Consider the following 284670-nt stretch of genomic DNA (forward strand, 5'->3'; position numbering starts at 1 on the left):
AACGAAAACATTGTTTATTATGTCTTACAGACTATAGGCCTACTGTCTGCATACATAGACTCTCTTGTCCCATACGCGCTTTGGTGTATGCGCATGCCCAGACGAGTTTAAAAATTCCCATCTTTTCAGCCTTACTTTCGCGTGATACAGTTTTTATAAGGCGCGGCGCGAAAAAATGACTTTGTTATAGTTATGATCAATGAAATATTAATAGAGTTAATTGTAGGCCTATATTAATACTGTTTTCGTTTGCTTTACAATTTATTATATTATGGTCTTCTTGATGTTTATTTTTAGCTTGTAACTGAAATAATAGCTTTTATTTTTTTGTATTTTAAATTAATTAATTGTATTCGTGAATACTATTGTTTTAAATAACCTATACAATCGAAACGAAAGTTTCAACTCTCGTTAAACTTTACAAGGTCTTTGCTTTGATTGGATTGTGACCCATCTTCGATAGGCCTATGTAGCGCTGTGTAATTATTTTTATGCGTGAAAACAGTAATCATAATGATTATTGTTACGTAATTAAATTAATTAATTTTTAAATTATTTTTTTCTGGTGGAACTAGCCTTAAAGCCCTTTGGGCTTATTTATGTTTCTTGTGTGTATCTTATGAAATTAAAATTGAATTGAATTGAATTGGGCAATGTAACAGTAAAAAATACGGTGTAGACCGGTTCCATTTTTTCATTGCTGATACGAGTAGATAAATTTATCAACTCCGTGTTGTTGTTTTGTGCTCGCGAACGGCATGTGCTACACAACAAATATTAATATAACTATAATGTATGTGTAAACGTTCATATGTATGCATCAAGCAACTATTTGCATATCGTTTACGTTTATTGTTGTTTTAAATTATCCTCAGTCAAATGAAACCATGTTGGGTTCTTGAACTAGGCCACAATATTATTATAACTTTGGAAATTATTTCAAACTTTAACTGTCGATTAACATGTCTATTATGATGTTTCTTACTTCTAACCTATATTAGCTTGATGAGGTTGTCCTTTGTTTTGTTGTATGATTAGATCACATATTATTTCGTATTGAACGATAGGCTAAGGCTGAGTCATGTTCAATCATGTTCTATGCAATAAACATTTGTAAAATGTTCGTTTATGACATTAACGTAATAGTTTTAATCGTAAGATCAAGTCAATTTCGTTGACCAATTACTTACTTCGTGAATGAGTTATGTCTACTGGGCTTTTGTTGTTTAAAGAAGCTTTAAAAAAATTGTCTCTATTCATTCATTCAAAACAAAATTCAAAATATGATAACAAAATATGAAGCAAATAGTTTATGCGTTGTATCTGGAGAAATCAAATAAGCTCAGAGAGCTTTAAAACAGGTTCCACCAGGAAAACAAGGTTACAAAATTCGGATCAATGTTCATAGACAGAGTCAAACAGGGTTACAGACGGTACATAGCCTACACTACGCAAGAGACAAAGTATGGACGAAGACAAGACAAACATACAAATAAATAAGGGTAAAAGATAACTTTGAAATTGGTCAAGTTAGGGTGAAATATTAAGTTGGTTTGTATTTTGATATTAGGTATTTGTTGTATTTAACCGAATTTCTAATTTGACACTTGTATTTCCAAAGCTTGTTCTGTTAGTTGCTGTTAGTTGCTTATTACTTACTTTTTACTGGTTCATAATTTATTTTTCTTAGTTTTGATTGGTCAATTATTTTTCCATCGCAAGACTCTATAAATCCGGAGAAAATTCCTCCATGCTATAAATATGTAAATATTTAAATCCTGATATTGTCGAAATATTGAATGACAATGGCCCGTTTGGGCCGTTTGACTTTTCAGAGTTTTTATATTAACATGTAGGCCTAAAACTCTTTATATCATAACATCGCATAAAGCTTTAAATCGTATTGTTTCAGTATAATTATATTGGGGTTTCCTTAAATGTAAAAAGTAAAGTAATAAATTAAGGGGGAGTAACAATATGTAAAGCCTTTTTCCGTTAGCGAATATATTCGCGTGACTTGAACATTCCTGAGTTTATGACTTGCGCATTTTCCACGTCACAAAAAGTAGATTAAAATATTAATACGCATGCGTAGTAGTGAACACTTTCGATTCGCGGATATGGATTTAAAAAAAAATTAATAATACAATAATAAATACTTTTCATTGATATAAAGTGTGTTACAATGATATATAATCATAATTAAGATTATTATTGCTATAGGTAATGTGTGTAAATAAATGTGAGTGAATTATCTCACAGACACAAAATACAACTTTAAGAATTTTCAACTAAAAATACGATTGATTGATTAAACATTATATAATGTGTATTATATTGAATCTGTAAAGTGTAAATATACAGTATCTAAAGTAACATAATTTAGAGTTTTAGTTGTAGGTACAGTACTGTATGTACCACCACTGATTCACACTAGCATACGTGTCTGCGCAAACGCACGTGATTTGACTTATCACAGTAGAAAAATTGTCTACTTGTGATAGGTAAAATTCCTTCCGTTATTACAACCGGTGCCTTTACACTTTGTTGGCGGTTTGACCTGAACCACATTTGACGCAATTCAATATTCAAAACATACATTGTTAAAATTCGATTAACATAAGAATATATATTAATATCATATTGTTCCCGGCAAGTCTTTTATTATTTTCTATTGTGTTTTAATATGTGGATAACAATAGCGGTCACATTAGCAATCCAATTTGATAAATAGGCTTACGGACATACAGCCATTTTGATAATCTGACTGGCGCCATTTGCTACCGCTTTGGAGTAATACCATAGAGATATATCTTGATTAATTAATTCAAAAACATGTTTCATGTTGATTATAATGCATTGATATTACCAACCCAAGCTGCAGTAGCAATACAAGTATACAATCTCCTCAAGAAAGTCCAAAACACAGCGCCGCCTAGTATAATAACTTTCCACTTTTCCATCGGTTGAACTTTCGTCTTAATTTATAGTCTGGAAGATTATGATTTTAAAAATGGAAATTAAAAGGTTTTTAAAATTAATGTGTTTTAATGATAAGCCTATGTAAAACACAGAAAAATATGTATATGATGCACTGTATATTTACGTCAAAATTAATTACTTCTTTAGGCCTACCTCATTTAGATTTCTAAATGTACTTTTTCAATTTTGCTTACTCTTTTCAGACGATCTTTTTAGACACATTTTCTTAACTCTTTTATTAAAGATGTATTGTCTCCCAAAAACATTAAAAATGAAGATTAATAAAATCTTAAAGACTTTAAATAGGCCATTTTGCATTTATAAAGTTATTCACTTCTGTAAAAAAAACCTCAACAAATAATTATAACCCTTATAAAAAGAAACAGTAAATATTAACCAAAAACCATTCTCTGAAATTTAAGTATTTTTTGCTTTAAATTACATTTTTTTTCAGTTAAATATTTATTTTTCGATCCAGTTTTTGGTCAAAGTGAATAACTATTATGTGAAATTAAAATGGCATATTCATCAACAAAACTGAAAAAATATATCTTTAACATACCCTTTTTAAAGATCTATAGCACACATTTTCTTATGTCTTTTTAAGATCTATTACGTTCCTTTTTGCCTACTCAGTTTTTTTTTAAATCACCCTTTTTAATAGTGTTTTTATACGTTCTTTTAGACACACTATTTTACACTTTTCTTAAGGCCAATATCTCTTTTTATACCGTACTTTAGTTTAGTTAGCATTATATCAAACAATGATAGCCTATTGACTATTCTTTTATACAGTTCGATTCATTTTTGTAAATGTAAATTAGTTTTTACGGAATAAAATAATTGAGCAAACAATAAATAATAGGCTGATGAGACTATACGTGTACCCAAGATCAAAGACCAATAGGATGAGAGAAATTTTCTCCCTACAGCAACGAGGCAATGAAAGTTGGAAACGTTGATAATTTTATGCTATACCCTCTTCACACACCAATCTTGCTTATATTTTGTATTTTAAACGATGTATTTTATCTGTATTTTAAATGATGTGTTTTATTTGTATTTTACAACATTTTAACCTTTTCAACTCATTTTGATATTTTTATGTGAATTTTTAAGTTTGAATAAACAAAATTAATTTCAAACCATTTTTACTGTGTTTGGCCATGAATAAAATGAATACTGAATACACAGAGTGTGGACACTCGTCTGTGTACCGTACCGCCAATTCCATGATTACAATAAGGAAGATTGAACTCACCGACATAAAAATCTATTTGAAAAACGTGTTTCCGTTTGTATACACAAACTGTTGTTCTTTTAACTCATTCCTAGAAATTAACTATTGTATCACCATTAAGCCCTTGAACCCTTGTACAATGAATATGAACAGAATCAATTTTGTTGCCAACTTTCAGTGTCAATTTCTGTTGTCCAATTTGGATACTATTGCAATAAAATGTAAAATTAAATTCGCTTTAGAAATGTTGTTGTACATTGAACCAAATATTATTTATCAAGTTCATGCCTATAGCTGAGTTATACACATTTATAATCTGAATCTGTTTCTGTTGTCCAATTTGGTTATTGCACAAACATTTAAAATGGAATTCGCTGTAGAAAAATGTATCATATAAAGTTATTTTTAATAACAAAAGTGTATCATTGTTTGATGTTTATTTTTGTCCCGCCTGTGCTTGTACATTTAACAAAATATTATAGGCCCCTATATTGTAGATAATTTATTTTTCTATTTTGTTGATAATTTTGACTTTTGACTTGATATTGATGTTAATAACTTTAGGATAGAATTGTTTGTTATTTTTTTCCGTTAATGTTTTTAACTCATTACAACTTAAGTATTTTAAAATGCTTTACATAGTTTTTGCTAAGCACTAGTATTTAGACGAAATAAAGTTATCTTATCTTATCAAGTTCTTGCCTGTAGCTGAGATATACATTTATCATTTATTTTATTCTTCATGTTTTGGCAATTTTAGCGTGAATGTAAAAATGTAACCTTGGCAAAGCTTTCTAAAGTATCTTATTGATTGTAAGTAAATATGGATTGAGACATTATGCTGAAGAGGTTTTTTTTTTGTGATTGTGACCTTTATCGATATTTGTTTTCTTATGTTATTATTGACTGTCCTTGAGTGTTTTGTACATTAATGTTGATTAATGAAAATTAAGTATTGTTACTACCGTACTTTTCATAGCTTTAACATTATAGATACAATGACTAACCAACAGTTTAATAAAACATGTATATTGCTTTAGGGGCAAGACACCTCTACACTTCTAGTGTTTAAAAACTAAACATAGACCTACTCAACATTACTAAGCAGAGCATACAGAATACAATGAAAATTGATTTGACTTTTTGATTTGACTAGACCTTTAATGCATTATACAAATAATGTATATGTGTTGAATAGGGAGAATAACGAAGCGAAGTTGAATTTAAATATTTTCCCCATTCAACATACAAAATAATTATTACTTGTTTTATAACACACCTAGGCCTACTGTTAAAAAGTAATCTTTTATTCATTTAACCCGATGCTTCAACCTTGAATGAATGTCGATGGCTGAAAAAAGGCAGCGAAAAATGTTTATATATGAGAAATCGAAATGCAATGAGTATCTGCTGGTTCTCCAACCAGTCCATTTGAAAAACAAGGCCATAGTCGCGTGCTCAAGGTAGTGTTTACTGACCGACCAACCGACCGACATAGTGAACTGTAGAAATAATTAAAGCGCAGATGAGATAACTATAATTATGTACTTGAGGCTGATAGTTGAGAAAAATACAAGGGGAAGACGGTGGAAAGATCTTTGAAATGAAATAGCGAGTGGAGTGGACAACGGCTGAAGAGAACACAAGATGCTCCACTATACATCAGTCCACTGTTCACATAAAGCTTATATTAGTTATTATATTAGTGTTCCCGCTAATAACGCCAGCAAGTACTCAAACTCGGTTCCCACTAGGACGTAACGCAAGGACGTAGACGCAACAAAGCGAATTGACCAATCAAAAGCGACAGTTTTACTAAACCATCGCTTGCGATTGGTCATTCGGTTGCGTTGCGGCTTGCGTCTTATTGGGAACCAAGCTCTAGTAAGTTTTCCCCCACCACAAGCCTTTTTTCATCATAGGTAGGCCTACGGTAGTGACTTGCAGAAAACACAATGTGTATGTTTTTATTACGCCTGATATACCTACTACTGAGCTCTACAATGGCAATACCATTCAAGAAATACATAAATAGTATGGGTGCAACAATTACACAACAATTACTTCCTATAGTTCACTAAGGTGGACCACAGTAACCCAGTTTATGGCCTTAGTTCATAAACATCCGACCTTCATAATAATAATAACAACTTCAACATCTGGAATACACAAAAAAATAAATATACAGAAGTTAAAGAAATATGATGTGTCTGTCCTATAATATGATACCATTGGGTTTTAATGCGAATAATGAAATATCATTTACCGGTGTTTGATGTAGGAAATGATGTAGTTAAACAGAGCAGGCTAATGACATTATTTACATTAGGCACTATTAGAAGACAGAAATTCATTGTCGAGCTACGGTATGGGGAGCTTCTGACAGAAATGGTAGAAGGGGGAGGGTGGAGGAGGTTTCTTAAGAAAAATTCTGATGAAATGATTACACAAATTAATGATTTTGAAGAGACGAAGGTAGGGCATATTACTTGTCCCAAGTCTGTCTGTATTGTATCTTTTATGTTAGTCCACCAGTCGACGTTTCGATTTTTATCTGCATTGTAATTATTATATAACTTCTAGTGTATACTAAAACATGCATTTACCGTATTTTCTATGTAGGTCTGTAAGTTGGCACTTGCAGATATCATTATCAAGATCTGAGTACAGTTATGTCCAAGATGTTGGAGTGGAATTAAGGTTAGATTGCAATATGGCCTTTAATACCAGTAAAGCATGGTCTAAAAACACAGCTTTGCTTTATTTTACTTCTAGTTCGAATCCCGCTCAACGGTAATATGGACTAAAACAGTTACATTCTTTTATCCTTACACTATATTTGATCAATCTATTTTAAAAATTAATATTCTATTTTTTTCTTTACTTTGTCAGTCACGGTTCGTAAGTCCCAAATTCACACTATCTATAAGATTAACGTTGTCATGGTTTAGTCGCAACATTGACAATGACATCATCATTGGTATTCAGTCCTTGTCGTTTCCCCCGGAGCTTGGAATCATACTAGGATTGTCAGCAAAGGTTTACTAAAACGAAGACAGAGCTTTTCTGATCCGATTGCAACTTATTTCAATGAAATTGAATATTCGCTTATGTTTAGGCCATCAGATGAGACCTACAATTATAGACCGAGTTGTTCCCACTTCACAATGGGTGTCGTATTAGCTGACAGCACATCTAACTCAAAACGCTTAGGCCCGCAGTAATAGTCTCCAAAGAAACTACTAAATATCGGCGTCTGCTGTCAAAATATATTTATGTTTTGGAGACGATAACATTTTAGTATTAATGCCTTGTGCGGTTAGGCTGTATGTATGCATGCAGTGTCGCGAACTAGACTGGTTAAGGTCTATTTTTTCGGTCTGTTGTTTTTGTCAGTATTGTCAGTCACATATAAATTAACGTACAGAGACAAATACACGTACAGTACTACCCCTTGCAAACGTAAGGACGTAACGTAAGCCGCAACGCAAGTTTTGACCAATCACAAGCGATGTCTTTCCATGGGCATTCTCTTGTTCATTTATGATTTTAATGGTCCGAATAAAATAGCCCCACACTTCTGTGACCAATAATAGGATAGAAAGAAGAACATGATTTTGTGTGTCGTCATAACACCATTAAGATGACGTCACTATATAATAAGGATAGAAAGAAGAACATGATGTTGTATGTCGTCATAACACCAATAAAATGACGTCATAGTAGAGAGTAATACTGATGTTAAGAATAAAACAACAACACGTGATACTGGTTGGTTCGTTAATTTTCGAACGTACATTCAATGTAAATTGTCTGCAATCTGAAGCGTGGGATGATATCTGGTCTATAAATAGATATTGTAATTATTCGTGAACTACTTTACGGTTCAGTTCTGCTTTCAACCGATAGAGGGCATCTTGTGGTTCCCAAACGTTTTATAATAAAAAATATGATATATATACAAAATTAATTAACACTGAACTGTATACATTAAATCGAGCTGCATTAAATCATGACAATGTGAGGACGTTAAATGTAAATAGGTTGGCCTCGAGGATGATATAGACCTACAATGACGATAACACCCAGACGACCTTGATATAAGCATCGGCGCCAATAACGTTGGGGACGACGTCGCCAACGCCAATAACGCCATCGACAACACCACTAACACCACCACTAACACCATCGGCAACGCCAACAACACCATCGGCAACGCCAACAACACCATCGACAATTAACCGACCGAACCGAACCGACCATGGAGGAAAAAATAAATTTTTTCCTCCATGAACCGACCAAATGATGATAATGATGCCTACAACGATAACGCCAACCGATCGACACTGATAGCGCATCACGACGTGTCGATACGACGATAACGCCATGGTGATGTCAACACTGACGTTAAGACGATGTAAACGTGAATGATGTAAGTTGACAAACGCACAACAAGGCCTTGAAAATTATAATAATGTTTCTGATAATATTTTTCTAGGTAAAAATACGGGGAAACGTGCCTACTGCACCTACTAACAATAATGGTAATATATAAATAAAGTAATTTAAAGTAATTTATTGCAACAATATTGAATACAATTAAAAATCATCGTCAATTTATGAAATAAAAATTGTAACAAAAAGAGCTACTTAAAATTATGTGACTACGTTCATATTATGTCATTATGTTACACACCCCTGGGTTAAGGTGTCACTTATGCCGTAGAATGTAATGATATTAGTGTATTACAACCTAGCCTTAGGCCTAACTTATACAGTAGTAACAAAGGACACAATTTGAATAATAGAAAATAAAATATACAAGAGGAACGTACGTCTATTGATTTTAAATTCTACTCGGGGCTTGGCATGTGTCCTACACTACTAATGTATTTAAAATAAAATCAGGGTGATGTGCTTATAAAGGGTCCTTCGTTTTTTTAGGAATGTTGCAGTGCTATGTTTTTTCCGGTGAATAATAAATTAACCTATGAGCAGAGCCTAACTCTCTATAATGAACGGGTTTTTAAAAGTCTGTATTTAATTGAATTTGTCTTTTCAAACAGTCGTTGTTTCAATGTTTGTCTGGGTGGAAAATACATACATTATACGTATGAAACGCCATATATGCCAAAATATTAACTAATTAACATGATTTTGTTTTGTATTATTATCATTTATTATTAAATCTTATTACAGAAAACGAATAAATTTGTTTTTGATAGGTCACAGAAAATTCTACAAAACATTTATAAATTAATCAAATTAATACAATATATTGTGTTTTCTGCTGAAGATCTAAAATGATGATGATAATAATGATGATAAAATAATGATAATAATGATGATAATAATGATGATAATAATGATGATGACACTGATAGGAATCTGATACGATAATAATAATAATGTTAATAATAAATGACAATGATAACGATGTAATACAATGGTGATAAAGATCATGTGATGACAATATTAATGATACGGATCTAAATGATGACGATGATATGATATGTGAAGATGTGATAATGAAAACGTCTCTAATAAGCTCTGTCTACACTATCAAACTTTATGCGACAAAAAAATGTGATGTGCCCATATATTATGGACATGTTGATGTCATATCACTACCATAATTGGACATATCACTACCATATTTGGGTACATCACACTAGTTTGATAGTTGTAGACAGGGATTTACAAAGGTACATACTGTAGACAGTTTTATAAGATGTATAAGAAAGGTGATCATGCGACATGAATAAGTTAGATAACAATAAATAGATAAGAAGATTACTATCGTCCGCTTTCTAGTTGACATCGTCTTCGTTTTTCTCTTGCCTCTACAACACAAGACAATGTTCTTCCGTTTTTTCTTGACTACATAGCCAGACAAATTTCCTTTTCGTTTTATACTAGACACCTGCAGCCAGAATCAACCTATGTCATGTATTCCAGATCAATTCTACACTCGTTCGTATCCGGCAGGCTTTTTTTTGGCTAATTTTTGTATCTCAATAGTTAGTTTTATATTTAAACAATTTATCATCGTCAGGTTGACGTGTGGTTATTACCGATACAATGAAAAACGCCGCGTAGGTATATCACGGCTAGAGACGACGACGGAATATACTTGGCTTTTGGGGCAGATGATAACCTATTTTGTCAACATTATATTAGCTTACTCTTAGCAGCATATTTGCTTTGTAAAACGCATAATACGTGTGTATCTGAAACTCTTAATGTTAACACCACCTAGAACCAACCTAAAATCCATGCCAAAAGGCTTCTTTGCTCAGGCACCATAGATCTGGAACCAACTTCCTCGTTCTATCCCCTTTTAAATTCAAATCTCTCCTGAAATCTCTTCTCTTTCAATAGCTATCCTTTTCATGTTGCGCTGTGAGACTCTGGTAAAGAGCGCTTTATAAATGTTCGATATTATTTTGCTATAGTCTTTATATATATATTTATAGTCTTTAATATTATAATAATATTATTATTTTAAACTTTGACGAACAGAAGAAATGTGGGTGGTTAGGCCTACATCTTATAACGTGGCCTACACTATGCGACTCAAAAACGTACACCTTACCGCCTAAAAATACCTATTATTTACTTATCTCACAATACATTGTTAAATGGTTTGCATGACTACCTCACCTTTATCATTGTTAAGCCTATAGTATGTTTGTGTGGTACGAGGGTTCTCATAATAACGCTCCCTGTAACGCGCCCTGACTTTGAGTACCGCTCCAATCACTGGCCGCAGCTCCCACCACCTGGATTAACGCGAATACCTGAGGTACACCTGGAGTACATTCAACATACCTTGAATAAGGTCATAGAAGCTCGCCATACCAATCATCATCATCACTCATAGGAATTTTCTGATAAAACACGTGAGTTGAATTGTGCTGTAAGTTTGTTTAAAACACATATTATTAGCTAACAGTATAAAAAAGTTTATAACCTGAAGAGGGCGCTAAACACATATTTCCTTTCATCAGACAAGTTTGTTTAAATTTAAACATAGTACAGTACAGTAAAACATATAACAAGCATGATGAGTACATTGTAAAATGTACATATACATTTTGTTTTTACACGACACTGATAACGCGTTCAAATGGTGCTACAATAAAGGTACGTCTTTTGTACGTGCGCGTTTAAATGATGATAAAAATGGTACGGCTTTTGTACGCGCGCAATCAAACGATGATAATAAAAATTAACGCGCGCGTTCAAACAATGATAAATAAAGGTACGTCTTTAATAAGCGCGTGTTCAAACAATGATAAATAAATTACGTATTTTAAACGCGCGCGTTCGAACACTGATAAAGGTACGTCTGTTATACGCACGCGTTCAAACAATGATGCAAAAGTTTTGTCGTGTTACCTCACTATGACTATTACAGGAAATGGCTTATTCAACAACAAAGTAGGCCTATAACAATAGGATTTATTATGCCAATTTGACCAATAGTATATACTCATACATCAGCAAAACACTTAATTACAACTTGCAGCAATGACGTCACAACAAAATATTTACAACTGATATGCTCTAATTGTGATAATTAAATGAATTATTAAATTATTTATATTTCTTTGTTATCTTAATAATTGCATAAAATGGTGTAATAAAATAGAAAATATTGAATACAAATTATAATTTAGAGAAATGCATATCATAAACTTATAAAGTATCGTAAAAAAAGCTGTTAAAATAACGGAGATTCACAATATAATATGCAGATGTCCCGTAATTAGATCACTAAGCTTTCATATGATAGTTGATATACTCATTTCACTCTCAACGCGTTACGGTGGGAAACTATAGTCACGCATTCCGTTAAAAAAAATAACTAGGGATATCGATATCGAATACGGTACGCATTTTATCACACATTTTAATGTACAATTCGGGAAATATCAATGATATTCGATGCTTTTAAAATTGTAATATTGTGTATACCAAGTCCGGGCGCGATTTTTTTTGTACATAAGTTGGGGACCCCGTATGTGAAAGAAAACTGATGTAGGAAAAGAAGTATCGCAGTCCGGACCCGGTTCCGTGAACGGACAAAATCGGACGACTGTGGTAGGCCTACATTGCGTACGGAATACTACTTACGGAAACAGACCGACTGGATCTTATCTAAGATCGGGATGACGTAGTCCTACTTAAAGATTAATTATTATCTGCTAAGTATTTCAACATTTAATTCTAGGAGATACGTAATTTGATCTAAACAAACCCAGCTATATAACATCAAAGCGCATGAAAGCCTGAAGCACAGCTTTGTTTTTTACGAAGACAAATAAATTTCCTTGTATCTTTTACATATACCGTGGTAAGACATCAAATTTTAAGCACCATTGAAATATTAAGCACCAATAATTGACACTGTGCTAATACTATTAGATCGTACTAAACAATCCTTATAAATGAGAAGAAATGTTATTCACAGTTTAACAGATATCGGTAATAAAATGAACAATACATGCGCCTTATGTCAAATTGTTCTCCCCCCAATCGTCATTCCATAAAATATTTTTCTCAAATTTCAAATCCAAAAATGTAAGACCTACATTTACAATACGTATTGCGTAAAATGAATACCCTGACAAACTCGTAACTAATTCTTAAACGGAAATACAAAAAATCAGGAAAGGATTCTTTATCCTCTAGGCCTATAATCCCGAAAATACTGTTTATTCTTTATAATTTTAATCAACAAAACAAGGCAATTTCAATCCATTCGCTATTATTTATACTTCATATTGTGATGATATTGACAATTATAAATCCAGTGTTTAATATAATCTGTGAAGAAATTTTGTAAAATTGTTCCAAGTCGCATGATTCGTAAAAATTCAAAGTTTAATCGGTGACGTCAATGATCAACGGACAGACGAACTCCGAATGCCTGATGCCGAGCGAGTAACTCGGATATTTTCGTCTAGTTCCGCTAACATTCTCCGGACTATGAGCACCTGGTCCTGGTTTTTGTGTGCCGTCTCCGACCGAGTCGTGCCGACCAAGCATGGAATAGCTAGGTTTCTTTACGTGTACGCTATTCGGGTTTATCGCGTTGTATCGTCCAGGGCCTGGAGTTTTGGCAAGATCTTCGAGGTATCCACCGACTTTAGATCGTCCTGTCATTGAATAACTTGAACTCGACTGCTTGTTAGGTACCTTGCTGCCGTGTAATGGCGGCAAGCTGTAGTTATTTGCGGCAGGGCATTGGTCACGTTTTCGGTATCTGGTACGAGCTGCCATTGAGAAGACTGGTGCATGTTTCTCTCCTTGTGGATGGCACTTTTGAGGACTATATGCGTATGGTGATGGCGTAATAAACGTATCTGTAGAAATAATTATAATATTTTTTAACAAATTGTGTCTTTTGTGAGAATATCTTCCGTTTTTAAATGTCAAACATAAAACTGTGTAGATTTGTAATTGCAAAAATCATAAAATAATACACATAGGCCTACTCATAAATTAATATTTTGTAATTTATACAAATACTATATTATAAAGGAAGATATATTCCAATGTTTATTTATCTGTACATATAATTTGAACGATTTATTCAAAGACAGAAATATATAGGCCTATATATTTTTCAAAATTCTTGCATGTATTTTGTATCATTTTCGTATTATTTAAACCCCTCTTTTCCTACATATAAAATTACTTATATACAGTAGAAAAACGATAAGATAAAAACTTACTTGGGTCTCGCTGTCTTCCCAATATCGAGTAAGAAGGAGTACCATCTTTACCGTGCCTGGTAACTGATGGGTTTATGGAATAACCTGGGCCTGGACTACTATCTTCCTTAAACACTGTTAATGCAATTATAGAATAGTTCATGTTATTTATGTACTAAACTAATACATGAGTAGTCCACATAGAAAAATATATAGGCATGTAATTGTCGAGTTAAAAAAAAGATAATTAAGAAAAGATAAAGAGTACGGCTGTCCAATGGTGCGTTATTTTTTAATACAATATAAAACAGTAAGAAACAGTAGTGTAACATACTTGCATTATTTAGTCGTTTACCAAAAGAATAGGAGGGTTTCATATGCTTTGTACAGTCATGTTTGGTATATCCACACGTACTCGGCAGTGCGTACCTGCCAGGTCCTGGACCTACAAAATAAAAAACAAAAGTTGTTTTACCGACCATTTTATACTTTAACTTAATAATAATTAAATATATGCCTATATATATATAATATATTGATAAGATAAAATAATATAGGCATATATATATTACAGTCAAGTGTCAACTCAAAAGTATACTAACTAGGCCTAGGCCTGGCTTAATTTAGGGCCTTTTAATATTAGGCCTAATTATTATTTAAATTAGAATACATTATTCTCATATAGGCCTGGGCCTATTCTTTTATTGTAGGCCTTTAATTATAATAATAATAGTATGGTAAACATAAACTACTCTATAGATAGGCCTAGCTAGCTAGTAGCTAGGCCTGACCTTATAGACACTACTACTAGCCTACTAGGTTAGGCTTGGTTTGCATAGATTGGCATGGATAGCAGCCCTGACTGACTGGCTGGCAATAAATGCAGCCTGCATTTGAAATAATTAAAATCAATTTTAACTCACCTCTTTCCCTGGCAGCGATAACCGGACTTTGCTTTTCTTTTTCTTCACTCATGACGTAAAATTATAGATTAATAATAAAATAAACTGGTAAAAATCCTAAATCCTAAATTATTTCTACTTCAACGATTAATTAATGAGACACTGACCTAACGTGTTAATTCACCTTATAAAGGATCAGCGTTGTTATGTAACAACTTACCAAACACTTGCTGCTGCTATGGACGCGCTACCATGTGCTACCTTAGCAACTACAATAACTATAGAAAAGTTGACAGTTTTATTTGAATAAATTATATAATATATTTATTTTTATTACATAGTATAATAAAAAATAATATAAACAACGTAATTTAAATTTATTTAAAGTTAATAATACGTTTGTAAATAAGATAATAGATGTAAATTAAGTTAAAATGAACATATTGTGTATTGCAAAATGTCAACAAAACATCCTGTAACGCGCACGTCTGGACTACGAAGACTATTAATAAAGTAGATGTTATTGAGGGCGTTTTGTAAGCAAAATGTCGGACATGGATGATGATTTCATGTGCGAAGAAGTTGATTATGATTTGGTATGACATCATATATATCTATTATTTTAATTTAGGATAAATCCTTCATTTAAAGCAGTTCTTTAAGTTAGACCATCTTAATTTCTAAATTTGTTAACAGATAAATATATACCGGGCATATTCTGTCTCCAGTCTAGGCCAGTCGCTATAACCGGACACCACGGGCGTATACCGGCGAATGTTGGTCCTAATCGGCGATAATGGGAGAGGCCAGTGTGATAGTGAGGCCTAACTAAAGTGCACTCCCTTATATGATAATTTGTAATCAAAATATTACCGTTTTATTCGATTGTAGCATAACGTAACTACTAACTATACATTATTACTCAGTTTTAAAGAACTTTTTTATCATTACATTTCCTTTAAAATTTAACCAATTTTCTTCACGCCAAACTGACATAAAACTTTGCACTCATTCTAAAATATGTAGTTTAATATGTATGCTGTATTCACAGCGTTATTTCTCCAAAGGTTACTATTATTGTGTATATTCATTTCTTATATTGAGTATGTTCATTTCTTATATTGTGTATGTTCATTTCTTATATTGAGTATGTTCATTTCTTATATTGTGTATGTTCATTTCTTATATTGAGTGTGTTCATTTCTTATATTGAGTATGTTCATTTCTTATATTGAGTATTTTCATTTCTTATATTGAGTATGTTCACGTCTTTCTTCAGGAATATTCAGAGGAAAGTAATTCAGAACCAGATGTTGACCTAGAAAATCAATATTACAATTCAAAAGCTCTAAAAGAAGATGATCCAAGGGTGGCATTGGACAGTTTTCAAAAGGTACATTTTGGCAATTTAAAGTAAATGTTAAACCGTAACAGATATTACGGTACCTGTACAAAATAGAAATAGTGTCAGATTTAACTAACAAACTATATTATATAATTTACTGAGAAAGTTTAGATATTTTTTGTTAATATTAAATTATACTGGGCAACCTCTTCAGTCAAGGACTGACCTCCCAGTTATGATCAGTGGCTGTGTGTGTACTAGTACACCGGGGTAACCCTCTACTCGTCTCAAAAGATGCACTAGGCTCTTTAAAGTGCACATGAACTAGATGTGTACAATGGACCTATTGTTTATAGTCTTTATCCGAAAAGACTCGTTCTACCACCAGAACCATTGAATTGAAATATTTTATTTATACTGGCCGACCTCTTCAGTCAAAGACTGGTCTCCCAGAGGGCCCAGTTATGATGAGTGGCTGTGATGTACTAATACACCGGGGAGCGAGTTAGTCTCAAACCCTTGCTGATGTTATGGCTATGTAATTACGGTTCCACTGTTTTAACCACTTGGCCAATCACTCACTGTTTAAGGATACACTTGCAACTGCCTATTGTAGCTTACCTAAACCTGTATTTTGTTTGTGTTACAGGTTCTAGATCTTGAAGAAGAAAAAGGAGACTGGGGTTTCAAAGCACTAAAACAGATGATAAAAATCAACTTTAAACTGGTATGCATTTTTATCATAACGGCTATTAAATAACATACAATTCTAAAATGATATTTAATTACCAAATATGGTTGCAAGGCCCATCATGTGACCTCAGCTGTTTCTACTCAAATGATGATACATGATAAAGATTATCAATCCTGTAATTGTTGATTTGGAAATGAAATTTAAAAAGAAATCTGTTTGTTTATCTTTTTAAAGGGAAATTATGAAGAAATGATGGGCAGATATAAACAACTGTTGAAATATATTAAGGTAAATATTTGTATTCTAATATTATTATTAGTTTTTCATTTTTAAAATAAAAATCATTTTTTCCTTTCTGAAAGGTAATGAGTAGTTACAATTGATTTTGTTTCACAGCTAAGGTATTATGATATTACAATTTCTGTCCACACTATCAAACTTTATGTGACAAAAAATGTGATGTGCTCATATATAGACATGATGTCATATCACTACCATATTTGAGCATATCACTACCATATTTGGGCACATCACTTTTTCTGTCAAACTAGTTTGATAGTGTAGACAGAGCTTTACAAAGGGTTGTACTGTATTGGGCATATCGCTACCATAGTTTGATAGTGTAGACAGAGCTTTATTATTTAAATAGATGGTTCAATTCAGATATATGCTAATTAGTTGTGTTTTTAATATAGAGTGCAGTTACAAGGAATTATTCAGAAAAATCTATTAATAGTATTCTCGACTATATCTCAACGTCAAAAAACATGGAATTGTTACAAGAATTTTATGAAACTACACTAGGGGCACTACGAGACGCAAAAAACGATAGGTTATGGTTCAAAACAAACACAAAGGTATGGCTTATGTATAACAAAATATTGCTTTTTTTTTAGGAAAGTCTATCCTACTAAACTTATTAAAATATTCTCGCCAATCAACTCATAAATCATTTTATTTCTAAAATATTGTTTTGCATTATCTACTCCAGCTTGGTAAATTGTATTATGATAGAGAGGAATTCACCAAATTATCAAAGATTCTCAAACAATTACATCAGTCATGTAAGGTAAGTATTTTGTGCCCAGCTTACCTGGATAAACCAACGTTAGCCTCTTTCTCCGAAGAGAGGAATACATTACTAAAAGAAGAACATTAATATTTATGCACCTTGAGCACTCGTGAGTGGTATGTGTGCTATATAAATCTATATTATTATTATTATTAATATTTATTAAAATATCACACCCCCATTGGATAATGGTATAGTCCGTTACCAGAGTGCCTCAAGTGAGACTTAACATCATTTCTTTTCGTAACACCATTGGATGTTGTCTTTTTGAAATGAAAACGAATGAATTAAGAAATTGAGAAAAGATGCATAAATAAATGAACCTACATTTTGTGGTTAACATGTGGAATAGAAAGTTAAGCGTAGAAAACAATTTAGGTTTTGAATATGTGCTTATAAATATTATATTTTGCCTACAGACAGATGATGGTTCAGACGACTTAAAGAAAGGTACGCAATTGTTAGAAATCTATGCTCTAGAGATCCAAATGTATACAGCACAGAAGAATAACAAGAAACTAAAAGCATTGTATGAACAGTCATTGCAGATAAAGTCCGCTATTCCACATCCCCTCATCATGGGGGTTATAAGAGGTAAGATGTTTTGTATTTTATATTATCCCAGTATCTAAACATCTGATGTACCATGATGGGAAGGGCTTGTTTACATTACATTCAGTGTACATAAGAGTTATATCAAAGTTAACAGCAAGTAGCTACAACCAACTTACGTGAATAGAATAAAGTTAAGAGAGACATTCAGCGAGTCAAATGGCCGAGCTGTTAAGGCAGCGGCGCCGTTCACCATACTTAAAAGAGCCAACGACATCGGCAAGGGTTCGAGGCTGACTCGCTCCTAGTTCTGGTGGTGGAACAAGTCTTCTCGGATAATGACTATAAACCATTGGTCCAGTGTACACAGTTATAACCTGTGTGAACTGGTTCACAACATAGTCCTGTATCAGGGGGATTACCACCTATCTGATAGGACAGTGATTCATTTACCATTAGTGATCCCTGGGGACATGTGCATAAAGACATGAAAAATTTGCTGCTTTTCGTGCCTAAATAAATCAACCATTTTGTATTCCTCTTGTTTACTTTTCAGAATGTGGTGGTAAAATGCACTTACGAGAATGTGAATACGAGAGGGCACACACAGATTTCTTTGAAGCTTTTAAAAATTATGACGAATCTGGAAGTCCTCGACGAACCACGTGTCTAAAGTATCTTGTACTAGCAAATATGTTGATGAAGTCGGATATAAATCCATTTGAATCTCAGGAAGTAGGTTTATAACTTTTTTCTATAATAAATCCAAAGGCAAATTACTGAAAATAAATGGCAATGCTGTGGGTATCAGTGGCTGGATCTCAATGGAGATGCAAAATAAAATAAGCAAAAGGCTAAATCAAAATGATAAAGTAAAACAGCCAGAAAAACTAACAGAGCTTTCGGGAAAAACCCTTTCTATAATAAATAAATATTATAAGAACAATAGAAATGTACCTATCTGCTGGTGGTTCACACTGAGCTTGTATTCTGGTCGAGTGGCACTAACTCATTCCACATGTTATACACATCATACATGTGTGAATAGAGTGCCAAAAACCAGGTTAGTCCATCCACCAGACTGAATCCATGTGTCTGCCATACATACAGTAGATTTGCACTCCATACAATACATTAAATTATGATAATTTAAGTGCCTCCTTTATTAGATGAATTGTACTGCTGTATTTATATTTGCTTTATGAAGCTGAATTAATCCTTTATTCTGTTATCCAATAGGCCAAACCTTACAAAAACGACCCAGAAATACTTGCAATGACGAACCTAGTCAGTTCGTACCAAAATAACGACATCAGTGAATTTGAGAAAATACTAAAAACAAATCGACAAACTATAATGGATGACCCATTCATCAGAGAACATATTGAAGGTAAGGCTGTTTTTATTCACCTTTGACCTTGTTGGTATCATATAGATAGAACCCATCCTTTGAGACAGCTCTATTCAGAGGACACTCCTATTAAGGGGACGCTTTCATGTGAAACGAACCAGAGGAAAAATATGTTTTTAAAACTTTTGCCAACCGCTATTCTAAAGGCACCTCTATTAAGGGAACACGTTGTTGCGTTCCAAAGGTAGTCCCTTTGTTTCTTTGTTAATGGGTAAATGATGTAAATGGGGGAATAACCTGTGACTTTCTTACCACAACTTTCTACTCCCCTAAGGGTCCATTCATGTCGAGTGCTGCTACCAAACGGCACACGTTTGTCTGAGAGTAGTAGTAGTAGTATTAATATTATATTTTTATTCTACATTTTATTTCAGATTTACTTCGAAATATTCGAACACAAGTATTAATGCAGTTGATAAAACCATACACACGCATACATATTCCTTTTATTTCAAGGGTGAGTAACTTTCTATGTAATATTTTATTGTTTAATATATTGGTTTAATTTTTATGTCAATACTATGTGTTACCATGTTATACGGCCTCGTGGCAGAACACCTTTCTGGTGAACAAGTTTTTTTTTGTAAGGATATTATTATTATTAGATAGCAATCAAGCTCAGTGTGATATGATGATTTATATTATAAATGTATTTATTTTATTGTTTAAAAAACCAGTTGTTCTCTTGTTGCAGGAGCTAAATGTAGATGTTGCAGAGGTTGAAAGTTTACTAGTCCAGTGTATTTTAGACAAGTAAGTATGTTTTCCATTTGTATGCCCAAATATGGTAGTGATATGCCCAAATATGGTAGTGATATGCCCACATACTGTATGGTAGTGATAGATGTAGAGTTCTGCCTCAGCAGGAGTATGCTCCCAGTGAACTCAGGATGGACAGTGGCATTATATCTTTGTATTTTGTTTCTGTATTTTAATTGTACTGGGCCCTCTGGAAGAACAGTATAATAACAACATTACACACAGAAAAAATTAGTTGTAAATAAATATTCTACTTTCAAATATAATTAATTTGTATCATTTTTTTTTTTAGCACAATTGAAGGAAGGATAGACCAAGTGAACCAATTGTTAGAGCTAGATCGCAATGCCCAAGACATGGCTAGATTCCAAGCCATCGACCGTTTGGCCACACAACTCAACTCTTTACAGCTAGCAGTAGGGAACAAAATGGCTTAAGACACTGATTATTTCATACACTACTATTTTGCCAATAAGTAAATAAATCGCAATTCAAAATTGTGAGCTTTACCCCCGTTTTAAACCATTGATTGGTTTTGCTGATTCACAAGCCATGCGGATGACGAGAATGGAACGTCGGGCTACCAGTGGCAGAGGTAGATTCACGGCGTTGATATCACTAAAATCTGTTAATTGTTGCAGTGATGTTTTTCCTAGGTGTTAGATCGTACAAGCCTAGAAGCTACAACTAGTCTAGAGATTTCTCTTTGTTTTAGTCTGTATGTTGATGATATGTAAAGCTCTGTCCACACTATCAAAAAAAGTGATGTGCCCAAATATGGTAGTGATATTGCCAAATATGGTAGTGATATTGCCAAATATGGTAGTGATATGACATCATCATGTCTAGATATGGGCACATTTTTTTGTCGCATAAAGTTTGATAGTGTAGACAGAGCTTATGACAAATTTAGCATTAATCAGTGGTACCACGTTCTATATTCAAGAAAATTCAAGATTCTGTCACCATTTCAAATGTCGGGTGAAACCCCAAAATTTATTTTCAAGATTAAAAACATATTTTTACTTCAAACTTTTATATACTTAAAACATTTTACAAATACTAACTTATTTACTGCTTTTTTGAAAAATAAATGTTTGCAGTATAAATATCTGTCTGCTGCCCCCTATATATTAACTTAAATCAAGATAATTTATTTAGTTTTGTTAATTTTTTAATACTTTACAATAAAAAAGCAAATTTGATATTAAAACATGGACTAACAAGCAATATATACTGTAAGGGGTTTTGGTCTTATTCAAATAAATTAAGCTTTAAAAAGCTTCAAATTTTGTTGAGCTATTAATAAAACTAAATACAAAAAATAATAATATTTTGTTTAGTATTTTATATAGCATTTGACTGAACGAAATCATATGGTTGAGAGTTATATTCAAACCTTATAAATAGGACGGATTTAGATGTCATACTTGATTGGACAATCAAGGCCTTTCTTAAGTTATGTGCACTTAGAAACAAGAATGGTGCATTTAAGGGTGGGTTTCCATTAGTCTAGGTGACACTGGGCTTGGAACTCTCCTTCAATACTCGTCATGGTATTGTGCATTAAGATCAGTGTAAGTTTGAGTCGAGGTGGTAGAATAAAAGAAATGAACAAATATTGAATGTTTTCTGGTGCAGGAGCTGATTCAAAGGGGAGTCGGTCCGGGCCCCCTCTAAATGTCACAAATTGTAATGCAAAAGATAGGACATCAAATTAAGCTCAGCGCTTCATTTCACTACTTTTAGGCCCTAAGCCACCACTATTTCAAAATCCTGGATCCGCCACTGGTGTAAAGTACTGCATATGTTTTTATAGTACCACCTATCTGGTGGAAAAGACCTATCTTCGCTGAGATGTAGGGATCTCAGCAAGAAAATGCCCTTTAAATTAGCTGGTCAATATCACTTACTGACTCGGGACGCCCTTAGCAAAATATGGAAATGCGACCCTGTACGACCAACCTAAAATGTGCATTATTTATAGTATGTCCATTATCTTCCTTTAAGTTCCATCATTCCGAGTGGACATTCATTAAATTTAAAATGTACTTGGTCAATAATCAATATCCACTAATGGGCCAAAAATGGAGCAATTATCTACAAACTGGTCAGTGCGTGATAGACACTACCAATAACGAAGAGAAAATACATGCAGCAGACTGCTATCAAACATACAGCTCATTCAGGCTAAAGCTCTGTCTACACTATCAAACTTGAAGTGACAAAAAAATGTGATGTGCCCATATATGGAAATGTCATGTCCACTACCATATTTAGGCATATCACCACCATATTTGAGCATATCACACTTTTTTTGTCAAACTAGTTTGATAGTGTAGAGAGAGCTTTATCTGTGGCGAACGACTGGTCCTGTCATTGATCAAGGGTCAGTGCCAACCTTGCCCAGAGGAAAGGCAGAGCAGATACTAGATGCAGGGGATGACAAGAATCAGCAGTACTGGTCCTTGTAACCGTGATACTAGATCACACATGGTGGCCATTGACTGTATACAGTTAACGTTAACGGACACTGCATGCTCAAAACAACATCACTCCTGCATCCCACTAGACCACTATCATATACTCCTGCTGATTTCAAATGCCCGATGGGACTCCAGCCCCATATACAGCATCAGATATTGCAAGCTCTAACTGGGCCCAATGTTGCCCTGAGCGTTCTCATCATTGGCCAATCAAATTATCCCATCAAAAAAGCATGCACTTTTCAAGTATAATACTATACAGAAGACAAATGACAAATACTATTATGTACAAATCGTGTGTAATTTTATCATAAAGAAGCAGTTTATTTTTTCTACCCTAATATACAAAATAATAACTACATAATATGACTGCTGTTAATATACAAACAATACTGTAAAATACATTGCACCTATACACCTTAATTGCAAAATATGTAAATTAACCAGCCATGCATTGATAAACAACAAATGCTTTATTCCAGAATTTGGGTTACATCAACTTTCCTAAAACGCAACCCCATAAAAATAAAAATACCAAGGATGGTTAATTCACCGATGATTTTACAAATTAAATTGGAATCAAAGTTTAATCATTTGTATAATAGAAGTTTCTTCTTCAATGTAAATTGCAAAAGTAGCATTTAAAAGGAATGAATTTAAGTATTAGTTATATAAGCAATCGTATAAGTATATATTTTGGCTTCATTTTTCTAAATTTCTTTATGTAGCTATTTTGACCCAATAAACTACTGATTATAATTATTATTATCATTGTGTTTTACCACCTATATTGCTAATTATCAATATACTGTATAAATACAAGTGCTATCAAACTTAAACAAATGATTTAATAGGAAAAATATGTAACATTTGTATCTTAAAAATACAATTTACAATAATTGTACACTATAAAATGCAATGAAACCAATATTAATTATGTACTGAAATTCAGAGTTGCAAATTTATGAATGTGGTCATTGCGCAAGCTATCACAACACCAATTGGCTCATAGGCATGTGCAGTTGCTATTATTTGAAGCCACTTTCTGCAAAGATAAAGTACATAATAACATAGTAGATTGGTAAAAACAACAACCAATAAAAATGGACAAAACAAAAAAATTCCAAATACCAAAATAATTAATCTTTTATGTATTTTACAGTACGTGTATATAAAAATGATGAAATAAATAATAACCTACCCATACAAAAATGACAAAATTAATCATTTTAAAATCTAAAATTTGCACCAACATTTTAAACCTTTAGGCCAATCTCATTGCACTGTCATTCAGGAAGATTTAGCAGTTCACTTTCAACATTTAACCTAAACAAACCTACAACCTATAATACAAGAATCTTATATATCATTTTGATATGTATCTTTATTATACAACCTAAAGCTTTGCCTACACTATCAAACGTTATGTGAAAAATGTGATGTGCCCATATATGGACATGATGATGTCATATCACTACCATATTTGGGCACATCACACTTTTTTTTTCAAACTAGTTTGTAAGTGTAGATAGAGCTTAAATTAGTAGCGAGTTCCGAACAAAATCTTTATTCAGTAGGCCCTACATTTGACCCTGATTTTACATTCCCTGGATTTTACGTACGTATAAAATGACTGATAATGTCATCATTAAAAAAAATCAATACATAATATTATCATTTTCGGTGTATTTTTAATTCATTAAAAGTTTGTCTATTTCTAGGCTCAGCAGTAACGCAACCTTACATTACTGCAGCCTTTCGGATCCAATGGTTTTGGTCCTATACCGTACCTTCTGTAGGTCATGCTGTACTATTCTTTTATCTAAATTAACCCTAATTATTATTTTCTGTTTATTTTAATCTTTAACAACTGAAGTATGGTTACAAACTGCTTCTAATAATCATGTAATTATTTATTATTGAAATAGTACACTAGGCTTAAGCATTAACATTTAATTTTGATTAAAACTGAAATTAATTTAAAGCCATCAAGTTGAAATTAAACTGTGATTGCTTATTTAAAAGTCAAAGTTCAGAAAGAGCATAAAGCTACTTTAAATGGAAAGATGACTGTACTTTTTAAAATGTTATGCAATTGCTTTAAAACTAATTATACCGCAGTTTATGATCAACTTGGTTAAATTTTCTGGGTGAATGGTTTTGAATATTATATTGCTTTTCCAATAATATGATAAATATAATGTTTTAGTATGGCAGTTAAAATAAACACATCATAAACATAGGTGATATAAATTAAAGTAAAGTTAGTAAGCATGTCTAAAATGATAGTAGTAGTGTATTAAGATAAGGTGTACCTTATAAAATTCACTATTTGATTTACTGTACAATCAATTGTGTTTTGAACTCTCTGAAAACCGAAAGCTATCCAAAAAAATACTAGAATTTTCTTATGGTCCCAAATTTTGACTTGACACTACAGTATATGTAATTTTGAAAACCTGCATTTTGAGAATAACAAACTTTTTTTCAGTTCATTGTCAATATTGATAATATCCTTGGTATTAAAATAATGCATTAATTATTATCATATTAAACAAGTGGAACAACTATAAAAAATAATTGACTTACAATTAATTTTTTATCTCCAATTTCAATCACTGCTTAAAGTAATATGATAACATTATTTTAAAAATATTATAATACAAAATATTTCAAATAAATTTATAATATGCTGATCAATAAATGTAATCATGAGATAATTTGGCATGCATAATTATAACAAATTTATCTGGGATTTCATAGTGACTCATTATCATATAGCTAAAACATAGTAACCTGGTCACAATGTGAAAGATCATGGATCACAAGCATATAAAATGTAATAATATTGATTAAAATTTATATATAACAAATATTACATTATTAATAATACAAACTAATAATAATATATTATACACTGTATGTATTATACTGTATGCATGTGTTTACCAATGAAAATATGGATATAAAAAATATATACAGTACAACCCTTTGTAAAGCTCTGTCTACACTATCAAACTAGTTTGACAGAAAAAGTGAAACAGATGAAGGGTATACATGTTTTAACACTATGATAAACACCTCAGGGGACATCCCTATTAGGGCACACTTGCCGGGTCTTGAAGATGTCCTCATATTTGGGTTTTACTGTTCGCGGTTATCTCAAACTCATTCAATAAGCTCACAGCTTCGTTTTTTAATCAATAACTAATTTAGTTAATAATTATTGTACAATGATTTATAGTAAGCTTGCTATATAAATACTATTGAACCTCCCTCTGATGTTACAGTAAATGTTAATCTTAAAACTGTATTTATTTTTTTAATTTACGTTTTCAAAATTCCATTAACTCTTTGTAATAAATCACTTTACAATTTCATTATTATTGGAATGGTATAAAATGGAAATAAATTTAATGGTCAATAAATTCTAACTTTTATGTCATAAAAATACGCATTTAAAACTCAAAATCTAGGTTATAAGTCATTGGACGTAGCTGTCCGGATATAGCGGCCATAAATAACAATAGCTGCTTCTACTGGTATTGTGATATTTTCATCCCTGTCTATTTTTATCATGCAAAGTAGTATATAACCATTATCCATTAACGAGTGGATAGGGAGAATCTGCCGCAATGATTGTAATCTCAGTATTTTTAAAACCGACAACCTAACTACGTCATGTTAATTCATGCGCATACAAAACTATTAGGACCGTGTTCTCGCTTCTCACCTCGACACAAGTTTAATGGTGTCTAGGTCCCGGTTACGACCGACGACACATCGACTGGTCGTTGCAAATTGAAAAACTGGTGAAAATTTCTACTATGGTATATCTCGCTCTTTGAGGAGAAAGGGCTATTGTCGGTTTATCCAGGTAAGCTAGGCATGAAATAGACTAACAATTACCTAGTATCAGCAAGTTTCACAAATTCATTGCATGTACTCTGAAAGTAATTCATGCATGTACAATGTTCTATTAGGATCCATTAATAATGCGGATTATTTAGTTCGCAGGTATTTTAAATAATTATTAAGGTTAGCAACATTCAGAAATTTGTTCAACCTCTCCCATCAATCAAACTTTGTTATACATTCTTAGTGCTGTTTCAGTCAAGTCGTATTTTATAATTAATTTTCTGGCGTTAATAATTAATCATGTCTACGTGGGCATGAAGTAATGTAGATTCAAGGCGTGAAATAACTAGACAGCTACTGTAATGAAGTAGAACTTATCATGAGACACTTTCAGGCCAAATCCATTATTGACAAATAATTAATCTTGCCCCCTTAAATAATAATAAAGACAGACCTTATAACATCTTCTACCCTTGCACAAAAAAAGGAATGTTAGTTTCTTAAGTAAGTTAAAAAAGGACTACATGCACCATCATTTTTTGGATATAAAAACTACCTAAAAACAACACACAACATTTTGGTATACTACTATACTATAATCATAATATGAAACCAGTTTTCCCCAGTACATTTCACTCTCCCAAAACCAGACTTTTCTTGAGGTACAAAAGGACCCAGGTTCTTTTTTACCATCAACAAAAGACATTCAGAATACGAGACTTTCCAGAAACCCAGACATATTAGATCTGCCCAAGGGTGTATGGGAGAGTTGACTGTACCCTGTTTTTGTCAACATTTACTGATGTGAAATTCTTACTATCTGATTGGTTACACAGAACAGTCAATCCTTCAACTCATGAATATGCTACACATTCTCCCAGCATTCATTATTTGTATGCACATTCCAAACAAACTTTGTGAATATTATTGATAACTTGATTGATGACACATGAAAATGACAAACTGAGATTCCTAGAATTATTACAAAGATATGCATGGGCCTCCCTTGGGAAAACAGTAAACAGTCAAAAAAGGGTCTTGTTGTAGGCATAGAAATACAAGCACACATTTAAGCTCAGGGGGTATACATACACTAATACATTTACTGCAAAAAAGATTGCATCTCTACAGTCTACACATAACATATCTTTTATAAGATTTATGTATTTCAATTTTCTCAGCATAAACATGAAAACAGAAATATATCAGTATAATATAAATATAATTAAAATTGAATATTTTACAGCTTGTTGTATCTGTGCATAAATAGGAAGTGACACAACATATATTCTTTATACATTTGTACAGTTATAGTTATTATCTAAAAAGAAAACTCATAATAAATTCTTAATAAAACAAAAGAAGACTTTAGAGGAATTTGCCAAATACATACTGCTTTAAGCTCCGTCTACACTATCAAACTAGTGTGCCCAAATATGGTAGTGGTATGACATCATCGTGCCCATATATGGTCATCGTGTCATATAAAGTTTTATATATTAGACAGAGATTAAGAGTAAGACACACATAAAACTGGAAATGTGCCCAAAACCCAGTTACAATTTGTTTCCAAGATGCATTTTAAACACCATTTGTGGGCTAGTTGTAGGGTGTGCAATTTTCAGAGATTACATTGTATTTGACGGTAGAGAAAGCTTGGAATAAACCTTAACTTTACCAGCTAGAATATAGCTTTTTAAAATTTGAATAATTTTTTGGAATCTAATATTCAGCAAATTACAAATATCATTAATAATAATATTCATGGGCTCAGAGATCGCTGTATTTAATACATCAATAACATAAAATGTAACAATCCAAAAAACCAGCTGTTCTTGCTTACTGCTCTTGTCTTGCTGTCCATCTTACAATCTATATATCACCTTGACTGTGGTTTATGAAGATGAGAATGGTTTCAGAATCTAACGAGTAGTTAATTATGTATCATTTCATCAAAATCAAGCTGTTTCTCATCAGGTTTTCGCAAATATCAGCGTAAGTGTGGCTATTAAGATGATTGTGACTTCAGAGGATTATTTCATCAAAATTCAGGCCTGCTGTCCACTAATCCTATACCGCTTTTTAGAATGGTTTTACTGACTTTCAGAAAATGAAAAAGTAAACTTTAGGTCTGTTGTTCACTACAAATATCGCTTACCATAATTGCCGACTTTCAGAAGTTGAAAAAGTTGATGTATTATTTCATTAACATTTAGGCATGTTCTCCATGGTTTTTTGCAAATATGTTAGTGTGGTTACCGACTTTCATAAGATGAAATAGTAACTTTTTTTTGCAAATATTTCTTTATAGTCCAGCCACTATTATAAAATAGTTTATGTATTATTTCATCACAATCTTGGCCTGTCCACTTCTTTTTTTTTCAAATATCATGACTATCAATGTGGTTACTGACTTCAGTAGATGAAATAGTTGTTAAGTCTGCGAGTTAGTTGATCATATCAGACCCAAATATGCCAATAATATACTTTGTTGACATATATATTCCACAGTCAAATGGTGATACTCATCCAAGCAATAAAATTTAGATTCAAGTTGTCAACTCATTTGAAACATGACACGATAATGTTGCGCTAGTTATAAGTGTTGAAAACTGAATCGTCACCTCTATCAACTTTGCATACAACATAGTGTAGCAGGAATTATGTGCTTATTAAACATAATAATTGGAACGTCTCCACATTTTTTACAAAAACATAAATATCATGAGGAAAAAATTGCCAAAATATCATTCAATATAACTTAAGATGTTATAAAGTCTCCTTGAAGGCTCTATTTTCTATTAGAGCCCTGGGAAAGATACACTATTTGCTTCATTTATAAATGTAATACTTTTGTCACACTTAAGTGCCTTTTAAAACTACTATGTTAAATAATTTACATGGAATAATAGGGTATATATATATATAATATATTTTGCCTTTCGTATCATTGTATGACGCAGGCATAGCTACCATTCGTATCATAACCTTGACAACAAACACATCTATCGTGAACAGGTTTGGGCGGAATTAGATCCAAATCTGCATCGTCTGGCACTTCGTCCAATCGGTAGCCATCTTTGAGAAGTTGTTGTGTTAAATCTCTATTAATCTATGGAAAACAAACAAGGAATACATTAGTGGGTATTTTTCTTGAGGCGATTCTTTCACTAACAGATTAATTCATTGTTCTTGTAACTTTGTGTTATTATTGATATACAGAAAAAAAATATCAACATTTATCGGTTTATTCAGGTAATTTAAGCACTATAATGTCTACAATTGTCATTATCAATATCTTGTAAATGCTGGCTAAGATGCAAAGACTTTATTTACTATTAGTTTATGGTCATCTTTGACCATTGATTAGCAATGACGAATTTGACCCTAACATTAAGCTCTGTCTATACTATAAAACTTTGAGACAAAAAATGTGATGTGCCCATATATGGACATGATGATGTCAAATCACTACCATATTTGGGCATATCACTAACATACTTGGGCACATCACAAACTAGTTTGATAGTGTAGACAGAGCTTTAGAGATACAGTAATCTGCTTCAGCATCCCTCTCATGATTACAAGACATTACAATCTCATATCATTCCACAACATGCAAAAATCTACACTATAATAGTAAACACTTACAGTATATTATTAAAATATTATATAAGGATTAAATTAAAAAATACAATGCTTTCTTGGAGAATTCCTACAGTATACTACACAATTGAAGTAATTTCATCAACATTAAGCTCTGTCTACACTATCAAACTTTATGTGACAAAAAAATGTGATGTGCCCATATACTGTATGGACATGAGGATGGCATATCACTACCATATTTGGGCACATCACACACTTTTTTTTGTCAAACTGTTTCTGTGTGGTGGATGTTCGACTACTGATCGTTAGACCGAGGTTCGAATCCAACTCTCGCATTGCTTGTATCCTTAGGCAAGATACTTTACTTATATATGGGAGTACAGACAGAGCTTTACACATGCCAGGTTCGCGGTTTGTGCCTCTTTATCAAACTGTTGACATGACATTGACAACCCTTTTTTGTAGTTACTAAAAAAAATCATACAGTATTCACTCTATCTAACCAATGGTACACTTTCTCAGGAAAATATAGTCCTTCAAAACAGAAAAATCCCCCTCAGGGATTTCAAATGTTATATTTCCCCTCCGAGCAGGCAATATTTGTATAATATATTGGTTTTCATGCAATTTTTCAGTTTATTAAACAATGGTTTATTTATCTTTGGTGTTAAATCTAAATTGTAATACATTTTTACACTTTACAGTATATTATAAATGAAACCACACTACAGTACTACTAGGCTACTAACAGAACAAGCATTTGGGCCTGTTAAATTTACCATTTATATACAGTATTTATTTCAAGTTCTTTGCTATGTTTTTAACCATTTCTAGAGATAGGGTAGATACTGTAATGTTGTTACAGGAATATTAAAATGAATGCATAATTGAGGTAGTTAGTTTAAAGAAGAAAATAACAAATTTTAATAAATATTGTAAATAAATACTAACATTAATAATAAACAAATTAGTCGAACAAATTAGTACAAATTAATAAGAAATATAATATTTATATAGAGCATAATATAATAAGTAATAAAATAATGAATAAATAATAATATTACATATTGTAATTACAACAGAGGTTTAGTACATGTTGGGTTAGTATTAGTATTACATTGTATCTACTTTGATATATTTTGTATTATTTATTACAGTACAAGCTCAATAACTCAATTATACCATATTATTGGAAAACAAAATTCCATCTTAAGATTAGATTAAGGGCTGACTCAATAATAGTCCCATGGTCAAACCAGTGAGTTCTAAAACTGGACTCTCCGAAAACCAAAATTGATCTCAAAATCAGAATTGCATCCAAAACGTTTTAATTTACTAAAAATTCATTATAGAAAATGCAATGTGCTCAAGTGGTCATTCAGACGGTCAACAATGGTCAATCAAATAATGATTGTTTTTACATAGCAGCTGGAATTTTCAGCTTTAACACTCAAATGAATGAATGGTTTTTAATCTTTATTTATAAATGACTTTAATTTAAGATTCTTGCTGCCAAGAAACAGTGGATATAATTTATTCACACTGTAGTGTTATTTAATAATCGGTTACCTTTTTTTTTTGGAGAACAGGTCCTATGTAAAGCTCTGTCTACACTATCAAACTGTATGCGACAAAAATGTGCAAAAACAAATGATGTGCCTATATTATATGGACATGATGATGTCATACCACTACCATATTTAAGCATTATGTGGGCTCTAACAACTTTGATGGTGTAGACAGAGCTTAAGATTCAGTATAATCCCACCTGCTAAGTTTCCTCAAATTGGTCGCAATATAAGGTACAGTAATGCATGAGCTTATACTGATAAATATTTTGGTTAATACTAAATACACATCATTCAAAATCTGTTGCATATTATCATTCAAACAGTCACTAAGAAGGTATCACCTTAGAGGATGGATTCTGTGATACATTAAGTCCGTTGGGAGATGATAGTCGATGCTAAACGTGAGGAGAAAAACACAATATGACTGCTGTAATTATAACGACGATGCTCTATTACACACAGTACGTGAGTTTGACGCTAAAAAGAGCGGTCACAGGTGACCAAGTTGAAGCGAAAGGATTAGGACTAAATATTAGGATGATTAACAATCTTATACTTCTCTACTGTGAATATATCATTATGTAAACAATAAAGAGATGCATTACTAAAAATGGTGGTGTAAAGCTCTGTCTATACTATCAAACTTTATGTGCCAAAAAAATGTGATGTGTTATATGGATAGGATGATGATACCATAATTGGGCATATCACTACCATATTTGGGCACATCACACTTTTTGATAGTGTAGACAGAGTTTTAGAGATGCATTACTAAAATGATGGTGTAACATGAAGACTTTTTTTTTTCACTGAATTTTATACTTTTCGTGTTCAAATTTTTGCCTTGTTCAATTAAGTATATTTTAAGTTAAGATGAGCCCCTGTTTAAATGAGTACATAACCAATTTCAATTCCAATTTCATTCAAAAGAGCACCCTTGTAATAAGGATTCCAAAATTGTATAGTTCGATAAGTATTTCCCACTGTAGCACATGAATGTGGTAGGTAGTGTAGAACTGACTTTTTATTTTGTGACCTAAATAAAATCTGGTTCCCGGAACCAAGATGCGGTCCAATAACCAAGCTGGACCAACGAAATGAAGATTCCGCCACAGCTTCACCATGGTTGTGGCCGAGGTAAGAACATTTTATAAATATGGACCTCTAGGTCCCCAGAAATTGCATTGTATTGGAGGGCAAAAATTGCGCTGATTCACCAGCTAAATTCAGCACAGTCTAAGTTTTTCCCTTTAAAACTCTAGCCCCGCATCAGTGAATGATACAGTATTACCTGTATACAATACAATACAATTTAAAATTTAATTTCAATTTTAAATCAATTTGTTTTACATTACAACACAAAACCACAATGCTTTGTCTTCATCACTATAGGTTCTTTTAATCAAATTTTTATTCAAGCTTTTGTAAGTCAAGTTGTAAATTTTACAATAAAAGCGAAATAAAGCACATATATTGAGTTACAGAACAGTAGCTCGTTAAAAACTCATTAGTATACCTTGTAAATAATAATAACTGACATTTAAACATAATTCATAATGGCAATTGATATTTAAAATTTGCATAATTTATGTTTATTGATTTTGTATTAAATAACTGAATTTTATTGGAAAAGCAATTATCAACATTATTTTGTTTATTATGAATTATTATCAAATCCATAAATAGAATTTTAGTTCTAGTGAGAACCACGCTTAACAAAGTGAATGAACTGATAGGACCATTAGCCTTAAGCTATGTCTACACTATCAAACTTTATGTGATGTGCCCATATATGGACATGATGATGTCATATCACTACAATATTTAACCATATCACTACCATATTTGGGTACATCACACTTTTTTGATAGTGTACAGTAAAGTAAAAAGGTAGATGGACGTTTCAATAATTATAATATTTTCCTGTTATTGTACTTATAGCTTACAGTAGGATAACAATAGCAAAATAGACTTTAATTTGACTGAAGTAAAACAATTTAATAGGAATAATGTGAAATAGCAAAGTACAGTACATGTAGGCCTAAGATACACAGAATGTTTGCAATAGAAAAATACGTTTAAAGCTGTCTACACTATCAAACTAGTTTGACAAAAAAAGGTGTGATGTGCCCAAATATGGTAGTGATATGCCCAAATACAGTAGTGATATGACATCATCATGTCTATATATGGGCACATAACATTTTTTTGTCACATAACGTTTGATAGTGTAGACAGAGCTTAATATGTACTGTAGGCCATACATGATAAACATAGCAAGGATATGATCTGCTACATAAGCTACATAATCATGGACAACTGTCCACAAGTGTGTTTCATTCGTTTCTTATTACTGAAATGCGAGTATTAACTTAAACGGTATAAAGAGATAATGAACTTACCTGCGAAGGTGTTGAAGTTAGCGTAACTACATCGAACTCATCTTCGCTGCAAGATAAATAACGCAGGTGTCAAGAATAACCAGACATAAATATTAATTTAATAATATTGATTCTAATCTGTTCCAATTTATATTATCAGAAAAGGGAATCGAATCGCAATAACCTGCGAGGCAGATGTATAAAATTGCTGAAACTCTACTCTGAACAAGCAATTCATAAAGTGACTTTGTTTTGTAGTAAACGCTTACAAAATCACTTTAACACTTAACAGATACACTACAATAATACATTTTAATTGATATTGATATTTTGTAAAGTATACCCAGTAAAAGGTACTGATAAAATGTTGAATAATCTACCTTGAAAGAACTATTATTTTTAGTAATTCCATGAGCAAGTGTAATCTCAAACCTAATTTAGGCTAAATTCATGAGACATAAGAATTTATGATAATCCATTTTCAAAAATATATAATTTCTACCCCTAATATTTGCCAAATTTCATAACTAGGTCCCCTTTGATATAATCTCATTATACATGGTAATATATTTTTTGTTTTACAAGACAAGAAAACTCATAGCACTGTAGAAATAGAAGTTAGTATTGCAATATTTTCATACATAAATGAGGAAAAATCATTGGATAAGATTACGAGTGGGGTTTGAACGTGAGTGGGGTCTGAAAGTGGGTGTGGTCTGAAAGTGGGTATGGTCTGAAAGTGGGTGGGGTCTGAAAGTGGGTGTGGTCTGAAAGTGGGTATGGTCTGAAAGTGGGTGGGGTCTGAAAGTGGGTGTGGTCTGAAAGTGGGTATGGTCTGAAAGTGGGTGGGGTCTGAAAGTGGGTGTGGTCTGAAAGTGGGTATGGTCTGAAAGTGGATGTGGTCTGAAAGTGGGTGTGGTCTGAAAGTGGGTGGGGTTGAAAAGTGGTTGGGACTATGGGTGTAAACAAGTATAAGACTAAAGCTCTACTTTGTAACAAATATATTAGTATTTCTAAACAGATAGAAATGACTTATCGACAGTCGTATCTGGACTGAATGATGGTTTGAATTGAAAATGTGGAATTACATGTTATAAATTTTCATTTACTGCAGTGGACAGTCTGGTACAAAAGAGTACATTATCAATTAAGCAATTTCCTTTTAAAATCCGAACATAAAGTGATAATGTATCGTAGCTTTTTAAAATGGATTTACATAATAAATTATTTTTCAAAAAGGACAGAAGATCCATATAATTGTTAAAGCAAAATAAATATTACAAACATTCTATGATGTAGATGGACTAAACTGTACAGAAAAAGTCAGTTTAGTAAACACATTCAAATGGATACATTTGTTGGTCAATTGTAGAAGATTTCACTTCCCATATTTTGGCACACATGGTGTTTCATAACTGTATTTATGCTGTATTGTTACTTTTCAATGTGTATGCATACGGCACACATCAACTAATCAACTTTTCTTCTCCACAAAATATCTTGAAAATTCAGAATGGAGTCTCCTATACATTTTGGCAACTACAGTACACTAAGATTTTTGTAGCTAAAGTACATTCATCGTTAAATTTGAAATTCAGCCTTCAGTTTGATGCAAAATAAACAATCTTTTTAGAACATAATTTAATGAAACTGATTAAAGTCTAAGCTATCAAATCAACTGAAAGTAGAATAACATGGCATGTCATATTGATTGGATTGCGCAAGTAAATTCTTTTACAGTAAATGAAGTAAAGATACAATTTTTCATTAGAAAGTATGGTAAAGGTAGTAATTATTATCCTCAAGCTTAACTGGAAGCTGAGGAATTTCAGTTTAGGCCATCTTTGGACCCACGGAAGCCAGCATTGCAGCGCCTATGAGATCAGCACACCGGGAGACGATCCCCTCTTTTCTATTAGTGTACTAAGTTGTTTTACGTGCACTGTATGTACACAGTAACAACAGCTTTAGGTCTCATGCTTTACGTCTTATTCGAAGGAGGAGGCAATAAGAGTAAAACATCTTTCCTAAGGATACAATCAATATGACACAGACAGGCTCTCACCCATGCTAATCACATTCCCATTACACCATTACTCTCCGGTCTAACCGTACCCAACACAATATTCCCAGACTGTCTCCCCTTCAAGAATGCACCTGTACAGGTTTCTAGTTAAAAGTAATATATCTCTGTATTTTTATATCCATTAAAATTTAGTATTTAATACAAAATAGGTTAATTAAAGCATTATATTGATTAGAATGTATTATATTATGTTAACCTAAAAGGACAACATTGAAATGCGGATTCGATCAATATACTCTTTAAAATTTGCAGATTTGACGTATTACCAAGTCTTTTCAAAAGAAGCTGCCTCATAAAATATTCCCCAAAAGTAGGTAATCTAGAAAATTATCTAGGAATGAGAGGAAATTTCAAGGGTTTTTTTTTTCAAGGTTTTCTAGGAATTAATGTGAACAATTTCATTTATTTTCAAGATTAAAACGAGACAGAGCTATTCAGAAACCCATGAAATACAGTATTAATGTATCCAATTGGACTAACACGCAGACTGATTGACTAAAAAGTTATTAAGTAATTACACTTTAAAAAAAATTGATCAGCAGAGAATTTGATGTGATGATAATGCTAGCTTGATTACACTATAAGCCGTAATGGTTCTGAGCTGCTGAAAGCCCTGGATTATTGTATTCAAATGATGTATGATGACTTTACAGGAAGAACATCACATGATGAACTGAGTAAAATCAAAATTATTGATGTTATTGTTATCATTGAATACAGTGGCATTACAGTAGTAAGAAAAAGAAATAATAAACTATTTTAAAGCGCAGTAAAGTTACTTTAAAAATGTATTTAAACTTACAGGTACTAGTAGTTTACCTGGATAAAGCAGGGAAGAGTGAACTCCCTGGATAAACAAACAATATAATAACTTTCTTTCTCTGTCTCAGGTGTTTTCAAACTTTCTTATTTTTGTATTAAGCTCAGTCTACACTATCAAACTTTATGTGACAAAAAAATGTGTACATATGGACATGATGATTTCATATCACTACCATATTTGGGCATATCACTACCATATTTGGGCACATTACACTTTTTTTTGTCAAACTAGTTTGATAGTGTAGACAGAGCTTTATCCTCATTATAAAGCCCTATTGTCGGTTTATTCAGGAAAGTGGTACTCATCATCACTGTTTGTAGGACGTAAAATATTAATTCGATTATTTGACTGGTGTTTTTGAGCAGATCAAAATGCAGTCAATTTACCAATTTAAAGATGGCATTTTGTATCTTTTTATTGTATATAAATAAGGATTATCTGACAAAAATGTCTCAATTATTGGTGTAAACTGTAATTGGACAAAACATATAAGAAGTGAAAATTTCGGAATTGGTTAAGCAACTACTGTATCTATTTAATAACTATATGAAAGGTTGTGCCATTACAGACAGTGCTTCGTAGAATTCATGAAGTAAATCTATATTATACTTGAACATAAGTAATTACTTTAATAGCAAGCATAAGATAGTTTATCAAATGCTGCAGTATAGGTTTAATTATGTTGCAATGAAAATCACTCAGACATACCATAGATTAAATTCAACTACTACTGTATATTACAACTAAAGTTCTAAAGCTCTGTCTACACTATCAAAAAAAATGTGATATATCTCACTCTTCGAGGAGAAGGGGCTATTGTTGGTTTATCCAGGTAAGCTAGGCACGAAATAGACTGGACATGATGATATCACTACCATACTTTATGCATACCACTATCATATTTGTGCACATCACACTTTTGAGGTCAAACTAGTTGATAGTGTAGACAGGGCTTTATACACTCTACTAAGATCAGAAAAAGATGAAAATGATGGCAACCACTATTATTTTGGCTCACGAAAGCCTACCAAAATTTCAATTCAAACTTTGACCACTGCTATGGGGTACTGTAGTATAGTATTTATTTATTTATTTACAAACTATGAATAAATATACTGTCAGAATTTAACATATGAACAAAATGTAGTGATCACTTATCAATATAATTATCATTAATCTATTGGTTCATACAGTGTTGAAACTAAAGACAGTCTAAACCTCATCATAATTTAGTTGTTAAGCTCTGTCTACACTATCAAACTTTATGTGACAAAATGTGATGTGCACATATAAACATGATGATGTCATATCACTACCATATTTGGGCATATTACCACCATATTTAGGCACATCACACTAGTTTGATAGTGTAGACAGGGCTTTACACAGTACAGTATCATGAATGGTTGATATATGGATATTCATAAAACTTCTGATTATGAATTTTCTTTGACAGCCTTTAAGAGATTAGCTATCCTTGACAAGCACTCTCCTAATAGCCACTTAAATATTGATTGCTACGTTTCGTTTACTGAAGTAAGTCCATTAATGCTATGATCGTATTGAAATATATTGTTCATTTTTAATTTGTTATTCGGTGTGAGAATTAAGTTTGTATACTCTAAAGTCTAATAAAATGAATAATAAAATCTTAAACTAGATTATCATGACGATTGCTGGTGATATAAAAATCAACTGAATGGATTAAGTGGCTTAGTATGGCTTTTTTTAAAATGATTGTGTCCAAACATAGTAGTAGTATGCTATAAATCTCAATTTACATCTATTTCATAAACTAATTATATAGTTTTTCCAAATGAAATCAAAATTCCTATTGCACAATTAGCCATTTGAAGTACCGGAGTAGCTATTAATAGCCACTTGAATCGAAATTATAGCATCTGGCCAGTTCTAGCCGACTCTGGTCTAGACAGCAAAATTAAACCATTTACTTAAAAAAATATATAAAACATTGTTAATGTTAGTTTTGCTTTCTCAGAACATACTGTAAGTTACCATGAAGAAATTATTTAGATTCCTCAACGGTATTACACAAACAGTTGAAAAGAGTAGGTCAGAGGATACAGTAAGTAAGGCCAATTTCTTTTTTCCAGGTAAGCTAGGTACTACAAAAATATACTGCACATTGTTTGTTTTTAAACACAGGCAAACACTGTCTCCTTTGACTATCCATGCGGAAATATTGCAAAAGCAAACTATCACATGACCTATTGAATGAAGGTGAGAAAAGTCCATTGTATGCATTACTCAAATTACACGCATGATTGCACAACGTAGGTAACACTAACAGAGTCATTTAAAAACACAATTTGAAGTTTAACCATGAGGACATTTAGGCAATCGTTTTTATTATCTTCTCTTATGCAACTAATTTTGGAAGGGACTAGGAAGTTACTGTAGTCTGTCTTGCCTCATTTGCATATCAAGCCACAATTATCCAATGGCGTGCTCAAGATTTGGGAAAGAGTGGTTTATAACATACTTACATATCCAGGACGCAAAAATATTATTTTTAGATACAGTACTGTAGGAAAACATGTGGAGTACACAAACACCATAAATATCACTCAATAATATTAATAATACTATTTTAAGAAATCAACAACTCTTGTATATTAGTAAACTAATTTTTAGTCTTATGTAATTAATTTTATTTTTTGGTTTTTGTTTTTCTTTAACTTTTCTGTTTTTGTTGTATTTTGTATATTGTATCTGTTCTGAGGGTCCCAAATGATCAGCAAATGCTGGATGGATCACCCTCATTAAATATGGTTAAAAAAAAAAAAAAACACTATGTAAAGGAACAATTTAAATTGATAATCCGACCTAAATTAAAAAATAAAACGATGTTGTATTAATTATAGAAGAACATATGGAAAAGGACGGTAACTGTTGACACCGAATAATTCATTCATTTAGGTCATCATTGCATGAATCGCACATACGGCTTTACCACGTTGAAACACCGGTTCTCGTCAGATCACCAAAGTTAAGCAACGTTGGGCCTGGTTAGAGCTTGGATGGTAGACCATCTGGGAATAGCGGATGCTGTATACGGAGCTGGGCATTTGAAATCAGCACTGCTGACTCTTATGGCAGCCCCTACATCTAGTATCTGCCCCAGACCTCTGGTCAAGGTGGGCACTGGTCGAGAGAAGCCCTTGATCAATGTTAGGACAAATCAAGGTGCTTTAGACAGTCCTGACTTTGTTTGTATCAAACCTGTTAGTGGCGGTAATTATCGCTGTTGGTTTCGATTGAATAAAATAAAATAAAAATACCTTTCACTATCTATGGTTACTAATGGCTGGCTACTTCCCTCGTGCACTGAATTCTTCCACGGAACCGCAAGCCGTTCCCTTGACACTAACTGAGGCGTTTTCCTCGGTTGTTGGTCGATTAATGCATATTCATGATTATTTCTTTGGGATTTTCTATCAGCCTCTCTTTGTTTTTCTGAAATGTATAAAAGAGTTTGAATTTATTGTTAAGTAAACACACTGTACAACAAAAAAGACTGCAACAACAAAAAACAAACAAAAATGTGCTGTGTAATAAGGTTTTTTTTACCATTAAATGGGAAATGCTTACGTCAAATAAAAAAAAGGTTAATGTCATTGCTTATAAACATTTATGAATTGCGTCAAATCCAGGTGCAAATTACAATAAAAGTCTTAAGGTCTCCATTTAGAAACACGGAGATGTAATGATTTACATTTGGCAGGTTGAATGTTATTTTACATACATAAGATATGTCTTTATATCAAAAATGAAAAATAATATATTATTACATTTGATAACTACCCTGTACAGGTAGCTCAGCAACTCAGGTAAATTAAACTACACAAATCTGGATAACCTGTGACATTTTTGCTGGCAGTTTTGAAAGTTTTGTAAAAAAATTGCTTGAAACCAGTGTAATAATATGAAAACGTCCTATGATTTGTTGTCATAAACAAATACATGTACATCATAACAAACCTGTAAGAACTGGTACACAATTGAAATAAAATGATTACAAATTATTCTAACTAAACTATTTCAGATGTTATTTACTTGATTAACTTGTTCGAAGAAGCCTTACCTTTCGCAATACAAAATATTTCTATCTCCCCAGATTCAATTTCATTAACATTTTGTGACACAAGAAACATTTCTCAAAGAATATACAGTAAAGACCACACATAAAGACAGAACAATTTCCACAATGCACCTTTGCAGTAATAAACACACTGAGCTGAGTTCTTACTCTACACAGTACAATGCTGTATTATAACTAGAACTGTAACATAATTAATTTCTCTAGAAGTATTCATCGACAGCTCGTGCGCATCAATGACTTTGCAATCTAAACCTGACGTTACATATGCAAAATCAAGGCAATTGGTTCAACAACGTCATCGACTGTGTCCGCACTGCGAGCCACTGTACTATTTACAGCACCTGCCTACTTTGCCTTAATATTTATTGGATGCCTAGATCAATAAGGTCATAATAAATGAAGATAAAGTTTTCCACAGATTAATTAAGTCATCACACACATTGTATCCTTTTTAGTAACTCAAAGGTAGTCATTTAAACTATCAATTTCATCATTATTTTTAAATTAGGAAAGTTCAATCACCTAAAAAGAATATTAAAAGAATATATTTTTGGAATTTAATATAAACACAGTACAAATTTAGATTTACATTTATCCAAAATTTTAAACTAACAAATAAAATTGGGATTAAAAACGGAGTGATAACTGTTAAAGATGTATTGTCCACAAAAACATGAAAAATGAAGATTAATAAAATCAGACTTTGAATAGGCCATTATGCAGAAATGGTTAATTTTAACCAAAAAAACATTTTTTACTTTAAATTACATTTTTTTTAGGTAACATTTTTTTTTTGTGACATTAAAATGGCATATTAAAAAAAAATTGTTTTTTAAATATTTTTTAGGGGAACAATATATCTTTAATAGGCTTAAAAGGAAGATTGCTTGCCAATTTAAATTTGTTGCAATAAAATAAATTGTTCAATGAAAATTTCTACTTTCCGAGGTATATCTCGTTCTTCGAGGAGAAAGGGCTATTGTCGGTTTATCCAGGTAAGCTAAGCACGAAATAGACTGTGATTTCTTCTAAACTCATGTTATTAGATGTGTTTAATAATTATGGTTTTGAGAAAATTAATGCAAACGATAATGAGGACTATCAAAGTATATTTGAAACGTCGAGGAAGTTGAACTTTTTAGAACTAAACATATGTGTACCGCAAACTTTAATCAGAACACAAAACAATAAACAAGTCTTTACAAAATATTAAAATAAATCTGTTATTGATTTTCTCTATCCAATCTCTGATTTCAATTTGTGTCAAAAAAAAGAAATACTAAAAGTTAATTTTTGTATTATTGTAAATCTTTTTTAGAAATAAAAAAACACTTCAAATACAGAAGTTTAAATCTTAATGCTACAGTAATATAATGATCATAAAGACAATAACAATACAATATGAAATGTAAAATGAAGGAAATTATGAATAATAAAAGATAACAAATATGTTATGATTGAAGAGATATTATATACAATAGATAATATATAATATTTAAATTTTTTCAATTCAATTCAATTCAATGAACATTTATTAATGTCCAAAAGACAAAAAGTAACAAAAAAAAACAACAATGGCAAGAGATAACAAAGAAAATGGATGAAGGCAGATCCCAGAAAGATGTGAATCTTGTGACGGGGTTGCCTTTACAAATTACTTGAAAATAGAAAATTATGAAAAAAACAAATACAAATAAAGTTAATAAATTCTTTTACAATAGTGAAATGTGTCTATACATGGGCGTCGGAAAATAATAACTATGAAAATCAGCCATCTTCCAGCTCACTAAGTGTAAAAAACTTATTGAATAAAATGCAACATAGGGGGAAGTTTATGTATTGTGACACATTGGCGTTGAGCTTAATTCCGAATTCTCATCTTTTTCCATTCATTCTTAATAAGTCAGTAAAAATGTTTGTGAATTTTTTTATTTTTTGGGGGTGATACTGAGAGAGATAATGAAATTAATAATATTTACCTAATTTAATTTGTAAAGATGTTGGTCGACGAACTCCTTTCAAAGAATCAGTTGCTATGTCACTTGGTGTTGTTCCATTGGAATTCTCCATCTATAAAACAAAATAATATTCAATGCATAACAATAATTATACTGCCTATCTTGTGAGGCACTTATTAGAGTACAAAAACTTAACTGTTTTTGTCACATTACTGCAGTTACTGAAGTATAGCTATATTTTAAAAATCCAATTATGATTGTGTATGATTATCAAAAAGAAGTTGCTACATAATAAAAAAAACAATACACATCAATTCAAAAAACCGTAGTGTATGGTAATAACACAAGTACAAATATAAGGATTTTTTTATTTTTTTGACATTTTCAATAATTGTGTGTCCATTTTAAATTATGACTTTTATATTTTTATATCGACATGTATAATTGCTAAACTTCAATTTGTCAAATCAAGTTGCAATAAAGAAAATGTAATAATGTATTATTTTAGTATAAACTATAAGAATAAATACATTTAAGGTACAGTCGATGAAATGAAAAGGTACCTCCAACAAGAAAAACTAACCTAAATGTAAGGGGCATATAATAGATAGGAGGCCCACTAATAAATATAAACTAGCATTAAGATACAAATAAATGACATATACAGTACTTCTAGTTAGTTAGGCCTACACTACAGTAAGTTAAGTAGATCCAGCTTTTTGTTTTGACTTTGTTCATTTAGAAATTAGATTTTTAGTATTAATTTAAATTAGGTGTAGGCCCCCTACAGTAGGTCCTAATTAAATAAAATTAAAATAATATAATATACATTTGAAATGTTATCTAGTTTTATGATAATGTTTAGAGCTTTAGTACATGATCACGCTAGTTAGTTAGGCGTTAGGCTAGGCCCGTCGCAATAACGAGTGACACTCCCCCGTCACCCGACCTCAGCGGTACTCGTCGAGGTTTCTCGCTCGGTGGTGTATCGCAAGCAAGAAAAAAAAGGTAGGCTAGGGCTAACTGAAATTTTAATTGATATATTTTTACCTTCAAAGGTTCATTTATTGAAGTATTATAACCACTATCTGTTTCATCATCATCCATTTTAAAAAGAAAGAACACAGAAGAATGTGTGTATTATGTGACTTTCTAACTTTTGACCAGCTGTTTTCACTTGCTCATCTTGAATTCTCTGTGTTTTTTTTCCCAAAAGATTTATGACCTTTGACCTTTAAAGATGATGTTACTTCCTGACACAATGCACTGTGGGAAGCAGTATATAATTCTTTTATATAGACAGAGTTAATTACTTATTTTAACAGTTTTAATTTTATTATAGTTAACAAATTAAATACAAATTTTAATTTTAATAATAATTTTGTTTTTTACACTTGATAATTTTACAAATATTAAATATTCATTTTCACTTTAAAGTATTTTTATTTTCCTTAACAACAGACTGCTAGTTCACCACCATCGCTTCGCAACCAGTCTTACAAAGAGGTCTTTTTCTTCATTAAATCATTATTTTAGAGTAGGAGTTGCATTTAAACGCAAACAGCATGCCACCTAAAGGTACTGCAAAAAAGCAGGTACATTACTACTATTATTACTACTAATAATGTTATGTTTGTGTGTGTATTTGGTAATGATTTTTAAAAAAAGAGCCGAAAGAATATAAACAGTGGCTGGGAATTTTATCTGTGTGTTAATTATATTATTAATTGTGGTGGCTGGCTGGCTGGGGTGAATATGTTCCATTTCCAACATTAATTAAAGATTTTGCAGAGGAAAAAAAAAAGACAAACTCGACATAGCCTAGCCTACTGCTGTGTTTTGTGCGCACAACTGTGTGTCGTCTATCAATATCATTAGATTATTAGTATCATCAGAATAATGCGTGATCAGACAGCATGATTAAAAGTTTCACAATTTCAAATCCCGCTGCGCAATTCAGTTGAACGATTTAAAATTGTACGATTTTCTTGCATAATTTGAAATAGTGACAATGAAATCATTGTACGATTTCAAATCTCGCTGCGCAATAATTCAGTACAACACTGATGGAAGCCCATTTTCTTCTATAATTTAGGTGATATAATTTAGAGTCAGATTTTCAAACTCCTAAATATTGCTAAGATTGAGCACCCAAAACAATTGTTTTACTAATTAATTTAATAATTATTGTTATCATTTTGAAAGGCTGGACAAACTGGTGCTGGTAAAACAAAGCAGGCTGGACGGCCTCAACGTGTCAGCATTGCACCAGGGAAACTCATCAAGGTATAATGAACTTTGACATATCTACCATTGAGCACCATTGCAGTACATTACAAATATTGATTACTTATAATTTTTGAACCCATATTAAGGGGACACTTACAGCAACTTATACATTTTCATGGAATGAACCATTATCTGACAGGGGTGTTTAAAAATGGTTAATAATTTGAGTTGTTTGTAGCTCTCTTCTCTGAGAGAATGGGCCAATGTCGGTTTATCCAGGTAAGCTAGCACTCGTAGACTAACAATACCACTTTTGGTTTGTGTATTTTCATTTAGGATGATGATGACATGACTGAAGTAGGTGATCAGGTACATGGGGAAGAATGGATGCAGGTAATTGTAATGTTATTAAACCCTTGGTTCCTCCCAATCAAAATGCTTTTCATAAATAAATATAAAAAAATGTGTAAATGAAACATTTTATTATTATTTATATATTATTAATACCTTTTATTATATACTTTTATTTTTCACTCTTTCAGACAAAGACGCTTATAAAACCAGATGATCAGTTGGAGTTGAGTGAAGCAGTGAGTCTATAGATTGATCTGTAACATACCCACTAAAATGTGATGTGCCCATGGACACGATGATGTCATATCACTACCATATTTTTGGGCATATCACTACCATATTTGAGAACATCACACTTTTTTTGTCAAACTAGTTTGATAGTGTAGACAGAACTTTATAAAGTATATCATAATTATGTCTACTTCCTAGAGTAAGATAAATTTATAGTAAAATTGGTATCCAAATAATTGTTATTATTTTATTTACTTTTATCAACAATTGTTTGTCTTTTCTTATATTTTTAAAGGAAATGAAAGAGGAATTTACCAGGATTTTAACAGCTAACAATCCCCATGCTCCAAAAAATATTGTTCGGTATAATTTTAAGGTGAGTGCACTAAACAAAGTTACATTTTAAGACATATCATTTGTTTGATCTCTCTTTCATTCATTGTTATTTATTTAATGCTGTTTTCTTGCAGGAGAAATGTTTTAAGCAAACATCTCATGTTGATCAACTTGCCATCCATTTTTCTCTGGATGGTAACATGATTCATAAAGATTCTGATGAGGCAAGGAGGCAGCAGAGTAAACAAGGAGCAAGTGGAGGTATAAATGACTTATTTATTTAAAACTCACAGCTCTTCTTATACAGTAGAATCTTTTGGGACATCTTTTTTAAGAGGTCACTTTCCCATTAACAAGGGGAAAAATATATGTTTAACAATGTCCAACTCATATTCAGAGGACACACCTATTGAAGGGGACACTTTGTTGATCTTGAAGGTGTACCCTTAAGCTTGGTTCCCACTAGGATGCAACACAAGGACTTAAACGCAAGCGTGTTGACCAATGACAGTCAACAGTTTGAATAATCGATTGTGATTGGTTAACTCATTTACGTTGCGTTACGTCCTTACGTTACGTCTCTAGTGGGAATCGATCATGAATAATCTGTTAAGGGGTGTAGAACTGATCGTGTCGCAGCCACAGATAAACCATTTGATCTCCGGAGCTTAGCATCCTGTTGTTAGATTTCCTTGGTCTAATCTATACTTAAATTGTGTAACTACTATACATTTAAATCATTACACCTATGAAAACTGTAACCCGTTTTTTTATTACTTTATATTTTTATTTATTTTACTTTTATTAACTTTATAGATCGTCATTCTGTTAGTAAGCACAGTGGTATGTGATGCAAATTTATATTTTTTGCATGATAATCAGCAGCATTTTGCTTTAAGATCATAACAAATACATCAGTAATTGCATAATAACAATTCATTAAACTTCGGATGCAATATGAATACAGTATATATACTGTAAATTTACTGTTATACCCCATACAGTACAGTACATTATTTGCTTTTTATTGTGCAGTTTTTAAGTGTTTGCCTTGCTTTATTTTATCATTTATTTTCAAATCTCCATGTTGCATGGCTTAGCTTCAAAGCAAAATAGGGTACACACTGTGTAGTTAACATTTTTGTCAACAGCCATACTCTAACGACATAATGTACAAGGAACCAGAAGTTCATGTGACTGCAAAATGTTGCATTCTGGGATGTTTTAGTGTCAAATGATGTGAATTGTTTGTTGTTGGTTTGTTTTGATTATACTGCATGTTTTTACATAGCATAGCCTTTCATCAAAGTTTTACTGCTTTTTTTTAATTTCATGAGCATGTCAAGCAAACTTCATTGCATCTAAATTTACATAGAATAAGCTATTGTCTGATTAACAATATCTGGAATGGAATGAGAACATTTTTTGAAAAAGTCTAATTGATTATTTAAACAGGGTATATACTTTAGATCGTTTCAAACTTCATTAGAGATCTTTATATTGCAGTGATGTAGCCACAAGAAATAAAGTGGTACGGTTGTCACAAGAAAGGAACAATCTTTGTTCAAGCTGGGTTATCAAAGGCCTAATACCAACCGTATTGAGTTTGTTTGAATTATACTTTTTCACCTGTCGAATTATGTAATAATGAAGAACCAAACTTGAAACAGACTTTACCTACATAGTTATCAACAGACATTTTTGTAATAATAAATTAAATTTCTTTCAAAATAGCAATAAGTGAGCAAGCTATCAGTGAAGTTGATGAAGAAAAGAAAGAAGATGGGGAAGAAGGCGAAGGAGAAAAGCCGGAAGGAGAGGTACATTTTACAATTGTTAAATTAGAATCAATACTCATAAAAAAAAAATTGAAAACAATTATAAAAAAAATAAATAAATACAAAAATAAAAATAATAAAAAAAAAAAAAAAATACTAATTCCAAAAGTATAATTTCCAGCCTAATTGCAACACAGCTTGAATGCACCCCAAAAACCTGGATATAGATATCTGAAAGTATTGTTTTTTCTTTTTTTTGTACTTTTTTCCCACCTATTCTAATGTTTTACACCCCCCGTCCTTAGACTTCTCCAGCTATTATTACATGGTTATTACATTTTTTTCTTTAAGACCGAAAAGAAAGTTGAGAAAGTAAGTGATGAGTGTGAAAGTTCTATGATCAAATAAACGATATTTTAAATCAACTAAACAATGGTTTGATGTGTACTCTATTTAGATCTAAACAATTTTAAATATAAGATCTGTACTAACCATACCTTAAATAATTCTTTCTATCACTGATTAGATGACAATGACATTTCAATCATTGAAAATAGTTTGAAACAAAGATGTACTGATTTAAGTTAGGATTCTGACTAACAAAGTTGTTTTTTATATGATGCATTGGTAGGTTTTCTTAATGTGGTCACAATTGCAGTGAAGAATGAAATGACCTAGAAATTCATATCACTTGCATGTGTACCAACCAATGGTACCATATGACTTCATATAATTAAAAATCTCTAGTTCTTGTTTTTCTTTCTTCAGTAGCTATGCCATATTTTCTGAGATAAAATCAAGTGATGTTAACAAATTGCATACTTTACACAATCTTTTTTCCTAATAATCATAAATGTGTGCTGTGATGTCTGAATTCATTTTTTTGTTCTAATCAAGAGCGATGTGCCCATATATGGACATGATGATGTCAAATCACTACCATATTAGGGCATATCACTACCATATTTAGGCACATCATACTTTTTTGTCAAACTAGTTTGATAGTGTAGACAGAACTATATGGATTACAACCTTCAGTGTACTACTACTCCATGTCTCTCTCTGGTGTTAAGCCTTCATCATAAGTCTGTCTGATTTGTTGTATTATTTGTTTGTGTTTTAGGCTGAGGAGGCAGGAGAAAAACAAGAAGAGGAAGGCACTACTCCAGCGCCAGGTAAAGTCTCTGAGACAGGAAAGCTAACAAATCAATTCAACTTTTCGGAAAGAGCATCACAAACCTATAACAATCCATACCGAGTAAGCAACAGATCATATTTCTTATTATTAATCATGTTAATATCAATCTGTGATTGCTAGCTTACCTGGATAAACAATAGTCTATTGTATTGAGCTAAGCCCAACTGATACATTGTGTTTGATTTTGTAAGAAGCTATTGCTAGAGAATAAAGCGAAGCTGTGTTAGTTTATCCAGGTAAGCTAGACACGTAAAAGACTCTATTATGTCTGAGTTGTCTCACCTGTGGGATAGGCTGTTGCCTTCATTTGCCTTTGTTATGATAATGATTCAATATACATCAATAATGTCTGCCAGTACTGAGAGGTCCTTTTTATTGACCAATTCGGTCTCACAAGACGCCTCTGGCCTGGCATAACATGGCTGGTTTTCCAAAAAGTAGGGTAGTGCAAAAGTCTGGTTTTTGGAGAGTTTCTAGTTTTCATAGATTACGGTATTACTGTACAGTATTATATGATTGTATTTGATTGTGTGTTTGACATTTTGTAAACAGGAGAGAGGAACAGCGACAGAACCTCCGCCAAGAGCCAACTTCTCGGCCACTGCCAATCAATGGGAAATATATGATGCCTACATTGAGGATCTGGAACGACAGGTCAGTACAGGTCATATTGCAATCTAAATTTAGACTAAATAATCACGATTGGTTCATGGGATATATTTTGCTAATGGTTTGAAATGAAACATCCATTTCATGTTGCTAAAACTGCAAAGAGAGAGAGATTAATATTGCTGTTATTGTTTTCATATCTGCAACAATAACATTTTACATGTTTTACAGATAATTGTGAGAGTATTTAATATTTATATAACTATTATTGATTTATAAAAATATAGCATGCGTTAAAAAGTAAATTATATCATATATTTTTTTTTTATTGTTTGTTTCTTATATTTTGCTATTAATGGTGGTGTGTTGGGATCATGGCAGGCTGAGGTATATTTTTTTTTTTGCAAAACTTATTTGCAGTGAAAAGCACTTTCCTTTTTAAACTTATTTGTTTCTTTATCTTCTTTTTTTAGTGCAATACCTTTTTATCTTTTGCAATCTTTCTTTTGACATTTTTATAACTTTTTATGCCATTTTTTATTAGTATCCTCAATAAGTTAGTATTTTTTGTTTTCTAAATTGTGATTTTTTGTGCTTATATGTTTATTTTATATTGTATAGTATAGTGAAGACCCTTTTGTTGTTAGCACTTGCTGTTTTGAGTCAGCCTCAAAACTTGCACCGACTAAAACACTTTTTAAATAAAATTGTGATTGTACCTTTTTTAAATAATTATACTAACATAGAATGTTTTAATTCATTATTAATATTCTAATTATTTATTTAATTCAGTTCTTTTACATAACATAATAACAATCTGACTAAAACCATACTTTAATAGTTTATGCAAAATTTGTTTCAATTCAAGTTTTAGGATATTTTCAGATATTAATTTGGTGTTGAATACAACAAATTTTAGAATATTTCTTATGTTTATTTCTGTTAAATTTTTGCTTTAAAGATGTATTGTCCCTTGAAACGCAAAAAAATGAAAGTCAAAATATTCTAAATTTAAATTGGCCATATCAAAGTAATATTAAAGTTATTCACTTTAAGTCGAAAATTCAAGCAAAAAGCAACAAGTTTACGTAATTAACAGGTAAATTAGTTTGATTACATTTCATCTGGAAAATCGTCGCGAGCAAAAGTAAACAAAGATTTCAAACCACGAGTACGCATTATGCATATGCTAATTAGGATTGTTTACAACTCGTCAAGGTTAAGAAGGTATTTTCACACAGATCGTGAGGAAGTTATATGATTATGCATACAGAGTAGCCAAACAAGCGCGTTTCATTATGGGATATGTTTTGATCGAAAACTTTGATTGGACGTCAAAGTTATTTTTTTAACAAAAAAACGTCTGTATTTCAGTTAAATGATTTTTTTTTCGACAAATTTTTGGTGATAGTTAATAACTATTATGATACTTCAAAATAACCCACCTTTTTTCGAAATCTGTTATTTTTTATTTTTTTGGAATTAGTCAAAGGGACAATACATCTTTAAATATTTCCTAATTTTATATTTATCCTAAGCTTATGTTGTAATCCTATCATGGTCAAACCACAATTCCAGAGCTTCTAAATAATACCAAAATGTTCACTTTTCTGTCACTAAATTTCCTTCCATGAGTGTTTTGTGTTTAAGCCCTGTCTACACTATTAAACTAGTTTAACAAAAAAAGTATGATGTGCCCAAATATGGTAGTGATATTCCTAAATATGGTAGTGCTATAACATTATTATGTTCATATATGGTCACATCACATATTTGTCACATAAAGTTTGATAGTGTAGAAAGAGCTTTAGAATGATTTTATGAGATTTTTTTCACCATATAAAATTTCTAATATCACCCGATTTGGTTTAAATATAAAATACAAAATAAATGTCAGTAAAACAAACAATGAACTTTATTATCTCAAATTATTTAGGAAAAAGCAAAAGAAAAGAAACAGTCGTCATTATCAAAGAAGGATGATGACAAAAACAAAAAGAAAGTCACCGCATTGGAGACGCAATCAGACGATATTTCACGAATATCAAAAGCGTCTAAGATTGTTGAGCGAATGGTCAACCAAAATACGTATGATGATATAGCACAAGGTAAGGGCAGCTTTTAATAGGGATGTTCCCTATCAATCATCAGGAATCGAAAGCGTTGGTTTATGCATATTGCGTTTGTTCACTCGGTTCCTTTTTTAACACCCTTTTCTGACAAATTCTAGTTCCTTGAGTTTTTTAGTGAAACTTATAGTTCAAACAGTTACTATTCTTTTTAATACGAAAATGACACAACCATACAGGGATCAAGTGTTCATAAACAAATGAATAACATAAAGCTCTGTCTACACTATCAAACTACTTAGACAAAAAAGTGTGATGTGCCCAAATATGGTAGTGATATGCCCATATATAGTAGTGATATGACATCATCATGTCCATATATGGGCACATCACATAAAGTTTGATAGACAGAGCTTAATTAGGAAACCTGGCACTGAAAAGCATGCATATTTCTGTGTACCAAATCAATACCATATGAATGTTAAATTTCAGTATTGTTAAATTGTAGATTTCAAGTACTGGGAAGATGTTTCAGATGAGTACAGGGACCAAGACGGTACACTGCTGCCGTTGTGGAAATTTTCATATGACAAAGCTAAGAGGCTAGCTGTCACGTCACTCTGCTGGAACCCCAAGTATAAGGACTTGTTTGCTGTAGGACATGGATCATGTAAGTAGTCAGTCTAAACAAAATATTTAGGTTGTCCCATTGATTGAAAGATACATTGACATTATGTTTCAATAATTGAAATGTTGGGTACACAAATAAGCCTTACTCTGGAGTAGTACAGTAGGCTAGTTCCCTATGTTTCAAGGCATATTTCCCATTGACATGGCCATGATTGGGATTTAATATTGTTTAGTTTATCTTCAGGAATGAATAGTTTGTGTGATGAATCAATCAGGTTTATTCTGACTGTTGATATTTATTTCCCTGTATGTACACAGGTGCCTTGAAAACGTTGTAATTTTTGTCACGTATCATCACACACAAATATACATTGAACATGTGTTGCATGGCTTTAGAAGCAAAACATTGACAATTTGTAAATTTTGTCTTTTCTCTTAATCTTTCAGATGACTTTGTTAAGCAATCTCCTGGTAAACTACTTCTCTACACTCTTAAGAATCCATCATTCCCAGAATGCATCTATGACACAGAGAGTGGCGTCATGTGCTTAGATATACATCCAGAACACCCGTACCTAGTAGCTGTAGGCTTTTACGATGGATCAGTGGCAGTGTTTAACCTGACGAATGACAGTACAAAGCCAATGTACCAAAGCACAGCCAAGTCAGGAAAACATACAGATCCAGTCTGGCAGGTTAGAACATCTCAAATTAGTGCTTTATTCTCCTCAACCTATGGAAACAAATATCTTTGGCAGTGTATAAATTAGTTATCCCATGTTAATTTGTTGTCAATAAGTTGAGAAATTGAAATTTGCTCCCTCACTCGATTCTTTGGCACATCTTAGGTAGTGCTGAAGTAACTGCAGTAGAATCATTTTGACATGATCTGTAAACAACACAATATGTATAGTTCGCAAATTGAAAGCGTTTTGGGACAATCTTTTGATTGTATAAGCACTATATAAATCGAACAACATTACATTACATTACAAAGCTTCCTAACTAAATGATAACTCTTCTGTTTTTAGATTTGTTGGCAAAAGGATGATCTGGATAACAACCTCAACTTCTTTTCAATATCATCTGATGGCAGGGTAGTTCAATGGACTCTTGTAAAGGTATGTCAATAATTCTTTCAGGTTTGAAGCCTTGTCTACACTATCAAACTTTATGTGACAACCAAATGTGATGTGCCCATATATGGACATGATGATGTCATATCACTACCATATTTAAACATATCACTACCATATTTAGGAACATCATACTTTTTAAAAGTAGTTTGATAGTGTAGACAGAGCTTAAGAACACACGTTTATCGGTTAGCTTTATACTTGTGTTAAGACAATACAATATTTGGCTTTTATTTGTTATTGCAGCACTTTCAATGTAATGGGATGTAATCAATATTTCATATCATTAGGACATCAGTGCATTTTAGAATTATTTAGTGCAGCTTACTTACCTGGATAAACCAACTTATGCCATTGCGCATTTATATACAGATAAAGCAGAAATATATTAACAGATTTATGTATTATTTTCAGAATGAGTTAACATATACTGATGTCATTGAGTTAAAACTAGAGGATTCCACACAAGAAGGTCCAGAAGGCACACAGATCACAACACTAAGTAAGTTAGTTCTAATGCAAATCGCTATTCATGGACACCCCTATTGAGGGGACACTATGTGTGATCCTGCAGGTTTAAACCATAAACAGTAGGATAAATTCTCTGAACCATATTTTTCTCTTATTCATAGGTTGTGGCACGTGCTTTGACTTCCATAAGAAAACAGACTACCAATTCTTAGTGGGAACAGAAGAAGGCAAAATACATAAATGTTCTAAGGCGTATTCCAGCCAATTCCTGGATAGCTTTGATGCCCACCACATGGCAGTATACCGAGTGCAATGGAACTATTTCCATCCTAACGTCTTTCTATCCTGCAGTGCTGACTGGAGTGTCAAGATCTGGGACCATACCTATCCCAAGTAATTCATTTATTTATATCATTACATAATTACATTATCACATATGACAGTCTGTGCCACAAACAGCACTTTCTTTTTGTAGGAGTGGAAATGGGCGTAATCCATCCTCCATTCTTTGTTGTGTCTATTTACATTTACAGTGTAAACTATATTACTCTTCTAGGAATAGCAGTCTTTTTCTCATATGCATTGATCACTTTCAAAAGGAACATAGTACTAAAATAGATGGATCATTTAAAATGTATCTATGAACAAGCTAATAATTATCTTTCCAGGAAAGAGCCAATGTTCACCTTTGACCTTGGTAATTCAGTTGGTGATGTTGCCTGGGCACCATACTCTTCTACAACATTTGCAGCTGTTACTGCAGATGGCAAGGTAAAGTATATTTACATTATTTGTTAACGTGAAAAAGGTGGATTGACAGAGGTTGAAATGCTTTTCGTGCAAAATATCCATTTTTAATTAATGTATTTAATTAATATTTCCTTACAATGCGCATACATACTGTACAGGCATCAGAATACCACTTCCACATATTTACGGTGTCCTTTTAAATCTTAAGCTCTGTCTACACTATCAAACTACTTTGACAAAAAAAGTGTGATGTGCCCGACTATGGTAGTGATATACCCAAATATGGTAGTGATACCATCACCATGTCCATACAGTATTAGGGCACATCACATTTTTTTGTCACATAAAGTTTGATAGTGTAGACAGAGCTTTAAATTGTGTTGATATATATTTGATATACATTTTGTTTTTAACTTTGTCACAAATAGGTACATGTCTATGATCTGAGTGTGAACAAATATGAACCAATTTGTGAGCAAGCTGTTGTACAGAAGAAGAAAACTAAATTGACGCACATTGTCTTCAATCCTGATCATCCTATTATTTTAGTAGGAGACGACAGGTTAGAAATATAATAAATTTGTGCTATAATAAATAAACTTCGCTCCTCTAATGATCCCACCCGACTTTTCGTTCTATGATCTAATCAGAAAGCTGGTGACAATGCTTTTTCTGTCACCGCTCAGCGGATCTGGAATGTGCTACCTGTCGATTTAAGAGGAGCGAATTCGGCACCTCTATTTAAAACTTTTCTTTTTAATTAATTACCAAGTATTGTTAGGCGCTCTGTTCTTTGTAGGGCGCCATATAAAAACTGTTATAGAATAAAATAGAAATGAAATAGTTATTGAATAACATAATACACTATTAACTTTTGTATATTACAAACTTTATATTTCATCTTATTACTGTTTTTTTTTCCCTTTTTTAGAGCACCACTAGTTGTAAAAGCTTCCTTTTTTGGTTGTCCCTGTTTTATTTCTTTAGTTTTACAATTTTACAATTTTACTTTATTGTGTCGTGCTTGAAATGAAATAAAATAAATATTATATCAATCATATCAAAAAAGAATTTTAATAATTCTAAATGTGGAGATTATTTAATTATGCAAGGCAATAACAAATATTTTAATATTAATTTTCAGAGGTTATGTTACAAGTATGAAATTGTCTCCAAATTTGAGGAAGAAAAATCCAAAGGTAAGGTTGTCATCAACTGCAAGTGGTTGGATATAACACTTGTCATCCATACAAGTGTAAACATCCAAGTACTAGCTAATTATAGATGCTGCAGCCCTTAAATAATTTTATGAGTTATCAGTTTTGAACCTGAAAATATGTACGGTCAATTACTTGCCCTTTGTAGTATGAATAAAACGATTCCTTAAATCAAGGTTGTGAGATGTTGTACTTGTCATCTAGCGTAATCTCATGCATCTATAAATACCCCTAGTTCACTCAGCATTGCTTCCTGTGTATTAGTGGCTAATTAATAGCTTTGAAAGAGCAAAGAATGAAATAGATTCTAGACTGATAAAATAACACAGATTTTCCAGTGTCTCTAGAACAAAACTATTAATATTTGTTCTAACAATCATAGTCTGGTAAAAACCCTAACTGTCCCCCCCGCCCCAAGGTCCTCTTAATATAGGGTTCTACTGTGTTTGACATGACATGACCCACCCTTTCAGGTCATTGTATTTCAATCTGTTTTCTCACCCATTTTTATTTCAAGCTCTCTGATTGTTATTATTTATTTTTTTTTTTTTAAAGCGACAACATTAACATTTACTAAATCTTTTATTTTCTATCTCGTAGAAAAAGGAAGGTCTTGAGGAGCAAATTGCAAAGATGAATAAATTACTTGACCTGGTCAGGGAACCAATCGACAGCAACAAGAAATGACAAGTGACGCCATTATAATTATGCTGCAGCAAAGTACTCTCAGAATTCCATATGTCTGAATATCCACCTTGAATCTCCGTCCAATCGTACACAGTCTAATGTACATTTGACTTGAATGTTTGAATGAATTTTTTTTCCATATTTTATATGATAGAAAATACAATGTTTGGATCACAATTAACTAGGAACTTTATATCAAATAGATTCAATATACCTGAATTTATTTATGAATAAATAAATATTAAATATTTTATTTACATATTATAGTGATCAAATTTCATAATATAATAATAATATTATAACAATCTGAATTGAATCCATTTTTATTATTTGTAAATATTAGTTTATAGACATTATTTCAAGATTGAGTGTTGGTATGTTTACCAAGAAATAAACAATTTCTGACTGTATTATTTGTGTAATTATTATTGTGTTGTGAAAGCTATGAAGCTCTGTCTACAGACTATAAAAATGTATGTGACAAAAACATGTGATGTGGCCATATATGGACATGATGATGTCATATCGCTACCATATTTGGGCAGATCATTACCATATTTAGGCACCACACACTTTTTTGTCAAACTAGTCTGACAGTGTAGACAGAGCTTTAGGAAGCTCCAAAAATGAATTATCTATTTCATAAATATGGAAGCCCCTTATATTCAGAGGACAATCCTTGCTTGTGTCATGAAGCTATAAATAACCTTGTATTTCATTCTCAATATTTTGTCTTCCTGTTTAAAGAATTTACCAGAAAATGAGTTATTTTTATTTATAATCGAAATCTGATGAAAATGTTCACATCTACTGTGATTTTTTTTTTATTAAGCTTGATTTAAAAATTACAAAATCACATCTCTATAAAGCTCTGTCTACACTATCAAACTAGTTCGACAAAAGAAGTGTATTGTGCCCATATATGGTAATGATGTGTCCAAATATGGTAGTGATATGACATCATCATGCCCATAAATGGGCACATCACATTTTATTGTCACATAAAATTTTATAGTGTAGACAAGACTTTAGATGACATTTGCTTTTAAATTATATTGTTAATATGTGTTACTTATACTTGTTAGTAAGATGCTAAAACATGTAAGAACTGAGCTAGAGGACTGTTGATGAGTAATCATATTTATCCTGTAATACAGCAACTTGTTTCCTTTTCTTAAACAGATGTATGTGGGCTAACAAGGGGCCAAAGCCAACTAAATTACCAGTGTACTAAACAGTCAAGGCCATAATGTATTCTAAAGTTCCTAAAAGTGAATGTCAAGCATATATATGTATAGTTGAGTAATGTGATATTGAGGATAAAAGTGATTCGGCAGGATCAAGTTCCTGGAAATCAATAGTTGTCTACTAAATATAAATATAGGCCTACCCTCCACCAAACCTCTCTTAAAAAAAAAAAAAAACATCACAGAAATTGTGCATATATATTCTCAAATAGAAAAAATAAATTATCAAAACCATTTTTTTTGCCAGATCTAAAAAAAAACATGTTTTTCAGTATTTTGAACTATAAAATTTATATCTAATTTAAATAAAATATATTTAGGAAAATTGCCAAAAATATACCATATCAAATTCATTCACTATCCTTAAAAATTGGAATTTTGTTCACATGACAAACATATAAGATGGTCTACAAAAATAAAACAATCCTGAGAAAAAATCCTGACATATTTGACAGTAATTTGAACCCCGATCGGTAAGCCACTTAAGGAACCACCTGACGTTTATAATCTAATAAAGTTTTTTACTCAGCTTGCTTACATATCTTTTGTTCGTCACTACGTACCGAGGAAGTAGAAATTACATTAAACAAAATATTAAGCCAATTTATCATGGCAATAAGATCTTTGCAAATGAACTGTGAATGATAATAAGCTTTGTCTACACTATCAAACTTTATGTGACAAAAAAATGTGATGTGCCCATATATGGACATGATGATGTCATATTACTACTATATTTAAGCATATCACTATCATATTTGGGCACATCACATTTTTTTCCAAACTAGTTTGATAGTGTTGACAGAGATTAAGGAAGTACTGTCTACTTAGCCCCAAGCTCAAGGCTAATTTAATGTTTCTGAATTGGCCCATTAAACATGCGTTTTCCCGATGAAAATGACAACATTTCTAAACTAGTAAAAGAAAAAATAAACTGTGAATCATCAATAGACATATCTTTGTTAAGCTCTGTCTATACTATCAAACTAGTTTGACAAAAAAAAGTGTGATGTGCCTAAATATTGTAGTGGTATGCTTAAGTATGGTAGTAATATGACATCATCATGTCCATCATGGGCAAATCACATTTTTTTGTCAAACTAGTTTGATAGTGTAGACAGAACTTAAGGCAGTAACTACTTTATTTTAAAGGCATTCCAATTTTAGTTTTCTTCTTCAACCTTGGCCATTTGAATCCTGTTTGGTTGAGGATATTGTGCATTTTCAATTACTCCATTACCAAATTTCAATTCTAAAAATTGTCTATGATTGTTGGGTGCTTTTACTTGCATTCCTTCAAACTCTAGAGTCACAAGCGGCAAGAGGAAGTGTTCTGGGAATTCCTTATCCTGTTTATGATCCTCTAACCAGAAGTCTTTAGTCATGATGCCATCTCTAGAATAAAATGGCCATATATCAACATGAAGATGATTGGTTGAACTATATTGAACACGGAAATAGTCCCCCTCGTGAGGCCATGCTTTCTCCCATACATAGTCCTGGTCGTCTGTGACGCCACCTCCGTTTTTAACCGCTTGAAGATATGAAATTTTATCGACGTCTTCAAGGTAAATTCCTATATCAACATCATAATCCCACGGGATAATTCCTTTATGTCGTGCGGCGCCAAGCAAGCTTCCGCCCTCTAACCAATACCGAATATCCAAGTCATCGAGAATTTGAAAAACGTGTTTAGCGGTTTCTTTTAACGCTTTCATACAACAAGGCGGTGTCCAATGATTCTCGTATAAGTATTCTGGCATGTTGTTGTAAACCGTATCAAAACAACGATCGCTCGTTTTACTACAACCATACCAATTGTGAACATTGTCACTGTGAATGACGAGTTTGACACCAAATTGTTTGTAAATGTTGCGCAAACGCATTACCTCATTTTGTTGTTTTCTGTACTCTATTTGGTCATCACGACTATGGCAATCATCGATGTAAAATTTTATATCTTTAAAAAAGTGTACCTTCCATTTATGAAGATTAGCTTGTATATATAAACTATTTAAAATAGGGCGTGCATAGGGGGTGCTTAGCAGGTGAAAATTGCTCGTCCTCATCATGACAATGTGATTCCCACGTATAGAATCACACGTCTCTTTGTACGAGTAACTATAATGAAGCGTCCAATTTTGATAATCAAATCTAAGATTTTCACAAGATGCTTCTCTTTCACGTTCTGATAGTTGTTCCAATCCAGCTGCTCCAATTTTAACATCTTCTTTCGTATTTTCTAACTCCTTAAATGCATTTACAAAACTTTTTAACTTAGAATCAGAAAAAAATTTGATACCATCAGGTAAGATAACTACATATTTTGTTAATATATAATTTTCAGGTCTTGATTCAGCAATATTACGGTGTGGTTCATTTAGTAACGTCACTATTTTTGTCCTTTTATTTAAGTTAAATAACGGTGGGTACGGTTTACGGTCCGTCACAATTAAAATATTAGAATTTGGAAAATGCTCAGCAATGTTGTTATCACTCTTACTAATACAATTATCTTCAAATTCAAATTCTCTAAACATGAAAGTTGTATCATCTGATTCATCATCATCGTCATCATTAAGTTTCCTAGGCTCAGGCTCATCACGATATAGCTGAACCTGGTTATCTTGTTCGGCTGACAAACGCCTTTCATCCGCGCGATGGTTGTCCAAAAATGCAGGGTCACATTGTTTCCTCGATAATAGATAGATCATAAATAGAAAATTTAAGACTGTAAATAATACGAGAACCTTCTGCCATCTATGCGATAAACGCATATCTAATTATCAAATTATCAATTGCGTTTCGCGTAAAATTATGATGACTTTTGTTCACTCTCTGGAATCTCTTCTGATGATGTTGATGATGATTCGCATGAATGAATCGATAGAGGGGGATTCCCTAACGAATTTGTGTCACTAGAGGGCGTCGTGGATTCAATAAAAAATCAAAAATGGCTGCGAGCATGTGCAAAATTCATCGTCAGGTAATTTCTTTGTATTAATTGATATAGTGATTATTTGGTTTTTAGACAGTAGCGCTTACATTGGTTACATTTAGCTATATTTGGATATGTTAATTTGATTTAAATTACCACAATACCGTCGTATTTTAGGCCTAGGCCTGCCAACGTTGATTTGTAGCCTCCGGAAAGAAGACACATGTTCCCCGTCTTGTTGGATTTTCCAGGCATGAGTAATAACTTTCCTTCTTGCATCATGCGAAGTCGTTTTGTCCCGAGTCATTTCGCCCAATTTGTATTAGTTTCGTCAGATTCACAGCTCAATATATGATTAGTTTCATAAGTAAATTTATGAATAAAATACTTTAGTTTTCTTTATTTTTTTTTAATGAAAAATAAATAACATTTTTTTTAAAATCTAGGCTACGCCTTGTATTGTGTTGAATTTGAATATTGTCTATTATTGTCTAGCTAGGCCTAGGGCCTAGCATTTTATTTTATAATATGTAATTAATAATAATATTTTGTTAATAAATAGGCCTAGTATTTGTAAGTTAAAGACAAAACCAGTATACAGTAGAAACAAGTTTATATTTAATTTAAAAAGTTAAATATTATGCCTAATAATATTAATATAATTCATTTTTTGCATATTTCTTTTCAGGTCATACGCCAGACGTGTTTACAAGTACGCAATGTTGTCCCAGCAACAAATAGTGGTAAAGGTTGCTTATTACTTCATCACAAAGGCAACCACCATCAAACAGAGACACATTTGCATCAAGTAGGTATTGTGGGTAACAATAAACAATTTAGACTTTTGCTCAAACCTGGGCACAAGTCAAAAAGTCTCAAAAAGCTAAATTTCCTACTGAAAAAATAATTAAATTGTATGATTTGATAAATTGTAATAAATAATTGTTTTTTAATTTAATTTTCAGATAAGAACATATTCAAACCAATCAGGACCCAGAAGTTTTATAGGACAATTTATTGACAATCTGAAATCAGAGATGAGCAAGAATAAGGAAATGAAGGTATATTACTGTTAAGTGATTCCAAAATAAAATCTTATTTAAAGCACTTTACACCCAGAATAATTTCTCCCAGAACCACCCTTGATTGAAGATCTTTCCATAGCTGTTTTAAGTGGTTTATATTTGGCTTCAATTATTATTATTTGTTAATGAAAATTAAAAATTAAGTTGATGTTTTTATACTTGAATAGGAAAACATTAAAAAATTCAGGGAGGAAGCAGAGAAATTGGAACAGTCTGATGCTTTAAAGGCAGCTAGAGAAAAATATGTAAGTAAAATTGAATGTATAATAATTTCATAATTTATATAAATAAATATATATAAATATATATAAATATAATACATTTTAATTTAATAAATATTTAATATACATAATTGTTTGAAAATGTTTTTGAATAATGGTCCTTATTTAGATTAATAAATCTCAATTTTTTTATTTTCTGGAATGCTAAGTATCTATTATATGTATAAGTATTTAAAAATTTCATTTTATCAATGTCATTATTTATTCTAAAACTTTGTTATAATTTTCTTTTCAGGAAGAATTAGGAACAGAAACGACTAAAAGTAGTGAGATATTCAAGAAAACGTTTACTGAAATTAAGGGGAAAGTAGAACAGGTATATTAGCCATTTTTTTGTGACTGACATATACAATTTATTAGCAGAGAGAAAGAAATTCAAACTGATGCTAAATTTTCAAGGAAAATGTTCCCAGCAGCTACCCCAAAAAGACACCTGATTTTATTGGTTAAATTTGTATCACATGCCATGCATTATTTTCTTCCATTTTAATGATTGAAGGTACTATTACTAGATATTATTAGGTACACTGATAATGTTGTGTTATGCTCTGACAAAATTTATGTGACAAAAAAATGTGATGTGCCCATATATGGACATGATGATTTAATATCACTACCATACTTGGACATATCTCTACCATACTTGGACATATCTCTACCATATTTGTTTAACAGAGTGTTGAGGAAATGCAAAAACAAGAATGGGTTAAGAAAGGTATGGATACGGCTGAAGGCATCTCAAAGACAGCTAAAGGAGCTGCACAAAGGGTATCCAAATCAGGTGAAGACATCTCAAAATCAAAGGCCTTCCAGTCTATATCAGAGGTAAGAAAGTTGTGTTACTTTAAACACATCAATAGCTAACAGTAGAACGCATTTTTAAGACAACCCTACTAAGAGAACATTTTGTTGTTAAAATATTAAAATAGTGTTGTTTTTTTTAATTACAGGGAGTGAAAGCTGTAAAACATGAGATTGATGAGAGCACGACTGGCAAGGCTAGGGCATATAAGGCACCAGGTAAAGATCACATGTTCTCTTTATCTGGCCATGGTTATTCATAGAACTTATGTACAATAATAAAGCAACAAATGACTTGTTTACCAAAATATTACATTAAAGCTCTGTCTACACTATCTAACTAGTTTGACAACAAAAGTGTGATGTGCCCAAATATGGTAGTGATATGACAGAGCTTAAGTCTGTAAAAAAAGAGAATTCTTGATTTGTATTGAAAGCAAGATTATTAAAAATAATAAATTCTTATTGCCATTTTTTTTAGTGAAATTGAGGAAAAGAACAGAGCATTTGGCAAACATGCAATCTGACAGACCAATAGAAATCAATGAGTAAGAACTATTTATATTGATAGATTTGTAAATATAAATTATCCAATTAGAACCTCTACAGGCCTATTGGCATCCAGCAACTGAGGCAGAGCCAATGGGTAGCACTAGCAGCAATTTTCACTACCCACCCCAATTCCCCAGCAGAGATCGTCATATTTAATATTAATAATGATATTTAAAGCATCTTTGCCTTGTCTGTTTTTAACCTCTCGCTACGGCCTTGAATTTTAGTTATGATTTTATATTTATTCTTATCATTATTTCTTCGCCTCACAGGGATGATACAGGAATGGTTTTACATAAAGATTCTAAATTTTATGAACAATGGAAAAACTTTACAGACAATAATCAAGTGTTTACTAGTAAGTTATTTTAAATATTGAAAAAATCATTATGTAGTATATTTTTTATTTATTTTATTTTATTTATTCATTTAGCATTCATTCAACAATACATTTAAAATACATAACAAAGAAAAAAAAATACTAATTAATGAGATGTCAATTTTTGTGTACAGAAATTTTAGATTGGAAAGTAAAATATGATGAAAGTGAGAATATGATGGTTAGAGCAACTAAAGCAGTTACAGATCGAGTTAGTAATTTACTAGGTAAGAGTTAGTGTTTTACTCTACACACTTTGCTTTAAGTAAACAAATATAAAATATGTATTGAATTCTGCTCAAACCATAGAACTAGTTTTCAACCTTGAACAGAGAATATTGAATATGACAGCACCATATGGCCAATTAGATACGCAGCCTATATTCCAGCATGTTGAGTGTATCAATGCGAGAAGTAAATACAATTCTATACTTTTGAAAAAAAGAAAGGGACCTTGTAAAATATGAAGGGTGGATGGAAGAGGTATCCAGACTAGACTAGAAAGATCCACATATGATTAAAAACCTGATTTTATCAATACTCTATTACTACTTTCTTATTCAATTTCAGGTGGCATGTTTAGCCCGACTGAAACGTCAGAAGTATTAACAGAAATTGTCAAAATTGATCCGTCATTTAGTAAAGAGAAATTTTTAAATATGTGTGAGGTAGAAATTATTCCAAATGTATTAGAGGTAAGAAGCACATGTTACATTTATATGTAAATAATTGTGGAATATGCATGTGTAGTACAAATATGTAAAGCATTTGATATATTAAAAGAAATGGTAATAACATTAACCATCATTTTGGAGTTAGAAGCAGACTCATATGCTGGGTTTTAAAAACAATACAGATAATTAGAAAAGAAAGTGATATTTTCATTTTAGGCTATGATACGTGGAGATCTAGAAATTCTTAAAGATTGGTGCTATGAGGCTGTAAGTATATACAACTATATTTTTTTTATTCAGTTTTAAAAGATTCTTCGGTTATTGATATTCCCAATGACATATCTAGTATGCTGGATTTTGATTGGCTGGAAGTGGAAAAATGGCATTTTGACCAAAATGTCAGAGATGAAGGTTGAGTCATGGCATGATTTCTCCAAGAAATACATGTGAAATGCTGCAGTGTATTAACAATAACATGGGTTCAAGGATGTAGCCAATCAGATGCGCTGAAATGAGTCATGTGTGCGCTCTTTATTTTTTCACCATCATCACTAGAGCGCAAACACACCACTTGTATATCTTGTATTTCTTGTACACAACTGTTTTGCTAGGCCTAGGCTAGATGGTGATTTGGTTGAGAAAATATGAAGTAATAAACTAGAATTTAATTCGTCACTTTGACGAATTATAGGTGATCATTTTTATCATTTTACTGAAATTAACTTTTTTTTAAACATGCACGTACGTTAACATACGATCGGAAAATGTTGATGTATGCCATCCTATTATATGCTTATAGTGCTGAGTTGTGCCTATATGCCATATAAAATATATACAGTATATACTGTATATCTATATACAGTGTAGCATAGGTAAAATTATGGGACCCACATCATGTTCAAATTTGTTGGTATGATGGAATTATCAAAATAAACTCGAAGATGACAATTTCGAAAGATAATGAATTGAGCAAATAAATATAAGGATTGGAAGAGAATTTGATACGTAGAAGCGCAATGCGCGCTCATTGAAATTTGTATAACTTCGACTAAAGAAATCTAAAAACTACGTTTTAACTTCAACTGGCCATATGATAACATCACAACATCCGATAGGCTTAATTTTTATATGAATTAATATCTACATTTCATCAGCTTTCATAATAAATTATAATCATCAAGGTAACCTTCAATTCTGAAGAGCTGTAAGATATTCAAATTTACTGTGAAGGTGAAATTACACGGCCTACGTTATTCAAGTTTTTACGCGTGATGACGTCATTAAAATGAAGATAGTGTCAACTCATGATAAAGATAATTAATTAAGCAAGCACATACTGAAAGTTGTGCGAAATTCGAGCACACATAACCAAGATGCGCTCTGTTGAATGTGATAATCTACACAAAAAGATAACAAATCCTAATTTTTAAATTCAAGTGGCCATTTGATGACGTCAAAACATTTTGTACGTAAAATGTGTACATGAATTCATATCTACAACTCAATGGCTTCCAGAATAAGTTAAAAAAATCGGGGGTCATCTTGCATTCTGAAGAATTATTTTCATTTTAAAAAAGACCTATTTTTCACCATTTTCAGAACTTTTGTAAAATAAATGTGCGCATTTTGTCATTTTTAACGTGCTCGTATAGCGTTATTTTAAGTCGGAACTGACTCAAATTTGGTGAATGTACTAAGGATGGTGAGTAGAATGAGATTTGTAAAAAAAATTCATATTTTTTACGCTTTTTAAGTATCGCGCGCGCAAAAACGCATTTTTGCGCAGTAATTTTTTGAAACACGCAAATGGCCTAATTCATGCTCTAAATTGATCAAAACTTAATTTTGAGCGTTTTAAATTTTTAACGCGCGATATCACGCGCATGAACCTACGTGCGCGTGCGTTTTTATTTGCTAATATTTTTACCCTTGATCTGAAGTTTACGTGTAGTGAATTTCATTAATATGTGATAATGAATTATGGAGATATGATTGATAATGTGATTTCGCAAAATGGCGTATAAATGTCATCACGGATGAGTGATCACGCTGGAAAGCTTATTAGGATTAAGTTGTATTATTTGAAAGATATTCTGAAATTTTTGTAATCATTGACATTAAACTTTTTGAGATAATTGTTACACAAAATAGTGTACAGAAACAATAAAAAGAAAAAAAATAATAAAAAAAAAAATAATAATAAAGATTTTATACAATAACAATAGGTGATCATTTTATTCTAAATGATCACCTAATGACGGCATTATTTTTCTCCTTTGTAGCCTTACAGCCAGTTAGCAACACCCATCCAGCAAGCAAAGGCTATGGGATACAAATTTGACTCAAGAGTGCTTGATATAGACAGTCTAGATGTAAGTTGATTTTTTATATTTTTTACAGAAGTTTTTATATGAATATTGTTAAAAGCATAACGGTTTTAGGGATATAGTGTTTTTTTTTAAATTTAGAAGTATTGTAATTTTGATAAAATTGTGTGTAGTGATTAAAATACTCTCTTTGTAAGTCAGTGATTGCAACGGCAAATTGGGTACATTCCTTTTATAAGTAATTACTTAAGTTATAATTTAAATTATATGTTTTCTTTTGAAATTTAGATTGCAATGGGCAAGATGATGGATCAAGGCCCAGTTCTGGTCATCACATTCCAGGCACAACAAATTATGGTAGTAAAGAATATGAAAGAAGAAATTGTAGAAGGAGACCCTGTAAGTATTGATTGTTAAAAAAATAAAATGCCAAGTCTCATTTTAAGAAAAAGTAACCTGTAATTGGCACTTGAGAGTTGGATTGTAAGTTAAATAAAACAAATTATTTGTCATTTCAGGAGAAAGTGATGCGAGTTACATATGTATGGGTATTGTGTCGTGACCAGGAAATACTAGACCCAAGGGCAGCATGGAAGGTTCTAGATCTATCGGCAAACTCTGCTAAACAATGGGTTTGATAACATTCAATCAATCGCATTCAAGTGATGTATGTTTTACAAGATTGTTGTTCAAAAGCCTTGGTTGTCTCATTGATGGAAAGATACATCAAACATTGTTGGAGTGTTATGCATTTGTCAGATCTACAAGTGTGAACTGATGCTTAATTGTGGACGCAACATTTGCACACCAACAGTCTTTTCATCAATGTGGACATACGTTTAACACCTCAATTCTCGAAATGATGGAGTTGGATCAATATAAATCTCTTTGATTTCCCTTACTAGCCTGATAGAACATTCTATCCTATTTGTTTTTAATTAACTTATACGGAATTTTACTTCCTATGGATCAGAGATTCCAAAATAAAAGATTGAATATTAAAACTGGTGCTTCCTAGCAGTTTGATAGTTAGAATACATGTTTACATTAAGCATTTGATTATTGAATTGATTATCAATTATTGTTCTAGTACAATAAAAAATTTGTTGCTGTACTACGTCTGGGAAATGACAAGTACATATATTCACTAAAATATTTCTGTATGGAATAGTGTACCATAAACAAACTTGCATATTTTGCCATAATTTTCTTAACCTCTGTCTTCACTATCAAACTTTATGTTACAAAAAAATGTGCTCATATATCACTACCATATTTGGGCAGATCACACTTTTTTTGTCAGAACAAGTTTGATAGTGTAGACAGAGCTTTAAATAACAATAACAAATAATATTCCATGAATTGTTTTAAAAACCAAAAGTTCTGTGGTCGTGTCCGTATTTATTCACTTCATTTCCAGTGTTCACCTGTGATGGGGACAACATCTGTTATATTATTGTATTAATTACAATTAAAAATGGTATAGTTCTTCTATAATTAAAAATGCTGAATAAATTTTATGATATATAAAAAAGATGTGTAGTACTTTCATTCAAGTCTAAACTTTGAATAATAAACAAAATGCAGACGACACTGCGATAATCATGAAAGTGGGAGCTCTGCTGTGGACTATCGTATCAGGCATAAAAAAATGACTGTTTTAAGCTCTGTCTACACTTGCCCATATATGGACATGATAATGTCATAGCACTACCATATTTGTGCATATCACTTCCATATTTGGGCACATCACACTTTTTTGTCACAACGTTTGATAGTGTAGACAGAGCTTTATGACCATAATAGAGTGATTTAATTGGGGTGCACATTTTGCTTTATAAACATTTTTAATCAGAAGCTGAGCTCTAGCAAAATAAATAATATTGTTCCTAATACTTGTTTGCAAGTCTCAAAATTGTTTATTTGTTGTCATATATGGCTACTAAAATTCCCTGAATATTAAAATTCCCTGAATATTAAAATTTATTGTTTTAATCTTTTTTCTCTTCTAAATTATTTTCACTCTCCCCTAATTCATCTATATCCCTCTCAGGTTCCTTTAAATCATCAATATCATTATCAGTTGTGTATTCATTTGTATCGTTTTCATTATACAATTCTGTATCATTACCAGATGCACCCTCTTGAGTTTCGTCTTTGTCCTTTAAATCATACAGCTCTTGGTTTCTTAAAAATGCCCGTCGTTTCCTCTCTGGTAACATTTTTAATTCTTGTTGGTGTTGACTGTCCATTGAGGCCTGTTCTGCTGAACTCAATCCATGGCTGTATTATAAAGAAATAAGTTATATATTAAAGATATACTCCAATTAAAATTACTAAACAATCATAAAATTAACATATAAATAAATTCTAAAATATTATATCAATAGATGTGTAATACAGTACTAGGCCTATATCTAATAATACAAAAAAAACATAGAAATAATTTGCTGTCAGTCCTTCTATAAATAATAATGGTAAACACTTGAAAAATTAAAAATGGTATAATAATATTATATTTTGTCTTTTGTATGTATACCTTTTTATTTCTTTTCCACTTTCTCCACATTTTCCACAAACTTTAGCTTCAGTTGAACATTTTATACAAATTATATGATATGCATGTTTCACAGTCCTTTGTTGACATTTTGTGCTGTAATATATTGAAAAAGCAACAGTTAACAAAACACATTACTCATTTGCAAATATTTTATACTATTTTTCATCTACAAATTTGAGAATAAATATTTAAAGTATTCTTCCTCGTGTACCTTTGAAATCCAAGATTACAAAAGAAAATACTGCAATTTAGAATAAAAAAGAAAACACTCACCATTTTTTAGGCTGTGTCAGTGGTTTGTACTTTTTGTACTTTATCTTCCATGCTATCATATCTGCACAACGTGGACATAATCCCGTGATTTCCATAGTGTTTAACTGTTTAGTTTGATGACTTGTGTCATGTAAATCATTCTTGAAAGCAGACTTATTTTTGTACTTTTGACTACCAGCCTTTTTAGTGTTACCTTTCTGAGTACTCATTTTATAAACAAGGTACAAAGTGCAACTTGAAACATGAAAATGTTATTAAACAATTTGTTTTGTTGTGTAACACATGCAAAAGGAAAACCTTTAAACGGGGAAACCCCTAATATGATTGGTTGTTCGTGTTTTAACTACTCTTCTTATTTGAGAATCAACCATTATAAACTGGGGTAATTACTAATATAAAAGAAAATAATTAGTGTCAATAATGCTTACTTTGCATATACTGTATTATCAAATTATTTAAAAAATAAATACTACCATATATCATTTAATTTAACAGCAAATTATTATTACTTACAGCTATTAAAAGTATTTATTTTTAAGTATTATTATTAAGTGGGTCCATTTAAAAATGAATTCTTCCAATGACAATTGCGGAAGTATCAAAGCAACAAAATGGAAAACAACGAGCGGAATGTGAATCAGGCCAACCTAACAAATGGCCAAAATCACACTGTAAATGGTCACTCACCATCGCCAGCAGTAAGTGAGTCTATATCTTTAGAGAATGGAGATCAACAGGAGGAACGAAAAATTACCCAAACTGATCATATCAACAAAAGATTGCTAAATTCATTTTTGGATAGGCTGAACGATCCATCAACTGCACCGCAGTTTCCGACTGTCCAGGCAATTGACACCTCAGAGCCAGATGAATTCAACGATGCATAGCTCGCAAGGCTTAAACTTCTAGATTGCATAGAACAACTTTCATAATTATCATTCGATAAGCAGAACTATAATAGAGAGAAAATTACTATATTTCTGTGCATGTAAAGTATGGTATGATGAGCAGTCACAGAAAACTGGATAATCAAAAATTTCAAGCTGCAATGCCCTTCTCGTGAAGATGTACAAACAAGGGAAAATATGATATACAATTGCGAGCTCAGCTAGAGAACAGACGTGCAGTGTGTTTAATATGACATTTATGTAGGACACAAAACAACAATTTCAACCCATCATGGTAGCACAGAAACTCTTGTAACAGGGTTCAACAGAAAGTCATCATTTTCGTTAACGTTCTATACATCAGGAAGTTTTATATTCTATCTAAATGCTGTACAAACTATTTGTAATGCTTTAACAGTAACTAGATACACTGATTGAAAAATAAAATAATAATAACTTTTGAATCAATGTTCATGTTTCATTTCGATGTTTTATTTAAAATTGTTTTATTTTAAATATGGTAGTAATTAGCTCAAATATGGCAGTGATATGAATCTGTCATCATCATGTCCATATATGGGCACATCACATTTGTTGACACATAAAGTTTGATAGTGTAAACAAGGTTTTTAATTCATAATGTCTTGGTAAATGCTCATCATTCAGCTCAATTAAGAGCTGAGGGAAATAATTTATAGGCCAATGCCACAACACATCTATATATCTACTCTAAAAAGTAAGGCATCACTTTATCTTCTACCAGTGAGTTTATACATTTTAGCTGACCTCATAGGGCAAGGGGATTGATTAAGTACATTACAGTACAAATAAGTAATTGTAAAAATTATTTTCTATTCAAACATATAAATATCTATTGATATAGAATCCACCATTATTGACTTATAGCAGTATCAGTATTTACAAAGTACAAAGCATAATTTTGATAAAGACTTGTAAATAATCATAATTAGAATGAAGTTGTGGCACTCCAAGGGTCCTGGGTTCAAGTCCTGTCACATGTCAGGATTTTTTCTAAGGACAAACTCCACTCCACAAACTTCTAACTCCACTCCCAAAGACTTGTAATAAGACTTTGTTTATGTAGAGCATCTTGTGTATATGTTTGTCTTGTGAACCTCTGAGGGTCCCTAATGATCAGCAATAGCTGGATGGATCACCCTCATTAAAATATGGTGTAAAAAAAAAAATAATAATTCAAAGGTTGAGCATCTTATAAACTTTATTTATCTTGGGTTTCAGCTAATGCAAAATAAAACAAATATAATGTAAGCAAGATGTTGCAAATTGATACTAAAACTTAACAGAACATTATTGCTATTGTTAATATCTTTAAACCATGTTCAAAAGAAGTATAAAATTACACATACTAAAAGATGTATAGTTATTGTGAAATAGTATGATGGATATAACACATGTTTAAGACATTGTAAATTAATACTAAAACTTAATAGAACATTATTGCTATTAGTAATTTTGAAGAAGTATAAAATTATACCTACTGAACAGGTTATTGTGCAATGCCAACTACACAGAAAGAAGTGCCACAGACAAACAGATGCCGAAATGGCTTATGCGTCAGGAGAGGAGATCGTTTCGCTAGCTAGGTTTTTTTTAGGTGGGGGTGGGGAAGAAAGAGGTGAATCAAAATATTTTATACCCGACAAAATACATAGATTTGATAATACAGATGATTAGTGATATAACACTGTTTATAGCTACAGCATTCAAATTAAAAAACAGTTTTGCGCTATAACATACATTGCATTGTTGTACTGTACATACTTTGACTTTGAATGATATTTATATAACAATTATTACTATATAATATTATGGATAATATTATTATTATTAGGACTATTGTCCTATAGAAACTAGTAATAAATGATTCAAATTGACCAAATAGTAGAATCGTATATAAATTCTATTGTTAACAGTTTGACATTCATTCAACAGAGATAAAGATAAAAATTTACAGTAGAATAGCCATTTTCCGCACTGACTTACATAAGTTTAACTTGCATAGTACTGTCAATATTAAAAACAAGGCAGTAAAAAAGCTAGGCAAATCATGATAAAATAATATTATGCACGACGTATACAAATAAATCTGATCAGATACACTAAAATAACATAGGATTTTTCTATTTAATATAAATGCAGTAAAATGTGTGGAGACATTATTTATAATGAATGAAAAGTCTTAAAAATAAGCAGGTTAATTTTAACAATTAATTTACTATAGATGGAAAAAAGAGATATCCAGACTTCCTTCGACCGTCTGCATAATGAACTTGTAAACTAAGTGTTAAACATTATAGAACTTTAAAAACAAATGAAATGAAAAAATAAAAGGCAACCATGTTTATTTCTATTGACAACCGTGGGTCAAAATCATTGAACAATGAACCACTGTTGGTCGGTCAACCGTGCCTAGTTCAAACTGTAATAAACATTTTAGTAAGAAAAGTGCAAAAATATAAAAATACAAATATACATTTGTTTGTGCTTAAAATAAAAATAAGTCTTACTTTTCAAAGATGTTTTTGCATTTATATATACATACAATTTCTTTGAAATCTCAAAAAGCATGAGAGGCAGCAGGATAGTAATATTACATGAATTATTTTGTGTTTTTTACATATAAAATATGTATTTGTTTTTTGTGATTGTACAATAATTATATTTACAATTTTATAAACAATAAATGAATGTTAATTTTACACTGGGATAAAAAATCCGGAAATGATATTGGTTCGTTCTTAGCTTTGCAGGGATATTGGTACTTGAAGAGGGAGTAATAGTAATAATAGTAAATACACTATCAAACTAGTTTGAATAAAAAAGTGTGATGTGCCCAAATATGGTCATAATGTCCATATATGGGCACATCACATTTTTTCACATAAAGTTTGATAGTGTACACAGAGCTTTAGTAGTGTTTTTATAACAACCCATCATAAGCAGCCATAATTTCTTCACGATTGATCTCAAAGTTAAGGAATGCCTTTGCAAAAAACCTGATTGGTGTCGTATCCTTAGTAGGTGTGCTATCTCCATCTTGTTTGGATTTTTTATCTCTAGTCTAAAAAATAAAAACATTATAACACAGTTTTATTCTTGAATGAATTTGGTATAAAAGGTGGTTTGTTTTGGATTGGAATTTTGAAATAAATTGGGAGTCAATAAATAGTGTGTGAATTGATAAATGATGGTGAACATGTAATGCCCATATATGGACATGATGTCATATCACTACCATATTTGGGCACATCATACTTTTTTGGTCAAACTAGTTTGATAGTGTAGACAGAGCTTTAGTTTATATACATCCTGCTAGTTACTTGGAGTTGAATGTATTGTAAATACAATATAACAACTAAATAATCGAATAAAAAAAATAATTATATATTTGCAATTACAATAATAAAACACTTACCAGAATCTGATATTGCTTTTGCTGAGCCCCTCTTCCTCTTGACCCCCTTTGGTTCTGAACTCCCTGCTTCTTTCCTGGTGTTCCATTGCTATTACCATCAGTGGAGTCACGGAACTTGAGGTATTGCGAGAACTCACTTTGGTTCTTGAGAGCGAAGGCTTTCTGTTGCCGTTGTCTCTGTTTATCAGTTAGCTGCTTAGCCTCTTGTGGGCCATTCTTTACAGGTTTCACAGGGGAATTTTGCTGTTCCACCTTTTGAACCTGTTGTTTACTTTGAGCGTTTAGTAAGAGGCTATCTAGCGGTGTTTCTGCCACTTTTGTCTGTGATCGTTTCTTGTTTACATATTTTTTCAATTGTCTATTCAAAAAAGTTATGTCAAAACATATCAGATGTGCTCTATGTCTACACTATCAAACTAGTTTGACAAACAAAGTGTGATTAATATGATAGTGATGTGACCAAACAATGGCAGTGATATGACATCATCATGTCCATATATTGTCACATAAACTTTGATATTGTAGACCGAGCTTTACAGGATTTGAATCATTATAAAGTGACCTCAAAATGGATATTGTACAAGCACCTAAGGCCTGAGGTTCTTGAGAAAACATCAAAAAAGCCTATTAATGTATTAACCCGATAATTTAATAATTATTCATTTAATTAATTCATTTTGACATTTTTTGTGGAAAATAAATATGGAATGAAATATTATAACTTACTTTATGAAAGGCATAACCATAAAGAAATTATTTTGGTTCAGGCCCAGGTTGACTCTCGGTGCATTGTCTTTCTTGTGTGATGGCAAATCATCTAAATTAAACCACTTGATTTCCTGAAAAAATGTTACTTCGTTAGTGAGAAAAGGTCGTTAAGTAAAAAATGTGTAATGGATTTCTCTTTAAAATGGACATGAAATGGATTTTTTTTGGCATGACTGGGTGAATTTCTTAAAAATCTGTTTTCCCAGTTCAATTTTTTTCAGTGGTATTTCATTTTAACTGTGTTTCACTTAGCCTAGCTTGAATCATTGGCGGATCCAGGATTATAGGGGGGGGGGGGGGGGGGGAGGTTCATGGCCTAAAATTTTAGGTGCAATACTGAAATTAATGTCCTATCTTTTGCATTAAAATTGTCAACATTTGGTGGGAGGAGGCCAGGTGGGCCCCTTTGAATCGCCTTTGTCAGAGTCCAGTTTGAAATAAATTGTATACCTTTATTTCTCCTCTAGTTTTTGGTTGAAAAGATGTTTCATATGGAACTCCTGTTATTATATACAATCTTGCGACTTGGTCATGTATAGTTAATTGTATATATTGATCTTCATCTATTAAATCATTTATATCAAATCCCGTCTCTTCCATTACCTAGAAGCACAGAACAAAAACCAGTAAATAAAGTATAGCATATATGATACTAATTCTCGGTTCTAACAAAAATTCAATTCAATTTCTGCCATTACAAAGAAAAAGACAAAACGAAATATAAAAGGCATGGAAAGACAAAACAGGTGCTAAACACCTAGCTAGCCAGAACAGTGCACAGAAATAAACAAATTAATTTAATTCTACAATTAAAGCATCTACAAGAAAGAAAACATTTTCAAAATTATTTTAAAAATAAGTATTTAGATAATAAATAATACATTAATAGCTTTTAAACTGCAGGGGTAATATTTGTTAACACTACGACCAACCCCAATGTTGAGTCCCGCAAGTGTCGTCCATTTATAGGAGTTCGACTATATCCTACATACTAAATTTGTCTTATATTATCAGAAATATTTTCTATTTAAAAAACTATGATTTAGATACACACCATGACCTACTATACAAATTATTCTTATTCGCAATTATTTCATCAGAAGTGAGAAACAAATAGTGTTATACTTACTTCACGTATTGCACACACATGTGGGGCTTCCTCCTCATTCACCTTTCCCTTGGGAAATCCCCAACTTGATTTAGACCAAAACCCTTGAACTAATAAAACCTAAAGAAACCAACAAAAGTTATTATAATTATGAATTACGTAATAAGTACTGGGAGATTAAAATGGTGTAATGGTAAGGGAATCGGAGATAATGTGCCATATTCTAAGCTCTGTCTACACTATCAAATTAGTTTGACAAAAAAAGTGTGATGTGCTCAAATATGGTAGTGATATGCTTAAATATGGTAGTGATATGACATCATCATGTCCATATATGGGCACATCATATTTTTTTCTCACATTAAGTTTAGTGTAGACAGAGCTTTAGGCAAGATTCTGTACTCTCTAATTAATTAACTTGTCCTTCAGATGGGATGTAAAGCCATGTACAGTACATGTCCATGAACTTGATACAAACCAACTATTTGAAAATGGTATGAATTAAATATCTATCTTATATACTGTATGGGCACTGGCTTCCCACTTTAAGACAACATAAACATATTTTTCTTCAATTTGTAAGAAATGGAAATAATAATTACATGTTTTAAATCCTTATCCATAATGATGGCGCCATAGGTAGGCACACTCATTTTGTACTGTTTCCAATCGGCCAAAATCTCCTCAGTTCGCTCTGCGTGTTCAATGAGATATGGACAAGTTTGGAAAAGTGTGCAAAGTTAAGGTTAACAAAATATGGAACAATTTGTATTTCACCGTTACGCATGTGTCAACTCTTTGGCGCTTGTGTTGTAAAATAACCGTTGAACCTATGTTAATTACTGTACACTTTGTTTACCGTCTTGATGTGAAAGCTCCCTATTTTTACAGTAGGCTACTGATATAAAGTTGAAACGTAATTTTAATTCACTCACACAAGCAGAAATAATTGTCATTGAAATAAAATTAATAAATAAATACCTTGTCAGTAAACAAAGTATAAAACAAGATTTAAAATCATTTTTCACTGGTTCATGCTAAACATGAGTTAATAGGGAGGTTTCACAACCTTACAAATATAAATACAAATTTTCCCCAGTCATATTTTGGACAGGGGCCCTCAATATTTCGTTACCATGCGATAACAGATTTTTACTGGCTACGAAAACGAATATGTTTGTGTGACGTATCCATCTTCGTTATCGTAGTGTTGAGAATTCTCCCTAATGGTAAACAGATTCGTTTATTCATAGAGTAAAAAAAAACAGTAAAGGATATTTGCTTTGGCAAAATCTACAATCCTGCACCCAGGAAGACGGCTTGGCTGTTCTTGTCGATAAAAGTCGAGGTAAAACCAATGAGCAAGTTCAACTTGAAAGCAAACACGAATCAGATTATTGCGTTCTACAGATGGCACATTTAACAGAAAACGGCTGAAAGAAAAATAATAGTAATACAATTATTGCATTTATATATTAAAGTTCATAATATACATACTTAGTAATTACATTTGTTTGATACAATGCGATAGTTAGCATGGGAATGGCCATCGGCACGGTTGACCGAGTGTCTAATGTCAAGTTTTTTTTTATCGACACACGGTCAAACAATGAATTTCATGCGTAGGTTGATCATACATATGTATAGCAACACCTCAATTTGATTTTTTATTATTTATGTGATATACCATTTTTATATAATTTGTAATTCATGGATTATTATTATTATTATTACTATTAATCTAAATAATACTGTATGTTTACAATAGTGGTGGTGGTATAAAAGCGCCTCTATAAAAACCTAATTTCTTCTGAAATTAAACTGGCCGCTGGTGGCTGCAGATAAAGTCGAGAGAGGAAAGACAAGCTGAGCTAGCCTCAGCTCTCCACCTCTCCTCATCAAGGAAGTTATAGAGAACCAAAAATGCTGTTTCTCTTACGAAATTAGGTCGATCAGAATATCTTCTGGTATGTCTGGTACGTTATCCATTATTAACTAATTAACTATAATTTACAAATTAAAAATGTGAAGAAATAATCATATTTTGATCGAAATTAAAAAAATGGTAATCCCGTCAACTGTTTCTCATTGTTTGTTGTTTTGGCTCTTATTTCCTAACCTTTTGATCATTTGTTTTCTTAAAATAGACAAAATACAATTTTAAATTTTAAATATTATACGTAAGTGTAATAAAAAATAATATAAAATTAATTGATTGTTTTTTTAACGTTGGAAAATGTGATAAATAATATATATCTTTATAAATATTATTTCATAAATTAATATCTTTAAAAGCCTAAACAAACTTTTCAAGATGTCAGCCCCCATGTTAGAACCTGTTTTTTGTTGACCGTCACAAAGAACGCCTTAATAATTGTTTATTGTGACATTTTATCGTTATATTAGTATTAATATTCAATCTCATAATTAAAATGTTGTCAATGAAACTTCTTCGATCTCGTTTGTTATATTTTGTCCAACTTAGGCCTACCGACTCTGCCATTTCCAAAATCCACGCGGCGAAAATCAATCTCTCCCGCTTTATTACATTAACACATTCTAGGCCTAACATCGAACCTTTTGTCGTCAGCAGTCATCCGTATTCACAAATTACTGCCTCTGTAACGTGTAACAGCAGCACATGGTTTAATTGCATTTGCTTAAATAACAATTCTAGATTGTCAAATTTATTAATTTTGAGAAGATATCACGTATCGCCAACACTTTGTTCTAAAAGAGGTTCCGGAAGAAGAGGCGGTGAATATGATTCCACTAAATTAGACGGTAAAATGGAAACGGAAATAAACAAAAGACTTTCACCTCTAGATTATGATGAAGAAAATGATCCAGAAGTTTTAGAAAAGATTCTAAAGTATGCCTACTGTACCACCATTTCTGCAATAACTTTTTTTTAAAGAATTTTGTCCGAATCCCAATAATTTCTTTGAAGCTGTACAGTAGTATGTAGTAATATTTCCCAAATGTTATTTTATTTTTTTTTTTAAATAGTTACCTTCCAGAAATAATTTTTTTTCATTTATACAGTATATTTTAATTTATATTTTGGGGAACAGTAGATACTTTACATTGATGACCGAATAAATATTATTTTTATTATTATTATTATACTTTACATTGATGACCGAATAAATATTATTATTATTATTATTATTATACTGAAACTTTCCACTTTTAGTGAACCATTCAAAAGCAAAGGTGATACAGAATTGTTTACATGTGGAATGCTAACATAATAGTATTAATAGTGGTCAAAATATAGTTTTAATGTCATTTTAGCTGCCAAGGCGAGAGGTTGTGCGACCCAAACACAAGCCTCTGGATCAACCCTAGTTTCATCCAAGTTAAATAAATTGAAAACTTGATAGTTTCAATATTAATTTTGCTTCTTATCTTTTGTGTGTGCAGAGATCAGGATAGAAGACAAAAGGCAATGAGATATAACAGAATACGAAGACAATTTCCACAGCCTAAGGAACCAAGACTATTGACAACCAACATGATTCAACAAATACGCTTTCTCTATCAAGAACATCCAGAAGAATGGAACATCAAGAGATTGGCAGATGGTTTTACCGTTTCTCATGATGCCATTAGGAAAGTCCTCCACAGCAAGTTTGTGCCACAGGAGAGAAACATTGAAAAGATGGATAAAATAGCTCTTAAAAACCGTAGTCTTTTATTAGGCAATGCGCAGACAGTTTATGTGGAGAAAAATAATGTTTTACCTGAAGGATTTAAAAATGAACCAAAACTAGATTTGGTTGAGAGTGGGAAAAGACAGTCTGCTGTTAAATATCTTGGGGAAGGAGATAGGAAGTCAAAGAATTACAAAAAGAGGAGCTTGTTTAGAAGGAAAGAATCATAAATAATGTATGGTAGTAGTGCTATGACATCATCATCATGTCCATATATGGGCACATCACATTTTTGTTGTCACATCAAATTTGATAGTGTAGACAGAGCTTAAGGTTTACAATCATTTATCATGTTAAAGAACATAGTACAGTATATATTAAAATGTAACATTGAGCCATTGCGAAAGTTTATTTAAGTATTGGACAAGATAAAAAACATTTTATTTTATATATAAAATGAATAATTGTATTTCATTGCTTTTCATGTTTCTGTAGTATTTCAAAATACTGTATGTAATCTCGTACTTCTCAGATCATTAATAGTTTAAAGCAATGTCTACACTATCAAACTTTATGTGAAAAAAAATATATATTTATGGACATGATGATGTCATATCACTACCATATTTGGGAATATCACTACCATATTTGGGAATATCACTACCATATTTGGGCACATCACACTTTTTTTGTCAAACTAGTTTGATAGTGTAGACAGACCTTAAGATTTTGTATAATTCTTTATGCAAAATAAAATCTACCTTATGTTATAAACATAAGGAACAATACAAATTAAAAATAGTACTGTGTATTTTAACATCATCTATTATACATCACATACAATACATATAGCAATATCATTTTTTTGTATACAAGAAAACTTATACTATGTATAAGTAGTGATCATACAAAATATGTAAATAACATGATAATAATCATTTATTTTAAAAAAAACCTATTAAACAAAATTTAAAATATAAATCTATAAATATAGTTTGACACATAATATCCATGTTTGAAATGAAAACCAGACTTTTTAGAAGACCAGACATTTTAGGCCAAGTGTTGTTTCGTTTAGAGATACTGATCTTTGAAACAGACCAATCGTAATCGGTCCCTTATTAGTATGCCTTCATGGCGTATTTTATTTTGGTTTGTAAGTGGATGCTCAAATATATAGCTAAAAATGTTGTTTTTAATAAATTATAATAAATCTTTGGTCAATAATAACATATAACATACATTTTTAATTTAGAACTTATGATTTATGATGGCATAGGAACTGATTTTTTGCAGATTTTAGATTCAACCACACAATAAGCGTAGGTCTTGTTGTTCCCTATTAATGTTATTTCTACAGTATGTAAAAGATATGGCCACGATGATACCACTTGATGAGGTAGAGAACTGTATTTTATTGTGTGTTTTTGTTTTCATTGATAAAAAGTAATAATAATCTAGCTTCTATATGGATAACAGTGTAGACGAAATGTATTTAACTATACACTTTATCACCTAGGATCTTTTAAAAATTGTATTATTTGAAAAAGTCTTGCCAACCACTTGGCGAGTTGGTTGTCTGTTCTCAGAACAAGGAGGTATGCCAAAAGTACAAACGTTAAAGTGACGAAAAATCCTATACCGTCAAATATGTAACGTGGTGCAAATATCTTCCATATCATGAGGTGGCGCCGATGGACGGCTGCTGAAAACATGCAGCCCAAAAGCTGAAAAATAAAACAAATTGAGGATAAATGTTGTTTAAATATAACTATTTCAGAAAATATTTTTATATATAACAAATTTTTGATTTTGTAATAACATACACATAGTATAATTTTATCATGCTATTAACCCTTGTCTACACTATCAAACTTTGTGACAAAAATGTGATGTGCCCATATATAGACATGATGATGGCATATCACTACCATATTTGGGCATATCACTACCATATTTGGACACATCACACTTTTTTTTGTCAAACTAGTTTGATAGTGTAGACATCAGGCTTTTAATATTTAATATTACCTTGAATCCATGGAATAAGATGTAAAGAACGACCAATCGAAACAAGCCAATACGTAGTTCAGTTGCATGATCACGCAAGACAACTTCTCCCTCTTTGTCAGAGATCTTTTCCTCCAATCTTCCTCTCGTAAACGGCCATAATAGGACCAATGGTAACGAAAGAGCAAACAAGATTTTTGCAGCAAATGTGTTTGCACCAATCAAAATCGCTGGGATCCAGTAGAGGTAGACGGGGAAGTCACCATGGAAACCAACAAATCCGGCTTCAAAGTGAATGGATGGGAACGTAGCGTGGTGACCAGTTACAAAGAAGAATTGGGAAGCCATTAATCCCCAGCTAAAGATAATATACCAAGGAACATGCAGTAGAGCTGAAATAATAAAAACAATTATGAATAATTTTCATAAAAAAATCAAATATTTTTGCACTAAATTAGTTGATTGTTTACACACATAGGAACATGCATTTATATAAATTTACAATTAATTTTAAAGGTATTATAATCAGTCTGATAATATAGTAGAACCCTTTTAGGGGACATCTTTGGGGTCCAAAAATGTCTCTTTAATAGTGGTGTTCCCTGAATAGAAGTAGCCCATAGTGTTGAAACAGAAAAATTTCCCCTTAAAATAGTATATGTGTTACAAAATGAATCATTAATACCAAGTTTTTGAAGCTCTGGCACAGCACTGAATACTTTAAGCTGCGCCCGTCGAATGCAGGCTACGAGTTCAAGAAACAGCAACACCTGTATGCAAAGTAACCCTAAAGAAGGAGCAAATCCATCACCAAGCAATATAGAAAGGAGAAGCATGATAGTGACAATCACCTGTAGAAGACAAGCGGAGTATATTGTGGCTAAACCAAACACAGCTGGCGTTTCAAAATTCTTTTCATCTTCTTGCTTTTCTTTAATATTCGATTTAATGTGGTCAAAAAGACGTGGTACAATGTGGTCCTTTAAGTCACCTTCAAAACCGTGTGATTTGCGCTTACTTTCTGTTCTACGCTCAAGAATATGAATCAACAATGGCTGCCAGATAATTGAAACTATAGAAATGGTTGTCAGGCCATATACACATTTTGCAAGAAATGTCTGTTGCCATGCAGGCAACTTATCAAGAATTTTCTCTGGCAAAGATTGCATGCCCCAGTGCAGGAATATAAAAAATGAGTTTAATGGCAGCGCATACTTAATGCATATACTAGCTATAGATGTACCGTTTAAGTTTCCTTGTTTTTTCAACCAAAGTCTTAAAAGGAATGAGATGCTACAAATGCTAACAACTGCTTTTATGTACCGTATATTGTTATACGAGGTGTTCTCAGGATCAAAAACAAGTAGAGGTTGCAAGAGATCTGATTGAGTACAAGGAACCTGTTCTTCACGACATGTCCGAAAACTTGAAGATATACGTACACATATTTGGAAAGCAAGTAATAAGTATGTGACAATGGCAACAGGATGGGTCAGTATCCGGCCAATATCACGAGATTTAATCTTTTTCAAACGTGTTAAGCTTTTTATTCCGGATACAAGATATAATAGTAGAACACTTGTTTGAAGTAAGAAAACAGTTGTTCTATCTTCGTACACAACAAAGCTGTTTGAAGTGAGTGACACTACATAGAGAACTAGCAGTGCAGAAGCACAGAAGGATTCCTTTGGTGTGCGCTTTATGTAGAATGATACATCAGGAAGTGACGGGACACCTTGAGTCTGAAGAACACACAGCAGGCTTCCAAGAATGGAACCTAGCGCCGGGAAGAACAACAAGATCGTCGTCTTCACAGTCATTAGATCTTCCACCTGACTCGTGATGAGGACACTCATTGGAAAGATGGTGATCATCCCTGTTAGCATGTTTCCAAGCAGCGAATTCAAATTCTCTTCAACTTTGTCTCTATCTTTAATTCCTTCAACAAAATTAAGAACCACCCATGTAGCTAAGCTTGTACTAACAATAAGAACTACACCACATGCCATTGATAAGAGGTCAAACTTGGCCCAGTTCCTTCGACACATTTCTTTGACGCCTGATAAGTATTCCATATACATAGCTGTGGCACCGTCTATAGCGATCTTCACTTCCTCACTACTGAGATCTTTTTGTAAATTATGGAACAGTGTCTCTGCATTGGTGAACTTCTGTTCTAGCACTGCAGCAATATGGTAAGGGAACTCATCTGCCCTTCTGGAGTAGGTATCCAAGTACCGCTTAACCTGAAGAGCGTTTATTCTCAGTGCTTCCATCTTCAAGTAAGCTGGATGATATTTCTCTGACAGTACTGATAGTTGGTTTTGTAGTTCTGGAGACTTGTCATCAGCACCAATCATAAAGAGTTCAGGGATGAGCATTCCCAGGCTGGAAAATGGAATGGGAATTCCCAACAGGAGAGACAAACTTGGAACAAGGTCAATCTGTGATATAGATCGGACAGTATTCTGCAAAACAACAAATTGTTACAGGATAAAATTAATATGTACACACAAAATGTAAATAATTGTTTTAAAAAATAGCTATAAAATTTGTAAAGAATGGTCAAATACCACTAGATTATGAAAAGTGTGTTTCTGCATTAGTTTTACATATACAGGTTGTGTAAAACAATAAAAATACTGTTTAACATTAGGTTACTATTTCAAAATACTTGAGCAAAAACTGTCTTTTCTTTCATAATTTTAAATTATTTTTATAGTAATAGGTTGTTGGTTCTTGGTCGTCGCAAATCAAAAGCTTCCCAATAAAGCCTAAATAAAAACACAAACCATTTCTGTTTTTGTAGACATCTTGAGGTCCTTTTTACTGTACACAAATAAGCCAGCTTTTAGCTCATCATCACTGTCACCACCATGGTCTCCAGTACCAGTCATTCCATGGTCACCAAAGATCAACAAAAGGGTATCGTTGTCCAAGTTGTCTGCCACCAAACTAGAAATTGAAAAATGGTTAATTCTGTCATTTCATCCATTATTATAAAATTTAACAAATTGGTATGGTATTGTTGCCGAAACTGAGACTTATTTAAGAAATTGATTAATTTAAAACTAGAAATTACAATGATTGTTGTAGATTTTAACAATTTAACATTAACATTTATTTTTAAAATTACACCAAGTAAATATTATACCTAATCATTTCATTCATTTGTGACAGCTTTTCACCCATTGCAGAGTGGTATGGTCCATATCTGTGACCACAGTGATCAACACCCAGGAAGTGAGCTATTAGGATGTTCCAATCAGACCGATTCATTTCTGGCAGGAGGTGTCTCATAATTCCGTTGTCAACTGAATGTAAATCTTTCACATTAAATGACGGGAATGGAAACGACTTTGCAAATTTATCAGTGAAAAGCGATTCCCAAGTATCATCACCCATAAACGTTACATTTTTACGAGCATTTACTAATTGATGAATTATATTATCTTCTTCCACGTTTGCACTCGCAAAATTGTTTCCCACATCAACAAAAGTTGGTAGGCTTCCTGTCGTAAGGCCTTTCAAGCGTTGCATAGTTGTAGTAGGCGGGTCAGCTATGAATTGATACAGAAGAGATTGCGATGGATTCCTGTCCAACAATGTTTTGATGATCGGTAATTTGTTTTGGAAAGGCAAAATGTTTGTTTTATCACAAGATTCATCATATAAAAGAAAGTCGTAACGAAGTGCATCAATGAGAATTAAAACAGCCTTATTAAAACGTTTCTGTGCAGTACATATATTATCAATGTAATATCGTGATCCTAGGCTCTCATCTGAAGGGTCGGTGTCGCCTGGACCAACACTTTCTTCCGGCGTCATCATTGAAAAAACCGACTGCTCCTCGAGCCTAACTGAACAATCACTTTTGTTTGGAATTTCTAGTCGTTTTAATAGAAATCCTTTAGTAAAAATAAATATGCTTACACCATAAAGACATGAAATCCACAATAATATACAAAATAACTTAGTTCCTAATGCCATTTTTATAAAAATTCTAGTAAAATCAACTTCTGTGAACTTAATCGACCGGTCGCGCTTCCTCGGGATGTGAGTGATTGATAAACAAAGTTTTCTATCTAGCTAAATGAGACAACTAGTTTGAGATATTCACACGACCATCGTTTATGTAATAAAATGTTTTATCCGACGAAAAAATATAAATAAAGAGCTAATACATCACAATTACATGTTTTCTTTTAAGTAATACGCCCAATTATGTTGTATTTGATATTATTACGATATAATTTTGTTTAAAAAAATAGAAAAATTGCTATACTAAAGTTTGAATAGATAAGCAGGTCCATTTGAGTCATAAACACACACGTGTTTTTTTCGTTACTGAAACGTAAAGCGTTTTAGTTGTAAACGCAACCTATTACCTGAATATAACATTTCCAGAATTCAAACAATTTAAAACCCACTTAAAGAGCAAAAAAATATATTATAGTAATTATACCAATTGTAAAATGTGGCTATTTGTAAAGTTGAAACGGTTGTTATAGCTTGTTGACGCAGTGTTGAAGAAGTAGAAACGAACATGTCAGTACGTTACGCACGGAAAAAAACAATGAAATGTCGTCTGCTTTTCAATTGTTATGGAACGCTGTTCATGTCATAATTATTGTACGTTGTATGTTATCACAGTTTAAGTTGTTTTAATATTTGAGTTATTCCCGTACCTTTCTCACTATTTCCAATCAAATATATATTGGTTTTTAAGAGGCGCTAATGTAATTTCGTAACCATCCCTTAAAATTACTACTTCTCTACGGAGCGCCATTTATGCCTTTATTAATTTTAATAATAGAAATAGTATAGTACTACGGTAACTACTCAAGTGGACCCAATTTAGCACAAGGGTAGGACAGTGATATAAAATAGAAATAAGTCACTACTTTTAAGTAAGTTTCAATATCTTTTCGTATGTTAATACACTGTGCTCAAGTGGATCCAATTTGACGCCAGTGGTGGAGCACAGCGAAATAGTCACATACAAAAACATCGAGAAAAAATACTTCTGGAATTCAATAATATTTCAAACTTGGTATATATGTTCAATATCGGTTACTCCATCCGTAATGCAAAAGAAAAATTAGTTTCAAGCCATATCAATGATTTTAATAACTTGCGTTTGTCTAAGATAAATATACTTATTTAGTGTCCCCGGGGAAAGTGCACCTATTGATTCATTGAAATATGAACAAAATCAAAATTTAACAGTGTGGCGTGTTGACCGCGAATGACTAACAATAGCATCTTTCCCACTACACCTGCACAACCATTGCATAACAACGCACGACATACCAAACCGTTTCGTACACCTGCGACGAAAATAATAAATTCAATTTCTTTTCAAATTGAGGGCGGCAAACATAAAATTTACGAGATCGAATACAGGTTGAAAAAAAAATTAAATAAAAAAAGATGTTAAATGTGCTCTCCCTGCCTCAGCACTAAGGCCCTGCCACAGCCTTTTGGGGTCGTTTCCAGCACATCACCAGATGCATTGATGTTGTCGCCTCATGATGTGTGGTGGAAAGGGGGACGTATAATCTGTGAACCCCAAACACAGTGGTCGCATACCTTTAACTCTATTCCACCGACCAGCGTGGGAATCGAACCCACGACATACGTGTTGTCAACACGACGCTCAGGCGACTGAGCTATACTGATCATTTTGGTTTTAACAAGGTTAATAGGATATTTATGACGTAATGATGAATTACGTAATACACGTATAAATAGACTATTATCAGCTGTTCAGTCATGTACTGCTTTGTGGCGTAACGGGTAATGCTCAGGTTTGGGTACTCTCAGCTCTAGTAGATTGGGTTCGAACCTCTACGGATAATTTTTTTTTTTTTTTTTTTTTTGAATTGAAAATAAATATTGCTTTTCTTTGATTTTGAAAGAGAGATATTTTGAGGGTTGTAAATGTCAGGCCTAAACAAGTGGACCTTTTTTAAAATCAGAAACAAAGTTGCATGGCATTATTTTCCATTAAATAGACTGCCATAAAACCTCGAAAAGAAGCCCATTTGCTCCTTTATTTTTAGTACTCTTGGGTGGGCTTCTTTTCCACATGAGTTCTTTTCGAGATTACTTTTACAAACTAAAAGAGAAGAGCTGCTAGGTTCCCGCCCGGAAAATGTTTTATTTACATGGTTTGAACAATCTTCTAATGTAAAGATTAACAACATCAAAATTTAACAGTGTGGCGTGTTGACCGCGAATGACTAACATATACCATCTTCCCCATAATACACCTGCACAAACTCATTTGCATAACAACGCACGGCATACCAAACTGTTTAAAATGAGATAGTAAGATACTGTATAACATTTTAGTGATTTTATTTCTATTATTTATATCCTGTGCTCCGCTCGTGCCAAATTGGGGCCATTGAGCTCAGTGTATTAGGCGAATGAGATACTGTATTCAAATTTAGTGACTTTATTTCTATTTTATATCACTGTGCTCCCCTTGTGCCAAATTGGGTCCACTTAAGCACAGTGTATTAACTTACGAAAATATATTTAAATTAGTGACTTATTTCTATTATCACTTTGATACACCGGTGCCAAATTTGATCCACTGGACCAGTTACCGTAGTACTATTTCTATTTCTAAGTAAATAAAGGCATAAAGCTTTTCATAATTTACTCCCAGCGATTGTTCAAAATAATTTCATTTTATGCTCAGTTGTCCACGATAAATATACTCGACAAAAACACCAATTCTACCCACAATTTAAAAGAACCACTAAAAAATCATTAAGTTTAGTAAGTAAAGGGGTTTAAATTTGGCGTGAAATATCTGAGACTCTTAAGTTACATAAGAATCCTAAGCTATAACTTTCAAAATAAAATACAAAAATAAATTACTTTTGCAATACTCTGATTAAAACAGGTATTTTTTACAATTACATTTTACTCTCTGAGAAAACTATCTTTTGCATTCTTAAAAGTTACATTTTGTTTGTCCTTGTGCCCTTTTTTCATATTTTCTAGTTATATACTGTTTTAACAGAGGATTTCTACTTATAGCTGTTATGTGCTTCAGAGATTTCCATTCTTTTGTTTTGTAATGATTATTTATGTATGTTTATGTTTTTGTGAATGGAAATAAAGAAACAAAAAAACATAAATGGCGGTACAGAAGGCTCCATCGTCATGACGTTGTGAATATACCTCTCAACTTCAAACTTTCCGCTTGTTGTCGCCATACCAATGAAAAGGTCAATGATCCTTAATTAAAAATCCAGACGCAATCACAAAAATCAAAATGCCTATTACGTATTAAAAATATTGTAATTATGTTCTGTTTGCTGATAAACAAGAATTACTTTATATATTATTAAAATCTATAAATATTTAAATTAAACTTGGTACATTTACTTTATTTAAAAAAAAATAAAAGACAGTTTTAAAAGTTTGTTTTTCTAAATAAAGTAGCTGGATAGAGACTACTAAAAATTAAAGGTCAACCACATGTCATGCATAGTCAAAACAAACTTTTTTTTGGCGAAAAGTGTAATGAGTCTTTTATCGATATAAAAAGTGTATTTTAGAACAAAATTATTTACACTGTCGATTGAAAAAAGTAAGAAAGTATTAGAGTATTATACTAAATGATTGAAATATGGCTACTACTCATACGGTAACGATGTATGATTATATGAGCCTAGGCTAGGCTATCTATCCCGGCTAGCTAGCCTTCTAGTAGTAGCCGCGTGGCTATATAGCCTGTATGGGTCCTCTTGGACTATAAAGGTCCCTCCTCATCTACAGTAGTGGCTAGGCTAAGAAAATTGTTTGTCAATTTGTGCGTTGCCTATTGAAATCCGTCAGGCAACTTAGTGTCTTCAAATCTCTCCTCAAAACCCACCTTTTTAATTTTCTAAATTTTTCTGTCTTTGTAAAGCGCATTGTTTTGAGGCTTTCAGCATAATGCGCTATATCAAGTACCAGTTATTATTGTTATTCATAAGCTGACCTCTGTTGAAGGGTTCTGGTTGTTCTTTTCATTCTTTGCTTGATTTTTTTCATAATTGATCATTTTGTTTTCATTATTTGTTCACAACTTCCAAGGTTAAACTAATTTGCAATGCCAAAGCAAAATCTATCTCGCTTTAAGTGTAATACAAAGAAGAAAACGCAGGTTACCATCTCAAAATTCTTTAGTCCATCTCAAAGTGATGAGGACACTGAGGAATGCGATAATGATAACACATCACCAAATACAAGCAAAAGAAAATCGGTAGGTATCGATCTATTTGCTATTTAGATTATTGTGCAAGAAATTATATTGTATTTAGAGTAGTTGTGTCATCAGTGAGATAATATACAATAGATATAATATTACAGAAACTATAGAAATATTATATTGAATAAACATTATATTAATTAGCCTAATATTATATTGAACATCTTTAAGACAAGTCTAGACAACTATTTTCGGCTAGAAATGGAATCTAATAGGCACTAGCCTAAACTATTTCCATCAAACATTAAGTTAAGTTAAATTAAAACAAATTCTTCAAATGGAACAATTTTAATATTTACTCCAAAATGCAATTTTTGTTCTCTTCAGGTAGAGGTTCAATCTCCGTTTTCAAAAAGGCTGAAACTTGGAACAAGTCAAAGTAAAGGTATAATTTTACACTGATTTAATATTGTTTACAGTATTTGTTTTGTCAATAAAAAAATGTTTATTGTAAAATATCTATAGAGAGCAGGAGCAGGCTATTATTTAGGTGTGGTGTGTTTAAAACAGTCAAACTCTTCTAATACCATAATGCCAGACATCCTTGGGCTAGCCTAATATTTCTGGTTTTCTGAAAGTGTGTTATTCCAAATGTTTTTTTAGTGGAAAAGACCAAATTTTGGACTTTTTGGAAGAACTTGCGGTTTTCAGAGATTCCAGTATTGGTGATTAATACTTTGTATTGGAGTCGACTGTATTAATATTAATCTTTTGGGTTGTACTTCCTTTCTTCCATCTAGTGCTTATTAAATAATTCAGTAAATGTGTTGTTATTATTATTAAATTAACAGAATCAGAAGATACAGAAAGTAACCATGTACAGCTTTCTAAATCAACCAAGAAGAAATTAAATTCCTTTTCCTTGAATAGCAAAGACAAACCAACTAGGGTTAGAACTACAGCAAAGCATCGAAAATCATTGGTTCGATCAGATAAGTTTACTAATATAAAAGACAGAGACTCTCAAGAAAAAGAGAAGAGGGGTAAGGATAAAAGTAGTAAGAGCCAGTACACCCCTCTGGAACAGCAATTTATTAAACTGAAAGCTGAACATAAAGATGCTTTACTTCTTGTTGAGTGTGGATACAAATATAAATTCTTTGGTGAAGATGCAGAGGTATAGTAACTCATAACATTTGTTTAATTTATCTGTGTACAATTCATTAATGTTAAATTTCATAATAATTTTAATGACAATTCAGAAATGAGTTTCTTGCACTGTAAATACAATTTCTTACAGATTGCAGCAAAGGAGCTCAACATTTTCTGCCACCTTGATCACAACTTTATGGTCGCAAGTATTCCAGTCCATCGACTGTTTGTCCATGCACGACGCTTGGTAGCCAAGGGTTATAAGGTTGGTGTGGTAAAACAGACAGAGACCGCGGCCTTGAAGGCAGCAAGCAGCAACCGCAATGCACCATTCACACGTGAACTGTCAGCAATGTATACAAAGTCTACTCTTGTTGGCGAAGATATCCTTTTGGCAGTTTAAATAATGAGAACTTGTAGATTATTTACATAGCTTATCTTGGTATTTTTATTCATTCAAAAACAGTAAAATACGATTTTCAGTCAATGAATGAATTGATGTATTTTGTATATTATAGTTGTAGAAAAATACATATTATATATCACAGAAACCTCACAGTGTAGAATACAAATAAATATATTCAATTAAAATGAATTATTTTAAAGCCTAAATAGGAGTGTCCAAAAAAAAAGAACTTCTACTATATTATAATAGTTGAACAATATTTGAAAAAAAATAGCATGTCTTTCTTGACTTCACCATTACATCTTGAACCAGGAAGTGGCTCTGCGGACTGCACTGCATCACCGCCCTCAACGTTTCTTATGTGTATATATGAAGTAGAAGAATCGAGTAAAGCACGAAAGACGAATAAGACAGCATTTGGAATTGTGGTAAGAACAACTGTTTCATTTTAGAATACTTGGGGGAAAATTAAGCAAGTAATTCTCAGCTTGGACTCAAACCCATGACCTCCAGATCACTAGCCTGGCATTCATACCTCTAGACCACTAAGATTAATTGATTTTTAACATGCAGTAATTATAATATATGTATTACTGCTGGTCTCACCCATACAAAATTGTTTACTTATAATACATAATAATAATAAAAATGTATGATATATATATGATAATAACAACTTTATTTAAAAGCGGATGCAACACTTGAATCACCAGATTGGCCGTTACTTATTATAAAACTATTTACACAAGTTATCATTTACAGTACATGATTAAAAAATATAAAAAAAAACAAAAAGAGACACAACTTCATAGCATACAAACCTACTGTATGCTCTATAATAAATGGCAATTTCTTCTGCAGGCTGTGCAACCGTCAACTGGTGAGCTTATTTATGATAACTTTGAAGATGATGTATCTAGGAGTGAATTGGACACAAGGCTACAGCACATCCAACCTGTTGAACTGATCCTGCCAGTAGAGCTGACAACTGCCACAGAGATGCAGTTAAATAGCATTGTACTAAATAGGTATGATTGATTATTGAACAAGTAGTCGAGTATTTGACAGTTGAACCGTAATCCATAGCCATGATATCAGCAAGGGTTTGCAGCTCACTCGACTCGAGGTGTATGTCCTCTCTGTGACATAAAGATGGTGGAGAATTTCAGATCCTATTTTGACACATTCAGTTGTAGCAAAGAAGTTCCCCTTTTGTTGGGACGAACAACTATGGGGGAAATTAAAAGGTCGCCCCAGTGCTAACAGTGTAATTTTGTACCCCTTGGTTTAGGAATAGATAGAGACAAAAAGTACAAATGGTTATTGCTATAATGTAGATATTTTGTTTAATTTTCAGTACAAAAGGAGATGATCGTATACGTGTAGAGCGTATTCCGAACGATAATTATGCATACGCAAGTGCATTGGAGGTGATCAAAGATTTTTACAAACATATAGACAAAAAAAACAATCAAAAAGGGAACAAAGGTTGGAATAGTTGTATTGCTTCTATGATTCTTTAATATATATATAATAGCCTAATTCTGGTTGTATGTTTTTGCATTAATTGTGACCGTAACATTTGTATAGCATGTATTTCTATAATATAATCATAATCAATGGTGTTTTACATTACAATGATTAAATTGTATATTTTGTTTGTTATTGACATAAAGTTTGCGGTACACCACATATATAAGTTCTGAAAAGAAACTGTTGAGTTTCTCGACTTTTCGATCAATATACTTTGATCGTCCTCAGTTCGTTATTGTTTATTCAGAAAGAAGTTCACTACATGATATGTTGAAGCTTCCAGATTCAGTAATCTCGTGCCTAGCGGTTGTCTTAACTTACCTCAAAGAGTTCAAGTTAGATCGTGTTTTGTCACTTACACAGTAAGACTGCCTTACAATTCAATACGTTTCCTAAAGCCCTGTCTACACTATCAAACTTACTGTGACAAAAAAATGTGATGTGCCCATATATAGACATGATGATGTCATATCATTACCATATTTGATCATATCACTACCATATTTGGCACATCACACTTCTTTTGTCAAACTAGTTTGATAGTGTAGACAGAGCTTAATTCAGAAAACATTTATTACTTTGGTGCCATTGCTTGTGGTATGTTTGAACCAACCGTGTCTATTGATTTTCAGAAATCAATACATTGATGACATCACAAATGCTTATTAAAATCTTGTCTGTATCTTCAATATAGGTCAAATATTAAATAGCGCTGCTTTTTACCAAGTATTACACTACTATCTTCCTAAATACTGATATTTCTTTAACAAATAATTACACAATTAAAATAATATGTAGTCATTTAGAGTAAAGCGCTAATAAAAACATTTTGTATATCACATCAAAGTTCATTTTGTTTGTAATCTTCTTGTTTTTATTGACAGCCAAATGAAGCCATTCAAGAGCAGTGTGGGTAATATGAAGCTAAATGCTTGTACTCTTCGCAACCTAGAAATTTTCCAAACTGAGGTATTTTCTTAAAAATGTAATGCTTTGTAAAGCTCTGTCTACACTATCAATCTAGTATGACAAAAAAGTGTGATATGCCCAAATTATGGTATTGATATGACATCATCATGTCCATATATGGGCACATCACTTTTTTTTCACATAAATTTGATAGTGTAGGCAAGGCTTAAAATAAATTACATTTATGTTTCATGACTTACATGTAGTTTAGCTTGGTGGTTAAGCTTGGTTAACATTACCAGGTTTTTTTTCTCATGATAAAAAACAACTCCACCCCAAAGAGCATTTAGCTTGTAAACATGATTGCCACCTTTGTGAATGATAGTGAAAGAACATGCCTAAATTGAGAATAATAATACTGCACTACTGTATTTTTTTAATCTGGTTTCTCTTTTTTATAATTCCTGCAGAAAGATAACAGCAGAAAAGGCAGCTTAATTTGGGTGTTGGATCATACATCAACCCTCTTTGGAGCTCGTCTACTAAAGAAGTGGGTATCAAATCCACTTACAAACATACAGTAAGGATTTTTCATTTTACTGCCTTTTATTGCGATATTAAACCTCTAACATGACCCAATTTAATGCTAGTAAAAGTTTCCGGTTTTGAATGGGGCATCTTTTTCAATTCCACAGATTTCCTCATTTTCAACATTTCTAAATTAATATCTAGTATATCACTGGGCAGTTTAGTGTTTAGAGTATATATATAATATAAATTCAGTCCACTTTGCAAATTGTATATGTATCGTTTTGTACAGATCTATAAGAGATAGACAGGATGCAATCTCAGAACTGATTGACTTTGACTCTCCAGTAGCAACAGCAGTAACCGGTATCCTCACTAAAACACCTGATCTTGAAAAGGGCCTTTGTTCTGTTTACCACAAAAAGGTAAAGTCACGTTTTGCATCTACTCATGTCAAAATTCCAGAATGATCGAAATCAAAACGGTGCTGGGTTTTGTCTACTAGCGTTCCTACTCCCAAAAGTCACCCATTCATAGAAGCACTAATGAAGAAAGTCTATCCGTGGTGACTATTAGAATGGTCCCGGGTATATTTTTTAATGGAAAACTCTACCAAAGAGACACTTTCCCATGACACAAACAAGAGGCAATATACAGTATGTTTTAACAATGTAGCCAACCTCTATTTAGTGGACATATAAAAGGGAAACTGTGTTAGGGTCAAAAGTTAATATGGATTTTACCATATACTAGTTGTATGTTCTATATGTTGATATAAAGTTTGCAGTACACCACGTATAAATTTTATATAATATAATAATAATATTTTATAAACAATTTTTTTAGTGTTCTACATCAGAATTCTACAATATTGTGAAATCCTTAAGTGGTATAGGTCAAAGTTTACATACCTTGACGAATACAAATAAGCATGAAACCTTGTCTATAAAGTCTGATCTACTGAGAAGGATCGTTACAGAGTTACCAAAACTACTAGAAAATATTGATGAGTTTTTAAATGCACTTCACGAGAAATCTGCCAAGTAAGATTTTTTTAACTTTGTATAGTTGTATCATTCAATTTGAATACCTAGCGTTCATACCTTTAGACTAATAAGCTCGTTCTGACAGCTAGGGTTAGATTCAAGCCATAGGAAGCACCAACCAGTCAGAGAGATCAGGTAATTGGAACTAAAGGAGGTTTCGGAAGTTGTTCTCAATGTACTGAGTAAACAGTATTGTGTCAGAATTGCTCTAAAACTAAACTACTTCACATTACAGTATCACAAAAAGTTCTTTTACTTATTTTTATAACAGAGAAGGTAATAAGACTACTTTATTTGTGGACACATCCAAATTTGAAGAGGTGAAGCAATGTGAAAATGACATGGATCAGGTTTACAAAGATTTGAAAAAACATCGCAGAGAAATCCGTGAAGAACTTGACAATCCTTCAGCAGACTATATAACTGTGTCTGGAAATGAAGTAAGGTTAAAGGTTAAATTTAATATATTTATGTATTGTGATTTATCTCCTTGATAAATATAATATAATGAAACTTATATAGTGCTATTTCGTAAAGATCAGAGTGCTGTCAGTGTGATAACCTATTAATAACAAAAAGGCCTATTTTTATATATATATATATATATTTTTCTTTACATTTGTTCTATTTTTTCAAAGGTAACAATATAGTTGTTTGCATATTATTACTACTAGATAATTTTATCGAATGAAATGTTATATTTATCTTTTAGTTTCTGATTGAGATTCGAAATAATAAACTAATGACAGTTCCAAGAGATTGGGAGAAAATAAGCAGGTGAACCGAAATTATTTACATATTTAAATATGAATCCATTTAAATGTTTACATAACCTTTTCTTTAGATTTTTGCTAAACTGTCTTCTGTTTGTTTTTGTCTGAGCACTTTTTCTAAACTTTACATATTGCATTATCTTTTTAATATTTTTTTTAAAAATTAATTGATTTTCTATTCTATTTTGTCAGCACAAAAGCAGTTTCAAGATTTCGTACTCCATTTGTTGTTGAAAAACATAAGTTACTATGCCAACTAAGAGAAACATTAGAAGCAGAATGCGCCAATGCTTGGATTGAGTTTCTTGAGTAAGTTTTCAATGAGTGAGTTTGGAACAAAATAAATATTGATGTTAGCCTTGCCTTCCAATCCTAATGTCCTAGCACTGACCTAGTGACTTCATGACTGTGTCTACTCCATCTACTGTATCCCAACAATTTGTTTGTTGTCTTTTGTCCACCAACAATTTCTAAATCATTTTCAAACATGATTTTTGTTTTCTTTTTTCAGTGAATTTTGTGAGAATTATTTTTCATATCAAAAAGCAGTACAACACCTAGCAACCTTAGATTGTTTGTTATCATTGGCAAGAATTTCAAGAAATGATGAATATTGCAGGTTGGACATTTGAAGTGGCTTTCAAAATTATATATATATCCACATTACAGTGATATTTTTCAGTTATTTCTGAATGAAAACCAAGATTGGAATAGAGCACTAACTTAAGCTCTGTCTGCACTATCAAACTTTATGTGATGTGCCCATATATGGACATGATGATGTCATATCACTACCATATTTGGCCATATCACTACCATATTTGGGCACATGACACTTTTTTTGTCAAACTAGATTTATTGTGTAGACAGAACTTTAGATGGTTGCCTTTAATTGAAATGGCTTTTTATTTTTAGGCCTGAAATAATTGACGGTCCTGCATACATTGAAATCAAGGAAGGACGTCACCCAGTGGTCAGTACTTTGCTGGACCAAGAAGAACAGTATGTGCCTAATGACACGTTGTTGGAGGTAAAGTTCACAATCAGGCAGGTTATGCATGGCGATAATGTTACATCTTTTTCTATTCACATTTAGTGAAATTGTTTGGTTTGTAAACTGTCAAAAAAAGGAATGTAAAGCTCTATCAAACTTAATGTGACAAAAACATGTGATGTGCCCATATATGGACATGATGATGTCATATCACCACCATATTTGAGCACATCACACTTTATTTGCCAAACTAGTTTGATAGTGTAGACAGAGCTTTAGTGTCTACAGGCTACAAAATGTTGGGTATCTTTCTCATTTACATAGGCTAAGAAATATAACTATACCGACTTACAAACAAGATATATTCACTTTTTAGGCTGATGCTAAACGCTGTATGCTAATAACAGGGCCTAACATGGGCGGTAAAAGTTCATACATACGCCAAGTAGCACTGATTGCTATCATGGCTCAGATTGGCTGTTATGTTCCAGCAGAGAAAGTCAAAATGTCCACAATTGATGCCATCCATACCAGGTAGGCTAGACGTTTGTGTTGCAAACTAATTTTTGGTACAAAAATAATATTTTGTTAACAATTTTTTTTATGGAAAAATGAAGTAAGTACAATAAAATGATTACAAATAGAAATATCTTGTATCTTATCTTGTATAAAGCTCTGTCTACACTATCAAACTTTTCTGACAAAAAAATGTGGTGTGCCTGAATATGGACATGATTATGTCATATCACTACCATATTTAAGCATATCACTACCATATTTGGGCAAATCACACTTTTTTTGTCAAACTAGTTTGATAGTGTAGACAGAGCTTAAGTAACCTGGAATTATAAGGCATAAAGTACGGAGCTTCTAAACTTCTAAAGTCAGAAGTTCCAGCATACAATATAATTGCACTATTATTGATAATTTAATTTACAGGATGGGTGCATCGGATGACATTTGCAGTCGGAGGTCAACCTTTATGGTCGAGTTACAGGAAGCGTCCAACATCCTTGCTCATGCTACCCCACGATCCCTTGTAATCATGGATGAGCTTGGGCGTGGTACAAGCACCAACGACGGTGTCGCTATTGCATTTGCTACAGCGCAGCATTTAATATCCGAGGTAAATACGATAAAACAAGCTAAAATAGGATGGTGAATAGTGATGATGTCACTAAGAATTTGTGTCTAATCATGGAAATTATTGCCCCATTGGTTTAATATGATTGTATACCCATAACAATCATAGACATGTTGACTTGCCATTTCCCTTAAGCGATCAGTGCAAGCGAGTTGACCAATGACAAGCCACTGTTCGAATAATCCATCGCTTGTGATTGGTCAAATCACTTACGTCCTTGCGTTGCGTCGTTAGTTGGAACCAAGCTTTATTGTAAACAATTCTGATTTATATTTTAAAGATATTTTTTCCTTTAAATTTTTTAATTTAATTGTAATTTAAATTAATCACATAGTAATTATATTTATTGAACAACATTTTTGTTTGCAATGTAGGTGAAATGTTTGACGTTGTTTGTGACACATTACGCGTCAATAGCTGAGTTGGAGGCGCTTCATTCAGGAGTAGCCGCAAATTATCACATGTCATTCCTTATTAGTAATGAACAAGGTACATTTGTATGTACAATTTACATTCATAGTGTAGGTGCACAGTGGCGGATCCAGGGCCTAAAAATGGAAAATTTTAGGTGACTTGGATCCTCCTGTTGGTTTTTAACTGTGAAATTTCAACCATTTAGAAGTCGATCATAGCTTTTGCACACATCAAAATTACCCTGCAGTGCTTGCATGAAACTGCCTCTAGGAGGCAAGAAAAGTTTAGGGGGTTATTAGGTTACCTTTAGCATTTCATTTTACAATTTTTAGACCCACTGTTTGGAGTAAACTTCATAAATATTGTTCAGTTTGTACGAAATTAGAAATTCTGTAAATTACTGCAAAGCTGCAAATTACCGATGTTTTTATAAAGCAAGTCTAACTGAAATAAACTGAGCTATGGCGGACACTGAGTCATTTTGCAAAACTTGGTCAACATATGTTTTTAAATTGTAATGTTAGTATTCTGATAACATTTTAATAATTCTATTATTATATTTAACAGATGATCAATCATCCAGCAATGAAACAGTCACATTTTTGTATCAATTAACCAAAGGGTCAGCAGGTAATAGCTATGGTTTGAACGTTGCCAGGTTAGCTGACATTCCGCATAAGTTAATAAAGAAAGCATTGGTTAAATCAAATGAAATGAAAAAAGCAATGGATAAGAAAAGGTTAGTATTTCATTTGTACAATGGTCACCCATCTTAACTAAATATAACAGAACTGTGATGTGTTAATAAAGTTTAAAGCTCTGTTTACTCTATCAAACTTTATGTGAAAAAAATGTGATGTACCCATATATGGACATGATGATGTCATATCACTACCATATTTGGGCACATCACACTAGTTTGATAGTGTAGACAGAGCTTAAGATGTGTTCTTACTTTATAATATCTACTTTAATTTTCTTCTTCAGCTCACTACTCAAGGAATTCCAGACAGTATGGTCAAGACCAGTAAAGTAAATTAACCTGTTCTACACTCTCAACATTTTAATATCCTTAAGTTTCTATTAAATTAGCTTGCCATTATGTTACATCTACTACCATATTTATTCGGAAAAATATGGTAATACAATATTTTCCAATTTAAATTTTATTTGTGAAGTCTATTGAAGGTGCCTCTTTAATGGTGATTTAGGCAGAATTATAAACCTTCTGTTTTAAGAGGGAATTGCTATTATTTTCACTGAACTATGCATGGTCTTCAACAGATTGTTTAACAAAAAAGTGTGATGTGCCCACAGTTTGGTACAGTAGTCTATAACTGTAGAGGCTTAATATTATGCCATTACGTATAACAATCTTTATAATTGGTACTGTACTTTAAACTGAGCTTTTATATTTGTAACCTTATTGGTTTTATTTAAAATGGTAAAAATGGTTTTTTTTAAATGGTTTTATTAAAAATGGTTTCAAGGAAGTATGTTTATGAATACATTTTAAAAGGGCTGTTTTTTTTAAAAATAAATAGATAAAAGAAACAAACTTGTTTGTTTGAAGAAAACATTTATTTGACATAAATAAAGTTGAATACAAATCTACATTAAAGTTGTGTGCACTATTTTGTACTGTATGTTATGATTTTCCTCTCTTTTGCATCTGAACACAAAAGCGAGTTTTATATTCAGTTAAAAGTGAACAATTTGTTATATAATAATAATCATCCATCCTGTTTAAATTGACTGACATTTGCTAGTGTAAAATTCACTATACTAGTAAAAAATTTATAGGAATAAACTTATGACTGCATTGGTTAGAAGTTTGAGTATTGATTAATATTTTGATAGACACATAGACAATATTTAATCTATAATTTATAAACATACATTATTAATAGAAATAATATATATATTAATAAAAGTAAATATAATTAAAATACTATACTACATAAGTATTTCTGAATATTGTAAAAGATCGCACACAAATAAATAAATTCTGATTATGAATACTTTTCAATCCGCAAATATTAGCACCAAGATCTAGATACCACGACTCATCTAATTCTTGTCCTCTGTGGGCCAATTGTACAGTGACATATTAGCAACATATTATCCCCAGTTACCAGGTTTATTGTTTGACTATAGTACTACCTTGGGCACAGACGGCTCTCCTAATACTGGACTCTCTGAAAATCTTATGGTTTAAAGGGTCCACAATTATACCAGAATTTCTAGAAAACCAGACATATTGGTATATTTATCTTTTAATTGGATTGCTGAAAACCAACATTTCTTTGTTTTTTATGAAGACAAAAACTGTATCTTGTATAACCGAAGTATATCCGTATTGGGAGAGTTGATTGTATAAGTTTTGTATTGCTCTTTGAAAACGCTATGAGAGGTACATGACGTCTTGAATAGTCAGGCTGGCAAGATTAAACAGAATATTCTTGAGAAAGTGCCTCAAGTTAGGGGCAGATTAAAGTCGTCTTCATATAGACCCTGTCTGACACCTTCAACTACAGAATCATGTAGTTCAGCTTCCATCACTAAGCTTAGGAACGGGTCCGTCTCAAACACCATAGTAGGCTGATGAGTAGATCTACAAATATAGGAATATCTTATTCATGAATATGTTTTAGTATTTGGGGAACTCTTAGCCAATAAAAAAAAAATATATTACTAATAATATTACAAAACATACATAGTAACGTATGTTAGTACATTGATTATTCTATTTAAAATAGGTTTAAAATATAATATTGAAAAATAAGAATTACATTTCTTATCATATAAAATATTTTTGGTCAGTTTTTTTCCCACATTAAAAAGTTATCAACAAAATTGCCTACAAATCCTTTTGTATAATAAATACTCACATTGGTTCTTGGTCGATGTCATCTAGAGAACTGACAAATAAAAGACAATAAAGAAATATTAATCAGGTTTTATTGCTTCACCAGAATAGTATTTTTAAACAAATTTACCTTTAACAGAATTCCTATACATTAACAAAAGAACTTCCAGAATATGTGGTGGGTATTTTGACATCTAAAGATCAAAATGGTTCTTTGATTTTGGGTCAACTCGCTTACCCATGTTCTTAAGTTCAAATCCTGTGTCTGCAGCCAACACTATAATTTTTTATAATGGGATAAAAGTGCCATTAACTAAGAATGGGGACTATAATTATTACAAATTATATGTTGAGTTTTAATTCTTTTATTCAACACTGCTGTGAATTTTTAATGGATGAAGAAAGCATTTGAAACATTTCAGTGACATGCAGATTTTTTTTGGTAATAATATAATATAAATTTGCTTTTCTATATTCTTTTTGCTATATTTTTTATTTAATTTTTATTGAAGTTTTGCTAATTTTTAGAAGATATTCAACTATAACAATACAAAACATTAAAAAATATAAATTTTACAGTAAACATCTGAAAACATGGAAAGAACATGCAGTTATATAAATGACTTATAATTACATAGTATAGTAATAATAATATATAGGTTTTGTATATATTATATTTTCTCATTCTCACAGATTTCCTCATCTTTATCGTTTCAAATTAATTAATTAAATTTCAGTATATCACCGGGCGGTTAGAATTATTGTTCTTTGCCTAATGTGTTTAATTCTCACAGATTTCCTCATCTTTATCGTTTCAAATTAATTAATTAAATTTCAGTATATCACCGGGCGGTTTAGAATTAATGTTCTTTGCCTACTGTGTTTATATATATATATATATATATATATATAGGTTTTGTATTTAAGAATGAATGTAATTCAGTAAGTAACCAAAACAAAACCTTTTTATAAACTTTTCTATAAAAAGTAAAAAACAAATGTTTTTTCTAAGTATAAGTTTAAAAACAAAATTATATATAATCAATATTATAAATTGTATCCCAATGATTAGTGCCATATCTACAGGTAATGGTTAAATTCTACGTCTCTATTTGCACTTTCAATCCAAAATTAAACAGACCAAGTGAGCATGCACTTTACCTAAAATTAAATGTATTTAAATAACATTTATACCCACTTCAATCAGTGATTATTTTCTATGTGCAACTATATTGTACACTCTCTCTTAAGCTCTGTCTACACTATCAAACTAGTTTGACAAAAAAATGTGATGTGCCCAAATATGGTAGTGATATGACATGTCTATATATGGGCACATCAAATGTTTTTGTCACATAAAGTTTGATAGTGTAGACAGAGCTTTACATGCAGTGCCATTCAAGGATTCTTTGACAAGATAATTCATATACTGTACTAATAAAATGTGTGAACAGGCATCAGGGTCGTGGACTAAATATAGATGTTGTGTAACAGGGCTATATATATAATTATAAGCTATGCCTAAACGATCTTTTCTCTAACAGAGTAAATAAGCCAATCTTTAGTTTAGCAAAACCCATTCGAGTTAAAGTTACATCGGATGTACCTTAAGTACTCTTAACCCTTGTGTGTGTGAACATGACTAAATCTATTTGTGAGCATCCATCTAAAGTGCTGGTACTAAGGTGTGTGAATATAGTTTAAGTTAAAACATAAAAAAAACCTTAAAATGAATTACAATCAGACTCAAGAAAATTTAAATTGTTTTTTTTGGGGGGTTATTTTTTATGGCTTTTTCAATCAAATTTCTAACCCTTTGAGCTCAACAGAAAATATTTTTTTTATTTGAACAGTAAATTGTGGTGTCCCTGTGTTCAGATAATCTTTTAAGTACTTTTTTAATTTGATTAGTAAATGGTAACTAACGTTAACTAACGCAAGCTGATTATAAACTCAATGACATTCTAAATCCTCAACGGAAAATGCATACACAACGGTAAAGTAGTCCCAATTGATCGCGTGGCATGCCAACTGTGACAATTTTTTTCATCATGAGTCTGACTTTAAATCATACTAGCAACAAAAATTAAGCCCCAATATAAGTTGTTGTTTGAAAGCACAAAAATTATAACTAAACACAAACAGAACGCAAATCTAAACATTGAATTACTACACAGGTCCTTACCAAACCATCCTAGGGGCAGCGCTGCAAAAAAGTAAGCATATTTTAAATAATATTACAATATTTTTCATGAAAAAAATGTTGAAAAATTACTAGTATAGTAAGTAATACAGAGAAATATCAGGAGACATTATGAAAGCATGGCCAAACAATTATATGCAGGGAGCTAGGAAAATATTTTTGCATAGAGGGTCCTATTAGGTTTAGGCATCACATATTTATAGTGAACAAGCATTTTTTTGCTTTTAGACAAACAAAACATTGTTAGGATTTTTTTGTATTTCATATAAAAAAAAATTGGAAGAATTCACACCTTTTTTAACAATGATTACAGAACTATCACTAGAGGCTAATTTAATCATTCAAATGTAAAACTAAAAGAACAATAAATACATTTTAAATTTAGAATAAATGAACTTACTCATAACTCGCTGTTTTAAAATTCTTGACTCGTAAAAATGTGAGTAAAGACCTAGGGACTAAATCTCTATCCAAAATACCCTGAAATAAAATGAATAACGACCTTAATACATTAAAAAAAATAAAAATTGTCAGCATAATAAATAAGGTTAAATTATATTTTGTTGAACAAAAGCATGGTTAAATGTGTAAAGCTTGGTTCCCACTAGGACGTAAGCACAATGCAAGAGAGTTGACCAATGACAAGCGACTGTTTGAATTATCCATTGCTTGTGATTGGTCAAACACTTACATCCTTGCATTGCATCTGGTTATTTAAATTTCATTCTAATTTATAAATATCAGTTAATAAATTATGAGTATAAGAAGATTTCAGAAAGTCTGGGCCAGCATATTATCTATTGAATTACCTGTATATAACCTTCTAACAATGTTCTTCTTTGTTCAAGACCCTTGTTTGATAATTGTCGCACTTTCTTTGGTGGAAATTCTGGTGTTTCAATTGTTTTCTTTAGCTAAATAATAAAAAACACAAATTATTATTGTTTTTAAAAGAGGCAATAAATGATGAAGATGTGATAAAATGTGATACTATTTAATGATAAATAATTATAAAACAATTTAAAATATTAAATAAAAAACTGAATTATGTTTACACTATAATCTTCATTTTTTTCAATTGAAAAAATAAACTTTTAAATTTATATATTTGATCTTTACCTGCTTATGAAGTGCATGGAACTCTCGATATCGTTTCTCAATAAAGTGTGTTCGCCCACCCACTAGTACATTAATTTGATATACCTACAGAACAGGGAGGAAATATTTTGTTCACGTATTGTATGGCTATATTAATTATTATTATATTTAAATCTACTACTATTACTAATTTAATATAATTAAATATAATTATTAATTAATTATAATAATTAATATACGTTTAAAATTATTATAAAAAGACAAACGAAAGCAACAAACTATATGAAAAAAACGGATATGATTCATCAAATCGTGACACATTTAGTTAGACTAGCTAGGCCCACTTTATTATCTGTTTCAAGCATGTTCGTCAATCACAGTTACACTGAACCAATCGCAGTCCCCTACCAGCCAGTCAGCTAGAGACTAGGCCTAGCTAGTCTAACCATTATACTTACTGTATACGGCTTTTCATCCTCTTCAGAAATTTGTTTGAAGCTTGGGACAGTAACATGAATCATTTTGAATAATTTATTTATTATTCATTCTTATTAATCTCTATTAATTCCTTAATTTTAAACAGTTATTTCCAACTAACTCCAATCCTCCAACAATCCGGCCGCCGAGAGTTGTCAAAAAAAATCCAATAATCTAGTATGGCGCGTCAATAAGGCATAAACAAAATCAAATGTTATTTTAAATGTCTTTTTTAAATCACTAAAAAAAAAAGTCACAGAAAAACAAGACAGGGATGATAGACTTTAGAGAACCAATCAATCGAAAAACAAATCGACAAATTTCTGGTCAAAAATTGTAGCAACTGTAGGCCTACTAACACACATTTAGCTGATTATTTTTGCTCTTGTAACGCGCCATAACAACGTTCAATGTTTACAAAACAAAAATGGCGGACAGTTCAAATTCCGACTGTGCAAGTTCTTCAAAACAAGCGAATAAAAGCACTACAGATGGCATTCATATGATTCATTTGAGAGAAGCACTTGGTAAAACAGTAAACAAATGTTTGGAATCGGCAAGGTATGAAAAAACATTATGGTTTTTAGGTAGGCGTAAAAGGCTAGGTCTAGCCTAGGACCTAGGCTAGACCTAGGCTAGGTCGAATAATTGATTGTACCTGAGTGAGCTTGGCAACGTGCCTGGCTGGCCCGCTGGTGTTGTGTCGGTTATGTTGGCCTAGACTTACATAGCGGCGCCGCTAATTTGCATTTTTTGTTTGTTGTAGGTACAAAACATTTGCAAAGCATTATAAATTTGCAAATGAGAAGGCGTTGAGGAGTATTGTTTCACAATTTGTAGAAAATCTCAAATCAACTATACAGGTAATTTATAATATTTTAATAATAAATGTCTGTCTTCAATCTTTCCCAAACATTATTATAATTATTATTATTAATATTATTGTTATGATTTATAATTAATTATACATTTGTCTTAAATATTGTACTGTAATTTTATCTAGGATGTGAAAGTGTAATGTATAATAATTAATAATAATATGCACTTTTGTTTTTTTATTTAGAGTGAATTGGAATTAATGATAGAAGAAGAGAATTTGTTACCATTATTTAATGAACTTGATGATTTAATCAATGATATACCAACAGATCGTCAACAACCAGCATGGTAAGTAAGGGTGAAAAAGAAGGAATTTTTTTATTGAAAATAAATAAAGTAGATTATATCCTTTGGGAGACCCCTATTCAGGGAAAACTCTAGTGTAAATGGAACACTTCCTGTAAAACGATTAAAGTCAATATAGGATTTAACATTACGACCAACCCCTACTCAGAGGACACTTTGTTGTGTCTTAATAATAAATAAATTATGCATAAATACTGTTTTAATAAGTGCTGTAATGGAATAAAAATTTGATGGGATTCCAAAATAGTATTGGCACATGCCTTTCCTCTGGTCAAGGTGGGCACTGGACGAGAAAAGCCCTTGATCAACGTTAGGACCAATTAAGGTGCTTTAAACAGTCCTGGCTTAGTTTCATCCATCATTCAGATGAATAATGTAAGACTAACTGACATTGTCGTTCACAACAGACGTCGGCGGCCATAAACTCATTAGTACCCAACAATGGTATAGTGTATCTAATTATGCTGCTAACTACTAACTTTTGATCGAATTACACTTTGACAGGAGACCAAGTGGAAATCCGGATACTGATGTAAGGAATCACAGAATGCAACCAAAATTAAAAGAGAAGGAAAGGCTGGTGAAGTTACTTCAACAGCATGAAGAGGAAAATAAAAGATTAAAAGAAGCATTAAAACCTAGGAAAAGACAGCTTGTCGATACACAACAGAAACTAAACAAGAAATTCAAATCATTTGAAACTGTGAGATTCTTTTCATTTTATTACCTTCAGTTATTTTAGTACAGTACAATTATGTATGGAAACAAAAACTGTATGTAAAACATAATGATATAATAAATCAGATTGATGTTAAGTTAATGGCTATGGCTACTTCTAAGTATTCAAATATATTAAAATTACTTTATTGCAGCATTTAAAACATTATAAAGTTCTTTACTGGTTGGTTTTCCACATGGAATACTTTATTTATTTATTTTTTTTATGTCTTTTGTGAGATTCACTCACATTTATTTCATTCCTTACAATTGATGAAGTACTATTTAAAACTTCTTTTTACAATTATTTTTTAGGCTGCAAAAGCGTGCAACAAAATTCCAATGAAAGATGTTCAAAAAACAGTCAACCATCTGTCACAGTCATAAGCTATTCAATTGAAAGTGACTCATCGAATGAGAATGTTAATAACCCATCCAGCCAAGTAGATTTACTATGCACTACCAAGTTAAGATACTTCACAGAAAAAGATGAACAAATGCTTGTTGAAATGTACAGTTTTACAATATTGTTACAATGTTGTTTACAAATTGTTTTATTGTGCAGGGTACAGAATTTTGTGTTTTAATACTATTTACGATAAACCTAAACTAGATAACACTAGTTTAACAATAGGAGGAAATAAACAAAAGGAGTTTAACAATAGGAGGAAATTGTTTTATTGCGCAAGAGTACAGAATTTTCTGTTTTAATACTATTTACGATAAACTAAAACTAGATAACACTAGTTTAACAATAGGAGGAAATAAACAAAAGGAGTTTAACAATAGGAGGACATTGTTTTATTGCGCAAGAGTACAGAATTTTCTGTTTTAATAGTACTGTATTTACTATAAATAATGTATACATCACATATTTCTTTTGTTTGTTTTATAAAAAGAAATAAAATATTAACAAACTATAAATTGTAAATTATTTGTTTTACTGTTTTAAATAAATGATATTCTCATTACCAGAGCAGATGAAGCCCACCCCTATATTAAACATTAAAACACCTTTAGGACACTCATGTTCACGGGATACCACCCCCTATTAAGTGGACTATTTTTGTAACGAACCAGGGAAAATATTATTTGATACTACAGCCAACTCCAATTAGGGAGACTCACTTTGGACACCCCTAAAGGGACAATGTGTTGGGTTTTAAATGTGTCACAATTACATGGTTCTACTGTTCTATTTTATGTTTTTAAATAAAAATTGGAATGGAATTTTAATTTAACTAGAATAAAAAATCTGCAATAAAACGCCGACATGTATCTTGATTTTGACGAGGTACAGACGCATAGCGTCTTTTAAAATAAATAGCGCCCTCAATATAAACATCCCTGTAGAGATTCAGAGGGTATAAGGTCTACCTTCACGCTATAGCAACAGTACAACAAAGTAAATAGGGGTGTACTTGTTGGTATAGTACTGCATAGTATACATCCATACATTGTTTCTTGTGTTCGTCTAAAATATTCCTTATTTATATGATAGTATAAATATTTATTTAATGTATTGAATACATTGAAGTTTCCAAATTTAGAATATTTTATAAGCTTTACAACGTCAGTGGTGAGTACACTCGTTTGTTAAGAAGTCGGAACGTAATTGCCATAACTTGGTTATTGTAGATAACTATTTTTAAAACTTGCAAGAACTGTACAGTGTTAAGGTATTTACGATGTGTGATCATTCTAAGTTTCCATGGCGCTTTGTGTGGTATGTTAAATAACCAAGTCAATAATAATAGGCCTAACATTCTACTTAAAATGTTATATCATTTCATTTGTAAGATAATGGTTAGTTATGTCCCGTCCGTAACAAAAAAAAGACTATAGAATTCCCCTATGTCGTTTGTTAGTGCCTTTGTTCAAGGATAACAACTCTTAAATGCACAAGATAAGCCTATTGATCGTTAAAGGGTGTTGTTAAAAATATCAATTGAGTAAATTGTTACAGTTAGTGTGAATGTTCTTGTAAAAAGCGATAAGAAATTGAAAAGAATCGAACCACATTGGACTGACAAACGTGTATTTACACTTTATCGTTTTTGTAATTTCAAATAAAATTCGTGCAGGGAGGTATCTTATTTTTATACCTCCCTGATTCGTGCATCCCTGTGCATATCCAATCCAATTGCAGTGAATTATAAGTTTTAACTAAAATATTCTAGTTTTAAATAGAAATGAGTTGAAGATTTGAAAAAAAAAATATAAAGCGTGTTAAAAGATTTGCACGGTTCTGTTAATAAATAATATCAAAACAAATAATTGTTTAAATTAATATTTGTAATAAGATATAAAACAATAAATCATCGTGGCACTCGCTAAGTAAACTTCATCTCGCTTTATGTTTGACAAAACAAATTAAAACATATGCTGTATGCGTATACCTTTCATGATCTAGGCCTAGACTTGCCCCAAGTCTGTATGTATTGTCTTTTTTATTTATTTCTTTTATTTCGATTTTTGTCTGAAAATACAAGCTCAAGTAGTATACGTATGAAACGCCATATATGCAAAAATATATATCTTTTTATATTTAGTCAAAACTCCGTCTGGAACCCAGACTAGCCTAGACCATACTTAATTAAGAAATTTAGAATTACCCTGCATTAGTAACACACTATTGCATGTATATGTATTAAATTATATAATATATTTTTTAGACGTAATCATGTCGAAACGACCATGGGGTACGGTAAGCAAACCGAAGAACATGAGCCTAGGATACCAGAAAATATCGAATTACGACGTGGAGAAAGTTGTGAATCGGTTATACTATGTGCCGAAACGTCGAGAACTTGGCCCACCGAAGCGCTCGACAAAACCGATGAACGCCGATCAAATTGACAGGATGGTGGAACGATTAACGAAGATTGACAGAGTTCCTGATTCAAGACGTGTACCAGAAGGAAAACTGAAGGAAATTGGAATTTTAAATTCTTTTGCATGGAAGGGATATAATTGAACATGAATAACTAAAGGAGTAAACGTTACGTCCTCTACACAGAACAGCTATCGACCAATCATGAAGAAGCATTGCTCATTGAACATGCCTCCTCTTCTACGCGCAAAAACTATTGACCAATCATTAAAAGAGTAACCTTTACATCCTCCTCTACACACAACAGCTATCGACCAATCATGAAGAAGCAATGCTCATCAAACACACCTCCTCTTCTACGCGCAAAAACTATTGACCAATCATAAAAAGAGTAACCTTTACATCCTCCTAGCCTCTACACACAACAGCTATCGACCAATCATGAAGAAGCAATGCTCATCAAACACACCTCCTCTTCTACGCGCAAAAACTATTGACCAATCATTAAAAGAGTAACCTTTACATCCTCTACACACAACAACTATCGACCAATCATGAAGAAGCATTTTTCATTATACATGCCTCCTCTTCTACGCGCAAAAACTATTGACCAATCATTAAAAGAGTAACCTTTACATCCTCTACACACAACAGCTATCGACCAATCATGAAGAAGCATTTCTCATTAAACATGCCTCCTCTTCTACGCGCAAAAACTATTGACCAATCATTAAAAGAGTAACCTTTACATCCTCTACACACAACAGCTATCGACCAATCATGAAGAAGCAATGCTCATCAAACACGCCTCCTCTTCCACACGCAAAAAACTATTGAACAATTGTGAAGAAGCAAGCTGTATTGTGTTTTGTGAAAACAATTATTAAAGCACTGTTTTCCCCAAGCGGTACTGGCATAACATACATTCTTTACAATTATTTTATCTTATTAATTGTACATTTCTTATACACGGTAGATGTGCTCATATTACTAAAAGAAACATTAATGTTATTTTATTTATTTTTTTATACATGGTAGATATGCACATACCGGTATTAAGCTCTGTCTACACTATCAAAGTAGTTTGTAAAAAAAGTGTGATGTGACGATCAAATATGGTAGTGATATGCCCAAATACGGTAGTGATATGACATCATTATGTCCATATATGGGCACATCACATTTTTGTTTCACATAAAGTTTAATAGTGTAGACAAAGCTTTAGTTACAGTACTTGCATACATAGCTAATGACATAGTAACGTCTAGCGGCAATTAAAACAAGTAATGCAAATATTATTTTATGTGTGCTCACTTTTGAACAGACTTTTGTTTGTCAATAAACTTATAAAAAATGTGTAATTTTCTGTTATTTTGAAGTTGTAATTTCAATATCAGACATAAGAGTATGTATCAATAGATGTTATTATTGGGTCTGTTTGCCCGGTTTGCCGTCAGCAGACTACAGCACGCTGTAAATTAATAGAGGTATAAAATATACTTATAATTTTACACTTCCATGGTAAATTGAAGTCGAGAACGTCGATTGCAGAGGCAAAATGATATTCAATTGAGCTGGTTTTCACAATAAGAGATCGTGACTTTGTGGCTACACATTGTGGTAAAACAATGACGATACAATAAGTTGAAATGGTGATGGTATTTTTATTATCCTGATCCATTGACCGGAACAACGTGTATTCACGTTGTCTGAATTTAAAATTTTTTTATTATTTTCTTCATTTTTTCACCCCACTACTAATGATAGGCCTAAATTCCTCAAATTATAATGCAAAAGGCATTAGAATGATTTAAGTTCTGTATACACTATCAAACTTTATGTGACAAAAAAATGTGATGTGCTCATATATGGACATGACGATGTCATATCACTACCATATTTAAGCATATCATTACCATATTTGGGCACATCACACTTTTTTGTCAAACCAGTTTGATAGTGTAGACAGAGCTTAAAATTAAGAACTTAGCTTCACCATTTGTTGGCCTTCGGCCAACTGATGTGGAAGCTATCATTACCTGTATTAAAAAAGATAAACACTTATATGCAAAGCCTGGTATTAGCATTAATCTAGACAATACTGGTCGGACTACAGCTATGCTACGCCACCATTAACTAGTTTATTGTGAGTCTGTTGTCGACATCTGATCATTTGTCAGTGTTTAATAACAGTCAAATTCAGACCCCATTATTCTTCACCATGTCGCATGAAAACTGCTACCATGGAGCTCCATGCTGCTACCAAGAATCTTTTATTCCGTTAATAACATCTGATGATGTTCCAGGTCTCGTATCGAACCTGTACGGACTCGCAATCGAGGGTGTGCAGGAGTTGACGGGCTATAGTGACAAGAATTTCTACGTGAAAGTCAGTCACCCAAGTGTTGAAAACGAATGTAGCGAGTTCGTACTAAAGATTACCAACTTAAAAGATTCACGTAATGTAGGATGGCTTGATGGACAAACTGCAATGATGAGACATATGAGCGCGCAAGGTGTCTCGTGCAGCCGACCAATAGCTAATTCAAACGGGAACTATATGCATTTAGAAGTATGGAAAAAAGCAGCAAAGGTACGGTAACTTATGACTTATTAGGTTTATTATTAATAATTCCTACTGTACTACCGTCAGTAGTGCAACTGCGAGGCCGGTCCTATAATTCCGTATCAGATTTTGTGCGCACGGCGTTTCAATTCACGATATTGCACACCTCAAGCTCTGTCACTCTACACTATCAAACTTTATGTGAACAAAATGTGATGTGCCCATGTATGGACATGATGACATATCACTACCATATGTGGGCATATCACTATCATATTTGAGTACATAACACTTTTTTCTGTCGTCAAACTAGTTTGATAGTGTATAGAGAGCTTCTAACTGTTTATTTTCAATCATAAATCAGTCAAATTTTCTTCAGGTGTTACAAAACATGGTACGTATATTGTCAGACTGCTAAGCTACATGAAGGGGAAAATTATGGCGGCATTGGAAATTGATTCGAAGTTACTTCACGGTCTTGGTGTTTTTCTTGCCGAAATAAAACGACATTTTGAGGTATTGCGAACATTTATTTTATGCATCGATCTTGTTTTCTGTTAACATTGTTTATTTTTAAAATAGTGATGCTATTTTTTTGTTTTCAAGGATTTTAGTCATGAATATTTTAAACAAATGGACGAATATGAATGGAATTTAACCAAAGTTGTGGAAATTGCGCCATCAAAACTAGCTGTTCTGACTGATCAAAAACGGCAACTATCTGAATCCGTTATCGACGAGTTCCGAACAAATGTGCTTCCGAAATGTAGCCAATTGACAGAAGGTACGTATCCGAGTAAAAAAGTTATTTAAATGCGTTTACTCCACAGAGGTTTTTCACATTTTCGCTTGGCTTTGACATAACACAGAGTGCATTGACCAATCACAAGCAAAAATTAGAATGATCGATTTCGTCGTGATTGGTCAAATTACTTTGTTACGTTTCATTTACGTCTTTGCGTTTACGACCTAAATGGAATTGTAATTGCAAATCGTCTTATTGTCTCATCGGAAGTGCCCATCGGTCGTGGACGACCCATTTAATTATTTATCATAATGTATACATATTATTTTATTGAATGTGTTTATGACTTGTTCTGAATATTGTCATGATGTCTGTGTGTAAATAACGATGGTAACCAAATTGACAAGCACCCACTTCTTTTGGTGCCTATCATACATTTTAAATATTTCCAATTGTGTCAATAAATTAATAATACTTTTTTTGTTGGTAGGTGTTATTCACGGTGACTTCAGACCCGCAAATATTGTAGTAGACTATACAGGTAACAATTCATCACTTTCCGTCATCGACTTCGGAGACTCTATCCGCTCATACGTACTATTCGACATTGTCATAACATTAGCACACACCATGCTATACGATATCGACAACTACCTCAGCATTGCTAGACAAGTCATTGCTGGATATACGTCCGTTATACAGTTACCAACATGGCAAATACGTCTTCTACGGACATGCATCGAAGCAAGACTAGTCCAAGTATTAGTGTTGTGTTATAATAGATATATTGAGCTGCCGTTTAATGAGGACTATATGTTGGGCTGTGAACGACAAGGCGGATGGAAACTCGTTGAAATATTGCATAATCTATCAGATACCGAATGGTTGCGAACTGTTACAAACTGTTAACTTGACTGAAAATAATGAGATGAAATCTATTTTCTATAGCCTTTTTTTTATAGTTATTTCCTTAAAAATTAGGGTAAACAACTATTTAAATAAAACAATTAATAATACTGTAATAAAAATAATTGATTTTCAATGTGAACATTTTTACAGGACAGTAGGACTACATCTTACAAATATTCGACTTTAAATCTGTACATGATAACAAGCAAATGCTGCAGAATAGAACAGTATTATTTATATTATATTACACTGTATACATTCAGTCTTATGACTTTTATAAATGGTTAATTAAAAGGAGACACCTTCAGTCAGGAGAAAACAAAATGTCCCCTTAAGAGTTTTGCGTAATAGGGGTTGGCCAGTGTTAAAACATGGACGCTCATTCATTTAGAAGTGTCCCCTTAATAGAGGTATCCCAAAGAAGGGGTTCAACTTTACTGAAATAGAAATTTCTTGGTGTAAAATTCTTGAAAAGATTAAAATTGGATTACTTTAAATTAGCGCCCTATATGGATTGATGTATTGTATACTATAATTATAGTACGCTCTAATGTTTGGCTATGCTTTTATAAAGTCTTCTAATATTTTAGTTTTCAAGTTGGGTTCTCTGCAATACTGTGTATATTTTAAAACAGGAAAAGTTTCTCTTTTTAATCATCCAAATGAAATTAAACAAATTATCGTAGTATATCCATGCGTCATTTGTGGTACCTTTTTCCACTTTGACTTAGGCAGATTAGTACAGCCAATTTCACCGTTACCAAACACGCCAAAAAGTGGTGTTCTTGGAAAAATCTTACGAAATGCCTTACTTTCTACGTCCCATTCTTGAAAGAATTCGCTTCCACGACCGATGCAGGCAAACATGAAGCCTATACTGTTCGTCTCCGATAGCCCAGCATTTTTTAATTGTGTAAGTTCTCTGATTACGTCTTCTTCAGTGTCCACATTTTCATCTAGAAGTATAGACGCCGCATTTACACGATCTCCCGCAAAGACGATACATTCTGTAGAATCTGAAGTATCACTGTAAACAAAAAAAAATGCAACACTGTCTTTAAGAAAAAAAAAATTCATGGAGTAGTATATAGTTAATTAAAATGCTATGTTATGCAATGCTGGTGGCTTTTGTGCATTTGAAAAACCACCCTATAGTCGGCGTCATGTATAATACTAGCTACTGTATATTGTGAGGCCCAATTGATCTTCTTGATGGGCCTAGACATTCACAGTAGGTGTGTTTAAAACAAATTTGAATGTTTTGTGTGGAATGGATATAATATTTCCATTCATTGAAAGATGGACGGTTCAATTTAACGAGGCGGACATTTTTATTGTGATTTTTAATCCCTAGTCCGTTTTTGTTTTTGTTTTTTTTTGTATAGGCAAATTGCCAAGGACAATAAGCGAATTCATTCACTATCCTTCTGAAAGGTGGCAATCCTGTTCACAAGACAAACATATACACAAGATGCTCTACATAAAAAAAGTCTTATTACAAGTCTTTGGGAGTGGAGTTGGCATATGACAGGACTTGAACACAGGACCCTTGGATTGATAGCCAAGCATCATAACCACCAAGCCACAACTCCACTCTTCTGTCCGTGTTATTAATTACCTTAAACTGTAGTCAATAACAGCGCCAGCTATTACTGGTGTTTGTCCATCTCTGAAGAAGGTGTTCTGAAGTCGTTCACCAGCGGGACTTGTGCTCATACTTGTGTTTGAAGTCATTGTAAGGATGCATTTCACATTTTGATGTCTTTCTACCCCTGATTGTTCCCAGATACCACGATGATTCTGAATGGACACCTTGTAGATTTGAACCCCTTCCATCTTTGGAAACAGGATGGCCACTGCTCCACCTTCACCTTCGGATTCAGCACAGTTTGCTAAATCCCTGGTTGTACCTATTTAAAAAGTTACCATATGAAAAAATCAGAAATACCGTATATCCTCGGGTATAATCCCACTTTGGGTTTAATCCCACCCCCTACTTTATGTCTGACAAACAGGCATATCCCTGGGTATAGACCAAGTATTGACTTTTGGTGTGGATGTAGGCCTCTCTCTAGCCAGTTCAGAGCAGTTTTTATAAGAAATGCTTTTGATTTTTTTTCCTGAACCTGGGTTTCCTCAGGTATAGTCCCACTTAGTTCGGCCAATTTTTCATTCTAGGTGGGTGGGATTATACCCAAGGATACACAGTAATGATAATAAAAGTATTCTGTAAAAGTTGTCTTTTTTTGCATTTATATAAATAATAAAAAAATATTTTGTAAACTTTCTGTATTCAAGATGGACTTATGGATTATTTGCATAAAAGTTGACCTTTGACCATATCTGTGTTAGAAGACAAATAGTGAAATGTATTATATCCTTTGTATGGAAAATATGTTTTTCTTTGTTGAAACCTGTCTACTAGCTATTCAACTCCACTCCATTGAATAGAAAAGTCAAGCTATCAATTCATGAAAATATTCTTTCCATCTGCATGCATGTGTACTATTGCACTTACTAATAGTTCCAGGAACTGTAACAGACAGAATATCACATGATGCCGGCATAGCTGCTTCAATATGCTTCTGAATGGTAACTGAAGATTTTTTTTTATCTGTAATCAGTGAACCATGAAATTTATCTGCTGTTTGAAATTCACTAAAAAATAAACAGGAAGCTGGAACACTCCAAGTTTCCTAAAACAATATAATTAATTATTATTAACATAATAGTGGGGTTCACATGGAACTTTGTCTAGAAGAAGTGGATTTAACAATTTTCTACTAACTGGACTAACCTTGACAAATCCCGTTCTTTGGTACAATTATGTCTAGTTAATTCAATTTCATAAAAACCTGGTATTGGAGATTTTAAATACCATTTTATGTATAAAATCATCTCTTTCTTTTATTTAGTTTTAAAGGCCCGGTGCGGGCAAAAAATTTCTATTGATCATACATTCCAATAATTATCGATCTATAGTTTCCCCTATGTTTCATAATTTTTCAGATTTTATTTTTGTTACACGAGCTTGTTAAAAATAAGCACTTTCTTATCAGTGGGGGATAGTTCAAATTACACAGTAAAATCTCTATTCTTTTGTACACAAATTTTGTAAATAGAGAGGCATTTTAAAAAGCTATGAAAAATAAATGGTGTGGTAAAAAATATTATCAGATGAATAAATATAGGTAATATAACTTGAATATTACATTTCTGATATTTTTTTTTTTTTAGACTGTTTTAAATGTATAAAACACAAAATTAAATATTTGTTTGATGTTGTGGTATAATGATGTCAAGTTCAATTATTAATAATAACACTGTCAATGCATTCGTTGTTAAAAATACATTAATTTGCGTTATTGGGCAGAGAACCCGCCATGATTTATTTACCTTTAAGCAATTATACAAGTCAAGGCCAAAGTAGCCCAAAGAGTGGGGAACAAAAGCTGGGCTTGGGCTCGATCCTGAAGCAATATGATAATTATACTGTGCCCATGTGATACAGTTTTCTCTTGATTTAAGTATCAATGCTGCAACACTGTTCCATCTCTTACACACCCTAATTTTCAGTGGGAAAAAAATTAAAATATGTAAGTAAAATCATAAAAACAATATTTTTTAAATATATAAAAAGGAAATCAATTTTTAAAAGTAGAACCAATGTAAATGTTCTAAATAATAATGAAAATGATTAATAAAAGTCATTAATGAATTTACAAATATTGGTTTTTTTTAATTATTAAATAGCCTACTGTACTGTAGCTTGGCTATAATAATATACTAGCTAGGCCTATATATGGATCGCCATTTTACCCTACTACTAGGTCTAAACCGAGTTAATTTTCAAGAAAAAAAGCACACCTAGAACAATTTAACAATGATTGTGCTGGTAATTTTTTGAAAAGTCGTTTCAGGAACTCATGGAGTTCTGTCATCACATATCTGATATTACTTTCTTCTTGATCTTGCTGATGAAGAAGTTCTTCTTCTTGTTCCCGAACAATGATTTCATTTTCTTCACCTAAAACTTCCATAATAAATGCAATTTTTATTCAAAATATTAACAAAATTATCCCCCAAGCTATAATTTATTGAATTTCAGTGATTAATTGTAATAATACACAGAAAACACCCGAAAATTGAGACAAAAAACTCCATTCGACAAACGAAACTCAACTTTGTTTTGATTATGAATGTGTCAAAGGTTATCATATAAAAAGGTCATAGTGATGACCTTCCAACGTCTGAGAGTATTTATATTTAAATACCTTAAATTGTAATAAGTAATTAGTTTTTTTAGTCTGGTCTCTTAATAAATATTACTAAGTTATTGAAACCTATATTATCTTGTATTTTAAATAAAACATAAATTATATCTTGTTGTATACAATACTTACTCTATTTTAAGCGAACGAGCTTAAAATTATAATATTGTTGTTGCATCTGTATTGAACCAATCAAATGGCTGTATTTCACCAGCTGGCCAATCGTGGGTCAGCCGCGTGTATTCAAAAGGAACAAGCCCGATGGATCAGCTCTTTAAACATCGGACCTTGCTGTAGTGTAGTTGAACCAAGTGCATCTGTTGTGGTAGTTGTTTGTATTTGAGTTTAAAATTCGCTATATCGAGACTTTATATCTAAGAAATGGCTCTTCGTACCAGATCTCAAATGGTTAGATTTTCGTTACTTCAGTATATTATGTGCCTTAATCGACCTTAAATCGACCTTAATTTTACCGAAACCGTCGGTTGTTTGTGGATCGGATTGCTTTCTTCCTGAATCGCTGGCTTGTTTTTGGCTTGCCTTCTTCGGCGTGGCTAAAGTATTGGCTACTACAGTACTACTAGGATAGGCCTACCTATGCCTACAGGCTATAATATTAGGCCTACTAAAAGCTTACAATCGTATTTAATAAATTGTTTTTTTTTCTTCCAGAATACTTTCAGTAACGATGATGAAAACAAGTCCAATGCAAGGCTTGCATTGCTGGCTGCCAAGACTGGAGTTTCAATACGTGATGTCAAATCAAGAGCAGCTCTCGGAAACATTAGCAATGTTACTAGACAGTCAAATAGACTTGCAGAAAAGGTACTAATAATATACAGTACATTGTAGTTTGCTATATAATGAGATCCTACTTTTTTGTTAGTGTGAATGTTAAATTTTGATATTTTTTTTTGCAGGTGGTGAAGAAGCCAGCTCGAATGACTAAATCAAAAGCCACATCATCATTGCTTTCGGTTGCAACAATGAAGCCTGGAATTGTAAGCACTGGTTTTATCTAAAAAGAAAGCTTACAGTATCAAATTGTTCAAGTTTTTCGATTTTTTTTTTTCATGCTTTATTTTTATTTCTAGGCACCAAAATCCCCAGAGGCTATGGATACAACTGAAATGGGTCAAATTGCAAAGGCGTTTTCTCAGAAAATGATGATCAACATAGAGGACATTGATAAACATGATGGCGATAACCCACAACTGTGCTGTGAATACGTTAATGACATTTATGATTACATGAGGCACTTGGAACGTGTTCTTAAAGTAACAAAAGATTATATGGAGGGTCAGAGCATCAACAGTAAAATGAGAACCATCCTGGTGGATTGGTTAGTTCAAGTGCATCTTCGCTTTCACCTTCTGCAAGAGACTCTCTTTCTCACTGTTCAGCTTATTGACCGTTATTTGGAGGTAAATAATTTTAAATAACAAGTAAACATCAAGCTATACTACATTTCTCGACATGAGTTAACCTCTTATTTGATTTTTTTCAGTTGAAACCAGTATCGAAAGACAAATTACAACTTGTTGGTGTGACTGCAATGTTCATTGCCTGCAAGTACGAAGAGATGTACCCACCGGAGATTGGCGACTTTGTCTACATCACCGATAATGCTTACACCAAAAGCCAAATCAGGAGCATGGAAATCCAAATGTTGTCTGGCCTCAACTTCGGATTGGGAAAACCCTTGTGCATTCATTTTCTTCGCAGAAATTCCAAAGCTGGAGAGGTACTACATCACGTCTTCCACCTTCCATGTAGTTCACTAGCATGATTAGTTTTTTGGAGCGCACATATTGAAGCCCTACTCTGTCCCAAAATTAACAATCTTCATCTTTTTTATAGGTTACTCCAAAGAAGCATACCTTAGCCAAATACTTGATGGAGCTGACCCTTCCTGAATATGAGATGGTGCAATATAACCCTTCAGAAATAGCTGCTGCAGCACTTTACCTCTCTATGAAACTGCTGGATACTGATGCCGAATGGAACCCTACACTTGTACACTACAGCACCTACACTGAATTTTATTTAATGCCAATTATAAAGAAGATGGCTTCAATAGTATACAAATCGCCCACTTCAAAATACCAGGTACGGTATTTCATTGGTATCGCATTAATAGCCCTGCTCGCTGTGGCTTCACGCAGAGCCCTGACGCCCTTGGTTTAGGAACCCAAGTGGCCCTCCAACCTTGGGGATTTTTAGCCTTTTCTTTTCGGGGTCCCTGGGTTCATAGTCGGTACACCACTGCCTACTCCGAAATGAAATGGCTTGCATTGCGCCAATGACTAATTCCCTTGGAAATCAATTGTTAATCTTTATGTAATTATTTTATTCTTGCAGGCTGTCCGTTCAAAATATGCAAGCAGTAAATTTCTCAAGATCAGTACGCTGTCTGAACTTTCTTCGCCGACAATCAAGCAGCTAGCAGAGGAATAAGATGGCTTATGTAAATATATTTCGCGCAGGTTTCTACCTGTTTTATCATGTTATATAAATTCACCATTATACGTGCCAAGATGCATTCTGACGATGACTTGAAAATAGTCCAGCCATATAGTTAGGCATATTTTTCGAATTATGTATTTTCATCACTTTAAATTATGAATAGCCTGTATCAAATGTAATTTTATATTCAATTATCAAATCTTGTTTTAGTTGTAAATGTATAGTATTGTAATTTGATATTAAAGTTCTTATAAAAATATTTTCTTTGCATTTGGATTTTCTTTGAACTTGTCATGCCTACTTTACCACCCATTTTCTGCTCTTGGCAAAAAACGAAATGTGTTGTGCCCATATGGATATACTGACTGAGCTTAACAAACAAACATATATATGATAACTTAGTTTTATGGCATATGCTCATTACAAGTTTGCTTTATTTATAGTTTTGGCTCGTATCGAATAATATTACAAATTCAGCAGCCAATACTGATCTGCTGCAATTAATCCTTTTTTTACTACTATGTGAGCTTACCCAAAATAATAATAATATACTAATTTTTCCTGGTTCCCACTTGACCCCAAAGCAAGTTAGTTGACCAATCACAAGCAACACTAGAGTCGATCCATCGGATCGTGATTGGTCAAATTGTTTTCGTCAAAAGTAGTGGGAACCAAGATACCCTGTCTAAATTATTGTTTTACAAATCAATACAATAGAGTATTAAAATTTAACTACACTTTGTATACATCTTTTCTATATCATACAGGTGTCCATATTATTGCGCATAATTAATTACATATGTGTTTCATCTTCCGAGTCTGAATCAAAAGAATCTGAATCAAAATCGTCATAAATATTGTTCGATGCCTTCATAATAACCGGTTCATTCGAATAAATTAATTCATCTGGCTCTATTTGTACAATGCCTTGAGGTTTTACATTTTGAAAAGCCGCAATAACCGCGGGAGAAAGAGAATCGTTGCATACGTCTGGGAGGGGCTCGAATGAAGACAGCCGTTTTGTTTCTGGTTTAGGTACTACGGTAGGTTTTGTTGGAAGTGTCGCAATGCTAAACCGTAAGCTGGTCGGAGACTCTGGGCTATATCCATAATTTGGAAAGCCTACTGGTTGAACAGGTTCTACGTCGTGAGTATAGTTCATATATTCACTGGATATGCTATTTATACGTTGATTTTCACTAGAGTTTTCATAGATTGATTCACGTGACGTGTTTCCGGTCTTTTTATTTATTTTTGCTTGTTTCTTTTCATTTCTAATTTTCAGAGGAGATGCGTAAATAGCATCATTAGCAGCGGAACCGTAGGCATCGATATGGTAAACATCTACCGATGGATGTCTTTGACCGTACCGTCCACCACTGATCGATCGATGGTTGAAACTGATTTTACGAGCAAGTGATAATTTCCGCCGTCTTCCATGACAGAGTAGCACATAACACAATAGTATCAGGACTATGCCAACAATTGCTCCTAGCAGACTGAGCACAACCACTGCGACAACAGTTAACTCGTAATCATCTGTGCTAGCCATACTGGTGAAACCTCTGTCAGTGACTAATAATAGAACGCCTTCTGACGTTGTGCTATGACCAGACGGTATGTATACTGTACAAGTAATATTATAGAAAGTATCAACCTCTCCATTAAAAATTGGCACCAGTTCTAATACCCCTATGTCAATATCATCATATTCAAACGTTTCATTCAATGCATTGAGCTCCCGACCGCTAATCAACCATTCATATCTGGATACGTATGGTTCGGCTTCAGCCTGACACGTAAAATTAACTGGCATTCCTCCCTTTGCCTCTGTATTATCCTCAATTATTTTAACAACAGGTGTGATGGCAAGTGGTGTAAGGCTACATGTTCTGGAAAAGCTGTCAGCGCCTGCATTTGTAACTGAACACGTGAAGCTTCTGAAGTTGTCAGTCGGTTGTAAGACTAGCGAATAAGTGACGCTGTTCGTAGCCGCGATGGTCAGTTCGATGCCGAGGTCGTCATACCACGTGATCAATGTTTGCTCATTGTCATCATCAACCAGACATTGCATTGCGACCAATGCACCCGATGGTAAAGCATGGTTTGGAGTCTGTTGGCATACCAATGCTGCAAGTAAAGTCAATGTAGCGTAAGTGGAAGAGATCGATGTCGAACCAGGGGTAGAGTGTGAACAAAAGAAGGTACCACTGTCCGTGTCTTTAACATTCACGATTTGTAAATCGTACCTTCCTCTATTGTAAGCGTCACTACCTCCAAGTATAGAGTATCGATTCTGAACATCCTCAGATGCAGAAATGCTAACTTGAAGACCGACCATTATGTAACGACCGTCTTCGACTTTAAACCATTTCATTTCACCACTTCCAAGATAATTCACTGTACATGTCAATACTATTGTTGATCCGGCGGTTGTATCGATGTCTGATGGCATCTGTGCGAATGTAACCGGAACCAGAAGTGTCGTAGGCCTAATTGTTGGTGGTAAAGAAACGTAAGTAGGCACATTATTTGTTGTTGTTGTTGGATTGATGACAGACGGTGAAAGAATGTCAATGTCAGCATAATCAGACGAGAATGAGCTTCTTCCTCCGGGATACACATATGTACAAAAGTAACGTCCACTATCGATTTCTTTAGCATTTGTAATTTGCAGTGAGTACTGTCCATTATTATAGGCGTCTACACCACCTATAATCGAGTACCGATTTTTGATATCGTCTGATGGTGATGTTACGTCAAGACCCACAAGGAAATACACGCTTTCCTGCACATTAAACCACTGCATCACGCCACCATTAAGGTAGTTGACAGCACAATCTAGCACAATCACAGAGCCTGGAGTCGCCACAACGCTAGAAGGTAATTTTATAAAAGACACCAGAATCTCTTCTGTCGTTGGAGACCGTATAGTTGTTGGAGGACTTGTAGTTGGGACCATCACAAATGGTTCAACGATAACCGTGCTCGTCAAACTTTCGGCGGTGTATCCCTTCGGATCGTCAACACGACAGTATATCATATATGCAAGTGCATTCACGCCTCCGTCTGTGATAACCGTTACACTAAACGATCTTCTATCTGTGCTCAAATCAAACTCAAACACACTATTGTAATCTAAAATCGATCGTGCATTAATAAGCCAGTCAATACTTGCTATGTGAGGGTAAGCAACCGGTGAGCATTCAAACTTCATAGTCTGGCCTTTTGTGATTGAATAAGTGCCAGAAGGAATAACAGTAGCTGTCGGGTCAATAGACAATGGCACAAGAGAACAAGAACGGATAACATTAGGATGTTCTGTTACCACAATCTCGCATACAAATTCCTCGTGGTTATTTTCTCCAGAAAGAGTTCTTCGAGTGCTGGTTGTTATTGGATTATTAGAAACAATGTCAGATTTGTATTTCCACTGAACTTGCGTTACAACATCACTGTTCACGTCTCTGGTATCCAGCGCACAAACTAAGTTCACTTGTTGACCAATTTGAGGTGAAGCTATACTCTGTGAACACGTTGGCTGGTGAAGTACGGTCAAAGTGGCTGATGTTGTACCAACAAGAACATCTGAAGTACCTACTTTATCATACGTACATCTGTAATGATCAGTATCGTTAGCTTGTAAATCCGTAATAACTATATTATATTGTCCGGCGACGTAAGCTGTACTCCCTCCTTCAATATACGCACGTTGGCCAAAATTCGATAAAATGGTTAACCCTTCCGATATGTATTCAATACTACCATCCTTGTACCACTGTAACAGATCTCCTGGCATGAAATTACCGACTGAACATTGTAAAGTAGCATTGCCGCCCAAGAGAGAAACAACGTCAAATGGAGAACTTGTGAAGTCCGATTGCGCATGGAGGCAGTGAAGTGTCGATAGAAGTGTCATCAACTTAATCAGCACCATTGTTTCGGAATATCGACAGTACTTCTATTCCAACTTCAGATAATTTGTCGAATCTACAAGATAAAAGTGAACAATAATGTAATAGAAAGCAGCTCATCCATCTGTGTTTGAACGCACATATGTCCAGTATTTGAACGCGCGCGTGCAACGCAGTACCTACCAACATTGTTTGAACGCGCGCGTGCAATACAGTACCTACCAACAGTGTTTGGACGCGCGCGTACAATATAGTACTTACCAACAGTGTTTGAACGCGCGCGTGCAATACAGTACCTACCAACAGTGTTTGAACGCGCGTTGAAAGTGTTAGTACGTGTCTTCGTGAAAAGGTTTATAAAATAACAGTATATACTATGTGTGGGCCTAATCTACGATACCGATATCTACATTGCAGAATATAATATATTATTGATAGGATTTTTTTTGTACTTTCTCAAATATTTTACCAGTATTCAATATATAATACCAATTGTTCAAAGGCCAAGTACAATCAGTTACAACACAATTAATATTAATGCGTCGGTGGCGATCTATTACAACACAATATCTGTTCGCATCAAGCTATTTGTATTAGAGGAAATAGAGATGATAAAAAATGACTTTTCTTGGCTGGTGGGTAATTGACCCCGGCAGAAAATACAGTAGATATTGTGTTCATTTACAAATGTAGGTATTTAAAGACTTTATTATCTTATATCAAAATATAATCATTATCAACTTTTATATTGACCATGAAAGTTCCCGACTATTTCCATTATTAGTTTTGAACAATAGTTTTTTTTGTTTTTAACAAGGAATTGTTTGTAAAAAAAATCAAGTACATGTAACCTTCCCATACCCTGAATTCCGCCTTTGTTGTCGTATTGATGGATATACATTTTACCAAAGTCACCCTGTGTACACAATGATCCTATTCAACAAGAATATGTTTTACAATATTGTATCTATACATTTTGTAAATAACTAGAAGATCTGAATAATTTAAAAAAAAATAAAACATGGGTACCGTAATCCATTATAAAGAGACGAAACACGTATTGCAAATTTGACATTTCGACGTTTATTACAATGTACGGTAATCATTTTAAACATGATTTGCATTCTGTATAATTTCACTAACTTTAATTTGATATCGTAAAATGATGTGTACATTCCGGTTCTACATTCCAATTCAAACCAATTTTCGCTATGGTAACTTATCATTTTAAAGGATACAGTAATAAGTTAAACCAAGAAAATCACACTAAATAGATTTAAATAAAAGTAAAGTACGCATAAATTAGTTGGTGTCAGCTTATTATACAAAAACACCGGATTTTAAGTATAAGTATAATGGATCAAGGAGATGTTGATACAATAGATGCCCGTTATAGTTTAGGCCTAAGTTGTCAATGACTAAACAATCGTACATACTGAAGTACTTTATACGAACTTTCAACATCGAAACATGGTTCGTTCTTATATCCAAACATTTACTATAATTTCAAATAAAAAGTGTAGGCCTAACTCCAAATAATGTTCTTTATCTTTATTTAGAGTTACCCTTATTAAATTAGTCTTTGTCAACATTCTGACTATGCTAGGCCTACACTGAATTGTAGGCCTATACTATATAGATACACACGACCTATTGTGACTAAGTAGTGCTTGTGTACAGTTGATGTTTTTCTATTTATAACGAGTGACGCCTACTACTTAGAGCTTCTTATTAATAATGCTAGAATTATCTAACTCGTAGATTAAGTGTTTGTGAAAAAGAAATTATAAAAAATATCATGACATAAGTTTGTGTCTTATCTTGCATTTAGCCACTACTTCAAGCCTTTTGTTATACAAAACAGTCAAAGGGGGACACACCAATAGATACAAAACAAACATAAACCTAATGTCTTTTCTATTAGTCATCAATTTGATTACTATTGTTAGGCTTAATTCACGACAGGTTTCTTTTTATTACACCGAATTCATAATAAGGCCTTACAATCAGTTTACACATCAAGTGTAAAACATATGCTATACGTAACTGTGTATATAACACAATATAAAATATATTATATCAGTCTACAGTAATCTCTAAATAAATAATACGGCCAATAGTACAGTTTTTATATCTTAATGCACTGTATAATATACAATAACAAAGATACGAGTGTATACTGCGTAACTATCATTTTTACTAATCAAAATTAAAGTTCAGGAAATAAAAAAGGAATAATAAATGGTAGATAAATGTTTAAAATGGCTATATTTTGATCCTAACTTTCATTAAATATGTAGTCCTATCCTTAAAAACACATTTTTTATCAAACATAATTGTTTAAAATTAGTTATAATTATACAGCATAAGACGAATGTATCGAAAGTTGCTATAGATAGTCGACATTAAAACTATCACTATACTTATGTTATTTAATATTTCGCTATAATACCATACACACCCCGTTGATTAACAATACGTGTGAATAGCCAGACTTTAATTGTACTTACCAACAAGTGAAATATTGTTCATTAGCCGGTTACATTTTGTTTTCCTTGTACGTTTATGTTGTCGAAAAGTCACATAAAAACATACGGTTAAACAACGGTTAGGTTTTCTCGATTATGACTGATGATCCAATTTAGTAGGCCTACTCGACATCATATAATTGTCACTATACGTTAAAGATACATCTCCGATCTAGTTAAGCCAACTTTAGCATGAATAAAGAGAGGCCGGGCGAAACTTCTATTGAGTGAGAGCGATGACGTATTTTTAAAGCTTATTCGCTCGAGTACTCTTCAATAGTCTGAGGTTACGTGTTGAATAGCTTGAAAGAATTGCTATTGTTTACCTTGTGATATCCAGTAAATATGGAGACATACCTAACTTGTAACAGAATGATCAGTGCCATGTAGAGCTAGGCAGATTTGACTTCCGTATAACAACAATACAAATCTGTACATTCATAACAAATGTTTTGTTCTGGTGAAATTAAATTTGGAACTGAATTGATATAGGCCCTGGTAGTCTAGTTTTATTTGGAGCAATTTTGTTCCCTTCTATATATATTATACATTATTTTAGGCCTACATTACTTGGAAAAAATACCATACTAACAGCAAACATTGCCACTTAAAGGATGGCATAATAAAATACAGTGGGTTAATGGTAGGGTGCATATCAAACATTCAGAAGAATCTGGGTTCGATTCTATTTCTCATTCTCACATATTTCCTTATCATATATTAACCATTTAAAATAATTTTGTAGGGATCATCACAGTTACAAAATATCAAAAAGCGTGTCAGTAACAACATTAATTACACGCAAACCAGTTGATGGTACGGCGCTCGAACACGCGCGCGCGCGTTCCATCTACGATGGCGTTCCGGCCCCGATGGAAAATGTAATGCGATTAATCATCAACACTATTAATGTTTATTAATTGTATGTGTAATGTATACAAAGGCTATTGCCTTGTTTATACTATTCCTAAAGTAACAAAACCACAAACAATAGGTCTAGTAGTGTGTTTCCATGGAATACTAAAAAACAAGACTCCATCTAAACAGGCCATTAAACTACGGTTGAGAACGACAAATTGTTCATTTTAACACCTATTTGACCGTGGGAGATTAAAAAAAAATCCCATAATATAGGCCTAACCTATTTTGTTGAATATATTGTTGTGTAGGCTTATTTAGGTATTCAACCAAATAAATGAAATAGTGTCACATGTTACTATCGCACATCACAGAGGGTGCGATAAAACAAATTATGAACATTATTTAAAACTAATTCCTTAGGCTCTACAATGGTCATTTATAGTTCACCCGACATTAACTTACCTAATATATTATCTAGATCAGGATGATTAAATGTTAAAGATGTCTTGTCCCCAAAAACATAGATTACTAAAATCAGATGAATAGGCTTGCGATTTGCAGTTTTAATAGTTAATTATTTCTTCCATTACAAAAATGAGTCAGATATCACAATGCGAGTAAATATATAAGCTTGTTTACACACAATAAAACTGGAATTATTATTTTGTAATTAATTTACAGTCGTTTATATTATAATAATCGATTTTTCTTGCTATACATTCTCTTTATAGGCCTACGCCCACTATTGTTTTCTGTAAAATCCTGGCGCTGGTCATTTCTCCTTGGTAATAAATAGGTACCGTATTATTCTCATGTTTTAAACGAATTTTATAACTGGAAAACAAAACATCAGCGATTAAACACTAATGACTTTCTGTTGTTCGATCTATATTGCTATTTTACCCACAATGCGTCACTTTATACCAATCCCTACTCAGGGGACACCCCTATTAATACAAGAAAGGGACACTTTTGAATGTGTCAAATTATAAGATAAGATAAGATAAAACTTTATTGTCATGACCACAACAAGGCGAACATGAAATTTGTTAAATGGTTTTAACACTCACATAATTCATTACAGTAGGCCTATATATTAATATTAGTGTTATTATTTATTATATATTACGTTTTTATACCTACATACCTAAATTATAGATGCGCACCTGTAATTGTTATTCCGCTGTCGGCTGAATGACGAGGAGTATACCATTCAGTTTTTTATCGGTTAAATCGTGTATGAAAAATAGTACAAATATATATTTTCCGCCTATGACAACTGTTATAAAACCGACAATAGGCCTACTGTATATTTAACGATTGTACATTTATTCTGTCTTATTTGAACAATGATGTGTCAATGTTTATACAAAAAAATGCAATTTTTAATTAATATATCTCAAAATTGCATATATTAATTGCAATGATGTCACACTTTCTGCTATAAAGCATTCTCCGTTTACTCATTTCATTCGTTCACTCGTCGAGCCAAACGAAGTCATATAATATAATACAAGCAAACAAGACTGAATAATAATTGAATATTTAAAATTAGGTTGTTGCGTCGTAGAACGTAATTGTATAAAATTAAAATAACACAAATCAAGCTGTGCTAAATTTAGAAAATGATATAATTTTTCGATTTTTGACAAGAGGCTAAAATACGTGACATGGAGAAAACGAAAACAAAGATTATTTCTTCAACCATAAAGACATCCTAGGACCATCACACCTAGTATTTAATTATGGTTAAATGAAATGCATATTTATAAAATATTCGTAATTTAATATAGTACTGTTAAAATGGCACAATAAGAATACATTACAACCTCTATTAAGGGGACACCTTCTTGACCCAATGTCGCTGCACTTGAATATTAAGGGTTGGCCGTAGGCCTACTGTTAAAGAGCTTTCGCTATCTCGATCGGGAACGAGCCGCCGAGAGAAAGTAAGGGTTTTTTTGTGTATGACGTCATTAGTTTAAGCGTAATTTTGATTAATTCGATGTCGTAGCGCGTGAAACAGCCTCTGGTTCTCGTCTGCAAATTTTTCTTCGTTCGTCGTTTCGTTCAAAATTAAAGATACTGTACATTTACACTTGTTCCGTTTCACGGAACGGAAAACGGCACGTTCAATTCTTTATACAATTTTCTATTGTTTAACATTCAAGACGGTGCCGTCGTCCGTTCCGTTTTATAGTGGTACCCTAAATAGGGGTGTTCCAAAATAGGAGTTCTACTTTTCCATTTCTTTGACTGTCATTAAAAGTAGTGTGCCTGGTGCAAAGAAATTATGAGGTAGGGCATGACATAGGTTTCTGATTCCTATGAAATTGTCTTTCTAAAATTCATTTCATTTTCCGTTCCGTTTTACCTTTATAGGGGTCCCAAAAAAGGGGTTCTACTTTTGCATTTCTTTGACTCTCATGAAAAGTGGTGTGCCAGATACAAAGAAATTTATAATTATTATTTTTCATTATTATAATTAATTATGAGGTAGGACATAACATAGGTTTCTGATTCCTATGAAATTGTCTTTTTAAAATGCATTTCATCAGCGTCATTAAACGTATGAATAAAATATGTTTAAAAAAAGATCTTACTTTACTTAATTAAGTATCAAGCCTCAGATTTATCCTTATTACAAAAAAAAGTGTGATGTACCCAAATATGGTAGTGATATGACATCATCATGTCCATATATGGGCATATTTTCTCACAAAGTTTGATAGTGTAGACAGAGCGTTATGTTCTATTTTTTGCATTGGATCTTTAAAACTTGTGCCTCTCCTTGATTTCCCCCCAAACCCTTACAATTAACGTTTGACTTGGCCTTGTCAAGTGGGTCTTTCCTCGACTGTCTATGCAGTGTTTTTTTAGGTTGTGTCATGTCAGATGAATAGCTCAAGGCTTTTGAATTTCCTGATACTGTACTCTAATATAAGGGTGAGGGTTGAAGAATTTATACAACAAATCTAGTGTCTACATAATATAACACACAATATACAATTATAGAAACTGATTGAGCCTATTAAAATATTTACATTTTGCAGCCACTTTACTAACAGAAAATGCTCCAAAAAAGATCCAAATTAAAAATCAATTTAAATTTAATTCAATTATTATGTTTTTTCTTTTAAAATTCTTTGCTAAATTTATAAAACACACATTTCAGCTTAAAATTGGAAAAAAAATCTGTATTTTTGGTCTTTTTTTCTCAGAAAAAATATTTACCTTTAACAATTCAATAGTTTACAGTTTACTTGATAGCTGTAATTGGGAAGTGTAGTTTCTTGAATTAAGTGGTACATAGGTCTTTGACGATGGGTCAATCATGTACAAAGGGTCAAGCACTAAGCTGGGGTCAAACCCATCCTTGACCAGGCTACCCTTTTGATGTTTAAATGTGCCAGTAATATGCATGGTGGTCATAATTCGTAGAAACTTTGGACATGCGTAAGACGGCAGTTTGGTGGTAACAAATGCGTATAGCTTTTTGAAGTCTAACTCATCGACATTGTCTTGTAGGGTAATGGCGGCCATTCCAGCTCGTCCATCACGTCCTGTAATAAAAAAAAAAACAGAAAAAAAAATTGTCACAGTCAGGCTTTAGGAGGAAAACTTTATTCTAACTGCCTCGTCCATTGGGAGGGATGTTAAGTTGTTTACCAAATCTACAAAATATTGATGTCTATACACTCTGTTTGGTAAGCATTGTACTGTGCACTGTCCTAAACCATCTTTAAAGAGGGTAACCCTTCCAGTTTAGCTCAGTGGCTTAACTGATATTCAGGGTTAACAAAGTTAAGGCTAGTCAAAGTTTCGTTGAGACATTAAAAAAAAAAGATTTACAACCTTGATGAACAAAATATTAGCCAATTTAAAATGAAATTAAACACATTACCTGGTACTTTCACTCCATACACATTTGCTTCCAAAATGCCTGGGAAATCATTAAGGGTTTCTGCTACTTCTGTTGTAGCAACATTCTCTCCTTTCCATCTAAATGATTAAACATTCGGTTATATAATTTTGGATGAAGAAAATTTAAATTGTGGGCGATGACAACACATTTTGGTGTGTACAAGGCAGTCCACAAGGATTGGAGTTAAAAGAGTCGTGAGTTACAACCCTAGCACTAGGTCAGGATTGAACCCTGGACCATTGGATTGGATGGCAAGCATGTTAACCACCAAGCTACAGCTCCACTACAGAAGAAAATAAACAAATGCAATCGTACCTGAATGTATCTCCTAACCTGTCCATGAAGTACACATAACCTTCTTTGTCTATTTTAATCAAGTCACCAGAGTTGAAGTACATATCACCCTCTTTAAACACACTGTGCAGTATCTTCTTCTGCGTTGCTGCCTTACCAACATAACCCTCATATGCATTTAGTGGTGGGTTGATTTTAATCACCATCAGACCCATCTCACCTTTAAGAGAAGATTACTATTCAGTAGTGGCATGACACAGAGGCCCCTGGTTTACGAACCCTAAGTGACCCTCAAAGGTAGTGATATGCCCAAATATGGTAGTGATATGACATCATCATGTCCATTTATGGGCACATCACACATAAAGTTTGTTAGTGTAGACAGAGCTTTAGTAAGTTTTCTACTGTATTTTCATTGCTTAATATATATTGTGTTTTAAATGACATAAACACAGTCACACAAAGCAGGGATTTAACAATGGTCATAATACTACACTGTAAATAATACCTGGAAGTACAGGGATACATCTTCCGTTTTTGTCTCTGATTGGATCAGCCCCATCTACGTCATATTTGAGTATGTGAATTCCTCTACTAAGAAACTACAAATAATAAAAAAGTTATGAATTTCTGTAACTATTTATTTCTCAATACCTGTATTGCTAACTTTACAATATATAGTAAGGATACCCCTATTAAGAGGACACTTTCCAGTGAAATAAAAAAGAGCAAATATATTCTTCAACACTACGGCCAACCCCTAATAGGGTAATACTTTGTCCCTTAATAGGGTCCTATTATATTTCAGAATGTAATTTACCTTAAGTAATGGTGTGTATCTTCCTACAGCGCCAACTTTACCATCAATATTAAAAAACATTGTGTTGCCCTCAGTGGCGCCCCATATTTCTCCAATTTGTTTGATGTTGAATCGACTTTGGAACTCTTCCCAAATATCTGGTCTCAGGCCATTGCCTATCGCTAGACGCAGTTTATGGGCATACTTTCCATCATCGTGCCTCTGTGATAATAACCAAAAAAATAAGTTAAAGATGTTGTCACCCAAAAAAATGAAAAACAAAGATTAATAAAATCAGACTTTAAATAGGCCATTTTGCAGTTTTAATAAAGTTATTGACTTCTGTAAAAAAAAACCCCAAAAACTTGACTTACTCGTGGTTGGGCTAACAAATATCGGCATGTCTCTCCAATATATTGAATAACAGTACAGCGATACCGTCTTACATCGTCCCAAAAATGCGAGTTTGAAAACTTACGACTAAGGGCGAGCGTACCGCCTGTGGAGTTAAATGAATATACAATGTAATTCTTATCTGGGCTATACTCCTCAATTATATAAGTCACTAGCCGACTGCATATCCCATCACTGTACTCTTTATTATCTTTATATACCCATGTGTTGCATACAGGGAAAAAGACAAGACAAAGCATTGTGAGGTGGTTTCTTGAATGATCGCATGATCAAAATAATGGTACTGGGTATGATCAACTAGCGTTCATGTTCAAAACTAATCATCCATTCATAAAAGTACTGATGAAGAAGTCAATCTGTGGCAACAATAGAATGGACCCGAGACCTGACTATCTTCGACTTTTAAATAATAGAAAGTTTTGAAATATCTGTTAGGATAGAAGTGCACGTTGTATGATGATGAGGAAACTGTTATTTGATCGTTAGTTGTGTACATTAAGTAAAAATATAAATAAAATTTGTAAGATGGGACAGAATTAAGCAATAATCTAAGAAAGATCTGGTGTCAAAACATTGAACGTAAAGACAACCAAAAGAATATAATTATTTAATGAACAGAAAGAACAATGATATGAAGATATGTGTACAATTCCCTAATAGTAATAAGTGGCACTATTATAAACGTGTTCAAAATGCTTTATATCTAAACTATATTTACTTTATATAAAGCCAATTGAGGTTGTAAACATATAAAAATAGTGAGTACTGTACTAACCAACTCTCATTATATTCAAGAATCCGAGGACAAATCCTGAGCTGTGGTAGAGTGGCAAAGGGGCGTAAACGATATCATCCGAACTCATACCATAAACATCAAGAATAAAGGCAGTAGACAGTTGTCTTCCATGGCTCACTTTACAGGCTTTTGGGAGACCTTAACAAATCAAGAACAAAATTAAATAGATTATCTTTTTTTTGCATAAATAGAAGACAATATAAGATTTGATGTGCCCAAATATGGGAGTGATATGCCCAAATATGGTAGTGATATGACATCATTGTGTCCACATATATATAATATGGCCACATCAGATTTGTCTGATAGTGTAGACAGAGCTTAAGATGTAAATTAGACATATTAAAATGAGTGGAATTGGGGGTGGGTGGGTCGAACTTAGTCTTTCTGACTTATCTGACTCTCCTCCCACTGACTGGACTTTTTTTCATTGTATTAGGTTTATCTATTAATAACTAGTTTATCACTTTGTTATTGTGTATTATAATTTTTATGTTGGTATATTGTGGAAATAATTGGAAATTGAATTGAATTACAATCGAACCTGTAGTTCCAGATGTGTAGATGTAGATAGCATTATCTTCATGTGTAATTGTGTTTCGACACTCGTATGGTATGGGGGCATCAGATTCCCTTTGGATGTGATCTGCTATTCCAGTTATCCCTGCTGGCGTTTCTTTTCCTCTTCTTAGCACCCACACAACGATTCCAATCTGTTGAAGCTCTGGTAATATTTCTACTAATGCTTCAACAAGTTCGCCAGCTGACAAAAAATTAATGTGGTTAAGATTTCTATATGTACAATACATAGTATATGATGGTTGTATAAAAGCTAAACACTGCAGAAAGTGTTGTACATCCAGTCATTTCATTGTTCATATTGAAAAATTTAATATGCATTCTAAATACTATAAAACAAGGTATTTAGATTAATATTATAATAACTTTATTCACAATCTCAGATCAATTAAAAGTATACATAAATATATTTTTGAATATTAAAAACAATTATTATATTACTATTAATAATAGAATTTAGTTTTATTTGCTTGAAAATGCTTTTATTTGTATAAATAATTGGTATTTGGTATAAATAAATACCAGTAGGTATATAAATATAGATAAATTATGTAGAAGTTCAGTTATATATCTTTTATATTATTATTCAGTTATCGTTTTTTTATTATTTATACAATACTTACCACCGCTGCAAAGGATTGATTTTGCTCCACTAATTTTGATGCAATGTAACAGAGCCCTTCCACGAAGATTATAATTAATCAATGCACAATTGATACCAATCTTTGCCAAACCAAAGAAACTAAAGATAAAAGCCGGTTCATTAGGCATTATTAGAGCTACAGTGTCCTTTTGTTGAAGCACTTTTGTACTGCGTAAATAATTGCCAATTTTATTCGATTCCTTCTCCGCATCTGCATACGTATATACAGAGTCTTCAAATAAAATCATGTGTTTATTAGGATCATTTGCAACATGGTACAAGAAAATATCTACAACTGTCTTTTTTTCGCTCTGCATGCCTGATCTAAATTTGTAGGCACGATAGCCGAAGTGTATTAACTTCATGTCGTTGGCCATCGCATCGCGATACTTTCGGTGAAGGTAGAGCCCAGCGGCTGCAGCTCCACCGAGGCCTGCATACAAACCAGTTCTTTTGAAGTTTGCCATTATGTAAAGTGAATAATAAATTGTCTATGAGAAAGTAGGATTGAATGTACAAAACAAAAAACAAAATATCGTATGTAATATAATAAAGTTTCTAGGCCAACAGAGTACTGAAAACACACCCAACAAACTCAGTTTACGAAGCAGACATATGTTTGACCTTTAAACTTAGTGGGCGTGTCTAATCTCTGCACACACGTCACGCCGCCTGTTTCTTCTTTGAATTGCCGACGCCGCGCGCCGCATGATGCATCATCCAGGGTAGCTAAAAACAAACTTTCACACGCGTTTCCTATACGCATAGCACGCACACGCATATCCGGTTGCGCGTCACACGCACTTCCGTTTGTTTTATTTACAATTACAATCATGTAAAAATATACAAAAGAATATTTATAACACTTCGTAATCTATAGGCCCTAATGTGTAGGCCTATATAGGTCTATACAAAATGTTTATGAGTGCAATGGTAGGCCTACAAATAATTTCCAATCAAATGACAAGAATCTATATATTCGATTAAATTCATTTACAACGCTTACTAGGCCTACCTACTTTTCATATATTTTATAATAACATATAATTGTTTTTTCGTCTTGATTTCGATTACAAATATTTGATTTATGTACAATCAACCAGATATTATATTTAAAATTCATGCCTGTACCTGAGCTTTAAAATTGAGGGAACTAAACATAAAATTTACGATATCGAATACAGGTGGCGTAAGCACAAAAGAAAATGTGCTCTCCCTGCCACAGCCTTGGGGTCGTTCCCACCACATAATTACTAGATGCATTGCTAGTGCCTTCTCAAGAGGTGTGGTAGAAAGGGGGACGTATAATTATGTGAACCCAAACACAGTTGATCGCATACCTTTAACTCTATTCCACCGACCAGCGTGGGAATCGAACCCACGACATACGTGTTGTCAACACGACGCTCAGGCGACTGAGCTAACTGGTCATTTTGGTGTTAACAAGGTTAATAAGATATTTATGACGTAATGATGAATTACGTAATACACGTATAAATAGACTATTATCAGCTGTTCAGTCATGTACTACTTTGTGTTGAACGGGTAATGCTCAGGTTTGAGCGCTCTTAGGTTTGAGTGCTCTCAGCATTGGGTTCGAACCTCTACCTTATTTTTTTGGAATTGAAAATATATATTGTTTTTCTTTGATTTTGAAAGTGAGAAATTTTGAGGGTTGTAAATGTCAGGCCTAAACAAGTGGACCTTTTTTAAAATCAGAAACAAAGTTGCATGGCATTATTTTTCATTAAATAACTGCCATAAAACCTCGAAAAGAAGCCCATGTGCGCGCTCCTTCATTTTAGTACTCTTGGGTGGGCTTCTTTTCCACATGGAGTTCTTTTCGAGATTACTTTTGCAAACTAAAAGAGGGGAGCTGCTAGGTTCCCGCCCGGAAAATGTTTTATTTACATGATTTGAACAATATTCTAATGTAAAGATTAACAACATCAAAGTTCAATATTTAATGTGGCGTGTTGACCGCGAATGACTAACATAACTAACATCTTTCCCATAATACACTTGCACAAACTCATTTGCATAACAACGCACGGCATACCAAACGGGTAATGCTCTTATGTTTTGAGATCTCAACTCCAGATTGGGTTCGAACCTCTACTGATTTTGATCTTATCTCGGCTTCCATTAACCCCATACAAGAACCAACAGATTCAAGATTCAAGATTCAATTTTATTTTGCCACTAAATGGAAATAATAAGGGTACATTTTCAAAATGTTTAAATGTATAGGCCTATTAATGAAATTATTACTATATACAGTATTTATATTATTTAAAACAATCAATATATTAAAAACAGACATCTGTTTAATACATGTTTATTCTTGGACGATGTGGCCATATACGCCAGCTACCATAAACTTTTATTCATAACACATTGTTTTTAGCTATATTCCAAGTTTCCTGGACTTTCTGCATTCTCACACTCCCGAGGAAGATCAAAGCTTATTGATCGAAACGTCGAGAAACTCAAAAGTTCTTTTCAGAACAAGTGGAGTCGACAGTGTATGGATGGTCTGTAGGTATAGAGCTTTTGTCACAGAATGTCAAGAATACTATTAGACTGCAGTATTATTATATTATATACTATTTTTTATAGGCTGTTATTACAGTTTACTACTAAATTTCACCACCGATGCGTACGACTCTGCGTTTAATACATCGTATGTTTTTGACTCATTATTTACATAGTACAGAGCGTCAGTAATTATCATTGGATCGAATCCCTGTTTAACAAAGTCCGACTTCTTGTGTTTAAATGTACCCGTTAAATCCATGTTATTGGTAATTCTAATGAATTTCGGGCGTGCGTAAGACGGTAGCTTATTCTTGAGGTAGGTATAAAGTGCTTTGAAATCCAGTGATTCGTAGCCTGATGATAGGGTTATAGCAGCCATTCCAGCTCTGCCATCTTGGCCTAAAAATATAAAATGCAAAATTTATCAAATCATTGCAGACAAATAAGTGTGAATGCAATTTAATTATCAAACATATTTATGATGATAAAACTCTTCCTCTTGCCATTGCAACTATTTTCACCAACGATTACGATCAAAGAGATGAAAACATAAATAAGCCTACCTGGAATCGTCACACCATACACATTAGCATCCATAACACCTGCAAATTCGTCTAGAATCCCAGCTACTTCTGTGGTTGCAACATTCTCCCCTTTCCATCTACAAGATGATGTTGTATTGCAATGAATAAAACTCATATTTTGAAATTTACACTTTTGCGAAAAGAAATCTATACCCACTTATATCAATCGAATGTGTTATGAGACTGATAAAACCTTGCAAAATTTGTAAAATTAAAAACAAACGCACATTTTAAAATTATTTAAACACAAGTCAATACAGTACTATCAATTTTTGTTTGTTTGGACGAAAGTATAGAATTTATTTTGGATTAATTTTGTCAAGTACAAGACAAAAGAAAAGCACATTGGAAGTGGGTCGTCGAAGCCACAATATGTAGGCCTATATGAACAAAAGTCTACTTATTTCCTTCCCCTCTCTGCAGGTAATATGTATGTTCATTATATTTAATTACATTTCGTTAATTTTGTGTAAATATATTTATATTGTCATGGTACGGTAACTTAGCGTTTTTCTGCGAATTTATGTTATCTATGATCTGAAAGTCTACCTGAATGTATCTCCAATTCTATCCATAAAAAATACATATCCGTCAGCATCAATTCTAATAAGATCACCTGTATTGAAGTAAGTATCTCCGTCAACGAATACGTTTTTCATAATTTTTTTCGCCGTCGCTTTCTTATCAAGATATCCATGGAATGGACGTTTTTCGTCTGCTATTGACACAAGCAACCCAGTTTCACCTGTAACAAACAAACAACGGGTTCATTGACAGTTGTTAGTATAGCAAAGGTGAATTAGGCTATCTAAAATCAACATGGCGTCCACAAGATCATATCTATAATTGGTAAATTCACTTCACCCACTTTCCCCAACCATATCTAGGGTGATCAGGTTTTCGGTTTTTTATATCAATACGTTGCTTTTCACTACATCTAACTGCCATTGTGGGTAAAACATGATCAAGCAATCACGTATCGTAAAATACCATTTAAAATTCATTGTCTCTTTTAAATCCGAAATATATCGCGAGAATAAAACTCTGACCACCAGACCAGGCCAATCTCACAATATTGTGTTGTACATACATCCTACCAAATTAAAATGATATGTATTTTTCATTGAAGTGTAGGAACATATTGTGATATTATTTTGTGAAAATAGCTGATTGAACAAACCTGTATCAACTGGAATACACTTTCCATCCTTCCCTTTGATTGGTCCAGAAGTATCTACGTCATATTTAATCACGCGAGGAGCACCTAGAAACTAAATATCGTTTGGATTTAAAACGAAATATAGATAAATAAAAACACTAATACTGTATTAACAATGATATATTCTTTGAAAAACATTTAGATATGAATTAATTGTGTGTGAACTATAGGTAGAAATTCGATTATAGTAGGATAAAACAATTCAAGATTATACATCGGCCGCTTCTGTGTCACCGTAGGCCTACCTTCACAACAGGTGTGATGCGACCAATAGCCCCAATTTTACCATTAACATTGTGCAAAAATGCAGTGCCTTCACTCGCACCATAAAATTCACTGATTTTCTCAATTTTAAACCTGTTTTGGAACTCTTTCCAAATGTCTGGACGAAGACCATTTCCAAAAGCCACACGAACTTTGACCGGATAAACACCGTCATCAGATTTCTAAGAAAATAACATAATTCATTTGGTAATTATTTTCATTGTTACAGACTTATCCTTAAGTTCAATATCATTAAGTTAACTCTCTCCAGAGATTGTTGAAACAAATACAATACTGTAAGTGAAATTTCGACCACCCGATAAACCTCATGTTTTACGCCTGAGGCAGACGGGCGCAACATATCTGACCTGGTTCTTGTAAATGGTTCTACTATTAATACGGATGATAACATTTATGTCTTTATGCCTCTTTAGTACAAAATTGAACAGAATCATTTCAACCTGGTATCGATATAATCTGTCTTTACGCAACAACACATTTCGAATTGTCAGCCACTGTATCTAATATGTCCTTTAAAGCTAGATACAGATCTCATTTCTTTTCATAACATTTAACTTCCTGCAGTTTATATTTTTTGTTGCTATTATTATTAATCGTAATTGTATAAGATTTAAATTTGTATCCGTTTTCGTCGACAGGACCACAATGCAAAACAAGTTTATTTCTACTTGATTGTGTATTATCCTGTATAAATATGTTGTTAAATAAATAAATAAATAAAATACATATGTTGACGTAAACATTATGTATGAAGACATAAAACTAACCTTCGGTTGAGCCAGCAGATAACGACATGTTTCTCCAATGTACTGAATGACAGTAGCGTTGTGTTTGCGGACATCTTCCCAAAAATGACTCGCAGAAAATGTACGCCTTGTCGCAAAGGCACATCCTACCAGTGACCAAAAAAAATGAATACATTAAAATTCTGTTGCCTGTGCAGCTTATACACAAATTGTAAATTACACAAACTAATAGATATTTGTAGTGCCGTTACCTGAATAAACCGATAATAGAATTATTCTCCTCAAAGAAATGGCGATGGTGGTTTGTGGGGATGCTCCCACTTGAGGGTGTGGTTTGTGGACTGTACCATTTATGGAAAAGGGTGTATTTTCTATTTGCAATGTAGTTATGTGACAGAGTGACGAGGTGGAGTCACCCATCCCCTCCTTAATATTTATTGGTATAATATATTTTCTTTTATTGAAATTAAAAACGTACAAACCATCTTTAAAGATACATTTGGCCACTTTGTAATAAAGACCAATGAAAATGTGTTGAAATAGACTTAGATGTATTCAAATTTACCAACTCTTACCAACTCTTATACAGTTTAGGAAGCATAGAGTAAATGTAACACCATGGTACAACGGTAGTGGGGAATACACTACGTCATCTTCCCGAAGACCGAAGAACTCTAAGGCCATCGACGCACTTACGTCACTGGCGTTGGTCCTCTTGCAAGCCTTAGGCAAGCCTAAAATATAACGTGAAAACACTGTTATTTACTGTACATGGTGTACTCCAAAAATGATTCTATTATTATCTAATGCAATTAAGTAAACCAATAACTCGATAAAATCAATAATCAATACCTGTGGTTCCAGAAGTAAATACATAATACGACTGGTCAGCATACGTTATTTGATTCCTACAGCTCTTAGGAATCGCTGATGCTGACGCATCCTGAACCTTATCTTCAATAAGCTCAATACCAGCTGGCAGGTGTTCTACGTTGCTTCTTCTTAACCATACTCGAATGCCAAGCTGGTGTAATTCAGGTAAAATATCAACCACGGCGTTAATGATATCTAGATCTGTTAAAATATATATGTTTTTGGACCAACTTTTGTTATTTTTACACAATTAATTTGGTTTATATCGAAACATATAGAAGGGACAAATAAAAAATGCTCAGTCAGTCATTTTCGGTGGTCTGTCAGTCCGCCGTCCCATCGTTTTTAAGTTGATTCTTTCGCCTATTTACCAGTAATAGTATAATACTAATAGTCTATTTGGTTATTTCGTAACAAAACTAATGTAGCTCAGTCTTAATAAACTATCTATGGACTGTGCATTTGTATTATCTTCCTCAGACAAATTACCCATCGTACGTTCGTTCGCACTTATTTTCGTTCGTTCGTTCATCCGCCATTTGTTCCTTCGTTCTTGTTCCACCGTTCTTTAGATCGTCAGTCCGTCTGTCCGTCGTTCATTCGCTCTATTCATTCATTTTAAAAAGTAAAATTTGCCTACCTCCACCGCACACCAGTACTTTTGATCCCGATATCTTGATACAATGCAAAAGTCCCGTTCCACGAAGGTTATAGTTTATAAACGCACACGTGACTCCGATCTTGCGCATGCCGATAAACCACCAACAAAATGCCGGTTCATTCTTCATCATAAATGCCACTGTGTCAATTTGTTGAAGAAACTCAGTTTTTGCGAAATTCGCCACTTTGTTGGACTCGACATCAACTTCTCCGTACGTGTACATATGGTTATGAAAAAGGATACACGGTTTGTATGGATGCTTTGCGACGCTTTGTAGAAATAAATCAACCACCATCAAATTATTATTTACGCAATGCTTCTGAAACGTATAAAATTTATGGACTAGGCGTATAGTACGGTAGTCATTCACAAGAGCACTGCCATACTTCCTTTGTAGGTACAGAACTAAGGCTGCTGTGCCGCCAATTCCAATCAACTTTTTCTGTGATGTATCCATGTCCCCACTATCAAACTCAACACCAACGTTTGAAGCAGTTGCGAGTTGTTCTGTAGACCTATATGTACTGTTAACTCGACCCTTGAACAATGACAACGTAAAGTAACAAAACAGATAAAATCACATCCGGGTGCATTGGTTACATGAGTGTGATGTCGGTCAATAATCGTTAGTACAACGACACTCAGCTACATTCATTTTGTACTTTATTTACAACAATTTCACTCTTTGCCTGGTCATAGGGCCTACTTCCTTTGTACGTAGGCCTACAGGATTAATTAGGCTGCTGTACCGCCAATTCCAATCAACTTTGTCTGTGATTTACCCATGTTTTCTGTATCAAAACTCAAAGGCAAAATATGAATCATGACGTAGTTGTTTTGTAGACCTGTATTAAATCGATCATGAACAGTGAAACGTAAAGCAACAAAACAGACTATTATCAAACAAAATTACATCCGAGTTATCGTGACATAGGCTCAGCTCGTATTCAGCAGGCCGATATAATGCCCACAGTTACGAAAATCCATTAGGCTTCTATAGTATAACAAAAATAATATTAGGTCAATTCGATGACATGCCAAATCTGAGACCCAAAGGAAATGAATATATAAACCAATTCAGCTGTCTGGAAAATGGTATGATTTGTAAAAACATTAATTTAAACAAATTTTGCAAACACTAACTTGTGTCGCACTGTAAACATACATTAATTAAACGAATATTTTATTTTTATCGTATTGTAATTATAGATAACTTATCCAATTTTAGATAAAGAACCGAACAACGCCGCGACGCAACGCAAGGACGTAAGCGCAACGTAAGTAACTTTACCAATCACAATCGATGGATTATCTGAACTGTCGCTTGTCATTGATCAATTCGGTTGCGTAGCGATTACGTCCTTGCGTTGCGTCCTAGTGGGAACCAAGAGTAAAAATAACATACATACTTTCACATGATACTTTCAGGCATATCAGTGTTGTATGTGTATAGAAGCGTATGATGCATGGTGTGGTATACATTATGAATATTATTATAAGATGCTATAGCTTGGTCATGCTAGGACGCAACGCAATGACGTAACGCAACGCAAGATATTTGACCAATCACGACGCGATGAATGATGATCCATTCCGTGATTGCGTCACAGTGGGAACCAAGCTTTAGTTCTAAAATGTGATAATTGTGAATTCGCATTTAATAAATTGAAATTCGAGTGTTAAACCTATCTGTGCATGCAAGGTGAATATTCTTTAAATCTTCTTATGTTATATGTTACAGTTTACTACTAAATTTCACCACCGATGTGTACGACTCTGCGTTTAATACATCGTATGTTTTTGACTCTTTATTAACATAGTACAGAGCGTCAGTAATTATCATTGGATCGAATCCCTGTTTAACAAAGTCCGACTTCTTGTGTTTAAATGTACCCGTTAAATCCATGTTATTGGTAATTCTAATGAATTTCGGGCGTGCGTAGGACGGTAGCTTATTCTTGAGGTAGGTATAAAGTGCTTTGAAATCCAGTGATTCGTAGCCTGATGATAGGGTTATAGCAGCCATTCCAGCTCTGCCATCTTGGCCTAAAAATATAAAATGCAAAATTTATCAAATCATTGCAGACAAATAAGTGTGAATGCAATTTAATTATCAAACATATTTATGATGATAAAACTCTTCCTCTTGCCATTGCAACTATTTCCACCAACGATTACGATCAAAGAGATGAAAACATAAATAAGCCTATACCTGGAATCGTCACACCATACACATTAGCTTCCATAACACCTGGAAATTCGTCTAGAATCCCAGCAACTTCTGTGGTTGCAACATTCTCCCCTTTCCATCTACAAGATGATGTTGTATTGCAATGAATAACATTCATATTTTGAAATTTACAATTACACAAGGAAACTGAGGGAGGGAAGAATCAAACGGTATTAGCAAACATTAACTTTTTGCAGGTATTAGGCCTAATGTAATATTTGTTTGAATTTTTTGAGATGTTGATATTGTACGAATGAATTGTAGGCTATTGTGCAGCTACCTGAATGTATCTCCAATTCTATCCATAAAATAGACATATCCGTCAGCATCAATTCTAATAAGATCACCTGTATTGAAGTAAGTATCTCCGTCAACGAATACGTTTCTAAGAAGTTTCTTCTTCGTCGCTTTCTTATTAAGATACCCATGAAACGGACGTTTTTCGTCGACTATTGACACGAGCAACCCCGTTTCACCTGTAACAAACAGTTATTATAATATGGTTAAGAGTTGCTAACAAAGGAGGTGAATTATAGAGTGTTTAATCACAATCAATTTAAGATGAGTTGGTCCACGGTGAGTGTGGTCGATCGACCGGCTAAGACAGGGGAACAGTAATTACGTACATAGCCATAACATCGACAAGTGTTTGACTCACTCTCTCCATGGTTCTGGTGGTGAACAATTTTTCTCGGAAAGAAAGACTATAAACCGTAGGTCCACTTTAGAATAACACCAAACGCCTGTTAGATCTGAGGCCAATATATCTGTTGTTTTTCCTTTAATTGTGGCAAACATGCTGTTATGGTTCAGTGATTTTGTTTTGATTTTTGATAATGGAATAGCCCATGGGGGGATTGGAACCCTGCTGGACACCCAAGCCTAGATAGCTGTATCCAAGGAGACATCTCTTTCTCTTTGGCCTGGGTGACTGGCAGGGAGAGGAGTGTTCTCCTTGCTAAAGCAAACAAATGCTATAGAATTTGTAATTAATTAATTAAACTGCCATAAACTGAGGCTGTTTTGCTTGCCTGTTTATATTCCAATAAAAGTTTGTTGTGAGATCAAATCAAGACGAGTTACCTGGTATCATTATTGCACGTGTCAACCGCAATCCCACACAAGTTAGGGAGGCCAGAGCCTTTTACATATGCTATTAAGTATTATGTTTCTTAACAAAATTAATGAATGCAAACCTGTATCAACTTGAATACACTTTCCATCCTTCCCTTTGATTGGTGTAGAAGTATCGACGTCATATTTGATCACGCAAGGAGCACCTAGTAACTTTAAATTAAACGTAAATTATAACGGTGACGTTTAATTTGTCGTGTACTCTGTATTCTGGTTGGATTTAGTGTAAAAGTTGATTTAGTTTTAAAGATACCACATGCACGAATTCAGGCAATATCGATGTATACGATTACTCATTATGAATAATCTTTGTAAGTGTTCTGCCTTATATAAGAAATGGAATGAGCTTGTAGTTGTACTAGTACTGTATTTCTAGTATTGAGACATTTTTTCTCTTTACTCTCCTTTTCGTATCTAGATGACTGTCAGTAGTCGGTTATAACCTATCTAGGGACAGGTGCAGAATCGGGTGGACCTATGATTCATTGCAATGAACCACTCTTGAACGTACCTTTACGATCGGTGAAACTCGACCAACTGTACCCACTTTACCATCGAAATTTAAAAACATTGTATTGCCTTCAGTTGCGCCATAAACCTCGCAGATTCTTTGAATTTTAAACCTGTTTTGGAACTCTTCCCAAATGTCTGGACGAAGACCATTTCCAATCGCCACACGAAGTTTGACCGGATAAACACCGTCATCTGGTTTCTAAGAACATAAGATACTATTATTTCCTGATCTGTATGTAAGTGTAATCCGTTTTTACTAAACTATAGGAACTAAACATACGATATTAGGGGCAGATGTGTGACGTCACACATTGCCAGAATCACCCGAAAATATGTTTCTGCAAGGGTTTCCTCTCAATATCAAATAGTTGTTTCGTTATGCACTTTTTATTCGTAGTTCTGTTTATTCTGGATTTAAAAAAAGATGTAAATCATAATATTCTTATTTCATAAAGAAAAATAATAACCTTTGGTTGAGCCAGCAGATAGCGGCATATTTCTCCAATGTACTGAATGACAGTAGCGTTGTGTTTGCGGACATCTTCCCAAAAATGAGTCACAGAAAATTTACGGCTTGTCGCAAAGGTACAACCTGACAAACAAAATAATTAATAGTCATTTTAACATTTTGCTGATTGTGTGTATAACTCATACACGATTGCAAACTTATTAAATGTGAAGTAGTAAGATCGCCGATCTAAGGTTGCAGTCCAAACATAGACCACATCCACCCATTTACAATGCAAACGATAGGATAGACTTATAGGGCCGGGACACCCTACTCCATTCCTCCCTGTTTTAAAAACCTGCATCCGCCAGTAAGTAGTTATCAGACACGTAACGGTACGAGAGAGAGATGGGCTGTAAATGATGGGAGTAAATCTGTAAATGTAGGCCTATATAACTTACCAACTCTTATACAGTTATGAAAGCTTATAACAAATGCAGCACTATGATACAACGGTAGAGGTGAATATAGTACATCATTTTCCCGAAGAAAGTAATCCTGTACCATCGACGCAAACAGGTCACTGGCGTTGTTCCTCTTGCAGGCCTTAGGCAAACCTAAATCAGAATAATAATACTGCATTTCATCAGGGAGAGTTTTGTTAAATAAATAAACCACAAACTGTTTCATATCAAGCGATGATAACAGACCTATCCATATTATGTATGTTAAAGTCCACCTTAATATATACTTGTAAACGTACCTAAAAATTAATACTAATACTTAAAAAAACAACGCGTCGGCGGGGTTCGTTCTTTTCTTCCGATTAAAAACATATAGGCCTAAATAATTAAACTTGTAGTAAAATAAACATAAAAAATTGACATAACGTATTGAAAAAAGAGTCATCATCGAAGAAAATCATGGTTTAGAACAAGATCTTAAGGCAAAAAAAATTGTTTGTGAAGAAACTTGGTGAAGTCGTATCTAATATAATGCTAAATAATATCGATAAAATCAATAATCGATACCTGTCGTCCCAGAAGTAAATACGTAATGTGAATTGTCAGCATACGTTATTTGATTCCTACAGCTCTTAGGAATCGCTGATGCTGACGCATCCTGTACTTTATCTTCAATAAGCTCAATGTCAGCTGGCAGGTCTTCTACGTTGCTTCTTCTTAGCCATACTCGAATACCAAGCTGGTGTAATTCAGGTAAAATATCAACCACGGCGGTAATGAGATCGGGGTCTGTAAACAAATGAAGAAAATAATATACATACAAAAAGAAAATAATGTTAAGCCTTAATCCTTAAATATATTCTTTGGACGCACGCTATCGTTGGTGTGCGTCGTAGATCGCTTTTCGACAATAATTTACGTCAATTCATTTATTCATTTTTCCCATCCGTTCTCTTGCTATTCTTTCATTCGCTAATTACCTAAGTTGGTGATAACTGTGGCAATGAAACCAATACTTATGAGAATATACGGTAAATATCATTATTTACTAGCGTGGCCTAATATTGATACTGACAGACAAAATTAAATATGACTTAGGGTCCCTGGATATCCAGGTCCGCCATAAACAAAATATACATGCCTACCTGCACCGCACACCAGTACTTTTGATCCCGATATCTTGATGCAGTGCATAAGTCCCGTTCCACGAAGGTTATAATTTATATGCGCACACGTGATTCCTATCTTGCGCATGCCCATAAACCACCAACAAAATGCTGGTTCATTCTTCATCATAAATGCCACTGTGTCAGTTTGTTGAAGGAACTCGGTGTTCTTTGCGAAATTCGCCACTTTGTTGGACTCGATATCAACTTCTCCGTACGTATACATAAGGTTATGAAAAAGGATACACGGTTTGTATGGATGCTTTGCGACGCTTTGCAGAAATAAATCAACCACCATCAAATTATTATCTACGCAATGTTTCTGAAAAGCATACATTTTCTGAATTAAGCGTATAGTTCGGTAGTCATTCACAAGAGCACTGCCATACTTCCTTTGCAGGTACAGGACTAAGGCTGCTGTACCGCCAATTCCAACCAACCTTTTCTGTGATTTATCCATGTTTGTGTATTACAGCCATGCAAAACATGAATCCATTTAAAAGAAGCCTGACGTGTAGTTGTTTTGTAGACCTATATATGCATTGTTAAATCGACCTTTGAACAATGACAACGTAAAGCAATAAAACAGACACAAACATCCGGGGACATTAGTTCAATTCATATTTGGCAACGTTCACAGTAACACATTTGATACAAACTATTAGGCTCAATTCGGTTGATGCATAATAGTCAAGCCGTCGAAATGAACATGGGTAAAAGAAACTTTAAATTTAATAATACTTTAGGCTTAATCTGAGCACTACGGTAAATAAGCCTCAATTCATATCATGACCCAGGTGTGTTATCAAGTTGAGTCAAACTTAAGCCGTCAACACCAACACAATAAATACACCTAAAAAGTCAGTCATAAAGTTTCGGATTCTTAAAACGCACTTATTATATATTAAACCGATAAACGATTATTTTAGTTGAATCATATTGTAATATTATAGATAGCTATCAACATTTTAATTAATAATTGATAGAATCGTATGAAAACAAGATAACTAGTTGTTGATACCATGATGAAGACAATGAAAAGACAGACATTAAGCGTGGTTCCCACTAGCGACGCAACGTAACGCAATCTACGCAACGTAAGAAAATGACCTTCCAATGATTGTGTTTGCCCCCGCCTGGGTGAAATCAAACCTGCGATGTTTGCAGCACAGTTGCGTCGTCGGTTCCCACTTGTGATTACGTAATACATCACTTTTCGTCAATACGTCGCTGCGTTGCGTTCTAGTGGGAACCACCCTTTAATCTGGCAGCCAATGCATTCGAGAACAAGACCCTGTCCCTTTCGATTACAAAAACAACCATTATGGAATATACCAGAATACAAATGACACACTCCAAGTGAGTTCAATAAATCAAAATTTTAATCTATTTTCGACGCCTTTTAAAATACTAAGCGTGGTTCCCACTAGAACGCAACGTAACGCAGCTACGTATCGACGCAAAGTGCGGTATTGCGTAATCACAAGTGGGAACCAACGATGCAACAGTGCTGCAAACATCGCAGGTTTGATTTCACGCAGGCGGGGGAAAACAAAATGATTGGAAGGGCATTTGCTTACGTTGCGTAGATTGCGTTACGTTGCGTCGCAAGTGAGAACTAAGCTTAATATAATACATATTATTAATGTTACGTATTACTTGAGGCATACCCTAATACGGTACACCTTTGATTTCTGAGTGTCATTCAATTAATGTGCGTTACAAGGTGGTGTTAGAAGGTATTACAAACGTATTTAGCGTTACAGTTTACTACTAAATTTCACCACCGATGCGTACGACTCTGCGTTTAATACATCGTATGTTTTTGAATCATTATTAACATAGTACAGAGCATCAGTAATTATCATTGGATCGAATCCCTGTTTAACAAAGTCCGACTTCTTGTGTTTAAATGTACCCGTTAAATCCATGTTATTGGTAATTCTAATGAATTTCGGGCGTGCGTAGGACGGTAGCTTATTCTTGAGGTAGGTATAAAGTGCCTTGAAATCCAGTGATTCGTAGCCTGATGATAGGGTTATAGCAGCCATTCCAGCTCTGCCATCTTGGCCTAAAAATATAAAATGCAAAATTTATCAAATCATTGCAGACAAATAAGTGTGAATGCAATTTTGTTTTTGTTTGCATCTTTATGCAACGATTTTCACCAACGATTACGATCAAATCGATGAAAACAAATAAGCCTACCTGGAATCGCCACACCATATACATTAGCTTCCATAACACCTGGAAATTCGTCTAGAATCCCAGCAACTTCTGTGGTTGCAACATTCTCCCCTTTCCACCTACAAGAGATAATTCGACGGAGTAGTGATTATAAAGATCATATTTAAATGAATACCTTTCCTTTATAACAGTTTTCCTTGGCTTATAGACATTATTCGTATGAGAGTATCTCGGGAGCGTTTACATTGATCAATTGTATTTTGCCGAAATATATACAAAACGATCCAGACGAAGTTTTGACTTAATATTAGTTAAAAGATAAATATTTGGCACATATGGCGTTTCATACGTGTACTACTTGAGCTTGTAAACTTGTATTTCAGACAAACATCGAAAAGCCTCGAAATAACTAGAGACTTGGGGCAAGTCTAGATCTACACTAGCAAACTTTGTAAAACTTTGTAAAACTTCTCTTACCAAACTCTAGAGTTTGCTCTAATTTGAAAACTTTGCTAGACTACAAAAAACACAACAAAGAAATAGAGTGGAGGAGACGCCAGCCAAGAATCGATTTGAGTCTTCTCACTATAAAGCTTGGTTCCCACTAGGACGTAACGCAAGGACGTAAAGGCAACGCAGGCGTGTTGACCAATGACAAGCGACAGTTCGCATAATCCATCGCTTGTGATTGGTCAACAACTCATTTACGTTGCGTTACGTCCTTGTGTTGCGTCCCTAGTGGGAACCACCCGTAGCAGATTAAATCTATTACCATTTTAAACTTAATGGGGTCAATTAAAGCTTACCTGAATGTATCTCCAATTCTATCGATAAAATAGACATATCCGTCAGCATCAGTTCTAATAAGATCTCCTGTATTGAAGTAAGTATCTCCGTCAACGAATACGTTCCTCAGAATTTTCCTCTCCGTTTCTTTCTTATCAAGATATCCGAGAAACGGACGCGTTTGGTCCGATACTGACACGAGCAATCCCGTTTCACCTGTAACAAACAATGAATTGAATCTTAAAGCTTGGTTCCCACTGGCGACGCAACGTAACGCAACCTACGCAACAACGTAAGAAAACGCCCTCCCAATAATTGTGTTTTCCCCCGCCTGCGTGAAATCAAAGCTGCGATGTTTGCAGCACTGTTGCGTCGTCGGTTCCCACTTGTGATTACGCAATACAGCACTTTGCGTCAATACGTCGCTGCGTACGTCGTTGCATTGCTGACTTTCCTCATTGACATTATTACGGTATGCAGTTTTGAATTATTTACGGTTGGTTTCGTCAAAAATTGCTAAATAATTAAACAAACCTGGATCAACTGAAATACACTTTCCATCCTTCCCTTTGATTGGCTTAGAAGTATCGACGTCATATTTTATCACGCAAGGAGCTCCTAGTAACTTTAAAGCAAACGTAAATGTATGTTAATACTACTGATTCTTTGGGACACCCCCCTCTCAGGGGAACCCCCTATTAAGGGGACACTTTCACGAACGAGGGTAAATATGTTTTAATATTATAGCTGACCCATATCCAAGGAACACTATAAAATAGACTTTGTTGGGTCCCGAAGATGTCCCCTTAATGGGGTTTCAACTGAAATAATTTGCGACTACTATTATATCATTTGACCTAATGTCACCACCAACATTGATTATATACCTTTACAAGCGGTGAGATTCGACCGAGAGCACCGACTTTACCATCCAAATTTAAGAACATGTGACTGCTTTCACTCGCACCATAAAATTCACTGATTTTCTCAATTTTAAACCTGTTTTGGAACTCTTCCCAAATGTCTGGACGAAGACCGTTTCCAAACGCCACACGAACTTTGACCGGGTAAACACCGTCATCTGGTTTCTGAAGAAATAATGTTTCTAATGTTATTTTCCTACACGATTCAACATCATGTACGGAAAGAGACAATTCCGTCGTTGGCATTGTACTAAAGCATGGTTCCCACTAGAATGCAACGCAACGACATATTGACGCAAAGTTCTGTATTGCGTAATCACAAGTGGGGGCGCACCGACGACGCAACAGTGCTGCAAACATCGCAAGTTCACGCAGGCGGGGGAAAACACAATTATACGAATGGCAATTTCTTACGTTGCGTAGGTTGCAATACGTTGCATCGCTAGTGGGAACTACTTAACAAACAAAACTAACCTTTGGTTGAGCCAGCAGATAACGGCATATTTCTCCAATGTACTGAATGATAGTAGCGTTGTGTTTGCGGACATCTTCCCAAAAATGACTCGCAGAAAATTTACGGCTTGTCGCAAAGGTACATCCTAAATATTGTTAGAAAAGAATTGTTTATTTTTTAAAAGAAAAAAAAATTGGAAAGCCATAAATAAAACAAAGACAATACATACAATTCCGTGGCAGCTGCTACAGGTCACAAGAAACGCATAGTTCCAACTTACCAACTCTTATAGCGTTTAGGAAGCTGAGAGTAAATGCAGCACTATGGTACAACGGTAGTGGGGAATAGAGTACATCATCTTCCCGAAGATCGAAGTAGTCGAGTACAACTGCACCTCTTATTGCTCCCCTGTTGTCTTTTTTACAAGCCTTAGGCAAACCTACAACAAAATAATAAACATATCGATTGCTGATTAATCGATTATTGATCATTCAATTGATTAAAATAGACATATATTGATTACTAGATATATTGATTAATCAATTATTGATCAGTCAATTGATTAATAAAAACAGATATATTGATTACTAGATATATTGATTAATCGATTATTGATCAGTCAATTGATTAATAAAGACAGATATATTGACTAATAGGTATATTGATTAATCGATTATTGATCAGTCAATTGATTAATAAAAAGATATATTGATTAATAGATATATTGATTAATCGATTATTGATCAGTCAATTGACTAATAAAGTCAGTTGATTAAGAGACTGATAAGTGTGGTTTGTTTCTTTAATACACCATCACAACATTCCGGCATTTATCAGCGTTTTTAAAATTACAATCAATAAATCATAATCGATACCTGTCGTCCCAGAAGTAAATATATAATACGACTGGTCAGAAAGCGTTAATTGATTCCTACAGCTCTTGGGAATCGCTGATGCTGACGCATCCTGAACCTTATCATCAATAAGCTCAATACCAGCTGGCAGGTCTTCTACGTTGCTTCTTCTTAGCCATACTCGAATGCCAAGCTGGTGTAATTCAGGTAAAATATCAACCACGGCGTTAATGAGATCGGGGTCTGTAAAATTAAAGTAAAACAGGAAATAAAAAGCTTGTTGCAATAAAAGATACGATAATAAACTAGCACATTGTCGGATTGAAATTGCCGGGGAATTCCACATCGTTGGATATTCCACAGCAAAACAGCCATAGAATGAATCTAAAATTAATCGACCGACTCTTAATCTCTCTTGTCAAATTATGTCATTTAAATCTAACATTATGTAGCCCATCGACCATAATCAGGAAGTTCACATGAATATAGGCCAAATATAATGATATTACGACACGGTTAAACACGCAACCTAAAATGTGCGGGCTTCCATTTATTACGGTTATATTAGGAAATCATGTGTTGATTACTACTGTATTACTATTATGATAGTAAAACTAAATCGAATGTTGATAAATGACGGTCCCAGATATCCAGGTCCGTCATATACATACCTCCACCGCACACTAGTACCTTTGATCCCGATATCTTAATACAATGCAAAAGTCCCGTTCCACGAAGGTTATAATTTAAAAACGCACACGTGATTCCTATCTTGCGCATGCCGATAAACCACCAACAAAATGCCGGTTCATTCTTCATCATAAATGCCACCGTGTCAGTTTGTTGAAGAAACTCGGTGTTCTTTGCGAAATTCGCCACTTTGTTGGACTCGATATCAACTTCTCCGTATGTATACATAACGTTATGAAACAAAATAAAGGGCTTATATGGATGCTTTGCGACGCTTTGCAGAAATAAATCAACCACCATCAAATTATTATTTACACAATGCTCGTGAAACGAATTGAATGTACGAATTAAGCGAATAATTCGGTAGTCATTCAGAAAAGCACTGCCATACTTTTTTTGCAGGTACAGAACTAAGGCTGCTGTACCGCCAATTCCAATCAACTTTTTCTGCGATTTATCCATTCCTGTTTGGTATAAAACAACACTCACGAATCCTTCACACCCTTTAAGCTGTTTCTTCAGTTACTGTAAAATAAAAGTAACCTTTGACCACCAGAAACTAGAAAGAATAATATAACGCCCCTTTCACACACCAGACAGCCAGCAGATAATCAAACATAAATTCATAATACAAATAATTGTGTTTACAGTAGCGGCAAACCCTCATATTATAATTAGGTCAATTCTGTGAACGATGAGCAGGCAATTTCGTACGGTACTATTTCTAGAGACAACTTACTGCGCGGGTGTTAAACATGATAATTTTAACATCCGCTTTAGGATAGGCTTCAGTTATTTTGTGTTGAGTGTTTTTCGAATCCTACCAAATATGTATTGTATAGGCTATATGCCTAGCACTTTGCTGACATATTTAAAAAAATGAGTTTGTAACTGAATATAATTACATACATCAGTACATTTTTTAATCTAAAAAGTTAAATCAAATTCGTGATACCGCGCCTCTCTCCACTACGTCCCCCCACTAAACCCCTCGCGCGCTGAAAAACTTCGACCGTTGGGGGCGGGAACCTACTAAAAAAAAACCAAAACAACAACAACACGACACGCACGTCGACTGAATGTCAGCATGCATGCCTCTGAATTTGTGTTTTATTACAACATTCAAACAACATTCCAGAAATGACAATATACACCCACATACGGCGCTCTGTAACACGCCACTCGAATGCTATTTTAGCTATTCTAATACTCATTAGTGTGATTTATTTCTGCAGTAGACACATTACTACGCCTAGGCCTCAAGATGATGATAGCAATATGGGTCCGAAGTTATCAGAAAAGGTACGTGACACGCGTAGGGAGTGCGCTGACTATTTACACGCAAGTAGTAGTAGATGAGCTAGGTAGGCCTAACTATTACATTATTATATCTGAAACGATTTGATTGGGACTAGAAATTTGATATTTAATACAGTTTTTTTCATTATCATATATGAGTTGAGAGAATCAATGATACTTTTTTATTTGCTTCTTGACTCTTTTTTATATTAATTACTCCTAGCATAATGTATGTTGTTATTTTTAGTGCTGAAGTGAAATGCCCCACTCCCAATTTTCTTAATCCACCCCTGTTTTCATAATGTAAGCCTAGTATAATATATAGACCTACCATTGCAAAATAAAAAAGATAACAAAAAATCCTAACACAGATTTATTGATTTGTTTTACAGAATGTAAAGGAAAACAAGTGTGTCCAGTCTCAACGAATATCAAACGCCATTCCCGGAGAAAGCATTCATCATGTAACCGACACGGGCACGATGACACCTGTGCAACTTGTGGAACATATGCAAACATTGAAAAGGCGTGGAATACGTACTGAATATGAAGCAATAGCAAACAAGATGCCTTCTGGGTCGTTCTCTTACTCAAGGTACCATCGTATGATGTACTGTAGGCCTACTACTACCCATATTAAGAGAAGGGGTGGTAAAGGCGGGGGTGGGGGACGGGGGTGGTAAAGGCGGAGGTGGTAAAGGAAAGGGGAACAACAACACCCTGACAAAGTGTCCCCTTAATAGGAATTGGGGTTGGCAGAAGTTGAAATATATATTGCCCAAGATTTGTTTTACAGAAAATCTAAAAATGGGACACCTCTATTTTGTCATAGGGGTGTCCCAATGGAGGGTTCTCTACTGTACCTTGGATAAGCTAGTCTTATCATTCATTATACCCCTGTATTAACTTTGCTTATAATTATCCTTTAGAAACAGCATCAACATGTACAAGAATCGCTATAGCAACATCTTTTGTCTGGATGACACTAGAGTGAAACTGGAGACATCACATGATGACCTGACCTCTGATTACATACATGCAAACTATGTTGATGGATTCATGCAAAAGAATGCATTCATAGCAGCGCAAGGTTTCTACATTTTCTTTTTTTTTTATTGAATGCAGTATGCCATTTTAATGTCATATTATTTATTCACATTGAACAAAAATTGGAAAAAAAAAGAAGAAACTTATTGTCTGGGGAAGTCAATGAGTTTTTGGTTGAAACTAAAACGAATTAAAATTATATTAAAAGTTTTGGACAATACATCTTTAAAGCAATAAGCTGTATTAGAAGCTTATGATAGAATCATAAAACAAACAGAACTATCCACAAAATCTTGATTAATCTTTAAACAGCCTTGCTAGGAATTCTGGACCAGGCCAATTTCTTATCCCTCATTCTCGCTCTTGACCTCAATATGACCCTTGTATAAATACATGTTTATTGTACATTTTTAACTAGGGCCATTACCAAATACTGTAAACGATTTTTGGAGGATGGTCTGGCAGGAGAATGTCTTTGTGATTGTGATGACCACAAGGACAGAAGAAAGAGGGTTGATCAAGTGCAGCCAGTACTGGCCTAAAACTTTACAGGACTCTTTAAAATTTGGAGATATTACTGTTACTAATATGAAAGTTGATAAAAAGAAAGATTATATTGTCACAAGTTTACTGTTAAAGGACACAAAGGTAATGTACTGTTGGATTTGGTGAACATTGTTCTACCCAAAATTAGACCAAAACGTCCTAGTAAGTGTTGAGCCTCTTTTGTACCATGGAAGGACTCCATCTCCTTTTCATTACATTCACCTTCCACAGTTAACATAAAAAAACCTATTATCCAAAACAGTTGATGTTAACATGATCACGAGTTGGTACTCTAAATGCTTTAAAGCTTTGTCTACACTATCAAACTTTATGTGAAAAAAAAATGTGATATCATATCACTACCATATTTAAGCATATCACTACCATATTTAGGCACATCAAACTTTTTTTTTTGATAGTGTAGACAAAGCTTTAGTTTCCTTTTAGGTTGGATGGTGTAGGCAAGTGGCCCACTTCCAGTTTACTGGTTGGCCTGATTTTGGTGTGCCAGAGTCAGCAAAGTCAGTTTTGCAATTCCACAGTAAAATTCGACAATATCAGAAAGAAGCAGTAGCTTTGATGGGATCCAACTGGACAGGTCCTGAGGGTGGGCCACCAATATTGGTACATTGTAGTGCTGGAATTGGTAGGACAGGTAAGCCTATTTTGTTAGAGCAGTTTAATTGCCCATTTTCACCAGATATGGTTTTAACTACCTAACTATTGAAAAAAAGTCTTGACTGGTTTTTATATAAAACTAATATTGAACATTTAAAAAAAATTCATTCACGACGAAACGGGCCGGTGGATCTCAGCTCACGTAGAGAGAGTCGAGGCTAGCCTGTTTCTGCGGCCTACACTATCTGTTACAGCTGAGCTTTAAATAAGAGTTTCTCGGTCGGTCAAAATTTATAATTTTAAATTTTCATTGCAGGAACATTGTGTGCTATTGATATAACACTAGCACGATTGGAAGTCACTCAAAAGTTGAATATATACGATACTGTACGAAAAATCCGAACACAGCGTGCCTTTACGGTCCAGACGCTTGACCAATATGAATTCATACATTTTGCTGTTATTGAAAGTCTACAAAAACAGGGAAAGCTTGCAACTATTGACTGGTCAAACTACAGGTTATAGTAAAAACACAAATACCCTGTTGGCAGATGCTTTGTTACTTACTGTAGTTTGACTGTAAACCTGTGTACAGATATTTAATTTTTAATACAGTATAATTTATTTTACAGTATATATAGGTAAGTACTGTATATATATATGTAAATATTATCAAGGATTTTTACCATTTGTTTTTTTATTGTGCATGGTTCCATTATAGTGGAATAATACAAATAGAATTAAAAGAGGAACAATTATATTTTAATTGTTTTTATTTTGAATTTATTATTGTTACTGTACATTATTTGCAATAGTAATACTATTATATCAAAGAAAGTTGATCTGGCTAAACTAGGGAGGAGTTATTGTAATACGTTGAAATAAATCCATCATTCTTTGAAGTTAAACCAAGTAAAATTAGTTAAAACTTGTGCTGTTTAAGGAGGGTAAATGACCCAAAATCTTTGATGACCTATTTGGCTTAAGGTCAAACCCAGTCAAAAACATCAACTGGTGGCGCTGCATTGACAATTTTACCTAACTTGATTTTACTCCAAATCTCAAAATGCTATTATAATAACTCCTAAGTTGGAACAAATTGTTTTAATTGTTTGTCCTCAAGTTTATCTGAAAGGCAATAGGAACTCAACATGTGTAGTGTACAGTGTACTGTCAGTGCAAACCCACCTGTATATTCTTTCTCAACCTATCTCCACTTTAGCTGGGCCTACAAGCCTAGATCAGTTTTTAATATTGTCCACTGATGTCTCAACCTTTCCTTTACATTGTCACTTTCAAATACAGAATCAATACTTTTAAATGAGATGTTGTATAGTTGCTGCTTTGTGAAATTGAATGTGTTTGCCACAATGTTGTATTCCTTGGATACAGACGTCAGCATCAAACCCTTGTCATCTGTCTGCAATGAAAACATACGTTTAATCAGTTATAATAATTAGTAATTAGCTATGTTAATATGTGATTAAAATTAATATGAAATCAAACTATTGTACAAAAGTATAAACAAAAAATATTAATATAATACAGCACTGAAGAGTAGAAAACAATTATGTGTAAATAATGGTCATAAGAAATAACATGGATTCTATATTTTTGTTTACCGCTTACCAATACTGCTCGTCTGTGTAAATGGGCCTTAATTATAAAGGGATAAAACAATCATGTTAGAGGCATTGGTTTTAAAATACTGTATTATGCACATGTTGCAGTATGTTTACCCTTTAAGCTCTGTCCACACTATCACACTTTTTTAACAAAATAGAAATTGATGTGCCCAAATATGGTAGTAATATGACATCATCATGTCCATATATGGGCACATCACATGAAGCTTAATAGTGTAGACAGAGCTTTAACTAAAATCAAATGAATATAGTACTTACACAAATTATACATGGATGTTTCTTGTCATACCAATACTTGAAGTGATGTTTATCAAACGAGGAAACTGTCTGGCCTAGTATGTTAGATGTTAAACATGCCTCTGTAGTAGATACAAATGATATCTAGTCATTTCTGCATACATTATAGCTGCTTTATTGACATGGAGTGTTTACTCCATTGTTCTGTTTTCCTCGGATAAGGACTATAAACAGTACAGTAGGTCTGTGTATATTCTGGCACTTAACAAAAGCTAGTACATCTTTTGAGAGTATCCCATCATACTAGTACATACTGCATTAAGTGGATTGAATATTTAGGCACTCCTATATTGCTACCTAGGATATGACACTTCAAGCTCTGTCTACACTATCAAACTTTATGCGACAACAAAATGTGATGTGCCCACATATGTCATATCACTACCATATTTGGGTACATCACACTTTTTTTTGATAGTGTAGACAGAGCTTTAGGGAAGAATGTTATTGAAACAGTTAACATCAAACTGCATTGAGACAGACAGTATAATCTGCTATCAAACATGACTACATCACAATGACAAATTCACCCACCTACAGGGATGTTAAATTGTTGTGTTATGTCTACTAAATCCTGCCTTCCACCAGCCTCAGGGTGAATGTACGTCCCATGTCCAATCCTATCAGGTGGAACAGATAGTAACAAGGCACTTTCGTCTACCCTATCTGTCCTCTGCAAATCAAATGTTTACATACAAAACATCAAGTTACAGTACATTGTATTATAGTCATTTTTTATTTTCTCAATTAAATTTTATAAACAGACATTGAATTATATTTTTATTTTATTATTTTTTAGCACGAAGTAATGTAATTTATCCTATTTTACCTCAGCAATGTGAAGAGCGAGTTTAAGGCCAGACTTCTTAGCATCCTTTAAAAGAGGAACAAATGCAGCCATATCACCAAGCTGAAATAAGCCAATAAGAATACTTTAATAATAGTGGTTATAATGATTTTACAGAAATAATTTGCTCTTACTGTTTAAAGATTAACTTTTCTAGCAAGGAGACAGTTGTAACAACTTACATTTGGGTTACCACTCAAGTCAATGCCTATCACTATCCCATTACTCTTGGACTTGAATTGTTTGGCTAATTCTATTGTTTCCATAGCAACATCCACGCCTCTACTTCTATCAACTGATAATAGGAACCTAAAAATAAGAGTTTTCCTTTCAATTTAGAGAATGAAAAAGTGGATGCATCTAACTGAATTTTGATTCTAAACATTTAGGCAAGTAAATTTGTATTTTTCCCTTTCTGTAACTCACCTAACAATTATGTTTAAATCTTCTTTTATAGCTTTCTCAATTCCTTTTAAAACAGCTTCTACATACGATTGCTTTGTCATTCCTTTAAAACAAAAAAGTCACCAAACACATTTTTACTTCTTTTTAGATTGGCACTATGTATCAAAAGTAGCTTATACTGTAGAATCATACATAAATCTCTGTTTACACTATCAAACTAGTTTGACAACAACAAATGTGATGTGCCCAAATATGGTAGTGATATGCCAAGATATGGTAGTGATACGACATCATCATGTCCATATATGGGCACATACTACTTGATACATCCTACCTGTACTGGTAACATCTCTTGGTGTGCTTCTCAATTCTAGATAACGCACATTTTCATCAGCAAATTCTTTGATTACATCATATGTTACCATGGAAACTGTGTCAGTGTCTGTTACAAGTTGATGCAATATTGGAAACATTTCAAAGGTCCTTAAAATGAAGATAAAAAAAACTAGCAACAATGCATTATTTGTGTATCATTTTAAAGTAGGCCTACATTTCACAATAATTCTTTTGAATTTTAATTAAACATAAAAAACTCTCAATATTTGTAATTATTATAATAAAACATTCAACTAAATTGACAATTGTTCCAAATGAAGGATAGCACAGTTTTATTTTATTCAATAATGGAAAATCATAGAGATAGTTAAACAGCATCATCATCTGTTAAGCTCTGTCTACATTATCAAACTTTATGTGACAAAAAAGTGTGATGTACCCATAATATATGGTAGTGCTATGCCCAAATATAAAGTGATATGATATCATGTCCATATATGGGCACATCACATTTTTTGTCTACGAAATAAGTGTGAATGTAGCTTTACTCATTAAGGTTCTTCTTTTCTCCCTCCTTAACAGAGGTAATCCATTTATTCAACTTCTTCATGTCCACACCCGAGAGGTCATCCTTGTTTTGGATGATCTTCTCCATTGTACATGCACTGATTGAGCCATTGATATGAGCATGAAGTTCCTGTATATAGAAACAAATATTTGGTGAATGGAAGTTTATATACTTTTTATATACAAAAATGTTTAATTTGTATTTAATCTTAATGCATTTCTAACTCAATTACCGTATCAGTAGTTACTAACTCTGAGGCGAGAATGAATTTAGTATTATGAAACATAGGGCTACAACACAATAGGCCCTATATAGTCTACTCTAGTACTACTAAACTAGCTAGCTAGACCTAGCTAGCCTAGCTAGTGTAGCAAGCTAGGTCTACACTACAATAGAATAGGAGGTTTGACAATCTAGTAGGCCTAGGCCTAGAGCTTACTACTTTAGACTACTAGGCAATCAGCTTATCCCTAAAATACATTGCAAATGATCACTGAAATTTAAATTATGGCATTAATGTAAATGACTAACAATTTTTGGCAGTGCTCTACAAAACTCTTCCATTTCTCCCTTCGATTCCCCACGTGTCGTGTGTGTCAAAAAAAGAAAATAAACTTTTAACAGAACTGAACAATAGAGGGCGGTTTATTTGATTTTGGGAATGCCTTGCTGGTCGGCCCCGCCCCCGTGCGTGTGTCATGTGCATTGTGCAGGGTTGTTGACGAACATCGTAGGCCTAGCCAGTAGCCTAGAAAAGAAAACCTAGAGAGGTTGCAATGGATGTAGCTACACATATTGTGAAGTTTGGTGGCCAGACAAATGGAAGAGACAAGTTGTTCAGGTAAAAGGATTTGCAGTTCAGACAGTTTTATATAATAAAAATGGGCCTCTAAAAATAGTACTCACCGTATACACAGTATAGTAGGCCTATAATTAGTTATCCGCTTGGTATACCAAGCGGATAACTCCTTGTAATTGTATGAGATCAATATTTTTTTTCTGTATTATTAGTTATCCGCTTGGTATACCAAGCGGATAACTCCTTGTAATTGTATGAGATCAATATTTTTTTTCTGTATTATTCTTCTTTCCTTCCTTCCTTTTTGTGAGTCGTGTTCCTCTAAAATGTGTAAACATAACATTTCATAACTTTGACAACATATGGGCATTTACGTGAAGTTGTGCACCTCCTATTTTTGAATGACGTCATAGTTGCGCAACGTGACTTATGCGCAATTTTATGAATTTCAATGATTGATCATAGATTAAAAACCAAAAGTCATTTAGTATTGACACTTTGACAAAATTTAAGTCATATCAGGGGCAAACTTTCTACGGATTAAAAATGGCATGTTTGACAAGAAGTTACGCGCGCACGCGCATTTAAAATTTCAAAATGCGCAAAATTAATTTCTAATCAACTTTTTACGCGTTTCTTGTCATTTTGAGCATGTCAAAAATTCCCACGGGCGCGCAATTTTTTAAGCGCGCGGTGCGCACATAGCGTTAAAAACATATTTTTTTCTCTTGAATTATATTTTTCAAGCCTTTCCCAGTGATTTTGAAAACAATTTAGACCTTTTCCAGTTTAAATAACGCCATACGAACACGTTGAATTAGACAATTCGTGCGCGTTTTTTATGAAAAAGCTTAAAAAATCGTCAAAATTATGTCTTTTTTTAAACAGTCATAGTTTCTAAAGTAAACCGTTAACCGTTTATTTTTATTACAAAATCTAGAAGTTGATGAGTTGTAGATATCGGATCATGCATCAATAAGGCTAAAAAAACATTGTGACGTCATCGTATGGCCACACGAATGTAAAATATAGGATTTTTGTCTCTTTCGTTATTGCTCATCACATTCAATGGAGCGCATCGCGCTTATCTGTATTCCTTTTTCTCCTACATTTATATATTGTGTAGGTCAATCAACTTTCTTTAGCATGAGATAAAAATATTTTAATTTTTATGACGTCATCATGCCTAAAAATTTTAATTACGTGGGTCATTAATTTCATCTTTACAGTAAATTTTAATCTGTAATAGCTCGTAAGAATAAAATGTGATAATCACGATTAAAACGTTTTCTGGAAGCTATTGGATTGTAGATACGAATTCATGTAAACATTTTGTCAATCGGATGTTGTGACGTCATCATATGGCCAGTTGAATAAAAAAAGTCGTATTTTCATATTTTGCGTAATAGTTCATCACATTTAAAAAGGTGCGCATCTATATTTTACGTATTCAAATTTCTTCTACACGTTAATATGTTGTTCCTGAGATAATTTCCTTCTGAAATTGCTATCTAAGTGTTTCATTTTGATACCGTCGCCATGTTAAAAATTGGAATAAATGGCGGGTCCCGTAATTTCACCTATTCTACACTGTATGTAATATGTATACAGCTTATACTGTTTGCATGTATATACTATATGACACAAAATTCAGCACTAACAGCATGTCATATTCTTCAGTTCTTGTCATAATGCCATAATCTTTATCTGTGTGCAATATTCCAACGTATGACGTGCACGTGGCGTTTGTCGTGGTGCGGATAACTAACTCGTCAAAGTGACGAGTTTCATGTCTAGTTCTTCTTTCCTTCCTTCCTTTTTGTGAGTCGTGTTCCTCTAAAATGTGTAAACATAACATTTCATAACTTTGACAACATATGGGCATTTACGTGAAGTTGTGCACCTCCTATTTTTGAATGACGTCATAGTTGCGCAACGTGACTTATGCGCAATTTTATGAATTTCAATGATTGATCATAGATTAAAAACCAAAAGTCATTTAGTATTGACACTTTGACAAAATTTAAGTCATATCAGGGGCAAACTTTCTACGGATTAAAAATGGCATGTTTGACAAGAAGTTACGCGCGCACGCGCATTTAAAATTTCAAAATGCGCAAAATTAATTTCTAATCAACTTTTTACGCGTTTCTTGTCATTTTGAGCATGTCAAAAATTCCCACGGGCGCGCAATTTTTTATGCGCGCGGTGCGCACATAGCGTTAAAAGCATATTTTTTTCTCTTGAATTATATTTTTCAAACCTTTCCCAGTGATTTTGAAAACAATTTAGACCTTTTCCAGTTTAAATAACGCCATACGAACACGTTGAATTAGACAATTCATGCGCGTTTTTTATGAAAAAGCTTAAAAAATCGTCAAAATTATGTCTTTTTTTAAACAGTCATAGTTTCTAAAGTAAACCGTTAACCGTTTATTTTTATTACAAAATCTAGAAGTTGATGAGTTGTAGATATCGGATCATGCATCAATAAGGCTAAAAAAACATTGTGACGTCATCGTATGGCCACACGAATGTAAAATATAGGATTTTTGTCTCTTTCGTTATTGCTCATCACATTCAATGGAGCGCATCGCGCTTATCTGTATTCCTTTTTCTCCTACATTTATATATTGTGTAGGTCAATCAACTTTCTTTAGCATGAGATAAAAATATTTTAATTTTTATGACGTCATCATGCCTAAAAATTTTAATTACGTGGGTCATTAATTTCATCTTTACAGTAAATTTTAATCTGTAATAGCTCGTAAGAATAAAATGTGATAATCACGATTAAAACGTTTTCTGGAAGCTATTGGATTGTAGATACGAATTCATGTAAACATTTTGCCAATCGGATGTTGTGACGTCATCATATGGCCAGTTGAATAAAAAAAGTCGTATTTTCATATTTTGCGTAATAGTTCATCACATTTAAAAGGGTGCGCATCTATATTTTACGTATTCAAATTTCTTCTACACGTTAATATGTTGTTCCTGAGATAATTTCCTTCTGAAATTGCTATCTAAGTGTTTCATTTTGATACCGTCGCCATGTTAAAAATTGGAATAAATGGCGGGTCCCGTAATTTCACCTATTCTACACTGTATGTAATATGTATACAGCTTATACTGTTTGCATGTATATACTATATGACACAAAATTCAGCACTAACAGCATGTCATATTCTTCAGTTCTTGTCATAATGCCATAATCTTTATCTGTGTGCAATATTCCAACGTATGACGTGCACGTGGCGTTTGTCGTGGTGCGGATAACTAACTCGTCAAAGTGACGAGTTTCATGTCTAGTATATAATTGATTTTATCTTTTTTTACAAATCAATTTCACAGAACTGTTCAATATTCAAGTAAATTAATTTGGTGGGGTCTTGAAAAAAGTACTGGAACTGAAGATACAATCATCAGACTTAAAAACTTGGAAAAAGCTTTGAGTACAACACGAAAATGTAAGTTAAATTTAAACATGTTTTAATCTATAATGATAAACACTTTTGCACATACAATATGAAATGCATTGTTGTTGATTTACAGACATTTTAATTCTTAAATTTATACTGTATGAAACTTAAAGACCCCTTCCCTTCAATTTTGGACGTTTTTTGGAAAATAATACATATATATCACTTTAAAAACATTAAACCATGTCATTCCTTGTCTTAAATGTACGTTTTATGGTAAATTATGATAAAAAGTGAGAAACAATGCACTACCTAAGTAGCTCGCGGCGATCGACCTCTCGTGGACGGTCTTAGGCCTAGCCTAGCTAGGCTTAGTTTTGTAGGCCTAGCTGGTAAACATCGGTAACGTACGAACATCGTACGCTAGCTATATACCTAGCCTGACGTTGTATAGTTGCTGCATTAATTGTCTTTCTATTTTTGCCAGACTCCGTTGATACAAATTGGGGAAAACCCGGTATTTTCGTTGAAAAGTTAGGAGTCTTCCATTTGTTTTGGCCTCACGATCGATCGAAAAGTGGGAGAATTACAGGGGAAAAACAAAAATATCAATCCGCGCGCAATGCATTTTGGGATTTATAGCGGGCCGCTATAATTATTAGAATTGACTTATTTTTCACATTTTTAACCGTTTAAAGACGAAAAAAGTTATCGCAATAGGACCATATAGTATTATTTTTACATTAAATATAGTTTATGATCTTAACTTAGATCTAAAAAACGTAGGGAAGGGGGCTTTAATTAAAAGGTAATATTTTCATGGTTAAAGATGTGGAAATTCTAGATGCTAAAAATGACAATTTCAGACCTTATTAATCCTAAAAAAAGGAATATTGGTACCACAGAATAACCCATGGCATTACCCCATTGTATGGGTTGATACTTCAGAATGCATTTATACATAATAATACAATGTCCTATTTACTTGGGATTATAACTGATATGATAGTATGATCTCATGCTATAACTGCTTAATCACAAATTAAATAGAAATAACAAAATGTATATATACTAAAGGATAAAGGTCAACCATAAAAAATAATGCTGAATCATTCGTGCTGTATAAAAATAAGAATATTTTTAGTGTTGTTTACAGTAGATTTGAAATTTAAGACTTAATATGAAAGCATAATTGGTAGCAGAGGGTAGTGGTAATGACCCTACCCCTTCCTCCACCCCCTGCCTCTTTCAGAAATTGCGTTCCCATAAGACACACTGTCTCCCTCCCCCACCACACTAATTGTGCAGAAAACAAAATTATTTTTGTTATAAAAAATCAACATTTTGTTCTCTCTTTTATTTAGTGTTACGTTTTGGTAAAAGTTTTGATATGCTTCATGCTGCATTAAGAACCATACATCATCCCGATGTGTTTATACGTGTTACCGTGACGATGTCAAAAATCAACCAAGCTTTCTACCTCCTATTTGATCATCTTCTATGGGCCGATAAAGTTGGCATTATCAAAACGGACAAGGACAAGTACAGTAAAATCTCAGCAAAATTTTGGTTAGCAACTATCATATTAAACCTCTCAAGAGACTTCTACGAACTTGCGACTTTACTTGGGAAAACGGCGTTGGACTACGAAAATGGAAAGAAAATGGAGGGTAATTTTAGACAGACGAATGGCGTTCCAACGTCACCAATGGGGAATGTAACACAATATCCTAACACAGCATATATAATTGTCAAAAAATGCTTACGGGAGAATGTTCAAGTAACGTTAGATTTAGTAAAGAATTTATCTGACCTGTTTCTTCCCACATCAACTCTAGGCTACTTGAATCTATCACCAGGGATGCAAGGCTTATTTGGTATCTTAGGTTCGTTAGTAGGCGTGCTTACTGTATGGGATTCAAGTTACAAACTTTCACCTTAAAATCAATTTTATTCAATAGAATGATATGGTGTATTTACTCTGGGTACTATGGGTACACCAATGAATTTTAAATCATTATTACAAATGATCTATGTACAGATCAGACATTTTGGTCCCCAGGATCAAATTTGTAATACAGTAATTACCGTAATAGTAATATACAGTATTCATATCCATATTCATGGATACTTTTAATTTAGAATAGGCCCAAGTTTATGAAGAATTTATATATTTGAGTAATAATCTTTTATATTAATTACATAATAAATTACAGGTGCAAATATCTTTAATATATAATTTGTGAATTATTTAATAAATAATCAAAAGAAAAAATATCTAATGTGTTGTGTTCAGTTTATTTGTTTTTTTTTGTACACAATGTTTTAATCACTTGATTATAATTATAGTTAATATTGGTGACAACATTGCGCATGAATACACTGTCAATAGTGTGATGTACCCAAATATGGTAGTGATATGCCCAAATATGGTAGTTATATGACATCATCATGTCCATATATGGGCACATCACATTTTTTTGTCACATAAACTTTCATAGTGTATACAGAGCTCAAGAAAGCTAATCAGCATTTCTAATTTTCTTCTGACCAGTTTTGTATCCAGATATACCCAGGTAACCAGAGACACTAGTTACATCAATACATTTTACTCTCATTATAGTTATTTGAGAAGCCAGCTTTTTGGGCTTAGTACTGCAGCCAGCATCTTCCAATATCCTTGATGAACTATTAACAAATTAGTTTTCATCTATTCATAGTTTTGTGGGCTAGCAAAATGGAGTGGGCTAGTGACAAAAATTCATGAAAGCAGCTAAAATTTCTTTCCCTTTGATAGAGCATTGTTCCTTTTCATGTGCATTTTACGTAATTTTCTCCAGTACTCTCGTGTGTTTGGGTCCAGATCATCCAACTTCTGGGGTGGTCCTATATGTAAGTTCCATAACCAATCTGGATACTCAGAGTCTGGTTTTAGTTCTATTTCAGGACCCTCTTTGAAGTAATTTAAACCAACGCAGTATTTTACAAGATCTTCTGGATCCTTGGCTTCAAATATTTCTGGTTCTGGTTCTGCTGCCTTGCTTGCAGCTTTCCCTAAGTATTGGAAGAAGAGAATTGCAGTAATTAATAATTTGATTTGATTTAAACTTCATTTTATTAAATTGCAAAATGAATCAGATTTAATCGTTAATTTATTCAAAATAGGTTTCAGAATTAATCCAAGCAATTATTGGTCAACTTGGCTTGACTATTAAACACATAAACTAAATATTCAAAAGAATTATTATATTTTGCCTTTATATATGTTGTTATCAATATTATTACTAATACAATATATTTCTAGATTCATGTAAAAAGTATATTTTAAAAAAGCATTAAAAAAATGTTAAATAAATTACTAAACTAGATTCACTGCTTTTTTATTATTCTAAAGCTATAAAACTATAAACCATTTCATTTTTTCACTAAAAATTGCAAAATTATTATATAGGGGCGAAGCGACTCGCACTTTATAAAACCAAAGCATCACGCATTAATGGCCTATATCAGTGCGGCATGCAGCTGGTAGGAGCAGCAGTCTCTAGCCTAGCTAACATTTAAATTTAAACAACGTTGTTAAAACACTAAACCAAAAAGAAATAAATGACAATGCATTACCAGCTTTCTTGGCATATTGTGCAACAGGAATTGGTATCATGTTCTGTTGAATTACACCTCTTTTAAGAAATCGAAAAAAAAGTAATTTATTCATCATGTACGCTGCCATCTTTTATTATAGTTTGTCTAAATTACAGGCGGCCGTACATAAACGAATTGTAAGATTCATAACTGTATAAATTCTACCTCGTAATTTTTAACGGGTAAATAGTACATGCCTACTCAGCCACTTGAGGGCGTTTGTTTTTAATCAATTTAAATGCCATGTGTTTTTTTTCAGTTTTGAAAGGTGGAGTATGGGAGGTTGATATGTTGATCTGACTGACAATTATTAATAGGTTTTCCTATAGTAAGTGCCACATCTCATTTGAATAAGCCAAACACCAGTGTGTTGCATACAATCAATTTATATATTTGACAAGTATAGGCCCAATCAATACATCGATTTTTGTATAATTAATTGTACATGTTGGCACGGTCAACCTGTATTTTGTTGTTAAATTTTAATGTTGATGTGCAATTATTACAATTTTTTCTATAGGAATGGTCGACCATGTGTTATGTTGACAGAAAATACTATTTACACACTCCCGATTGGCCGTACCTAAAGTTGTTTTATTGCAGTTTTATTTGTTTTAAAAACAGGGTAAAGATTAAGATGGAATCTCTAGATTTGATCAATATACCGTTGCCAAGTTCGTGCAAGAATGTTCAAAGATGTTACATCGGACCTGAAGTCATGAAGAAATTAAACCTGAAAATAAGAGACCCTGTCGTTCTTACTCAAGAAGAAAACAAACGATTTATTTGTGTAATTTGGCCGAGGTCTGATCGAAAAGAAGGTTTTATACAATTTGATTCATCAGTAACTTTAACCTTTGACACTTTCAGGATGGATGATGCCGTTTTAGCAACCACCTCTCAAAGAAGATACTATGATATTCGTCCAGTACGAAACATCAAACGGCTGTCAAAACTGAATATTAGATTGCTAACACAAGTATCATCAGATTGCAATGATATTTCCCATCTTCAAACTGTTCTTGAAAATGTGGTTGTAAGAAAAGATTGCCTTGTGTCTTTGAAGCATTTTAAACCTTTTTCTAGCCTACTTGGTATATCAGCCATTAGTATAGAAAGCTACTCGATAGAATCTGGTTCCACTGTGGATGAACAATTATCTGCGGATGAACATCATACAAAAGACCCAACTGACTTTGAATGTGGCATTATCACACAAAGAACAGAAATAAATGTTGTGGGTTGCAGCAGTCTTGAGAAGATTGCTTTGGCTGCCAAAGAGAAAAGGTCGCACGTTGGTGCTTTATCAAAAGAGCACAAACTCCTTAAGAACTTAATTGATGGTTGTTTCAGTGAAAGAGAAACGTTTAAACAAATTGGGATCACAGTTCCCAAAGGTATCCTTTTGCACGGACCTCCTGGAGTCGGAAAGACATTACTGGTTAAATCAATTGCCGAAGATTGTGTGGCATCTATCGTTCTTCTAAATGGCTCTGAAGTATTTGGTCCTCGTCCTGGAGAGAGTGAAGAGAATCTGAGAAAAGCATTCCAAAAGGCACAAAAGAAAGCTGCTAATGGAACAGTAATCTTGTTCATTGATGAACTTGATGCCCTCTGTCCTAAAAGAGGTATGGACAGTGGATCTCATGAAAATCGTGTGGTTGCTCAGTTGTTGACGTTGATGGATGGCATTGGGGAGAAACATGATTTTGTGGTTATTGGTGCTACCAACAGACCCAATGCTATTGACCCTGCCCTGCGCAGACCTGGAAGATTTGATAGAGAGGTATGTAAAGCTCTGTCTACACTATCAAACAAGTTTGAAAGAATATGTGATGTGCCCAAATATGGTAGTGATGTGCCCAAATATGGTAGTGATATGACATCATCATGTCCATATATGGGCACATCACATTTTTTTGTCACATAAAGTTTGATAGTGTAAACAGGGCTTTACACTGTATGTTAAAAAAATGGATTTATTACATCAATTGAAATGCACCATCTGTATTTTCTGGCTCATGTATCACCAATCATCAATATGACAACTTTGACCCCAAGCCCAAAATGCTTTTTATGGCTTTGCATGATTCACCTTGTAAAATGGTCATTACAGAACCGCTATTAAAAGGACAAATTTGGGACCCAACCCAACACATTGTCCCCAATAGGGCTTTCCACTGAATCGAGATTGCCTTTAATGTTAACCACATACTGTTTATTGCTGCTTTTTTGTTCAACAATCAACACAATTGATTATCACAAAACTAGAAGGCCTTTTCTGGTAGTAAGACATGTTAACAAATTACCTTTTGTTTTGTTTACAGATTGTTATAAGTGTCCCAAGCAGAGAACAAAGACAAGAAATCCTGCAAATACACACTAACAAGCTTCATCTAGCTCCAAGCGTAAAACTTGACAGGTTGGCAGAAATGACCAATGGCTACGTAGGAGCAGATTTAGCATCTCTTTGCCGTGAAGCATCGTTTCAGGCACTGCACAGAATTAATCTTTCAACTATTACAGCTGGTCATCAGGTTTGTTTACAATCAGAAGTTTTCGATGACCTACACATATTGTGCCATTAGTCAGATCCTACAGTAGAATCCACCAAAACTTTGTTGAGGACCAATTAACAAAGTATACAGTACCCTCTGTTTGCTCTTGTTGTTTTTAATGTCTAGACCTACTGACCAGTAGTCTACTATACCACTACTAGACAAGTGTTTATTTTGTGTTTTAATACTGGTTGGAAGCCAATTTATTCTGGTGTATCTGAACTTGCTGGGAAAACTACCATTGGCAGAAGACTGGTATAATAAGCACTTCTGTGAAATATTGTCATGCTGAATTTTTAGAGAATTCTTACTCCTATATTCATTTGATATGTTCTGGTCGGCTCAGGTAGATTCAAATTGTTGTGTACTCTCGCTAAAGTTCAAATCAAAGTTGATTTTATTTCAGACAAAACCAATTGTAAATTGGGATGATTTCCAGCAAGCGCTAGGATTAATTGCCCCTTCAACACAAAGACAAGCCAGCTGGAAGGTGGATGTTAGACCAGTGTCTTGGGAAGATATTGGAGGCCTGGATGATGTCAAGAGCAAACTAAAACAGGTGCCAGTGAATTGTTAAATTTGGCAAAGCTTGACACTCAAGATGATGTGAGACATATACCCCTTTCACACCAAAAGCAAAACTCTGGAGACACTCCGGAGTTTTTGTGTGAAAGGGTAATAGAGTCGCATTCATATTATATAAAATATTTTGGCTTCATTGGTTCTGCCAATGAATAAAGAAAGTTTTATGTTATGTTAAATTTGAACATTTTTTTCTCTAGGATTTGGAGTGGCCACTGCAGCATGCAGAATCATTTGTCAAGCTAGGGATACAAACACCTAGAGGAGTGTTACTTTATGGCCCCCCAGGTTGCTGCAAAACGACACTAGTAAAAGCTGCTGCAACTTCCTGCAATGCTACATTCTTTTCAGTCAGCGCTGCTCAGCTCTTTTCTCCGTACGTTGGAGACTCGGAGAAAACGGTGGCTGAGGTAAGTTTCAAGACTGGGATAGCCTTCAAACATTGTGATAGGCAAATTAAGGTGACCTTGCGGATAGGAAACAATGCATTCTATGCCGATTTATTTTTTATTTTATTTTATTTAATTTTCAGGCACACATACATGACAACACAGCGGTGCAGCACCCTGAGGATTGCCATGAGTGCAAAGCACTATCGAGATGGCTCTCCATATACTGCACTAGAACATATAAGACAAACATATACACAAGATGCTCTACATAGACAAAGACTTATTATTAAGTCTTTGGGAGTGGAGTTGTAAATTGTCATGAGAAAAAAACCCTGACATATGACAGGACTTGAACCCAGGACCCTTAGATTGGTAGCCAAGCATCATAACCACCAAGTCACAGCTCCACTACAGATTACCGCCTTACCAAATAATACAGATGCAGTTTTATTTACACACATAGCACAGTCGATTGTAAATTACATTTGCGGTTGACTGTGCCATAACCTCATCTGAGTTTAGTACTATAAAGCTCTGTCTACACTGTCCAACTAGTTTGACAAAAAAAGTGTGATGCGTCCAAATATGGTAGTGATATGACATCATCATGTCCATATATAGGCACATCACATTTTTTTGTCACATAAAGTTTGATAGTGTAGACAAGGCTTTAACAGTAGAATCCTTGCAATTGCCTTCAATGAATGATTATTTCTATAATTTTATTTATAGATATTTCATCATGCACGCATTGGAGCACCATCTATTATCTTTTTAGATGAAATTGATTCTATTATTGGTAACAGATCGCAGGGTGGTAAGAAAGGGGTGCAACAGAGGGTCTTGTCGACCCTCCTGACTGAAATGGACGGCTTAGGTGTGTCTATTCAGGATCGTGTTGGACGAAATGAAAAGATATGTGAAGGAGAAGACGAAACAGAGTTAAATATGAAGGTATAATTAAAACTTGCTTATATAAAGATATTATATATGTGATTATGTCAGAGCAAAAATTGAAAAAAACACTATTTTGAGACCTGCATTTGCCATCTGGTCAGTGCCCTTAAATGAAGTGCATCTCATTCTCTAGTCCTTCAGATAGGACAGTATGCCGTTGATCGTTTGTGATTAAAGAACGTGCCACACAGTAGAAATTAGAATTAATACTAATAATTTTTTTTTTCGAAGGTTGTGAAAAGAAATGACATGAATAAAAATGTAATAGTCGTTGCTGCCACCAACAGGCCTGAGTTAATTGATAGCGCCATCATGAGACCCGGTAGACTGGACAGAATTATATATGTACCACCACCAGATTACCAGGTATGTTACAATACAAATAAACCAGATATAGTACTGTTTTCTGCATTACAGTTAAAATTAACTGTTATCGTCAAATGATAAATGGTATAATTGAAATGATGATCTTTCCCAGGCTCGGCTCAGAATTTTGCAAGTGTACACCAAGAATATACCACAAACCGAGGAGCTAAATCTAGAAGGGATTGCAAAGAAAACTGACTTATATAGTGGAGCAGACCTTGAGAACCTATGCAGAGAGGTAATGTTAAAAGAAAACAAAAGCAAATGAACATGTTTTATGTAGTCCTACTGCTAGAAGATTATCTGCAGTGCAAATGTTCTTGGTTAAATTTTAAAATACTGTAATTAAATGGGTGGATTACACAGTTTTAATTTAATTTTGGGAAGAATGTTTTATCATGTGGAAATATCTACATTCAAACAGACATAGACAGAGCTTTACTCAATTTGATTTGAAGTGCAGTCCCTTTGCTGAAATGTACATGTTGAATGCGACCCCACTTGACTATTTTCCATTACTATATTCAAACTGAATTAATTTTATTTTGTTTTTTATAGGCTGCACTAACTGCTCTACAACAGGATGGACTTGGGGTGAGTGGGGTTATGCAGTCTCACTTTAAAACAGCCTTGAATACAACTAAACCATCTCTCTCAACAAGTCAAGTTGAAAAATATAGTAAATTTGCAAATGGAAAAAGTTGATCAGATCAACGAATGAATGAAATATTAAATAGCACACCCTCTTTGCGAATGTTTTCCCTGATATATTTTGCCAAGTACTTCACTCAGTTTCTGAGTGCATTCATATCTTTGTCAAAACTCACTTGCTGCGAGACAGGAGTTCAGTATTAATTATAGTAATAATATAGTAAATTATAAAATTGTTGTACCATATAAATAACAGTGTGGTGTCCACATATGGGCATATCACAATTTTTTTGTCAAATAAAGTTTGATAGTATAGACAGAGCTTAATTTTCAAAATATGGAATATGATGTTTCTTAATGAAAAATAAAGAATTACAGAGTCAGATGTTTTCAGTCATTCAATTGTGGTTTATTCATTTAGGTAAAGCCACAGTTGAAGATAACAACAAACAATACTGTACATATACACAAATTACAATCAGCATGACTTATACATGCTTACAAAAACAAGTTCTCCCTTTAAATCATTCTATTCTAATGTCGGACATTGTTACATAACACATTATGTTCTACTTCTAATATCAATTCAATCATAAATGATACTGTACTGTAAAGATTTTTTTATATCCAAAATAAATTCATCTTAAAGCTCTATCTACACTATCAAACTTTATGTGATGTGCCCATATATGGACATGAAGATGTGATGTGCCCATATATGGACATGAAGATGTCATATCACTACCATATTTGGGCTTTTTTGTCACATAAAGTTTGATAATGTAGACAGAGCCTTACACAGTACATAAATATTGTAAAACTAATTTATAAAGTGTTCTTTCAGTATAACATTACGCAATATAATCAAGTCAATGAAATAAAACACTACTAAAAAATAAGATCAATTATCAATTAAGTTAAATCAACATTTTTAAGTTACAATGTGCTGAATGAATGTAAACATTTTTCTGGTTTTCTGGTTTGTTCACATACATGAATGATGTGCTAGGAACGGTTTTTTTCTAATAAAGCTAAATTATTTAAATATTCAAAAATATTTCTGCTTCTTTGAGGCGATGGTTACTGTTCATTTATATTTGCGCAGGATATATTTACAAATGTCTTTGTTTCTAGCTGGTAACTGAGCGTTATCTTCACCTTTTTTGCTTATTGTCCTGTAATGTCTGCAATGGCTTTGTTATTGCTCTCTTGAATAATAGAATATGCGGCTCTGCAAAGAAGTAAAGTTGCATTTAAAATTACAAATTAATTAAACATCTGTCATGGGTATATGTGCTGGCTGGTATGTCACCAACAGTAGCACCCATCCATGTGGGCAATCTTCTTAACCTTACCATTCTTCTTAGCACCCATTTGCAGCTACCTGTACAACAATATATATTCTGAGTGTTAAAGTGATGTTAACTTTTAGTTTTTAAAGAAAAATTGGAAATACACCAAATATGTTTACAGCTCTATTTTCAAAACCTATTAATTTAATACAGTACCTGTCTTCTTCCAATATAGCCTAGAGGGCGTAATATTATATATTATTGTAAAGAGATTTATATATTTTTAACGGATTTGAATTGAGGCGTTTAAAACAAGTCAAATTTATTAAAACAATGTAAAAAACCACCTGAAATTGATAAAAAAAATGTCTGCTTGGAAAATTAATATATTTTTTTCGGTGTACATAATTTATGGAATGAAAATATTAATTAAAAAGTAATTGAATTGCATAATTTACCTGGTTCATGCATCATATAGTGTACCCAGCCTTGAGACTGTTGAACACCAATACCTCGCCATTCTTTCTCGGTCATTAAATGTGACTTTGGAACAAGTTTAGTTATGTCTTTAGGTAGTATTACATGCCTGCAATGCGTATAAAAATAAATATGAAATAAAATAAGAGGAGATGTGTGTAGGCTAAGCCTAATACGGACTTTCATTATGATGAGTGAGACTGAGCTGAGTGCTGCAGAGAGTGGTTCACCACCAGCTAGCTGACTGACTGAGCCTGCTGACTCGACTGAGTGAGACTGGAGGCCTGAAAAATACTTACACAAATTGACAATATAATGTTATTTTGAAAATAAAAACATACCTATACTCAAACTCTTCATCATAATAATAATCTGAATAATATATATTTTTAGATCCCATTTTAAATGCACAAGTTACAGCGATAATTTATCATACAAACCAAATACTTGTGTGGTGCTGGTGTGGTTTCTTTTGTGAATTTTAATTTTCTCAGTCTTTCGAAATGGCCCGCTGATCTGCTGATTGGCTAACTTGCTTCACGTGAGGATATTTGAAGAATTTCGATTGGTTGATTACCTTTGTGTTAACACTGCCCTCTCTAGTCTTGTCGATGCTCGAGCGGAATCATCGTTGTGTGCGCTAGGCCCAGAGGTGAGATTTATTTTATCCAATGAAAGTAAACAAAAGCCTCTTTTTTTGTGGGAAGCAATTTTTGTGGACCTAAATTTTTGGCTGGCTTAGGCCTAAGTCATTTTTGTATTTAGACTAACTTATATTAACCTGGTAATAGGGCTATATAATTGAATATATTACGTTAATAATGCTTTAATATTAGCTAATCTAGTTAGGCATATATAAATAAGTTTGCTTTTAATTAATACCATTTAAATTTTAGTCTAAAGTTTAGGCTTACTCTACTACTACTACTACTATCTATACTAGGCTACACTATTACTTAGTATTACTTACTAGGATATAGCCTATAAAAGGGGCATAGGCCTAGTAGTCTAGCTAGGCCTAGAAGATAAGTAGGCCTACCTAGGACCAGGCCCTACCACCAGCCTATGATATGATGCCTGGATTTTATTTGTTTAGGTATGTTCTTTTTTTACAGAAAAAAGCAAAATGAGCCGAAAGCAGACGCCAAGTGATTTTCTAAAACAGATTATTGGCAGACCGGTTGTGGTTAAACTTAATTCAGGTGTTGATTACAGAGGTTTGTATGTCAAAGATGCTTTAAATCTTCAAATTATGTAAAATTATTTTGTTGTTTGTGTAAAGGCCTATGTTATTGTTACTTTTCCTAATTGAATGAGAATTGAAACATAGTGTGTTGATTTGAATTTAGAAAATCATTTATTTTGTAATTTTTTTTCATTTTCATGACGCAACAAACTACATAATGTCATAAAATCATTCCCAGCATGCTCAGTTTGACGTGATGTGTAAACAAATTGTGAAATTTTCTATTTACTCAGATTTCTATTGCTAACTCACATAAACAATGGCACTTAATTCATTAAATTAGCCTACATCAAAATGACTGGGGCAGCGCAGTTAGAATTCAAAATATCATTTATTTAATAACTATTTTCAGGTTTAACTGTCTCTTGTTATTCTGCTAAATTCATGTGTTTGTTTTAATTGTTTAGGAGTTTTGGCGACACTAGATGGTTACATGAATATTGCGTTAGAGCAGACAGAGGAATATGTAAATGGCCAACTTAAAAACAAATATGGTGATGCTTTTATTCGGGGGAATAATGGTAAGGTTATATTTTTGTTCTATTTTGTGTTTGATTGTGGATTTACTACATGTGAAATGAACAAGGGTCAACCTTTATACAGGGGAATCTTCACATGAAATGAACAAGGGCCAGAATAGGTATTAACGCTACGGTCAACCTTTATTCAGGGAACAAACAATTAAAAAAATTATTAAATAGACAAGGAGTTTTTTTATGTTTTTGTGTAAAATATTTTCCACCAGGCGCCAGTGAAAAACTAGTCTTCCAAAGGATTGCTCTCAAAATAATGTTTCTGTATTAAGTACAAGTAAGAATATTTTGTTTTACAGTTTTATACATCAGCACACAGAAAAGGACGCTGGGAGGAAGATAGAAAACAAGTTTTTATTTTGAGAAAGAAGCCAATACCAAACTTGAACAGAGATATTATTGTTCACTGTTCTCACAACTGAACAATAGGGGAAATTTTGACAACTTTTGTTTCAAATTTTGAGTAGAAGAGGGTTGTGTTGTGAGGACATACATTTGTTTGTCTTCATTGCTGTATAAAAGCGGTATTTTTCACTGTAATTATGTACCTCTAAGCTAGTCTACCTGTTGATAATATCTACTTCAAATGTGAAATCAAGAAAAAAACAAGAAATTGTATAAAATCTTTAATTTCAATTGTAGAAACATATTGATTTCTTTTTGTAAAAATACATTATTAAAAACATTTGTTTTGTAATAGACTTTTTTTAAAGAAGATTGTTCGTTTATTATTTTACTGTTTATTACTTACTGTATTTAAATGTGTTTTATGATAAACATTGGACTATGTAAAGCTCTGTCCACACTAGCAAACTTTATGTGACAAAACAATGTGATGTGCCCATATATGGACATGATGTTTTCATCATGTTATGAATAAAAGGATAACAATCTTCATCGTCTTATAGAGCCATAGTAACTAGTTCTGTCAAAAAATAAAAAGATCGAAAATTGGTCATTTTTCGAAAATTTCCCTGTACTATAGCATAGGCATTTTACGAAAAAATGGCCAAAATATCCAATTTTTAAAATTCAATAATAATGCGATAATATTGCCATATATGCACATATATTGCGTTATCGTCATCTTATAGAGCCATAGTAAAAAGGGTCGAAATTTTGGAATTTTTTGTAAAATTACCAAAATATCCACTTTTAAAAATTCAATTAAATTATGCGATAATATTGCCATATATGCGCATATATTGTGTTATCATCATCTTATAGAGCCATAGTAACTAGTTATGTCAAAAAATAAAAGGGTTGAAAATTGGCAATTTCTCAAAACTTTTCCTGTACTATAGTACAGGGATTTTTTCGAAAAAAAACCCAAAATATTCACTTTTTAAAATTCAATAATTATGTGATAATATTGCCATATATGCGCATATATTGTGTTATCATCATCTTATAGAGCCATAGCAACTAGTTACCGGTATGTCAAAAACAATTAAATAATTATGTGATAATATTGCAAATATTTCGACATTTCAGAATTCACAATAAAACAGTAAAAACTAGATAATTTCAAAAGATTTATTGACAATTGTTTAAAATATAAAAAAACAATTAATACAATGAAATTAAAAACTACAATGAAAATAAAAATCTATAAAAGTTTTAAAATTGATTAAAATGATAAAATAGTTCCAGCTAAAAATAGGTGTTTTGTAATGTAAATGCGTTTTTATATTTATTTCATTATCAAAAGATGTGTAATTTTAGTGTGAAAAGTACTATGTATAAAAGCACCAAATGCCTTAACTACTAAATTACAAACATCAATACATCTAAATTATCTAAAACAATGCTTTTGTGGAATGCGTATACGGTACAACAATGCTACCAAAATGAACCAATTACTGAAATAACATGATGAGGTACTAAGCCAATGTTTAGCTTTGGTATAATGGTATAAAAATATCTAACATTGTATCAAATCATAATGTCAAAGTTCATCTAATTGTTAGTACATTCTAATAAGACTTCTCTATATCAATGGTTACATTTTGTTACATGATTTAAGAGCGTTCATTAACTGTTTTCGGTTGTCTCCGTTAAATTCGGTTATCATCGTTTGCCCGTCCAGTTCGATTCTATCATTGGCTATCAAACTTGAGTCTGTAACTATTAGCAGCTTGTCATAAGTTTCAACTGAAATTAAAATAGGAAAAATGAGTAATTAACATTATAAGATATAAGTTCAGTCAAGCACGAAGTTACCATGTCACCACCCTAATTATATAAACTTAAGCCTTGTCTACACTATCAAACTGTATGTGACAATAAAATGTGCCCATATATGTACATGATGATGTCATATCACTACCATATTTGGGAATATCATCACCATATTTGGGCACATCACACTTTTTAAAAATATAAACTTACAAGAAACTATGAGATCGCATTGTTGAAGACAGCTTGAAGATTGTGCAGTGAACTTCAAGATCTCGCTCATTCCTTCGGGAACTTTAGCTGGATTTTCCATGCTCTGGTTACGCAACACTCGGAACGTTGAACCATCTTTTTTCAGCTTTGCACTCCATACTGTAAACATCAAATATAATATTTTTACATATATTTATTAAACAACAAAAATAGCCATATCCATTGAGTGGATCTAAGATGTGAATAATATAATAGTATAATAATAAATAAGTGGTGCTGTTAATTCAGACGTCCACGACAGTACTCCGGAGTAACCACTTACTCGACTCGAAAGATGTACTAGGTTTACAAGCATTTTGTGTACACTAGACCTACTATACTGTTTCTAGTCTTTATCCAAGAAGACTTGAGTGATATTCGAACCCTTTCCGATAGTATGGCTATGGGTTATGGTTAGAGAATCTTGCAGAATATTTATCATGTGACAGCTATTGGCAATATATTATCTCAACAATGAACAAGAAAAAAATATTAGGAATGAAAACTCACGGAAATCTGAATTGCACACTCTCTCATCAAAGTCATCAGGCAGAATGTCTGTAACGCACACTGGACAGTCTTCAGCTTTAATTAAAGAAATACAACATATGTTCAAATAAAAGTTAAAAATTGATATACAATAGTGAAATGTTTGTGGATATCTAAAGTTAGCATATATTGGGTGTATATTGGTTTGAAATGTAAAGAATATGATGCTTACCACTTTGTAAATAATAGGTAATGTTCAATAAGAGATCAATCAATAATACATTTATGCCAAGACAGTTTACAGTAGTCCAGCTAACCAGTTCAGTCTAGCTAACCAGTTCAGTCTAGCTAACCAGTTCAGTCTAGCCATGGAGGTATAAATATTTTTATACCTCCATGGTCTAGCCATGGAGCTAATTTATAGCTCCATGGTCTAGCTACCCAGTTCAGTCCAGCTAACCAGTTCAGTCTAGCTAACCAGTTCAGTCTAGCTAACCAGTTCAGTCTATTATAGCTATTCATTATTTAATAGTAAGTTTGTTAGATCTCTTACATTTGAAATAAATACAATAACAAAGAAATTACAGAGATCTAACCATGGAGCTATAATTTTATAGCTCCATGATCTAACAAACTTACTTCTTGTTATTGTATTTATTTCAAATGTAAATCAACCAACCAAATTTCATGTGTACCTTGCTATAGAAAATGACAATAAATAATATCGTATGATCGTATCATATCGTAGCTAACCAGATCAGTGTTGCTGGTTAGCTAAATGAAAGTGTCTTGACACAAGTTTATTATTGGTTTATATCTTAATGGACATTAATATTATTTTCAAAGAATTTAAGCATCATATTTACATAGCTAATATTGAACACTGTGATTCTTTCTAAAAAATGTTCTGCCATTTATTCTATTATTATTTCCTTATACACTAACCTGCGACAACAGGCACTGCGACAACAGGTGGCAAACACACTTGTCCGCAGCCATTGCTACAACACTTAGTCTCTCCTGTACAGTCACTATCAAGCTTACACATATTAGTACAGATACCAAGAAGTCCAGCTGTACTTGGACACTCGCCCTCTTTTACTACATTTTCTGAATTAAGGAAAAACCAAGTTTTTATTTTCCTTAAAATCTACAAAATATATTTGAATAAGAAATCTACCATTATATTATTATATCCCTTTTTTTTTTCATTGCATCTTGGAACTAATGGACATTAATGTCTACACTATCAAACTAGTATGACAAAAAAAGTGTGATGTGCCCAAATATGGTAGTGATATGCTTAAATATGGTAGTGATATGACATCATCATGTCCATATATGGGCATATCACATTTTGTTGTCACATAAAGTTTTGAGTGTGGACAGAGCTTTAAGGTTTATGGTTTACTAGCCATGTTTCTTTAAAGCAAACATAGTACAGAAGGGAGAAATAGTATTATGTCTATAAAGCTCTGTCTACACTATCAAACTTTATGTGACAAACACACCTTTTTTTTGTCAAACTAGTTTGATAGTGTAGACAGAGCTTTAGAGATCTATTGTATGTTATACTACTGTATGTCTACATGCGTCTATAGTATGTTATTGTCTTATCTTACCAACACAATTATCCTCAAAGTTCTCTACAAATCCTTCAAGACAGTCACATGTATATCCACCATATACATTGACACAAACACTGTTTTCATTACAAGAAGTTGGATCAGAACATTCATCTACATCTGAAAGTCACAAATTTAATTACCATAGGTTACATTTTTATCCCCATTGTTGATAAATTAATCTTTTGATTGTGAGCGCTCACTGGCTAAACCCAGGGGCCCAGAGCTCAAGGGGCCCCAGAGCATGAGCAGTCCAATGCAACTATCCAGCGTTGGAGGGCCCCTTGGGAGTGCTAAACCAGGGGCCTTTGCTCTGTGTGTTAGGCCACTGGACATTTGCATACCTTCACATTCACCATCTACACCAGTTCTGAATCCACCATCAGTATCACATTCACAGCTGAATGATCCAATGGTGTTTACACATTTAAGAGCAAAATTGATGCCACACTGTGGTCTCAAACATTCATCAATATCTGAAAGAAAACAAATAAATTATTATTATACCCGAGTACCTTAACAATTATACATGTTGTATGTTGCACTATACATGTTGTATGTTCCACTATACATGTTTCATGTTACACTATACATGTTTCATGTTACACTATACATGTTGTATGTTGCACTATACATGTTGTATATTCTACTATACATGTTTCATGCTGCACTATACATGTTTCATGTTGCACTATATACTAGTTGTATGTGCACTATACATGTAGTATGTTGCACTGTACATGTTTCATGTTACACTATACATGTTTCATGTTACACTATACATGTTTCATGTTACACTATACATGTTGTATGTGCACTATACTAGTTGCACGTGCACTATACATGTTACATGTTACACTATACATGTTTCATGTTACACTATACATGTTTCATGCTGCACTATACTAGTTGTATGTGCACTCTACATGTTGTATGTTCCACTATACATGTTGTATGTGCACTATACATGTTGTATGTGCACTATACATGTTGTATGTGCACTATACATGTTGTATGTGCACTATACATGTTGTATGTGCACTATACATGTTGTATGTGCACTATACACATAGTATGTTGCACTATACATGTTGTATGTTGCTTTAAGTGTTTTTAAACCATTGAGTTCAGTCATTTCTTTGTTTCTTGCTTGCATGTACTCCTTGAAAATAATTTTATTGTAACAATAATTATAACAATTGAAAGTTTACCTTCACAGTTGCCATTGGCATCTGTAGTAAATCCTTGAGCACAAACACATTGGTATGAACCTGGAGTGTTAACACAATCATAGAAAGGCACTATTCCACAAGGTTCAGCTTGCAAGCATTCATTCACATCTACACAATGTCAAGTAATAAGATTAAAAAACAGTAATGTAAAGCTCTGTCTACACTATCAAACTAGATTGACAAAAAAAGTGTGATGTGTCCAAATATGGTACAGATATGTTTAAATATGATATCATGTCCATATATGGGCACATCACATTTTTTGTCACATAAAGTTTGATAGTGTAGACAAGATAAAGATAAACAGTATGATTAGCTTCAAACATAACCAAACACCAGATAATAATAAAACAATTAAACCCTATTTGAACAGTCAACACAAACTAAACAAAAATTGTTTTCAATTGTTTGTTTCATTTTTATAGTTGACAATATACTATACTTTCAACTAATGATTATATTTAATAAAATATCTACAGAACATGTTTGTCACAAACAACAATAGCTTGACATTTATGACATAGTAACCTGCAATTATATAAAAAATAGAAAGGTCGAAATTTTGCCATTTTTTGAAAAAAAACCCTGTAATATAGCAACAACAACAATGTAGTCATTTATGGCACCCTATTTTTACTGCAGCGTACAAACTTGTTTAACATCAGGTGAATTAACCACTATAATATGTGGTGTCTGCAGGCTGAATCGGACACAAGTCAAACAGAGATATAGGCAATCCATACATACAGTAAACTAATCGGACACAAGTCAAACAGAGATATAGGCAATCCATACATACAGTAAACTAATCGGACACAAGTCAAACAGAGATATAGGCAATCCATACATACAGTAAACTTCACTATATTGAAAATGCAGTACTCTATACAATGTACTTACCAACACATTGATTGTTGTTATCTTTTGTGTAGCCTTCAAGACATTCACATTCAAAGGTACCAGGTTGATTGACACAACGAGAAGTTGACACGTTACAAGCAGCACTAGATTCACATTCATTTATATCTATAGAAAAATCAAGTTACACACGTTAAAGATGAGAAGTGTGAGATTAACTACTCGGTAACATCACACTTTTTTTTGTCATTCTAGTTTGATAGTGTAGACAGAGCTTTAGAATACATACCTTCACACAAGTTATCTTCCTGAAGATATGTGTAACCACTGCCACAGGCAATTTCTATAAATAAAATAAAATAATTATTAAGTTATTGTCAAATATTAGAAAATCTGGAGACACCTTTTTCGCACTCTAAATTCACAGTAAAACCAAACTAAAAAAAAAGGTGGATAAACAGGTTTTTACATTCAAATAGAGGAACATTATTAACTATAATATATATAATGGGATTGTAAATAATATGCTCAAAAACTAACCAATGATGTTTGGATCAGGTTTACATTGACAAATTGGACAGTTATTTTTATCTAAAACGTTTCCAAAAGGACAGAACATCTTACAAAGTGGTGGACACTCTTGTACTGAAAAATAAAAAAAACAGTAAATATCTTTGAAAATTCACACAAAAAAATAAATATTAAAAGAATTAATATTTAACTTAAATCAAACTATTGTAAAACAAAATTTAAAAACTCACCAACGACACTTGGGTCTGGTTTACATTCACAAATTGGACAGTTATTTTTATCTAAAACATTTCCAAAAGGACAGAACATCTTACAAAGTGGTGGACACTCTTGTACTGAAAAATAAAAAAACCAGTAAATATCTTTGAAAATTCACACAAAAAAATAAATATTAAAAGAATTAATATTTAACTTAAATCAAACTATTGTAAAACAAAATTTAAAAACTCACCAACGACACTTGGGTCTGGTTTACATTCACAAATTGGACAGTTATTTTTATCTAAAACATTTCCAAAAGGACAGAACATCTTACAAAGTGGTGGACACTCTTGTACTGAAAAATAAAAAAACCAGTAAATATCTTTGAAAATTCACACAAAAAAATAAATATTAAAAGAATTAATATTTAACTTAAATCAAACTATTGTAAAACAAAATTTAAAAACTCACCAACGACACTTGGGTCTGGTTTACATTCACAAATTGGACAGTTATTTTTATCTAAAACATTTCCAAAAGGACAGAACATCTTACAAAGTGGTGGACACTCTTGTACTGAAAAATAAAAAAACCAGTAAATATCTTTGAAAATTCACACAAAAAAATAAATATTTAAAGAATTAATATTTAACTTAAATCAAATTATTGTAAAACAAAATTTAAAAACTCACCAACGACACTTGGGTCTGGTTTACATTCACACGTGGGGCAGTTATTTTCATCTAAAACATTTCCAAACTCACAAAAGATTGCACACACTGGTGGACACTCTTGTACTGAAAAATAAAAAAACAGTAAAAATGTTTGGAAATTCAAACAAAAAATAAATTGGAAAAACAATTAATATTTAACTTAAATCAAATTATTGTCACTATTGTTTAAAAACTCACCAATGATACTTGGGTCTGGTTTACATTCACAAATGGGGCAGTTGTTTTCATCTAAAACATTTCCAAACTCACAGTACATTAAACACAAAGGTGGACACTCTAAAAAAATATTTTAAAACTCAGAATCATACAGTGATAATCTATAGTAGTTTCTATGACTTAATAGCATCCATTGATATGATAAGTACATTGTTACTGATTTTTTACCAACCAAAAAAGAATATTACCTGTTTCGTTAATTTGCATATACTGTGAACAGTCGGCCTCAACGCCTCTGACATCCATTGTAGTTCCTTCAATAATTTCACCGATTTCATCAACACAGAAACAGAATCCTGTTCCACCATGACATCGACTGACAACATAGGAACCATCATCTTCACACTGTGGCTCTAACCCTCCAATTAAACCAGCATCCAGGTATTCTTTGCGTTTTTGTTGACAGTGAGTTAGTTCTATTGATAAAAATTCAGTGAAAATAAAAATTTAATTAAATTTTTCCTCGCTGTTTTTGTGTACAGTAACTATAGCAATTGTCAATTACTTATAAAGTAAAATGCTTTAACAATATTTACCTATTTCCTCAACATTTACATACTGTGAACAGTCAGCCTCAACGCCTCTGACATCCATTGTAGTTCCTTCAATAATTTCACCAATTTCATCAACACAGAAACAGAATCCTGTTCCACCATGACATCGACTGACAACATAGGAACCATCATCTTCACACTGTGGTTCTAAACCTCCAATTAAACCAGCATCCAGATATTCTTTTCGTTTTTGTTGACAGTGAGTTAGTTCTATTGATAAAAAAAATGTAGAATCTTTAGCATGTGTTTACAAATACATTACTAGGATCTGGTTGGCATCAGAAATTGACAAGTTACTTTATTTAAAAGAAGATTAACCACACTGGTGGACAGAAGATTAAACATGTAATGCCAAGCTATCCAACTGGCATGTTCACTTTCACTTGGCCGTTTTCACTTGGCCGTTTTCACTTGGCCGTTTTCACTTGGCCGTTTTCACTTGGCCGTTTTCACTTGGCCGTTTTCACTTGGCCGTTTTCACTTGGCCGTTTTCACTTGGCCGTTTTCACTTGGCCGTTTTCATTTAGTCGTTTTCATTTAGCCGTTTTCACTTGGCTATTTTCACTTGGCTATTTTCACTTGGCTATTTTCACTTGGCTGTTTCCACTTTTGAAATGCCACTGATCTGAAACAAATGCCACTGATCTGCATCCAAAGCAAACTCACCATTAACAGGTCCATCACAAACTGGCATTACACCTCTCTGGCTTTGTACTGTGTCTTTCATTATTTCACCAACATCATTAACACAGAAACAAAAACCATCACTGCGGCATTGAGCTTTACGATATTCACCATTTTCATCACATCTAGGATTAAACGATCCAAGAAGTGGTCTTCCTCCCCGTGCTTTCTTATCTATCTTTGCTTGTCTGCGTCTTTCTTGACAGTGAGTTAACACTATATTAAAAAAAAGGGGTAAAGATGAGTCCTGTGTTCATTCTGAATATAGGGAAATGAGCTGTTAACTTATTGTACTAAGCCTCAGCATTTGTGGTAGGGTGGCCAGTTCCTTTCCACGCCGCCTTATCCTCCCTAGTATTTTCAACCAGGTACTTATTTACAGCTGAGTGGACTTGGAGTTGTCCGGAATATCGGGAATATATTATGAAAACAATTAAGTTTTAATATTAATTTTTATAAACAGTAACATTTAAACCCAATGAAAAAATAGTATTATTAGCTTATTATATTAGTTTCCTTATAATGCCTTTTATCGTTATTATTGTATATCATTTTAGTATATAGTTATGGATATCAAACAAAAACACAAATATAAATTTTACCATGGAGTTTAAAATACTAATTAAATCATTTTTCTTTAAAAAAAAAAACTCACCAACAGTAGGCCTATTTGGGTTTGGTTTACATTCACAAATTGGACAATTATTTTCATCCAAAACATTTCCAAAAGGACAGGACATCCTGCAAAGTCCTGGACAAACTTGTACTACATTAAAAATAGATACAAAATAACATATAAATATAAAATTAATTTAAATGTAAATAGTAATTATGCATTTTGTGGACCACAAACACAAATTTTGTTATAACGTCGGCATGGTTTATTATCTATAAATTTTTATAGCGCACTATTATTTTACCATGCATTCATAATGTCTCATTTTCAACATTTGTAAATGGGAAAGGTTACTGAATATCTTAAATTGACACTAACTAATTAAAATGACTAACCTGGTTGTACACAAGCATGGCCACAGCCATTACTGCAGCATTTCTTAACACCATCACAATCTTCATCTCCACTGCACATTTCGGCACAAATGCCAACTGTTTCTATTGAAACCACTGGACAACCTCCTACAAATTTAGAATCATTTGCAATCATTGTAATGTCAACCTCTAGAATTTCTAAAGTCCAATTATGGCAATCTCTCACTGTCTAAATTGTTTAATTAAAATAAGTCAACCGATCATTTCATCTCCAACATAACTACAATATTATTATCACCTGGTTTTGAAATTACTGGTTGTACACAAGCATGACCACAGCCATTACTGCAGCATTTCTTAACACCATCACAATCTTCATCTCCACTACACATTTCGGTACAAATACCAACTGTGTCTGCTGAAACCACTGGACAACTTCCTAAAAAAAACCAAGTTAAAAAAGACATTTTGTTAGGAGGTTGTGTTTAGTGATGCAGTCAAGAATCAAAATTGTGGTAGCAACTCTTGTTTTTTTTACTCTGTGATGACTTAAGCTCTGTCTACACTATCAAACTTGATGTGATGTGCCCATATATGGACATGATGATGTCATATCACTACCATATTTAAGCATATCACTACTATATTTGGGCACGTTTTGTAAAACTAGTTTAATAGTGTTAAAGGTCAAATATGATATTGCGGTATAAAAACAATTAAGCCTATCGTATGTGTTCACCAATCATTACCTTATAATTTTTAAAATAACCTAGCACTGACCTTCTTTTAAAATGACAGGTACAATTGGTTTTATAGGTTCGATTGGGTCAACAAATGGATTGCCTCCGACACACTCAAAACTTCCTTCAGTGTTAATACAGCCACCATCTTGAGGGCAGGCTTGATCAAATGTTTGACATTCATCAATATCTATCAATCAATATCACAAAATATATTCTTTAAAATTTTTAAAATATATGGCAAATTACAATAACTAGCCAGGTCATATTTTATAAAATCAAACTGTACTGTGAGAAAATAAAAACAAAAAGACACATTTTAAAAAATAATGTATTAAACAATATTTACCAACACATTCTCCATCTACATTCTCAAATCCTGTTGGACAAGAATCTATAAAAAAAAACAGAAATATAAAATATAGCATTAAAATGATTTTTTTATGATATTTAGTAACTGTAAATCAAATATGTTATTTGCAATCCATGTTTCACTCATGTCCTTAAAGAGTATGTTTATTGACTAATTAACATATCACACTTAAACAGCACTCACAGAAGTGAGTGTACCTTTTACCTATACTTAAGTCTTCTGTATCTAGAGTGGCTGCTGTAAAAAGGTCTAAAAAACTTTACCTGTAATTACAGGACTTGGGTCTGGTTTACAGTCACAAGTGGGACAGTTATTTTCATCTAAAACATTTCCAAACTCACAGTACATTAAACACAACGGTGGACAAACTGGTTCTACATTGAAAATAAACAGAAGATGATTCAGTAATTTTACAAATAATTTTATTACCATGATAATACATTTTTAAAACTCAATTTATGTTATTAAATCAACACTAACCTGGTTGCATACATGAGTGACCACAGCCATTACTGCAGCATTTCTGAACACCAAAACAATCTTCATCTCCACTGCACATTTCAGCACAAATACCAACTGTGTCTGCTGAAACCACTGGACAACTTCCTATAAAAGTTAAAAAAGACAGAATTCAAAAGTGAGTCTACCTCTATGCACACAGAAAGTCCTTCCTGTTGACACGATTAGCAGTATGTAGAACATGTATCAGGTTGCAGTATGTAGAATAACTTTGAGTGCAAAAATATGGTCTAAAAAACTCAACCACCGCACCCAAACTTTCCCCACTAATAATTACTAACATAAATACTATAGATATATTACCTGTAATTACAGGACTTGGGTCTGGTTTACAGTCACAAGTGGGACAGTTATTTTCATCTAAAACATTTCCAAACTCACAGAAGATTTCACACACTGGGGGGCAAACTGGTTCTACATTGAAAATAAACAGAAGAAGATTAATTAATTTTACAAATAATTTTATTACCATCATAATACATTTTTAAAACTCAATTTATGTTATTAAATTGACACTAACCTGGTTGCATACATGAGTGACCACAGCCATTACTGCAGCATTTCTTAACACCATCACAATCTTCATCTCCACTGCACATTTCAACACAAATACCAACTGTGTCTGCTGAAACCACTGGACAACTTCCTATACATAAAATTTAAACAGACATTTTATTCAGAGGATTTGGTGCCATCTGAACACAATGGGACCTTTAGGGGAGATTGAAGTTGAAGTGATATGTAGTTCACTGTGCTTTGAGATGGTCGTTACTGAAAGTGTAAAATCTATTGTAAAACACTCAAACACTACCACTGACCTTCTTTTAAAATGACAGGTAGAATTGGTTTTATAGGTTCGATTGGGTCAACAAATGGATTGCCTCCGACACACTCAAAACTTCCTTCAGTGTTAATACAGCCACCATCTTGAGGGCAGACTTGATCAAATGTTTGACATTCATCAATATCTATCAATCAATATCACAAAATACCAAGTGTTGGAAACATTCTTTTAAATGTTAAAAATATACAGCAAAATATTAATGATAAAATAAAGTAATGGATATCAAACAAACTCTACACAAAATCTCTTTGGAATGGTTACCAGGCCCATGTTTATCTAAATACATTTGTAGTAAAATCCATCAAACAGTACAAAATACAAATTTAACAAGTTTTAAAAAATAGTTTTAAATATATTTACCAACACATTCTCCGTCTACATTCTCAAATCCTGTTGGACAAGAATCTGTAAAAAAAAAAACACCAGAAATATAAAATGTACCATTAAATTTATTTATTCAGAAATAATTACATATAAGCATAAACACTATAGATATATTACCTGTAATTACAGGACTTGGGTCTGGTTTACATTCACAAGTGGGGCAGTTATTTTCATCTAAAACATTTCCAAACTCACAGTACATTAAACACAACGGTGGACAAACTGGTTCTACATTGAAAATAAACAGAAGATGATTCAGTAATTTTACAAATAATTTTATTACCATGATAATACATTTTTAAAACTCAATTTATGTTATTAAATCAACACTAACCTGGTTGCATACATGAGTGACCACAGCCATTACTGCAGCATTTCTGAACACCAAAACAATCTTCATCTCCACTGCACATTTCAGCACAAATACCAACTGTGTCTGCTGAAACCACTGGACAACTTCCTATAAAAGTTAAAAAAGACAGAATTCAAAAGTGAGTCTACCTCTATGCACACAGAAAGTCCTTCCTGTTGACACGATTAGCAGTATGTAGAACATGTATCAGGTTGCAGTATGTAGAATAACTTTGAGTGCAAAAATATGGTCTAAAAAACTCAACCACCGCACCCAAACTTTCCCCACTAATAATTACTAACATAAATACTATAGATATATTACCTGTAATTACAGGACTTGGGTCTGGTTTACACTCACAAATGGGGCAGTTATTTTCATCTAAAACATTTCCAAACTCACAGTATAGTAAACACAATGGTGGGCAAACTTTTTCTAAAAAACAAATAAACAGAAGATGATAAAATAACATTTAATTTATGCAGTTTATTGATTAAAAAATATGGCAAAGTTTATTACCTGTAAAAAAATAATTTGAGAAACAAATTTAAGAAATAAAAATTCTTAAACAAACTAAACTATTACATTTGCAAACTTCTTAATACACAATTAAAGTTACACATTTCTGTTATGTGATAATTAATGTTAAATAACCTGATTATGTACAAAACATAACCTAGCTCTCTTTACACTATCAAACTTTATGTGACAAAAAATGTGATGTGCCCATATATGGACATGATGGCGTCATATCACTACCATATTTGGGCACATCACACTTTTTTTGTCAAACTAGTTTAGTAAACAGAGCTTTAGCCGTGTAGACAGAGCTTTAGCCGTGTAGACAGAGCTTTAGCCGTGTAGACAGAGCTTTAGCCGTGTAGACAGAGCTTTAGCCGTGTAGACAGAGCTTTAGCCGTGTAGACAGAGCTTTAGCCGTGTAGACAGAGCTTTAGCCGTGTAGACAGAGCTTTAGCCGTGTAGACAGAGCTTTAGCCGTGTAGACAGAGCTTTAGCCGTGTAGACAGAGCTTTAGCCGTGTAGACAGAGCTTTAGCCGTGTAGACAGAGCTTTAGCCATGTTGAAGCTTGGTATTGTACAAACATAAAGATACCAAAGGCCTTTATCTATTTGGGAAAATTTACAATACAATATCAATGAACATTACTAATTTGGGAAAGGTACATTTTTTACAAATTTGTTATTGATGATGAATTATGTATTGTGTCCAGAAGATCACTTACTATGTTATTAAATTGACACTAACCTGGTTGCATACATGAGTGACCACAGCCATTACTGCAGCATTTCTTAACACCATCACAATCTTCATCTCCACTGCACATTTCAACACAAATACCAACTGTGTCTGCTGAAACCACTGGACAACTTCCTATACATAAAATTTAAACACACATTTTATTCAGAGGATTTGGTGCCATCAGAACACAATGGGACCTTTAGGGGAGATTGAAGTTGATGTGATATGTAGTTCACTGTGCTTTGAGATGGTCGTTACTGAAAGTGTAAAATCTATTGTAAAACACTCAAGCACTACCACTGACCTTCTTTTAAAATGACAGGTACAATTGGTTTTATAGGTTCGATTGGGTTAACAAATGGATTGCCTCCGACACACTCAAAACTTCCTTCAGTGTTAATACAGCCACCATCTTGAGGGCAGGCTTGATCAAATGTTTGACATTCATCAATATCTATCAATCAATATCACAAAATTAATTAATAAAGTGTTGGAAACATTCTTTTAAATGTTAAAAATATACAGCAAAATATTAATGATAAAATAAAGTAATGAATATCAAACAAATTCTACACAAAATCTCTTTGGAATGGTTCCCAGGCCCATGTTTATCTAAATACATTTGTAGTAAAATCCATGAAACAGTACAAATTTAACAAGTTTTAAAAAATAGTCTTAAATATATTTACCAACACATTCTCCGTCTACATTCTCAAATCCTGTTGGACAAGAATCTGTAAAAAAAAACCATAGCAATATAAAATGTACCATTAAATTTATTTATTCAGAAATAATTCAAGCATAAATACTATAGATATATTACCTGTAATTACAGGACTTGGGTCTGGTTTACAGTCACAAGTGGGACAGTTATTTTCATCTAAAACATTTCCAAACTCACAGAAGATTTCACACACTGGGGGGCAAACTGGTTCTACATTGAAAATAAACAGAAGATGTTTAATTAATTTTACAAATAATTTTATTACCGTGATAATACATTTTTAAAACTCAATTTATGTTATTAAATCAACACTAACCTGGTTGCATACATGAGTGACCACAGCCATTACTGCAGCATTTCTGAACACCAAAACAATCTTCATCTCCACTGCACATTTCAGCACAAATACCAACTGTGTCTGTTGAAACCACTGGACAACTTCCTATAAATTAAATTAAAAAAGACAGAATTCAAAAGTGAGTGTACCTCTATGCACACTGAAGTCCTTCCTGTTGACACGATTAGCAGTATGTAGAACATGTATCAGGTTGCAGTATGTAGAATAACTTTGAGTGCAAAAATATGGTCTGAAAAACTCAACCACCGCACCCAAACTTTCCCCACTAATAATTACTAACATAAATACTATAGATATATTACCTGTAATTACAGGACTTGGGTCTGGTTTACACTCACAAATGGGGCAGTTATTTTCATCTAAAACATTTCCAAACTCACAGTACAGTAAACACAATGGTGGGCAAACTTTTTCTAAAAAAAAAATAAACAGAAGATGATAAAATAACATTTAATTTATGCAGTTTATTGATTAAAAAATATGGCAAAGTTTATTACCTGTAAAAAAATAATTTGAGAAACAAATTTAAGAAATAAAAATTCTTAAACAAACTAAACTATTACATTTGCAAACTTCTTAATACACAATTAAAGCTACACATTTCTGTTATGTGATAATTAATGTTAAATAACCTGATTATGTACAAAACATAACCTAGCTCTCTTTACACTATCAAACTTTATGTGACAAAAAATGTGATGTGCCCATATATGGACATGATGGCGTCATATCACTACCATATTTGGGCACATCACACTTTTTTTGTCAAACTAGTTTAGTAAACAGAGCTTTAGCCGTGTAGACAGAGCTTTAGCCGTGTAGACAGAGCTTTAGCCGTGTAGACAGAGCTTTAGCCGTGTAGACAGAGCTTTAGCCGTGTAGACAGAGCTTTAGCTGTGTAGACAGAGCTTTAGCCGTGTAGACAGAGCTTTAGCTGTGTAGACAGAGCTTTAGCCGTGTAGACAGAGCTTTAGCCATGTTGAAGCTTGGTATGGTACAAACATAAAGATACCAAAGGCCTTTATCTATTTGGGAAAATTTACAATACAATATCAATGAACATTACTAATTTGGGAAAGGTACATTTTTTACAAATTTGTTATTGATGATGAATTATGTATTGTGTCCAGAAGATCACTTACTATGTTATTAAATTGACACTAACCTGGTTGCATACATGAGTGACCACAGCCATTACTGCAGCATTTCTTAACACCATCACAATCTTCATCTCCACTGCACATTTCAACACAAATACCAACTGTGTCTGCTGAAACCACTGGACAACTTCCTATACATAAAATTTAAACACACATTTTATTCAGAGGATTTGGTGCCATCAGAACACAATGGGACCTTTAGGGGAGATTGAAGTTGATGTGATATGTAGTTCACTGTGCTTTGAGATGGTCGTTACTGAAAGTGTAAAATCTATTGTAAAACACTCAAGCACTACCACTGACCTTCTTTTAAAATGACAGGTACAATTGGTTTTATAGGTTCGATTGGGTTAACAAATGGATTGCCTCCGACACACTCAAAACTTCCTTCAGTGTTAATACAGCCACCATCTTGAGGGCAGGCTTGATCAAATGTTTGACATTCATCAATATCTATCAATCAATATCACAAAATTAATTAATAAAGTGTTGGAAACATTCTTTTAAATGTTAAAAATATACAGCAAAATATTAATGATAAAATAAAGTAATGAATATCAAACAAATTCTACACAAAATCTCTTTGGAATGGTTCCCAGGCCCATGTTTATCTAAATACATTTGTAGTAAAATCCATGAAACAGTACAAATTTAACAAGTTTTAAAAAATAGTCTTAAATATATTTACCAACACATTCTCCGTCTACATTCTCAAATCCTGTTGGACAAGAATCTGTAAAAAAAAACCATAGCAATATAAAATGTACCATTAAATTTATTTATTCAGAAATAATTCAAGCATAAATACTATAGATATATTACCTGTAATTACAGGACTTGGGTCTGGTTTACAGTCACAAGTGGGACAGTTATTTTCATCTAAAACATTTCCAAACTCACAGAAGATTTCACACACTGGGGGGCAAACTGGTTCTACATTGAAAATAAACAGAAGATGTTTAATTAATTTTACAAATAATTTTATTACCGTGATAATACATTTTTAAAACTCAATTTATGTTATTAAATCAACACTAACCTGGTTGCATACATGAGTGACCACAGCCATTACTGCAGCATTTCTGAACACCAAAACAATCTTCATCTCCACTGCACATTTCAGCACAAATACCAACTGTGTCTGTTGAAACCACTGGACAACTTCCTATAAATTAAATTAAAAAAGACAGAATTCAAAAGTGAGTGTACCTCTATGCACACTGAAGTCCTTCCTGTTGACACGATTAGCAGTATGTAGAACATGTATCAGGTTGCAGTATGTAGAATAACTTTGAGTGCAAAAGTAAGGTCTAAAAAACTGATTTGTTTTCCGTCAACCACCGCACCCAAACTTTACTACTTCTACTACAAACATAAATACTATAGATATATTACCTGTAATTATAGGACTTGGGTCTGGTTTACACTCACAAATGGGGCAGTTATTTTCATCTAAAACATTTCCAAACTCACAGTACATTAAACACAACGGTGGACAAACTGGTTCTACATTGAAAATAAACAGAAGATGAATAAATAACATTTAATTTATGCAGTTTAATTATTAGAAACTATATATGTTTTTATTAGGCCCACCTATATTTTATATAAACATAGATACCAATGCTCTAAAGTATATTATATAATAAATAATATATAATAAATAATAATTATTTATAAATTCCTGTTATTTGATTGGACGGTTGTGGGTCACATGGCATGCAATAGTATGCACTTATGATAATTAATTTGTGAATGTTAACCAGAAGATCACTTATTATGTTATTAAATTGACACTAACCTGGTTGCATACATGAGTGACCACAGCCATTACTGCAGCATATCTGAACACCATCACAATCTTCATCACCACTGCACATTTCAACACAAATACCAACTGTGTCTGCTGAAACCACTGGACAACTTCCTATAAATTTAATTTAATTTTAAATTTTGTTCAAATAATTTATTTGTGATATTGTATATCTTTGTTGTCAAAACATAAAAGAAATTGTTTGCATGTTGATTTCATTATTTATTTCAAAAACAACATTTATTTAGAAACAGTTCATGAAATAAAAACAACATACATAATTACAATAACTTAAAATGGTAACATTAAATAAGAACTGTTTCAGGGACCGGAAAAAGAAGTAAAAGAACTTGTCAAATACCAACCGCTAAACAAAAACAACAAAAAAGTAACTGCATGACAAATCATTAGCTAATAATAGTAGATCTATAAATTATAATCCTAAAATGAATCATAAATTATGACAAACCTTCTTTTATTAGGACAGGTCCCACAGGTTCAATGGTTGCTGGTAATTTTGGTATTATAGGTCCTACAAATGGATTGCCTCCAATACAAGTATAACTTCCTTCATTGTTAATACAGCCAGTATCTTGAGGGCAGGCTTGATCAACGGTTTCACATTCATTAATGTCTATAAAAAAATATTAAAATACAAATATGAAACAAAATCAAAAACAATATACAATTTATTTTTTAGTTTTAATTACATTACATAGTCAGTTTTTAATGAATAGTATAACATGTTTTATATGGGAAATTTTTCTTTTGAGTAAAACAAATTCAATATGTAAATTAAAAGACACAATACTAAAACTTACCAACACAAACTCCAGCAACACTTTCAAATCCATCTTCACAAGTAACGGTTACTAATCAATATAAAAGTATAATTATGAATAAACAACATAAGTACTTATTATTGTATTATTGTATAGTGATGTGCCAAAATATGGTAGTGATATACAAAAATATGGTAGTGATATGACATCATCATGTCCATATATGGGCACATCAAATTTTTTTGTCCATAAAGTTTGATAGTGTAGACAGAGCTTAAGAGATGTGTTAGTACCTGGATTTGTACAAAGATGTCCACATCCATTGCTACAACACTTTGCAACCCCTTCACAATCTGAATCCACTGAGCAGTGCTCGACACAAATGCCCACTTCACTAACCGGACAAGTTCCGGGCTTTTCTGTATCGTCTGAAAGTTTAAAAGTGTGAGTTATGTACTTGTCAGTCTATGTACCTTAAATTACTGGTAAACGGAATGCAGTTATATATGTAGGTATTTTTAAAGAACACATTCTTTTGGTATTTAACATACAAATGTTATTTTAATATACGATTTTATTTCTCAAAAGTTCAATTAAGATTTGTTTTACCTTTTTTCCTTGCAAAACAAGAATCCTGGCAATCCTTGTATGTGTCAAATCTATTGCCGTTACCTCCACATCCACCATATGTAAAGCTTTTGCATTGCTTTGTGGCTGAATCGTAATAGAACATGTTGAATGCGGCTAGACACAAACCAGTTTCTACTTCTAACAGGCAATTGGCTACAAATTGTGAGAAAGATAAGTTTAAGTAAAGCATTGGCCAACCACCCATCCTATTTAAGTTGTTACTTTAGCGTTTAATGTAATGTTGTTCGATTTATATAGGGCTTATACAATCAAAAGATTGTCCCAAAACGCTGAGAGAGAAAAAACAGAAAGAAATTACAAAGAAAAAAGATGGGTTTTTAAGAGTGTTTTGAAAACTATGATAGAGGATGCATTTTTAATAGGATCAGGAGATTGTTCCACAGTTTAGGAGCTGCAACTGCAAAAGCTCGATCATCATAGGTCTTAAGGCGGCTGCGTTTAGTAAAGCTGTTTAAGAAACAAGTAAAAGTAAACATGCTTGTTGGAACTCATGTATTCTTTCAATGCATGGCAATTTTCTAATTTGTATTATGTTTCTTATAATGTAGATTGTTAATATTATAAATCCAATGGCAAATTACTGAAAAAAAATGACAATGGAGATACAAAATAAAATAAGCACTGAAAAAATGACAATGCTGTGGGTATCAGTGGCTGGATCTCAAATGGAGATACAAAATAAAATAAGCACTGAAAAAATGACAATGCTGTGCGTATCAGTGGCTGGATCTCAATGGAGATACAAAAAAAAAAAAGCAAAAAGCTAAATAAAAACGATAAAGTAAAACAGCCAGATATATTAGAATAGCTTTCGGGCGACACTAGCCCTTCATCAAGTGTATAATATGTATATAGACCTGGTGGCTCTGGTCTGCATTTATCTTCACATTCTTCAATGGTTTTGAAGTTGTTTTCATTTCCGTCACAACCTCCATAAGTAAACTGTTCACAATGTTTGGTGTTTTTGTTCCAATAATAGCGAAGTTTTCTTGCACGGCAATGCCCTGTTTCTTGGTCCAAATTACAAATCTCTGTAAGGAAATTATCTAGTTAATAATATACAAACAATACACTAAATGTGTATGAGTGCAATGGTTCAAATAATTTCATGAGGTTACAGTATATTGTTAAGAGGTAAAAATAGAACAAATTTTTATCCTAAAAAAACATTCTACATCTACATTTAAAAAGTAAGTATCATCTCTTGAAAAATGCTGAATAAAAAAAGCACTATCTGTGAACAGGGAGCTTTTGATTTATGACAACCTCAAAACAAGTTGGGTCAATCACTCATCACAAATCAAAAGCTTCTATATAAAAGAAAGGATCTACTTCTAGAGTGCGATATTAAGTTGTTGATAAAGTATATAAATGATATAAGATAGTGAAACATCTGGTCATACCTGAATAATAATAATACTACAGTTACTATTGGACATACCTGGTGCCTGTTCACACAGCCTGTCTCCTTTGATGTTCTTACAAATGAACCCTTCTGGACACGTGTTTGGGTTTACCTCACATTCATTGATATCTAAAACAAACATTTTGTTAAACACATCTAAAGCTCTGTCTACACTATCAAACTTTATGTGACAAAAAAATGTTATGTGCCCATATATGGACATGATGATGTCATATTACTACCATATTTTGGCACATCACACTTTTTATGTCAAACTAGTTTGATAGTGTAGACAGAGCTTAAGACTAATATCAGTATTTATTTGTTTATTTATTCGGGTATAAAAACATTCAAATTTCAACCAGCAACCACCTGCATCAGTTATGATCAGCCTTACACAGTTGAAATCCCTGGTTCAATTCCTACTTAGGATCTTTTTTTTTTTCATCACCTTTATTATTTTTCTAAACATTTTATTATTATTTTTTATTCTTTTCTTTTTAGTATGAACCTAATGTTATGTTAAGACTGCTCATTACCAGATCGCCTCCAAAATAGATATATCTATCTGTGGTTTCAATTTGGTAAAGATCTGACAATAACTTGTTGAGAAACAGACATACACACACGATAGACTACCTTGGTGGATGTAACTATATATATACACATTTATGAAAAAGAAACATTTCTGATGGTGGGTTAGTTGTCATGATTACCCTGTACCAAATCTACAACCATTGTACCTTCGTTCACGGCACAGTTATTAAGTGTTTACTCACCAACACAACGTTTTCCTTCTCTTTTGAAACCAGGCTGACAAGCTAGGAACAAATATATAAACATTTCTTATTGTGTATTGCAAAAAGCAATAAATAGAATCTATAACAAGTTTAAACATAGCTAGTGCAGTTAAATTTCATTATAAATTAGTTTTAATTTTAAATTTTGTTTTTCATTCAACCGTGTATACACTAATTACAGGATGAAAATATAGATATAAATATAAAAACATATTGTTTTACCAGGGAAGAGTTAAATTACTCTTCCCTGGTTTTACTTTGTATTATAAGTGTCAAGTATATAATGTATATACCTTTTTTACATTTGTAGCTGCCATTTGTATTGATGCAGACTTTTTTCTTAGGACAAATATCAGGTTGTTCACATTCATTAATATCTAAAAAATAAAAACATAGGATTAACTTATTAGCTGCACAGGAAGAGAAAATCATATTATGTCTAACATAAAAGACATTCCTAAAGCTCTGTGTCTACGCTATCAAAATTTATGTGACAAACAAATGTGACATGCCCATATATGGACATGATGATGTCATATCACTACCATATTGGGCATATCACTACCATATTTGTGCACATCACACTATTTTTGTCAAACTAGTTTGATAGTGTAGACAGAGCTTAAAGACTTGGCACGCTCAAAGTCTATGTGGTGTTATCAATGTTGCGTAAATTTACGAAATAAATAATTAAAACTTTAGTTTACATACCGACACATTTCTTAACACCATCTGCAAATTTCTTGCCATCTGGACATTGGTTTAGGAATGCTATATTACAAAATAAACAAAGTAAAATAGTTTTAATACATAAATAAAACATTTATTTTGTGGTATGCCTACACTTTTTTTATCAGCAGTGCAACAACTGCAAGTCTAGGCACAGAGAAAGGTAAACTGTTTATAAGAAAATGCATATTACCCACAGTAAGTACAGAATAAGTTTGATGTGCCCAAATCTGGTAGTGATATGCCCAAATATGGTAGTGATATGACATCATCATGTCCATATATGGGCACATCCCATTTTTTTTGTCACATTAAGTTTCCTTCAAGAAACTCGTTTTCAATTTTGATGACTCACCATCAATGGGTATTTGTCCAAAAGGTATCTCTTCTACTGGTTGTTCAACAGGAAATTTTATAAATTTTCCAATTTCTAAATCCAATACTTTAGTTTCTATAATCTCCTCATCACAATCAATTTCAAAGAATTCACGACCTTGTTGTACTGTCATTAAAACACAAAAATATATTTAAATCATGGGTCAAATATTTGTTTGTTCAATTTTATTAATTTATTTTTGCAATTTGTATTGTTTAATGTAAGTATAAAATAATGTAAGTGTAAACCTGTATCATAGTAATCATAAACAAAAACATTTCCTGGTTTGAGGTCCTCCACTAGTTCATGTTGCTCAATTGTAAGCTTAAAACAAACTTCAATATCTTTAGGAAACTAAAGAAAGAGAAATACATATTATATACTATTTTTACATTTTACATTCAGTCAGTCAGTCTATATACATAACACCTCTATAGTATCAAGATCTTCAATGTATCAGAAATCAGTATTATCATAAAAAATCAATATTGCACTACTAACATCATCTCTTACAACAACAAAACAACTTGGTAAAGTTTATCAAGTATATATATCCTACGAAATACAGGTTTGAATATAATTCAATTCAACTTTATTTCAGACAAACTGTCCATATGAAACTTATAAATACAATAAAGAAAGAAATACAAAGCATTATGTGACAACCATCATGGAGAGAGGACAAAGCATTATCTGTTGACATAATATATCAATGAACAACTGCACACTATTTACCTGGTCAAAATAGATAGAGACAACTTTGCCATCAATATCATATCGCTTAATGCCATATGGATTGTACTTGACCAGAGATTTTAGAGATGTTTTATCTGGATAGTACCCAGAAGGCATGTGGATTTCTACAACAGCCATATTGGTAACTGAGGCTGTGCCATTGTACCTAGAATAATGAACATTGTTGGAAGAAAATAATTGATAAGGCATTGAATAGAGCTCTGTCTACACTATCAAACTTTATGTGACAAAAAAATGTGATGTGCCAATAAATGGACTTGATGATGCAATATCACTATCATGTGGGTATATCACTACCAAACTTGGACACGTCACACATTTTTTGTCAAACTAGTAGACAGAGCTTACATTACATGATTTTGTTTTACAAATGTGAAAGGGATGTGGTAATCTGGGAATAGATAAAATCATAGACAAGAATGGTGGGTGGTGCTAATGAAATGCTTGTGGGAAAACTGCTCCAGGAGCTCTACATTTGGATTTTGTCATGATATCACTTTTCATTTTTACATAATTCGACATGAAATACACGACTACCATTGCTACTACAATTACAGGACCATACTTTCTAAGCCCTTTCACATCACATAACAAACTCCAGAGACTATGGGGCGCACACCATACAAAATGCTGATGACGCCCCAGTATGTGTAAACTCCAAAGTTTTGCTACGCAATGCGAAAGGAGTTTATAGGCAGTGACCCTGTATTGGCCATCAGAAACATCATGGAACCGTGATATTAGTGTGTAAACATACGTTGTGCAGATATCCATGACCTGTGTACCACATCCTCTATGGACTTCTTGCTCTTCTTCTTGGTCAACATCTACCGAGACGTCAAAAGATGGACGCACAAATGCAGTTGGTACATTGTATTTCACAACCATCTAAAAGTAGAGAATGATATGGCATAATGGGAATCAGACTAGTATGCGAGAGGTATGGGGTTCAAAGCTGTGCTATGTGCCATTTGCATGTATCCTTATGCTCTGTCTACACTATCAAACCTTATATGGCAAGAAAATGTGATGTGCCCATATATGGACATGATGATGTCATATACTATATTTAGGCATACTGTATCACTACCATATTTGGGCACATCACACTTTTTTTGTCAAACTAGTTTGATAGTGTAGACAGAGCTTTAGCTTTGTTAATTTCATATGTACAATAGGGGCAGGGTAATACATGTTAGCGATCCCTCTCTGTAAATGATAGCGCCGTCCAAGTAAGTCTTACAGATGCCAAAACAGTGGATTCTTTACTCAATACATCCACTAACCTGAACTAAAGTACTACCAACTCCTCCAGCGGAGAGAGATATTGCAGTGTCTGGATTCAACAGTGGAAAGTCTAACTTTTGGACGACAAGACGATTATCAGAGGTGACAAGGAACCTTGTTGGTTGTCGAACACCTTGTACTTGAACATCCAGGTAGAGATCAGAAAATCTACTGTAACTGACACCAGCAAACGAGGCAATGGCTTGTAGGGCCATTACAGTGTCCTAGATAAAGGGTATTCATTGATTATTAAGTTATTAACAAATATTTAAATGTTGTATTCAAAATATGCATAATAATTAGTGCGTGCAAAACAATTAATATCAAGACACTGCACAATCATACTCCTACAGTATTGAAGTATTTCATATTTTTTGACATTTCAACTGTATTTGTATCATATTTTTTTCATTTTTAAATGCAAACAAGGCAATTTCCTATTGTGTGATGAATTAATGAATCGAAAATAATAATTTGATAATAATTTCCAACCTGAATTGAAAAAAATAATCAGTACATTAGCCCAAAATACAATGGGCTGGCTAACCTATATATTCCTTAGTGGACGGATTTATTTAAATAGAACTATATATTTTTTTGTTTTTTTTTAATTTTTTTAATTTATTATTTTTTTTTGTTTTTTTTCACATTTTTTTTTTATTTATTTTTTTTTTTTTATGATGCTATATAGTGTGTTGCAATGTTAGTTGTTAGTTTAACAGCAAAATGACATGTGAACTAGCAAATTCTACAGTTTTAGTGAGAACACAACATAATGTTAAATGAGTTTCTGTAAGAGAAGATCTTGTTTTGTGAAAGCCTATTTATGTACCTGTGTAGAGATGTATCCTCCTTGTGGGTTTGTCTGCTGGGTAATCCACTGGACAACTGGCAGGCCTAGAGTAATTTGGTCATTTCGGACATCAGTGGACGATAGTAGAGCTAGAAGACCGTAAGCCGTTGCTTCCACGTCACGTGACTTGGCTACCTGATCCCCTGAAATGTAGTAGTAGTTTGATGTATCCTCCTCAGCAATAGCCTCCCAGTGTTTCACACCACCTAAATATGGATAAAAGAGATTTGGAATTGTGGTTTATTTAACAATGAATACACTTTGTTATTTAGCTCCAATTCCAAGTACTGGTTTACAATCAAATGCTGATTATAATCTCTGACTACACTATCAAACTTTATGTGATGTGCTAATATATGGACATGACGATGTCATATCACTACCATACTTAAGCATATCATTACCGTTTGGGCACATCACACTTTTTTTGTCAAACTAGTTTGATAGTGTAGACAGAGCTTAAGAACGAACCTACAGTACCTTCATCAATAGCCAATGAATTTAGTAGTTGAATGATAGTGTCTTTCTTGGGTGCGTCCGCTAGTGTGAGGGCATACGCCATCAATGCCACATTGTACGGATCTTGCAGATTTTCAATATCAGAACTTACACATCCAATAGCATTCTGTATGATAGTGTCCTGGAAGGAAATGTAAGAGATAATTAAACTGGGTCCAGTCAGCAACATAAAGTGTACATACCACCAACGAAATCAACCGCACAATTTTTGTTGAGTGGAAGAGTTTATTATTTTTATTTATTATTCTTTATTGACAACTGGGGATAACAGTGTCCAACATGGCACACAAATATTAAAGGTTCGGTTTATCTACGGATTGGTAAACATATATTTACCTATTTAAATTTTGTTGGTGGTTGAAAATAAGAAACATTTACAATGCAATAGCCTAACTTAAATGAAAATTACCTTTAAGCAATAAAATGGAAACAAATGAATATTGATAAAATGTTAATACATACCTCTTTAGGAATTCCTGATTCCATCATTGCAATCATTATGTATGCAGTCAATGTCTGAGCATTATCAACACCACCCTATCCAAAATATAAAAGACAATTATTTAAATCAAATTATCTATTTTGGAAAATAACTATGTAATGTTAAAGAACATGGGCTGGAAAATAAAAAATCTGAATAACAAAAATGTGTCATCTTGATTATTGTCATTAGTTAAGATGCTTTTTATTTACTCTCAAATCCAAATATAGTAGTGATATGCCCACATATGGTATTGATATGACATCATAATGTCCATATATGGGCACATCACATTTTTTTGTCAAATAAAGTTTGATAGTGGAGACAGAGCTTTAAAAGAAAAAAAATACCAACCTGCATGCTGGAATGTAAAACTTTACCAACAGACCTAAAACAGCCAGATTCCATCTGCATACGTTTTAACCATTCAATACTGACGTGCAAATCATTCTCATCGATAAAGATATATTTGCTGGCCTGTGCAAACGACTTCACAACAAACGCAGTCAGCCAAGTGCTTCCTTGGGCGTCACTATTACCGAATGCACTGTATGAGTTGTCATTTCGTCTGTAATTCAGCTCGCGTTGATAGCCGATTTTCATGTAGCCTAAAGCTTTTTGTTCAATGTTTGGATCAACTTGATCGGTCTTGGTGAGGTACTGCAGCACGTAGATATTAGGGACAAAGCCAAGCATATTTTGTTCACCACAACCAGTTGGCATTTGAAGAAGGTTGTCTAGGTTGTTGAGAGTCTTTCCCATCATATCACCTGCAATGTGTATAAACAAAGACATTGGTCATTCAATCTTATGCTAAAGCTCTGTCTACATTATCAAACTAGTTTGATAAAAAAAAAAGTGGTAATGATATTCCCAAATATGGTAGTGATATGAGATCATCATGTCCATATATGGGCACATCACATTTTTTGTCACATAAAGTTTGATAGTGTAGACACGGCTTAAGAAAAACAACAATCCCCAAATTTGGCATAATGATATCAAAAACACTACACAGAATCAAATATCTATATCAATTCAAGTTGCTTTTTAAAATAATTTTATAAATCGTTTTTCACTTTCGTGAAACACTTTATATTTTTCAGAAGATACACAATGGGTACGTACCAATCAATGTTATGTAGCCTGATTCAGATCCCTCAATGAAATTCTCAGGTAGACTTGCTTGTAGCGTTGTACTGAAAGAATCTCCAATTGTTTCTGTAGAAACAAATTTAGATTTGAAATTAACTAAAATACAGATTTAAAAGATACTGTATATTGTCTCCCTAAAAAATCTTCAATTTTCTATTTTTTTGTATAATATGCCATTTTAATGTCACTTTGACCGAAAACTGGATAAAAAAAAAATATTTTCCCTGAAAAAAAATGTAATTTAAAGCAAAATGTCAGACAATGTTTTTATGTGAAAATTAACCGTTTCTTTTGTCTTTTTATAAGAGAAATCATTTTTCATGTTTTTGGGGGACAATACATATAGAAACTAATACTTGCCATCAACATTTATAAGTTGAGTGAATGCAACCTCCTTCTTGATACCCTCAGCCTTTGAAAAGAACAAAATAAGTGACACTACAAGTTCCGCTCATATAAACTAAATTAAATTAGATAGATCATACCAAAGATAAAAAAGTGTAAATAAAAAAATAAACTAAAAATTTTTAATAAAAAAATATATGATATTGTTCTGTGAATTTTTTTTTAATGTACTTAATTTTTATTCCTGTACATGTTTTCTAGAATATGAAGAAATAATAATAAAAAACTTATATTATAGTTACCTCTACTAAAAGTTCCTTTCTTATGGCATCTCCTACAGAAAGTAGATCACTCATGACTTTGTCAGACGGACAAATGGTATTTCCAGAGTTGCTACTAACCGAGTCGGCATACACTATTAAAATAAAAAAATATATATACATATATTACTTTCCGTTTCTTATAGTCTTCAAAATTTCTCATCCTATATTTTGCTATTTTATTAATCATATTCAATGTTACCAGCAACAATGTATTCAGAAATAAAATATATAAAATAATACAATTTTACAATTGAATAGACATTATTATAACTATTAGGGAGGAACCTACAGTATGTCATGTTTGCTTATAAAAATGAATAAACTTACTTGTGAGAGGAATCTTTCCTAGAGTCCTAGGCACGATGCTGAACTCGATGGTAGTTGACTGACCTCCACACACGCAAACAAACTCGGTTGATTTTGATAACAGCTCAAAATCTTCAGTCTTTTCAAATTTCAACTTAATCTGATGAATGGAAATATAAATCTTAGAAATGAAGGTGTGTAAAGCTCTGTCTACACTATCAAACTTTATGTGACAAATATATGGATATGATGATGTCATATCACTACCATATTTAAGTGCATTATATATACACCTTTTTGTCAAACTAGTTTGATAGTGTAGACAGGGTTTAAAACATATTGTGTTGGGCCTGACAATTGGAACTGATGTTTGATTTTAAATATTAGACTTCTAGAGAAGCATTTGCTTATATATATCATTTCAGATAAGTTTGGTATATAATACATTAAACATGTAAAGATATGGAGCTGTAGCTTGGTGGTTAACATGCTTGCCTTCCAATCCCAAGGTCCGGGGTTCAATTCTGACCTAGTGCCAGGGTTGTAACTCTATCAACTCCACTCCCTAAGCTTCAAATGAGACTTAGTTTATAAGCATGGTAAATTATAAAATAGTTTATCAACCCTGTAGTTGGCGAGTTTGTGCTCGCTGTTGGATGCATATGAAATAAAAATAAAAAATATATTTAATGATTATAAATGAACAATTACCGCTAAGCAGGAATCAAGGTAATTGAAGATGGTTGTCTTGACAGCTACTTTCTCACCACGGATCACCGAGTAAGGCAACGTGTACGACACGAAAAATGGTTGGAACGCCGTAAGTTTGGTTGTGGTTGAAACTCCAACACCTTTAGTAGCCGATGTACAGAAACCACTCCCTACCCATTCTGTGATTGTATCTGGCACTGTTACATTCATCTCTAATTCTCCACTTCCACTTTTAAATGAGACAAAAACATTATTTGCAAAATACATAAACAATTAGCTTTAGAATCATAACCCACTCAAGTTTGCCCCATTAAAATTGATGACAGAAAATAGGACTGTGTTTGCTTAAGATCAACTCAGACAGCGTCGTACGATGAGGCCCGACAAAACGTCTTGACTCATCGGTGCTGTTTGAATTGAATCCTGACCAGACGAATCGTCTTGAAATAGCGTTGGCCCTAGTTTTTAGGTCGTCGGGAGAACTTTAAACAGGTTTAATTTTTTCCCAACGAGATGGTTCGTCGGGCCTTGTCGTACGACGCTGTCTGAGTTGGCCTTTAGATGCCCTGATAAATCAAGGTATTGAACTTGGAGAGCGGTCATGGCCGGCTACGCATGTGTAAAGTCTGTCTTATTCGTGCCACGTACACAAACATGATCAGAGGATGAATGTGCCTGTACTCACCTTACTCTTTGTAACTTCCAAAGCCAGGTTTCAGGGAAGTACGTTCTTACAGAAGCAGCACCAGGAATTGCATCCATTCTTAATTCAGGTTCTGTATCAGCTATTGAGTAGGCTGAAGAAAAAAAATCTTATTTATCAGTGGGAATCAAATTTAGCTGAGTTGACCTAAACATCTTCTTTAACTGAAAGAAAATTTAAAAATATTGGGGGTCACATTTTGGTGGTTGTGACAATAGAATAGGTATTAACTCTACGGCCAACCTACAGTATATTCAGGGGAAACTTCCTGTATGAACAAGGACCAGAATAGGTATTAACTTTACGGCCAACCTACAGTATATTCAGGGGAAACTTCCTGTATGAACAAGGGCCAGAATAGGTATTAACTCTACGGCCAACCTACAGTATATTTAGGGAAAACTTCCTGTATGAACAAGGGCCAGAATAGGTATTAACTCTACGGCCAACCTACAGTATATTCAGGGGAAACTTCCTGTATGAAAAGGGCCAGAATAGGTATTAACTCTACGACCAACCTACAGTATATTCAGGGGAAACTTCCTGTATGAACAAGGGCCAGAATAGGTATTAACTCTACGGCCAACCTACAGTATATTCAGGGGAAACTTCCTGTATGAACAAGGGCCAGAATAGGTATTAACTCTACGGCCAACCTACAGTATATTCAGGGGAAACTTCCTGTATGAACAAGGGCCAGAATAGGTATTAACTAGTTTACAAACATCAATACATTACTTTGAATCAAGTTGCTATCTGGTGTGTGCAACCGTGTCCAGTTGACATAAGCGCACTGCTTAAACTCAAAATTGCCATAATCGACATAAATAAAAACATAACTTACCAATAGGAACGGGATAATGTCTTGGACATGGTCGTGTTTCCACATCAATGTTTGTCATGAAAACCAAACCCATGTTCTAATATTTAAATAAAAAATGTGTGTAACTTTTATGGAATAATAGATAGTGGCATACAGTAATCATAATCTCTATCAACGTTCTATATGTAAAAAGCTGTCTACACTATCAATGTTGTGCCCATATATGGACATTATGATGTCATATCACTACCATATTTAAGCATATCAATACCATATTTGGGCACATCACACTTTTTTTGTCAAACTAGTTTGATAGTGTAGACAGAGCTTAATTTTCCTCAGTCATCAAATAGACGTTATTATCAACGTTTAACTCTGTAATCTTTTAATATTCCTTGTATGTTATGAATTTTGTAGATACACTATTCAGGGCTGTAGCCAGCATGAGGCAGACAAGGTGCTCGCTAAATTTTTAAATTTTCACCACCCACCCTAATTCCCCAGCACAGATCGTCATATTTTATATTAATAATTATATTTATATTTATGCCTCGTCTGTTTTTAACCTCTTGCTACGGCCTTGCTATTTGTAACATACCTCAAAGGCCGTAGATGAATCTTCAAACGTTTGATACCATGGATACTGAACTATAGAACGTTTCTTTCTGTACCAGTAAGGACGTTCAGGACAGTGTTTGCTTCGCTCAATGTAGCCACCGTTAGATGACAACTGGTAGTCATCCAATGTAGAAAATACCTGTTATGAATACAAAACAAAAATGTTAACGGTGATCCTGTTTTGCATGTGACGCAGTGTGTTGGACAGTGGATTACTGTCCGTGAGATCATGGTTTCGGATCCAACTCTCGCCGCATTGCTTGTATCCTTAGGCAAAGACACTTTACTTACATTTGCCCGTTTCCACCCAGGTGTATAAAATGGGTACCGGTTAGATCAAGCCACAATTTTGTGCTGATTACTAGCTGCATTATTATGGGAGTATGTTTCCATATATGTTTGATCCAAAAAATTACTTTTGTAGTAAACTTCTAATTTAAATAAAACTTTATTAATTAAAAATATTTACCTTCTGTGGAGTCAATTGGTTATTTGAACGCAATAAATGGACACTCTTATCAACAACTCCGATAGCGCACAGCGAGTCAGCCGCTGATACAATCTTTAACTTGGTTGCTTCTCCCGGTTTCTTCTGGCCTTCAGTAAAACTGATATCAACCTGAATCGAAATTTAAAAATGTATTATTTTACAAAATATAAAAATTCTATATATTAAATGCTTACATTTGATATAAATAACTACATAAATTAGATAAGTAAATGTAAAAAATTAAATGTCATTATATAATATAATAATAATCTCATATCCAATAAAAAAAAAATAAGCCAACTGCATATTCTGCATGCTTTAGTGACTTTCCTGATGTCTTTATCAGCCTTGTCTACACTATCAAACTCTATGTGACAAAAAATGTGATGTGCCCATATATGGACATGATGATGTCATATCACTACCATATTTAAGCATACCACTACCATGTTTAAGCATACCACTACCATATTTAAGCATACCACTACCATATTTAAGCATACCACTACCATATTTAAGCATAACACTACCATATTTGGTCACATCACACTTTTTTTGTCATGCCAGTGAACCAGTACAACAAGGTGACATCCACTATCCACAACCATTGATTACCAAATCACTGCTCAACTTAATATTATATTTTAAATAATTAAAAACATTGAAAAAAAGTACCTTATTCTCAAATTGATTATCCACATTGACCTCAATACTGTCTGCCACGACCTCGCCGTCCAATCGGATGTAGTAGATCAGAATACGTGTGACTGGCGCCATCTCCTGTGTCACTTCAAATTGTTTGCGAACTACAAACATCTTGCCTGGTTCAGCGATCACAATACTTGGGATTGCAGGGTAAAATGGATAGCTTGAAGAATAGTTGGAATCTGGCGGGAAGAAAATTAACTGAAAGTTTAGTATACGAATTAACTGAAATTTCTGTTATTTTAGAATTAAACAAAAGGTCCGGTTTACGATATTTCTATTAATCAAAAGATAAAGTTTAGTATTATATGAATCAGCTGAAATTTCTGTTATTTTGGAATTAAACAAAGGGTGTCGTTTTTGATATTTCTATTAATAAAAAGATAAAATAATGAATTACAAAGTGGCTTTCTTTAACAAGTAATGCAATAAAGCTGTTTGCAAAAATGTAGGAAATTACTTTAAATTACTAAATGAACTGATAATAAATGAGAAATTTGGAATTAAACATGGTTTTGTTTAGGATATTTAAAAATAATGGACAAAAATTTAAAAAATAAAATTACCAAAAGGCTCATCAATTTCCTCAACCTCCAAGACTACTTCGAAATCTTCATCCTGAAGTTCAGCTTCAATTTCTTCAACCGCCTCTTGTGCCTCATCTGGTGGAGCTGGTTGGCTATCAACCCTCGGAAGGGAAGCACTTTCCAAAACCTCAGTTAGTTCCGTTCCAAGAATGTTGCCTCGGGACATAAACTGTGAAACGTATTCAAAGGGAAATTTGACATTTTTCGATCCATGATTTAAATAATAAAACTGTCCCCAATTATATGTCTTAAATAATGTCAAATTGAACAAATTAGGGTTCTCTGCTAAGTTTGATATTTGTGCACTTACGCTGGCATGCAAGATACATACAGTATGTATGTGTGTGTATAAGGTGTCACAGGTTTAGGATATATATTGTAAAGGACAAACTTCATTTACAAAACAAGTACAAATGTATAAAGCTCTGCTAATTTTTCTGGCTCTTTTACTTTATTGTTATGATTTTTTCTTTTTGCTTATTTTATTTTGTATCTCTATTGATATCTAACCACTGATACCCACAGCATTGTCATTTTTTCAGTAATTTGCCTTTGGATTTATCAATTTTAATAATGCTACTCTTTGGAAGAAGGATATCAACATAGTGGATAGTTTTGTATCTTAGCATGAATGGTGGTTAGGAAATAGAGTACAACAAGTTTGGCTAATTATAATACAGACAACTAAAACTTACTAAAAATCGAAATCGAACATCCTCTGGATTGCCGTCCTTTGCCTCGTCCCATGTATACCTAATGGTCAGTTCTTGGCTATCTCCTGCATTTATGGATCTTAGTATTGGCTGTAACTGCACAAAACTACCACTTGGAGAAAATGAAGCTTTAGCAGAGAGACTTGTTTTTGGATCCGTAACAGTATAGTCACAATTAGACCAACCATAACAGGCCTCTTCTGGGCTGTAGCCAGGAATTTGTGCCTGAAAACAACACGTTTATAATTGCATTTATTAGGCATTTTATAATGTTCAAAAGAAGATTGGTGTTTCTTTAGCCCTGTCTACACTATCAAACTAGTTTGACAAAAAAAGGTGATGTGCCCAAATATGGTAGTGATATGACATCATCATGTCCATATATGGGCACATCACATTAAGTTTGATAGTGTAGACTAGTAAGTTTGTCACTTCAACAGGTTTGGCTCATAATTCAAAATAATAAATTAAGCTTACATAAATGTTTACAGTTGAAGTTCTAATGGAGATGTCTGACAGACTGAATTCAATTAATCCATTGCTGTCTGATGTCATATTTTCATTCAAGATGCTCACAGAGTCAGCTTGAGCAGTCACTAAAACCTCAGTGTTTGGAGCAATTATACCATCAGGCTGTGTCACAAAAATCTATAAAAGAAATGGTAAGTTAAGTACAATTCCAACATTCTTACCAACACCAAATGTTAACACAATCTATGATCTGTTGATAAACAATATTTCTTTCTGTAACACAAACTTGAACAAAACAGTAAGTACAAGTCTAAATGGGTTTGGGTCGAAGCCCATGAACGACTTTTGCAAAGTGAAAGATTGTGCAGTCAATCAGAGATCATAAAATGTTTGTTCATGAACACTGATAAATCTAAAACTACTAAGTAATGAAGCATGCGATTAAAATGAAATCGTAGCTGAAGTGCCTGTCAGCTTTCGGTCGTTTGAAAATCAGTGTGCACAGTGGCATAACAGCTATGAGCGCTCACTGGCTAAACCCAGGGGCCCCGGAGCTTATGGGGGCTCCTGAGCAGTACCCAGAGGAAAAAAAGGCTAATATAACGCCCGAGGACTCCATCGACACTTGGGTTTCCTAAACCAGTAGCCTCAGGCCTCTGCATTAGGCCACTGAGTGTGCAAGGAACTGAAAGTATGCTTACTTTTCCAAAAAATGGCAACCCTGGTTTAAAAGAGTCCAGAGCATTAATTTTTAATTGAAATGGAGACATTGTTACAATCCCATTAAAATCTGTGGCGCTTAATTCAATACCTAAAAAAGAAAAATATTTAGATATTAAAAGAATTGCATTAGCGGATTTATGCCATACATACATTTATAAGTCTATTCATTCATTTAATTATTAACATTTATTCAACAATATATATTTACATTGTTATAATACAATATTGCAGGGATCTTATACAGAAATATTAATTTTCTGAAGTCGTAAGACACTTTGAAAAAAAATATTATAAAGAAAATCATGATATAAAGTTTTATACATGTTGAGGAAGAAAAAAGAAAAAAAATACTAATTCGTTTCATGGTCTTTATTATTACCTGTTCCTTGTTCCATAATGTATCCAACAACATGAATTTTTTCACCGTACAAATAATGATCCTTTGATGGTAGATTAAATAGTTCAGCATTGATCAGAAATTCTGCACATCCATTTGAATCAGATTCCTAAAGAAAAATGTTCTGATATTAATGATTACTTCAATAAAATGAATCTGATTAAGATGTTGTCTACACTATCAAACTTTATGTGCCAACAAAATGTGATGTGCCCATATATGGACATGTCATATCACTACCATATTTGGGCACATCACACATTTTTGGTCAAACTAGTTTCATAGTGTAGACAGAGCTTAGGCCATATGGAAATTCATGTCAAACTTTCTTGGTTAAAACATTAAAAATATACAGATATAAAAGGCTTGGCAAATAAGTTATGGTGAGAATTAGAAGTTAAATTTAGGTAAAAGTGTGCTTGTAACTTTGTAGACCTTGTTTGTTTGATGTAGTAAGTTGAGAGAGAGAGACCTACTTCACTTAATGTTTGAAACTGTCTACGTTTTGCATAACGACTGTTTTCATCTTTCACAGTAACATCTGCTCGAATATTTCCAAAAACAGGTTGTCCATAAGTATATCTGTTTACATATAGAGAACAATTGTTAAAGTACATGCTAAACAATTGATATAAATGCTATTCTAACATACCAAGTTGAAATCAATTGGGATCTTCACTAGATTCTTACCTATCACTATATTGTGTTTTCTATACCAAATTTGTTAGGGTTCTCACTAGGAACCATCTATAATCACTACGGAAATTTGGCCTATTCACTTAATAGGGGTGTCCCCTGAATAGGGGTTGGCCCTAATGTAAAATACATGTACAGGTGTCTTCTGAATACGTGTGTCTGAAAGGAGTGTTATGCCATGGAGGAATATATGGTTAAAGTAACCTGCACTGCTAACAGTAGCTATGGGTACATTACAATTGTTTATTGAAACCTTGGTTTATCCATAAGTAAATCTACAACAGTAATTGTCTTGTTCAAACTGTTGATAACCTTGGGATGAGAAAAAATAAATGCTGCTATGAAAACGCAATTTTGGTTAGAGATTAACAGTATTATTATTGTAAACGTCCGGTTATACCATTCGATAGTTCATAGAATAACATTTGCGGCACATCAATTTCCTTCCTGTAAAGATATATGACATACTTCCCACAGATTATGGTTCAACTGGTAAAAAAATGTGATTTTCTCAAACTCCAATGAAATAAAATATATTGTTTGGCTACATCAAAACTTTTTAAATCAACACAAAATATTAATAACGCAGCCACCTTATCAAATAAATGAATATGGAGCAATCCCATAGCAAACATAGTTTGTGAAATTGTATCTAAATATGTAGTGGGTGGGATAAAAATAGGAGTGTAGATATGGTTCTCTAGCAGTATATGTTTGGTATTGTATTGTATTTAGTATTCTTTATTTTTCACATAAAATTCATAACCATAAAAGAAGTAAAACAGTACAATAAAGTGTGAAATGCTAATTCCAATCTTTTACTTCAGTCCGGTAACTACAATACTTTATCACAATTTACAGCTTATAGCTCTAATTTCAGAGTAGCTGTATATCTGTACCCACTTATATTGCCCTACTTTCTAACAAAGTCAAGTAGATTATCTTGTAATACTTGACAATATACTATACTTTAGTATCTATTTATCTTATCAGCACTCTGTAATTTAGTTAAATAATAGTAAATATCTATCAGTGATAAGTGCATGGTTTTGTGCTTAAAAATGTACATACTGTGCTGTACCTTTCTTTATATCCAATACAAAGATTTACTTTACCAATGAGGTATATACATACTTAGACATATCTAAGAAAGTTTTAAAAACTTTACTAACTTTCTATAAAGATAAATGAAAGCCACAAGACAACCTACACTACTAGCTGTTAGGCAATGACCAGAATTTGTTTGTTCTAGGTGGAGGTAATGGAGTATATATCAGGATTGTACTGGTAAGGTCGGGGAGTGGTACTCACTATGGGGCAGGTATTTTTTCTAGTAAGAAAACAAACTACAAATTACACAAACCAACAGTGGTGTTGGTATAGTCTATGAGTGCTAAGGGCTATTGTCGGTTTATCCAGGTAAGCTAGGCACGAAATAGACACATACATACCTTCCACAAACTTTGACATTGAAGTTGGTCTCGTTTACTAGTATAAAAGACGGTGACGTTATCTTCACTTCAAACTTTGGAAGAACTGCAATAGAGAACAAATAAAGTAAAAAACGGCCTAATAAAAATACAATGAAAGTGAAAGGAGAAAGTCTATAAACTGCTATGGATGAACTCAACTTTCACATTTATTTACACATCGTTTATAAATATAATTTCATAGCATAAATGATGGCAAGGATCTTGCATAGAGATTGTTTACACTTCTGTTTTTGCAGGACCTTTTTACATAAAAAACATAAATAAAACACAACATAATAGATATAAAATATAAAAAAAACATTTCCTATATACATTTTAGAGTTGTCCAACCATAAAGCGATAGTGTTTTTCTAACATGATTATTTATACATATATTCAGTTTATTACTTCCAGTACATGTGAATTTTTTCTTTATATATTATAGCAAAAGTATGAATACATATAATATAAAACAGGCTATGTGTATATACTCACACACACCAACACAACGCATAATATATGCATATATATTTTATGAGTGAAGCATTTTAAGTTCTGTAATTCGATAAAATGTCTCTTTTTACATATTTTTTTAGTATTTTATAATTTTTTTTTAACAATATCTAAGTGATTTCTACAGAGCTCGTTCCATAGTTTCGGTCCGTGTATACTGATAAAATGTTGACCAGACGTTAACCTAGAGTATGGTTGTTTTACTAATGGATGACTTTTACTTAGGCCTACCATTACAGAATAGAAAGATTTAGATTTACATATTAATTATTAAAGTCACTCTGTCTACACTATCAAACTAGTTCGACAAAAAAAGTGTGATGTCCCCAAATATGGTAGTGATATGACATCATCATTTCCATATATGGGCACATCACATTTTTTTATCACATAAAGTTTGATAGTGTAGACAGAGCTTTAAAATCATCATAAGAACAACAAGACTATTTCATACCATACTCATCAATATCAAACTCCTGCATAGTCTTAATGTTGTTAATAATGCTGTAGATTTTCCATGTTCCTAGAATTGGTTCTGATGTTGTTTCAAATTCTAGTTCAGTTAGTCCATCCTCGGTTGTGACATTGATCCACTGGGCTAGACGCACACCATTAGGAGCCTCAATGTAAACTTTCTCAATCTAAAAATTACAGAAGCGCAACCCAAATTTACAGTAACATACAAACAAGGAAAGAAATAATTCAAGTGAGTCAGTGGCCAAGCGGTTAGGACAGTGGAACTGTAATTATACATAGCAATAACATCGGCAAGGGTTCAAGCCTCACGCGCTCCTAGTTCTGGTGGTAGAACAAGTCTTCTCGGATAAGGACTATAAACCGTAGGTCCAGTGTACACATCTAGCTCATGTGCACTTTAAAGAAGCTAGTACATCTTTCGAGACGAGTAGGGGGTTACCCCGGTGTACTAGTACACAAACAGCCACTGATCATAACTGGGCCCTCTGGGAGATCAGTCTTTCACTGAAGAGGTCGCCCAGTATATAATAAATAAATAACAAAATAAAAATACCCTATACCATTCAACAATCCTATATATTCAAGTTGCATCATATAAGAAGGAGCTAGGTTCATTGGGTCACCGTGAGGTCATAGCTATAACATGGTTATCATGTTGTAGCTATTAACATTTATTTCTCTTTTCTTTTCTATGTACAAAATTCTCTCTGTAATTTGATGATAAATGATGTAATTTGTAACTAGCAAATTGGCCTTTGGCCACTAGATGTTACATATAGATGTTATTGAATTGAATAAAAGTGATATGGATAAAAACATGGTTAATATTTTGCAGCAGAAAGCCGGCTACAAAAAGTTATACAACTACATTGTAGGTCAACTATTAAGCATCAATAATGATAAACCATGCAGAAGTCCTATCAGACATCCAGGAATGATTAATTTCATGAATAAATGAAGCGTAAAAACAATGGCATTTTTCCAAGATTCCCAGGAAGGATAAATGATTAACCTTTGGATGGCACTTGTATATCATTACTCTTTTACAAGGTCAGCTATGAGAATTTATTATTATTTCCTTTTATTAGGACTCTGTTCTCATTCTACTAGAACATTACACCTATAATTGTTTCCTCCTGTTATGTTCCTTATGTTCCTGTATTGTCTACAGTATAAACAAGTTTCTATTTTTAGGTTGTGGCACCATTTTAATACAATTAATCCAGGGTTATTTTTTTTGTTGTGGAAATGGAAAGATAGTGGAAAGAATGAAGACATTTGTCGTGTTCGATTAGGACTTTACCGTTGAGTACTTATTTTAGTATTTTGAGCGTTGACATTGTTCTTAACAAAAAAGCTTGCGTTTTTAACGTTTTCTATTCGAATGACTTTCTGTTGAGAACAAATTTACAATTTGAATACAAAAGTACTCAATGAATCTTTATGTTGACCACGAAAGTCCCCCCAATCGAATATGACAATTGTTTTTCTCTACCTGATCAGTAAACAAAGTCACAGAGAAAAAGCTATATTGTAATGTCAAATTCCCAGGGATGCCTACTATAGGATTATAATAAAAAGTAGTGCAGGATGATGTAGCAAAACATTCAAAAACCCAAGGCAAATTGGTGTTATATAACCATCTTGGTTTAACATGACATAACATTCACTTCCATCAATAACATACACTTACCATTTCGAGTTTAGGGTGCAGATTCTGATCAATAGTCAAAATACGAAACTTAACTGTAAAATATAAAAATAAATTTTTTTGTTAAAATGATATACACAACAATACTTTATTTATGTATTATAACCCTATTAACACCTAAAGCACTGTCTACACTATCAAACTTTATGTGACGAAAAATGTGATATGCACATATATGGACATGATGATGTCATATCACTACCATCTTTGGGCATATCACACTTTTTTGTCAAACTAGTTTGATAGTGTAGACAGAGCTTTATGCAATGCCTTCAGAATCTTTTAAAATGTCTATATATAAATTAAAACAATGAAGTAACCAAGTTTTCTGCTGTTATTTTAACTAACCTGTCTGTCCTGGCTTGTATATAGGTTTATCTGTTTGTATAAAGGTCTTTGAATTCCTTGGCTCTACAAAGATCTTTTTGCTTGTCGTAAACAGTGGCTCTACGTCATTGTGAGCGTATATCAACAACGCTGCCTCAAACCTTTCAACTTGAGTTACCTTGGGAACCTAAAAGTTACAACAAACACTCATTTAAAATAAATAAAACATCACTTAATATCTTATTATTTTATAGTTTCTATATCAACCTAAATTCAACAGATAAAAGTTTAAATTTTTTTGTATTAAAAGAGATTTTTTTAGGTTGCTGAAAACAAAACTTTAGTGTGCAAAGTGAGGTTTACTCAACATCCAATATTTGTGAATGGCTTAGTTTCCATGCCTATTCTTTAACATTGATTCACTTAACTGTGATATTTGTAATTGTATGTAGTTTTTGGAATGTGATATTTTTTTCATTGTTGTAATAATACTTGTTTATTTTTAGCCTGATGCTACAGTATTGTTTATAATATACAATTACCGTAAAAAAACTGCGATATTTGTAATTTGTATGTAGTTTTTGGAATGTATTTATTTTTTCTTGAGTGCAATTTTCATTGTTGTAATAATACTTTTTTATTTTTAGCCTGATGCTACAGTATTTTTACAATATATTGTAATATATACCATTACCGTAAAAAAAAAAAAAAATAATAATCATCAACAAAAACCTACCTCGATTGGCAGACAAGCAAAAGGAAATTCCATAAAATACAATGGAATCCTTTTCAACACTGTTTCACCATCCATCAATTTCACTGAGAGGTACATCGGTCCGGTCATGTTCATTAATTGGATGCAGACGTTCTCTGTCGTCTCAGCGACCATCACTTTTGGAGCCATGATCAAGTAGTTGTTTGCTGAACTGGAGGGAGAAAATAAAAACAGTTTAGTAGTACACGACTGCTTTGACATATAAGCTTCCCCTATGCATGTTATACGACCACCTTGAGCTACTGCCTATAAAGCTCTGTCTACACTATCAAACTTAATGTGACAACAAAATGTGATGTGCCCATATATGGACATGATGATGTCATATAACCACCATATTTGGGTATATCACTACCATATTTGGTGGTTTTGTCAAACTAGTTTGATAGCTGTGTAGACAGATCTTAAGCCTTCCTCTGCGCACCCCTCTTCCCAAACCTGGACTAATTTTGTACTGTATACTAAATATTATGATAGTTGGTACAAAACAAAAACTTTTTTTCAAAAGTTTTATTTCATTAAATTTGTTAAATGTATTTTATTTGACCATACATAAGTTTCAATGAATTAGCACATGCCCGATTTCAGATACTAGACCAAATTGTTAAAAGCAAGTATTAATCCCATCTGCTAATTTTATATTCAAATTTTGTAAGCCACTATAGAATGATATTCGGTCAAGAACAGTTATAAAACTTGTATTTCTCTAATTCTTAAATTGTTAATTAAAATCATCAACAACAAGCAAATATCAATAGGATTGAGGTCAGTGACCTTTGTAAAACAACTGTAGGATTTATTTTTTAAGAAGCAAGGTTTCTCTTTTATTATATCAGCAGTTAAAATAAATAAACTATCATAGCATAGAAGTACAATATAAATCAGACAATAGTCCGATTATATATTTGTTTACTGGTATATAATCTATTTGTCATTGATATCTGTAGTGTAGTGCACGTACAAGTATACAATAATTTTGAAAACAATTTGGAGTTTTTACTGTTTGTTGTACGCTATAATAATATAAATAATAAAATCTTTATTTTTGCAACGGGAAAAACTTGTTCACCAGAAAGGTGTTTTTCGACGAGGCCGTATAACATGGTAACACAAAGTATTGAAATAAAAATAAAAATCAAGGTTAACAAAAATTTTTAAAATCAGCGTTGTACGCTAATACAGCCTGAACATATCTTTAAATCAGAATAAAGAATAATGGTGGTGTGCCTTTAAGGTAAACTACGTTAATTGGTTATTTATTTATTACAGTATTAACATGAGATTTTAGGATTGATGACTTTGTCAGATTCAGAACCAGTGGCGTAACGCACAGGACAAAGCCCCCTGGTTTAGCATTCTTAAGGGGCCCTCCAACTGGGTAGTTGCATTGAACTGTTCATGCTCTGGGGCCCCTGGTTTAGCATTCTTAAGGGGCCCTCCAACTGGGTCGTTGCATTGAACTGATCATGCTCTGGGGCCCCTGGTTTAGCATTCTTAAGGGGCCCTCCAACTGGGTCGTTGCATTGAACTGATCATGCTCTGGGGCCCCTGGTTTAGCATTCTTAAGGGGCCCTCCAACTGGGTCGTTGCATTGAACTGATCATGCTCTGGGGCCCCTGGTTTAGCATTCTTAAGGGGCCCTCCAACTGGGTCGTTGCATTGAACTGATCATGCTCTGGGGCCCCTGGTTTAGCATTCTTAAGGGGCCCTCCAACTGGGTAGTTGCATTGAACTGATCATGCTCTGGGGCCCCTGGTTTAGCATTCTTAAGGGGCCCTCCAACTGGGTCGTTGCATTGAACTGATCATGCTCTGGGGCCCCTGGTTTAGCATTCTTAAGGGGCCCTCCAACTGGGTCGTTGCATTGAACTGATCATGCTCTAGGGCCCCTGGTTTAGCATTCCTAAGGGGCTCTTCAACGCTGGGTAGTTACATTGAACTGACCATGCTCTGGGGCCCCTGGGTTTAGCCAGTGCGCACTCATAGCTGTTACGCCACTGTCCAGAACGTGTGACTATTTGTAAAACATAGGTTTTACATACTCAGTCAGACTACAAAATTACAGGTCTTACTTAGCACGTGTAAGTTTTGTTATGAGATACATTGTACATATTTTACTGGCATAGCAGGTATTTGAACCCAGACAGAAATTATTATGGTATGGCCAATCAACAGAGCCAGTACTTGAAAAAAGAGGTGCCCTTCTGACTATTCAAAAGATTAAAAACAGTTACTTTAATTTGTTTATCCTCTCTAGTGTCTACACTTATTTAAATACTTATACATTTTCAAAGACCTATTCACAGACAGTACGGCTGGAAACTTACTCAAAATCAAAGTACTGTATGATAATAATGCATAACTTTCGAATGATAAACCAGTCAATACATATTATTTGACCGCAAGTAGCCAGTGTAATCCTGTTTACTTGGGATAAGCAAGACGATTCTCCTGTCCACTCTTGTGTGTGTTATCAGGTGTTATCTTCTTATCTTAAATTCTCTTCAAGGATTTGGCCTTTCCAAAGCAAACATTACTTTTGTGGTATGTACGTAACAATTATGATTATCCTCTTTACAATTTTGGTTTTTGTTTGAAATTATAATAAGCTTAAAGAAAACTTTTACAGCAAAAACATTTGTCAAATAGATTATTATAACAAAGTATTGTGTGTAGATCTTTGTGATGAAAATGTAAACACGATTTAGTGGTTTGGTTAACTTTAGGCTTAACAAGTGGATCAAACACAAGGTTGTTAAAGCAGGAAAAACAGGTGGACATACAGTAGTGAATAAAGCATTTTTTATATTTTAAAATATCCAAAAAAAATTACCCAAATCCAATAATACAAAACTTGCCAATTACACAAGATGGAATCTATAATTCATGCTTATAAGTAAGTCTCATCTGAGGCTTGGGAATGGAAAAGCCTGCACTGGTCAGGATTGAACACTGGACCTTGGAATTGTCTGACACTGGTCAGGATTGAACACTGGACCTTAGAAATCATGTTACCACAAAGCAGACATACAGTATTGTAAATGAATGCACCATAAAAACTGCAGTGGCCTAATCTTAAGCTCTGTCCACACTATCAAACTTTATGTGACAAAAAAAATGTGATGTGCCCTATGGACATGATGATGTCATATCACTACCATATTTGGGCATATCACTACCATATTTGGGCATACCATTGTCATATTTGGGCATACCATTACCATATTTGGGCACATCACACTTTTTTTTGACAAACTAGTTTGATAGTGTAGACAGAGATTTAAATTACCTGCACAATGCAGAACAGTCAGAGGTTGAATCTTATCATTCTTTTAGATGTCTCTACAGTATCTTCACAAGTTTTTTTCACCTTTATTATTTTTGATGGTCTAAAGTTTGGCATTGGGTTTTACAATTTTAATTTATAAATTCACAATTTATATAAATATTTATGTAGAGTCATAATTAATGGTCTATGTACATAATTTATTAAAATATTTATTTGTTTGTTATTTTATAACAACAATTATAACCTTTGTAATTAAATAATTAACATATTTTTAAGGTTGTGAGCATAAATCTAAATTATTAATATTGCACAGTATTAAATTGTTAATTTTATATTTATGAATACATAATTTTATTGTGAATGCACATAAAGCTGAATAAGGTTACATCAGTATGGAGAAGGTGATGATGTTCAGATATCTAGACTCTTTAATATTAAAGGATTAGATTTAGATTTAATTTCTAGATTTAACATTTCTCTTATAAAATAAAAACTTTTGCAACAACAATAATAACCACTTATTTTCCCATGGCTGGGAAGAACAAGCGTTGTGAAATAAGTGTCATTCGCACGCAAAAAAAATAATAAACTTTATGTACATTAAAAAAACAATTTACTTATATATTAAAAATTAAATTTAAAAATGAGTCATTATAAAGCAAAGTAATCCCCCGCCCCCTGCCACCCACCTCCCCATGAATCCGCCACTGACATGAAAAACAAATCATTACTTTTAACTGTAATTTTTTTTAAAGTGCAAGATTTAGGACTTAGAATTCTGACATAAAATATTTGTTTGCTTCAGACAACATGGTAACAATTACCTCCTACAATATTTCCCAGGCCTACCTGCTGCGGAGGCGTAAGACCGCCCGTGTTCTCTGTGAGCCTCTTGCTTGGGATGGACCTTACTTAACTTAAGTCTTAAGCAAACTTTAGCAACTACCAACAAACATTAGGATAATAAGACTTACCTGTCTGCTTTAGCAGTAGGCCCAGCTAAACAAAGTAAAACGGCAACCGAAACTACCGCTTTTAGTAGCATTTTTGCACAATTTGAGAAACTAAACACATACAATTTAAACCCTGCTGATTCCATATACAACAACCAGCTGACAAGCGACTACACGCTCTACTGCAATCAGCTGATAAAAGTGAAGGTTGATATATCGCTCTCAGTCGGTAACCACAAAGGTAAAGTAAACAGACTTATTACTTAGTAAACTTTCTAATATCATTACGCGTAGATACTTTAATATTTCACGCTATATCGAGCAGAACTATTTTTCGAGTGCTGTATAAATAACATATATTTATTCGAATTCGAAATGATATTAAGGATTTATTTTTAAAAATAGGAATTATGCCAAATAGGCCCTAACGTGTGTTTAAATTTAATCTTTTTATTTAGGGAGAGGACAAACAAAATCCACACAAACAAAACAATACAAAAATGAAAAAAAAGATTAGAGATATTACATAACAAATGGGCTTACACGTCTTACGCGCGCACTCTTCGTAATATCACGATGTATTGCAGGTACGTACGCATCTATTACGTCAATATTGACGTCATTTATCAATTAATTTTTCCTCCGAAAGGAAGCATGTAATATCGTTCGATTACTACAGAGACAGGATAGGAGGGCAAAGGTGCGTACTTAAAACCAATCATAACAATCGGATACGTCGGGATAAAATCATACATATGTTATTATGATATATCATTAACATCCTCGTTTTTGTTGATAATGAATATGCCATGACGCGAATAAGAAATTTTATTTGCGATATTCAGTTCATTGACCTAAAAACACACAACATCGTATGTCTATCATATGTGATGCCTGAGTCAAATTAAGTTATGGTCTATTGGTGATACTGCAATACATTCGAAACACATGTGATGCTGTATTATCCAATGATACTGTAGACAGTCTCTACCCAGAATTGGGTGTATTTTCTCAGCACAGTAATTGACGCAACAAAAAGTTAATTTTAAATAGTTAGTCCATAGCGCTAGCTTTACAAACAATAAACGTAAGTGCGCATTATTGCTGCAGTAGGCTATAAACCTATTACAATACTTGAGAAAGCACTCATAAAATCATTAATTATGCAAAGTAACCGATTTTTCTTCTTCTTTGTTGAATTTTTTTTCTACCAATCTGAAGAAACGAAATATCAGGTAGGCCTAATGGTAGTCTATAAGCCCTACCATGAGTAATAACTCCATGTATAATAATACGTATTAATTGCCGTTTCACCCCATCTTTTGGATCTCGAGTTGGGGGGGGGGGGGGGGGGGTAGGGGAGTGAGGAAATGGAAAGGGGATGGAATACATACGAAGACTCTAACAAATAGGAGTGTTTACTTCTTCAGTTAACGGTTGTCGACGACCAGTTATTTAATCATTTTATTTTTAATATTTTACACTATAATATACAGTATTCAGTATACTAAAAATATTCTTTATCAGTTGGAGTGGAGGACGTGCGTATCGGACACGTACGGGACCCGGATTCAAAATTTCACCGGTGTCAAGTTGTATCGCATGAATGAACACTATAAAATATCGGCCTATTTTGTGAAGCGTACGTGTTTGTTTGTGTAACGACGTTTACGATAGTCGTAATCCGTTCTTTAACCACTCTAAAGCTGACACCGGTAATGCCCCAGCCCACACTTTCCTGGTCCTGATTACACGCGACAATCCAAGTTACCGCAATTTGTTTCAATCAATCATAGGCCAATAGAATGAAACACTGAATACGGCACTGTATTAAAGGTTATAGGCCTCAGCTGTATTTTAAAATAATTCTAATATTCAGATCATTATAATATTATTAAATCACTTTCCATTCTAAATTTCTCTAATTTGTTTATGATTACTATACATAACATGATAGTTTTTATCTGAAATTTATGGACAGTGACAAATGCTTTCGTTTTAAAATGAGTTACACACTGAAATCATAACACTAACACAGGTAATAAATATTGATGCTAAAGTTAATTTATTTGTACGGCCGGTAATAGGCCTATATTTGTAAATGTAGCAACATTGATTAACAACATCAAAATTTAACAGTGTGGCGTGTTGACCGCGAATGACTAACACTACCGTCTTTCCCACTACACCTGCACAACCATTGCATAACAACGCACGGCATACCAAACCGTTTCGTACACCTGCGATGATAATAAATTCAAATTCTTTTAAAATTGAGGGCGGCAAACATAAAATTGACGTGATCGAATACAGGTTGAAAAAAAAATTAAATAAAAAAAAAAGATGTTAAATGTGCTCTCCCTGCCTCAGCACTAAGGCCCTGCCACAGCCTTTTGGGGTCGTTTCCAGCACATCACCAGATGCATTGATGTTGTCGCCTCATGATGTGTGGTGGAAAGGGGGACGTATGATCTGTGAACCCCAAACACAGTGGCCGCATGCCTTTAACTCTATTCCACCGACCAGCGTGGGAATCGAACCCACGACATACGTGTTGTTAACACGACGCTCAGACGACTGAGCTAACTGGTACTGTTGGTCTTAGCAAGGTTAATAGGATATTTATGACGTAATGATGAACTACGTAATACACGTATAAATAGACTATTATCAGCTGTTCAGTCATGTACTACTTTGTGGCCTAACGGGTAATGCTCAGGTTTGAGTGCTCTCAGCACTAGTAGATTGGGTTCGAACCTCTACGGATATTTTTTTTTTTTTTTTTTTTTGGAATTGAAAATAAATATTGTTTTTCTTTTTGATTTTGAAAGAGAGATATTTTGAGGGTTGTAATTGTCAGGCCTACTGTTGGTCTTAGCAAGGTTAATAGGATATTTATGACGTAATGATGAACTACGTAATACACGTATAAATAGACTATTATCAGCTGTTCAGTCATGTACTACTTTGTGGCCTAACGGGTAATGCTCAGGTTTGAGTGCTCTCAGCACTAGTAGATTGGGTTCGAACCTCTACGGATATTTTTTTTTTTTTTTTTTTTGGAATTGAAAATAAATATTGTTTTTCTTTTTGATTTTGAAAGAGAGATATTTTGAGGGTTGTAATTGTCAGGCCTACTGTTGGTCTTAGCAAGGTTAATAGGATATTTATGACGTAATGATGAACTACGTAATACACGTATAAATAGACTATTATCAGCTGTTCAGTCATGTACTACTTTGTGGCCTAACGGGTAATGCTCAGGTTTGGGTGCTCTCAGCACTAGTAGATTGGGTTCGAACCTCTACGGATATTTTTATTTATTTTTTTTTTCTGGAATTGAAAATAAATATTGTTTTTCTTTTTGATTTTGAAAGAGAGATATTTTGAGGGTTGTAATTGTCAGGCCTACTGTTGGTCTTAGCAAGGTTAATAGGATATTTATGACGTAATGATGAACTACGTAATACACGTATAAATAGACTATTATCAGCTGTTCAGTCATGTACTACTTTGTGGCCTAACGGGTAATGCTCAGGTTTGGGTGCTCTCAGCACTAGTAGATTGGGTTCGAACCTCTACGGATATTTTTATTTTTTTTTTTTTTTTTGGAATTGAAAATAAATATTGTTTTTCTTTTTGATTTTGAAAGAGAGATATAGGGTTGTAATTGTCAGGCCTAAACAAGTGGACCTTTTTTAAAATCAGAAACAAAGTTGCACGGTATTATTTTTATTGTAATTATTTTTATGAATTATACAAATATTAAAATTAGTAACTAAGTTTTTGTCTGTGGCTCCCGCTGTTTGTATTTTATAATTTTGTTCTGTTGAATGGCCATCATGGCTTGCGTGAATTGCATGCCTCGCTGGCTCGCACTTTATTAAACAAAATCTAAACCCGGATTTCCCCTCCCGTTTGTTTGTTGTTTATAACATAAATAACATAATATATGGTACAGTAGGAAAGGAAGTAAAAATGATTACGTATAGAATAAATTTATCTCCATGGTTATAGAAGGTTCAATATACTACGAGAAACAATGAATAGAACAGTAATGTATTGAGTATTTTGTTCATAGAATTATATATCCCAATTTCATATTTGGGCATCAAATAATGTACTATTGTTTTGTTTTATTGTGGGCTTTTTCACACTAATCGTCAATCGCTTCTGGGAACTTTTTTAGAATAAAATTAATTTGTTTTATTTAATTGCAAACACATTATGTGCTACGTTTTACGTGTTTAAATGTATTCATATCACTAGCTTTAAAAGAGAAGTAACTTATTAATTGATGGCTAGAGTCTAAAGCTTGGTTAACACTTAAGCTTGGTTCCCACTAGAACGTAACGCAAGGACGTAAACGCAACGCAAGCGTTTTAGCCAATGACAAGCGAAGTTATAGACAGTTAGCAACCACAAGCGAATAAGCCATCGCTTGTGATTGGTCAATTCACTTGCGTTGCGTTACTATCCTTGCGTTGCGTCGCTAGTGGGAACCACGCTTAAGGACGAAACGTAAGGACCAATCAAAGACGACGGGTTACACAAGCTGTTGTTTGTGATAGGTCATGAATCAATCATAAAGCTTGGTTCCCACTATGACACAACGCGTCGACGTAAGCGCAACGCAATAACAAGCGACAGTTCGAATAATCCATTGCTGATGATTGGTTTTATGCTTGGTTCCAAGGACGTAACGCAGCGTAAGTGAGTTGACCAATCACATGCGATGGATTATTCGAACTCTCGCTTGTCATTGGTCAACCCGCTTGCGTTGCGTTTACGTCCTTGCGTTGTGTCCTAGTGGGAACCAAGCTTAAGGCTGAAAAACGAAAATAAAATCTTTTAAATTAACAACATCAACTTTTAATACATTCTATCTACCATGTGTGTACATTACATATTGCAGTTAAATATTAAAAATATAAAACAAAAGTATTGGAATATGGTAAATTAACATACGCCACACCACTACATTCCGTTCACACTAACATTCCATTTTGCTGACATATATGGCGATAACTATCATGTAATAACCCATGGTTTTAATGAGGCACCTCTTAAATTGGGAAAATATTGTAAGTTGACAATTTTCTTGGCTGGCATTTATTGAGCAATTAAGCTTGGTTCCCACAAAGCGAACTGTCGCTCGTGATTGGTCAACTCACTTGCGTTGCGCCTACGTCATTGCATTGTGTCCTAGTGGGAACCAAGCTTAAGTATACAAACAAGAGGTTCCAATACAATATAAATGGAAAGTTAAACTACATTATTATTATAACTATTCACTTTATCTAATGACACATAGCAATATTATTTGAGTGTTTACACTTTGAGTTTCGATTATGGAGTTTCACTTGTTTAATTGCTGATATATTTTGCTACTTACAAGGTAAGTTATTATTTGTTACAGTAATAAATTATAAATTACTATCTATAATAAAATAGTAGTACATTTGAATAAGTAAGATATATAATATTTGAATGAATTGTATATAATTTGAATTTTGGCAATGATATCGAGATTTCAACCTATATAGAGATGGGTTTGTGTTGCACCCAAAAACAACTTCTTAATATTTAGTATTGTGCAGACAAGATTACAAAGATTAGTAATATAATATTGACAATATATGATATTGAATAAATCTATTATATATTTTGTACAACCATCTAAAAGGAAATTGGAGATAAGTAACTTATTTATAAGTATGTATTTAATATTCTTTTAAGACTTTTATCTTTTATTTTATCTTACAATATTAGGCTACCCCAACTACCCTTTGATGTAAGTAAATATAACAATCTATACATTATGATTAAATGATCAATCTATCAATATGTAAGCAATTATAATTTCAACATTAAATAATGTATAGTTTTTTATATAACAAAAAACAATATTTCAACTTTTCAACTTCAAATCCAACAGCAATGTAACACACAAAACAAACGCTACATTTTAACATCAATCAAATTCAATTACAATAGGTAGATAAACTCTGTCTACACTATCAAACTTTATGTGAAAAAAATGTGATGTGCCCATATATGAACATGATGATGTGATATCACTACCATATTTGGTGATATCACTACCATATTTGACCATATTCTTTTCTTTATTCTTTTATTCTTTTATTCAATTTTTCACACTTCAAAAATAATACAAGTTATGTGAATCAAACTAATTTAAACAAAATATATAGAGAACATCACACTTTTTTTTGTCAAACTAGTTTGATAGTGTAGACAGAGCTTTACAGTTGACAGCTTCAAAAATTCCAATTTACGAAGGTAATAATTTGTGCGTTTTTTAAGAGTGTACAAATATTGCTTAATAATAATCTATCTATGGTTTTATCCTTATATTTATTTAAGCATTTTATTAAACATGTCTCCATTTGTGTCTGATGTCAAAATTAAGTGTTAATGATGATGTAATCATTGACTGACAAACTATGACATCATCAAAGAAATGGTATAAAAGTATAAATAGAAAAACTTAAAATTTGATTGGAAAGGTCACCAGGTGAATCCATGTAGTTATGCTTTTCATACAAGTTATGTTTTCACAATAGTTACGAATATGATAAATTGATATGGTACTATAAAACTATGTCACAAATGACATCATTGATGAGGTCATCAGTGAGGTCATTAATAATATCCCATGATGCATTAATACTTGTTTTAATCCATGTATTCAATCTTCTCACAAATGGCTTTAGTGAAAGTAGAACAGGTTGAGTTTCCTCCAAGATCCCCAGTAAGACTCTGCAAAATACAAGAAAATGTCAATAAAAAGTAAAGCTCTGTCTACACTATCAAAACAAAAAATGACGCACCCATGGACACGATGATGTCATATCACTACCATATTTGTGTCACTTCTTTTACTTTGTTGTCTGAATTAGCTTTTTTGCTTATTTTATTTTGTACCTCCATTGAGATCCAGCCACCAACACCATTGTCATTTCTTCAGTAATTTGCCTTTGGATTTATAGATTATTAATAAATAATAATAATGGTAGTCTTAAATAGTGCCTAATACAATCATTCTAAGAGCTTTACATATAAAAAATGATTCATAAAATATCCAAAGATAATCAAAAAAAAAGAAGAAAAGGTTTCAATTTGCCAATTGTCAAATTTGCAGTATCACTGGACATTATTTCATGTTTTCCCCCTGTAATATGGTATTGCATTGTGGTATCCAACAGATGTAAAAAGTTTACTGTACTTACTTTTCCCTCCCTAATAACAGCTAATGCAGCTGACTCTATCCTATTTGCATGATCACCTAGGCCCATGTGTCTCAACATCATTACAGCGCTGAGTAGTAAAGCAGTAGGGTTAGCTTTATCTTCCCCTGCAATATCTGGTGCAGTGCCATGTACCTACAAGCAGACAGTAGTTGAGAAAAAAACATTGTAAGTGTATAAAAAATGATGTGTAATGTAGTGTTTACTTTCAAATGCCAATTTCTGATAGTATGAGTCTAAAGCTCTGTCTACACTATCAAACTTTATTATTTTATTATACCTTATTTAGAGAGGGTGACCCTAAACAGCATATGCTGACAATCAAGGGGCCCTCATATAAACATTATAAAAAAACATATATGGAAAAAGAAAAACGGATGAACTAAGCGACAAAAAATGTGCTGTGCCCATATATGGACATAATGATGTCATATCACTACCATATTTGGGAATATCACTACAATATTTGGGAACATCACAATTTTTTTGTTAAACTAGTTTGATAGTGTAGACAGAGCTTAAGAATTCCTCGATATATTTGATCTTTCTTTGCATAATAATAATAATCCGTATATTACAAAAGTACATACAAAACTTAACAACTTACGGATTCATATATTGCTACTCCATCTTGGCCAATGTTACCACTTGGAGTGACCCCTAAACCACCTATTAAACCTGCACACAGATCACTGGTTAATAAAAACAAAGGAAATGAATTATTACAATTGGTCAAATACTGCAAACCTTTTTTAAAAACTGGCAAGAGGGTGGAGAGTCCTGCTCTTTTCATTAGCAACTTTTCGTTGTTCATGACACATGGCTCTTCAACTATGTAAATGTCAAAAGAGTTTTAAATTTAGGAACACTCAGAAATATATTATCATTTCTTTTAAATACTATGTGAGGTGGGAGATAATGATGATGATGAGCCTGTACTACAAACCTACGCGTAAACAGTGAGCACTTGTAGCTGCCACTGAACCTGTGGCTGCCAGCCCAAAAATCAGAAAATTAATGACAACACAAACCTTAAAATATCTCCATATAAATTTGGCATGACAAGAACATCAAACTGTGTGGGGTCTTGTACCATCTGGAAAAAATATATATCACTGTTTGAAAACATGGAAGAGACTTCTTTTAAAATAAGAAACACTATAGATACCACAAATTACATTGTAATTTTACTCTTCCCTGATAGATAGATAGATAGATAGTGCTTTCTACCTAATGCCCAAGCACAGCCAGAGATGGCACATGCCATTTTCATAACATGTCCACAGCTGGCTCCATTGTCCTGTCCAAAAAACTCCACACACCCAGTTTACATGGATTGGGGAAAGCTTGTTAAAAGCTTGCTGGCTGTCATGTGATAGGTATTACAACTACAGTAACTAGGCAACACGACTCTTCCAAATATTTCACACGACAATACAGTACAGTTTATATAAAATTATATTGGAATGTTTTGTTTGAAGGTTTGCATGGCAAAATCAATATGTTGATATAAAGTTTGTGGTACACAACCAAACTATGATTTATGGAGAATTAAAAACATCTAGCCCAGTATAAATGTTTGATTATAATTTTACAGTAGTGTAACACTTACATTTAAACATACTGTGTCTAAGTACATTTCATTAAAGCGAATATCGCGGTGATTTTCAGCTGTGTCACGGCAACATTTTAAAAATAAACCATCAGACATTCTCCTGAAAATCAAGTTAGTAAAATAAGTTATCTTTGTTTTATTTTTCTACCAAGTGGCATCATGAGCTGCAGAGTATCTGATCTAACAAACATGAGTTTTTGTTAATTAAGTGAAAAAGGATTTCCGAGTCAGTGACACAATTTTATGCTTAAGCATGCTTTTCCAACTAGAGAATAGGAGCGGGAATGATGATAAATAGACCGGACTAGTCTAGTTCATAACAATTTCTGCCGCTTTGGTAGAAAAAGAAACCCCTTATAAAAATCCTGGTTACATGATCGTGAAAAATGTCACATGACCATATTCCCTAGCATATTAAAACAACCCAATTGACCCTATTGGGTGAAAGTGTCTATTTACGCAAAATTGCGCAATGTATACTCAATAAAAATACCAGAAATAGAAAGATCTGGAAAAATTACATAAAAACACATTATAAGATTTTTTTAGTAAAGAATTTAATTTTTTAGATTATTCAAATAGAATAGGAAATTACAAATATGCGCGATTTTCAAGAAAATCGTACACATTGAAAACAATAAATATGAAGTATGAGGGATGATATTTTAAATTAACTGTTGAAATGTATGAAAAATAGACATTTTCTGGGTGGAACTTTAAAAGCATTCAGTACCCCTAGATTGACACTCACTTACATTATATTAGCCTTATGTACAGCTGTTACAGTTGTTCTGTTATTGGCTTTAGCATATTCAAAAGCAAATTCTGCTACTCTCTTGGAGGCTTGCTCAGTAATCAGTTTAATACTTTGCACTACACCATCAACAATCTGAAACACAAAAACAAAATATACATTTGATAAACTGCCGAGTGTATCCTTGTCATCTGATTGGTTGATTTCATATCGTTCAGTATTAGTACAACAGTATTACTATACGTAAAAGTTTATTTTTATAATTGGTTATTGATTAGGTTATCTAAAAACAAATTAATGTTGGTGCTTGTTGGTGCTTGGTCGGTAAAAATGTTTCTTTAAATTATTGATTGTTTGATTAGTTGATAGATTTTATTATATATCATACATATATGGAACTAATAAAATAAGGATCTTAAAAACCGATTCCTAGAATGGCCATAAATGCCAATGGGATACAAATTATAATATGATAAAATTAAATTTTTAAAAATTTCCAAATAGCTGAACGTGCAATAGAACTATTAAATAGAACTAGAACTAATATCAAATGTCACGTGACAAAAACTAACTAATCAGATAAGGATACATTCAGATGTGTTGAGCTCTGTCTACACTATCAAACTTTATGTGACAAAAAATGTGCCTAAATATAGAAGTGATATGCACAAATATATTTTTTATCACGTAGTGTTATAAAAATAAAACAAATATCTGTCAATCAAACAGATAAATAGATATGATATTGAGGCTTGACCTTTGGTATGAATCGAAACTAAACCTTTAAATAGTTATATAGTAGAGCTAATTGTCTTCAATTTCAAACTCAAACTCTACAAAAGATGTCAAGTATTACTCAAGAGGGGCTATAGGCTATGCTTAGCCTCTATCCCGGAACTCAGTTCAAGTATAATTCATAACAGACTGTTTACCTATATTTATATTATATTTATATATTGTTTGCATATATCTCTGGCTTTGTTCAGCTTATATTTATAGTGAAATAAATGTAACATTATTTAATCGATGGATATACATATATAACTACTAATGCACTGTGTAATAATTATGCAAGAATTGCATGATAGAACTGCTGTTGTTACAACTGGAATTTAAAGATCTTGCATATCATCACAAACCTTTCTATCTTAGTTTTTTCCATTTTATAGTTATTATTTGGTATTGTACTTTTGGCCATAAAAAAATAAGAAAAAGTATTTTCTACAGGTGTGTGGGTGATAGAAAGACCTGGGCTTACTTTAGTATGATAGTAATCACAGGGAGGAACATCTATCCAAGTTTAACAACTAGTCCATATTATTATATACTAAACTGACGAAATCATTAGTATCTATACAAAAATCAGGCCTTGTCTTTTTAAAATTGTAGGTGTTCTACAAATTGCACTCCTCAATACATTCAGGTGTGCTGTAGGTGTGCTGTTTGTATTTTGGGGTGTAGAAGTTTACCAAATTTAAGCGTGTTGTAAATCACACTCCTCAAGGGCAGTTTAGGAATGTGTTAGGTGAGTGATCGCACTCGCTCGCCTTAAAAGAAAAGGCCTGAAAAATGGTTATTATTATAAATGTAATATTTTTTGTGTTATGTTATAGAAACAGTGAAAGTTTACTGTGTGTTCTATTCCACTGTACTCTCCTTCTGTATTCTCTCTGATTGTCACCAAGTCAACGTCCTCATACGGCGTCTTGTATCCTTCTAGGGATTTGCAAGGTCTTACATTTGCATACAGATTAAATGCTCTGTAAAATAGGAACACTGCTTTTACAAAATGTGTTTATATATATGAATATTCATTGAATAACTATCTAGAATCTGTTAAATAATTAAGTATTATACTAAGGTCAAATCCAGACAAGGAACGTGGGTCCTATAGGTGTCCCCTTAAACGGTTCTATAATGTTTGCAAAATCATTCACTATCCTTCTTAAAGGTGGCAATCCTGTTCACAAGACAAACATATACAAAAGATGCTCTACATAAACAAAGTCTTATTACAAGTCTTTGGGAGTGGAAGTAAATTGTCATTAGAAAAAATCCTGACATTACAGGACTTGAACCCAGGACCCTTGGATTGGTAGCCAAGCATCATGACCATTAAGCCACAACTCCACCACTCATCAAATACTTACTTTCGTAAAGCTAAATTAAGACTCATATGTCCCTTGCCAATAGGAGTAGCTAGTGGTCCTTTCAAACCTATTTTGTTCTTATTCATTGACTCAATAGCCTGAGGTGGGATACTGGTTCTACCGTCCGGTCCTTTAACAGGTGTAACATCAACTGGTTCCCAATCAATTGGTACCTGCAATTAATTAATAAAATAAATCATTAAGGATGACATAATGATAATAATAATTGCTTCTTTCTGTTCTATTATTTTACATCAATTAGTTAACCTGGAATATCATTTTTCTATCTTCGATGTCATCTTGTTTTAATGATTTCAATTTTTTATCTAAAGTAGTTTTTATTAGGATTTTAACCAGCCTGTTAGTGGCGATAATTCGCTGTTGGTCTGGAATGAAATAAAGAAATAATGATAAGGATGTCAGAACGTTAAACCAGCGAAGAGTGACATTTACATTCATTCTTTTGTAAATCAACCAAGCAAATCTTTGTAAATACACTGTGTTTGTTAAACCATGGAGTTACTCCATATAACATAACCAAAAACGCACACAACAGGAAGTATAAACACTATTAATATGCTACTACCAGGAAGCAAAACAGTTTAATAGTTACTGTCATACTAAACAATCTATTCATTCATATATATGTCCATGATCTATAGGTAATCATATTATTTTTTCAACTTAATAGGTAAGACAATTAAAGTATTATGATATATAATGCATTTTTCCTTTCGTTTATGGGTGTTGCGTGACAAGAAATTTTCTTCTTACAAGATACTCTATCAATGGTATTGTTTCATTGTAATACCATTTTTTTTTTGTATTGTTGACCATAGATAGAAATTAATAAATGTATGTAAACCCAAATGGTGATCAGCCACAGATATTTGCAATACTTTTTACAATTTAATTCCAGTGCAAATGTTTTTTTCAACAGAGATGGAAGTAAAAAATGTTGAGTGGAGTAAGACGCTTTACAGCGTCAAAGGGATCATGAAGTCAGCAAATCTACCGATAATATCGAAGGTGGAAACTGCTTATTTTGGAGAAAAGAATCTTGAGACATTTTCAGCTGGTCAGGTAATGTTGTACTTAAACATATTTTTTTTAATGACTGTAGTATTTCCATGGAGGTAAAAAAAAAATTATTTTTTACCTCCATGGTATTTCTATAGTTTTCCATAAATAGTGTGTAGTACTGAAAACATAGGATTACTTTTTTGTCTGTAGTTCACTAAAGCTCTGTCAACACTATCAAACCAGTTTGACAAAAAAAGTGTGATGTGCCCAAATATGGTGGTGATATGCCCAAATATGGTAGTGATATGACATCATCATGTCTATATATGGGCACATCACATTTTGTCACATAAAGTTTTTTAATGAATGTAGTATTTCTATAAATAATGTATAGTACATGAAAACATTGAATAATGCAGCTTTGTTCAGTAGTTCACTAAAGCAATTGAATTGAGGATATTATGGTATTTCAAAGGTTTTTTGGGTGATTGACACACGGCAACAGCGTTGTGTAATTGCTGAGGACAAACAGGGCAACCACATAAGTATACCACTTAATACTACTGTACGATTCCACATGCTCAACAAGAAATCATCAAAGAGCCCCAACAATGATGAAGGTATATCATTTTTTTAAATAAAATTATTTGTGGAGTTGGTGGTTATGATGATTGGCTACCAATCCAAGGGTCCTGGGTTCAAGTCCTGTCATATGTCAGGATTTCTTCCAAATGACAAATTACAACTCCATTCCCAAAGATTTGTAATAAGACTTTGTTTATGTAGAGCACCTTGTGTATATGTTTGTCTTGTGAACAGGATTTCCACCTTTAAAAAGGATAGTGAATTAATTCGCTTATGGTTATCCTTGGCAATTTGCCTAAATATATAAAAACAACAATTATTAATTATTCCCACTAGACTTGTGAAGTGGAGCAAAACATTTGTGACAAATTGGTCATTGGTGTGACAAATTGGTCATTGGTGACAAACAAAGCCTAAATAAATATAACTTTATATTTTTTATCAATGCTATTTCAAACAATAAATCATTACTGTATTAATGTAGAAGAACCCAAAATATTAAATGAGCTAATGTATGAGAATGATCTACCAATCAAAGTGAAATTCAACATGGAGGACGTCAGTACGCTGATCCTGGATGGAGCATCACAGCAGGCAAGCTGGTTTCAAGAACTCACTTTAACATCTCAGCATGATCTGCCTTACTTAATTGCAGTTTGTATAAGTAAAAGTACGTTATTGTGAATATGTAAAGAATTCAATTACCCTGCTATCCTACCATATATCATAGAATATGTTAAGGGGACACCTATTGTTTCCCCTATAGAAGAGATGCACCACTGGCTAAACCCAGGGGCCCCAGAGGGGCCTGTGAGCAGTGCCCAGTGGAAAAAATTAAAATATATAACGAATAGGCTAAAAACGCCCAAGACCTCCAACATTAGAGGGCCACTTAGGTTTCCTAAACCAGGGGCCTCAGGCCTATGCGTTATGCCATGGTTATAGTACTGTATTTTGAAGTGTTTTATCATAAAGGCGCTATGTAAATAAAGTGGGGTTATAATTAAAAAATCTAAAGAAATTATTGTTGCTATTTTTGTTCATCACGTTCCCTGATAATTCATCGTGTGTAGGGGAAACAATGTTATATCTGGCACTCTGTGCCTTGTCTCCATGATGGCCTCGCTTTGTGAGCTATAACCTCTTGAAACCTCTTCTTGAGCGCATAGAGACATCGTTTATTTGCGCTATATAAATCTACTTATTATTATTATTTGTCAGTCTATTGGCATCTACAAATATTTTTGTTCAGCCAAAATACTATTAAGTTCCTATCAAGTTGCTGACGATGAATATATTAGTCACTCAAAAGCTAGATATGAGCAAGGGTGGTTATATCATAGGTGTACAGTGCTTCTACAAGCGGTTGATCAATGATGTCAATAACCAATTTGTTCCCATAACTTCCATTATTTACTTGTTTGCAGATACTATTCGACCAGATATCCAATGTTTACCTGTATACCTTCAAGAGGAATTCTCTATTGGTCTGAAGTTAATGGACACAACGAGCGGAACCGATTGGAACAAGTTTAGAGCGCATTATAATGGTTTGGTAAATCAGATGGTAGATTTGAAGAACTATTCCGGAAGTCAAGGTAATCTAATTTGCATGATGTCAAAGCTTGGCTCATGTCGCCCATATCAGTTTTTATTTTAAGCATAAAGCTCTGTCTACACTATCAAACTTTATGTGACAAAAAAAATAATGTGCCCATATATGGACATGATGATGTCATATCACTACCATATTTGGGCATATCACTACCATATTTGGGCACATCACTACCATATTTGGGCACATCACTACCATATTTGAGCACATAACAAATTGAATTTACATATTTTCTGTCATAGAAATAATTGTATATCCTGCTGATGAGGTAAAAAACTTAAAAGCGTCGTCGACAGATTATGAATCCTTAGTGCCTCATCGCCTCGACGTGGTCTACGAAGAATTAGATAAATCAACAAACAAAAAACAAGAAAAGGTAAAGAAAAAGAAAAAATCAAAAAAGGACAAATTATTACAAGCAAAACAACAAGAAAGTTTACAAGAAAGTATCAACACTCAACTAAAAATTGCTAAAAAGGCGCGACCTCCAATCTCTGAAAAGCCGAGAAAAATTGCTAACGAAGAAGTTGTTTATGAAGACGTAGCTTGTGATACCGTTTCTCCGCCAGCAATTCCAAAGCGGGAGACTTATCCATCAAGCACTTCATCAACATTGAAACCAACGAGGGCGTTTTCAACAGAAACTAATCGTGACAGTACAATACAGAACGAAACCGGTGCCTATTTAGTTCCTACAGTCCTTACACAAAGTGTACACCAAAATGATAAAAGGTATGTGGTTATAACAAAAGACAAACAAGATGCTAAGCTGAAAAAATCTCCCGCAAAAAATCCAAAGCTGAAGCCGTTGGTTCTAACAGAAGATAACACAGCTGCTGAACTACCAAAATCCCCAGGAAAAACTGCCCAGCCGACTAGCGTTATAGAAATAGTTAAAAATAAACCCAGGACTTTGAAAATTTCCCAAGTACAAGACTGCTTAAAGCTGTTAGGAATGGAACAATATTTACCCGTGTTCAAAGAGAATTGTATTGATGGTGAATTACTTTATGATATGAGTAATGAGATTCTTGTCGATGAATTGGGTATGACAAAGCTACATGCGCTCAAATTAAAGAAATTTATAACTGGAGAATGGGTACCAGAATCATTAAATTGAACAATTAATTATTTTCACTAATCATTTCCTATTGCTAAATTTATACTGTGGATCATCCGTGGAATTAAGTTGGGTTGGGCTGGGTAACGTCTTCAGTCAAAGACTGGTCTCCCAGAGGGCCCAGATGATCAGTGGCTGTGATGTACTAGTTAGTACACCAGGATAACCCCCTACTCGTCTCGAAAGATGTACTAGGTTCTTTAAAGTGCACACCACATGAACTAGATGTAAATGTATTTGTTATTTATTTATACTGGGTAACCTCTTCAGTCAAAGACTGGTCTCCCAGGGGGCCCAGTTATGATCAGCGGCTGTGCGTGACTCCCTACTTGTCTCAAAAGATGTACTAGGTTCTTTAAAGTGCACATGATGAGCTAGATGTGCAACATAAATGCAATACCTTTGATGCTTGGAATATTTGCTGGACAGCTTCAGAAATTTCTGGTCCAATTCCATCTCCGGGAATCATTGTTACTGTCCGAACCTAAAAGTAAATTTATTTATTATATTATAATGTAAGCCACTAAACTATATTTTTTAATGCTAAACACATTTGAATGGTTCAGAAAGTGATATAAACAATTTGTATCAAAGCTTACTTCATTTGAATAGGATCGAATCTTACACCATTGTTGGAAAGAAGGAATCTGAAAAAAAAAAACATTTCCAGGTGGTCAGGTAATGGTGTACCTTTTATTTTAAAGGTGTTGAGGGCTTTCCCAAAAAAGGGACCAGGCCGCCTATTTAGTTTCGTATTTTTTTTAAATAAAAAAAAAATGTGTTCCATACTCCATTAGGGCCTAGTAGGGGCCTAGGCCTACATCTACATACATAATGTATCAATGACATAACATAGTTACTTATCCGGCTTGGTTCAGTTTTCCTTTTGTTTGTTTAGTTTGTTTAAGTCAGACCTAAGCCTAGCCTAGGCTAGTGACCACTGATGTACTCCACACACACCGCGAAATACTACCCTAAACGATTGCACAGACGGAAGTTATTGCGGCGACCGCAGACTAGGCCTAGCTTGTCTGGACATTACAATTACATACTTTTCTTTATTTTTTAATGAACTCTAATAGAAAAAAATCATTTACAGTTCTAGTCATAATAGATAGATTTATCTATTGATTATATTTATGAACTTATAAACACTTACCACTTTTTTACTCCACATGCGAGCTGCCATTTTGATGTGGTATGGTAGGAATGGTGTTGCCAGGAAGTTGTGAATATTTTCTGAATTCAAATTACTTCTACCAATTTTATTAATTTTTTTATTCAATGCCATTAAATCATAATATTTGTAGTGAAGAAATAAATAAAAAATAAATAAGGTCGACCACCAATTTCCCATGGTCGAATATTCTGTAATAAACAATCTAAATTCATAGGACGCAGAATAGGCAGCAATCAACCTCTGCCCAGGAGACCTCCATGCTCTGTCGGTAATATTCGGTTTTTTTTCATTCAAAAAAAACATTTTGAATCCCGAGAGCTATGTAGGCCTAGGAATCAATTATTATTATAATAATTAAGAAAAATAGCCTGTTCAAAGTAAAAAAAAGATAAATAGTGCTAACTTTCTTGTTGCTCTTTATTATTTGAAATACAAACAAACATAGTACAATATTCAGTGTAATTACATAGCATCGAATGTATTTATTTCACGATTACATTACTACCTACATGTAAATACATCGCAATAATAATATCTTGTGATAATGTATAATATAGTATTACTAAACACTGGAATAAAAATGATTGAATAATAAATTGATTTACGTCTACTATAGAAAATGTCTAATAATACTTTATGGTAAGGATAATTGAAGAATGAACGTAGGGTTGAGGTTAAACCTCAAACAAGTAACGTTTTTATATCATATCAAGAAAAACAAGTAAAATACAACAAATAGAAGTTGAGACGTCAACTGCATATTGGTGGCGCTATTGCATTTATTCTCCTGACAGCAATACCGACAATACCCTTCAGCTAACGACAAGTAACAGTCCACTTCACATGTTTCGGCACAACCACGTGATACGTGCGTCTTTTTGTCGTATATATAGTTCACACTTTTCTAGAGAAAATATGAATGAAATAAAACATGAAAAAAATGTTGTATTTCAAGTAACGTTCTGTAAAATAACTGAAACTCTGCTGTCGATTTCGTCATAATTCCAAAGGACCAAAAAAAAAAAAAAAAAAAAAAACATCCGTGGAGGTTCGAACCCAGTCTATAGCTGAGAGTAGGCCATACTCAAAACGGAGCATACCCGTTTACGTCACAAATTACATGTCTCAACAGCCGACAATTTATTGTCTTGTCTCTCGCACTTCATATTACGTAATTTGTCACTACGTCATAAATATACATATTCATGACGTCATCTTGAAGGAACGAAGCCAATATTAACCAACCTTAACACAAGACGATCGGTTAGCTCAGTCGACTGAGCGTCGTGTTAACACACGTATGTCGTGGGTTCGATTCCCACGCTGGTCGGTGGAATAGAGTTAAAGGCATGCGGCCACTGTGTTTGGGGTTCACAGATCATACGTCCCCCTTTCCACCACACATCATGAGGCGACAACATCAATGCATCTGGTGATGTGCTGGAAACGACCCCAAAAGGCTGTGGCAGGGCCTTAGTGCTGAGGCAGGGAGAGCACATTTTTTTTTATGCTTACGTCACTTTTTTGATCTCGTAAATTTTGTGTTTAGCGCCCTCAATTTTAAGAACACCCGCGTTATAATGTTAAACAAGAATATATTTCTTACAAAAAACGCTGCTCGCTTATTGACGGAACAGTTTTAAAGATATATTGTCCCTCTAAAAAATATTTTTTATTTCAAATTTGTTTTTCAATGTGTCATTTTATTGTCACATAATAGTTATTTTACCTGAAAAAATGTACTTTAAAGCAAAAAATACTAGTTTATTTTATTGCTAAGGTCAAATCTGGGGGTCACTTCATCACGCCTAGATACTTCAAGTGTGAAGTATCCTATTACAAACAAAAACTTTCATGGACTGTTTTGATAATAATTCATGATTATCTGACAGGGAATTACAGTATTATATAATATCATGGGACTCATAAATACCAGAAATGCTTTGGGATTTGTCGTTCAACCGTTAGACTCTTTTCCCAGACGTTTTTTGGGTCCAGCAGCTGGGACCTATACATTATAGTGCAGTATGCATTTTCGCAAAAATGCCAGTCTCTCAGTACTAAAACTGCTGCTTGCTTTATATCTGATTGCGTCATCTCTTGTGACGTTGCGGGCTAAAGCAGCAGCGTGAAAATTGGACCAGTTTATTAGACCAATTTCGAAGATTAATCCGCCATCGGGAGTATGCAAGCATAATGAACACTTTGAGGCGCATCTGGATAGTTGAAATGTTATAATTATTTACCATAGGCCTAATTATCATAGGTGATGATTATTGTTTTATGAATTGTAGGCCTACAAATATTAAAATTAGTAATTGTGTGTCGTTCGCGCTGTTTTGTTTTATTTTATAATTCTGTTGTGTTGAATTAGCCTACCGTTATGGGCCGCATGAATTTCATTTCATTTATTTCCCTTTACTAATGATTTACAATAAAGTGGAGTGGCCTAAATCGCCATCAACTCAAAGAATATCTTAACCAGTGTCATCCACACAGTTTGTTGTCAGTGCCGTCCTACACATCATCATCGTGGCCATCAATTACCATAATACACAATATAAACATAGGCCTCGTAAAGCTCTGTCTACACTATCAAACTTTATGTCACAACAAAATGTGAAGTGCCCATATAAGGATATATATATAATTATATTTGTGGGCACATCACACTTTTTTTGTCAAACTAGTTTGATAGTGTAGACAGAGCTTAGAAAAATTAATATGTGCCAACCATGATTCTTTTAACAGAAATCTGTCGTGTTTTTAATATTAGGTTTCGGTAAATTCTGCGTCCACTGTCGACTTCATTAAGCTTGGTTCCCACTAGAGACGCAACACAAGGAGGTAACGCAACGTAAGTGAGTTGACCAATCACAAGCGATGGATTATTCGAACTGTCGCTTGTCATTGGTCAACACGCTTGCGTTGCGTTTAGGTCCTTGTGTTGCGTCCTAGTGGGAACCAAGCTTTAGGCCTACCATTATCATATTGAATACTGTACTACATAATAAAGCTTGGTTCCCACTAGCGACACAACGCAGCGACGTATCGACGCAAAGTGATGTATTGCGTAATCACAAGTGGGAACCAACGACGCAACAGTGCTGCAAACATCGCAGGTTTGATTTCACGCAGGCGGGGGAAAACACAATTATTGGAAGGACATTTTCTTAGGTTGCTTTACGCCAGTGGGAATCAAGCGTTATGATCAGTTCGGAGTCGAGTCTTTGTCACACCCTCTCCAACCTCAATCATTGTCTTACATAGCAGTAAGATCCGGCTGGGCAAGACGTGGTGTTGATCTCTTCTGGGACGCCAAATGGAAACGTCTCTTGACAGATCATCTCAGTCATGTAGTACCCAGTGCATTCATAACATTCTGTAGGAGGAAAAGCAGCATTTATGTGACGGACCCATTTTAAAATATGCGCGCCCCCCTCCCCCAACTTCTATAAAATAAATGAAACATCGTGTTATTTACTAATGCTTGGTTCCCACTAGCGACGCAACATAACGCAACCTACGCAACGTAAGAAAATGCCCTTCCCATAATTATGTTTGCCCTGCGTGAAATCAAACCTGCTATGTTTGCAGCATTGTTGCCGTCGGTTCCCATTTGTGATCATGCAATACATCACTTTGCGTCAATACGTCGTTGCGTTGCGTCCTAGTGGGAACCACGCTTTAGTTACTTTGGTAGACATTCCTGTGGAAAGACCCTCAATTTTACTTGGCGTTCAAATTTATACACATAAGCTGTTTAGAACAAATTTTTAGTAACATTTTACCCTAAATGTTTTACTCCAATCAACTTTTTTTGAAATCTTCTAGGCAATTACAAAAATGTGGATTGAATGGTTTTTTTTTTTGTTATTAAGTTGGGAAATTGAAACTAGCCTCCAAACAAGACGGCGGCCTCACGGAAGTGAAAAGCGTTGAAGACTACGCGCTTTGCTTTTTACGTGCGTTCCGCCTCACCCCCCTGGGCTCTATCAACTACGTCGGGCCTAGGCCTAGCTAGGCCTAGTAGTAGTAGGCCGCGCCTATATAATAAATTTAGACATTTCATATTTATGCTCGTACCCACCGAATGTTCCATTGCTAGCCAGGCACAACGTAATAATCGCTACCAAAAGAACACTGCAGCATATTCTTAACCTTATCATTATACCTTCTTGTAGTGTTTATTTCATTTCAAATAGACAACTCGGTAGCTAAAAATCTAGGCCTAAACCCTTTTCTCTCACACACCACATGCACGTAACCCCGCCGCCGCGCCGCACCCCGCTCACGACGCGCGCGAGAAAATCACTGAAGCATAGAGAACGCGTGGCAACCATGATGGTTGGGATGGATATACGTAACGTAAATACGGTAATATTACGTTATGATGGCCTGTTTTTTTTCTTTATTGAAAAATGTTTTCTTTATTAATTCTTTCATTAAAAATTATTGTGATACTAACAAATATAATTATAATAGCATCAATTTAACTACGCCCTTTTTGTACTTCGAATACATATCGTTACTACTTTCCAATATGCTTTGTATACAATAAGAATTATAATGTCATGATGTGTTTATTTCGCCATGGCCCATATGGTGATGTGTAGTTATTACGTAGCGTCTCCATAACCATGTACACGGATATAGGTACACATTATCTTGTTAAATCCATAATCCCATTACCTTATGTAAACATAACATTAATTACACCAGCTCTTCAATTTAATAACGAGACCAGTCGTGGATGATCACGAATTATTAGTTTAGACTTATAAATCAGTAAGACGAAGGTAGGAATAAGGTAAAAATATACAAATAAATAAAGCACTTACTGAACATAACTTACTTATTATTAATAAATAAACATATTACAGCTTTATAAAACATGAATTATTCAGTAATGGTATTTCTGTCACGTCAAAGTACCTGCTCTTAAAAATATTATTTTATAAAATATTACATAAACTAACCTTTAAATAAATGGAATAGTCTAAAGTTTGTTGGCGCAGAATGTGTGTCGTTTATTGTCTGTTTCATCTGTCGCTGTGATTCGCTTGAGCCTAGAGGGTTCCCCTTGACGTCGAGTTTAGTCTTCTTAGCCTTGGTCGAAGCACCTTGGTTGGAGTGGTGCAAACTGCGCTAGCCTTCCAAAACTATTAAAATCGTATTGCTAGCATTGGACTAAATCCTATCAAGGTCCGTATAGTGTCAAGTTGTGTTCGGATATTTCAATTCAAAAAGGTTCTCGTACGTAAGATTGTCAAAAAAAGAGAGTTAGAGAGAGTTCGCAAAAGAAAGTAAGTTGATTTTATTATTTGAAAATAAATATTAATTATACTTTAACCATGTCCTGTTTACTACACGAAATATTTTTTTACTTACATTAAAACTATTTTCATTAAAAAAATAATTGCCAGAGTTGGTCATTCATAAGCCATGACGAAATATCATCATCATCTTCCTACCGCTGAAAACAAAGTTGAGAAGAGAGGGAGGAGATGTATGTTTCTGACAACTTTACTTCGCGTATAATTTGTTACTTTTCAAAAAATTAACTCGAGAATTCGTTGTAGTTGAATTTGTATTTTTATCTTTAAATTATGTGTATATAATATATCGATATTTGAATGAAATATTTACCATCATATAAAATGTATTTCCACTAAGATATTTTAAATTCCTTTAAAGCAGGTCTCAACTGTTAATAGCCAACTTATGCCGTAGTAGGTCTATACAATTTGTTTAATTATTTTTCTAACCAAGTGGAAGCACGCAGGTCTCATGCCAATAATGATGTATTGGTATTTATTTTAAAAGAGTTCAAATAGAAAACAGTATAGGTTACGCCTACTTTACTCTTAAGCTTTGTCAAACTACACTATCAAACTAGTTTGACAAAAAAAGTGTGATGTGCCCAAATATGGTAGTGATACACCCAAATATGGTAGTGATATGACATCATCAAGTCCATATACGGGCACATCACATTTTGTTGTCATGGCTTCAAAGGTAAATAGGATCATGATTTTGCTGTCTTTGAAAACTAGTAGAGATAATAGACATGTTAAACTATATAGTATCAAAGGCTCTGAAACCGGCCTAGGAAAACTTTGCACATAGATAGTAGAGGCGTATCATTTTAAAGATTGAGAATACGTTCTTCATCCACGCGGGGTAGGATGAGGGTTTTTGATTGGACTGAAATACAAAAACCTTCACCCCCACCCCCACGACACATTTCGTTTGATTTTTCACACCACCTTGAACGAAATAATCGATCTGCACTAGCACCTTTACAAATGTATTTATGGATGTCAGGTATAGAATCGTTTGAAGCTTTGCGCTGTTAAAAGTACACTTCATTATACGAACTGCACTCCCTTCAAATGTTTATGGATGTCAGAGGAGCATATCGTTTGAAGCTTGCACTGTTAAAAGTACACTTCATTATACGAACTTAAGATGATATAGATGCTAATAAAGATAAGTACACGAATTGTTTCGTTGTGAAAGAACATCCGGAAAAGATGACGACATGATGTGATGTTTAAAATGAAGGTCGTCGGATATCGAACACATGCCTTACAACATGAGAAATAAATCTTCAGATTGTCTAGTAGAAAACTTGATTAAAGGTTGCAATAAATCTTAGTGTAATTAGTAGCATGTTTGATTTACAGTGCAGGGACCCTCTTCTCTTCTTAGGAGTGTCACCTGAATAAGGGTTGGCCGAGTGTTCAGATATATTTTACCTCGTTAATCTTACGGGAAAGTATCTCTTTAACAGAATAAATGTGTCCTACCTAAAAGGTTCTTCTAAATTTCAGATTTGTTTTTCTGAAATTAATACAGGAGTTTATTCAATACAATATAATGCCTACACCTGAAACGTTAATGATATACTAACCAGCAGTACCCACGAAGGCCACATATCGGAACAAATTATATGCCAATTACGAACGCATGGTGCTCAAATTAAACACAGTTATGTTGTGGTTGCGGATGCCAAAAATAAAATTTAATAAAGAATCTACCGTTTAGGGAGATACAAACGACTTTTTTCACCTTTTGATCTTCCGTTTGATTGAACACAGAATGTTTTTCTATGCAAAAACATTGGTTTATATTCAGACCGTTATACCATATGAAAATAAATAACAAACAGAATTTCTTCCCATAAATGATGATAGGCCTACCCTTCCTCCTAAACGAACGAACCGACCATTCCTCTTAACAAACGAACCGACCATTCCTCTTAACGAACGGACCGACCATTCCTCCTCAACGAATGAACCGCGTGACCTCTTTCATCTGCCAAACTTTGCAAAGCCATACACATTATTTTTGGAAACTTGTGTAACTTAATTTATTCGTCTGCATTCTCTTCCCATCCTTCCTTTAATTAGCCCTACTAAACAAAAAACTTCAATTTACGTCATTAATGTGGTGATGAGGTGGGAAGATTGTTATTATTAAAAGTCATGTTGATCACTCCATCCCCATTATTCCGTAAAGTTGTACCATTTTTATCTAAATTTAACATTAGGCCTACAGGTAGGCCTAACTAATTTCAAATAGGCCTACTTACACGTGTCATCGCACCTTTTTCACCGATAGAAACACTACCAAACCTCTTAAAGATTTAGTTAGAGAAAAACACGAGAAAGTCTCACTAAACACTGCTATATATGCTACAGTTGAGAAAGTGTCTTAAATTGGCTATGGCTAATTCCCACTCCTCACATTGATCTACTATTTCTATAGTTCTCTCACTCTTTTAAACATTAATCAAACTGGAATCTGATGCACGGGTCTAAAACCAGTTATCACTGAGGAATCGGTCCACATTAAAGGGAATCCTACAGTATCTATATCTTGTAAATTTCTCTATTTTATTAATAATATGATTGCAATGTTGCAGTATTCTTGTCACTTTTGTAACACTGAAATGTCTTCATATATCTGCTACTTTGCTCTATTAATATTAGCAACAAGGGTTAAATACTTGTTATTAATGTATGTTCTGTTTAACCAATCATTACGACCGACTTCTGCTGCATGAGAAGACATCAATCCCTGTGGTTTGCTTTAAGATAATGCTTTCTTGTCATGGGATGGCCTATCACAATATATCGTTCCTCAATCCCATCATATAAATCCTATTGATTCGTACGTCACGCCATGAATACCGGAAGTCATATAAAATATAAAAGTATATCGGATGCGAATGATCAGTGTTGCATTATGAACTTTAGGAAGTGGACCTATAGAAGCATATTGATGCGATTTGACAGATCCTCAGAGAGTTAATTGGGTCATTGCAGCTGGAACCTTTATACAAAATTATATCAGTTTTTTTTTGTATTGTATTGTGTATGTTTTTCAATATAAAAAATAATACAAAACTAGGTATAGGTATCAATGAAACATGTATTAAAACTGTGTTACTTGTTAATAATAGGCTCATCGTTTTAAAAACGTATACGCGATTAAACTTAAACAATTTAATGTTTTATTATGAAAGTTGAAATACATTTTATAATAGGTTTACCATTAAAGCAGGGTTAGCTTGTAAGATGACAATTTACTGAGAGAGCTGTATAAAGCTCTGTCTACACTATCAAACGTTGTGACAAAAAAATGTGATGTGCCCAAATATGGGCATGGTGATGTCATATCACTACCATATTTGGGAATATCAATACCATATTTAGGCACATCACAATAGTTTGATAGTGTAGAAATAGCTTAAGTTGTTTTTTTCTGGATAAGGTTTATTATATCTTTACTTTATTATGAGTTCCCAACGACGACAAACACCACCAAGTTTTTTTTTTCATTGTTTTTCTGGCTATACAAAAAATATAACCAATGGGGCATAAATAACTATTTATACCGTAACGTTTACGTCACATGGGGTTAGAGGAATGGCAACTGAAGGAGATAGAAGCCTGGTGCCAGTCCTTGCCTCATGATTTGGGAACGAATTCCAGCATAGAATTCTTCTAAATTGAATAATAAATGGTAAAAATAAATAAATCAATTGGTTCTGATTTATTTATCACCCTGACCCTCCATTTGTGTATCCGCCTGACGTTCAATAAATCATAAATTGTACTTTTTAAAGTATGGATTACACTGTTCTTGGATATTGAATAATAATTTTGGGGTCAAATCAGTATTTTGAAGAATTTTCTTCACATGGTATATCAATATTTTCTGGTCTAATTATATTCATAACATATTTTTGGAGTCAAAATTCTATGCCATGGTATCAAAATATCCTCTTTTATTACACTTGTCCCCTTTTTGAAGTACAGTAATATTTTATGAATATGAGTCTCAGGACAACAAACGTCATATATACACTTGGTATATATACAGTGACAGATATAGGCCCTATCGTCTAAAGTAGTCCGTATATGCCTATATGCAATTCAATTTTTATAACCGTTCCTGTGTTGGATGAAAACACATTTTCACGTTCCTTCCTCATCAACTGCCGCGTGTTGTTTTTATTATTAGGCCTAGCATTTTTTTAAATAACAAAAAATCATAACACTCCAAATTGAAAGAATTTCAAGTGAAATTGCATGATCGTGGTGACCAAGCGTTAGGTGTGTAAATGCCCACTGGACCTTTATATCAACTTCATGTTTGGTACTGCGTCCCAGAGCCAGCTAATAATACAGCCCCAATTCAATTGGAATTCCAGACGTGAAAAACCAGGAAAGTAAAGAGTAAATTTACTTTGTGAAATAACGGTTTTTTTGCTTGGCCTTTGTCTTTTAAAACAATGTACGCACACCACTGGATACTCCACTCCAAAAGACTTGTAATAAGACTTTGTTTATGTAGAGCATCTTGTGTATATGTTTGTCTTGTGAACCTCTGAGGGTCCCTAATGATCAGCAATAGCTGGATGGATCACCCTCATTAAATATGGTTTAAAAAAAAATATGGCGCCTCCCCTATATACCACTAGCATTGCACACCGAGTAGGCCTACTCGAAAACAACTTAGTAGAATTCAAATGTATCTTGTATTTTCCCATGTCATGTTTGTACCTCTGTTTGGCCTCCTCAATAATCACATTTAATCGAATCTTTCATGATTCTGTGTATGTACATGTCAGCCATTGAACCCCGGAGAATCTGCCCCTGACGTAACCGGCTTAACTATTTATAAATGGATTGTTTACATGTTAAATATTCTTAGTAACATCATTTTGATCGTGTCAATATTGCTTGTACTCTTATTCTAAAATGAAATGAAAACGTTGTAATGTAATTATCATGCCATCCTGTTATTGAAATGACGATGTAATTTTCACAAAAAAATGTGGGTTTTTTATTTTAAGAATGTCTGGAGATTTTTAGTATAGCCTATATCTTTATCGTTCACAATACTTGGCAAAGAAAATAATGTTGTGACGTATTTGGGTAGGCCTAAATATTAATATTGTAAAAAGGGCTAAAAGTATGTTTCGGTTAACATGAATAATTCTTTATTTGATACATCACAAAATAGACTTGCAAAAGTACATACAAATGGATTTTCTCTTCTTAGCTGTGAAATGTATCAGAAGAAACAATAGGAGAACACCTCATTTGGGACGCATTTTTTCAACAAGGGACACCCCTATTGTTAGAGGAAACATTCCCCTCCCCTCCCCCATAAACCCCATACAAGAACCAGCAGATCTGTGTTCAAAACATGTTTATATTCTGGAACTACCTACACGTTGACTAACAATACCGCCTTCCCCACTACACCTGTTCAAACTCATTTGCATAACAACACACGGCATAAATACCAAACTGTGTCGTACAACTACGATGAGACATAAATTATATTCTAAACACTAACGAGGAGAATTATTAATGTTAAAAGAGGATACTTTTCTGTTACGAAATATGTTCGGCCTGAATAGGTATTTTACTTTATACTTTGTTTATAACTTTTCATTTAAGGAATAATGTTCTGAACTCTCTTTCATTCAGTATACGTCGTATAGTAACATTGTTGCAAAACACAAAAACAGGTGTTACGTAGTAGCTAGAAGACAGGTGTTAAAATGTATGTTCATTTCTAACAGCCACCTGAGTATCAGTTTTCATGTCTTAACAATTTACAGACCTTCAAATATAATTATGGTAATTATATATTTTAGTTTCGAGTTCATGAGTTTAGTTTAGAATAAAGACAATTATGAATGCTAGAACAATTACAGGTGTCAGTCAATGATAAAAAAAATGCAATTTGTTAATTTTCACAATCCACACATTATCTAGAGCCACTATTGTTGTTACAAACGCTACGGTCGTACAGAGAACCCCTCGTTTTCTCTCTCTCTTTCTACCTTTATTTGATTTTTTGTTACATACTTATTTGATTAAATACATTTCTTTGTAATCAATCAGTTCTTGTTTCTCTTAGTTTGTTTTTGCATTTACAGTATATAATATAACACCACAGGCGCGCCAAACATTAGAGAACCCCTCCGTTGCGACACCCCCAGAGGAGACAATTTCCCTTACGGACCAACCTATTCAGAGGACAATATTGGCTGGGTCTTGAAAATGACAGCAATACCGAAGTGGAAGGCAAGGCCAGTGCAAATGTTTCAACAGGTTTATTTGACCTTCACCCCTGTGTGAAAGACATATCGTTAGTACTGTCACCTTTGAGTACATCCTATAGCCCCAATATAAAACACCTAAAACAATACCAAATCTCCATACTGTTACTGAATAAGCTTTGTCAAGCGTGTTTAGTTCATAGAGTAACCGATGGTTGGTTATCAGTTATTATAGGCAGAATGCTGGACATGTCACACAGTAACACCACCACTATTTTAAAATGTACACTTGTATTTTAGCGTGACGCCGTTTCCCCCTCATACACCACAATACGTACACAAAATATTGATATAATCATCAACTTTTGTACGCTTTTAAATTGATACAGTGTTGTCACATGTCACTTTCATAAAGCTAGGCGTTATATGCAGTATTTCTTTTGTTTGAAGTCAAAAACAAATGTTAATTGCTGCACACATATCTGACTAAAAAATTACCTAGAGAATATGCAATAAATTACTTCGAGACATCCCTAATGGCAGAGGCAATACTGCTTTGAATATCTTAGCAGGGTGCAATTCAAAATGTTTTGATTGTTTTAAAACTTGCTTGCCGTACATAATATAAATAAGAAAATTAATTGCGTACTATTTTAAGATTGCATGGTTTATTGAATGCAAACAGACGTGTGCAAAAACTCTAATAATTATGACCTAGCCCTACATTAAAATTAAATGTTCTGCAGATAATTAATTTAGAATGTGGGCCGTTCGGCGACGACTGGGATGTCTAAGCCCCGTATGTGTTTACAGACTCATCCCAAAAGATGCTTATTTGCGTTATTATTAATCTTATCTAAATTATTTTAAGTTAACAGTAACATATTGAACTTCCTGCTGACTTGAATTATTTTTTGCTAATTTGTTGTGAGACAAATTCATAATGAGGTTGAACCATTTCACAGTTTAAACAAATACATATTATTTTCAGTGATTTTTTGCTGTTTAAATAATTGTTTTTAAGTATGCACATTGTTTCACAGTTTTATAGTTTATTCAATTCAATTCAATTCAATTTAACAAACATTTATTTCCTCAAATGCTATACAAATAATACAGAGCATAAAATGAGGACCAACCTAGAAGTAAACTTGTCTCAGTTAGCTCCCTTTAACATGGTTACAATTCTTTTAAAATTTATTTTATTTAACAACATCTTTATACAGGATTACACAATTAGTTAAAAGAAAACCTGTTTTGCACTGTGGTCCTGTCTTGAATACAAAAACAATCAGGAAGAAAAACAAAGTTTAGTTTTGTGAAAAAAATGAGATGTGTATTTAGCTTTGAATGGAGCAATTGTTGGGGAATATTGAATTTCAGTTGGCGGGTTATTAAAAACAATAAGAACCAATGTGTGTATGTTTCACAAAACACATTATTTAAACATTTACACATCTGTTAAATTTCATCTGATCTGTAGGCCTAGATTCAGCATTGGTGGTACAGTAAAGTCTTCATGTCAGGTTCATGTTGTGTATTTGCTTGTATTGTACGTAAAGTTGTCAAACAGATGATTACTTGTATCAGTTAATAGAAGATGCGAGTTAAATTCTACTTTCATATTCATAATCGGTTTGTCAGACAGCGCGTGCCAAATGTGTTAATGATGAAAGAGTTGTATTTACAAGGCAAGCCGATGTCCAGACAGACTTGACCTTTGGATAAATACAATCAATCTATAGAAGATTAAATTGTAATAAAACAACTTTGGATCGGACTTTACATCGATGATGTCATATCACTAACATATTTGGGCATATTATTACCATATTTGGGCATATCACTACCATATGTGGGTATATCACTACCATATTTGGACACATCACACTTTTGTCAAACTAGTTTGATAGTGTAGACAGAACTTAGGAGTTTGTTTATAAATTATCAGTATCTTGCATTCTCTCGAATTTTCAGAAAATGAAGATTTAGTTGGAGTTGTTTTATGCAAGTTAAAGAAAGTAGTTCAAATCTTTCACGGAGTTGTTCTAACAGCTTCTCCAAAATGTTCGTACAGTAAATTAAAGATGAATGAAAACTACAATAGGCCTATAGAATTATCTGAAGTAAGTTATCCGAAAAAAGGCTTAGTACGGATTATAGAGTTCGAACTCATACGGGTTGCCTAACCTTCAATTAATTTAAACGGAAAATATAGTTAAGCCATAGACAAATTAAGATATTTGTGTTTTCGTCATCATTATTATTTTGAAACATGTTGATGTAATAAATCGTTTATTGTTCGCAATATAATGCTTACCGTACTGTATACAGGTACTGGGAAATAATAAGATGATGGAATAAGAGTATCAGTTGCTACGTTAGAATTTACATTACATATTTACAAACCTCATAATAAACACACAAACAAAAATATTGTTGCCTAGCATTATCATAATGGGATAGGATAGAATCATGAGAAAAAAAAAATTAAACTAGTTGGATATAACTTACAATTCAGACTGTGCACAAGCAAACTATTATACTAGAGTACTTTATACAGTAGCGCATTTATCGGCGACAAATTTTACTTATTTTTTTACTTTACTTTTACGACGAATATTACTTACAATCGAAACGCCCGGAGTACTCTCAGGCTAAATATATGTATCTAAAAAATGCTCCGTGCTTTTAGAAAGAGGTCTTTACCCTGATTTAAGTATGTGGGTGCCAATAAAGTAAACGAACTCATGTGCTGTCACTTGGGATTCTGAAAATATTTCTCTAAGGTCATAGAAATATGTTCGTACAAGCTTAACCTGTGATTCGTATTACCGAAACATCGTCATTTATCAACACATTACAACAGTGACAGCATCAAACGAGCGAGAGGAAAAGTTCATGTCTCAAATTAGAAACTCTGGTGTAGGTGATTGGTTATCTGGGTAGCAGAAAGAAACACTGTCTATTAACGATTTAGTTGTCGCATAATTAGGAAGACAAACTCTCTGTATCCTTGCAAGAACTATAAACTTGTTTTATTTTTAATAGAATACAGTTATGCTGGGAAGAAGGAGGCTCGTTTGTGTTTTAGCTGGACTATTTCTAGTATTTAATGGATCGAAAGCACAGCAACAGCAGCCGGATCCGAACAATCAGAAGTCAGTTATTTATGGGTGAGTTGATTCAATAATATACCTTTTAAGTATTGGTAGACCTACTGCCTGCTTACACATAGCATATCAATAATACAGTATTATATCAGAATGTTTGTGATGTTTGAAAATTAAACGACAAACACGTTCCTTGTTGTTCCTTGTCGAAAGGCGAATAAGTTCAGTGCATCAAAGTTAATTTAGTTTCGTTTTGCAAAGTATCAAAATAGTTGTAGCTTTTTTAGTCACGTACATATACATACTATTTATAAAATATTTCTGTTAAGTAGTGTAAACATAACGTTGTGTTTTACTTATCACGTTCATTAATTATTAAAAGCTTTGGTTTCAAGTATTAATTACATTTTGAAGAAAATGTATTCTATGGTTGCTGCTATGTTATATGTTTTAGTAATGTTGTTATATAGTGTGTTTGGAACAAAGTAATGGACCGGATTTCTTTTTTCTTGATTTGGTTCCCACTACCGAGTCGCAACACAATAACTACCATGTCCAGTAGTTATTAAGTTAATTAATTGATATGTCTTGGTGTTTAATTTTAAATGTAAATAGGCTGGGTAATCATCAGGAATAGTCCTGGGAGGGAGATGAGCGCCCCTGCCCACCGATGAGTTTCGGGATCCCTTTGACCCGGAGGGAGAGTACCCGCCAGGGTCCCTACCTAGGGTTACAGGTCTCAGGTTTTTTTTTATTAATTAGTGTTCCATGACATTCTCATCAAAATTAATGTCTCTCATTGTTGTGCTATGTCAACATAATGTCAATGACGGCGAAATGTCCCCAATAATGGGGATAGCTATGCAAAAAAGTAACAAGTAAGTAACACAAGTAATTTGTCATTGGTCAAATTGGTTGCGTTGCGCTTACGTCATTGAGTTGCGTCATTTAGTGAGAACTAAATTTATAAAAACTAAAGTTTACCCGAAAAGTTGAAGAACAATGAAATGTTATTTCGAGTATTTCAACATCAAAGTGTACAAAAGTTCAAACAACAATATACATCATTTTGCGTAGGATTTCTTGTAGCTTTGCGGACGTGTAGGGTAGCACTAACAGGGATTATATTGTGGTTACACCCATTTTATCTAGGTTGATTGATATTTCATAACATATAAAATGTATAGATCTTTAAAATAATTTCGTAAGTACAGTTATGGGAATACAGTAACTAGTATGCCTATAACATGTCGTTAAGTATGGATCACGTATCATTGGAACTGAACAGTTCTATTGAATCCATTTTTGAAAATCGATGAATTAAGAAAACACATTCTATATTGCAAGATTCTACTCATCCCATGCATAATGTATTTGAGGTGTTACGTAGCGGTAGACGTTACCAGTCCATCATCTCTCGTACAAATAGGTTTCGTCAGCTTTTATCCAGCTGCCATTCGGACACTGAATGCTTGTCAGTATACCGTACGAGAGTGATGTGACACTTTGTTTTTGTATATCTCAGAGCAAACATAATTTCTATGTATATTTTATATGCAAATGACAATAAATGGAAGTATTTTCCATTGATTAAATGAATTGTTATTCAAAATCATTTGTTATAAACAGTTAGTTATGTTAGTGATGCATACTCTATTCCTTGTTTAGTAAAAACAGATTTACGCTGTGAATACAGTAGGCCTATCGTATAGTGTTTTCATAAACTCTATTAAAGTGTTTTCATCACATCATACGTTATGCCATAATTCTAAACCAATATTATTGAATCACAGTACAAAATCAAACATGCCTTTGGCTGTAAGCATGTCTATGATGATAAAGTCAAGACATTTATATCTCGTTGATATCTATCAATGCTGTGTACATTGTATATTGATATAACCGTGGGTGACCCGTCTTTAATATAGCTTCACGGTATATCAAAATAATTCCCGTTTTCCAAAAATTTTATGATGCTTATTGAAAATCGTGTAACAATAAACATAATTGCAATTAGGTCTACATATAAATATTAATTTCTCAGTATAAAAAGAAAACACAACCATTCGTAAATAAACGTTTTGTTTGACGAGGTTATATATTTTTCATTTTCGGCATTCTTGAGATAGTTCCCGGCGCGGACCACGTCAATCTTAGGCCTATATCAAAATCAAGGGTGGACAGAGATAGAAAATGTCTTTTGGTATATTACAAAAAATATAAATAAAGGTACCTGCTGAAGAAAGAAGACCAATTGTATATAGCAAACATGTAGGAATTAAATTAAAAATTTTACGACAATTTTAATACTAAACAGTAGGCCTATAGTTCAAGAGATCGAACTGTCTCGTCCCGAAGTGAAATGTCCCGTTCATGGTTTTCAGGCCTAGACTTAGATAAGATAATAAGATGTATAAAGCGCACATATTCACAAAGTGCTCAACGTTTCACGTTTGCATAATGTCACATACAATTAACATACGAATGTTAAGACAAACAGTTTGTCATAAACATTAAAATCGATAATTAAATCTTAGATAACACACAGATAAAAAGTTTGTTTTGATTTTGCCTAGTAATTGTTTTGTCTGTTCAATGGAAACGAACTTAAAAAGTTCAAAGACTTAATATAAAAACGTTAGTTCATTTACTACTTATATACCAATCAAAATTCTTGTTAATTACTTATAAACCAATCAAAATGCTTGTTAATTACTTATTGACCAATCAAAAGGCTTGTTTATAAGCATGAATCAGACTGTTCTGACATTGGAAACACTTGCGTACGTCCGCATTCTTCGGGTCATGGCAGTCATGTTTTCTGCACTGGCTCATGGGAGTTCTTTCCACGAGTTTCTTTTTTATGAGCTTATATTATTGAAAAGTTTGTATATAGAACATTCGATGAAAACATCCGGAAAATGTATTTGGCAGCAGTGAAATTTATTTAATTTCATTTAAACTAAATTTATTTGCCTCGTTGAAATATTATAAACTTTTAGGGGTAGTGCTGACTCAAAACTTATTAAATTAACGTTTTATTTTACGAACACATACAAGAAAATAAGAAGTGAACAATGTTTGGAGTGTGGAAAAAAGTTCAGGTTGGGGCATGACTACAATATATAGGATGGAATACATATGACATAGATAATGAAAAACAATTAATATTAAACAAAAACCCGTAAAGAGCTTCTAAGTCCTGCAGTTTCACAGGCTTCAAGATTTTTTTTTGCGCAGGCATTACAAATTATCCATGCAAACTGATTGATTTATATTGGTTTGACCTGATTTAACATTTGAAGTGGAGAGGGTTGTATTGTTGTCCCTTGTGGGTAGAGTTTGAATTTGAACTGGCACTATTGATTCTCCCTGAAGGACAATTGTACCCAGTATGGTCTGGTAGATAAGCTGGGAAAATGCGTTAATTACCAAAAGTGTAAATGAGAAACAAATTAATATCCGCGTAGATAGTTTATTTCTTAGAAGTACGAAGTTGTGGTTGTGCCCGTGGCACCAATGTTGGTGTTTTGGAAAATATGTTTATGATTGACAGCGGTCTGTCCAAGTCAATAAATTTGACGAGCGCTTCAATTTCTAGTTCAGTGTTACTAAAGTAGTTATACTGTATATCGTCGTTATAGTCCAGGACCTTTCTAAAATACGAACCATTTAATAATTATTCGTAGGCCTACAGATACGAGAAAATTCTTGGGAATGTTTAAATTAAATTGAACAACATCCTTCACAAGTAGTTCAGGACTTCTAAAATATGAACCATTTAATAATTATTCGTAGGCCTACAGATACGATAACATTATCGGGAATTTTTAAATTAAATTGAACATCATCCTTCGCAAGTAAAACATTAACCTAAATGACATACACTGCCAAGCCCGTCGCCAGGATTTTTGCAGTGGTTCTTTTTTCACGCAAAAGTGCAAGCGAAGCAACTGAGCTTATGCTCTGTCTACACTATCAAACTATTTGACAAAAAAGTGTGATGTGCCCACATAATGGTAGTAATATTCCCAAATATGGTAGCGACATGGCATCATCATGTCCATATATGGGCACATCACATTTGTTTGTCACAGAAAGTTGATAGTGTAGACAAGGCTTTATCCAGATAAAAATAATTTTCGCTAACAAATCGTCATGATTTAGTAGGACTATACTACTACTATAGCACTGTTGCACTTGCTGCTGGTCTTTATACGTTTTAAATATATATGTTCGTACCATACAACGTCACTGACTTATTCTTTTAATAGTTTGATCATGGACCTATACATTAGATTTATTATTATCATTATCTATAGGTCCAATAGTTGAATGAATAGATGAATACAGTAATTTTAGTTAGAAAGTTCTGCATCAGCCTTTTGTTAAGTGGTGCTAAACCATGACCTTCAGGAAATCCCTGTCTTGGGACTTTAGGCAATTCTGATCTCTTGCCAATAATTAAAGACTGTGTTGCCATCAAAATAAAAAAATATACGTATTTTTGCTGACGGAGTGAGTGATTTGATAATTTTCAAAATCGAAAAAGAGGCGATCAGAGCAGATTTAAAAATAAAATAAAGATCAAATTAGTGGGATGGCTTTTTCTCATTCTTACAGATTTCTACATCTTTATCGTTTCAAGAAAATATATTAGTCAGATACGATAGTTAGTGACCTAAATATTTCTTTATTTTTCATCATTTTGTTAACAGACCAAACGTTTGTGGTCCAAGGCAATATGCATATTGTTGTCCAGGATGGAGGCTCCATTCACGGTTAAATCAATGTATTGTCCGTAAGTATACATTTTTAGCATTTATTGTTTAAATTTGACAGTGAGACTAATTAGGTTTCTTACTAGATTTCTGGTGAAAAGATATTGCCTGTATAAAAAGTAGTACTACACTATAGCAAACTTTTTCCAGTTTTTTTCTGCAGTTTGCCAAAGTTTGTCAACTGCAAACTTTGGAAAACTTTCTTTCGCATTGCAATCAATTATCAAATGTTGTCATGGAGATAATACTATTTGTCTTACTTTGTCTCACATTGATTGGTTGAAGTCATCAACAATTATGACCAATGTTTGAAGAATTTTGACATAGTGAATTTGAATTGTGATTTTTTTTCTTCAGCTATATGCAGCCGATCTTGCAATGGTGGGTTCTGCGCTAGCCCAAACGCTTGCATGTGTCAGCGTGGTATACTTGGCCCAGGAGGATGTACCAATGGAGGTAGCACAGGTGAGAATTAATAAATTACTAAGTCTGGTCTATTTCTTGCCTATAGTTTACGTAGCTACATAAGCCGAAATTGCCATTTTTATATTTATTTAAAAAAAATTATATTAATATTCCCCTGCAAAATAATAGTATCGCCGCGAAGGAACCACGCCCCTTCTCCTTTTATAAAACGAAACGAGGGCCGCGCGGTCCAGGTGGTGGTTTATTTAAATTATAGCAGGTGGGTTACCTCACAATTATTAAACTTTGAAAATCGAAATGATGACATTAGGGTAACAATTAGTTATACTGTAAAAGTTATAATGTAAACAACCACATTTAGGGCTACCACCGTTACAGTAGTGACACTAATAGTTATGGATGTATAATTAGTTATTATTAATATTAGTAGTCTAGGCCTAGCCTAAGCCTAGTTAGGTCCTAGTTAGTGCTAGGTTCGCCAGGGCGGCAGTAGTAGGCCTAGGCCTAAAGTAGTTATAGGCCTCATCCAGTACCCGTTTACCGGATTCCCCAGGCACAAACAATAGTAGTAGCCTGGGGGAACTGGTTTGTGTATGTTGAATTTCAGCACCTGATATAAAATTATAAATCAGTGCCTGATATATTTTCATTTATTTAATAACTCACAATAGGGCCTATACAATATGTAATATCATTTTGACCTACTTTTTCCAACTTGATGTACAGCAGTACTACTTTATCACAACGACATGATGTCATCTAATATATTAATAACATCTTGCATGGTCGCAATACACAAACATTTTTTTTTCTTTCCACACAGTCTTGAACTTAGGTGACATTATTGCCACATTAATATTGTGGTTACCTATGATTATTCTATTAGTACATTATTAATCCTTATAACACAACCCTGACCCTCTGATTCTAACAATCACAGGCCTATGTGAATTGTGTAGACCTCCATTTGTAAAGAACAATTTCCTTCGTAGACCATCGTCTGAATGTTTAACAATAAAGGGATCTGGATTCCTAGGGGGGAAGTTATATATTTGGTAACATCCTGCGAAAGTGTAAAACAGCAAAGGATTCTCATACCACCAAAGGATTTCACGCATTAAATAGTTCCCGTGGGAACACCGCAATAGCTTGCACCATTCTTCGCGCTGTGGTTTTTTGCTAACTTTGCTATGTTTTTATGGCACGCAATATGGGTTGAACCTGTTGTTAGAATCTCGAGAGAAGAAATGTGTCGATATTCGATGTCTGATAAATATATATAATATTGTTATTGAAATGATGATGCTATTAGTTCATGCCCGTTTAGATTGGTTGACAATACTTTTGTAATTCAGTCACAATATCACATAATAATATAATGTACATGGAAAACCAATTATATTTTTTTTAAAACCTAATGAATAGTTATGCATATAGTAATAACCTTTGATATTAAAACCAAACACTATTTAAAAAAATGTTTTAATTCCATCTATGAATTAGCTTATCATTTTCAAACTATCCTACTATTGATTGGTCAAAATTAATCACATGGCTAATATCCTGCAATAAACTTTAACATTAAAACCAAACACTATTTAAAAAAAAAATCCATTGATGTATTAGTTCATCATCATTATCAAACATCATGTTGATTGGTCAAAATCAATCACTTAACTAATTTGCTGCAATAAACTTTGATACTAATACCAAACACTATTTAAAACAAAATTCCATCCATCCAATTAGCTTATCATCATTATCAAACTATCCTAATCAATCACATGGCTAAATTTGCTGCAATATAGTATTATAAAATGCATCTATTTTTCTTCCAGCTGTGTGCCAACCTGAATGTTTAAATGGCGGCCGTTGTGTTGCTAATAACCATTGCTCCTGTACTTATGGGTTCTCAGGGAGCAGGTGTGAAAATGGTAAGTTAAGATTTCTAAAAAAAACTAGCAACACTCCTCTCCACAAATGGTATAATTCATGAACTTTTCTCTCTGATATGCAGAGGCTTTTATTAATGATCAAATACTAATATCCTCTGGTATAACCCCACCACCCCCCACCCCTAGAACACGAAATTGGGGGATGAGACTATACCAGAGAAACCCTGAAAAAAAAATGATTAATAAGCATTTCTTGTAAAAAATCATCTGAACTTGCGAGGGGCCTACTTCCAGACCAAAAGTCAATACTGGCACTATACCCAGGGATATGCATGTTTGAAATCAGAGACATAAAGTAGCGGGTGGGATTATACTAGAAATGCGTTTATATCCGAGGATATACTGTATATGTGTAGGATTTTGATAACAATTTACCCCAGTTATGGGTCACATATAAATAAGTTTATCCCAACAAAGAATTCATTTTTATTGATAACAATTTGTTTACCTGTATGTAGGTTATCAATATGTTACAGTCTAAAGCTCTGTCTACACTATCAAACTTAATGTGACAAAAAATGTGATGTGCCCATATATGGACATGATGATGTCATATCACTACCATATTTGGGCATATCACTACCATATTTGGGCACATCACACATTCTTTGTCAAATTAGATTGATAGTGTAGACAGAGATTTATGTCATCGTATCTTCCCTATGCCTGTCAACAGTCATGTCATAAATACAGTATAATACTAAGCATAGACTACCTTCTTTACTACATTTAGTGTTAATAGGTCATTGGTGTCCGGGGTCACAAAGCGTGTGTGTCAGTCGGCCAGATAGTGACAGGTTAATCAGCTTCAAAACTTGTCTATTTTCACAAGCTTGAAATGAGTTGCAATAAATGTAAACAGAATCGCATGTTTTACGTACCATAGCTTCTGGAAGGAGTTAATGTTCAGAGATGAAATTAAGATAATATTATTAGGTCCTAAATACAATTTAGTTGTTTTTAAAAAATGCATTAATATTAGTTATTATTATTAATATTATTGATATTAATATTTGGGATAAAAGATAATTATATCCAAGTTAAAAATGTAATGATATTGAAATGAAAATAATATATACAAAAATACATAATATATCACACTCCAACTAAAGCTATGTCTACACTATCAAATTTTATGTGATGTGGCCATATATGGACATGATGATGTCATATTACTACCATATTTGGGCACATGACACTTCATTGTCAAAATAGTTTTTGATAGTGTAGACAGAGCTTTAGTTTTATAAATCACATATATAGTTTCATCTATCTATAATCCTTTTATTCCTCCGTGTTTTAGATTATAGGACTGGTCCTTGTTATAAAACATATATTGGTCCGAACCAGTGCACAGATTTACTTACTAATCTGCGTTGTACAATGGCGCTATGCTGTGCTACCGTTGGTCAAGCTTGGGGCAGTCCATGTCAGCAATGTTCTACCCAATCAGCGCCATGTGCAAAAGGATATATACTTGACAGAGCAACTCAGCAGTGTATAGGTAAGTACTGTCAGCTATAAAGTACTGTATGTATTTTCATTAGTAAGAAATTGTTTAATTTTTGGAATAATTTTTTTAAAGCTCTATCTATCAAACTAGCTTGACAGTGTGTTGTTTCCAAATATGGTAGTGATATGCCCAAATATAGTAGTGATATGACATCATCATGTCCATATATGTGCACATAAAGTTTGATAGTGTAGCTTTAATGCTAATAGAAAAATCTTATAGGCAGTTGAGACAAATGACTTGATGAAACAGCATTACTTAATCACTTGAGTATTCCATATAAACTATTTATATAGTTCAAGACCTCAATAATTCATAAATTATTTTTTTTATTAACTTTACTATTTTACATTAGAACGTTTTCCTATTTAAAATAATATAAAAATATCATCTGACAAAGTAATTATTTGTTGTTACCATGGATACATGATTTGTTTATACTGGTTTTGCATAAAAATGTAGACTGATTGTCTATTTAGAATAAAGTTTATTCTCAAATGAGAAATAAAAAATATAACATATAATAGATTTTAAAGAAAAAATGCAGCTCTCTGGTTCATTGGTATTGTAATATGTAGGTATTTGACATTGTGTTCTGGTTTACTGCACTTTAGGTTAAAAACAATATTCTCAGTGGGATATTCAAGGTTTGAATAAAATTGGTAATACTGAATTTATTTAAAGAAATATATTTGGAAGGGTATTTATTAAATTACACTGTATTGCATGTTAAATACATTGAAGAAAGTTGCACTGTGGTTTGGTGGTTGACATGCTTTCTTACCAATCCCATGGTTCTTGGTTCAATTCCTGGATCTTTCTATATGATGCCGGCCAATATAGTGCCACTAATTAGTCTCATAAGTTAAGCTCTGTCTACACTATCAAACTAGTTTGACAAAAAAGTGTGATGTGCCCAAATATGGTAGTGATATGCCCAAATATAGTACTGATATGACATCATCGTGTCCATATGAGCACATCACATTTTGTCACATAGACTTTGATGGTGTAGACAGAGCTTCACATTTTATTATTACAAATACATAAAATTAGATTAGAAGATTTACTTACTTACTTTGAAAATGTTTGTTTTATTTCCAGATGTAAATGAATGCCAAGTGATTCCTAATCTATGTCTAAATGGTCAGTGTGTTAATACAATAGGCTCTTTTACATGTCAATGTGTGCAAGGATATCAAGTGAACCCAGTTACAAATCGATGTGAAGGTAACACAATATTTTTATTACCGCTAGCAAAACTCTGCAGTTTGCACAAACTGAAGCGCACACCAACTCTTTTTGGTTTATTTGATAGGCATGTGAAAGGGATATATGACACAAGCGATTGTTATAGTCTCTTAGTTCTTTCGAGCATTGCTGGGACACGACTTAAAGTGTTGCGAAGCTAATGCCGGTCACGCGCAGCCGGGCCTGCGTAAAAATTGATGCTTCAACCCAGCCTAGTGCAGTACATGTTTTCACTGGTTTCTTAATCTAGGCTTACCCTAAGGACAAACATTAAATTAAATTGTTTTTATATTATAATTTAGTTTTACTTACAATTGTTATTTTTTATATCAGACCTTAAAAGTGTACAAAAAAGGTGAAAAACATCGTCGCGTTGTAAAAATTCAAGAATTGTCAGCGCGTACATATTTTTTCACAAATTTAAGATATAACAATTGATTAAATAATTTAAATCAATTTCTTTCTTGTAGACATTGATGAGTGCCTGCTTCAGCCTGGCCTATGTCAAAATGGACAATGTATAAACGCAGAAGGCACTTTTAGTTGCTTATGTAGAAATGGCTATATTATTAGTCCTAATGGAGATCAGTGTATTGGTGAGTTTTTAACTTTCAGTTTATGTCAGTTTTCTGTTTTCATCACTGTACTATTGTTGTTCATTATTATTAGTTATCTGTCACCATCGTTGTTGATGAGTCAAAGGTCAATATATTTCATCGCTCGTTTGATTTTCATTTCTTCTTTGTATCCTCTAGCGCTATTTAAAAGTGCTTAAATTTGCTAGTCATTGTTAAGCTCTGTCTACACTATCAAACTTTATGTGACAAACAAATGTGATGTGCCATATATGGACATGATGATGTCATCACTACCCTATTTGGGCACTTGGGGTGGATTCCAAAGAGTATTAAGTTGTACATATTATAATATTTAAAAAAATTGAAACATGAAATATACAGATCAAATATTAAGATTGTATTTTTATTTATGTGGGTATATTCTGAATATTAAATTATGCATATTGCTTTGATATTAAACATTTTATGGGAATTTTAATATTATAAAATATTAAAATTGTTTTTTCAGTGTCTCGGGTAGATTATTGTTATGCTAGATCTGATACTGAAGGACGCTGTAGCACGCCTTTACAACAACTTTATTCTATCTATGATTGCTGTTGCACTCAAAATGGAAGAGGATGGGGTGACAGACTGGATTGCATCAATTGCCCACAACGAGGAACCAGTTAGTATCATATTTAAATACCTAGTTGATTTAAAAAGAAGCAAAATATGTCCAGCTATACTATAACCCATCTCCTTGCCATCCTACTGTCAAATTTTATTTCCAGATGGGCCTATTGATGACGGTAAATTGTGATGACTCATAAATGAAAAATAAATAAAATTGAGTTTTATCATCCCAAGATGCATCACCATTAAACCCAGAAATTTAGCATGGTTGGCTAGATTGCCATATCCTCAATTGTACTACCTTCTTGTGGGTGTAAATGTGAGTCCACTGGCCTTATTTGTACGTAGGCCTAGGTGATGATTTGTGTGACCCATTTATGTAAGCAAGGATTTTTCGTCTTAAGACATAATTTGCTGCCCTCTGGAGTTTAAGACAATTTGATAAATAACCTTAAGTTATTTGCTTAAGCACTTCTCATTTCAGTTTAAGCAAAAATGTAAGCAAATATTGATAAATGCCAACCCAAGCATTGGATTAATTTCTTGGTTTTTAAATATTAATATTGGTTTGTATATTTGCACATTCATATTTGTCAAATGATACAATGCTTTATAGTATATGGCTCCGATCATTCTCCAATGAATTACATTCAAATGGTACAATGCTTTATAGTATATGGCTCCGAACATTCTTCAATTAATTACCTTATTGCTGTAATTGCATTACTAATGATTTTTTTTTTGTAACTTACATAAGTATTTTTCAACAGTGGTCCTGATTTATATAGTGAGCTGTCATACTATATTTAAAGCATTTAACTTGCAAATGACATTTCAGCCTCTTACAATCGTTTGTGTAAGGATCCTAAGCCCCCACCTGATATAACTGACTTTAAGATTTGTACACAATACCCTGACGTTTGTCAAAATGGATTGTGCTATGATTTAGAGGATTCTAAATTTATGTGCGTCTGCTACCATGGTTTCCAACTGAATGGAAAGCGATTTTGTGTAGGTGAGTTAAATTATTCGTTCATTAGTAGATATTAGTTTACTGATATTTGTATTGCTGTGTATGTCTTTTATAGTTGGATACCAAAGCCTTTGTGTCACAGACCCCAGTGGACCAAGACCTAGTGGCTTTCCACCTGTCAATGGCGTCCCTGGACTACCAGGTGGCCCTGGAGGTCCAGGCGGCCCTGGAGGTCCAGGCATCCCTGGAGGCCCAGGACCTGATGGACCTCGCGGTCCACCAGTTGACCCTGATCAACCAGCACGTGTATCGCCAGGACCAGTTATAATGGACATCTGTAAACGTTTCAATGGAATCTGTCAAAATGGACAGTGCATCAACATACCAGGAAACTCATATCGTTGTTTGTGTGATGAAGGATTTGAACTCAGTGGTAACATGTGTATAGGTGAGCCTGGGATGTTGCATCGTGCGTCATGCAGATATCTACATAATCAACATTAACTTTTTCATCTATTTTTCATTTCACTTTGCAGATTTCTTTTGGAATTATTTAGCTAACAACTCTAATGAATCAAAATGTTTATTTTTCTTTCTCTCTTAATTAACACAACTTCTTTGTATTTTAAGTGCTTCTAACAATACCAACAAATTTTATATAAGTGCTTTAATAGCTAAAGCACTGTCTACACTATCAAACTGTATGTGATGTGCCCATATATGGACATGATGACTATTTGGGAATATCACTAGCATATTTGGGCACATCACACTTTTTTTGTCAAACTAGTTTGATAGTGTAGACAGAGCTTAAAGCAAAGCTTTACTTGAAAACCAAACTTATTGTAAGTGCAATATTGTTATGTATGTACGACACATCTGCAGAATGTCAAATAAATTATACTGTGTAATCTACAAAGTATATACAGTAGTATAATATATATAATATTTGTTATTTGTGTTGCTTAATATACATTTGTTTGCTTTCTGTGGTATTTTCCCCCAAAAATATAAAAACATTGATAAATCAAGTTTTATATTGTTATTTTTTTTTTTATTACCAAAAGAAAATTATTTCATACTCTGAAAAGCAAGCAAACTTTTAAAAAAATCTATGTTTTATTTGTTATTTTCTTTGAATTTTTGTTGTATATCTTTTTGCTGGGCTTTTGTTTTACCATGTTTATTGTTACTAGGCCTATATTCTATTTTGTTATTGTTTCTTCCATTACATTTTATTGTTTATCTCTTTGTAAAAATCTCATGATTATGACCTATGACCTTAAAAGTGCTATTCTATTACAGAGTAAAGCTCTGTCTACACTATCAAACTAGTTTGACAAAAAAAGTGTGTAGTATGTAGTATTTTATTGGTACTCACTTAAGAATCAGTGGCACACACCTTTCGGTGGTGCGTCCATGCAAATATAGACAACAGCATATAAAAGGTAAATGATGATTAAACTTACATAATTTACTTACATTGAACAAAAAAAAAAAAACGTATTAAATACAATGTACAGTAGTAATTGTACACTTGAATAAATACTTAAAAACAATTGTATAACGAGCAAATCAATATACAGATACAATAGGTCAGTAGTAAATACACATTACTTACAAAATGTCTGACAGAAAAAAACCAAAAAACTTATACATAGTAAATAAAACTAAAAACAATTGGATATGGAGTATAAAGATACAATAGGTCAACAGTATAAATAATACATAATCATGATTAATTTATTACATAAATCGAGATAAACACAAATATATGTTTATATGTATTTGAAATTATAGATACAGTAAGCAGCAAATAAATGATTTTATTTGCTTATTGATTAACCATATATTGGCACATCACATTTTTTTGTCGCATACTTTTTTATAGTGTAGACAGAGCTTAAAGAAATGTACAACAATGATGATAATCAGTTTCCAAGGATGTTTTAATTCTATTAATTTGCATGCTGAATACTTTCTAATAACATATCTTTTATTCTTCTTCTCTTCTGATAAAATTATATTTATTTTTATATTTTTATATACTCAATATACATATTATCTTATTTCTATATTTACAAAAAAAGTTTTAATATATTTATTATTATATTAATCTGCACTAAATATCAAGTTTTGTAACTGTTTATATTCTGGTTGTACTTATATGTTTAGTTTATGTCTTGCTAACAACCTATGTATGAATCAAAAACTAAATTCTCTCGGGGAATATTTAGAATGTTAAAAAAAAAGAGAGGACAAAATGTTTGTATGATTAAATACACAATTTGCCCACTAATTTTCCTAGAATATTTTTTAGAACCCTTCAAGATTGACTCCTGACCTTTGACTCCTGACCTTTGACTCCTGACCTCTGTCTTTTAACAATTCATACAGATAAAGTTATTGAAGAGAAGGGAAGAATTTGTTTGTAACTGTTGATTATGTCTCTTCAGATATAAATGAATGTGTGGATCCCCGAAACTGTCGCAATGGTGTTTGCTTCAACGAAATGGGCAGTTTCTCCTGCACTTGCAACCCTGGCTACCAACCAATGACAAATAATAGAAAAATTTGTGAAGGTAAGTTCATATTCATATGGAGTATTTTAAATTATTTTATTTATTCATTCCTATTTTACCACCTGACTTCCCTCCAAACTAATCTACCAACTTTACAATTCTTAATTCCCAGAAAAAAGGTTCTTCTACTACCAAAATCAGTTCTGCCTTTTAAAGCTATGTATACACTATCAAACTAGTTTCACAAAAAAAATGTGACCATATATGTTAGTGATATGCCCAAATATGGTAGTGATATGACATCATCATGTCCATATATGGGCACATCACATTTGTTTGTCACATAAAGTTTGATAGTGTAGACAGAGCTTTAGAATGTTGTTATTCTTGTCTGTCTGCCCATTCATCAAAAATCAGCCATTTTGATACAAACAATTACCAAACACCTTCTTTCAATAACAGTTTATTTATACACAATCAGTCCACTGACAGACTCAGAACCCAACTGCAACAATGATACAGAAACTAATTATTTAATGCCAAACAATTAAAAATAGATGATATTTAGTTCAATCCAATATTTGTGCCAAGTCTATTGAAATATTAATTACATAGTATAATTTGATTTAAACTTCAAGTGATGATAAACTATAAGTGTATGCGTAGATAAAGCAAGAAGAACTTATTTTTGTAAAACAAACATTTGTTTAATTTGAAAGAGATTAGTTTTTGTCTTTTAATTTCTTTTTTTAGATCGTAATGAATGCCTTGAAAATCCTGATGTTTGCTTGAGAGGTGTGTGTATGAATACACCTGGGGCCCACACTTGTCAGTGTGATGATGGCTATGTTCTCTCTAATGATAAAAAATTCTGCATCGGTAAGTTACTATCTTTGATATGTAATTGTAATTTATATCTAAATAAATCCGTTCCTGTAAAAATCCTGGCTACAGGCTTGAATGGCACTACTTTAGTTTTTTTATTTATTTTTATTTTTTTATTTTATTTTTTTACCGACCCAGAAACCAGTTCTAGAAATACCAGGATGGTGTCTGGCAGGGGATAGTTTCACTATGTTCTATTTATTTATTGTTAGCCGGAACAATTCATTTCAATGTAAATGTTTTTTATATGTTTACAAATGACATTAAATTTACTTACTTGCTTACTTACTAATAAGAGCCACTACCATTTTTATTTAACAATTTGTTTTGATTTGAATACATCATCAGATATGGATGAATGTGATAAGACTGGCATGTGCAGAAATGGACGATGTGTGAACATGGAAGGAAGCTACAAATGTATTTGTGACGAAGGCTTTAGGAATTCTCAAGGTGTCTGTGTTGGTAAGAAAACTACTCTACTTTATTTACTGCCTCTTGTTTAGGAAAAACATGTTTGTAAAGCCTTGTCTCAATATCAATCTTTATGTGAAAAAAAATGTGCTGTGCCTGTATATGGACATGATGATGTCATATCGCTACTATATTTAGGCATATCACTACCATATTTGGGCACATCACACTTTTTTGTCAAACTAGTTTGATAGTGTAGACAGAGCTTTAGACTATGAAAGGTGTATGTAAAAAGTACAATTATCATGAAATGTAGTAATACTGCCTATTGCTCATTGGAAGTAACCCATGTCAAAGGTTAATTTTATTGTAACCCATGTCAAATGTTAATTTTATTGTTTCTGTACCTGTTTTATATTCTCAAACAATTCATCATTAATCGATAGTACAGTAGGTATTAAGAATTTTAAAGTTTCTGATATAGTACTATAATACTTTAAAAAAATGTTTTTCTTTTTTCTATTGTAAGATATCAATGAATGTACTGAACAACCTTCTCTATGTCTTGGTGGACGGTGTATCAACTCACCTGGTAGCTACAGATGTTTGTGTTCAAATGGATTTACTGAACAACCTGATGGTTCATGTCATGGTAAAAATTATATAATATTTACATAGTAGTGGAGCTGTAGCTTGGTAGTTAACGTGCTTGCCTTCCAATCCCAAGGTCCATGGTTCAATCCTGACCTATGTAGTGCCAGGGTTGACTCTTTCAACTCCACTTCCTAAGCCTCAAATAAGACTTAGTTTATAAGCTTGATAAATATAATAGTTTATCCATCCTGTAATTGGCGAGTTTGTGCTCGTTGTTGGATGAGTATGAAATTTAAAAAAAAAATTTTTTTTAATCAATCATCAGAAATTACATATCAATTTTTCCGTCTTTAGAAACTCGTACAGATTATTGTTACCATAACACGGCCGAACGACAATGTGCGGTACGATCACAAGTTCAGGTTACAAGGTCGCACTGTTGTTGCAGCTCAGTGGTAGTGGAGACGGGAGGTGGCTGGGGATTAGGCTGCGAGACTTGTCCTCGCCAAAACACACCAGAGTTTAATGAACTTTGTAGCCATGGCGGTGGGAGAGACAATACAGGAAGAAGTGAGTAATTTACAGTAGCCATGATTTATCGGGAGTCCTGGGTTCAAGCCTAGCTTTATTTTTAGCGGTATGTGTGTTTTTAAAAAACCAATAATAAATGTTTTGTATCCGCATAAATATTTATTTTTAGCAGTAACAGTAGGTGGGTGGATCCAGCATTATAGAATAGGGATGAGGGAGGTTGGCTACATAGTTCATAAGTTGGGTTGCAGAAAGATAAAAATAATCATAATTTTGTTTTAAAAAGCCTGTCAGTGCCTGAATAATGAATGTCATGTATCCATCTAAATAGCGCAGTCATTCTTTTAACGAATGAAATATTCACACCATTCAACTCATAAACATTCATTATGGTACAGTATATGTATACTAATATTTATTATGTGTATTTCTTCAGATGTGAATGAATGTATGCTGTTCAATTTACTGTGTGTTAATGGTATTTGTGAGGATAGGCAGGGCAACTACCAATGTAGATGTAATGAAGGATATCAGATAGATGCTCTAGGCAGACTATGTACAGGTATGAATCACAAGTACATTCCCTATTGTATTATTGTTATCTTTTTCATTTTTGTTTGCCAATGATTGGTTTTTTTTATGAGCATCATATAATATTTGTTGGCATACATTAAAAAATCATGTTCCATTTTTGCTGTATTAATTTGTGTGCATTTTTATAAATGGAAATTCTTATAAATTAGTTTTGCTTTGCTTTTTCGATATGTTTTATATATTTCTATACGTTTTTGTCCTTTTGATAGGTTAAGACATTTTATTTATTTATTAATTAAAATATCTACAAATTACAGAGAAAAACTGAATTGCTTGGGATTTACAAAAATATAAATATATATAGAAATATTAAAAAAAAACCTTATTATAACTGTTTCTTTGTGAAATTATGTATAAATAAATACTTCATATGTTTCAGTTTAAACATGCCATTCATTGTTATGTCTGAACTCTTGGTCAAGAAGTTTGTTATTATAGGAAGTACACTTCAACTAGCTAACACACTTTATTGTTTTTAATTGGCTGTTTTTGAGAAGGGAAAGTCAACTGCAGGCGTTTTAATTACAGAACAGTTTTGGGGAACCCCCTGATGGAGATAAGTGTCCCCCGATATCGGTAGGGGGTCTCCTGATGAAGCTAGGGGGTCATAAACTCTGACCACTCAACTCCTTCCTAATAAAGATTATTAATTGCATAAGTAGTTTGGGAAATTAGTAATCTAGATAAGTTTGAGAGTGATAATTTAATTTTAAATTCACCTGAAGAATAATGGGAAAAAACGTTTTGTTTACTATAATTTTGATCAAAACATAGTGACATGTTATAATAATAAAAACATTGTTAAGTATAATAAGTAGGACCATGAGTTCAAATTTGCTTTGTATTCAAAATAAACTTCAAAAAGATTGTAATTGCATTCAAGCATTGATATTTTGTTAACTTAAACAAAGGAACAAATTATTCAGTACATGCAGACATAGAAGAAGTTTGTATAGACACAATAGACTAGCCAAATGAACAATAAGTGAACTAACTACATAAACAGTTCTTTCAATCCTTTGAATTAATTGCACATCACATTATTCTTTACTCGAACTCGGAGCCGAGCACCTGATGATTTTTTATCACCTTCATGAAACAGTCTGTAGTGTTTAATTCGAGTCAAGTATTTATTTATCTAAACTTTTTTTTTTTTTTTTTTTATAGACATTGATGATTGCGTATTAAACAGACTTCTGTGCGAACGTGGTGTTTGTCGTAACACTGCTGGAAGCTACGAATGTGAATGCCCAGAGGGATATAAATTTGATAGTGCGAATATTGTATGTATTGGTATGTATGTTTCTTATTTCATATTCAATGTTGCCATTTCTTTGCTGTCTCATCATGATTAGTAAAAAGATAAAATTAAAAAAAGTCAAACAAAAATGAGCTTCATTTATACTAGATATTTATATATTTATACTATGTATTTGTTTTTTGTTTTGAATAATTTATTTTAATGAAAACATATTCAGTATAAAGGTTCAATGAATTCAAATGTACAGCAAAAAATATTTTGTCTTGTCAGATCCGAAAGGTCATAGTTTGTCTACAAAACGTTGGCCTAAAGTCGACCTAAACATTTTTACAGCTCTTGCTCTGTGGGGGTAAAATCAATTATTGCAGACGATGCTTGCATAGTCCATGGGAGGTCTTTTATTATCCAATGAGAGGCATTCTAATATATTTTTTGTCATTAATACATTGCAATTTCTAATTTTCTTATGAAATATTTCAATAATAAACTGGATAAATTGGATATAAATAAATCCCTAAGTATTAATAAAAAAATTTTATTTTGAATTTCAGATATAAATGAATGTGATGAAAATAACCCTTGTGTGAATGCCATTTGTGTGAACACAGCCGGTGGTGTTCGATGTGAATGTCGTCTGCCAGGTCTTGAAATTGATGAGACAGGAACCCAATGTTTAGGTATATATTACTGTAAAACCCTCCTTAAAGCTCTGTCTACACTATCAAACTAGTTTGACAAAAGTGTGATGTGCCCAAATATGGTAGTGATATGACATCATCATGTCCATATGATGTCATCGTGTCAGTATATGGGCACATCACATTTTATTTTCACATAAAGTTTGATAGTGTAGACAGAGCTTTAAGAAGGAAATATATATTTTAATAACCAACCCTTATTCAGTGGAAACCCTTATTAAGGAGACATTTTGTTTGGTCCCAAAGGTGTCCCCTTAATAGGGGTTTTACATACTGGATATCATAACTTCCTTGTATGGGTGAACATAATAACATCATAAAAAAATATTCATAATAAAAAGATTAATTTGACTTCTTTTGCAGATCGTCGTCTAGGTACATGCTGGACCCAGATCAGAGAAGGTCGCTGTGAAGCAAACATCATGGGTGTAATGCGACGAGATGAGTGTTGTTCAACGTTTGGTAAAGCATGGGGTAGTCCATGCGAGGCATGTCCAGCAGCACAGGTCCAAGAATGCCAAAGAGGATTTGTGTTTGAGAACAGTCAATGTGTTGGTATGTAGAAGCATAATAATTTAAAGATATAGTGTCCCCCAAAAACATAAAAAGTGAAAATTAATAAAATGTTATCATTTATTTGAAGGTGAAATCATTATTTCATATATTTGAGGTGGTACATAGCGGTGCCATTCGGGCACTGAATGCTTGTCAGTATGCCGTACGAGAGTGATGTGACACTTTGTGATTGTTTTTTTTTTCATTTATCGGTTTTTGTATATCTCAGATAATTTCTATGTATATATTATAAGTAATTTTTAAGTCAATAACTTTATTAAAACTATAAAAAATTATTCAGATTTTATATATTTATTTGTATGTTATTTGGAGACAATACATCTTTAAGTATTCATTTAAATTATTATAAATTACTGATGTCATTATTATCTCTATACAGATATCAATGAATGTAAAGTATACATTAAATATTATAATATATAAATTGTTGATGTCATTATTATCTTTACAGATATCAATGAATGTGAAGTATACATTAAATATTATAATATATAAATTGTTGATGTCATTATTATCTTTACAGATATCAATGAATGTGAGTTGGACATGATGGCATGTAGAAATGGTGACTGTGAAAACAGCTTGGGTTCGTTCAGATGTGTTTGTGCGGTCGGACTCTCACTTGATAACACTGGCAGAAACTGTATAGGTATACTTTATGTATTATTTGTTAAAAACAGCACCATTTATCTACAGTGATACGATACGATACGAGGAAAGTTTGTAGTATAGTAGAATAATGTATTAATACTGTGATATATTTTAAACCATTGCCCTGTCTTTTTTATTGCGGGCTCATTTCTGAATTTAATGTAAATAGTTAGCGACCCAGGTAACTTTTTACGTCTTCTACAACTCGGTTTACACAACCAACTTCGCATTTTTGCTGGTGATGTAAAAGGGGTATTAATTTTGAGCCTAAAAATAATTTGATTAATTACAGATCTCAGAAGTTATGAATGTTACTTGGACTATGTAGAAGGAACCTGTATGGAACCAGTAGACGGGTTATATCGTAACTCTGTTTGTTGCTGCTCTATTGGTGCAGCCTGGGGCAGTTTAGGGGCGTGTACTGCTTGCCCTGTTCGTGGATCAGGTACAGTAAGACACTTAAGGCCCATTTACACTAGGTTAGCAATCAACGATAAAAAGATAAATGTCTTTCTTACATAAAACAAAAGAAATTAGGGAAGTTTTCTTTCTAGAACTATTTATGCTGCCTTTGATGAAAATAATATTTCATGTCATGATGTCATGATTACTAAGAGATGATACAACGATTTTATTGATCATGACATCATTTGATTGGATTCTAAAAATATAAAAATGTATGTTTATCTAGATCAAGATTATCATGTGTAGCAGCCTTTACTTAATACTGGCAGGGCTTGCATGTGTCAATATTTTTATTTTTTTTTTTATAACAGTCAGAGGAAAAATGGCAAAAGGCTTCCTACTTTCTAGTAGTTTTATCAGATAATCTAAAATGTAACATGACCACAGTCCTGATTTTGCCATTTTCTCCTAACTGTTAAGTAAAACTAGATAAGCATTCATAAAGTTAAGACATGAGCTTTATTAATAAGAAATACACTTTAAATAATTAGTCACAACATTTTATTCCAGGCATTAAAACTATATAGAATCATTATCATATTGTAATTATATAATAACATAATAATATAGTTATGATGTTTTATTTATCAAGTTAGGCTTACCAATTAACTTTTTTTTTTTTCAGAGGAATATGACGCCCTTTGCCCTAGGGGTCATGGCTTTGCTGATACAAGAATACGAACTGACCTTCTTGATGGATCCATACTCATCAATGGTATAGTGCTCTTGTTTTTAGACTTTAATAGTAAAGGGATATCAGACTAGAATTTGTGTGGCATGGGTTCGAGTCCTGTCTCTGCCATATTGCTTGTTTCTTTAGACAACACATACTTTCCTCGTCCTTCAGATTGGATGTAAAGCTGTATTCTTATAAATAAAATGTACCTGTACACAAAGAACTTGGTAAACAATTTAAAAAGAGTATGGGATAGTCACTCCCGGTGTGCTTGTCCTCGTAGGCTCTGCAATGAGGGTATAATTTAGTTGGTGAATATAAATTATCATTAACTTTTACCTAGTTTTCATTGGTATCATTAAAATATTCCTCATCTATCTATATTATAATAGCACTATAAAGCCAAATTGTGTTCCTCTATCTCCTCCTAAACCTTTTAATTCCCTTTTATCCATTAAGCTATGTTAGAACGGCTAATTTGTACGAAAAATATGTTTTATTAGACCAATTTCTTTGCAACTTCCAAATACTGCGTTTTAAAAAACGGCTAGTTTTAATATATTTTCTTTGTTTTCTTTGTAGATATCAATGAATGTTCTGTATTTGAAAACTTATGTGCAGATGGTATATGTGAGAACAATATTGGAGATTATTACTGTGAGTGCGACCAAGGATTCGCACTGGATCAGTTTGATTATTCTTGCTTTGGTAAGTTAACGCCATATCCAAAGAAAGCACAAAAGTAAAAAAAGCCCACTTCCATTTAACTCAAATTAATTTAGTGCCTTCTCTACTTCTGTTTAAATATTGAATAGGTAAAAAATGTTCAAATCTTATTGAGAATGTTCTATCTGCCAAAAGTATATCAAGATTCAGCAAGAAAATTTTTAATTTATTAATATTAAAATCGCAAAATTCTCATGATTATTCTACAAGATTCAGTTCTTCTGATTCTTCTTCTAAAGCTCTGTCTACACTATCAATAGTGTAGACAGATCTTTAGAGGCTAGAACTGATTCTGGTAGAAGAAGAACCCTTTTTCCAGGACTTTGTAAATCTGGTAGATAAGTTTGGAGGGAGGTCAGGTGGTAAAAAAGGAGTGAATAAATAAAATAATGCAAAACACTCCATATAAATGATTTAAATACAATTAATAATTGGAGTTGTGTACTGAATTCAAATTTATTTTTTAGTACTCATTTTTCATCATAGATATCAATGAGTGTACATTGATGGGTAATGTATGCGGGAATGGAACCTGCGTAAATCGTCCTGGTGCATTCGTCTGCGATTGTTTTGAAGGCTTTGAGGGCGTCATGATGGATCAAATGTGTATGGGTAAGTTATAAAAAAAAACCCGCCAGCCCGGAGAGGAGATAGGCACCACTGGGAGATATGGTGGCTTATGGCTGTATATCATATCATAATGAGTACTACTACTGTAGCTCATCTGACACGCCCCTACGATCATCTAGATCATGGGACAACTAGAACTAGATGTTAGCACACTTATACCAATCAATGTTTGAATTCTATTTTGTTTTTGGCTGTAACTCGATCCCAGACAAAACTTGTATCTGTTACATTAGGTAAATAATTGCAATTTCTTCTTTCAGATGTTGATGAATGTACAGCAAACTATGAGATGTGTAAAGGAGGTACATGTAACAACTTAATGGGGACTTTTGAGTGTATATGTCCACAAGGGCAAGAGCTTTCACCTGATGGACTTTCCTGCAGAGGTAATACTCATTTCTTTACTTTCCTTTTTTTTAAAGGCAATTAAGCTGATAAAGAAAGAATGGAAAATAAACAATTTCTTTATAATTATGATTTATGATTTTTTTTCAGATGTAAATGAATGTTCTACAACTCATGGCATTTGTTCTAATGGAAGATGTCATAACATTCTTGGAAGTTATCGTTGTCTGTGTAATGCTGGATTTAAATCAACTGTCAACTTTAAAGCATGCCAAGGTACAGTTACAGTCAAGTGCTAATGAGCATCAGGAGCGTCTCCAAGGTGGAGCCCAGCGTGAGCCCCCTCCCCCGGGCCCCCTCCAGCTCCTAATTTTTGCAAATTGTAATGCAAAAGATAAGACATCAAATTAAGCTCAGCCCTTCATTTCACCAATTTTCACTTCACACCCCCCCCCCCCCCCTCAATTTCAAAATCCTGGATCCGCCACTGTCATCAAATTTACCGGTGGAAACGTGAACTTCAAAACATAAATATGGTTGAGTCAGTGGGCTTGTTCAGGCTTAGTTATTTTACCAGGATAATTTTGTTACCTACACACCAAAGTTATCTGGTAAATAATAAATAAGTGTGAACAGGCCCTAAGTCATGAAACATGAGCGCATTTACATGCCGATTGATTTCAGAGCAGATATGTGAAATAATGCCGATAGTTTACCAGAATTACCATATTCCATTGAGTAGTATCTAAAGTTTGTTCAGAGGCTAAAATGATATTATAACAGTTATATCATTTTTTTGTGTTTATTTCAGATATCCAGGAGTGTGACATGAACAACGGAGGGTGTGATCACATTTGTAAGAACAGCTTAGGAAGCTTTTTGTGTGAATGCAACCCAGGCTACCTCCTTCTACCAGATGGAAAAACATGCGTAGGTAAGTACATTTTTGAAATACATGTAACTGTACCACTCAAACAAACCTAGAATGCTTTTCTATGCTTAAATTTATGTGTATTTTAAGGCCACTACAGTATTCAAATGGTAACTTCCAAAACATTAATATAATGTATGCGATTACACTTAGTTTCATTTGCATAAGTGTATCCAGGTGTCAAAAATTAACCTGCAATGTGAAAGCATTCATTGGGTCCGCCTCGTTGGGTCCGCCTCATTGGGTCCGCCTCATTGGATCCATCTTTCTTAACTCATAAAAATATGCAATTTCTCTTACATGTGCAATTTCCCACTATGAACTGATATTTAATTGACATTGAGATGATTTGTTAAAACCAAACATTGTACACAAGTTAAGCTGCAATAGATTATTGCAAATGAAAAAAACAAAAATCATGAAAATATTCTTTTCATTTATTTATATTTATATAATAATCATAATTATAATTCTTATTTTCTTTAAACAGATGTAGATGAATGTGTAGAGGACCTTAATGTCTGTGGGGGTGGCATGTGTACCAATCTGCCTGGTTCTTATACCTGTACATGCTTTGCTGGATTCCGAGTTTCTGCCGATAACAAAAACTGTTTAGATCTCCACGAGTGCGATCTGAATCCAACGATTTGCCTGGATGGGCGATGCGAGAATACTCGCGGATCATACCTTTGCCACTGTGAAATGGGATATGCAATGAAACCTGGACGTATGGGATGTTTAGGTAAGTGTGACACAACAATAAATTAGGGAGCCACTGGGAACACTGTCAGACTGACACTTATCATAACTCATCAAGAGGGCCCTTTGATTGTCAGCATACGCTGTTTCAGGGTCACCCTCTATAAATAAGGTGAAATAAAATAAATAGGACCTATTATGGTGTATGTTAATTGATTGTCTACAGTATTAATGATATAAAACAAATCATACATAAACCACAGTATTAATTTGATGGGCACTCAGAGCATATGAACATTTAATGACGTGTTCCCATACATCTATGAAAACATCCTTTAAAATCTTATAAAAATCGGTCGCAATAACTTTTTGAGTAATCCTGCTAACTAACAAATATAGAAACACACAAACACACCCCCACATGACCGACCACACAAGCTCTCGCCATTCTGGAGGAGGTAATAATAACAAATCATACATAAATGAATCAAATTGTTTACTTTCAGATATTAATGAATGTGAGATGGGAGTGCACAACTGTGCTATGAACTCAGAATGCATCAACATCAAGGGTTCATTTGTGTGTGATTGCAAACCTGGTTTTGAAGGCAATGG

The 284670-nt window shown here is 33.2% G+C and overlaps 35 protein-coding genes, 1 long non-coding RNA gene and 1 pseudogene across 49 annotated transcripts in view; 16 read left to right on the forward strand and 21 right to left on the reverse strand.

Annotated features, from left to right (window-relative positions):
- Positions 1-11673: 11673 nt before the first annotated feature.
- LOC144853936 (ciliary microtubule associated protein 1A-like) lies at positions 11674-15013 on the reverse strand. The gene is made up of 4 exons (XM_078711805.1): positions 14868-15013; positions 14279-14389; positions 13966-14079; positions 11674-13593 (listed from the first exon to the last, which is right to left on the reverse strand). Exons 1-4 carry the CDS (start codon positions 14917-14919, stop codon positions 13112-13114), a joined length of 759 nt encoding a protein of 252 aa, XP_078567931.1. The 5' UTR covers positions 14920-15013; the 3' UTR covers positions 11674-13111.
- A 369-nt stretch (positions 15014-15382) lies between these two features.
- Positions 15383-21985, forward strand: LOC144854719 (COP9 signalosome complex subunit 2). The gene is made up of 12 exons (XM_078712673.1): positions 15383-15442; positions 16126-16239; positions 16841-16918; positions 17120-17173; positions 17581-17742; positions 17877-17954; positions 18377-18551; positions 19066-19244; positions 19749-19899; positions 20295-20377; positions 20615-20673; positions 20972-21985. Exons 1-12 carry the CDS (start codon positions 15392-15394, stop codon positions 21114-21116), a joined length of 1329 nt encoding a protein of 442 aa, XP_078568799.1. The 5' UTR covers positions 15383-15391; the 3' UTR covers positions 21117-21985.
- A 1478-nt stretch (positions 21986-23463) lies between these two features.
- Positions 23464-68914, reverse strand: LOC144854358 (uncharacterized). The gene is made up of 2 exons (XR_013614577.1): positions 68860-68914; positions 23464-24676 (listed from the first exon to the last, which is right to left on the reverse strand). It is a non-coding gene; the product is annotated as an uncharacterized LOC144854358 (long non-coding RNA).
- Positions 24687-44776, reverse strand: LOC144854344 (protein FAM219A-like). Of its 2 annotated transcripts, XM_078712296.1 has the most exons (6): positions 44625-44776; positions 43596-43686; positions 40796-40970; positions 34606-34651; positions 32545-32598; positions 24687-30135 (listed from the first exon to the last, which is right to left on the reverse strand). In XM_078712296.1, the coding sequence occupies exons 1-6, from the start codon at positions 44679-44681 to the stop codon at positions 29971-29973; spliced, it is 588 nt and encodes a 195-aa protein (XP_078568422.1). In that variant the 5' UTR covers positions 44682-44776; the 3' UTR covers positions 24687-29970. The 2 variants fall into 2 exon arrangements, with proteins under 2 accessions (XP_078568422.1, XP_078568423.1); XM_078712297.1 differs by lacking the exon at positions 32545-32598.
- Positions 40454-40571, forward strand: LOC144854913 (5S ribosomal RNA; annotated as a pseudogene).
- Positions 45038-57679, forward strand: LOC144854303 (dynein intermediate chain 2, ciliary-like). 4 transcript variants are annotated; one of them, XM_078712243.1, is made up of 21 exons: positions 45038-45169; positions 45780-45860; positions 46140-46196; positions 46346-46393; positions 46684-46764; positions 46859-46985; positions 47541-47567; positions 48459-48544; positions 48854-48874; positions 49626-49760; positions 50253-50354; positions 52246-52417; positions 52887-53048; positions 53456-53703; positions 54040-54129; positions 54559-54646; positions 54777-55008; positions 55284-55386; positions 55794-55927; positions 56510-56564; positions 57183-57679. In XM_078712243.1, exons 1-21 carry the CDS (start codon positions 45140-45142, stop codon positions 57267-57269), a joined length of 2166 nt encoding a protein of 721 aa, XP_078568369.1. In that variant the 5' UTR covers positions 45038-45139; the 3' UTR covers positions 57270-57679. The 4 variants fall into 4 exon arrangements, with proteins under 4 accessions (XP_078568369.1, XP_078568370.1, XP_078568371.1 ...); XM_078712244.1 differs by lacking the exon at positions 48854-48874; XM_078712245.1 differs by lacking the exon at positions 47541-47567.
- Positions 57758-61378, reverse strand: LOC144853763 (ribitol 5-phosphate transferase FKRP-like). The gene has a single exon (XM_078711587.1). It carries the CDS (start codon positions 61291-61293, stop codon positions 59680-59682), a length of 1614 nt encoding a protein of 537 aa, XP_078567713.1. The 5' UTR covers positions 61294-61378; the 3' UTR covers positions 57758-59679.
- Positions 61469-69062, forward strand: LOC144854318 (mitochondrial import inner membrane translocase subunit TIM44-like). Its single transcript, XM_078712263.1, has 15 exons — positions 61469-61502; positions 62143-62262; positions 62420-62515; positions 62707-62784; positions 63056-63136; positions 63496-63645; positions 63771-63840; positions 64103-64169; positions 64446-64531; positions 64687-64779; positions 65123-65247; positions 65443-65493; positions 67509-67598; positions 67842-67952; positions 68072-69062. The coding sequence occupies exons 1-15, from the start codon at positions 61470-61472 to the stop codon at positions 68189-68191; spliced, it is 1371 nt and encodes a 456-aa protein (XP_078568389.1). The 5' UTR covers position 61469; the 3' UTR covers positions 68192-69062.
- A 6-nt stretch (positions 69063-69068) lies between these two features.
- On the reverse strand, positions 69069-70688 carry LOC144854342 (uncharacterized). Its single transcript, XM_078712294.1, has 3 exons — positions 70387-70688; positions 70093-70206; positions 69069-69836 (listed from the first exon to the last, which is right to left on the reverse strand). Exons 1-3 carry the CDS (start codon positions 70593-70595, stop codon positions 69545-69547), a joined length of 615 nt encoding a protein of 204 aa, XP_078568420.1. The 5' UTR covers positions 70596-70688; the 3' UTR covers positions 69069-69544.
- A 1807-nt stretch (positions 70689-72495) lies between these two features.
- Positions 72496-78705, reverse strand: LOC144854324 (m7GpppN-mRNA hydrolase-like). Of its 2 annotated transcripts, none has more exons than XM_078712270.1 (8): positions 78546-78705; positions 77885-78039; positions 77209-77336; positions 76628-76726; positions 75949-76101; positions 75457-75569; positions 74731-75088; positions 72496-74376 (listed from the first exon to the last, which is right to left on the reverse strand). In XM_078712270.1, exons 1-8 carry the CDS (start codon positions 78593-78595, stop codon positions 74236-74238), a joined length of 1197 nt encoding a protein of 398 aa, XP_078568396.1. In that variant the 5' UTR covers positions 78596-78705; the 3' UTR covers positions 72496-74235. The 2 variants fall into 2 exon arrangements, with proteins under 2 accessions (XP_078568396.1, XP_078568395.1); XM_078712269.1 differs by having other exon boundaries at positions 77209-77326; positions 77875-78039.
- LOC144854336 (neugrin-like) lies at positions 78461-80500 on the forward strand. Of its 3 annotated transcripts, XM_078712287.1 has the most exons (3): positions 78927-78989; positions 79311-79478; positions 80033-80500. In XM_078712287.1, exons 2-3 carry the CDS (start codon positions 79396-79398, stop codon positions 80490-80492), a joined length of 543 nt encoding a protein of 180 aa, XP_078568413.1. In that variant the 5' UTR covers positions 78927-78989; positions 79311-79395; the 3' UTR covers positions 80493-80500. The 3 variants fall into 3 exon arrangements, with proteins under 3 accessions (XP_078568414.1, XP_078568412.1, XP_078568413.1); XM_078712288.1 differs by lacking the exons at positions 78927-78989; positions 79311-79478 and adding an exon at positions 78461-78582; XM_078712286.1 differs by having other exon boundaries at positions 78926-79478.
- A 712-nt stretch (positions 80501-81212) lies between these two features.
- Positions 81213-86282, reverse strand: LOC144854290 (GPI ethanolamine phosphate transferase 3, catalytic subunit-like). Its single transcript, XM_078712222.1, has 5 exons — positions 85427-86282; positions 85065-85227; positions 82958-84740; positions 82294-82664; positions 81213-81989 (listed from the first exon to the last, which is right to left on the reverse strand). The coding sequence occupies exons 1-5, from the start codon at positions 86260-86262 to the stop codon at positions 81774-81776; spliced, it is 3369 nt and encodes a 1122-aa protein (XP_078568348.1). The 5' UTR covers positions 86263-86282; the 3' UTR covers positions 81213-81773.
- Positions 86283-89806: 3524 nt separating this feature from the next.
- On the forward strand, positions 89807-100923 carry LOC144854291 (DNA mismatch repair protein Msh3-like). The gene is made up of 23 exons (XM_078712223.1): positions 89807-89884; positions 90373-90541; positions 90875-90932; positions 91339-91664; positions 91788-92022; positions 92346-92473; positions 92907-93073; positions 93403-93533; positions 93826-93940; positions 94463-94547; positions 94958-95067; positions 95308-95440; positions 95862-96058; positions 96333-96501; positions 96774-96838; positions 97027-97143; positions 97346-97453; positions 97750-97864; positions 98205-98362; positions 98768-98954; positions 99347-99461; positions 99954-100125; positions 100374-100923. Exons 2-23 carry the CDS (start codon positions 90389-90391, stop codon positions 100420-100422), a joined length of 3093 nt encoding a protein of 1030 aa, XP_078568349.1. The 5' UTR covers positions 89807-89884; positions 90373-90388; the 3' UTR covers positions 100423-100923.
- An 863-nt stretch (positions 100924-101786) lies between these two features.
- Positions 101787-106196, reverse strand: LOC144854346 (sorting nexin-24-like). 2 transcript variants are annotated; one of them, XM_078712298.1, is made up of 7 exons: positions 106015-106196; positions 105578-105661; positions 105268-105372; positions 104859-104938; positions 104441-104461; positions 102278-102307; positions 101787-102000 (listed from the first exon to the last, which is right to left on the reverse strand). In XM_078712298.1, the coding sequence occupies exons 1-7, from the start codon at positions 106075-106077 to the stop codon at positions 101862-101864; spliced, it is 522 nt and encodes a 173-aa protein (XP_078568424.1). In that variant the 5' UTR covers positions 106078-106196; the 3' UTR covers positions 101787-101861. The 2 variants fall into 2 exon arrangements, with proteins under 2 accessions (XP_078568424.1, XP_078568425.1); XM_078712299.1 differs by lacking the exon at positions 104441-104461 and having other exon boundaries at positions 106015-106195.
- Positions 106197-106430: 234 nt separating this feature from the next.
- Positions 106431-108697, forward strand: LOC144854343 (polyamine-modulated factor 1-like). Its single transcript, XM_078712295.1, has 5 exons — positions 106431-106594; positions 106800-106896; positions 107097-107200; positions 107723-107921; positions 108251-108697. The coding sequence occupies exons 1-5, from the start codon at positions 106461-106463 to the stop codon at positions 108320-108322; spliced, it is 606 nt and encodes a 201-aa protein (XP_078568421.1). The 5' UTR covers positions 106431-106460; the 3' UTR covers positions 108323-108697.
- An 871-nt stretch (positions 108698-109568) lies between these two features.
- On the forward strand, positions 109569-111760 carry LOC144854351 (uncharacterized). The gene is made up of 2 exons (XM_078712305.1): positions 109569-109614; positions 110611-111760. The coding sequence occupies exon 2, from the start codon at positions 110619-110621 to the stop codon at positions 110910-110912; it is 294 nt and encodes a 97-aa protein (XP_078568431.1). The 5' UTR covers positions 109569-109614; positions 110611-110618; the 3' UTR covers positions 110913-111760.
- Positions 110654-155940, reverse strand: LOC144854305 (long-chain fatty acid transport protein 2-like). Of its 2 annotated transcripts, XR_013614561.1 has the most exons (10): positions 155215-155940; positions 154565-154786; positions 153970-154128; positions 153710-153834; positions 153200-153400; positions 152847-152937; positions 152333-152528; positions 151548-151645; positions 150751-151410; positions 110654-110666 (listed from the first exon to the last, which is right to left on the reverse strand). XR_013614561.1 is itself a non-coding variant. In XM_078712247.1 (9 exons), the coding sequence occupies exons 1-9, from the start codon at positions 155693-155695 to the stop codon at positions 151100-151102; spliced, it is 1884 nt and encodes a 627-aa protein (XP_078568373.1). In that variant the 5' UTR covers positions 155696-155940; the 3' UTR covers positions 150700-151099. The 2 variants fall into 2 exon arrangements, 1 of the variants encoding a protein (XP_078568373.1); XM_078712247.1 differs by lacking the exon at positions 110654-110666 and having other exon boundaries at positions 150700-151410.
- Positions 113205-115127, forward strand: LOC144854340 (hydroxylysine kinase-like). Its single transcript, XM_078712291.1, has 4 exons — positions 113205-113361; positions 113714-113850; positions 113941-114118; positions 114570-115127. The coding sequence occupies exons 1-4, from the start codon at positions 113343-113345 to the stop codon at positions 114986-114988; spliced, it is 753 nt and encodes a 250-aa protein (XP_078568417.1). The 5' UTR covers positions 113205-113342; the 3' UTR covers positions 114989-115127.
- LOC144854325 (F-box only protein 22-like) lies at positions 115643-119183 on the reverse strand. Its single transcript, XM_078712271.1, has 5 exons — positions 118856-119183; positions 118385-118553; positions 117507-117684; positions 116607-116898; positions 115643-116015 (listed from the first exon to the last, which is right to left on the reverse strand). The coding sequence occupies exons 1-5, from the start codon at positions 119026-119028 to the stop codon at positions 115643-115645; spliced, it is 1185 nt and encodes a 394-aa protein (XP_078568397.1). The 5' UTR covers positions 119029-119183.
- On the forward strand, positions 119511-121984 carry LOC144854747 (G2/mitotic-specific cyclin-B-like). Its single transcript, XM_078712708.1, has 7 exons — positions 119511-119667; positions 119932-120084; positions 120180-120260; positions 120354-120683; positions 120767-121003; positions 121120-121368; positions 121621-121984. Exons 1-7 carry the CDS (start codon positions 119641-119643, stop codon positions 121714-121716), a joined length of 1173 nt encoding a protein of 390 aa, XP_078568834.1. The 5' UTR covers positions 119511-119640; the 3' UTR covers positions 121717-121984.
- LOC144854746 (uncharacterized) lies at positions 122164-128385 on the reverse strand. Its single transcript, XM_078712707.1, has 2 exons — positions 128150-128385; positions 122164-125715 (listed from the first exon to the last, which is right to left on the reverse strand). Exon 2 carries the CDS (start codon positions 125660-125662, stop codon positions 122519-122521), a length of 3144 nt encoding a protein of 1047 aa, XP_078568833.1. The 5' UTR covers positions 125663-125715; positions 128150-128385; the 3' UTR covers positions 122164-122518.
- On the reverse strand, positions 130027-137092 carry LOC144854392 (long-chain fatty acid transport protein 2-like). The gene is made up of 9 exons (XM_078712340.1): positions 136459-137092; positions 135801-136019; positions 135236-135394; positions 134421-134545; positions 134068-134268; positions 133756-133849; positions 133269-133467; positions 132933-133030; positions 130027-132591 (listed from the first exon to the last, which is right to left on the reverse strand). Exons 1-9 carry the CDS (start codon positions 136943-136945, stop codon positions 132281-132283), a joined length of 1893 nt encoding a protein of 630 aa, XP_078568466.1. The 5' UTR covers positions 136946-137092; the 3' UTR covers positions 130027-132280.
- On the reverse strand, positions 138703-143922 carry LOC144854307 (long-chain fatty acid transport protein 2-like). The gene is made up of 9 exons (XM_078712249.1): positions 143364-143922; positions 142703-142924; positions 142426-142584; positions 141872-141996; positions 141065-141265; positions 140781-140871; positions 140150-140345; positions 139580-139677; positions 138703-139415 (listed from the first exon to the last, which is right to left on the reverse strand). Exons 1-9 carry the CDS (start codon positions 143839-143841, stop codon positions 139105-139107), a joined length of 1881 nt encoding a protein of 626 aa, XP_078568375.1. The 5' UTR covers positions 143842-143922; the 3' UTR covers positions 138703-139104.
- LOC144854306 (long-chain fatty acid transport protein 2-like) lies at positions 144994-149810 on the reverse strand. The gene is made up of 9 exons (XM_078712248.1): positions 149319-149810; positions 148741-148962; positions 148171-148326; positions 147729-147853; positions 147260-147460; positions 146811-146901; positions 145895-146090; positions 145597-145694; positions 144994-145430 (listed from the first exon to the last, which is right to left on the reverse strand). The coding sequence occupies exons 1-9, from the start codon at positions 149797-149799 to the stop codon at positions 145120-145122; spliced, it is 1881 nt and encodes a 626-aa protein (XP_078568374.1). The 5' UTR covers positions 149800-149810; the 3' UTR covers positions 144994-145119.
- Positions 155941-156468: 528 nt separating the features above from the next.
- On the forward strand, positions 156469-159501 carry LOC144854330 (tyrosine-protein phosphatase non-receptor type 9-like). Its single transcript, XM_078712275.1, has 6 exons — positions 156469-156535; positions 156925-157127; positions 157462-157622; positions 157998-158227; positions 158573-158780; positions 159060-159501. Exons 1-6 carry the CDS (start codon positions 156512-156514, stop codon positions 159266-159268), a joined length of 1035 nt encoding a protein of 344 aa, XP_078568401.1. The 5' UTR covers positions 156469-156511; the 3' UTR covers positions 159269-159501.
- Positions 159502-159548: 47 nt separating this feature from the next.
- LOC144854328 (N6-Methyl-AMP deaminase-like) lies at positions 159549-163463 on the reverse strand. Its single transcript, XM_078712274.1, has 9 exons — positions 163374-163463; positions 162823-162971; positions 162273-162421; positions 161960-162041; positions 161716-161842; positions 161516-161596; positions 161221-161359; positions 160648-160748; positions 159549-160163 (listed from the first exon to the last, which is right to left on the reverse strand). The coding sequence occupies exons 1-9, from the start codon at positions 163404-163406 to the stop codon at positions 159972-159974; spliced, it is 1053 nt and encodes a 350-aa protein (XP_078568400.1). The 5' UTR covers positions 163407-163463; the 3' UTR covers positions 159549-159971.
- Positions 163464-163541: 78 nt separating this feature from the next.
- LOC144854672 (peroxisomal membrane protein 11B-like) lies at positions 163542-169324 on the forward strand. The gene is made up of 3 exons (XM_078712611.1): positions 163542-163683; positions 166996-167111; positions 168428-169324. The coding sequence occupies exons 1-3, from the start codon at positions 163619-163621 to the stop codon at positions 169003-169005; spliced, it is 759 nt and encodes a 252-aa protein (XP_078568737.1). The 5' UTR covers positions 163542-163618; the 3' UTR covers positions 169006-169324.
- Positions 169325-169342: 18 nt separating this feature from the next.
- Positions 169343-170823, reverse strand: LOC144854673 (large ribosomal subunit protein mL54-like). The gene is made up of 2 exons (XM_078712612.1): positions 170682-170823; positions 169343-170117 (listed from the first exon to the last, which is right to left on the reverse strand). Exons 1-2 carry the CDS (start codon positions 170788-170790, stop codon positions 169837-169839), a joined length of 390 nt encoding a protein of 129 aa, XP_078568738.1. The 5' UTR covers positions 170791-170823; the 3' UTR covers positions 169343-169836.
- A 126-nt stretch (positions 170824-170949) lies between these two features.
- Positions 170950-176558, forward strand: LOC144854671 (ATPase family gene 2 protein homolog B-like). Of its 3 annotated transcripts, none has more exons than XM_078712609.1 (9): positions 170950-171030; positions 171327-172488; positions 173030-173239; positions 173667-173819; positions 174043-174252; positions 174967-175188; positions 175423-175557; positions 175670-175795; positions 176116-176558. In XM_078712609.1, the coding sequence occupies exons 2-9, from the start codon at positions 171340-171342 to the stop codon at positions 176260-176262; spliced, it is 2352 nt and encodes a 783-aa protein (XP_078568735.1). In that variant the 5' UTR covers positions 170950-171030; positions 171327-171339; the 3' UTR covers positions 176263-176558. The 3 variants fall into 3 exon arrangements, with proteins under 3 accessions (XP_078568735.1, XP_078568734.1, XP_078568736.1); XM_078712608.1 differs by having other exon boundaries at positions 170971-171030; positions 171223-172488; XM_078712610.1 differs by having other exon boundaries at positions 170980-171030; positions 171573-172488.
- A 37-nt stretch (positions 176559-176595) lies between these two features.
- On the reverse strand, positions 176596-178478 carry LOC144854674 (cyclin-dependent kinases regulatory subunit-like). Its single transcript, XM_078712613.1, has 3 exons — positions 178319-178478; positions 177959-178086; positions 176596-177439 (listed from the first exon to the last, which is right to left on the reverse strand). Exons 1-3 carry the CDS (start codon positions 178375-178377, stop codon positions 177363-177365), a joined length of 264 nt encoding a protein of 87 aa, XP_078568739.1. The 5' UTR covers positions 178378-178478; the 3' UTR covers positions 176596-177362.
- A 93-nt stretch (positions 178479-178571) lies between these two features.
- Positions 178572-180457, forward strand: LOC144854675 (U6 snRNA-associated Sm-like protein LSm6). Of its 3 annotated transcripts, XM_078712616.1 has the most exons (5): positions 178572-178629; positions 179093-179194; positions 179631-179744; positions 180056-180138; positions 180176-180457. In XM_078712616.1, exons 2-4 carry the CDS (start codon positions 179104-179106, stop codon positions 180097-180099), a joined length of 249 nt encoding a protein of 82 aa, XP_078568742.1. In that variant the 5' UTR covers positions 178572-178629; positions 179093-179103; the 3' UTR covers positions 180100-180138; positions 180176-180457. The 3 variants fall into 3 exon arrangements, with proteins under 3 accessions (XP_078568742.1, XP_078568740.1, XP_078568741.1); XM_078712614.1 differs by having other exon boundaries at positions 178574-178629; positions 180056-180457; XM_078712615.1 differs by lacking the exon at positions 178572-178629 and adding an exon at positions 178630-178761 and having other exon boundaries at positions 180056-180457.
- Positions 180458-181278: 821 nt separating this feature from the next.
- Positions 181279-208683, reverse strand: LOC144854285 (uncharacterized). The gene is made up of 64 exons (XM_078712210.1): positions 208596-208683; positions 207822-208237; positions 207449-207523; positions 206948-207107; positions 206447-206673; positions 205614-205838; positions 205085-205215; positions 204307-204472; positions 203820-203925; positions 203551-203697; positions 203178-203237; positions 202760-202843; positions 202446-202487; positions 201703-201795; positions 201119-201292; positions 200220-200393; positions 199904-200038; positions 199650-199700; positions 199298-199462; positions 198817-198942; positions 198411-198521; positions 198055-198180; positions 197838-197948; positions 197704-197748; positions 197319-197468; positions 197021-197146; positions 196158-196268; positions 195814-195939; positions 195597-195707; positions 195463-195507; positions 195078-195227; positions 194780-194905; positions 193837-193947; positions 193495-193620; positions 193278-193388; positions 193137-193181; positions 192751-192900; positions 192453-192578; positions 192236-192346; positions 191894-192019; positions 191677-191787; positions 191390-191434; positions 191081-191230; positions 190599-190739; positions 190322-190447; positions 189966-190076; positions 189293-189526; positions 188609-188836; positions 188261-188488; positions 188034-188132; positions 187815-187919; positions 187594-187698; positions 187373-187477; positions 187152-187256; positions 186931-187035; positions 186680-186733; positions 186433-186558; positions 185512-185640; positions 184645-184776; positions 184298-184420; positions 183621-183785; positions 182697-182771; positions 182148-182306; positions 181279-181910 (listed from the first exon to the last, which is right to left on the reverse strand). The coding sequence occupies exons 2-64, from the start codon at positions 208230-208232 to the stop codon at positions 181759-181761; spliced, it is 8109 nt and encodes a 2702-aa protein (XP_078568336.1). The 5' UTR covers positions 208233-208237; positions 208596-208683; the 3' UTR covers positions 181279-181758.
- On the reverse strand, positions 208570-226918 carry LOC144853527 (alpha-2-macroglobulin-like). Its single transcript, XM_078711222.1, has 22 exons — positions 226771-226918; positions 222470-222659; positions 221755-221920; positions 221389-221441; positions 219673-219859; positions 218685-218769; positions 217014-217119; positions 216520-216646; positions 216119-216228; positions 215424-215594; positions 214929-215171; positions 214213-214402; positions 213617-213828; positions 212921-213070; positions 212432-212590; positions 211855-211930; positions 210993-211104; positions 210308-210536; positions 209618-209756; positions 209270-209382; positions 208983-209034; positions 208570-208688 (listed from the first exon to the last, which is right to left on the reverse strand). Exons 1-22 carry the CDS (start codon positions 226893-226895, stop codon positions 208570-208572), a joined length of 3114 nt encoding a protein of 1037 aa, XP_078567348.1. The 5' UTR covers positions 226896-226918.
- Positions 226919-231598: 4680 nt separating this feature from the next.
- LOC144854327 (isocitrate dehydrogenase [NAD] subunit alpha, mitochondrial-like) lies at positions 231599-244095 on the reverse strand. The gene is made up of 11 exons (XM_078712273.1): positions 244042-244095; positions 243482-243529; positions 243283-243366; positions 238540-238712; positions 238020-238149; positions 236391-236524; positions 235633-235735; positions 235052-235116; positions 234628-234712; positions 234003-234155; positions 231599-233532 (listed from the first exon to the last, which is right to left on the reverse strand). The coding sequence occupies exons 1-11, from the start codon at positions 244069-244071 to the stop codon at positions 233449-233451; spliced, it is 1089 nt and encodes a 362-aa protein (XP_078568399.1). The 5' UTR covers positions 244072-244095; the 3' UTR covers positions 231599-233448.
- On the forward strand, positions 239122-242948 carry LOC144854314 (uncharacterized). The gene is made up of 6 exons (XM_078712258.1): positions 239122-239230; positions 239480-239622; positions 240038-240182; positions 240632-240817; positions 241575-241745; positions 242005-242948. The coding sequence occupies exons 2-6, from the start codon at positions 239482-239484 to the stop codon at positions 242880-242882; spliced, it is 1521 nt and encodes a 506-aa protein (XP_078568384.1). The 5' UTR covers positions 239122-239230; positions 239480-239481; the 3' UTR covers positions 242883-242948.
- A 615-nt stretch (positions 244096-244710) lies between the features above and the next one.
- LOC144854349 (uncharacterized) lies at positions 244711-248329 on the reverse strand. Its single transcript, XM_078712303.1, has 3 exons — positions 248153-248329; positions 247329-247444; positions 244711-244966 (listed from the first exon to the last, which is right to left on the reverse strand). Exons 1-3 carry the CDS (start codon positions 248229-248231, stop codon positions 244766-244768), a joined length of 396 nt encoding a protein of 131 aa, XP_078568429.1. The 5' UTR covers positions 248232-248329; the 3' UTR covers positions 244711-244765.
- A 796-nt stretch (positions 248330-249125) lies between these two features.
- The window catches only part of LOC144854284 (fibrillin-2-like), a 54406-nt gene continuing 18861 nt past the window's right edge, over positions 249126-284670 (forward strand). The window contains exons 1-29 of the mRNA XM_078712209.1: positions 249126-249368; positions 258704-258828; positions 263484-263566; positions 263904-264011; positions 265811-265906; positions 267231-267431; positions 268545-268670; positions 269162-269287; positions 269778-269936; positions 270973-271305; positions 273314-273439; positions 274133-274258; positions 274613-274729; positions 275208-275330; positions 275627-275842; positions 276240-276365; positions 277565-277690; positions 278210-278335; positions 278720-278911; positions 279456-279581; positions 279876-280028; positions 280674-280763; positions 281307-281432; positions 281937-282062; positions 282341-282466; positions 282576-282701; positions 283237-283359; positions 283847-284098; positions 284562-284670. The exon at positions 284562-284670 is cut by the window's right edge and continues 14 nt beyond it. Coding sequence (XP_078568335.1) covers positions 258713-258828; positions 263484-263566; positions 263904-264011; positions 265811-265906; positions 267231-267431; positions 268545-268670; positions 269162-269287; positions 269778-269936; positions 270973-271305; positions 273314-273439; positions 274133-274258; positions 274613-274729; positions 275208-275330; positions 275627-275842; positions 276240-276365; positions 277565-277690; positions 278210-278335; positions 278720-278911; positions 279456-279581; positions 279876-280028; positions 280674-280763; positions 281307-281432; positions 281937-282062; positions 282341-282466; positions 282576-282701; positions 283237-283359; positions 283847-284098; positions 284562-284670 — 3983 coding nt within the window. The 5' untranslated portion in view covers positions 249126-249368; positions 258704-258712. The remainder of the gene's footprint in view (positions 249369-258703; positions 258829-263483; positions 263567-263903; positions 264012-265810; positions 265907-267230; positions 267432-268544; positions 268671-269161; positions 269288-269777; positions 269937-270972; positions 271306-273313; positions 273440-274132; positions 274259-274612; positions 274730-275207; positions 275331-275626; positions 275843-276239; positions 276366-277564; positions 277691-278209; positions 278336-278719; positions 278912-279455; positions 279582-279875; positions 280029-280673; positions 280764-281306; positions 281433-281936; positions 282063-282340; positions 282467-282575; positions 282702-283236; positions 283360-283846; positions 284099-284561) is intronic.

This window comes from Antedon bifida, chromosome 10 (assembly GCF_963402885.1).
Source record: "Antedon bifida chromosome 10, ecAntBifi1.1, whole genome shotgun sequence".
NCBI lineage: Eukaryota > Metazoa > Echinodermata > Crinoidea > Comatulida > Antedonidae > Antedon > Antedon bifida.

Coding starts and splice junctions, on each gene's coding strand:
- LOC144853936 (XM_078711805.1), bottom strand. CDS start 14,919: ATGAGTGAAGAAAAAGAAAAGCAAAGTCCGGTTATCGCTGCCAGGGAA. Junction 14,080..14,278: donor TAAACGACTAAATAATGCAA/GTATGTTACACT, acceptor TTGCATTAACAG/TGTTTAAGGAAGATAGTAGT. Junction 13,594..13,965: donor GGGAAGACAGCGAGACCCAA/GTAAGTTTTTAT, acceptor TTATTTCTACAG/ATACGTTTATTACGCCATCA.
- LOC144854719 (XM_078712673.1), top strand. CDS start 15,392: ATGTCGGACATGGATGATGATTTCATGTGCGAAGAAGTTGATTATGAT. Junction 17,174..17,580: donor AACTGTTGAAATATATTAAG/GTAAATATTTGT, acceptor TTTTTAATATAG/AGTGCAGTTACAAGGAATTA. Junction 17,955..18,376: donor AATTACATCAGTCATGTAAG/GTAAGTATTTTG, acceptor TTTTGCCTACAG/ACAGATGATGGTTCAGACGA.
- LOC144854344 (XM_078712296.1), bottom strand. CDS start 44,681: ATGGATGATGATGAAACAGATAGTGGTTATAATACTTCAATAAATGAA. Junction 43,687..44,624: donor CAATAAATGAACCTTTGAAG/GTAAAAATATAT, acceptor TTTGTTTTATAG/ATGGAGAATTCCAATGGAAC. Junction 40,971..43,595: donor ATCTTTACAAATTAAATTAG/GTAAATATTATT, acceptor TATACATTTCAG/AAAAACAAAGAGAGGCTGAT.
- LOC144854303 (XM_078712243.1), top strand. CDS start 45,140: ATGCCACCTAAAGGTACTGCAAAAAAGCAG. Junction 53,704..54,039: donor ATACAGATCCAGTCTGGCAG/GTTAGAACATCT, acceptor TTCTGTTTTTAG/ATTTGTTGGCAAAAGGATGA. Junction 55,387..55,793: donor CTGTTACTGCAGATGGCAAG/GTAAAGTATATT, acceptor TGTCACAAATAG/GTACATGTCTATGATCTGAG.
- LOC144853763 (XM_078711587.1), bottom strand. CDS start 61,293: ATGCGTTTATCGCATAGATGGCAGAAGGTTCTCGTATTATTTACAGTC.
- LOC144854318 (XM_078712263.1), top strand. CDS start 61,470: ATGGCTGCGAGCATGTGCAAAATTCATCGTCAG. Junction 63,137..63,495: donor TTAAGGGGAAAGTAGAACAG/GTATATTAGCCA, acceptor TTTGTTTAACAG/AGTGTTGAGGAAATGCAAAA. Junction 63,841..64,102: donor TAGGGCATATAAGGCACCAG/GTAAAGATCACA, acceptor CATTTTTTTTAG/TGAAATTGAGGAAAAGAACA.
- LOC144854342 (XM_078712294.1), bottom strand. CDS start 70,595: ATGAGTACTCAGAAAGGTAACACTAAAAAGGCTGGTAGTCAAAAGTAC. Junction 70,207..70,386: donor CTGACACAGCCTAAAAAATG/GTGAGTGTTTTC, acceptor AATATATTACAG/CACAAAATGTCAACAAAGGA. Junction 69,837..70,092: donor AGTGGAAAAGAAATAAAAAG/GTATACATACAA, acceptor TTTATAATACAG/CCATGGATTGAGTTCAGCAG.
- LOC144854324 (XM_078712270.1), bottom strand. CDS start 78,595: ATGGATAACGTACCAGACATACCAGAAGATATTCTGATCGACCTAATT. Junction 75,570..75,948: donor AAACTAGAGGAGAAATAAAG/GTATACAATTTA, acceptor ACATTTTTTCAG/GAAATCAAGTGGTTTAATTT. Junction 74,377..74,730: donor AAAAGCAATATCAGATTCTG/GTAAGTGTTTTA, acceptor TTTATTTTTTAG/ACTAGAGATAAAAAATCCAA.
- LOC144854336 (XM_078712286.1), top strand. CDS start 79,039: ATGTTGTCAATGAAACTTCTTCGATCTCGTTTGTTATATTTTGTCCAA. Junction 79,479..80,032: donor GTTTTAGAAAAGATTCTAAA/GTATGCCTACTG, acceptor TTGTGTGTGCAG/AGATCAGGATAGAAGACAAA.
- LOC144854290 (XM_078712222.1), bottom strand. CDS start 86,262: ATGGCATTAGGAACTAAGTTATTTTGTATATTATTGTGGATTTCATGT. Junction 84,741..85,064: donor TGTCTACAAAAACAGAAATG/GTTTGTGTTTTT, acceptor GTTGTTTTGCAG/AATACTGTCCGATCTATATC. Junction 82,665..82,957: donor GCCAGAGCTTCAAAAACTTG/GTATTAATGATT, acceptor TTATTATTTCAG/CTCTACTGCATGTTCCTTGG.
- LOC144854291 (XM_078712223.1), top strand. CDS start 90,389: ATGCCAAAGCAAAATCTATCTCGCTTTAAGTGTAATACAAAGAAGAAA. Junction 97,865..98,204: donor CTAATGACACGTTGTTGGAG/GTAAAGTTCACA, acceptor TTCACTTTTTAG/GCTGATGCTAAACGCTGTAT. Junction 99,462..99,953: donor CCTTATTAGTAATGAACAAG/GTACATTTGTAT, acceptor TATATTTAACAG/ATGATCAATCATCCAGCAAT.
- LOC144854346 (XM_078712298.1), bottom strand. CDS start 106,077: ATGATTCATGTTACTGTCCCAAGCTTCAAACAAATTTCTGAAGAGGAT. Junction 104,939..105,267: donor TGTTAGAAGGTTATATACAG/GTAATTCAATAG, acceptor ATTTTATTTCAG/GGTATTTTGGATAGAGATTT. Junction 102,308..104,440: donor GCTGCCCCTAGGATGGTTTG/GTAAGGACCTGT, acceptor TTTATTTGTCAG/TTCTCTAGATGACATCGACC.
- LOC144854343 (XM_078712295.1), top strand. CDS start 106,461: ATGGCGGACAGTTCAAATTCCGACTGTGCAAGTTCTTCAAAACAAGCG. Junction 106,595..106,799: donor AAATGTTTGGAATCGGCAAG/GTATGAAAAAAC, acceptor TGTTTGTTGTAG/GTACAAAACATTTGCAAAGC. Junction 107,922..108,250: donor AATTCAAATCATTTGAAACT/GTGAGATTCTTT, acceptor ATTATTTTTTAG/GCTGCAAAAGCGTGCAACAA.
- LOC144854351 (XM_078712305.1), top strand. CDS start 110,619: ATGTCGAAACGACCATGGGGTACGGTAAGCAAACCGAAGAACATGAGC.
- LOC144854340 (XM_078712291.1), top strand. Junction 113,851..113,940: donor AAATAAAACGACATTTTGAG/GTATTGCGAACA, acceptor TTTGTTTTCAAG/GATTTTAGTCATGAATATTT. Junction 114,119..114,569: donor ATGTAGCCAATTGACAGAAG/GTACGTATCCGA, acceptor TTTTGTTGGTAG/GTGTTATTCACGGTGACTTC.
- LOC144854325 (XM_078712271.1), bottom strand. CDS start 119,028: ATGGAAGTTTTAGGTGAAGAAAATGAAATCATTGTTCGGGAACAAGAA. Junction 118,554..118,855: donor TCATTGTTAAATTGTTCTAG/GTGTGCTTTTTT, acceptor ACTGAAAATTAG/GGTGTGTAAGAGATGGAACA. Junction 117,685..118,384: donor ACTTGTATAATTGCTTAAAG/GTAAATAAATCA, acceptor ATATTGTTTTAG/GAAACTTGGAGTGTTCCAGC.
- LOC144854747 (XM_078712708.1), top strand. CDS start 119,641: ATGGCTCTTCGTACCAGATCTCAAATG. Junction 119,668..119,931: donor TTCGTACCAGATCTCAAATG/GTTAGATTTTCG, acceptor TTTTTCTTCCAG/AATACTTTCAGTAACGATGA. Junction 120,085..120,179: donor CAAATAGACTTGCAGAAAAG/GTACTAATAATA, acceptor TTTTTTTTGCAG/GTGGTGAAGAAGCCAGCTCG.
- LOC144854746 (XM_078712707.1), bottom strand. CDS start 125,662: ATGGTGCTGATTAAGTTGATGACACTTCTATCGACACTTCACTGCCTC.
- LOC144854392 (XM_078712340.1), bottom strand. CDS start 136,945: ATGGCAAACTTCAAAAGAACTGGTTTGTATGCAGGCCTCGGTGGAGCT. Junction 134,269..134,420: donor ATTTGTTAGCCCAACCACGA/GTAAGTCAAGTT, acceptor TTATTATCACAG/AGGCACGATGATGGAAAGTA. Junction 133,468..133,755: donor ATGTATCCCTGTACTTCCAG/GTATTATTTACA, acceptor CTTCTCTTAAAG/GTGAGATGGGTCTGATGGTG.
- LOC144854307 (XM_078712249.1), bottom strand. CDS start 143,841: ATGGATACATCACAGAAAAAGTTGATTGGAATTGGCGGCACAGCAGCC. Junction 141,266..141,871: donor ATCTGCTGGCTCAACCGAAG/GTTAGTTTTATG, acceptor TTATTTTCTTAG/AAATCTGATGACGGTGTTTA. Junction 139,678..140,149: donor AGAATTGGAGATACATTCAG/GTAGACTTTCAG, acceptor ATCATCTTGTAG/ATGGAAAGGGGAGAATGTTG.
- LOC144854306 (XM_078712248.1), bottom strand. CDS start 149,799: ATGGATAAATCACAGAAAAGGTTGGTTGGAATTGGCGGTACAGCAGCC. Junction 146,091..146,810: donor GTGTATTCAAGTTGATACAG/GTTTGCATTCAT, acceptor TGTTTGTTACAG/GTGAAACGGGGTTGCTCGTG. Junction 145,695..145,894: donor AGAATTGGAGATACATTCAG/GTAGCTGCACAA, acceptor ATCATCTTGTAG/ATGGAAAGGGGAGAATGTTG.
- LOC144854305 (XM_078712247.1), bottom strand. CDS start 155,695: ATGGATAAATCGCAGAAAAAGTTGATTGGAATTGGCGGTACAGCAGCC. Junction 154,787..155,214: donor GGTACTAGTGTGCGGTGGAG/GTATGTATATGA, acceptor TTAATTTTACAG/ACCCCGATCTCATTAACGCC. Junction 153,401..153,709: donor ATCTGCTGGCTCAACCAAAG/GTTAGTTTTGTT, acceptor TTATTTCTTCAG/AAACCAGATGACGGTGTTTA.
- LOC144854330 (XM_078712275.1), top strand. CDS start 156,512: ATGGGTCCGAAGTTATCAGAAAAG. Junction 157,128..157,461: donor GGGTCGTTCTCTTACTCAAG/GTACCATCGTAT, acceptor ATTATCCTTTAG/AAACAGCATCAACATGTACA. Junction 158,781..159,059: donor TGCTGGAATTGGTAGGACAG/GTAAGCCTATTT, acceptor TTTTCATTGCAG/GAACATTGTGTGCTATTGAT.
- LOC144854328 (XM_078712274.1), bottom strand. CDS start 163,406: ATGGAAGAGTTTTGTAGAGCACTGCCAAAAATT. Junction 162,422..162,822: donor GAAAAGAAGAACCTTAATGA/GTAAAGCTACAT, acceptor CTTCATTTTAAG/GACCTTTGAAATGTTTCCAA. Junction 160,164..160,647: donor AACATCCATGTATAATTTGT/GTAAGTACTATA, acceptor TTTTCATTGCAG/ACAGATGACAAGGGTTTGAT.
- LOC144854672 (XM_078712611.1), top strand. CDS start 163,619: ATGGATGTAGCTACACATATTGTGAAGTTTGGTGGCCAGACAAATGGA. Junction 163,684..166,995: donor GGAAGAGACAAGTTGTTCAG/GTAAAAGGATTT, acceptor TCAATTTCACAG/AACTGTTCAATATTCAAGTA. Junction 167,112..168,427: donor TTTGAGTACAACACGAAAAT/GTAAGTTAAATT, acceptor TCTTTTATTTAG/TGTTACGTTTTGGTAAAAGT.
- LOC144854673 (XM_078712612.1), bottom strand. CDS start 170,790: ATGGCAGCGTACATGATGAATAAATTACTTTTTTTTCGATTTCTTAAA. Junction 170,118..170,681: donor ACAATATGCCAAGAAAGCTG/GTAATGCATTGT, acceptor TCCAATACTTAG/GGAAAGCTGCAAGCAAGGCA.
- LOC144854671 (XM_078712608.1), top strand. CDS start 171,235: ATGTGTTATGTTGACAGAAAATACTATTTACACACTCCCGATTGGCCG. Junction 172,489..173,029: donor CTGGAAGATTTGATAGAGAG/GTATGTAAAGCT, acceptor TTTTGTTTACAG/ATTGTTATAAGTGTCCCAAG. Junction 173,820..174,042: donor TCAAGAGCAAACTAAAACAG/GTGCCAGTGAAT, acceptor TTTTTTCTCTAG/GATTTGGAGTGGCCACTGCA.
- LOC144854674 (XM_078712613.1), bottom strand. CDS start 178,377: ATGGGATCTAAAAATATATATTATTCAGATTATTATTATGATGAAGAG. Junction 178,087..178,318: donor GATGAAGAGTTTGAGTATAG/GTATGTTTTTAT, acceptor TACGCATTGCAG/GCATGTAATACTACCTAAAG. Junction 177,440..177,958: donor CTATATGATGCATGAACCAG/GTAAATTATGCA, acceptor ACTTCTTTGCAG/AGCCGCATATTCTATTATTC.
- LOC144854675 (XM_078712616.1), top strand. CDS start 179,104: ATGAGCCGAAAGCAGACGCCAAGTGATTTTCTAAAACAGATTATTGGC. Junction 179,195..179,630: donor TTCAGGTGTTGATTACAGAG/GTTTGTATGTCA, acceptor TTAATTGTTTAG/GAGTTTTGGCGACACTAGAT. Junction 179,745..180,055: donor TTTTATTCGGGGGAATAATG/GTAAGGTTATAT, acceptor TTTGTTTTACAG/TTTTATACATCAGCACACAG.
- LOC144854285 (XM_078712210.1), bottom strand. CDS start 208,232: ATGATGGGAAAGACTCTCAACAACCTAGACAACCTTCTTCAAATGCCA. Junction 203,698..203,819: donor TTATGATTACTATGATACAG/GTTTACACTTAC, acceptor TTTTAATGACAG/TACAACAAGGTCGTGAATTC. Junction 198,943..199,297: donor ACCTGTCCTAATAAAAGAAG/GTTTGTCATAAT, acceptor TTAAATTTATAG/GAAGTTGTCCAGTGGTTTCA.
- LOC144853527 (XM_078711222.1), bottom strand. CDS start 226,895: ATGGAATCAGCAGGGTTTAAATTGTATGTGTTTAGTTTCTCAAATTGT. Junction 216,647..217,013: donor AGTTTCAAACATTAAGTGAA/GTAGGTCTCTCT, acceptor ATTTTTCTTTAG/GAATCTGATTCAAATGGATG. Junction 216,229..216,519: donor CATTATGGAACAAGGAACAG/GTAATAATAAAG, acceptor TTTCTTTTTTAG/GTATTGAATTAAGCGCCACA.
- LOC144854314 (XM_078712258.1), top strand. CDS start 239,482: ATGGAAGTAAAAAATGTTGAGTGGAGTAAGACGCTTTACAGCGTCAAA. Junction 239,623..240,037: donor AGACATTTTCAGCTGGTCAG/GTAATGTTGTAC, acceptor GGTATTTCAAAG/GTTTTTTGGGTGATTGACAC. Junction 241,746..242,004: donor GAACTATTCCGGAAGTCAAG/GTAATCTAATTT, acceptor TTTCTGTCATAG/AAATAATTGTATATCCTGCT.
- LOC144854327 (XM_078712273.1), bottom strand. CDS start 244,071: ATGGCAGCTCGCATGTGGAGTAAAAAAGTG. Junction 243,530..244,041: donor GCATGTGGAGTAAAAAAGTG/GTAAGTGTTTAT, acceptor TTTTTTTTTCAG/ATTCCTTCTTTCCAACAATG. Junction 238,713..243,282: donor AAATATTCCAAGCATCAAAG/GTATTGCATTTA, acceptor AATTAATTGCAG/GTACCAATTGATTGGGAACC.
- LOC144854349 (XM_078712303.1), bottom strand. CDS start 248,231: ATGATAAGGTTAAGAATATGCTGCAGTGTTCTTTTGGTAGCGATTATT. Junction 247,445..248,152: donor GGCTAGCAATGGAACATTCG/GTGGGTACGAGC, acceptor TTCCTCCTACAG/AATGTTATGAATGCACTGGG. Junction 244,967..247,328: donor CAGCCGGATCTTACTGCTAT/GTAAGACAATGA, acceptor TATTTTCTCTAG/AAAAGTGTGAACTATATATA.